General features: G+C 39.9%; 10 protein-coding genes and 3 long non-coding RNA genes across 20 annotated transcripts; 9 read left to right on the forward strand and 4 right to left on the reverse strand.

Annotated features, from left to right (window-relative positions):
* The first annotated feature begins 13,489 nt into the window (after positions 1–13,489).
* LOC130173159 (cytokine-dependent hematopoietic cell linker) lies at positions 13,490–25,328 on the forward strand. Of its 2 annotated transcripts, XM_056382123.1 has the most exons (17): positions 13,490–13,789; positions 17,286–17,326; positions 19,410–19,563; positions 20,796–20,848; positions 21,659–21,713; positions 22,893–22,943; positions 23,018–23,052; positions 23,153–23,163; positions 23,243–23,326; positions 23,620–23,644; positions 23,859–23,883; positions 23,964–24,045; positions 24,135–24,151; positions 24,228–24,322; positions 24,397–24,474; positions 24,828–24,983; positions 25,071–25,328. In XM_056382123.1, the coding sequence occupies exons 2-17, from the start codon at positions 17,324–17,326 to the stop codon at positions 25,221–25,223; spliced, it is 1,077 nt and encodes a 358-aa protein (XP_056238098.1). In that variant the 5' UTR covers positions 13,490–13,789; positions 17,286–17,323; the 3' UTR covers positions 25,224–25,328. The 2 variants fall into 2 exon arrangements, with proteins under 2 accessions (XP_056238098.1, XP_056238099.1); XM_056382124.1 differs by lacking the exons at positions 13,490–13,789; positions 17,286–17,326; positions 20,796–20,848 and having other exon boundaries at positions 19,480–19,563.
* LOC130173161 (uncharacterized) lies at positions 20,878–23,613 on the reverse strand. The gene is made up of 4 exons (XR_008828371.1): positions 23,404–23,613; positions 23,220–23,314; positions 22,865–22,919; positions 20,878–21,351 (listed from the first exon to the last, which is right to left on the reverse strand). It is a non-coding gene; the product is annotated as an uncharacterized LOC130173161 (long non-coding RNA).
* A 3,071-nt stretch (positions 25,329–28,399) lies between the features above and the next one.
* On the reverse strand, positions 28,400–33,849 carry LOC130173834 (uncharacterized). The gene is made up of 2 exons (XM_056383330.1): positions 33,706–33,849; positions 28,400–33,354 (listed from the first exon to the last, which is right to left on the reverse strand). Exon 2 carries the CDS (start codon positions 33,187–33,189, stop codon positions 30,715–30,717), a length of 2,475 nt encoding a protein of 824 aa, XP_056239305.1. The 5' UTR covers positions 33,190–33,354; positions 33,706–33,849; the 3' UTR covers positions 28,400–30,714.
* Positions 33,850–34,321: 472 nt separating this feature from the next.
* Positions 34,322–43,570, forward strand: gsr (glutathione reductase). Of its 3 annotated transcripts, XM_056383347.1 has the most exons (13): positions 34,322–34,652; positions 35,080–35,251; positions 36,306–36,332; positions 36,426–36,514; positions 37,960–38,029; positions 38,242–38,389; positions 38,535–38,589; positions 38,673–38,772; positions 38,875–39,129; positions 40,331–40,442; positions 41,551–41,682; positions 41,883–42,016; positions 42,938–43,570. In XM_056383347.1, the coding sequence occupies exons 1-13, from the start codon at positions 34,591–34,593 to the stop codon at positions 43,085–43,087; spliced, it is 1,506 nt and encodes a 501-aa protein (XP_056239322.1). In that variant the 5' UTR covers positions 34,322–34,590; the 3' UTR covers positions 43,088–43,570. The 3 variants fall into 3 exon arrangements, with proteins under 3 accessions (XP_056239322.1, XP_056239321.1, XP_056239323.1); XM_056383346.1 differs by lacking the exon at positions 34,322–34,652 and having other exon boundaries at positions 34,939–35,251; XM_056383348.1 differs by lacking the exon at positions 34,322–34,652 and having other exon boundaries at positions 35,105–35,243.
* Positions 43,571–45,361: 1,791 nt separating this feature from the next.
* On the forward strand, positions 45,362–56,330 carry slc30a9 (solute carrier family 30 member 9). Its single transcript, XM_056383533.1, has 18 exons — positions 45,362–45,495; positions 45,891–46,046; positions 46,374–46,565; positions 47,388–47,435; positions 47,621–47,720; positions 48,003–48,095; positions 48,241–48,323; positions 49,077–49,135; positions 49,704–49,771; positions 50,666–50,824; positions 51,255–51,390; positions 51,476–51,515; positions 51,608–51,679; positions 52,212–52,319; positions 52,485–52,650; positions 53,463–53,592; positions 54,376–54,489; positions 54,666–56,330. The coding sequence occupies exons 2-18, from the start codon at positions 45,932–45,934 to the stop codon at positions 54,708–54,710; spliced, it is 1,728 nt and encodes a 575-aa protein (XP_056239508.1). The 5' UTR covers positions 45,362–45,495; positions 45,891–45,931; the 3' UTR covers positions 54,711–56,330.
* Positions 56,331–56,789: 459 nt separating this feature from the next.
* Positions 56,790–58,413, forward strand: LOC130173733 (uncharacterized). Its single transcript, XR_008828481.1, has 2 exons — positions 56,790–56,905; positions 57,639–58,413. It is a non-coding gene; the product is annotated as an uncharacterized LOC130173733 (long non-coding RNA).
* Positions 58,414–58,856: 443 nt separating this feature from the next.
* grxcr1a (glutaredoxin and cysteine rich domain containing 1 a) lies at positions 58,857–63,586 on the reverse strand. The gene is made up of 4 exons (XM_056383217.1): positions 62,993–63,586; positions 61,186–61,425; positions 61,018–61,083; positions 58,857–59,223 (listed from the first exon to the last, which is right to left on the reverse strand). The coding sequence occupies exons 1-4, from the start codon at positions 63,395–63,397 to the stop codon at positions 59,044–59,046; spliced, it is 891 nt and encodes a 296-aa protein (XP_056239192.1). The 5' UTR covers positions 63,398–63,586; the 3' UTR covers positions 58,857–59,043.
* An 8,391-nt stretch (positions 63,587–71,977) lies between these two features.
* Positions 71,978–175,745, forward strand: atp8a1 (ATPase phospholipid transporting 8A1). 4 transcript variants are annotated; one of them, XM_056383603.1, is made up of 38 exons: positions 71,995–72,121; positions 72,213–72,370; positions 88,598–88,712; positions 96,372–96,471; positions 98,344–98,442; positions 102,295–102,340; positions 102,603–102,643; positions 105,397–105,470; positions 106,902–106,971; positions 107,100–107,227; positions 108,068–108,179; positions 108,613–108,778; positions 111,790–111,917; positions 113,152–113,229; positions 113,352–113,440; positions 117,966–118,010; positions 121,234–121,306; positions 126,168–126,273; positions 127,848–127,930; positions 129,325–129,374; positions 129,765–129,834; positions 130,599–130,683; positions 132,140–132,279; positions 133,968–134,106; positions 137,827–137,891; positions 141,565–141,737; positions 144,019–144,202; positions 146,197–146,307; positions 152,348–152,422; positions 153,861–153,983; positions 158,085–158,163; positions 159,409–159,470; positions 159,758–159,814; positions 160,197–160,304; positions 168,978–169,066; positions 169,418–169,510; positions 170,825–170,916; positions 173,022–175,745. In XM_056383603.1, the coding sequence occupies exons 2-38, from the start codon at positions 72,322–72,324 to the stop codon at positions 173,117–173,119; spliced, it is 3,495 nt and encodes a 1,164-aa protein (XP_056239578.1). In that variant the 5' UTR covers positions 71,995–72,121; positions 72,213–72,321; the 3' UTR covers positions 173,120–175,745. The 4 variants fall into 4 exon arrangements, with proteins under 4 accessions (XP_056239577.1, XP_056239579.1, XP_056239574.1 ...); XM_056383602.1 differs by lacking the exon at positions 105,397–105,470 and adding an exon at positions 104,472–104,545 and having other exon boundaries at positions 71,978–72,370; XM_056383599.1 differs by having other exon boundaries at positions 71,979–72,370.
* A 1,788-nt stretch (positions 175,746–177,533) lies between these two features.
* Positions 177,534–181,310, reverse strand: shisa3 (shisa family member 3). Its single transcript, XM_056383606.1, has 2 exons — positions 180,606–181,310; positions 177,534–178,778 (listed from the first exon to the last, which is right to left on the reverse strand). The coding sequence occupies exons 1-2, from the start codon at positions 180,874–180,876 to the stop codon at positions 178,189–178,191; spliced, it is 861 nt and encodes a 286-aa protein (XP_056239581.1). The 5' UTR covers positions 180,877–181,310; the 3' UTR covers positions 177,534–178,188.
* Positions 181,311–182,713: 1,403 nt separating this feature from the next.
* On the forward strand, positions 182,714–193,115 carry LOC130174016 (BEN domain-containing protein 4). Its single transcript, XM_056383605.1, has 6 exons — positions 182,714–184,025; positions 187,164–187,736; positions 188,865–188,956; positions 189,119–189,145; positions 189,338–189,578; positions 190,999–193,115. The coding sequence occupies exons 1-6, from the start codon at positions 183,518–183,520 to the stop codon at positions 191,229–191,231; spliced, it is 1,674 nt and encodes a 557-aa protein (XP_056239580.1). The 5' UTR covers positions 182,714–183,517; the 3' UTR covers positions 191,232–193,115.
* Positions 193,116–193,375: 260 nt separating this feature from the next.
* On the forward strand, positions 193,376–194,765 carry LOC130174021 (uncharacterized). Its single transcript, XR_008828529.1, has 2 exons — positions 193,376–193,554; positions 193,829–194,765. It is a non-coding gene; the product is annotated as an uncharacterized LOC130174021 (long non-coding RNA).
* A 1,474-nt stretch (positions 194,766–196,239) lies between these two features.
* On the forward strand, positions 196,240–198,247 carry LOC130174018 (uncharacterized). The gene is made up of 4 exons (XM_056383607.1): positions 196,240–196,509; positions 196,627–196,954; positions 197,145–197,947; positions 198,115–198,247. The coding sequence occupies exons 2-3, from the start codon at positions 196,850–196,852 to the stop codon at positions 197,838–197,840; spliced, it is 801 nt and encodes a 266-aa protein (XP_056239582.1). The 5' UTR covers positions 196,240–196,509; positions 196,627–196,849; the 3' UTR covers positions 197,841–197,947; positions 198,115–198,247.
* LOC130174019 (mucin-7-like) lies at positions 198,119–202,392 on the forward strand. 2 transcript variants are annotated; one of them, XM_056383608.1, is made up of 6 exons: positions 198,177–198,310; positions 198,434–198,723; positions 198,864–199,028; positions 199,114–199,260; positions 199,571–199,675; positions 200,894–202,392. In XM_056383608.1, the coding sequence occupies exons 2-6, from the start codon at positions 198,517–198,519 to the stop codon at positions 200,996–200,998; spliced, it is 729 nt and encodes a 242-aa protein (XP_056239583.1). In that variant the 5' UTR covers positions 198,177–198,310; positions 198,434–198,516; the 3' UTR covers positions 200,999–202,392. The 2 variants fall into 2 exon arrangements, with proteins under 2 accessions (XP_056239584.1, XP_056239583.1); XM_056383609.1 differs by lacking the exon at positions 200,894–202,392 and having other exon boundaries at positions 198,119–198,310; positions 199,362–199,710.
* Positions 202,393–210,343: the final 7,951 nt, after the last annotated feature.

Below are 210,343 nucleotides of genomic sequence, written 5' to 3' on the forward strand. Positions count from 1 at the left end.
GGCTTTAGATGAGAAAACTGATAGCAAGAGCTTAGCTTATCATAAAGACTGGAAACGGGGAAAAGGTTAGTTTAGCTGGAAGGTGAGAGAAAATCCTCTTACCTACAAAGTGTAGCCAGAGCTTTTCATTTCTACACTTTGATTTAATGTATGGGATAAAAACAAAGATATAATGCGTTAGTTAGTGAGCTTTAGAGGTGGAGCAGGCTAAATTTTCATTTTATCTTAGTTTAGTCAGAGCCAGGCTGTTTGCAATCCAGCTGCTGGCTGTACTTTCAAATTTACCACACCTGTCAAACCTGACAGTGGTGTCTGTTTTCTCATTTAACTCAAATTAGCAGAGAAAAAATATAAAAAAAAATACAGATTTGTTTAATTTTCTTTTCTTTTGTCCTTTTTTACTTCTTTTTTCCACCACACTATCCCTTTGCTCTCAAAACTGTCAACACAGTTGGAATCCTTTCTTTGAGACTCTGGTCCATGTTGACATGATTGGATCACATCATTTCTGCAGATTTGTCAGCAGCACATTCATGCTGCCAATCTCCCGCTCTTCCACACCCCAGAGGTGTTCTATTGGATTTATATCTGGGGACTGGGGAGGTCAGTGAAGTACACTGAACTCACTGTCATGTTCATAAAATGACTTTTGCTTTGTGACATGGAGCATTATCCTGCTGGAAGTACCCATTAGAGGATGGTAAACTGTGGCCATAAAGGCCTGCACATGGTCAGATACAATACTCAGACAGGCCGTGGCATTCAATTGATGGTATTAAGGGCCCACACTGTGCCAAGAAAACTTTACCCTTACCATTTCAACACCACCACCACCAGCCTGGACTGTTGACACAGATGCCAAATTGTGATCTTACCATTTGTGTGCCTCATCACAAATCCAGATACAGACCATGCAATGTTTTTCCAATCTTCAACTGTCCAGTTTTTGTGAGCCAGCATTTTGAGTAAACCTCAAATAGAGAAATACTCAAACCAGCCCCTCATTAAGTTCACACTTGTTTCTCATTCTGATGTTTGATGTGAACATTAACTGAAGCTCCTGACAAGTATCTGCTTGATTTTATGCATTGCACCACTGCCACATGATTAGCTGAGCAGAGTGCAGGTGTCTCAGTCTTTTAGTATACCCATGCAGGAAAATAATTTGTCATTGTTAAAATTAATATTATTCTACAACACTCCAACAATCACATCTGAGAAAAACAACTCTTTCACAGCAAGTTTTGTTTCCAGGTAGACCCATTACAAAAGTAAATCCTGCACAGACTCAGTTCATAGTAAAATGCTCACAGAAACTCTTTGAATTAATAGTCTTGGTCAGTGACCTGATAATAAAATTAGACAGGTCAGGTCAGTCTGTTTTCCATGCTCAGCTCAGAGTGGTTAAATTGTACCACAAGGGGCTTCAGTGAACAAAATAACTGTAACACCGAGACCTTTCCAATTTAGAAGCACTAGACCTGAAATATAGTACCGGCTTCAAAGTTGACAAATTCTCTCCATGTCTTTGAGGCCAGCCATCATTCTCTGTATGTGTGTGTGTGTGTGTGTGTGTGTGTGTGTGTGTGTGTGTGTGTGTGTGTGTGTGTACCTATCCAACAGTGGACCTCCCTATCGTTACATACTCACCAACAGGTGAGATTTTGAAGGTCCACAGTAATGGGCCTTCTCTCTAACCTCTCCTAAAATGTTGCGAATGCAAAATGTCAGCCACTCCCAGTAATCCATGACATAAGCCCCTTTTTTCTATCTCTCTGGAAGTCGGGGGGGAGGGGGGCAGAAGTCCAACACCCAATGTGAAGACAGAAGTGTTCAGAGTGAAGCTCCTACTGAAATCTGTGTTGTGGTTGGTTTGTTTGCGGTGGTGCAGCAACTGGTTCAAGTTCTGCTTATTTTTGGTACCTGGAGCGTCAAAATGAATCCCGCTGCAGCGTAGCCTCAGCTCTCCAGACAGATAGAAGCAATGGGTTATGGGATGGTGAACTACAAGCAGCTTTGGTTTGCTTTTTCTTTCCTTACATAAAAGCACCTGGAAAAAGGAGATGAAAATTAAAGAGGGAATTCAGGTATGTATTCCCATTTTTAAACTGCCTTTTCAAATAGTTTTTATTCATGAATTAATTCAATTCTTTTTACAATTCCTCCACATTGCAAGTCCCCTCTTGACAATTTTTAAAAGAGAATTACAAAAGCAGTTTTGCAGTTATAGCATGAAAGAAGACTTTAGATATTGCATTTATTTTTGCTTTTTCAAAATCACTAGAAATAGTGGTCCACACCAGTTGCGGCTGCTGGTCTTATAAGGAGGGGAAGCTCATTTTCGGCCTACATCATAAAATGTGTCCGTTTATTTAAATGTAAATTCGCAGAGTGACAGAAGAGAGTCGCCAAACACAACGCCAGTCGTTTTTAAGAAAGACAAAGTCGCTGAGGATCAGTAACGTCTCCAGATCAACTCCGAACGACGGAATGAAAAACTTGAAAAATGCTCCGGTGGATGCTTATACTTCAAGATCGCTGATTCGCTCATTTCGCTGTCAATCAAAAAGGGACTCAGCCTCAGACAGATCATCCAATCATCATGCAGAAGCCGAGCGTCCGGGCCAGCCCACTGCCCCATAGACCCCCAGAGACGCTGAGCGTCCGATGGACGGGACAAAGCCCAGCATTTATCCAATGACCGTCTAGTTTCGCTGCAGTGGAACAACCCACTCTCTGCTTCCCCATTGAAGTCAGTAGACGCTCGGCGTGTAAAGCACTGTGGCGCTGCGGGGATAAATGAAAAGGAAGTCGTGTCGGTTACTGATAAGTAGCTGATTCTGAACAAAAGATGAACGTGTTCTAGCGCATATTTAGTCAATGAAATGTACACACAACCTCACATATTTGACCACTTATTTTGTTGACATTTTAGGGGAAGCTGAGCTTCCCTTGCAGTCTTAGAGCAATCGCCACTGGTCCACACCCTCATCTGGTCACAGCAGAAGAGTTCAAGGATGGTCTCTATAGGTGAAGGAGTCTCTCAGCTGCTTTGTTTCAAAGACGATTTATACAAAGTTTGTGATTAAAACTCTTAAAATGCTTTATTGTTTGATATTGACTCAGCTTTCTTATCCCACTGAAACTACTTTTTTTTGTTTTTGCCAGTATATGTATACTACAACTGTCTGTCGATTTTACAGTTCTTTAATGAGAGAACATTCATCCTTTTATTTTCTTTTCTTATCTTGACACCATCTTCTTTATGAGAGTGCACCTTGCACCTAGTAATAAAGCTTTGCTGAATGTTACTAGGTAAACCAGGGAAATGAAAGATGTGTGATTATTGGCACCACCAAGTGGTGAGTGCAAGAAAGAAAACAACTCTGAGGAGAGTGTGTGACTTTCACACAACACCTTCCTGTGACATTACAATAATGGCATTGTAACACATACTGTAAGTTAAATAAACAGTGGTTAAACAGAAAATAACCTGGAGTCAAATATATTGATGAATATATTGATCACTGGTTCAAGCGTACTCATTCAGTTTTCATGGCAGAGTTGTTAGATATTTTGAACAGCATCATGAAGAGGGATCTTCAGTGAGCATGGTGTCATACTTCTTCTGAGACTTCCTCTGTAAACTACGACAACCCACAATCAATCTCACTACATATGATGAATGTAGATAAACAAGCAGGATGAGCACTCAGCATTAAACTTCACCACGTTTCCACCACAGCTCAGATAATTACATACAGCTCCTTTCATACTGTTGCTGCGTGGCTACGAAAAAAATATTTGTGTATTTGAGCTAAATAAAGCTGACGCCAAATTGAATATAACAAATGATACAGGAAAAGGAAGTTGCTCTCAGTTTCTCACTGGAAGTGAATCATTTTTAATGTCTAAAGCAGAGATGGTTTTTGTTGGTTGTTTGTTTCTTAATCCTTTATTTAACAGACATGTTAAATATATACATATATATATATATATATTTAACATGTCTGTGTCTGTATATATAATTTTCAATAAATCCCATAAAAAGACCAAAACCAACAACAAATTGATCAGACTGTGTATTTAAAGCCTGACAGAACTAATTCTTCTCTACCATAGATCCGTCCATTGTTCATCACATCAGTGAGCCACACTGTTGAGACTGGGTGACGTGTTCGCTCATAACAATGAACATGGGCACTAGTTTATTCTGAGTCAAACTCATAATTGCTGCCCTACTGCGGGAGATAGTCACTAGACTTCTTTGCTGAACTGCTGCTGCTCACACGCATGTCTGTCCACACCACCAGCGCTGCTGCTGTGCCTTGAATAATGGCCATCAGTACTAATGATCATCCATCGTTGATGAGCTGTCCGAAAGTGAGTTATAACAGAAAGCAATCACGAGAGAGAGAGAGAGAGGGAGAGAGAGAGAGAGAGAGTAGTTATCTAATACTTAATACTCAATGTTTTATTGTACAATTGAATTGTCCATTAAAGAAAAGTTACAAAATATTTTCTTAGCTTTCAATTATATATTTACATATATATAGTTCTTTATATAGTTCTTAGGAAAACAATGGTCGGACTTCGGAATCAGCCAAGAAAATTCGCTTACACCTTACATCTAGGGTTAAAAAATCATGTGACCTGACATCATTAAAAGTAATCTATAGTATAGGGTTTTTAAAAAGCTTCAACATGACCAAGAAATAATCCATATGTAAAGGCTTTATCACATTTTACTTCATTAATATTATTTCATCCTCATATCCACACCATTATTACTGTGCAAACAGTTGTTATTGAAGCATCCTCAGTATATTATTCTACATCATTTGCATGGGCAACACATTTCCCGTTAGCAGCCGTGCTAATTGCAGCTGTGGACTTTACAGTCTACTGAGGATCTCATGATGGTTTTCACACTCTGTCCGGGATCAAATCATTACAGTGATCGCACAGCCAACTAACTTCCATTCTCTGCCCCGACGTGTCCTTTAAACCACTTCAACCTCATGAGCAGGGCACAACGCATTGAGATCCATGGATTATGTGAATGGAGTGGCTGTCGGACTCAGGCACTGTAGGCAATGAGGATAAAATAGGCTCCTCCAGCTCGAAGTTAATGGGGATGGATTGTGTCCGAGGTGATGCAGAGCCACATTTACTGGAGGCCGCAGCCAGGGCGAGGACCTGCACTGTGAACCTAGTGATCTGCAGCAGCACAGGGAGACTGATGCCTGCCCTCCCAACAGGCTATTACATGTGACCAGACCAGAGGTGGCTGGGAAAGTAAGGAGCAGGATTCAATGGTCGAGAGGGTTGCATTAATTAGGCTTGACCATACTGCTGCTCATCCATTATTCCTGGTCCCACTGTTGCTCATTTGGACCTGCGAGAGCAATGTGTGTGTGTGTGTGTGTGTGTGTGTGTGTGTGTGTGTGTGTGTGTGTGTGTGTGTGTGTGTATGTGTGTTGCATGCATACAATATTTGAGTAGCTCTTTTTAAAAAGAGTTTTGGCCTTTTTTCTAACTAATGTAATTTGAGCAGAGGGTAAAAGTAACATGACCGCTCTACTTCCTGTATAGTTTTCTGAAGGTTTAACTCCCAGGAACACAACCAGTACTCTAGAGCTGAAATGATCATTTGATTGAATCGATTGGAGAATTGACAGAAGATTAATTTTCAACACGTTCGAGAATTGATTAATCATTTAAGTTAATTTCTAAACAAAAATGCTACAATTTCTCTTGTTTCAGCCTCGCAAATGTGGATGTTTGCTTCTTTTCTTACTTTTTCTGTGACAGTAAACTCATCATGTTCGTGTCTGTGACAGCTGCTCAGATAAAACAAGAAATTAGAATATATTAACTTCAGCTTCAGGGAATATTGATGGACCTTTCTCACTATTCTTTGACATTTTATACGCCGAATAAGCAATCGATTAATAATAAAGAAAATAACTGCCAGTATTGATAATGAAAATAGCTGTTGTTTGTTAGCCTTACTGCTTTCCTGTCATGGATTAATATGACCTTTCCGGAGATTTTCTGTCTGATAATCACTTGACACAAAGAAAAACAGTGAAGCAATTTGAATTTCACAGAGCGTCCCCCACAAGATGGAGGATGGAGGACCTGTAATACTTGATATTTACTTCAGTGGGATCAGAATTGATATGGAGGCTTTTGGGGCTCCTGGGCAGTTTCAATGGATTTATACTGCGTTTTTTACAAAATAGTCCAAAGTGATTTGAGGACAGCTTGATCAAACCAGCAACCCTACGATTAGTGGAGGACCCACTCTGCTGAGCCACAGCCACCTCTTACTACCTTACTCCTTTTCAAGTCTTGTTACTTTTAACATTATTCAAGGATTATACAAGTGGTTCCCAAACTGGGGCTGCATCAAGGTATCTAAGCTTCCATGACAGAAACCTCTGTTGTTTTAAATTTTTAAAAATCCAATTGTTGGATGTTCAGCATTGCTTTTTGACTATCCCTGTGTTCTGGTTAATGATTAATCAGCACAGCCGATAAATTCTTTAATATGACAAATCTGATATAGTCAAATCAAAATAAAGACAAATTATGTTTTTTTTCTTACTTGCCTAACAAAACTCATCCCACCAAAAATCTGCACTGAACTTTCTCACATTTATAATTATTATTGCTGCAGGTTATTTATTCAGATAAACATGCAATTGTATACCTTATGTAACTTTTATTTTTCAACATGAAGGTCTAAAAGCAGCCTCCTTTACACTGCCAGAAATAATGTTCTGGATGGAGCATACTAACAATTTTATTTAATTTCTGTTCTGCTTTAAAGAAGGCTCCCAAACACGGCTCAGAGTACTGCAGATGCTTTGTAATTTTGAAAAACACTGTGTTTACTTGTTTTAGTTTAACAGAAAAACGCATGCTGATGGTATCAGTGTACCTCACCACAGGCAGGTGGAGCCCTGATGAGACGTGCTCGGCTGTTTGCCAGTTGCACCACATCAATAGGAAATGAACACGTGAGCTATGATTCCTGGAAAAACTTTTTGTTCCACAGTTATATGTTTAATACAAAATGTTCAGGAAATTATATCAAGATGTTCTTTGTGAACTTTTGTTTTTGTGTCTGGATTTTATTTTTGTCTTTTTCAGATGGTAAAGCTGAATAACAAAATCCAAAACTGCAACAAATGCTGCTGAAACTTACTCATACCATCATATCTTTGTAATATAACACACAACCAACTATATGACACATAAAGTTTTATGGTAATGGTTTCAAAGAACCATATAATTTGGTATTAATTACAGGTAAATTAGAGAGTGATCAGTTGGTACACTTCCAGTTATTTCTAAATGCTAAGCTAGCACAACCATGAGATTACGTACAAAGGATAATAGCTGAGCTACACATGTACACTGCGAAATGTCTTTTCAAACAAATATACGATTCAGATATATAAATGAAGAATAAAGTTTCCAGTAACAAATAAATGAGTCATGAATATATCTAGTTAAACATTTTGCAAGTAACTTGGTTAAGTATTTACAAATTGACAATGACCTGAACATCAGAAATTCTTATGGTTGCATCAAAAATGCAAAAGAAAACCCCCCAAAAAACAAGACATTTCATCAAATATACTTTACCTCAGTTTGGTCTGTAAGGGTTAGTCATACATTTTTCATTGTTTATGTCTATAATCCAGCATATTGGATTTTGAAATTAAACAAAAAATTGAGCGTGTTTATACCAACATTTGACCAACCAGATTGGGAGCGCAGCCCCTTTATATTTTATAACACTGAGAACCCCGAGGTCATGCTTTAGAAAACTTGGTAGGGTTTATATTCTACACTCAGGATTTACGGGTTTTAGCGGGTTTTTCATTAGTTGGTTGATTTATAAATAATAAAAGTTAAAGAATACATTGTTTTTCAACCAGAATTTTACAGGAAAGGCTCAAGGTCAAAACAGTCACTTTGGTCCAGACTGAAATGTCTGTTGACAACAGTTGGATTTTGGTGACTTCTCTTCTAGCCCCACCACAGTGCTGATATTTGTGATTTTAAGTGAAGTGTCTTGACAACTATTGGATGGATTGTCATGAAAAGTGGCACAAGAATTCAAGTCCCACTCAGGGTGAATTACAGTCTCTTTGTCATGGTCTCAGCCTGGAGGCTCCAGGGTTTTGGTTTTTTGGACTTTTTTGGACTTTCTTGATGATTTAGTTTTCTGTGATTTGGGTTTCTGTTCTGGGTTTTGAGTATTTCTGGTTTGGGTATTTCTATTGTCTAGTTTAGTCTTCCCTGTCTTGTAGCTCTGTTTCCCCGTGCACTTCCTGTTTTATTTTGATAGTCGTGTCACCCCAGTGTCTGAGTTCTAGTTTTGCTTCCTTTGGTTAATCATCCCTGATGTGTCCCACCTGTGTCTGCTTCCCCACCTGTTCTCCATCGTTAATCAGTTCCGTTCCTTTAAAAAGCCCTTGCTCTTTCTTGTCTTTGTGGGATCATTGTTGGTGATGTGGTTTGGTGGTTGGGTCGTTGGCAGCGCATGTATGAACTTTGGTTTTTGTTTGAATAAATTCTTTCACACTGGTTCCTCTGCATCTGAGTCTCTCACCCTCACCCCTGCTTCATCGGTTCGTGACACTCTTTCCTGATCCCCTGATGTTTCATCCTGCACCACCATGACAGCAGAATATTATTTTGTCCAGTACTGCCTGCAAAACTAATGGCACTCCCATCAGCCTCAGCTCTACTTTGTGTTTAGTACTATTTAGCAAATGTTTGAATACTAATACATGATAAACATCCTCAACAGCATGTTAGCATATTGGCATTAGCATTACCTTCAGTCCAACCTACCAGAGCCTCTAGCATGGCTTCAGACTCTTAATCTTGTTGTATAAGTAGATGGCAGCCATTCAAAACATACTTGTTACCATGCAAAATACATGTTTGCTACTCAAACCTTGAAATTCCGGTATGAGTCTTTATTGGACGCACTGTGGGTGTTTATATCAATATAAACAAGGCAGTAAACACCTCCCCATTAGCATTACTAACTTACATTATTGCCTTGCATGAGTCTGAATAAAATGCAGGGCTGCTGATGATTTGAATGTGCCTTCTGATTGGACTGAAGCACAGCTCCTAGCCCGCTAACAACCAGCAGGCAAGCTCTCAGCTCATTAGTCCTAGCTCCTCTCACTCAAGACACACATCTTCCAGAGACTCCACACCACAGTGGGGGGAATGACTGGGATAAATAAGGAATAATCAAGGAATCGTTCTGGCTGTGAGATGACCTGAATACTGGGCTCCTTGCCGTCATGGAGGCTCTGCCGACACACTGCTACCATTATAATGAATGGAGCAGTGTATGGAGAGGACAGAGAGAGACCTTCAGTACAGTCCCACTAATGTTTGGGGAGGAGAAGGACGCTCTTTTGTAGTCGGGTTCATACAGAGGCTTGTTTCAGTACAACTTTTGCATGCTGTGATGCCTGCCCACGTTCTATATTTGGAACAGAATCATTTGCAAGACAAACAATATGAATTTAAATTTTTACCTATTAATAACAGTCGGTGAGTGGGAAGTCATAGATAATTGCAGAGGAAGGGTTCTCAAAAATAAAACATCCTCCTCCAAAAATTCACACTCACAGCTGAGTTAGTGTCTATGCAGCTGACATGAAAGACATGTGGTTCAGACAAACCAACCAGATGAGACAAACAATGACAATGTAGGTGGGGAGAGAAAAACAGACCAGAAGCACACAAACACAGACCACACAATGCAAAATAATACTTTTCACCCTTCAAAGTCTAATTATAATGAAAAATGTATTCAAATGACAAATGAGTCATTTTGGAAACTCTTGACAGTGTGAAAGTGTTCAGATGCGGCTAAACATCAACTATATGCTAATAAAAAGCTTTTTTTCCCACCTCTCCTTGTCACAAACTGCATTTCAAACTGATGTGCCACGGCTCTTCACAAAGTTCACAAAGCCATGACACGTTGCTGCAGTATCAGATCAGGTATCTTCCTCCATGAGGATAATATTTCATGTACAGGACATTCGTTTTCTAGTCAACTTCAGCGGTGAGCCACCGCCGGTCTCTGTCCATCCATCATCTCCTGACCTTCAGCTCGGTGCCCTGACGGCTGCCTGGGGCACGGGAGAGTGACTAATGTCGTCTCAACCGCCACCTCCCTGCACCAAAGGCCTCTTATATCCGTCCAGTATTATCCGAGCCTGGCGTCTACAGATTCCTATCACCGCTCCCAGCTTTAATTATTCACGCTGCTGAATCACACTCTCATTGTAGAGATAGCCAGACTGGCCAGACTACCTGCCCTCTCCCTCCCTCAGATCTTATCTCTCTGGCTGTATGACACAATCTCATCCTCCTCTTAAATACTGTAAATGAACTACTACTGAACTACTGGACTTTCCTGTAAGCATACAATGAGTAAAACATGCAGTCTAAAATTAAGCCAAGATAAGAGTGACTGTATGCAAGGATGTAAGTTTGTATCAGAAGTCACTTCTCCTTCAAGCTAAAAACACAACAACCTGTTATGGCTATTTCCTGTCTTATAATGTTTTCTATAACAATGATGGTAGTCAAACAAAGGAATTCAAAAAGTTGTTTAAGTTTCAAGCGGAAAGCTTGTCACATGGTCATTGTCTGAAACCATTCCTCATATATATTTACTATGTTGGATTTTGGGGGGGGGGGGTGAACTTAAAGTGTGTACTGTACTGTACTGTTACCCCCATATTTGAACAATTTTCAGGTTTGTATGAGGGCTGGCTTTTCACCTCGCTTTTGCTACTTACACAAATTCACTTGCAGTTTCATGAATTGATATTGCTGAATATCATCTTCACCAAGAAGAAAACAAATGAACCTTACAGCCTCATCTTTAGTTGGTGTTCTGTATACAAGAATATTATCCATTACACATTGTCAACTCTAAATCACAAATATATGTGAATGTCATTAGTTTTGCAGGTATTTCAGTGAATCAAAGTACTGGAAAATTTTGACCTGATAACGACACTAGATGAAGCCGAATCATAATCAAGTCTTCCTCTGGGGGCCATAAATGTCCGAGCAAAATCAGTGCCAGTCCATTCAATGGTCAGTCTGGACCGAAGGGGTGACCTGCATAAGTATTTAAAAGATAATTGGTGAAAGTTAGGTAGGAAATGTCAAGCCTCTTTTACTGTAACTTTATTGTTATCATGTCTACAAAGGGACTTTCTGCCACTGCAGCTGTGCTTGATGTGGTTTATGAGTGCGATCGCACGCGACCTTCCTGTGAAGCTGGCAACTCAACATTACTATGACTTTAACTTCAGTGTGATGACCATGAGTGCATGAAGAACTTGGGTAATAGTAAAATGTGAAAATCCTGAAATCTTTGTCTCCCCCCCAGACTGGGACTCTGGATCTTATTTCTTAGTGACAGAGGAGGGGAGGATGGCTCATTTTTTTGGCTGCTGGGAGGAGGGAGGGGTGGGGGGGGGTGGTTGAGGGCACAGGATGAGCTGCCAGATTGACAGGCTGATGGGGCTGTCGCTGGGGGCCAAGGTGTAGAGACTGGCTCAAAAGATAAGCATCAGTGAGAATATGAGAGGCGAGATGGTAATCTTTCACAGGAAGTCAGGCTATACCATTGCAGAAGAAACCACAGGAGAGAGGCTGACCTTGTGGGCCTGTGTTCAGCTGCATCGCTTTTCAGAGGAGGCCTGGCCTCCAACCCACTGCAGACAGGAAGATACTCCGTCATAGTACTGCTCTATTTAGAAACAAAGACAAGTCAACTCAAGGGTTTCTGTGCTGATCACTGTGAAGTCGTCCTTCACTTTATTTTGCTCATCAGTTTTGCATCACAGCACGCTGTCAGCATGAGAACCAATAATCTGAATCGATATATCGTCTGAGAACTTTTGCACAACATTTAGCTCAGACTATTGTAGACGACAGTTTTAGCTGACATTTAAATTCCTGACTTTCAAGGTGTGTTCAAACAGAATGCGAAGCACACTTTTGCTTTGCATTATTTGATAAATTTAACCACTGGACTGTTTGTGTTTAAGCAAGCAACCAATGCCCTAACTGTGGCAAACAAGAACTCTGTGTATGGTAATGTGCCTGTTCTCTAGAACAACTTCCTGGTTCAACAATGACCGACAGTACTTGCCATAGTTGTGCACACTCAAGGTTTCCCTTTGCACTGAGGGATTATAGCAGTTCAGTCCAATAAAGTGGTAGTTAATGTGGCTAAACTGTCAACTTTTTACAATGTGTATGAATGCCTCACTGTTTGTGCGTTTTCAGCGTTGCCTGCATCCTCGAGATCTCACTGATCACTTTGCTGATTACGATGTTATAACTGATGAAACTGAGGGCTGGAGCTTAGAAAGTGAAGCCCAAGTTGTAATAAACCAAATTGTTCCTTTTACTGAGTAATATTTGGCCAGAGTGACCCAAAAAGTTTTCCTTATCCTTTAAGGTTAAAAAAATAACATTAAGAAACTGTGGTGAGCAGAGGTCACAGTTTTTAGAGACAGTGGCTTATATAATATCCTGGACTGGCTGCAAGGTTTTAAATAAGAATGAGTAATGCTCACCTCTTCATCTCTTACTACTGTAAGTGCGCCTTCTTCCTGGACCAGTAAAACCCAGCTTCATGGCCGACTCTGCGAATATACGCAGCATGATTCAGCAGATTTTCAGCCTCATTTGAGCTGTTATATCACCACTAATAGATTGAGTTCAATGTCTCTCATTGTCTGAATTTTGGTTTATGTGAGTCTAAGCCAGCAAAGCATACAACCGTCATTCTGATATTAACAAACCATGTTGTAACTTAGACATTTATGAACCTGAGTGCTGAAAATGTGACCATAAATTTTAATGAACTTAATTGGCAGTAGACTCTTTCAAGTGTTTATGCTATAAAATGAAAATATTACACTAAACTGAAATATCGCTTTGAAAGGTTAAGCTTGAATAAAATTAGAATTTGGTTTCACCTTCTTGGTTGATATGTAAATTAAGCTAGATGATGATCTAATCAAAAGAGAAAATGTCATCCTGCTTCCTCTTGCACCTGTCAGAGCAGATGTTGAAATGTTCTGTGCTCAAATTAAGAGAAAAACCTGTAGCGTCAGCAGATTCATTTGACCCTGATTTCCCAAATAAATGGTCTGGGCCTAGTTTCCAGGCTCAGAATAGATTTTGGTCTTGATTTTTTTACATTTTCTCAGCCGTTGTATCACAATAGACACACGCTGCCTGACAGAAGCTAACACAGGAAACATTGAGGGTGAGGCTCTTGATCACAACCCTCAAGGACTTTTCATATGTCAAGAGCTTGATGCTGAAATTAGCTCTACAGAAATTTTGTATCACAAACGAATCGTCAAAATACTTAACACTGCACTGACAACTGCAGAGGCAACTGTGAAATCACGGGTACACAGGATGAAGCCTTCCACAAACAAACCTACTACTACTTACTGTCTAAAGCAAGCGTGAAGACCTCAGGTTATAGGACAGTTATTCACCACACAGGAAGTAATTTCAGTTTACTGAAGTGGGCTGCTTAACTCAGTCAGACATAAGCAGACCAGGAGTTTTTTTTTTTACGTGAATGAGCGTCAAAGAAAAACTGTAGTCTCTCTGTAACCAATAACCAGAAATTTCTGGACACCCACTGATACAGACGTGCGAACTGTACAAGTCTTCTGAAAAGGTAGGTAACTTTCAACTGTTGTATTTGTGACTGTGTCAAAGCTATGATGGAGCAGAGCGGCAAAGAAACTGGTCTGTGGTAGAAAAAGATTGATGAAAATGTGTAAAATGCTTGGGAATATAAAGAGGAGATTTGAAGTGCAGGATTTTCTGCCAGAGATGAGAATAGAGCTTTGATTAAAATTCAAGAGCAAGCCTCCAGTTGTTGTTCAATTTTTAATTTAATGTGACGTATAAATTGTAATGTGCAGTCATCTCATCATGTATGGAATTGCAGTATGTGAATTAGGTATCGAGGGGGCACTTTTAGTTCAAAAATGCTGTAAATCAGTCAAATAATATAGTTTTCGCAACAAAAGCTTTATCCAGTGAAAGTGAAATAGTGTAAACTTCATAACAACAATGAACTTGAGAAACATTAAAAGGTCAAAGACAAGCTCTTAATACATCCCTGTTACACATAATTTGCCACAGATTTTAGAACTAAAAGTTAGAAGAATAAGAGAATCTACGTCAACACCAACAAGAATATTATTGACAATAATAAATTATATTTTATGAAAAACAATCCTCGTATTTACAGTATTTCCTAATTTGAGCCCTATTGATATTGTTTCCCTCCACAGACTCAGCTCGCTCTCACTCTGCAGTTGATACTTTCTTGATGCCCGTAGCAAAGTCAGGTCACAAATCCTCAAGCAGTCTAGTGGTTTGAGTTGCCACAAATCCTCTGCACCCAATTTCCATGGGGCAGAAGTTTATTTTCCAGACTAACTGCTCAACCTCAGACGCTAGCTCCATGTATCTAATCTCCTTCCTTTTTATACGTCTCATCCAACACCACTTCCCATGGCCCAGTAAGCTCTACAAAGTAGACAGACAGCTCCGCTGAGTGTTGGACCACAGTGCCAAATCCAATACTGAGTTTGAGTCTCCATTTTGGGACCGTCAGTTGGTAGCCTGTAATGTCTGCTGGCATTTTCACAATCACTGGGCCTCTGTAAAATGTCCCAACTTCTATTTTGGGCAGGTTTCCTTCCTGCTTCCTGGATTGTTTTCTTTCACAGCCACAGGGATTCAAACATAAAAACCTTTCAATCAAAAAGTGGTTGACTGGCCCTGATGCTGTTTCTCTTCCTTTTTGTGCCTCTATCTCTGGAAACATGATTTTTTTTTTAATTGATACTAAGTCAGAAAGTTCATATGGTGCATAAATATGAATTTATAATGGTCATCTTTTGTTCAGTTGATCCCTCATAGCAAAGCACTACTCACTAAATCACACCTTACTCTGTGATTAATCCAAATATTTCATCTGCATTGTCCAAAACTGAGATAAAACAAAAATCAATTCAATACTCCTGTGCGTTGACACAACTCCTTTCACAGTTTTAACATTTCAAAGCCAAATTCAAAATGGTTTGGATCTGTAGGTCATTAATGAGTTTTCTGGATATATAAGTTAGTTTTCATTTTCTTGCACTGATATTTGGTAGGTTGAAGATAAATATTGTAAATAGTCATTGGGGCATTTCTAATGAAACTAAAACTGGTGGGATATTACTTTATGGTCTTCTCTGAATTGATTCCTGGTCTTGTGTGCCTGATGTAAAACTCCTTCTGTCTACTGATGGAGCTTTAAGTGAATTTACAACCGTGTCTCCCTGGAATTATGTTTATATATTACTACATTTTTACATTGCTGACAAACGATGACTCACCAGGAGGTGGTTGGAGTGGACAGCAGGCGAACAAAGCACACAGCTGTCACACCAGAGAGCAGGCTTTGCATTTTGACTCCCGTCTGTGGTTATGTTCATGCAAAAAAAGCATTTTGGTTACCGTTAGGTAAAGATCATGGCTTTGGTTAAATGTAAATAAACACAATGTGTCTTAAGTAACATTGAACCTTTTCTGTATTAAAGCAGACCGTGATATTTACCTCACCTTAACCAAGTGCAGTGGGTGCCTAAACATAACCATGAGAAAGTTAATAATGATGTATTAACAATAAATGGATATTGTACTGCAATATCAAATAGTTTGGCAGAAACAAATTGTCTTACTTTTGTTTTACTGATATGTTCAGCATCAACATATTTTGGACTTGCTAACTACGTAAAAGAAGGACATATCCTCAATATTTTAACAGAACATGTAATCGCAGTTATGTTTCATTCAAAATGTATTTGTGAATGAAAGTTAGTTGTATGTAAAATGACATTTCTAAAACAAGGTTGGAAGTTGTTGTGTAATATGTCACATAATTTACCGGACCAGCATCTTTTTTTTTCTTTTCTTTTTCTCACTATGCTGATGACACTTAGCTGTACGTCTGAGCAGAACAAAATCAATGTACTCATTGGCTGTTATTTATATTATATATTTGTTATTAATAATATATAGTTGAATTCTATAATAGCTATAATATATAACTTCTGCTCAACAGCAGCCACTGTGACTATGTGACTACGAGTGGCAATAATGGGATAGTGGTCATTAAGTTGGTGATCTGACTCATTAATGTCAGTTACACCTTAATATCTCTATAAGGTTTGATAACTTTCGCCCCTGTAATGTTTTGGTCATGACAGACCAAGAAAGTCTGTAGCTGCAAGATACTTAAGTGTATTGACTTGAACAATGTGTTTTATTGCTTGTAAATCAAACTTTTAATTTGTAAGATTTTTATGAGTCTGCAAATTCCAATTCATTTTCCAAAATACCTCCTAAGATGTTTCCTGGAAAGAACTATTTGCTATTAATTAAAAGTAACAGAGAATGATCAGTTTGTACACGTCCAGTTATTTCTAAATGTAAAGCGATAGCACAACCATGAGACTTCTATACAAAGGATAGTGGGTGAGCTACACATGCAAACTGCAAAGTGTGTTTTTAAAAACAAAGATTAAATTCAGCATAAATGAAGAATAAAGTTTCCAATAATAAATGAATGAGTAATAAATATTCTTTGGGGTTTAAATGGAGCAATTTATTTCATGCGAATTCATCTAAAAGTAAATAATATATTCAACAACTAACTGAAATTTGCCTCTATATTTCCTATTTCCAGGAAACTTTCAAGAAACGATAAAGAACTGCACCTGTAGCCACAGTTGTAAAACAAAAAGCTTCAAGTGGAGTTAAATTATTTAGTAGTTAGGTAGTAAATCAATACTTAATATAAAGATATACATTTATTCATTATTTATTTAATTCATTTAATTCATGTTAAAGATGTTTAAGCAACATCTGTTGATCTGTCTGCAGCAGCAGGATCTTTTCACCACCCGGGTGCTTGTGTCACATAGAAAAAAAAAAATCTGTCAATGTTTTAAAAAATTAATTCAGCTCAGTTGTATATACAGACCTCACTCTTCTGCTTGTGTAACTATTGAGGAAGAAAAGTCCAAGGACAAACTGTGTTGGAAGGCCACAGTTTTTAGCGTAAGACCAAACTAATGATGTTTTTCATTTTTGTTTCACCCCCTCGTTAGCTGCAGAGAGAGGGAACAGCCATGAGTCTGCTGTGATAATGGTGAGTTATGGCGTCCGTATCCACAGCGTCTCCCTGCTGGTTCCACATGAACGTTCCCAGGGGAAACTTTGGGAGTTTGCAGCCCACTGATAATTACCTTTTAGCACAGAAATAAGTAGAGAGTGAGTTTCTGCTCTGTCATTGTTAGTACACAACGCAGTGCAGACCAGGATTCTTCTTCTCAGTATTTTTACTATAATTAACAACTGCTGTTTTCTGTTACATCAATATTCCTTTTAAAGTTTAACTGTGAAATAATATTTTGATGTGCTTCATTCAATTTATTTTGTTCTTATACATGTATACAATAATCACCTCTCAAAACAAATTCACTTATACTAAGAGTAATGCTGTATGTCATGTGAGGGAGAGTTATAGTCACTGTTACTGACCTGACAGATATTAGTTCAATTTATTTATATGAGCTCTCACTGCATCTGTTAGAGGTGAAATGGCCACATAAACGTCTCATTGTGGTAACGAATATCATGTGCATAGTTTATGTCGGAGCACTATCAGCTCCGATAATCAAATATTTGGAAGTGATGAAACATCTTCAGCCTGCACACAAACTGTGTTTTTGAGAAACTCGCCATTACGTTCAGATGGTTTGATGATATACTTTTGAGAATCTTTGAAAAGCTCACAGTGCTTGACATAAATGCAGTAATGGTGTAAAAGTGTTTTATCTGATTTTATTTTTCGGGTTTTGGAGACCCTCACATTGACTCCTGAAAATCGCATAGAGCCCTTCCGTGCTGCGTCCTTGTAATTCTCGAGGATAAAAGTCACGTGCACATTACAAATAAACATTTAAAGTGATAAATGCAAGAATGCTAGTAAGGTTGCATACTAATGTTGTCATCTAGACCTGCATGCATGATGCTTATGAAAACCTTCCCCTTTGCCTTCTGATGGAATTAAAGAAGAACATAAATGAATTCAAATCAAAGCCTATTCAAAAGCATCAGCATATTCTGAGAAGATCTACAGATATTCAGTTTTATATAATGAAAAAGACACAAAATATCAACACGTAACTGAAAAATTGAATGTGAAACATTTCTGTCAACTGTTAGTCTGTTCGGCAATTTGTTTCTTTCATCCAATTAAAGATAATTATATCAGATATTTCATTTTTGTGTCATGAAGTCAGAATCTGGTACATTGACATAATCTTGTCCAACCATCTTTTGCAGAAATGTCTTCTTTTCCCCCACATTTCTCTCTGAATAATTTAATAGTGTTTCAGTCACATAAACTGGATAAATATGGAAAATTGTTCTCATACACAGCCAAGCCTGTGTTTTTATTGTACAAATTATTGCTTTTTAAAATGAACTCTCAGGGTGCATCATCACATGTGGACAACATTCAAACTGGGCGTCCAAAAAGGAAAATTTCCTTCCCGTGGTGAAATATTCAGGTTGGGTGTCGCATGGATGGCTGATGGTGATAGTGCACCTTTCAGACAAAAACATTCATTTCCACCTCGCTTTTAAATTAAATGAGAGAAGCTGGTTGTATTGGTCATGATTGATGCACCCACTGTTAACGTATTCATCCAAATCTCAATTTTAATAAAATAATTCAAAATAATTCACAGAGACAGGCAAAGTTTGTTATTTAACAGTTTAACACCAAGTTACAGAATCTCACTTTTTTTCTATTGCTGACTGTAAATGTTTGCATCTTGTTGTCTGTGTGGCTGTGAAGAGTGAAGCTTTGAAAAGGAAATACCTAAGAGACAAAGCAGGGGGTTATGTTGCAACACCTCCTTGTAGCTTCCTGTGCTTATCAGAGTTGTATATGCGTAGAGGATGAAATGCAAGTTGTCTACTCAGAATATTTACATGTATACTGGGTGATGTAATGAGCAAGACTTGCAGGCTTTGCTGATTTCCTTGCAGATTAGTACATTTTTTCCATAAATCAATGAATGCAGAGATTATTATGAGAAGCAGTCCCTTTTGTCCTAAATCTTAGCGCCCTGCTATTAATTTCAAAAGGCTCAGTGTTAAAACAGATGGAGATTTTAATTTTGTATTTCCAGTATGAAGAAGCTGCAGTTTTCTTCCCATAGGATCGCGACAGAACAGACAGAAACAGGAATCAAAGATGTGGTAACTACAACAGCACTGCGGAGCCTGAGTACGATGTGGTGGATGACCAGGAGGAAGTGCTGAATGTGCGCATACTTCCTGCGAGGCCCATACATGAAGAAAGAGAGTATGCAGGTAGAGAAGGCAACGTGGATACCAGTGTTGCATGAGCTCATCTATTCTTTGATTCTTGTTTCAGAAGTTTTCATGAGTGTTTAATGAGTTTAGTTCCATTTAAGTCCTACGTTAAGTTTCAATTTAGTTTCTCTGGGGTTTGGTCTGGAGTTTTTACATTGACTTTTGAAAGAGCATTTAGAAAAGTATGAATACATATATTATTTTTTATTTACTCTGCAAATAAATGCAGCTAAACATACATCCGTGCAGTTCAGTTGTTCAGTTTAAAATCATTGTTTCTGCTTTGAGCAGCGTCTTCATCTGTGTTCAGTGTTTTTACATTTAACCTACATACTGTAGTATCATAATACAAGCTACGTTATAAGCTTGTTGATAGCAAAGCTGAGTGAAAAACAGAAAACCACAAAACTGCTGCCTTGGTTTCTCAGTGGACTGAGAAACTCAAAGAAGAAATCTTCTCCATTTGTAGACGTGAATCTGACCTTTGATGTGTGTCACTCCCCCTGCTGAACTCTCATTATTTCTGTCTGCATTCAATGTATAAAAATAGATCAAATATTCAACAATAATTCATAAATAGACTATAATAACCAATAAGAATTAAATGTGCCACAAACTTCAAGTTAAAGTGCTTTACACTCTAGTTGACACAATGAGGGTGAGTTTGTTTCACTTCTCTACTCAGAAAAGCTCTGGAGAGCATAATTAAAATGAAGCTGAATGAAGCGCAGGCAAAAAAAGGAAAAAGAAATAAGAAAGAACAGCTCCACTGCAGACTGTGATGAGAAAGAAAGCAGTGTGGATCTGAGAGAGAGAGCTCATGCTGAGTGAGCATGATCTGCCAGTGGGTCTCTAGAGCCATCTGTTGGCTGAGTCAGACTGCGGGAGATTACAATTATCCAGGAGCCGAAGGGGAGAGAGAGAGAAGCATGTAGCGTGAATAGACTCCCTTTACTCTCCTGCATGGATGTGGCCCACAGCCAGGGGCCTCACAGCTGCACGTCTACAACTATATACTGAATGTGGCTTTTAAATTTGTTCACACTTGGAGTGTTCTCCCTCTGTAATCAATACAGTCTGCTGCTGCAGTGTACTGCTGGGACAGCCAACGACCGAGTTACACGAATGATACAAACACCAAAGGTGTTAAACTTTCAACTAACACTGAAGCTACTATCATTACTGCCACTAATGACAGTGTGGTGATCACAGTTTCTTTCCCTTTCAAGACAGGGATCTTCCAAGATCGTTATCAGCTCAGAGCCTTTCATCACTCGCCAGTGTAAGATTTCTGTTTTCTTTTCTTTGAATGAATGTACCGGTGTTTCCCTGACCATTGCCTAATGGGACCCCCCCCCCCCCCCCCCACACACACACACACACACACACACACACACAAACAAACAACCCCGAAAGAAAACCAAAGAAAAAAAACATTAATTAAAAAAACAAAACATTTTATTTATGTTATTTACTCGATTTATGTACAGTTGTTTCATTTCAGCTCAGCGTGAGAGTCTTGACTGTGTTTTGCTCTCATGGCGTTTTCTCTCCTCTCCTCTGCGTTCGGGTTCACTGTGTTTGTGTGTTTAAGCCAGCAGAGCAGAGCAAAGACAGGTTGAAAACTCGTTACGTTAAGTGCAATAAAAGCTTTCCAACTAGTGTCATAAATCATTCTAAAACCAAAGATGGACAGACATCAACATCTGAAAGTCAGGCCAAAATGTCAGCGTTTCTTAAATGCACCCGATCTGGCAACAGCCCGTCAACAGCAACTCAGTCAACCTAGGAAGGGGAAACACTGTGTACCATTACAAATGAACCACTGCTGTGTTCTTTCAATAAAATCAGTAACTTCCTTTAAATCGCCTCTGAAAACACATTTTTACTCATGATAATGTATTTTGTCACTGTGGGTCTTTTATATAACCTTATTCAAGTATTTAGAGTATATGTGTATGCAAATAGGTTTATGTCTAAAATTCATATGTGAGTGTTTTAAAAACTTTGTATCTCTGGTTTTGTTGAGTGATATATAAATATACTTTATTAGAATTATTATCATTTTTTATTTTTTTATTTTTTTTATCAGGGTAACTCCAACATCCTCCCTAGACGCCCACCCAGAGAAATCCCACATATAATAGGTAAAGTGACAATATTTTCATTATTTTGTGGTAAAGAAATGCTGTGGAAATAATTGTGAGAGAGATGCTACGTAACTTTTGAAAAAACAAATAACACATTCCTCCTTGTGCATGTCAAAAGTTTAATACATAAGCAATACGGCACGCAGCTACTTAATTCAATACACTCAGGGGGTTCGCTGTTACAGACACACTTGGCTATGGAGGCTGATATTAGTGAACATTAGCAAACCTTAGATAGATATTGCTGCGTAAGAGAGATTACGGAATCATTTCACTGATGACTTTTCTTTACTTGGCCACAAGCTGCTGCTCAGCTAAAGTTACATAGGGTCCATTTAAACCTGCATTGTCAAGGTTTAACTCTCTGGAATGTGGAATCACTTCTGCAGAGCTTTTTAACCTTCTTTAGCTCATTGTATTGATTTTACAGCACATTTACTGCATTCAACATCGGTAGTTGAAGGCTGTTTTCAGCAAAATAGCTCTGATAAATCCTCTGTACGCTACAAGAAGCAGACTGTTCAGTTAGCAATTAGCTGGTGAACATAAGCAAGCCTCTCTCAGAAGCAGCTAAAGAACCAGATATTTGTCTCACTTGTTCCTGGAGATGAAAACAGGAGCTATAAGACAAGTGAATATTGGACTTTGTGTTTGCCTGACATGAAAGTAGGCAGCTGTCTGCTAACACATTAGCCAAAACAATTTATAAGCTGTGATATGTTGGACAGTATGTGTTTTGATAGTGTCCAAAACCTGATTTTTGCTGTATTAAGAAAAAGAAGTAATGCCACAATGAAATAAAAATACATTATAATAAGTTAAACTATGAAATAAATGAGTGCTTGAAAATCACCAAAATGGAAAATCAACATATTTTTTTACCCACAGTGTTACGGCATCTGACCTTGATAGAGTTAGGAGCATAAAATACTTCAACTGATGGTTTCAAGATGTGTTTTTAAAAGAAATCGCTAAACCTATTTCTCTGTTGTCTAAAATGTGTCTGTGAATGCAATAAATAAATAGAAAAATAAATAATTACTGTAATACTCAGCAAAGTAACCTGTCAGTACAGCCTTGCAGTTTCCCTCTGAAACCGAGATCCTTAAAATTGTACTTTACTGTAAATATACACAACACATAGTTACCTGTCTGCATTCTGTTTTTAAATCACAGGTCCTGCTGTAAATAGAGATCAGAAGCCTGGAAGAAGAAAGACCAGATTAGGTAACACAAATAAGCAGAATTAACTGAAAACACCTGATCAGTCTGGGACGGATATTAACATGTTGCTTTTACAGATCAGAGGTCCACACCTGTGCGTCCAGGAGACCAGGTAAACACCTGTGACATATATGACATGGTGCACTGTGTATAAATTGTGTTGATTGGCAACTCATTACACAGATGATCACTTCTCTCTCTTTTTTCCCCAGCGCTCACACAGGTAATTCACTCGGCTACAATTCACGTTATTCACTGGAGGGTTATGGATGGACTTACGGCTGAAGTGTGTGTTCTTCCAGGCTTCCTATATCCCCTCCACCGTCTGCCCTGGAGTTGGTGAATCACTTGCCTGGATTGACTGTAGACAGGCCCTGCAGGAGAGAGTGAGTGCTGTTTTATTCTCCCATTCAAACTAATTTGTGGCAGGAAGTGTTGCTAGCAGACAGACTATCACTTTTACCAGTAAGCATCGACACTGCGGTTGTTTTATTTTGCTGTAGCGGACCAGGACATCATGTGGGTTCTTCCCCCTGTGTGAATGATAAGACAGTGAAGGCTTTCTTAGTTTACAGTTTGTACAGTGTAGCAGCAACACCATCTGCTGGTCAGAAAAAGAATCACAGAAAAGCCTGGGAGTTTTCTCTGATTGTGATTTTATCCATATTTTTAATTTCAGTGGACAACAGAAGGCAACTAAAAAAGTAAGAAGTCAAACATGCAGCATTATTTCGATCATAACTAAGAAAAAAAAATCACTTTTGTATTTTCTTTTTTGATTCTGCCTATTTCATTTATTCTGTACAATCAGTGTTTTCATTCATGCTAATTTAATTTCACGCTACACTTGTAACTGGAAAGGACTCTTTATCTTGGCACACTGTTTTAATCTAATCGTCTTTTCATTACTTTTAACAGGCAGAACTCGGTTCACATGCCGTAGGTAAGAGCTAAATAACTGTGAATGACACTTTTTGGTGAAAAGCATCTCCACAGCTGTAATAAGGCAGACTTTGATTTTAGGTTTACAGAGGGCAGAGAGTGTCTCAGCCCCCCATACCACCCAGAGACGTTCCTTAGATCTGGAAACGCATATGGAAATCATGTGAGACTTTTATTTCTCAGGTTTTTCATCACAGTTATGTCATGTTCGGCCATGTTTGATTTACATGTACTCTTTCTTCCTTTATTTAGATCACAACAAAGTCTTGGTAAGTAATGTTACAGCTCATCTGTGTCATTATACAGCGACTGATTAAATAAGTCAACATTAACATCTACTTAAAGAAAGGGTTCCATCAAAACGTCATCACCATGAGTGGCCGCAAACTAAAGAAGACTTTGACCAAAATGACTTTGTTCCAAAGGATAAGCCTCAACAGGTAAACTACCTGCTACTTAATACAAATATTCTGTCAAGTGAATGAAATCTTTGATCACTGAACTCTCCTGGCAGACCTACTGTGAAGAGGACTGGTACATTGGGGCGTGTAATCGAGCAGATGCTGAGCACGCCTTACACCTGGTGAACAAGGTATCTCTATACAAAATGAATTATAAATGAATCTGAATATATCTAAAGCTTAAAAAATTAGTTTGACATTTTGGGAAGTAAAACTTTTTCACTTTCTTGGTGGAAGTTGGAAGAGAAGATCATTACCACTTTCATCTCTATGTATAATCTGCCAATCAGGACCTGTAAAGCTCACTAATTAATATGTTGTATCTTGTTTGTTTAACCCATATAAAAACCAAACAGCAGCTTTGTAAAAGGTTATGTGAAGAACAATTTCTTGGCCAGGGCACAGAGAAAACGAATAAGTGTATTTCCCAAACTGTCAAACAATGCCATTAAACGAGTCTTGTTTTTGTAATTGCTGACATTAGGATGGGGCGTTTTTGGTACGTGACTGCTCCAACATCACCAACAGTGAACCCTTGGTACTGGCTGTATATCACGAGAAGAAGGTTTACAATGTAAAAATTCGGTTCATTGAGAGCACCAGCAAGTACGCCCTGGGAACGGGACAACGATCAAAGGATGTGAGTGGACGAACTGATGAAGCTAAGTCAACAAGCACTCTCTCCAGCAATTATATATACTGTCCCTAACATCTTCTTTCTCCTCAGATGTTTGACTCTGTGGGAGACATCATCAAGTTTCACACCATCTTCCCAATAATACTCATCAGTGGGAGAAATATATCCGGGAGCAAATACCCAGAAAACTGTGTATTGACGTGTCCCATAACAAAGAGGGATGTTCACCAGCTCCTGCAATAACACATGCGCTATTCCAGCAAAGACAAGTTCATCATGAGCATTAAAAGCTGACTGCAGATGCAACGTGCAAGAGTGTTTGATTGTATCAATAAAAAATGCATTTGATCTTGGGCTGCAACTATAACTTTTATTTTTTATTGTCAATTAATCTTTTGGTTATTTTTTTATATGAGAATGTGAAGCAATTTACACGTATTCATCACTTTTTTATTGCAATGTGTGAGCGAATTGTGATGTAATTTAAAAGAAAATTTACTTTCCTGTACTTTCTCAGTTGTCTACATCAGTGTGTAGACGAATTTCTATGTAAAGGACATCAAGAAGATGAGATGTCACCTAAGTGCCTTGTCTCAGTGCCTCTCTCTCTGCTCCCCTATAACAAGAACAGTGTGCAAGACTAGCTAACATAAGCTCAGAAATGGAGTTCACTAGTGTCCACAAACAAAAAAAAGTTTTATCCAGTGAAGCCTATCTGGTCAAATATGTCTGAAATATGTGGCAGTGTGTTGAAGCTTAAGTTAAATACCTCATCATTCACACTAATAAGTATGCAGAATAATAATGCTAATGCTAATGCATGCAGGCACATAACTAGAAATTTTGAATGTGCCTGCAGCACGGTGCACAAGCCGCTTGGCTCTCAGATGCTTCTAGTAATTTTTGCAAATGGATATTAGAGAGCAAAACATTGTAGCCAGACACCGGATGTGACACCAGAAGCATAGCTGGTGATACCACTTCATGTGTTTGTATGTGTGTTGGTAGAAACTACTCAACCTTTCTACCACAGAGCCTCCAGTTAGCTCTTCTAACTCTTGAGATGGTGTGTGTGTGTGTGTGTGTGTGTGTGTGTGTGTGTGTGTGTGTGTGTGTGTGTGTGTGTGTGTGGTGTGTGTGTGTGTGTGTGTGTGTGTGTGTGTGTGGCAGAAGAGCTGCCTACCAGAGAGCCTCCATTAAGTTTGTCTCGCCTGGTTCAGGCTCTTATAAGGTGAATATCCAGAAGGTGGAGATGGTGTTTGTGTGTAAATGTATGTGTGTGGTTGGTGGTAGAAACTGCCAAAGCTTAACCCTCATAAAACCATTTGTTTTGGTTGGTTTGATGAAGGAAACAGGACACTGATTCAAAGTTCAAATCCCAGCATTTATTAAAGCTAACAGCAATATAGCATTAGGAAAAAGGAGATCGTTACAGAGCTCTGCGTCAAACTTTCTCTCCCTGACAACAACATGCAGTTGTGCCAGTTCAAGAGGTCTGACACTCTACCTCTTTCCTGACCCAGTCTTTCATATTCTTACACAGAAAAAAATAATACAATGTGGGTTGAGTCTCTTCTTATCGGTCCATGCCGCTGTCTTCGTTGTTTTGCTCCTCACAAACAGAGACAATACCCTACTCTATTCCTCGTTTTTTTGTCTTACTTCTGTTCCGGGATGTCTACCATATAAGGAGTTATTATTCCTAGGGTGGCCTTCAAACAATATGATAAGTTCAGTCTGTTCGTCTGTAACGTTGCACAGCAAGTTTTATAAAAAGTCACTTAGTTATAAGTGTGGAAGGTGCTGGCGGTAAGGTCACATGGAAGATATTGTCTTAAATTTATATTTTACATTTCAGTCATTCTATAGGATAGAAATCTGTTAAATCGTGCTCCTGGAGGCTTTTTGATACAAACACCAAATCTTTGTTAATAATTCTTTTATTTCTGGCTAAACAGAGCATTTTGCTGTGGTGGTCGGCTCTGAGGTTCCCACAGCTGATATGTATATGACAGATATCAGCTCTTCTCCAGCTGGAGAAAATAACTGCTCTCTAATGTCATAGTGCTTCGTTTTGGTGTTATTATTTATTTTCCCTTACCCTTTTCCTTTTTCTTTATGATGCAGTAATTGTTGTTGGTTTTGAATATGTGTGTATGTGTATATGTATGTGTACATGTAAGCCTATACATATTTGTATAATTTAAAAAAGAGGGTTTTTTTCTTGTTTCTTTCTTGGTTGTGCCAGTGTGTTGTGGGTTGTTTGTGCTTGTTAAATTCTAACATCAGTAAAAAAAAATGCTGCTCGTTCCTAATCAGGATTGGAATGTGGTTTGTGATTTATGATTGTGTTATCTAAAGAGGGACAAACACTAATTTGTGTTAATGTATGCATGTGTGAGATAGGGAGTCCTGGGTTGATTATCACAGTCTCCTTTTGTTGTTTCCTTTTGTTGTTACTTTTCCTATATGAGTAACAATCAAACACCAAAGTCTTATGGTTACAAAATGGAGACTTTGATTTCTTTACTCCAATTTTGCCTTGTGTCCATTTAGTTGACCCCCTGGAGCCGACCATTTGACCCTCGGTCTGGTCATACATCTCACTGATGTGCTAAAAGCTGGTCTGTTTGTGAGAGAAGGATCTGTTGTCTCTGTTTCCTTTCAATTTGATAGTTTGATGGTGGCAGGAGTAAGAAGGGCGACATTTTCGGGGCCATAACTCAATTTGTCCTCACTATGAACTGCTTTAATGTCTTGAGACTGATGCCAGGCCTCGAGTGTCCACTACAGTCGCTCTAAAGTGTACTCATAGAACAGTAGTGTACTTACTCTAGTTTCATACCTGATTACATTTACTCAAGTGCTGTACTTGACAAATAAATTATGTATTATTTTTACTAATTAAGCTAACCAGCAGGAGATAGTTAAAATTAGCCGCACATTTACCTGCTGCAACATTAGTGATGCTAACACATTAATAAATCAATAATTAACATCCCAAAATTTTTTTTTTTTTGAAAAGGACCATTATGCATGGTGAGTGTTTTTTAATTTTGGTACTTAACGTACAGTATATTCTGAAGCTAGAAGCAGAGAATTGCTAGAGTTTGGTATTACTATGTCTTCCACCACTGTTTGTGATTAAGTTCTAACAAACACATGCCAATCTAAAACAAGATTCTTCCTTGACCATGATATTATCTAAATGAAAATTAAGGACATTTTGTTTGTTAATTCTAACATTTTATTAATTAACTGGAGCCTGAATGTCTTTTCAATCTTCTGACAAAGATAATTGCTCATTTTTGAGATTATCTCAATGTGTTAAGAAACGTGTTGACCTACTATAAGAAACATCTTACTGTGACCATGAACCCTTTGTGATGTAGTTATGTTGAACAAAACAGATAAAGCCATAAAAATCGTGATCATATTTACTTTGTTTTAAATGAAAAAGGTGTTACACAATAGTTTATAAAAGCATGGGGAACACAATAATGATAAACACTGAATTTAGTAAAACCAAGAACAGTTTAAACTGCAACATGAATAATTCTCACACAAATAAGGAGTGAATGAAAGGCAAAGTAAAGTATCAAAAAAAACAAACAGTCAAACACCTTTAAAATGATTATATATAACAAAGACTGCGCAGCAGCTTCAAACACTGCAATGTAAGAAAAGAAAAGCACAACATAACTGCTGTTGCAGAAGAGGCAGTGGAATGTTAACCATCCCCTACTGATTAGGAACACCAGTCATCACGTTTTGTTTTCATAGGTATATACACAATAAAATCTGTGGGTGACCAAAAAGTATATACACAATAAAAACTATGGGCAACCAAAACCTATAAATTTAATCATAGGTCTAGCACCTCATACATCATGATTACATTATAAACAAGAAGACACAGGTGTCATAATGCTGCTGTTAAGAAGAGAAACAGATCTGCAAAGTATAAGGACAGAAGGTTGCTTATGTCCTTTTCATGATTTTTGAAAAATATACAATAGTTTTTAACAGGTTGTAAGCTGGGTTTTGTTTAAGGGTCCTCGTTTTTTTCTGAATTATGGCAACATTGCAAACTGTACGACACAAAGACAAACAATGATCCAAGAGGATTTCATGGAATTAACACTGGTTTCTAGGGCTGTAGCTCAAATAGTCACAAACATCTGTAATTAATTACTCATCAGATCCATGAAAAACATATGTGGTAGAAATAATAAAAAGTATACAGTAATGCTCAAGTTCAGGTTAAAATAAGACTGAACAATATTTTTTTAAAAAATCACCATGATTATTTAAGACTACTTTTGCCCTTTAAGCTCTCTGGCAGCGTTTTAAACAGATAAATAGCCATTAATAAGTTCATCTTTCTCATTCATCAGTATTAGAGTTTATTAGGCTCTAGCCTCACAGAAACCAAAAATAACAGTGCATTCAGGCACTCCTGGTCTAATGGTAACGCAAAAAACATTCAAGTTTATCAATGGCCAGCAAAGTACTGTTGGGAAAAGTTTACAGTACAACTGTGACATTTCACTTCTCACAACATACAACGGACAACTTGCAAACCTCCATTTCTTATATTCAATATTGTAACAAGTGCTGGTGTTTATGCCTAGCTTTCCCTATTTACACCTGCATCCACCTTTTCATTACGACTGAAGCCAATCCCAGCTGACACTGGGGAAAAAGATGAAGTATACCCTGGACAAGTGGCCAGTCTATCACAGGGCTGACTTATAGAGACAAACAATTAACCAAACCTGCATGTTTTGGACTTGCCTAGAGGAAACCCATGCAGAGATGGGGAGAACGTGCAAATTCCACACACAGGTGTGAAGTATTTACAACTAGCAGTGGCTTTTTCATTGGCCCAATTCATTTGATGAACTTACCAGTGACTGATGACCATCTGAAAAACACAACAGTCATGTAATACTTCCCAAATATGAGTTTGCAAGGAGTGCCTGAACACACCACCAAACAAGTGACCAACCCAGTAAAACACTGTGATCTCTAAGAAAGCCACATTTCTCAGGTCAAACTTGGAGAAGCCTTTGAAATGTGTCCCAGTTATCAGCGTTGAAATGTATACTTTTTGGATGCAACTCTTGAATTGCCACATAAGTGTCTACACAACTACCTACCAACACAACAAACAAAGAAACCACTGATTTTTCCATCATTAATATTGGCAAAATCAATGGCTTTATTTATATTATAAATGGCACTGTTTTTATTCTGAATGCATCTTTGATAAACTCAGGTGTGCTGCACATATTGCATCTACTTGAGCTTGCATTTTAAATGGGACCAAATAAACCGTGAAACCTTACTGATGCAAACAAAACAGAAATAAAAAAGACATCATTTTAAATAAACAGCATGCGTTAATGCCTTAACTCTGGCAGATCTACTGGTTTCTCAAACTTCTTTAACAGTTTTTAACATCTGTGTATTACTGACGGCAATCTACTACAGCAGATGGTCCATATTCAATGAAAAAGCAGTCAAAACTGCATTGCACTTGAATAATCCGTATCCCATGCCTATATAGACAAACATATAACAATGTTCAGTGATAAATCTAATGCTCACAAAAGAAAACAACTGCCTCAATATTGTGTCAGTTTTTTTTAAGTCAGCATATTCCCATTGTAATACTAGTTATTTCCAAATAAATGTACACTTCTTTCCATTGATGCGTTGTCCAATAAATTCATGGAAAGACTCTGACAGTGCACCCCATCACTTCATATTTCTGTCCCATCACTTTGCTCAGCCTCATTTTTAAGATTTGGCACTTTGGAACCACCTCAGAGGCTCCTGTGTCAGCGAAAGTGTCTGCTCTCGCTCCCTGTACAGGGGACCGGGGCTTTGGGTGATTGAGTACCACTACGGGCTGGTTGGGGCCTGGTCGTTTCACCAGCTGGTCCACCTTCAGCGGCATCGGGTAAATAACTGCACAATCAGTTACACTGCCCATAGGTAAATGTGTCTTACATTTGGATATTCTAAGTTTCAGTCCTTTCTTACTTTTTTTCCACATGCCTACTTGTACCCTTTTCAGAGAGACAGTGAGGAACTTTGAGGAGATGTCATGCTCACTTTTTGCCATTTGCTGTAGAGGATCTATTTTAGAAGCAGATTCCTGATCTGTTGAAGATTTAGAATCAGGTGTGTGACTGCATTTATTATCATCTTTTGGCGTAGTGCTCTTTGTTTCCTTCTTGACATGGAAGTGGTTGTTAATCAGTGCAGGAGGATGCTGGATCCCTTTATCATACTCCTCTACTTTTACAGAGTCAGTGGTCTGCTCTCTCGGTAAAGGATCACAGATGAAGGATCCATCTTTTGCGGGAATCGGAGCGCAGTACCCTGATTTCGGTGCCTCCTTCACCTGTTCTGTGTTGTTTGTCATCTTGATGTGATCTTGAGGTGTAGTGCCAGAACTGTCACTTTTATCCATCACTATGCCACGCAGAGCCATTACAAGAGGCTGAATGGAGCCTTGGGCCTCCTCTGGTTGTTGACTTAAAGAGAACACAGATGAAATTACTGGAAAACCCTCAGGTTCTGGCATGTCTACTTCTCCTGCTCTCTCAATGGTTCTGACTGGGGTCCAAGCTGAAATCTTTGAATTTAAATGATTACAAAGCAAAGGGGCTTTGACGGTTGAGGGCTCATTTAGAGTCCTGAGTGTTGGGAAAGATTGATTTGTGACAACATTATCCTTACATGCCGAAATCGCTGGCGGTCTCACTTGGACAGCTGCAGCTGAGGGAACACTCAAGGAAAGAGAAGCTGATTTCAGACTTTGCTGGTTAGAGCTCACTGCATCTTTCATTGTTTTTGAAGCAATGTTGTTCCTGTGGCGGATCTCCCCGGGTTCCAGCTTCACAGCCATCGACACATCTCTGGGGATGTTTTTTGTGTCACTTGCTCTCCGGGCTAAGATACTCTGGGAATGCTCTGGAATTAAATTCTTCCTCTCCTCCACTGCTCTCTGAGAAACACCAGTTGCCATGTTGTCTGGATGCAGGGTGCTAGACAACCTGTTGGCAACCCTGGTGGTGATAACAGTCGGAGGAGCTGCATTATGATTTACAGCTTCTCTTGTTGCAACTCTGATCCCACTATTTCCGTCTCTTACAGGATTGAGGATACTTTTGGGAAGCTTGTTTGGAATGACTGTGTTGCACTCCAAGTTGATTATTTCTTGTGATGGTCTTTTGAATCCACTCTTTTCTTTGCTTCCTTGATTCGGAAGGTTTTTGGAAATACTGACTGGGACAACAGCAGGACGCTCCACATTCACTGTCTTTGTTTCACACTGTTTCCTGTTGACTGTGCACATCCCCATACTCAGAGACTTCACTGTGTTTGGATGATTTAGTGTAGATGATAATGGCTTCCCCATAGCAGTGTTTTGAGAGACTGTGGTCCTTGTGTCTTTTATCACAGACTCATTTTCTTGTTGAGTGACGAGCCTCAATTTAAGCTCCTTTGTCCCATTAACAGTTTTCACCTCAACAAGTTCAACCAAGCAGCCAGCAGGGATTGTTACTTCCTCTGGAAGAGAAACTGTTAGCGCCCTGTTGTGCTGAATGAGTCCACTCAAAGGGGACAAACGTTCTGTATTTCCATTCGTGCCATTTGATACATTTGTGTCCAGTGTTTTCCCCCTCTGTTCATCTTTGCCCAGTCTGACTGCAGGTGCACTCAGGGTGGGTATTGTCACCCGGACAGCTGGTCGAACTGATGACGGATCAGCGGTGGGCACACTTGGTAAGGCACTGGAGACAGGCACATGAGAAGTTTTAGCCATGCCAGGCTTAGCAGGTCCTTGACTAATGCTTTTACTATGCAGACGCTCAATGTGCTTCACAAGGCACAGCCTCCTCATATAGCCCTGTCCACAGTGAGGACATTTGAATGGATATTTTGCAGTATGTTGTTTCAGGTGTGCATTTAACTCTGCCTCACTGAATGAGACATTGTTGCAATAAAAACAGTAAAATCTTGTCCCCATGTGTTCAATCATATGCTTCTTAAACACTGCAGCGTCTGCAGAAGCAAATCCACATTTCTCACAATACATCACATTTGAAGTGCTTAATACACGATCCAAGGGCAAGTTCTGATGTCCACCATTCACAGATGATGGGATGCTTTGATAACCGACAGGTTTCATGTTGAACAGTGAGGTCCACTGGTCATCTGGCGGCAGGGTCCCACAAATCAAAGGCTGCAGTTACACAGTGAAATAAACATCCATCTTCGCCTGACATCCAGCGTTTACTCGTCAGGGAAGCAAAGGCCGATGAAACCGTGAACTGACAATGGAGTCATCTGCCCCCTGCGAAAAGCAAATGAGAAAAAAAAAGCGTTAAGAGTCAAAGTGTGAGTGAACCTTACAGGGCACAGTGATGATATTGTAACAAGGCCCATAAAGCCCCTCCCCCCTCACACACAGCTCATGCAGCATTTTCTGCGCCTGCAGCTCTCTCTTCTCCAATTACCGAACTGCAAGCATGACAAAAGACACACAGCGGCCAACTAAACTGCATAAAGTCATCTCTAAATTTTCCTGCTGCTGTCCTCCTTTGAACACAAGCAAAAGGCCCTACCTGACCACAACTAGGGGCTCACAAAGACGACGCCCCGCAACTGTTTATGTTTGCAACAGAGTCAAATCCCAAACACATACCTGTTTGGAGTGTTGTGTAAATGCGTTTTTATGATCCGTTACATATATTCAAAGTGAATCGACTGTTTAAAATCCCTTCTCTGGATTTGATACAGACGCTTGTCAACACGACCAACCGAGCCGCTTTCACGTTAGCTTGGCATTAGCCATTCGTATCGAGCGAAAACAATTCCGGAAATAGCTGCTCCTACATTCAAAATAAGAGTGTGAAATAAAAATAAAACTACTCCAATGCGTTGTATGTTCTAAATTTACTGATAACATAAGCTCAATTACCTTTTTGATTCATTTCAATTTCTTTTTATGGTGTTGTACGTTACGAAACAATGTTTTGATACATGTTGCTCTTGGAGTGACGTATACTTTTGAAAGTTGAAACCGGAAGTTCACGTTTTATTTTGTTTTTCTTGACAACTGACGAACTGGGCGAAGCGTACGTGCTATTCCTGAAGAAACACAACGCAAACGGCTTTTATTTCCTGGGATTTTTTACGCTAAATTCCCAATCTGTTACAAAAACCACGTAAAACTATGATTGGGCATCGACGTTGTCCCGCCCTCAAACGTGACAACTTCCACCATGACAGTGATCATTTTAAACTCCTCGGTTGCAATTTTCTCATTAAATCACTGAAGGCAACATTTGTACCTGTTTTAGAGACAGACAGGAGGACGAGTCATCGCACCAGTTGGTATAAATGTGCCTGGGTTACGTTGAGTTCACCCAATGACACAGGAAGTGGTTTACAGCTTATGAATTTGAGGTGACAAAGTCAAACCAAAGGCTAAGAGACTGACCAGAGAGAGAGAGAGAGAGAGATAGAGATAAACAACGGCACGTTGTGGATACATCTCATTAAAATGCGCTAAAAAAAAGATATAAACATGCTGTTTATAAGAGTCTGCAGACTGCGTCCTACTATTTCAGTGTCCCTGGCATTACCCAGGTGAGTGTGTTTATTTCAGACACTAGACTGAAGAATATTTGTTATTTAAATAATTGTCATGATACTTTCTCGGTTGCTATTTATGTATTTTTTAAATCTAGAAACCTCATTGCTCATATGCTTTGAACTTAGCTTGATATTTTATCAAATTCTTGTTAGAGATTTTGCTGTTATTGTAACCCCCTCTCCACAGTAGCTCATGGGAGGATCATCGTGACTATTGTGAAAACTGTTTCTGGGATTTACACACCATTGTTGTAATTCATAATGACACAGCAGTGGCTTTCACTTGACCCTCCCATTCCCCTATTCGTCCAACACATACGGCTGCTAGCTTCCTGGTTATGGCAATTTTAATCCAGCTAACCCGGACACAACCTCCGTGCTGGTTTATCTTCAGAAAGCAACTTTTCTCGTATTTTCGCAGACACGGATTGATCCGCCGCAGCATGGCCTCAGACCCGAAGGCAGCAGAGACGACCCGCTTCGACTTTCTAGTGATCGGTGGCGGGTCTGGGGGTCTGGCCGGAGCTCGGAGGGCGTCGGAGCTCGGAGCAGCCACCGCAGTGATCGAGAGTCACAAACTCGGAGGTACCTGCGTGAGTAAAAAAACAAAAACAAAACAAAAACAAAACACTGCCATCCATCCCGACTGCTGTCACTTTACTGTCGCCTCTGCAGCTTTCACACACACACGTTAGTTGCCAGGTTCAATGCGAAGCCTCCCGACTCCTTTTGTGGAAGTTTTTTGTGTCCGACAAACACTGTGGGTTTGTTAGACGTTTGAAGCGTCCCAGCCGATAAGCAACCCTCCTCTTCCCGCAGCCCTGACACACTAAAGCTAACGTCCAGTCTATGAAACGGTAGATACATTAAATAAAAATAGACATATAAGAATAAGTTGATTTAGAATGGAGAATTTTTCATATATTTAATTTTTTACTATTGCAGGGCTTTTGCTTTTGTATTGCATTGTATATTGGCGTGTTCATATTTTTGTGTCCCACCACATTCACTTTTCAGTTGAACTAACAAGTGGGGAGTTGAGAACAGATACTGCTGCAGATTTGTGTTAAACAATCGGTTACTGCACAAAGCTGAGGCTGGTTTTCAGAGTAATTTTACCAATTTTGCTAATAAATAAGGAAAGACGCTTGCTTGATATAATGTTGTACAAATCACATAACAAGAGATTCAGCCATGATCAAATCCAATATCTGCACCTTTTTATTTGCAGAGTAAGTTGAGACTTATGGTATCATGAAGGTTTTGTTTCCAAATATGAAAACTTTAGTCAGACATAGATGCAAAGGAACACACTTCATTATTACAAGATTATTTCATATCTAATTGTGCATGCATTTAGAATATTGTGATTATATATTTATTTGGGGAAAATATTAATATTAATATTGTGATACTGATATAAGCCACATCACCCAGCTCTAGCCTATATGTTTTTAAGTATGATGAAATTCTAAGCAAGGCTTTTACTTTACGTTTTAGCTTTTAATTTAACACTGCAATACATATCAGTTAAGTAATGTGCCGTGCAAATAAAGTTCAGAGCTCTCCTTTCTTTAAAACTTAATATGTGCTTGGACGCTGTTTGATCGAGCTTACTCTGAACTAATTTGTTTCATTGTTTTTCAGGTTAATGTTGGCTGTGTCCCAAAGAAGGTACAGTCTTTCCCTCCTTGTAATAGGCAGAGTTTAATGCAGAGACATAATTGTTGCAGATTTCAAACCCAGTACCTTTACCTCTCGTCACAGGTTATGTGGAATGCAGCAGTTCATGCTGAGTATCTCCATGATCACAATGATTACGGCTTTGACGTTGGAAATGTTCGTTTCAGTTGGGAGTAAGTTACAGTGTCTGTTGGTGTCTGTTTTCTGTTTTTTTTTTTTTTTTTTTTTTTTTTGCAACCACAAAGAGCTCTTTTGAAAACTGTTGGTTGGTAGTTCCTGGAACAAAGCGGTATCCATTTCACAGCATAACTTCTCAGTCTGTCCTGTCTTCTGTTGCTTCACTTTGGCCTACTTCTTTATCTTTGTGAACAACATAGTTCAGTCAGGGTGATTGCCTAAGATAAGCCTGTGGAAGGAGTGGCTGCCTGCAGAAGTGGAAAACATTGGTCAGAGATTCAAAGCACAATCGTACAACAGGAACGGGCAGTCATAGGATCAAGGTGTGCCTGTATGGATTGGACAAGACTGTGTGTTTACACTACAAAAAAAATAATGTTAAAATATACAGGAAGCAGAAACAGTATCACTGAATACTAATGCAATTTAACAGCATAACCATGTAACAAGTATGTCAGAAATGCTGTTGCTTCGACTCGTAATTTCTGAGACTGTAGTTTGTGTTATGGTATTAGATTGTATTATATTGTCAGGTGTTCCTGTGATTTAGCCCATCCCCTATTCATTGCAGCAGGATCTACACTACAATGTGAGAAGGATTATGTAGTTCTTGCAAAGTGAAAAATACAATACTATAAAAAATAAATTAATAAGATACCATTTAAATGTGGTTCTGTTCAAATGAAAACTCGAAAACAGTGATATACCGTCTCAACCAGCTCTAATATATAAAAAAAAACATCTTCACAACAGAAGTATCATGACACAAGTGTTTATGGTGGCGCTGGATGTTGTTTACAAATGCAGGAAATGCTTTGGGCAGCCTGAATAACTTCTCCAACAGATCGCTGCAGACTTGTGAACAGACGGCTGCAGAGTTAAAATCTCTGGAGCGAGCAGGAAATTCTGGTAATGAAAAAAGGGATCTGGTCAGATGAGTCTCCCGTCACCGTATTCTCCACATGCTGGCCACCGTCACCAAAACACAGACTGAGGGAATATCTTTTGGAGAGGTGTTCATTCTTCCAGTAGAGCTCAGAGACTTGGAGAATCAAAACCGAGGAGCATTGAAGCTGTTCTGGCAGCACATGGGGGCCCAACACCTTACTAAGACGCTTTATGTTGGTTTTTCCTTTCATTTGTCGCCATTCATTTGTCTGTATGTGAACTGTGCCCCGGCTGAATTATGCACCAGTATGATCAGATGCAGGCTTGTTTGCTGAAAAACAAACGTACTGCTGCGATGAATCTGTGTTTTGGAACATTTATTTAAGTGTATGTTCTATCTTTTAATGCCTGATTGATTGATTTTCTTCCCCTTCTTTCCACCTTTTAGAAATGTTTTCATGTGCATGCAACTTTTGGACAGAGTTGAGTGTCAAGCCTTGAGTAAATACAGCTGGTAAAAAAAACCTTATCTTTCCTGTGTTTGTGTTTGCAGAACTCTTAAGGCCAAAAGGGATGCTTATGTTAGTCACTTAAATCGCATTTATCGCAACAATCTTGACAAGGTAATTTCACAGTTTATATTATCTTTATTTTATCAGTGTCTTTTCTTTTCCCTGAACATGTTTTTTCTTACTTCAGGTTAACCTCATGTTTGTAAAATGGTTTTTCAGCATCTTTACTGCATCAAGAAATATTTGACTTTGTTTAGTTTATTTTTGAATGGAGAAAGAAGATAGTATTTGCAGGGAAAGTAATGACATCGGCTCCTTTACAGGCTAAAATACAAACTATTCAAGGTCGTGCAAGGTTCACAAATGATCCTGAGCCTACTGTGGAGGTCGGTGGAAAAAAGTATACAGCGCCTCACATCCTTATTGCCACTGGAGGGCAGCCTTCTGTTTTGAGTGATGCTGAAGTTCCAGGTAAGATGAACTGTACTTGGAAACAGTAATCACCTTTCTGTTTAGTACTGTTGTGCCACAGTAGTTTGTTTTAACCTTTTCAAATGAGAATGCTTTTGTGAAAGTAGAAAACTGTATCAAATACTGTGTTTATTAACCATTACAGGGGCAAGTCTTGGCATTACCAGTGATGGCTTTTTTGAACTTGAAACACTGCCAAAGTAAGTTTATCACGTAATCTCTTCTGTAGTGTGGATACCATCAGGAACATTTTTGTCTGTAATCAAAATTGTTCTCCCAACAGGCGAAGTGTGATTGTGGGTGCTGGTTATATTGCAGTAGAAATGGCAGGCATCCTTTCCACCCTGGGGTCCAAAACATCCCTCGTTATTCGACAGACAGGAGTAAGTAATACTTAAAATCACAGCTCATACCAAATACTGAACTAAATGATTATCAGTTGTGTGCAGCCATGCATGTGTCCTACTCTCGTATTCTCTCTGTAGGTTTTGAGGAACTTCGACAGCTTCATAAGCACAAACTGCACCAAAGAGCTGCAGAACTCTGGTATAGATTTGTGGAAGAACTCTCAGGTGAAGTCTGTGAGTAAAACAGACAAGGGTCTGGAGGTGACGCTCGTCACCAAAGACCCAGAGAAGAAGAACGATGAGGAGAAGATCAGCACCATCCAGGAGGTGGACTGTCTTCTCTGGGCCATCGGCAGGCAGCCAAACACCTCTGGACTGAACATCGGCGAGATGGTAACAGTCTGCTCATGAAACTTCTCCTCTTTACTCTTTACATTAAACTGGATGGTATAAGCTCAGTGGAAGATCAGACAGATGTGCCTACACAGACAAAATGATTTGAACATCAATACAATGGGTACAGACAGACAACTTCAGCTTATCACCACTTACTGTCTGCAAAGGGAATTAATTCGTTTTTGGCTCTGCACAGTATTCCCTGTGTCTCCTCATCCCGGCTGCTTAATTGTCCTCGTAGATTATAACAGATCATTTTGAAAGTGGTCTTTATTTCTGTCTTGAACGCACATACATTATTTAATGTTTTACACAGTGTAAAGGCTTCATCAAGGTTTCATTATTTAACACCTTTATATAAAAACATGTCAAATAAATGATTAGTGATAATCTGGAGACAAAATTAATAATAATAATAATAATAATAATAATAATAATAATAATACATTTTATTTAAAGGCGCCTTTCTTGGCACTCAAGGACACCGTACACAGTTACACAAATTGAGATTAAAAATTAGACAGCTGTCACATAACTGTTTATGTGGTTTGTCAGTGAAACGTTGTCACACGTAAAATGCTTGATAGCTCAGGGTCAACAGGCAAATTAATAATGGATTAAAGTGGCAGTTAAGTCAAAGTCCTCTCTCGTCTATTTATGGTACTTCTAGCTAGTAGACAGCAGAGAGAAGTGGGCTATCAGATTGTCCATTGAAAGGAAGTAAAATTTTATAGACCTTTCTATTCTTATTCTGACTTCTCTTTTTATTGTCTAGCCTGTAATATGAAGTGTGAGTAACAGATCAGCAGTTTAACAGCCAGGGAACCACTAACTTTTTTTTTTTTTTTGTCTTTTTTTTTTTTACAAGCATTATGAAGGAAAAGTGTTACAACCTTTTCATGACCCACACCACCTTGTCATCTGAGAGGCATTCAGGCCCAGTTTGAGATTGGTCTTTGTTGACACATAACCACGTTAAACATTATCACACTTCTCAGTGAAGACTTTGTTTCCTCTGCTCTGTGTGTTCAGGTCTACATTAAAGGCTTTGAGCCTCCACAGTCAGGATGACTCACTGTTGTTTCTTGCTGTAGACATTAAACAAAACTTTCCTGCTCCTTTGTTTGTCTGGTACAAGCACTTCAATGCTAAAATGTGATGTTTTAGCTAATTAAACAGCTTTTCTCTCTGTTTGCAGGGTGTGGTTACAGATGAAAGAGGCCATATCATTGTGGATGAGTTTCAGAACACCACTCGACCAGGGATCTACGCTGTAGGGGATGTTTGTGGCAAAGCTCTTCTCACACCAGGTAGCTTCCTCCCAGTAATGACCCAAATCATGTTGCAAATGTAAAAACTTGGTCAGACTGGGTGTTTTTTGAGAGTGAAATCTTCAATAATATTTTCTGTCAATGTTGAATATCTCTATATTTGGCTTTTTTTTCTAGGGGTGAAAAACAGTGTTATGTTTGGGTTTATAGGAAACATTTCTAGATTGAACATTCAAATTTAAATTCATAAGTTTAATTTATTTGAACAGATAGAGACTCTTAACTCTTTATTTAGTGTGTATTAGAGGCAACACCTGCATGAAAATCCCATTTGAACACTTCTGGCTCCAAATAACTGAGCTGAAATTGCCAGAAAATGCAAGTCTGTGTCGTCGCCCAATCGAATTCTGATATGGTTTTGAGTGAGAACGTACGTGCACCAATTACAAGAAACACATTTTCTCAGGTTGATGTTGTGTACAACAAGATGATATGTCAGTAAGAAAACTGCCAATATAACAAGTCACCAGAACTCTGCCCCTTAAATAAAGTACTTTAGAGTCCAGGTCTGTTTAGGTAACAGGCTCTGGGTTTCTTGTATGTAGGTGATTTGAGCCTGAACAGACCAAATACAAAAAACCATCAATGACAGCTTTTCAAGTGTGGATCAGGTCCAGAAAAATAAACTCTTGGCTTTGTTTAACCCCCAAAAGGCCTTTCAGACCAGGATTTGACCACAAATCTCACCTGTGAAATCCACAAAGATCATATCAAATCTTTCTAGCTTTAAAAAACATGTCTGAAGTAACATGTTGCTCTCAGTCACCTCTAAAAATGAGGATTAGGAATTGCTATAAAAATATGTTATTTTCCTGTGCAAGTCTGGTGCAGGTCCCATGCAGTGACAACCATCTGTTATACATAACGTCGGTAGTTACAGTTTTCAACAGCTAATTAAGGTGGTATTAGAGCAGACGCCCATTACTGTCTTATAGCTTAGACATAACCTTTGACATTATAATACTGCAACAGTAACATTACGTGGTACTGGGCTTTCTGGTTTGAGATGGATATCTAGTCCTTTGTAGGGAAATGAAATGTTTACTTAGGGAGTTGGACTCTGATGTTCTGTTGGATGTTGTGGCAGTTGCCATTGCTGCAGGCAGAAAACTGGCACACCGACTGTTTGAGGGAAAGAAGGACTCCAAGCTGGACTACTCCAGTATTCCCACAGTGGTGTTCAGCCACCCACCTATCGGTACTGTGGGCCTCACAGAAGGTGAGTGCGCCCAAAGATGTCTTTCAGTGAATATCAACTTAACTTTTCAGAATTATGACATTTCCACTACCACGTTCACATTTAAGCTGCACTACATTTACGCTCTGGATGAAAGTTTTAATGGAAATAATGTATTACTCATAGCTTTACTCAGTAAGACAGAAATCCATATACTTAATTAGTTCACTTTCATGTCACAGATGAGGCCATTAAATCCAGAGGAAAGGAGAATGTGAAGATTTACAAGACTTCTTTCACTCCAATGTATCACGCCATCACGAGCAGGAAGAGTCAGTGCATCATGAAGCTGGTGTGTGTGGGCAAGGAGGAGAAGGTAGGAGTCTTCTGACCTCCAGATAACAGCTGTACAAATCAGAAACAGTGCATTTACTTTTCTCACAAATGTCTGAAATTTCCTACAACTGGTAATTTAAAATTGTTTTGACTGTAATAATTATGTATCTATCAAAAAACTACCCCATTGTGTTGCTGTTGTTGTCTCTTAAGGCACTCATCAGTTAGACTTGATAATGAAGATCTGAAAACCTGGTTGAAACCTTTCTGTATATGTGGTACTTAACATTAAAGGAAGAATTTTCTCTAAACCATGTTAAGACTGTTGAAAAAAAATCAATACTTAAATAAACACAGGTGTTAATAGGTTGGATTTTTTGGGGGACATTTTGTTATTTAGTGGACTTTTTCTTATTCCTGAACAACCAGAAATAGACCAGATGAGTCTGACATACGACATGACCAATAAATATCAGGGTTTTGCAAAGGCTTCTTGTCTAGACTCACTATTTTGCACCAGCACCGTAATCAGCTCTTATGCAAAGATAGATCCAGGTATGGGGTGTTTCTCTTGCCTTAACCAGAAATATCTCCCTTGCTCTTATTATGTTGTTGACACTATTGTTTTCTCCACCTTGACCTGCTCAACAAGTCTGGGGTCAACATGTTCACACCCAATCTCTGCAAGCTGTTGAAAGTCTTTCTGAGAAATGTAGGTTAGCTCACTGAAGTACAAGTAGATGAGGCAGCTTTCGGAAAAGTCTTAAAACCAAACATTAACTTTGCAGCACTTCAAACACAGAAAACAGCACTTAGGGCACTTAAAGTCTCTTCTCGTCTGTGACTCCCTGAACTAAATGGCACTAAACCTTTTTGAGTTTGACGGTTTCCTTTTTTTTGACTCTTGTATACACTGGCAACTGCAGTGACCCTCAGATACTGAACTGTCTCTTTTCCCCAGGTGGTGGGCCTACACATGCAGGGCCTGGGCTGTGATGAGATGCTGCAGGGCTTTTCTGTGGCCATCAAAATGGGTGCTACCAAAGCAGACTTTGACAAGACTATTGCCATTCACCCCACCTCATCTGAGGAGTTTGTCACGATGCGTTAATGCAACCACAAACACCCGCCCCACCCCTTGCCTCCCTATACAACCAGCTACCCAGACAAGCATACCAGGACAGAGTCACCACTCCATATTACTCTCTCATCGGCTTGACGACTTGCTTTCTAAAACTACCAACATACTTCCATTTTCTCTCATATAAGTGACCTTATTTGTGCGCAGTGTTTCATTTTTTTCTAATTTTTACCTAAATGGACCAAGACCGAGTTATGACCTTCTTAAACTGTACTGGATTCCATTTTGATAATTGTGAAATGGAAGTGATGGATCCACAGGTATTGTTGTCAAGTGATTGCATGGGAAGTCAAAAGACCTCTCTCCTAGTGTATGTGTTTGATTTGTCAGTCATTTGTCAGATTTACAAACACTGCTGCTTCTTAAGGCACCTGTTTACTACCAATGCAAGGTCATAACATATCTATTGTACTGTTTCAAAGATTCAATAAACCTGCAGGTGTTTTTTCTTAACTGTTGCGATTCGTTTCTCTTCATTCTGTGACTAATCCCTTTGTTGTTTTGATTTAGTGGCATGTTGTAACACCTCTTCACTAGTGCCTTTCCCTGTCTTTACAATTGACACAAGTTGGGCATTGAACAAAGTACTGTACTTCTCATGTTTGGGCAGAGGGAGTTGTGTTTCTGCTCGTAACTAAGAGACACAAGACACTCCTCTGTCGAGCCAAAGTATGTGATAACAACATACTATCCAGATGTACTAGTGTGATGTATCTATTTGCATATGAGACTGGTGAATAAATGTTTTTTAGACACCTTAATTCTGTGGTGGTAGGTAAAAATCATCACAAGTCATCTTGTTATGAGAACTTTTCTGCTCTAAGCCTGTAATTATTATCTATATGATGTACACACACTCAAGTGAAGTTTGTATAAGAGCAGTGGACATTTGAATTAGTGCTGTTTGACACATGGTGTGTTGGCTGTTGAAGGTGTGGATCATTAAGCTCAGAATGTCCAGCACTGCTAAATATCTAATGACAACATATAATCCACACATTGCGAGCTGCCACATCAACTGATCACATGTGCAACAATAGAACCATCATTAAACACCTTGTTCTTATGGTTTACGAACATTAAATTAACATATATGCATACAGTATGTATTACATATACTACATACTGTATGTAGATAAAGTCTTAACAGAAATGACAGTGACAGTGTATCCCTGACCTTGGAAACAGAACATATGTGAATATACAGATGGTGTCAAATTAAAACCAGAAGAATAAGTAGGGAAACAGTGATGACAGTGTCTGCGTCCACAGGTCACCAGGGGTCACTGATGGTTTGATGAGTATGAAAATTATGTGAATCATATGCTGTGGCCTTTATAGTCACCAGATCTCAACCCAGTTTAACCACTGAAGCGGTTTTGGCTCAACACCTTACTTACCTTATTACACTTTAACTTGTTATTTCTTTAATTTGTCAACTGTATTGTTCAAACCATATCGAACCATAGACAGTATATAAATAAATATATCGGAACCTACCTCTCACCTATCTCCCCACCACCTTTAGAAAGAAGAATGAAGAGTGAATGGTGACCTGCACACAGCAATTGTGTGCGCGCACACACACACACACACACACACACACACACACACACACATATATATATATATATATATATATATATATATATATAGCCTTTAATGTTCACTCAAATATATATATATATATATATATAGCCTTTAATGTTCACTCAAAATAAAAGATTAAAGCAATCAACACCTAATCAAATTAATAAATTGATGAATAGCTACATACATGAATCGTAAGACCCTTTAATAATTCCAGTGTTTATTGGAAATTTATTCCCGATCAGTTGCGGGCAAGCGGAAAAAAACTAATTATTTAATCAGTTTGTGGATTTACTTAGCTTAGCTCTCCTTAAATTGACCACTGCAACACACTTATTCAAAACGCGCAACCTTTACTTTGAAAGCGAGCTCTTTTTGTTTCCGGCTCTCGACTTCCTTGTTCAATTTTCATTGTATAAGATACGCAAAGCGTTAAAAGCGTTTAGGCAGCATTGGCTAATGAAGAACGAGCTCACAAACATCAACATACATTTGCACTTAGCACAAGTAGGACAATGATATTAGGAAATACCCCCCAAGCTGGCATTTTTCACTGTACAATGTGAACAACTGCAAAAGAATTATACTTCATGCACGGACCATCGCGATAGAAGTTGACAGAACACGGAAACCAATTACGCTCTCACGAGAACAGCGTCAACGTCAGTTAGGTGTCACAGGTCACGTGTGTCTGTTTGTAGCAGTTACCCTATGTACGTTGACATCAGCTTGGTCATAGATTCTTAAAATGGACACAGATTATGCAGAACAAACATCACCATAGAAAGGTATTGGCTTTTTCTGAATAATATGATTGAAATCTACCTACTAGTCAGTTGCAGTTGTTTTTGAGTAAAGTAGAATGCTAAACAGGACTTGTTACTTGCAGCAGCTAAGGATGTTAGCCTACGGGGCTATGTAGCTGTAGCAGCGTCAGCGCTAGCCGGCAGAGGCATTAGTTGACCAGCCGAGTGATTATCAATGACAACCATTTCAGTTAGAGACAGGTGTCAGGTGTGGTCAACATTTGAGTTTATTTGTAGCCAATGTTAAATGTTCTAATTGATGATACTGTAAGATGCGGAGAGGCGATGTCTCGGTGTTAATCTGTCTGAACTGGGTTTAAGTGACAAGCGGGCTGCTAACACTGTACAGTTGACCGGCTGTCTGTGACTCTGCATAGGGAGTTCCTGCTCTTCAGTGCCGAGCTCCGCTACACCGAGGATGTTCCCCAGCCTGGCCCACAGACCATGGCATGTCTTCTGCAGGGTCTCCTTGCAGCACAGGGCGTCCCTGTCACAACGGACCCCAAGCCCGAGGTTCCCCCAGCTGTGCTACGGTGAGGAGGCTCATATCCAGGGGCTAGTAGACGTTAGCTACGGTCACATCTGTTACACGATATGATGCTTGCTACTTTGCTGAAGCGATTAGTTGATTAATGGATTAGTCGGTCAATAACAAATGATTACATTTTAGTATATACTATTTTAATGATTGAATAGTCGTTTATGTCGAACTTGTGACAGACATTGTTTTACAGTCAAAGCGATTCATCAACAGATTAACTGATAATGAATGTAATAGTTTCTCTTGAACCCTGGTGTTGGTTTGCTAACAGTGGAACTGAGGAAAAAGGCGTAAACTCATTGAACATTGTGTTGCACAGGTTGGCAGAGCGGAGGCATACACACCCTGTGGTTCAGCCTTCCGGACTGCAGAGTTGCTTCTTTAGGTCCGGGCAAGGTGCAGTTCTACTCTACCTCTGGCAACAGTAAGGATGGTCCTCCAAAATCAGCATCAGGTGATGCTCCATCAGCAGAAAAGTCCGGTGCTGCAAAAGCCACCCCATCCTCATTAGGTGATAAACCAATGTTTCCATATATATATATATATATTCAATGTCTGTCTGTTCATAGATATTTTGTGTGCATTGTATTTACTATTTGCTCTTTTAAAATTGTTGTCCTTTCACATTCTGTGTCAACACAAACCCCAGAAAACAGTTCTGGGAAGACGACATGTTTAGGAAAATGTCAAAATCTCCCACAAAGTAGTTTACTTCTGATCAAATATAATTGTTTTTGCTCCCATTCATAGATAGATAGATAGATAGATAGATAGATAGATAGATAGATAGCTATACTGTACAATGGTAGTAATATATCATACTGGATATATTTTATACATATATATATATATATATATATATATATATATAGGTAGGCTGTGGCGTTTAAACGATGCTCAGTTGTTACTAAGGGGCCCAAAGTGTCTTGACCATGTCTACATGCCTAAATATAATATAGAAGTCCCAACACAGCCGACAGTCATTATACAGAGTGATGGCAGATGGCAGGAATGGGTTCCTTTTTCTTTCTTTGTCACAGTGGAGCTGAATAAGTCTCGTACTGAAAGTGAAACTGTTTGACCAGCAGGTCGTGGAGGGGAGGCGAGATGCTCTCAATGACGTTCAACAGTTTGTACAGCATCCTCCTCTCCACAACCAACTTCAAAGACTCCAGAGAAGCTCTCAGCACAGAGTCAGCGTTTCCTGATAAATTTGGTCAACTTGTTGGTGTCACTGGCTCTGATGCTGCTGCCCCAGCTGACTACAGCCATGAATATTGCACTTATAAAATTCTTAGCTTGATTGTTGATTCACTTATTTCTGTCTGTCTAGGTTTCATGCCTCAGGGTCTGACTAAAGCTGAGACAATTCAAGTGAAAGGTAATAACAACATATGTGCGTCCTTTACATGAAACTCATTTTAGATGATAGTCCCCACCTTCACCTTGTATTTTTACCATCTTCTTCAGAATGTGGGTGTGAGATGTTGGCTTGCAGCTGAGTGAGGACTACTGAGTACAGATAAAAATCCTGTTTCATTAATTTTTCTCTGTTGTCATATGCAGTTCGGGCAGTCCTGAAGAAAAGGGAATATGGACCCAAGTACACTCAGAACAACTTCATCACTGCAGTCAGAGCCATGAATGAATTCTGCCTCAAACCAAGGTAACTCATGTTCCCCAAAGTAACTGTGTTACGTTTAATTTAATGTATACAGCAACACTAAACTGTCTGTCAATGCTCAGCTGAATGAATGGTATTAAATACTCATACGTCTGTTCAGTGCAAGCTGAGATGCTGGCATACCACAACCACAGAACAAATTCCTCTGAGTTAATCAGTAAACATGCTGTTGTGATTAACTAATGTGAGGCTGCCATGCCTAATATGGTTTAACACACGTCTTTCTACATCTTTTTCTTACCCCCTCGCCTCATGTGTTCACAGCGATCTGGAGCAACTTCGGAAGATCCGAAGACGCAGCCCCCACGATGACACAGAGGCTTTCACTGTGTTCTTGCGATCAGACGTCGAGGCCAAGTTAGTTCTCCACCCTTCTTCTTTGCACCTTCAGAGCTATTAAGAACACACAATAACAACAACAAATTATTGCTCAAACCACCAGTTTTCATTGCTGTATTCTCTAACTGTTGTTGTTTCATTTGTCTCTGTCTGTGACTATTAGAGCACTAGACGTGTGGGGAAGCCATGAAGCTCTGGCTCGAGAGAGAAAACTCAGGAAAGAGGTGGAGAGAGAGTACCAAGAGAGTAGGTTTTTAATTTTTCTGGCTGCATGTGGATCTTTTTGAATTTGCATTAATGCTGAATATTTTATCTCAAAGCAGAATTTCAGTGTTTTGAGAAATACTCTTATTTACTTTCTGACAAAGAGGCAGATGAGAAGCTCCATTAATCAGTGCGATTTAGAGGAAAGGTTACCTTTGGAGAAAACCAGGCTAGCTGTTTCCCCCTGTTTCAAGTCTGTTGTGCTAAGCTAAGCTAAACGGATGCTGGAGAAATGAGCGTGGTACCAGTCTTCTCATCTGACTCTGCAAGAAAGCGAACTAGTGTAGGGCTTTAACTAATGATCATTTTTATTTTCGATTAATCTGGCAATTATTTTCTTGATTAATCGATTGTTTAGTCCGAAAAAAATTTCCTAGACAACAAGGTGTTGTCATTAATTGTCTTGTTTTGTCAGACCAACAAAGTATATGATTTAGTGTGATATATGACAAAGAAAAGCAGCAAATTCTCACATTGGGGACATTGACTCATCAAATTTGGGAATTTTTGCTTGCATAGTGACTTAAACGACTAATCATTGCAGCTCTAAATAAGTGTGTCTCCCAAATGTGGATCTGTTCAAACCAAGCTCAACTCATATTTTTAGAGTTGCAGAAATGTGAATGTTTGTTTAACTTATCGATATAACCATACCTTATTGTTTCTCAGCGGTTTTTGATGGTTTTTTTTTTTTGATCTGTGAACTTTTTGACATCTTTTATTTGTGTCTTCCAGACATTTTTCGGAATCAACAGTTATTGAAAGAATACAAAGACTTCTGGGGAAACACCAAGGTGAGCACTTTGATTATTGGTGGCCGTTAAGTTTAATAATATGATCAAGTCTCCAAGTCATGTCTTAGATGTGAAAGAGAAAGTAATGTGGGAAGTCCTGTTACCATGTTGCCCTGACAACAGCGGGTGGTGCTGCGTGACCTTTGTCCCTGTTACAGAGGTCACTGCATTTATATGACAGTGTCATTATCTGTCATTCATAAAGTGCCCCTCTTTACTGTACGATGCTGATGTTATTTCAATACTGTACTGTCCTGTACTCCTCTGGCATTGTATATTCTATACTCTGCTGGCTTGTTTTCGCAGAGTATCCCCACAGTATACTTCATCAGATAAAGTCAACTGCATAAACTGCATAGCGACTACAGGACAGGAAATCAACAACTTGTTTATGTTTTGTCTGAAGCCCATTTCTAAATCGTTTTGTTTTACCAGGAACACAACCAGTATTTGTTTGATTAATATTAGAGCGCCCCCATCTCTGCACTCATTGACAAACGTGTTTCTTTTTTGACTTTATAATAATCAGAATTACACTTTGCTTTTTGCATTTCTTTGTCTCATAAAGCCTCGATCAGGCAAGAGGGCAACATTTCTGCAAGGGCCAGGAAAGGTGGTCATGGTCGCTATCTGCATGTAAGTTTTCGTACTCTCACCCTGAGTTACCCCCAGTGCTGTTTGGTTTTGTTTTGAGATCTGTCTGTACTCAGTGACTTTACTTAGCTGTAGGACACAGTGGGAGGTATTGGATTAGAGAGAGAAACTACGAGTCCGTTCTCAGCAGGGTTACTACATACGCTATGTCGGATAAGTATCGGAGTGTACCGTTTGAGAGACTGAACAAAAATCTTTGTTGTAAAAGTGCAAACCACATACTGTTCTATGTGGACAGTACATGTACAGTCACTTGTGACTTTTTGTTTTAAAGAAGGTTTTGACGTTCAACAGTAAAGATCTAAAAGATGTAGAAATTTGTATTAGGACGTCTCACATGAGGTCCTGCAGCCTATTGGATTAGGATGATTGTGTTAGAGGACATGTGCAGTCACATGAGCAGCAGACCGTTTCTGTCATTCTGTGTGCACAAAGACTCACAGGACTCAATTAGTTAAATGCTCGTTACAGGAGAAGTCCAGTCTCGGTGTAAAAGCTGTGAATCAGTTTCTGCAAATTTTGCACTAAAAGAGAAAAGTTACATAATCATAAATAAGAGTAACTGTTTGTTGTAAATTCAGTTGGCTTCTTTTTTCATATCAGATCTGGGCCACCTGCAAATGTGATCCTAAATCTGATTCATATCTGATCTTTGGCAATGTGACAGCTGTCAGGACTGCGTATGCTAGCACAGCTATGTCATCATTTGTTTATGATTTGGCTGTCACTGCTAAGTGTGTCTACACTCGAACAGCCACATTATTAGGTAGTGAACTATGTTTCAATGTCTTGTACAAGCCAATAGATAAATCTGTAAAATAGGAACTTTGTCATCACTGTCTAAGTGCTACATCCACTTGTTTTCTTTCTCCTCAGCAATGGGCTGAATTTCTTCTTCAAACTCCTGGCATGGGTCTACACTGGATCAGCCAGCATGTTCTCCGAGGCCATCCACTCTCTGGCTGACACCTGCAACCAGGGTCTGCTCGCCCTGGGAATCAGCCAGTCTGTCCGCAACCCGGACGCAGTGCACCCGTAAGCACCACACCTTACTATACTACTGAAAAGTAGATGGCAGGAAGTTGAGCCGAGCCCAAAGGATATTCAGTCATCACAGCACCAAAGAGTAGAAGTAACATAGAGAAATGAATTTAACTTCATTACTGGTATTATTACTGGCTTGTCAATATTGAATTCAGTGACATAATTTTAACATAACATTGCCACCACAGTACTTTTCTACTTATTCAGACTCCTCCTCAGATTGACTCCCGATGGCTTCCAGTGAATTAATTTAGCAGAACAGCATTTTCGTTACACAATGCCTTGTGAAAATCTACATGACAACTTTGCAGATGTAACTTTTAATCCTTTGCAAAGAGCATCACATGCAAAAGTATGTGTAATTAACAAAATAATGGTGGCTGAAATGTCAGCTGTGATAGAGCCCTTCTGTGTTTTCCAGGTATGGATTCTCCAACATGCGCTACATCGCCTCCCTCATCAGTGGTGTGGGTATTTTTATGATGGGAGCAGGCCTCTCTTGGTACCATGGTATCATGGGATTGCTGCACCCGGAGCCCATTGAATCACTGTTATGGGTGAGTGTTTGGATCAACTTTTGTCTGTCATACAAGGTGTATAAAGGATAATAATGATCCACAATGTTGTGTTTCTATGTTCTAGGCTTACTGTATTTTGGCAGGTTCTCTGGTGTCTGAAGGAGGTGGGTTATAAAAATTAACTAATAGGCTTCAATGATGTTTTGACTGGGATTCTGCAGTTTGTACTTTAACATCTTCTGTTTTTCTTTCTCAGCCACGTTACTAGTAGCCGTCAATGAGATAAGGAAGAGTGCCCAACAGCATGAACTGTCTTTTTATGAATATGGTATGAACAACTAAAATCTGTCTCATCAAATGCATTGAATGCTATTTACACCTGGCATTGTGTGTAGTGATCAGATATCAGTTTATTTACCACGTATCTACATTACATACTGCAGGTAAAACATCCTGAAGATGCAGGGGAGAGGAATTGAATTCTGACTGAGTTGAATTTGCTGAAATCAAATATGATGGTGCTTTTTTTAAAAGGCTGAATGCAAGATGGCCAAGTGTAAATAGAGATGTTTCTCCAAGCGAAACACACTGTATGATCTCTGTACTGGAGCCAGGAATGGCTCATGGCTTGGTTAGACTCACCTCTGGAGTAAAATGAAACCAGGGGTTTTCTGTCACAGTGTCCAGCAGGTCAAGTTGATTTCCATATTGTGAAGGACAGTAGGAAATCAGATAGCCATCCTGTGGCTAAGGACACATTTCTCACATTGAATGTTATGAGGATAAATCCCAAACTGGTGTAACGTGGGTACAAGCTGCTTCAGGTGTAAATGTGGTCTTGCATTGTTTTGTGTGTGCAGTAATGCAGAGTCGAGACCCCAGTACTAACGTGGTGCTGCTGGAGGACGCAGCTGCTGTATTAGGAGTCATCCTGGCTGCTAGCTGCATGGGGCTCACCTCACTCACTGGTAAACAAAAAAACATGGAGGCATTGTTCACACTGTTCAATCTGTTCTATTATCCCAATTATTATTAGTCTTTAGTTGGTTGATAAATTTCTCTCAAGATAATTTGCTTTTGCTGATTTCCTTTCTTTCGGTTTCCTCTCTCCGGCTCTGTGTGTGTTGTTCCAGGTAACCCGTACTATGACAGCTTGGGCTCTCTTGGTGTGGGCACACTGCTGGGAGCCGTCTCAGCCTTCCTCATCTATACTAACACAGAGGCCCTGATTGGACGCTCCATACAGGCTGAACGTGTACAGAAGCTTACAGAGTTCCTGGAAAACGACCCCGCTGTAAGGTCAGTAAATGTTCACACACACACACACACACACACACACATCATGCAGGTGTTGTTGATGTCAAGTCCAGAATCATTCATGTGAATACAAATAAATCCACCGACCACTAGGTGAGCCCGTCCACATGGTCTAACAGTGACGTTACGTGTACTACAGTTAATGGCCAACATTCAGGCCTCAAAGAGACCACCTGGTATTTACTGGTCTTCATATGTGAATGTCTTCAGGGCCAGCTGTTCACAGAGTACAATACCTCTGTCTGTTGTTCACCAAGTTAAATTTAAGACATTTAAAGGTCTTTTTAATAAAACAAATGTAGTCGCACTGAAAGATATCTGTGACAGCCAGCAGGGATGATATGGCCCAAAATTATTTAGGAATTTATTGACATTTCCATAGCTTTTTTGTCACTTCTTCCCAGCTGTATATAACAATAATTCCTAATAATAATAGTTTTACTAACGGAGGTCTAGATTTATGGTACTGGAGATTTTCCAGACAGTTTTGCTAAAATCACATACAGAAACATTTTATAATTAACATTTCTGGCCAAGGCGTGCTAGAATTTTTTTTAAAAGACTTTTGTAAAGACTAATCCCTTTTTAACTTTTTAAGATCTGCAGATAACCTGTTTGTCATCAGTTTCATTGTACATTTCATTCTAGGAGCTGAGGAGCTTTGCACATTACATTATGAAGACTTTGTGTTCTAGCTGAAATCCACTGTAATGTTCAGTGGAGCTGTTTTGTTGTTGTTTTTCTACCTGCATCCCCTGGAGTTTTCCTCATATGCTTTATTTTGTTTTGAGCAGGGCCATCCACGACGTGAAGGCCACTGATATGGGACTTAGTAAAGTGCGCTTCAAGGCTGAAGTTGACTTTGATGGCCGAGTTGTGACACGGTCATATCTGGAAAAACAAGACATTGAACAAATCCTTAATGTAAGTTTTTATTGGTTTACGCAATTTGGTGCAAATATTTTTACATATGCTGCTGAAAACTGCATCGCTCTTCATTGTTTTCTTTAGTATTTCCACTCTCTCCTTTTTAATGTGATGTGGGTGGTATTAAACATGAAATACATTAAGACTCCTACTGTACTTGTTGCTCTGGAGTTGTTGGTTAAAGGCAGACACATGAACAGTGATGCTAAACCACAGAGTTTTTATTTTCCTTGTGTGTGCCTCAGGGACAGTTGTAAGCTGAAGAAAATGTCATAATTTACCTTTACATTATTACTGTTACAATAGATTTGCTCCCCAGTACTAAAAGAAACTTAATCACACTGCCGTTAACACAGTTTCTTGTATCTATGGTTCGGATTCAGTGTTTTTGCTACAACTGTTACTTTGTAAACAAACTGCCACTTTCATATCATTAGAAAATGCTTTGTTTTTTTGTTGAAATGTACCGTATTTGAGTGTGACAGAATTGTGTACTGGTCTCCACTTGCACAGAGAACGTTTACAGAGGTTTAAGGATTAAATTTGTTGCCTCCTGATTCAGCTTCAGATCAAATCGAGCTGTTAAATATTAATTTTAATAAACAGGAATTTGGACAAACTGACGTAATTTCTGTTGTTTAAGCTGGTTAACTGCTTTCTTGAGACTTTTTTCTGCAAAAGCTCTTTTGTTAGGATTTATTTCTTTGTGTGTTTCTGGCATCCAGGAGGTTTACCTGTATCTTTAGCAACAGTTAAGTGTGTGCTTTTCTGTCTCTGCAGGACATTCAGCAGGTGAAGACCCCCGAGGAGCTGGAGAACTTCATGCTGAAACACGGGGAGAACATCATTGACACCCTGGGAGCTGAGGTGGACCGTTTGGAGAAAGAACTCAAGGTACTGAAACATTAAACTCATCCAAATTGTTGTCCGTCTGATGCTACAATATATCTAGAAACTCTTTTTTTTACTATTTCAGGTTGGATATTTGCTGGAATTTATCTGCATATCAAAGACATTTTGTAAGCATTGCCAGACAGATTCGTATGTAACTCTGTTTCTTTCCTCCATAGCAACGTAACCCAGAGGTTCGTCACGTGGACTTGGAGATACTATAATACTTCCTGGTCTCTGCTGAGGGCACATCCTGCTGCATCAAGAAGAAAAGGTGAGAGGAGGACTGAGTCCACCTCCACAATCTGCCTCCCATCCTGACCTCTTCAAAACAAGGATCCGTCTCTGCACAAAGTCATCAAGTCTTACTGTAGAATAGTCCAGAATCTCACACAAGGACAATGTCTGAACAATGATCGGCTTGTCTTTGTGTTGCTTAAACTTCATGTAGCGATAAACAAGAGTTCAACCTGCCAGAGATCCGCTCACACACATTCAAGTGTGAGTGTTTCTGGCTAAAGACTAAGGACTCTCAGTAGTCTCCTTGAATTTGAAGAGAAATTAAAATCTGTGTTGCAGTTCACACAGATACAACAGTTTAGTCCTCTGGTTGTTTGCTTGAACTCACATTCCTCCATGAATGTGTCTGGATTTGGTTGAAAACATGTCTGCTTCAAAAAACGAGATCACACAAAAGGACCAGTATCACTAACTATACTTGTACTTTACTTTAATGTTATGCTTGAACCACAGTGATAGTGTTGCCTTCATTAGTACAAAGGAAACCTGAGAGCTACATATTCAAACTAGACTTATTTAATTGCTAGACAATAATAGATTTTTTTTTTCTTTTAATGTAAAAAGTGATGAGCTTAAGATGGCACGATGCTGCTGCAGCTTCTCTAATAAAGACAGAATTTGTGATGAATAGATTTTATTGCAATTACAGAAAAAATATGCAAAGTAAAAGGTGTTGAGACTTTTTTGATTTGTATGATAGAGCTGAGGAGTGAACTGATGTTTAATACAGTAGCACTTAAGGAGCATCAGCTTAAGCAAAAAAAAGAAAGAAAAACCTATTAGAAAACAGGTTGTCATATTCCTGTGATATTACAAAGACAAGTTGACAAGTCTAACTAACAAATCTATTAAATAACCATTTATTGGACATGTTTATCTTTGCAGAAGGTGAAATGAGAAGTGTAAACATCCTTCCACACCATGAAATGATGTTATAGTCAGTGGCATCTGTTCTCTTGTCACTTGCCTTCTCTCTTTGCTGGCTCCACACTCCAAACTTTGATGCTTTCCAAATTTGAGGTGTAGTTAATTTTGTCTCGTGAGTTCGGCAGCTGATCAGCAGATGATTGTTCCAAAGTACTGGAGGACACGCTCAGATCCACTCAGTGTAAATAAGCGGCCGATGATGAGAAAAAAGGTACCAAACAAACAGGTTTTAATCACGTGTCAACATTAAAATGGCTTTGTTTTAATCATTCAGGATGTCACCCTGTACAGTACGTGTACCAAAATACCAAAGTAAATAATCTCCTGCTCTGTAGTGTTTCTGCTGAAAGATCTGTTTTAAAACACAGTATATACTGATTGTGCTTTTGTTTTCATTCTGAATCTACGGTCAGCACACAGTCCCAGCTGCACGAGACACACCTGTCTGCTGAACAGGAGGTGGGCTGGAGTCATTTCATCATTATTGGGAGGGTGGATATATATTTTTGAAGGTGTTAATAATGTAATATTTACCTTTGGTTATAACAATGTTGCCACTGCTGAAGGAGTTGGAATAAATTTGAAATAATTTATTAAAATATTTTGCTTTCCTTTTCTGTCATGCATGTGGATTTCTTTCTTTCTTTCTTTCTATTTTTTTTTTTTTTTTTACATTTTGCCATATGACATCATGCCGTTATGTATATTATGTGATTATATTATGGAAGGCATCATTGCCTGGTCTCGTTCTCACTCCAGATGTTTGGGGTCTAGTAGGAGCTTCAAGCTTCCTGTCTGGGCTGTTGCACTAAAGGAAGAATGACTGACCCTCCACTAAAGATCTTTCTGCATTTGCCCACATCTGGAGCAGTAAAGAGGGACATTTTCACGCCTCGATGTTTGGGATGGGAGGCCTGTTTCCTGTTTAAAGCTCAGCTGGTTGACTGGAATGTAAACCCAAGTCCATTAGATGGTGCAGTTGTAGGGATGAGAGAGGGGGAGGGGGGGGGGGGGGCACTAGCCTGTACGCTGACGTCAATAAAAACAGTCATTTCCCAACCAGTCTGCGCATTGACCGACCATTCAAAACATTACGCACAGCATCGCGGCCGGACCACGCTAGACTACTCGACTGAAATAATTTTTCGCCGAGCCCGGAGAGCGGAGACAATGCGGACAAACTCCATTGCAGGTTTTTGACCATTGAATGTTGTCTTCACATCATGGGTGTTGCGCGCATATCAGTGTCATGTCTCGTCATACCATTCCCAAGTCAGTTGTACCAGTGCCACTGCCCATCTCGTTTCCTTTCATGTCTCCTTAGAGAAAGAAAGGGTCGCTTGTGCACGTTCATTAAAAAAAAAAAACACAACCAGATCCTCTGGCTCATTTGGCTCGTTATAAAAGAAACATGCGTCGAGACGCGCCTGTCACGTCTGGAGATAAACCAAACACATCTCCAGTCCTTCCGCAGCCTTCTGCACATCACATCGCTGCTTTCACTCTCATTACCTGGTAGATAATGTGAGCTACTTTGAAAAATGTGACTGATTTTGTGATATTTTTCGATGCATCCTGTTTTTCCCTCTCCAATATTTTCATCTCCAGCAGCCTACAGATGGGGGCGCAGTCAACCTGCACAGTTGGAGTCTCAGATTTTCATGCAACCCCAACCCCCCTCCATCACCACAAGTCTGTGATTATCAATTCCCGAGTCCCCATTATTCTTCGGTGCGGAATTGAATTAAAGAAACGAGTTTTAGTGCAGCAGTGTAATCACCTCCCATTACCCATGCAGAAAACCTAAACTCATTAACCTTTATTATGCTTTACGCACCATCTCTGTGTATGTGTGTGTGCGTGCGCGCGCGCGCGTGCGTATGTTTCCTACTTTTTCTTAATGATCGATTTGATTGCTGTTTCAGTCACAGGTGCTGGAGCATCTAGAACAATCCAGGTAAAGTGCTGGCAAGACAAAAGTCTACATGGCGGATGAGCACCACCACCATCATCATCACCACCTCCACTTCCACCCTGCTCTACGCTTTTAGCCTCTTTACAGTGCTGCCTTGTCTTATCATGTTCAAGCAGCATTGTACAGGGCTATGACAGCGTAGAGAGTTGAGCTGCTCGGCCGCTGCGTTTCCCGGACCCCCTGGATAGCTGCCAGCAAATGACATCATCCGTTTAAACTGCATGTGACCTGCACGAATTGTTGGCAATAGAGTGACTCCTCTATTAATTCTCATGCTGATGCAGTCAGACACTGAAATGTTCTGCTTTTTACGGTGAAAGAAAAAAAACGGAACACACTAAGTTCTCCTTGGGTTGAATTATTCAATGCAAACCTACATCCTTTAGCAGCCAATACATTATTGAACCAATTAGTTACACTGCACTGTGCTACTTCTGGATCAGCCTCAGTTTGTGCATCTCATGTATGAGCATTACATTTGAATCACAGAGTTACGAATCCCCAAAAATAAAAACCTGGCTATTTCTGACAGTTTGGTGTGAACGCTTACCGCTGCTCTCCTTCACAGAGGGATTATTTTTCAGATCATCAGTGTGTAGCTCTGTGACTTGAATGTTCATGAGCACCACAAACTGGGGCTGAGTGGGCCACTGAATATGATTGTATGTTCCTATATGTTGAGAGACCAGAAATGTGTAATGTATTATTAAAACATTTGAAATGAATTTGTTTTCTTTGATTTATGTGAATGTACCTGTGTGCGTATAATACCTCCCTATAAATGTTAAATCTTCCTGTAAGGGTTGAATGAGGTCTGCTGCTCCACAGAGAACAAAGGTCCAGTTTCAGACCTTCTACTGGCTGCAAATTGAGCCCTTAACTTTCCCTCTCTGTCCTGAGTGTCCGTTATCCTCAACTCTGCCTGATATGGGATTAGTGATGAGAGCATTGTCAATGAAGGAGCCACCTCACTAATTAGCTAACAAGCTTAAGTTTACCACAGGTGGAACTAGTTCATGACTCCTCAGTGTACAGACGTGTCTGCAGACAGAAACCTTTGCAGTAATCCTAATAAGAGAAACCTGAATTGATTTTCGATCATAAATAATTAACATTCAATCTATGAATTAAACTAAAGATTCAATACATTGATAGCATCACTGCCAAATCCACAAATTCACAGATTTTATTTATTACAAATTCTTTCTTTTTTTTTCTTTTTTTTAACTAACAATGGCCATGGAAGAAGAGTTCTGCTGTGTTTCATTTCACTGCCTGTGTTGCAGTCCAGTTCAGGTTCCTGTGTAAGGTCCTCGAGGAGGGAATAAGGATGTTGGGTCAGGCACATTACATCCTCACTGGCTGCAGCTCACACAGGCCTGCAGGCCGTTCTCGTTGCAGGAAGTGCACTTTAGGGCTTTGAAGGAATCCGTGAAGCAGTTGCGAAACACGGACATCTTGCTGCCATGGCACGTTGGGCATGGGATGAAGGCAAAGCCTCCACAGGTCTGGCACGTCTGGGGATGCTGTACCCTCTAGGGAAAGGAATAGATGACAGGCTTTTTTTAACACCTTCTATAAGAAATCCAACGTTAGGTAATGACACCCAAAATATCTGTCTGATAGACAAATTAGGGTTTGTTTTCTCTCTGTTCCTAAAGCCAATAGGGGTTTAAATCAGCTTAATTTGGTTTGCATAACTAACTTGAAACTTAAAATGCGTAGTGTCTCTCACTTTGCCAAGAGTAAAATGGGAAAATCAATAACACTTTCATGTCTGTACAAGAAATATTAAACTACAGTCATCAGCCAGTTAGCTTAGCTTAGCGTAATGACTGGAAACAGGGGGCAACAGCTAGCCTTCCTCCATCCAAAGAGATAGTGGGAATGTCTGACAGCACCCACATCTCCTGTTTGGTGAGAACCACAGTTATGGTAAATAGTAAATGGACTGCACTTATATAGCACTTTTTCTAGTCTTGTTGACCACTCAAAGCTCTTTACACTACAAGCCACATTCATCCATTCACTCATACATTCAGACAGTGCTTTTTCTATACATTCAACAATTTTCTATCACACACACACACTCACACACTGATGATAAATTGATGGCAATTTCACTATTCTGATTAATGGACGTCCTGCTCTGCCTCCTGAGCCACAACTGGAATGTCAACTATTGTGGCAAAATGGAACAGAAGGTTTTTCTGTTCTTCCCATCAACATTAGACGAATGCAGCATTAACTCCCACTAAAACCACAACTGGTCATTTTCACACTTTGGTTTTTGCTTGGATTAAACAAACACGTTGTTAGATGTTTATCAATGAGCTTCAGAGGTGCTGGTAGATATTTTGTCACTCTTGGATTGAGCCATGCTAGCTGTTTCCCTCTGTTTCCAGTGTTTGTGCTAAGCTAAGCTAAGCTAAACAAAGCTACGCGTCCCCTGGCTGTAGCTTCATATTAAGCAAACAGACAGGAGAGTAATGTCAATCTTCTCATCGGATGCTTGGCAACAAAGCAAATAAGCATGTTTTCCAAAATGTCAAACTATTATTTTAAAGACAACTTCCTTTCCAAATTGGGATTTGTTTGGGGGTAATAACTGCAGATTTGCTGTAAACCCAAGTCATGTTGAAGGCCAGTTCTAGACTGATTAGTGAATGCATGACCTTTCAGAGCGGCATACTTTTTTAACAGCCTGCAGTGAGTGGGATGCATGACGTAAATGTCATCACACTGCTTTCGGTTATGAAGACTTTTGCTGAGTCTAAACTCCAAATTACAGCCAAGGCCTGAGAAAAGGCCAGTGCCTGTGTGACTGACGTTGCTGCAGCTCGGTGTGAAACATAAAAATAGTTCACACAATCTCAGTTCGTACCACAGAGCGATGTGCTCTGCGCTGGTGTGTTTGAACAAATGTGTTGGAGGCAGAATCAATAACAAGCCCTCCATTATTGATGGTCACTTATTGACGTGCATGCATCTTTAACGTTGCAGCTTGCTCCTGTTTTATTGATGACATGACTAGTGATGGGAAATGACTGCTCCTGTTTACACTGTATTCAACTTAATGGCCTTGGACAAACAAAAGCATCAATTTATTATGACTTTATAATCATCGCTTATAATCATTGCTTTAATATTACATGTGCTACAAAGCATATATAACGTTGTTCTGTAAATATAATCGGTATTTTAAGAATAATTAAACATCAATATGTGCCAGATCAAGTGGTTGACTCAACCTGATTCACAGGAAAATCATATATTAACTATTAATTATTCATTGTGTAATTTCCAAAACAAACACTATGAAAACCAACCTCAATTTTTGTCAGAAGATCTTGAAGCTCTCCTGATTCATTCATGCCGAGTATTTTCTCAGCACCCTGCAAAGCAAGGTAAATGCAAAGTCAATATTTAGTGAACTCAGTGTGGGATGTACAAGATACTGACATAGATCCCATAAGGAAGGAGTGGTAATAACTGACCCCAAGGTAGTGTCCGTCAATGAACACGACAGGTAATGAAGGAGGTTCTCCCACACGTTTGCACCGCTCCTCCAACTCCTTCCCATATTCACTGTCCAGGGCGATGTTCTTCTCCACAAACTTCACCCTGTGGTTCTGGAAAATCTTTCTGACCAGCTCGCAGCGCTCAAAGGTTGTCCTCACCACACGGAAACTTGTTGTGTAGATCACAATCCGCCCAAACTCAAGCGACAGTTCCGCCTACACGAGGGAGAAAACACAAGATTTCCTTTAATATACCTGCACATTTCACTCACCTTGTCTATTTGTTTTTACCCATAAGGTTCGGATTAACTATATAAAGGTTAAATCATGCTTCCCAGCAGCAGGATGATGCAGATTATGACATGAAATTTCAGTATGTGCTGTACATATCATTGAGAATTGCAAGAACAAATAGTAGTGTCAATACTGATGGTACATTTTTTTATAATTCTTCCTTGACAAACTCAAAATGAAATGGTTCCTGTTCTTGAATCAGTTTGAACCATGATCCTGGTCTTTTCTAAGTTTACAAGTCAGAAATAGTCAAAGCAATAGAGAATCAAAATGTTAAGCACAAAGATACCATAAAGTTTCATGGGTTAAAACAAAGTCCTGTCACAGAATAAGCACAGTATGGAAGTGATACTCGGGCCTTAAAAGGCTTTACACTCATAGATTTGTGATGCCAAGAATGACATATAATTTGTTAAGATAAAGTCAGGACATCCCTAATACGGAAACTAAACCCTTCCCTGGCCTGCGTTTGGGTGGCTGTGTGTTATTATTAGGGTTATAAACCCTTTATAAAAGTTTCCTTTTTTAGAAAATGACAAGTTTTAACTGTTTTACAGCACATTATGTGTGACCTGCATAGCTTTCAAGAATTTTGCAAAGTATACCTTAGATTATTTTACTTTATTATATCATTATACCCTTCCAGGCAGCTGCCCGTGGTTTACAATTATTTCAACAGTTTTGAAATCAATTTACTCTGCAAAGATTTGAAAATGACTTCAGATACTGGAGCTGGTCCATTCCACTTATTACATTTGTCAAAGTTATGTTTTCTTTGAATGGTATTGCAGGTGGAAGTGCAGATTGAGTTGAGAAAACTCTGCACAGCATGACCATGCAATGATATATATATATGCAAGTAAATGAAAAAATTAACAAATGTAAGAGGCTTTTGCCTGCTTTGCAAAAACATGGTGATCATGTAAAGTGAATATAAAATTGGTAAAAACAACTAGTAAAACCCACATTTTCCTTTGGGACCAGACTGCGCTGCCTCACCTTCATACGCATTTAAACGTCACCCTAAAACAGAGATAATCTCACTTAATCATGATGAGGAGCTTTATCTAGTCTAGAGTGACGCTGTCTCCACCTAATACTTCTCAGCAGAGAAACACTTTCTTCAATATGACCTTTTACATCACCTTTGCATCAGCATACAGGCCAAGACTTACATCAGAATAATAAACAGTTCTTTGTGCACGGATACTAGAAAGCAAAGTGCTGAGAATTCATTAACCTGATTAGTTTCTCCTGAAACACTTAACGAAATGCATCATTAAACTTTAATTGTTCTGTGACCTTGTCCTCTATTGTGAGCTTTTATCCCCTTCACACACCTGTATGTAGCTGCTACCTGTAACTAGACTTGAGGACAGGACTCAAACTGATGGGAACTAGAGCTGGAAGCATTCAAGAACAAATGTGATTTTATGAACAGGATATGTTAAACAATTAGATAAGAGTAGACCCAGTCAGATGTACTTACACTGTTGGAACTGGGAAGGTTTTCAAACAGCGTCTGCCCTGCACTGACTTTGTGCTTGACCCCCCTCACAGTCCCATTTTTACTCATTATGTTGACCCTCTTGGTGGTGAACATCCAGTCCTTGGTGGCCCCTGCGTACATGAGCAGATCATCAGGCTCACACTCACTGTCATCCAGCTCCGAGCCCAGGTATCCATACAGGGGTCCTTGTGCGTCTCCACTTGTAGAGGGGGTACTGGCCCGTTCAGCGTCAGAGCTGCTGGTGCAGTCTGAATCCAGGGAGTCTGAAGGCCCCTCATCCTTGAACATCTCCTTCAGCACCCGTCCACTGTTCCCCGAAGCCACGCGGAACCTCACCCGCTTCTGTGGCTTCTCCTGCTCTGCCGTCAGCATTGTCCCCTCCATTGCCAACCCTCTGCTACATTACATGGTCCACAGCACTGCAGTGTGGCTCCGTGCTGCTCATTCGGGGGTAAGCATGCAGCTCAGGCACACTATTTTCCTTCCCATGGATTACTACCACGTTTAATCCTCACCGTTTGAACAGATCTAAAAATGACTGAGAGCCTGTAAACTGCCTTACGGTCAGACTCACACTGCCAGTAAATAATACATGCTTCCCTACCATGGCAACCTAGCAAGCTAATCTCAAGTAAAATGATAGTTGTCTTTGAATTATTCATGACTTTACACAGTTTTCACCAAAGCTTTGACAGAAGACTTTTAATGGCCTGACTTCATATGCTTTAATCAAACAAACAAACATTTCTGTCTCTTGGGACAAAGTAACAGCTGATACTTTGAGGCAAAAAAAACTTCTGCATCAGCCACATTTGGAGATTCATCACAGTCATATTGTTAATGTAAGTAAGGTTTTTCATTCAAAACAAAAATGAATGAGTGATTAATATGTCAGACTGCTGAACACCCCAAGGCTACTCAGCTTGTGTGTCGCAAGCACAGCACAAACACACACAAACACAAACCTCCATCATTACCTTACATCATGTTCAGCCACAGCAGTGGCAATGTCGGTCCACAGCTATTCATGGATTGTCATGATGTTTTGTGAAGTCATTGATGGTTCCCACAGGATGAAGCCCTGACCTTTCCACCAGCACCACCAGCAGGTCACAAGCTTCACTTATCCGCTGAAATATCTCAACATTTACTTGCAGCGTCGTGCAGACATTCATGATTCATGTTTCATCTCATAACGTTTGACTCAGTGGGTCAAAATTTGAATTTGTCCAACACTTTTGACCAAATGTCTGGAAATGTACTGCTGTGCCAAAGTACAGCCTCAAAGAGAATGACTGTAGAACTTTGTACATATGTGTATGTATGTTAATAATCTATATCATTTATATATTATTTACTCTTCTATTTACACCTCATTTGAACACACTCAGATGTTTTATTGCAGTTATATTTTCATACTAACACCCTTTAAGTGCTTTATCTTTTTTTATTGATGGTTTTAGATTTGCAACATTTTAGGGCTGAACAATGTGGCAAAGAAATCATATTGCGATTATTTTTGGCAGATACTGCGATTGCAATATGAGTCACAATTTCAGTTGAAATGGTCAATTTTGTATTTTTATTTCACAGGGAAAAAATGGTGATGGTGTGATTTTTGCTGGGACTTGTACCTAACAAGCATGTTCCCTTACGTCTGGAGAATATGATTGGTTGGCTGGGGGCATCCCTGTGACACCATAGTGCTTCATTTATGGTATGTTATTTTATGGTATGATTAATTGTTCAGTCCTAATTGTAACTGTATTTTTTATAACTGTATTTTGTGTACCCAAACAGAAAAATTACATGTATATAATATATAAACCGTACATAAAGATGAACAAATATACATAAAATGAACAACAGTAGTATTCATTATAAACACAGCAGACTTTTTATTCTAAAGTCATTATGGCTCCAACATCTGTAACATGCCAGAGGTTTTTTAAAATGCAATGACTCTTATGTCTGAAATGTACTGTGACATCTTCCACGTGCATGAATGCATGATGTTAAGTGTGTATCACTTGACTGCTTATTGTTTTACACCCAAAGTGGGAGTGCAGGTGTTCACTGGGCATCCTCGCACAGCAGAAATGTGCCCGACAATATAATGTGTCACAGTGACAAAATAAAGCAGTGTGTCCACAGAGACACAGGTGTCACAGGTGATGAAGCAGCTCCCTGGAGATGTGACACGTCAGCTCATAGCGGTGACAGCACCACTCTGTTTGAGTGCTGCCGTTTGGCTCCTGAGGTAAGTGCCACACACACATACGCACACACACACACACACACACACACACACACACATACACATACACATACACACAGCATGTCCTCACCTGTGCGTGTCACCTCCTGCTGATCATTAGAGAAAATCCATCTGGTAAAGTCTAATGTGGCAAACTAAGATTTAGTGACATCCTGAGGCCGTAGTAGTATTATGAGTCTGGCTGGGGTTTTAGGTCTTATTGATCCATAGTGACCCTAGCTCTCCTTTAAACTGTCTTTTATTAAATGGACATTACAGCAGCTATTTCAATATGGCCTATAACGGCTCCTTGTATATGATTGCTGATAATAGCCAATATCAGATACTATTAGAGTGTCTAGACTGTGAAATTACTGACGGAGGAGCTGAGGATGACAAAATCTGTTTTATTTTTTAAATGTTGTACTAGAACTTAATTTTGTCTAGGCTTGGTGGTGTCACCTACCTCGCTGCACCAGTCAGGAATCAGCATCATTTGGATCAAAACTCAGTTGATTGGTCTTTTGCTTGTTGTTTGCCTGCTTTGTCGCCAGGTCGCTGTCAGTTGAAGGTGCCCTGAGGAGTTTTCTTGTAAACAAAGTTCCTGTTTGTTTCAGTGTTACTCACCAAAATGTATTGTGTGTATCCTTGAGGTCTAACAAACATTTACTCCCTCATAAAACATTTACAGAGCAGACCTTTTTTAAAATTTCGGACTTGCATTGTTTACATTCATGTTTACATGCCATCAGGCTTCTCCAGTGTTTTTGGTGGTGCATTGGTGCATTTCTTGGTGCACTACCCCCCCTGTGTGGAATAGTGTGAAACCACTGGCTGGAGTCTGTCTTGTGCCACCTGTGTTTTTGTGCAGATACAGGGGTGCAGTTCTGTTTGTTTTTGTACCGGAGTGCACCTATAACATGTAGTATAACATAAGTTCCTTATTTTCTAAGGTTATGTAACCACTGTTCCTACAGTGGCAAGTTTACATTGTTAGTCAAATAACTGACCACACAATGAACTGTTAGACTGACTTTATGACTAATTCATCACATTGCAACTCACTTATTCACAAAAAGAACATGTTACAGTAATACTGCCATAGAGGATCATGTCCATATTGTCTCAATATCTTGTTATCAGTCAAATGACTGTTATGAGTGAGAGCCAATAATTAAGCCATTTTTGTAAGATTGATTGTATGACTGATTGTATGATTGGTGTTGTTTCTGTTTTGTGTGCTGAATTCTGGATGATAACCATTATATTATATTATATTATATTATATTATATTATATTATATTATATTATACAGTCATTATCCTGGCTGGCTGGATTAGAAACTCTTCATTTTGGCAGACAGTGTCTGGATAAAGCTGCTTATTTTATGCTTCCTGCTAGTTGAACATACTATTCTTATATTTGGAATAAATCAGTCACGGTCTTTACATATCATTTTCATTTTAATTCGTTTTTTTTTTTATATCATAGACCATCCCCCATACATCCTTTAACTTTCAATCAGCATGAAGAGAAAATCTCCTCAGTTGTCTTATTGCAACCAAAAGCTTCACATGTATACATTCACAGTAGATGGGTTCAGATAAAATACACATAAGCTCACCATGGCGTTTAGCCTGCTGCAAAGACAGGAGGGGGACATGCTTATCTAGAGTTTAGTGAAACACACCCATGTCATATTGAGTCAAGCAGCCATTTTATCTCATTTTAGCACAGTTCGACCACTGAGATGGTTTCTATTCAAGTCTATTAAACATATTAAACATAGTCTAATCAACCTGAAGAGCTTATCTCTTAAACCCCCTCATCAGTAGTGCTAATGCAGCCTCGCCAACCACCTCAACTGCTGTTAAAAAAGCCATTCGAAAAAATGAATACTTGAACGCACTTTAATTTCACTGCTGTTTGTTGGGTCGGCTGTGACTGAGTGGAAGAAGTCAAACAGTGCGGGCTGATAAATGGCCTTCATTTTGTGCAGCTTGAATAAAGAGGTGTATTCACAGATTGCCAGTAAGATTTTTATGTTTACTTCACCACATGACTGATTTGCAGTACATTTCTTGAGTTGTTGTAATAAGACAGAATCAGACTGACCTCTCCACATCTAGAAACAGGTATTTAAATGTTTTTTAATTCAACTCTTACCTCTGAAATGTGAAATGTGTCTTTGTGCAAGTTTGATAAGATGAGCTGCACACATAAATCAATACTTGCAAACAACTTTTAGGAAAATGACTCCACAGTGACTCGCCATTCATGATTATTTGGCCATCAGAGCACCTCACGCTTCCCTGACTACAGATCAACATCCACAAGGGGGCAGAATGCAATTCAATTACAGCTAAATGTCACGCTGCCCAATCACTCCCTGAAGAGCTGTAGGCAAGGGATGAAGGATGCAGCTGCTGGGCTGATGGCTGCATCCACTTGTTTGGTTTGATCAGTCTGAGGAGTTGAAGCAATGATTAATGATGAAATCGATGACAAAATGATTCAAGTCAAGTGAGCAGGAGCAGGATTAATGTATTCTGAAAAGACAGAGGTTCAATTTTCAGTCTAAAGATTTACAAACCGAACGTCAGAGGGATTGCAGTCAGCACATTTATTGTTTCTCAGAGTGTCAAAGCACTGAACATGAGAAACGGTCTTAATTTTTACATCTTAAATCTGTCTCAGTGCTGTGGGGAGCAAAAGGCTAAATGAAAGTGTCCGTAAATTAAGCAAGCTGTTATTATAACTATTTCCTCTTAAACAGAATGATGCTAAATTACTGTTGAGCACTAAAGGATTGAGGTTACTTCGAAGAGATGTTTCACAATAGCAGTTTTTAGTGCCATGAGAAAGATACCAGTGAGGGGAATAGCCAGTAATTCATCCTCTTTAGTTAACTGGGATATGATCCAGAAAGGTTTAAACTGTATTCCTTTTTTCTTTAGTGTTTCTCTCTCAACAGCAGCAAAGTGGCTCAAAGTAATTATTTTTCTGCAGAGACAAAGGACTCCCAGATCGAGGCTCACACGCATCATCATTTATTCAACCTGATTTTTGTGAACTATCTCTGCAAACTAATTGCAGTTTGATGAGGAGAAGCTGACACAGAGACATTTTAAGATGGGATAATGAGGCTGTTTGTACTGTAGTAGTGCTTGATAGCTCTTTAGGAACTCCTGATTGATTAGTCAAAAGTTATAGGCCATATTTATCTCAGATTTTATTGAGAAATTTTGAGCAATGTGGCGATAAGTCTGACTTCCTGTTTCTGCATCTTTGCTCCCAAATACATTTCTTTGTCTCCTAATGGTTTCGAGTACTGTTTTGTTTACCAGAAAGGAACCTATAACACTCTACAGCAATGAATTTTCAGATAATCAAATGGGTTATCAAACTGTGAGGAGTTGGAGAACCTTTAGTTTGTCTGGAAAAAAATGAAGATGCTTGTTTTTTGTTTTTATTTTATCTTATTTTATTTTATCATTTTTGCCTTTATTAGATATGTGAAGGTATACATCTTGACCACCAGGTCACCAGGACGCCACCTATAGGCCTACTCAGTTTTTGGTAATTGGAATAATAAATACAATTGTTACTTGCATGAATAGCTAATTCATGCTGTGGACAAATATAAAATAAAAAGCACCTGAACCTGAGGCAGTATCAGCTCTGTGTTTGTGTAAAGGCTTAGTGGATCTTTAATTTGCAGTCACAGCCAGCCAAATTACATATTTACAAAGAAATTTCATATCAAAGAACAAAGCTGTTGGGAGGGAGTATCAGTGACATGTTTTTAGGTCGAGCTGATAAAGGAAAAAATAAACTGATATAAACACTTGTGGTGTGTGTAACTGACACAGATTTAAATGTGAGCGGCCGGTTAAATGAGTCATTGTTTGGACTGGAAATGCTATAGAACACAACACCAGTGCATACACACATAATCGAAGAGGCAGGCTTCTTGTCACTGTTGCTTAGCAACCGCAGGAGCTACAGAGCCAAATCCCCATGGTGGCGAGCTGATGTTGAATTAGGTGGAGTGGGGGAAAGAAAGGAAATCTTTGGGAGAAATGTGTCTCTAGCAGGCACAGGAGGAGGTGGAGATGTTCAGGTGTTCATTTCTTATTTTTGGATGCGCTGAATCTTGAGCTCCTATGTAACACAATCTTTCTGTGTTTTTGTTTTTGCTTTTTGGGGCTGTTGAGAAAAGGACTTACAGTTGCATTTCACATTTAAGAAACAGGGGAAAAAATGTGTTTTATTTTCTAATATGAATATAGCTAAATCTTAAGTTAATGAATATTTTTGTTTAAAGAGATTTGAACGCACATGCCCTTTGTGGTTACCTGTGCCAGCATGCAGTACGTAGCTCATACACAAAGCCTAGAGACTGTTTTATGTTTTCAGCAGCCACAGCATAATCTCATCTCCCCCTAATCCTTTACAACAGTAAATACATTTTAATTTTTATAAGAAATATTGGTAAAAATATTACGAGAGTTTTCTAAATTAGTTATAATGAAAGATCGTATGCAAGGAGTCTGGCAGTAAATACAAATGCACATAAGCAGGACACTCAGCATTATGAAAATACTGCCAGTGCAATATAAACATCAGACAGCTGTAGTGAGCCTGTAACACTGCAGTTCTCTCAGGCAACTGCAGTGGTGCTGCTGCTGTACAAATGCTGTCTCCAGTGTCATTTGCATTTCAGCTGCAGTGGGAATGAGAACACAGTTTGATTTACCATATGTGCAGCAGCCAAGCAGTCGCAGCAGAGAGGGCATTGTTGCTGCTTTCTTCTTTATATTGCCATGCATATTGTTTTTTATTTATTTATCTGTGCTATTTTTGGTAACTGATGGTCTCTGTTATTGAGCAGATTCATGACAGCAGAGTGACACACTGATGAGGGATATAAAGCAAGCTAGAGTCAGTAACCCTGGATTAGATCTTCTGCTGAGCTTGTCTCTAGACAATAATCGCATAATGACACAGTGATTGATTCCATTGTTGTGGGCAGTAGCTGTCCAGGTCTGTCACTACAAAACCATCTTATTTTTCATATGTTTATCAATTTAATTCTCTCCAGACTTAAGCTTCTTGTTTTATGGACATAACTGATCGTTTGATTTATTAGTCAAAATATGTTGGTGAACAAAAAAGGGAGTTCTTAAAATTTATGTGACATTACCTCTGCTACATTAGACATTCAAAAGCATGCTGAATGTTGTCAGACAATGTGGAGCAGAGCAGGCCATGACAGAAAGTGCTGTGTAATGTTAGAGTTATTTTTCTGCAACAGATGACGTGGGAGACCACAGCCACATGGCCTGTCAAAATGTCCATGTAGATGAAACTGAACTGTTTTGTGCATGCACATCATATTTTGCTCTGTTGAGGGGTAAACCTTGAGTGTGAAGGAAATGTATTTTGATCAACAATCCCAGTACAGCATCTTAAAAGCTGTGTGCTCATCTTGAGGTTTCTACAATTTGCCTTTGTTGTAACTCTCTGAAAAACAATAGTCTGGTAACTTTTAGATGTACTGGCTTGTTAGCAAGATACAAATTTGTATCTGTTTTAGAGTTGTTATAAGGTGTATTTTTTTCCACTTGTGACACATAGATAGGGGGCTCCAGTCTTTTTGTGTTACAATATGTTAAAAACGTCCATCTCTATATCTCACACATACATACACAGTATGACCATAGATATCAATCTTCTTATCTGGCTCTATATATGATAATAAACTAGAGCGATCTCTAAATCTCCTCCTTTTGGAAGTTAACATACGAAATATGGAGCTCAGTGTAATTACTTTATACACTGCAGGGTAGTCTAATCTGTTGTATACATATTACTTTATAAGTTTATTGTATTTTGTATTAAACATCTGAATCCGCAAAGTAACTAATAATGATAGTAGATAATAATGAGTAAACACGGCAATATTTCCATCTTAAATGTAGTGGAGTAAAAATAGCCTACAATGTAGCATATAAGGGAATTACTCAAATGAAGTACCTCAAAATTACACTTAAGTAAATTACTCGACAAAATGTACTTTGTTACTTTCCACCACTGCTAACAGTACAATATGTATAATTCCAAAATACGAATTAGTTTTATTTCTTTGCAGAAATCAACAATTATACATAGTATACACACACATAGAAACATACATAGATAGGCTACATATAGTATTCGTACAGAAAGAGATGTCAATGTAGTGTCATGTATTGCAAAATTGAGTATATATGGAAACCTTCCTTGAATTAAAAATATTTCTGATGTATAAAATGTAGCGGGTCTTGTCGTTTGCTTACATTTCAGTAAGTACGTTTATACATACATTAATAATTATATTTTATACAAAAACAAGACTCAATCGTGATAAGGCAACTCCCACCCAGTGTACTATTGTTGTGTCTTCAACCTGGAACAACATCTGCTGCAGAGGGGGGAGGATCCACACCAACCAATAAATCATTGGACAATTTTAAAAACATATCCGCGTCTTAACCATTATTGGCCATGCCGATTAAATAACAGTGCTTTGTTATTATTGTATGCTCAAACAAAAACTTATTTTTGCTAGTAGCGGTGAAAACACCATTATTATGTTCACTCACCCCCTCCCGCTGCGGTTAAATGTGGTACGGTCCATAATGTGAGGCGCAAAGTCCCCCTCACTTCAGTGAATGGTAAGTCCGTGTCCACTCCTCTAAACCGACGGCGTCTGTTGACTCCCTAATCCGACGTGTGAACCGGGATGCTGGGGGATCCATGAAGCCGTGGGCTCCTGGGCATGGTCCTCTCACCACCAGGAAATTAATGTAGGCTATATCTCGTAAACAGCTCTCATTATCAGCAGTAAACACGCAGCAGTAAAGTCCGCATGAGAGAGGTTCCTCTGTTTAATTTTAGACGTTTTCTTGAAATTCTTTGACGGTTGAGAGGAGGCAGCAGCAGCAGCCACAGGGAGCAGAACTAACGACCGTTTGACAGGTGCCGTCGCCCGGCTCTGCGTGGAGAGATGCCGCCCGTCCAGAGAACGATGTCTGATCTTCGGACCCGGGCTGACGGTATGTAGAAACTATTTTACCTCGGTGTTATGTGTTAGAGATATGTTGGAAAATCCCGTTCTACGGGCATTTCCTTGTCACTGCAAGAGGGCCGGGAGCTCTATGGAAGTACAGTAACTTGCTAGCTAAAGCTGTGATTAACAGTGCCCAAGCCGGGTTCAAAGAAACCCCGTGGGTGGGGGCTTGAGAGTTTTCTAATCGAGTATCAAGAAAAATAACTCCAGTTTTAATGCAACTTGTTTCAGTAAAAGTTAACCCAAACAGAGAATGGAGAGGTCTGCTGATGTTATCTCTACATCTGCAGATTAAACAGGGGTTTCCCAGACAAAGGCTTTATCAGATGGGTGTTTGAAGTCTGCATGAAGCTTCTTGAAATGAAGCTAATGAAAGGTAGGGTGCACCTGAACTAGCAAACCTAGCACCCATCCAGACTGGGACACCCCCCCAGCTATGTCCTGCCCACCACAAAGGGTATTATCCACTCAGAAAGCTAGGGTAAGTGCCCAGGAGTATTGCAACTTGAACCCTAATGCCAGTTGCCACAAGGCTGACAGCACAAAATCAGTGGTGAAAATATTCTGATATTTTACCTTATTTTACTATAGTGCAGAAATACTCTGTTAGAAGTAAAAGTCATGCTTTCAAAATTTTACTGAAGTAAAGTCTGTCAAAATGTACTTTAAGTACTAAAAGTACTCATGCAGAATGGATCATTTCAGAATAATAGTGTACATATTATAATATTTCATAATAGTTACTGATGCATTAATCTATGTATCACTTTACTGTTGCCAACTAAATGTAGAGCGTTACAAAGTAGAATATTTGTCTGAATTGTAGTGGAGCAGAAGTAGAAGTAGCAGAAAGTGGAAATAATCAATTGAAGTACGAATAGAAAAGTGTACTTTAGTACAGTGCTTGAGAATTTCCAACACTGACAGTAACAAGTGTCCACCAAATGGCATCCACAGTAGTGTGGGTCTAATAATACAGCCATTGTAATTTGACTAGGACCCTCACTCCTTCACTGCACCAGTAACTTTCCACTGCATCTCAGTTGTGTTTGCCAGGAAAAGAGGATGCAGATACGCACATGTTATTAAAGTCATTTATGCTCATAAGGGGATCTGTTTATTTTAGGGCTTAAGGTGTGTTTGTTTATCCAGGAGAGCACCTATGGAGACACACAGCACAGACGTATTGCTGGCTGCAGCTGCACTCTGGGGTTGCACTCCTCCTATCACTGTTTTGTGGTGGTCCCTGACCTCTGACCTCTCTGGATAGCAGCAAGAATTTATCTACAGGGATCAATAACATATCACAATATTTATGACGCTCACTGCAGTTTCTGTTTGTCTTCACAGTAAATGCAATTGTGCTTCCTTGGTTTGATTTTGGATGGCATAGATTTGATTAATCACTGTAGGCTCAGGCTAATATCTCAATCTGACTTATTGCTGTTGAGTATATTTTTTGGCTGCTAAAGCAAGCAACCTGACCTCTTAAAGTGAATTAGAATGAACTAACTCTCAGTCGTATTTTATATACTGTTCTATAACTCAAAATGTAAGGGTACTAAGGGTACATTAAACCTGAATGCCTAATATATGATTTTCATCAAGTCTATCAATAAAACAAAAATATAAAAATTCATTTTTAAAGAGACATGTGCCTTGATTTAAAAATTCAGTATTTGTGAACATGCAGAACTGTCTGCAAGCTGCTGCAAATGACAAAAAAACGAAAACTACTTACAAATCTTTTACCAGTTCATTATTATGAACAATATCATAATGGCACCTGATATAATGATCCATTGTTCAACAATGTGTTCATTGTGCATATGCATATATTTTAATTTATTTAAGCCATAGTTGTCTACTTGAATTTAAATGTGACAATTCTTAGCCTGTTCATGTACAAAAAAAACCTGTGAGACAATTGAAGGGAGCACATTTAATCTTTTGATATTTACAAAAAAGGCATTTGTTATCAGAGTGGTTCGCCCAGCATGATGAGAAACATATATAATTTATAATTATGTTTAATGTCAGAGATGTATATTATTGTAGTCAGTTTAAACATAGTTTGATAAACATTTCATAAAAACAAATAAATGTGTTACTTGAGGCAGTAGTGTCTTTTTTACAGAAAAGCTTGGTGGATTTACCTGTTATAGAAAAAATTAAGAATCATGTTTAGTCAGATGCTGCTGCAATATTTAAACACCAAATGTGGAAAGAAGACAGCATGATATTGCAGCAGTATGATTGGCCCAAATGACCATTATTGCTTATAGATTTTTAGTTAAGTAGTAGTAGTTGAGTTAAGTATTGAGCATATCTACCATCCAGACTTCGATCTACTCCATATGCAATCAATAGGAATCTTTGTTTGCTGAGTCATATGAAGTCATACATACCCAAAATAGTGCTCACATTGTGAGTATTGATCATACCTGCTCATATCTGTGCCTTGATGTCATCATTCCTATTTCTTTCAATCATTCAAAATATAGCAGTGCATTTTATGTGACAGAACAAGTTGCGTGGTGGTAAGATCATCCTTCTTATTTCTAGCTGTAGGCCAGGTGGTTTATGTATGATCAGTAATAATAAATTGATGTCTGCTTAGAAGAAGAAAACCTGATTCCAGGTATTCAGTGGTTTTACCCAGATTTAGATGATGAATATAGATGCAAAATCACCAGTAAAACCATCACCCGTGTTGTTAAATTGAGTTTCTCCTGAAATTAATTCTGTGTTTGCAAGAATGGTATGAGCAGGGTGCATCTCATACTGGAGATTTCACATCATCTTGTCTTAAGTGGTTGTACTTGGTGGTAGTTTTGAGAGTTTGTTTTAAAATGGCACTTAAGACCCAGTAATTATGAGTCAATTTGTCATCCTGTACACCACAACAAAAATTATAGTGTTATTCCGCTTCTTTGTAACTGGTAGAAATCTAAATATTTAAATACTAATATAGATTCTGTAAAAAAAAATGTTGATCAATGGGGCTGCTGCAGTCACAAGAGCGAACACATGAATTATGCAGTAGCTAACGCTGTCACCCCCAACCCCCAGCTACCACACACTACCTTTATAGGTTACAAAGAGCAAATGATTTTGCTGTTTTTCACTTGGTTCTATAGCACTAAGCGCAGAGTATCACCCCGCTGCTTCAACAGTCGTTGGCTTTGATCACCACCTGCACCAGGCCAGGTTGATGACCTATACTGCTGCTCCAGCATCTACATTTCCAGACTCAAGGCTCCATATCTAGTTAACTATTTTACTATTTTTATCTGCTCTGCAACATTTTTTTTGGTTGTTTTTACGAGAGCCTAAACACTCTTTCCAACCTTCAATTTTTATTTTTTAATCACCACAGTACATCAGGCTGGCTTCCATCTAGAAAGGGCAGCCCTCTGCAAGGCTTACCACCTAATCCATCAGCGGCCTGTCCGTCAGCTCTCCATGCTGCACACTCCCCAGTCTTGCCCACCACGTGCCGCTCCACTCCTCGTCACTCTTCTCCTCTGTGCTGTGGAAACATCCAACATCACTGCCAGCCTGTGCCTGCATGTGTTGCCAAAATAACCTTATCTAGGACACTTGGGGTACAGGTGACGTCAGTAGCTATCAGCATGTTTAATGTGTGATCCTGCAGTGACAGACAGGCACCTTTAGACGTTGATCTCTCCAATACAAATTTCCATGATGGGCAGGAAGGCTCTTAATACCTGCTTCCACTGTCTACATGGAAAAGCTGATCGACAGGGGCCACGCAAGTAAAGGCTAGACAGATGGCAACAAGCATCCTGTTTGCAGTCTTAGCTTGCGTGCTTATCTGCAGACAGACCAAATCCCCTCTCACAATTGACACTAAAGGTAAAGATAGGCAGGTAAGCCTGTCCTGTGAGGATGAAGCTATCCAAAGACCAAATGCTTGTCTTTGCGTGTCAGTTGATTCATATGATGGAAGGTGCTCTTGAGCTTCTGATTGCCCACATACTAGTTCTGAAAGACACAAAGTAGTCTGCCTCTTCTTTAAGCATTATATCTCTGCCTTTCTTTCATTCTCTAGATTTTTTTTCCATGTGTAAGTGAAGCAGGATGTTCCCCCGTAGCATTTCAATAACACCAGCTAAGCCTCAGTATGTCTGAATTGTGGTAACAGCATGGGGAGGGAGACTGGAGGGGGAAAGACTGCTCCCTTCTGAAGGGATCGAGGGCTGCCCATGTGCCTGGCGGATCACTGGCTGATAATAATGTGGCACAAAAGCCCAACACGCCACTAAATCCCCTGTCTGTGGCCGCTGGTGTGTCATATCAAGTCCCCTTGGGCCTCTCTACTCTGTCTTTGTGCTGGCATGGGACATCTCCTCTGCTCTATTTTCCACTTCATGTTCTGCCTCCATCACTAACCTGCAGCCAGTCTAATATGTGTTTCTTCAGACACTCAATTTCCCTCACCTAAATGATTCTCCTCTGTCTGCGAGGCACAGTGGATGTGGCAGGCCACTGTGAGAAGGGGGAGATGTAAAAATGCTCACGTGCATGTGTCCACACAGAGACTGATCTACAGTTCCTCTGATGCTGAGACAGAGAATCTAATCTAATATTTGCTCATGTACATCATTATATTGACCTGAAGGAAGACCCGTGACCTGATGCATGAGCGCTTTGCAGAGAGTGTCAGGAGGATTAACCATTGACAAGAAATTATTTTAAATTAATCTATTGATTATTTTTTCAAGGAAACAAATAATTAAAAATTCAAAAATCCATTCTCTGGAATTGATTAGATCCTCTGATCTGCAGGACAAGTGGACATCATCAATAACTTTCCTTGATTGAACCTTATTTACGAGCCACTGAAAAGCTGCATTATAAATGCTTGTAATGAAATGAATCCTCTATACTCCTCAACTTCAAAATGTACAGTAACTCACTTCTCACTCCCTGTTCCCAAACATCAAACAATTCACAAATGCAGCATTATACACTGAGAAAGAAGACTTAAAACTGTATCTGTAATCATGTTTTTTTTGCTGCTGAGCAGAAACTGTGTTTCTGGCCTGGTTATGGTTGTCTATGTGACGCATACATGCATGAACAGCAGGAAAATGCAGCAAGCCTGCACGTGCGAGGAGACAGTCAATGTCATTGTGTCACAGCGGGATGACAAGGTCAGATGGAGAGGTGTCGGAAGGCACTCTTCAGGAAAGCAACACCATCGGTGGTTGAGAGGATAAAACTCTATCTGCCCTTGACCCCCAAGATCTCAAGCATTTTATGATGACCCCCTTCTTGTCTCAACTTTATGTCCAACTAGGTCACCTGTGGTGCTTCCACAGATAGATGGTTGGGTCTAAAACTTACATCTGAGACTTCCATATTTGGCGCCAGTGTTTACTGTGTTATACGATGCAGCCCTATCGAGATGAGTCTGTTAAACATTTGATTTGTGATCTGAGTTTGAATGTAATGCAAAACCTATCTATTCATCCCACAATATATGGGACGGGTCATATTCTTAAGATGGTTGTGCTAACAAAACAATAATGTTTTCATCGTTTTCATCTGTACCTAAGCTCCTGCAATACAAGCAGTAGTGTAATTGATCTTGCTATTAATAGATGGTCAGAGCACATTAATGTTGTTCACGGCTGAGGCCTGAATCAATAATTGACAAGGCATTATTTTCTCTATAGAGCTAAAAGTATGGACTCGACTATTGTGCACATGTTACTTTGTAGTTCTGGATCATGGAGGTGCTAGTTTTGCCTGTTATGCTAACACATCAAACATGTCAAATCAGGTCAGTGAGCATCACTGAAACACTGGGATGGATTAATTGTCATTGCTCAGCCATCTGGACATTACATCTATTTTTAGAGAACATGACAGAAATTTGTAAATAACACTGACTTTTTTCTTTTCTTAAAAAAATGCAGCTGCACATTAAACATGCATGCAAAAGTAAAGCTATGTTAAAATGAGATATGTTTGACAGCCAACGGGATAGATCTCCCTTCATCACAGCAAGTGGCAGAAAGGCTTGGACAGGATTTTGTCAGGCTCTCTTCATCTACATCTTAAACAGAAGATTGGACCACCCTTGTAGTTAAGGTACATTGAAGTTTGGGTAACTGAAAATTCATGGTTAAGGTTAAATACTGGAGCCATATTGGTTAAAAAAAATCAGCACTGACTAGGAGAGAAGAAGTGATGTCCTGATCTCCAGGGAGGCAATTAAATTCTTGATTTGCACCCCGACCTTAATCACACATCCTTACTGTTCAATTTACAGTAAGGGTGTCAGCTGATCCTTCTCTAGACGGGAGTTACAGTTAGACACCTGTCAGACAGCAAACAACATCCCAGTTGCTCCAACCAATCCAACCGGTCTCACAACAGTGACACAGACAAAAACTAGATGAAAGTCTGTTTAACATGAAGCAGCTGCTAACAGTCAGAAATGTTGACTTAAACAGTGCTTGATAATTCTCCAAAGACTCAACACTTTTGTTTAGAAAAGACTTTGAAAAGTTCTGAAAATGAATAATATTGGGTCTTAGTCTTAGTCAGTGGTTACAGTACATTCTTATTATCCTTCAAGTACAGGAAGAAAAAGGGCCCTGTTGGTTCTGGCCTTCAACTTACAGCCATTGCACATTAATGGGGTGATTATCTTTTTGATACATAATTTTGTCTATTACATGTCAGAAAATAGTGATTTTTTTATTGTGATTTTTTCTTGTTTTGTCCATAACATTTAAAATCGTATAAAACCAAAAAGTGGCAAATCCTCACATTTGAGAGAAAGGAAATGGCATGGTAACAGCATGACTGTAGGGAGTTGTGAGTTGGTCAGTGTGTTTACCACTTTGGTCCAGACTGAAATATCTCAAGAACTATTAGATTGACTGCCATGAAATTTTGTACAGACATCCATGGTCCTCAATGGATGAATCCCTCTGACTTTGGTGATACTGTAACCTTTCATCAAGCACCACCTGTAGGTTGCCATGCTTGTTTTTTTTTTTGTGAAAACACCTACTGAATTGATTATTGTTACATTTGGCAACATTCATGTTTGTAATAACAACTACTTCTGTTAGTTGTTTAATAGATAAATTCACTTTTTTTCAGCAATACTGAGGTTATTTCCCGAACAGCTTGGGGGACCTCAAGCAAAATAAGTTGGTGAGACTATATGTGTTATTCTGCATCTAATAGTGGAACCTAGTGTATTATTTTATAGTTTTGATGAAGACAAGGGTAACTAGTTTGAGGTCAGGCCCACACAGACACAACACTATGAATGAATGATTGGCATTCACAAGATCTATTTCCTGTTGTCCTTCCATTTGCCATTCATAAAATCTCACACAGTGGAAAGGTTTCTGTCCCTGCAGAGCCCCTGCTAAGCTAAGTCAGGCAAGCCCTGTGATGTCAAAGCTAGCCCCAGCTGCCAGTGTTGTCCCTGGACTGTCCGTCCCACTGTAGCTTGAGCCTATGGGGAGCCAGACGGAGCCAAGCAGGGAGGGGGATTAATTCTGCAGCTGCCCTGTTGTTGTTGTGAGTGCTGGTTACAGCACTGTGATCTGATAAGCGACTTATGGATGTTACTGTTGGTTAGATTGAGGCTGTATCTATATCCCCCTCCAGCTCTTCCCCCCATTCACAAATGGTAGGAGATAGGGAGAGCTTTCATCTCTGGGACTTTGATTCCCCATGAATAGGCTGTGGCTGCTCTGTCTACTTAAATATTTATCTGGAATAAATGAATCATGTACAGATCTTTCTTTGGTGGTGATGAGCAGATATAAATGGCACATTAGGCTCAGTGGGTTGTGAGACAGAGAGATCCCAAAGCCCAGGGATTTGGAACTAATTTGACCCTAATAACTATAGTAGATAGCCTCAGGTTAAGGTGAACAATGGGCAGACTGATGATGCTGGACTCCATGTTGCACCTCACCTTTCTGTCTTACTTGTTGTATGCAACTTGTTTCATGGAGGTCTACATGTGTGAAACGCTTCTACAGGAGTCAAGTCACACGCCATTCCTCTGTATAAGTATTTGATGCAGTTTTTCTTCACAAGCCTCTTGACTATGGTTTGGCTGCCATTCATTTGTTCGTGTTAGATCAATGTCAGTAGCCCCAAGCTGCCTGCCCCCACCCACCCTGGTATTATTGAATGAATTGTGTGGCAGCCTAGCTCTTGCCAGGTCACGTGCCTTCTCATCTACACTTTATTGCCTAGCCTACAACTTTCACAGGCTCATTAGTGCTTGTTCAGTATCTCAACAGTTAGAGATGACTCTGCCTGGACCTATTTCTGGAAGAAAAAGCCTTTCTACATTTTGATTTGCCTCTAGATGGATTTTACACCCCCAGGGATAGACTGATGGGCCTTTCCGAAGGATCCTAAGGCTTAGTCATGGAGCCAATTGAATCATCACTGTGTAATCATAGACATAGTAAGTGCTGACCAAAAGAAGTTGTAAAATGCAGCCAGCATGTGACATGATATCTTTTATGATTTGTTATAAAAGCTTTATTTGAGGTCACATTTGTAGCCAGAATAAGATGCTGTTGCTAAAAATATCTCAACTACAATAACTATTTCCAGTTGATCCTCTCATTTTAAACCAAGGATTAGTGCTGTTTCTGTGACGGTAGGGAGCCAGTATATCGACCATATTTTGGCGATGTATTTTATTAGTGTTTTTATTTAAACTCAAAAATCATTGAGAGGAAAGTTCTCAGCAATTACAAAATTATAAAATAAAAATAATAAAAATATTTCAAAGGGGGCGTCGTGTGGCATAGTGGTCTAAGCAGGCGCCCCATGTGTAGAGGCTACAGTCCTCGCTGCAGTTGGCCCCGGTTCAAGTCCCGCATCGGACGGCCCTTGCTGCATGTCATTCCCCCTCTCTCTGCCTCCCCAAAAGACTTGTCTCTCTCCACTATCCTGTCCAATAAAGGCACAAAAGCCCCCCCCAAAAAAAAAAATAGTTAAAAGAACACCAATTTAAACAAACATATAAATAAAGGGTTGAGATTATGAGAGTACTGCTCATGGCCAGTTGTTTTTTGTGTTTGATATTTAACCCTGGGTGTCATGCCCTGGGTAATATGCTTGAATATCAGATCATTATTGTTCCTGTCATTGCTGCCATTAGATGTGCTTAATCTTGCTCGTGTTGACAGTCATGGCAGCAATAATTTTCCACCCCCACCACTCCTGCCTGACCTGAGATCATACACTACAGAGGATATCATAAATCTGCAGAGGGTAGGTTTGGCTTTATGTCATATGAGTATTGAGGAATAATAAGTTTTTCCTTCAAATTCCAGAGTAATTGTGATTTCCAGCAAAGTCAAGTGTGTTAAGTTTGAAAGTTATAATAACAAAAATTCCAGTCTGAATGAGAAGGGATCTTCCATGCCTGATAGTTTCAGTTTGCCTCTGAAACCTACAACATTCAGCCAGGGATGAAAAGACAGGCCGGGGAAGACCGACATGCCTTCGCCAATGCCAAGCCATGCTGGGCCCGTTTTTTTTCCCATTGGGCACCCTCTCCAAAATACGTGCCCCCTTGTGACTATTGTTCCACTCGTCTCTCTGTTGGCTGACACAAGCAATAATCCTGACATCTGGCCTGCATCCAAACTCATTACGACACTTTGTGGCATTGATCCTACCCCTAGAGGCTTCCCCTCCAGAGCTGTGTGCTTCTGCTTTCTACTCCTACTAAGCTTTATTTTGCTCCTTGTTACTCTTTCCTCTCTTCTTCTTCCATGCCTCTTATATTGTTTTTATACAGCCAGTTAGTATGGGTAATATGGTGGGTCCATTAATAGATGAAAGGTGTTGTTATGAAGCCTAATATAACACAGATTAAGAATTATGTTCCCAGCGAGTATCCACCCAGTTTCCCATTCTTGTTCTCTTTACTGATGTCAGGGTAGTTGAGCCGTGACACACCTTCAGTTAATGACATTAGTGCAGAGAAAATGCACAGTGTCCACCAGGGAATATTAAGAGCAGTTCCCACTGAGACATCTGTGGCAGTGGCTGACTACATCATCCACATAGTGTGTTACAAACTAAGGAAATTAACTGGATATGGATGCTTCTGTGAGTGAAGCTGGGAAAGGCTATTTTGATGATGGCACTTCCTCCACCTCTCACCACCAGCCTTGTGTGTTGGTTCGTTATGGTTGGCCTTGTGTAGTACTTTTAAATGTGGCTACACTTACAGGAGGTTGCACATGAATGTCAACCTTGTTTCTGTTGTTTTTATTCTGAACCTCAATTGGTCTGATATGAATCGTTACGATAAAATTATGCAATGATTTCTTTTTTCATCATATTCAACTGAAATTGTTGGATTGTTGGGCCAGGGTGTTAGACCAGTCTTTCTCTAGCAACTCCTCAAGCCTAGCTGTCCACTCTCTGGCTCAGGCGCTACTCTTGCTTTTCTAATCCAATTTCAGTGTTTAATATGTAGCCTTTAATTGGATCAGGTGTGTGAGAATAGTAGCTGTACCAAAAACCTGGAGATCAGTTAGCTCTTAAAGACATGAAAAGCACAAACCTTAACTAACTGCTCATAAGACTGTAAAGTATTCCTTCTACAAACTGCTGTAGGCTATCTATCTCTCTAGGCTAGCTATCAGGCTAGATAACAGTCCACAGTCCTGCTAAATAGAGACCACATTGGCACACACACACGTACTGTATATTGCTGCAAATTGTTGAGAAGGGCCAAGTCTACCAGGTGGAGTAGTTCACTATATTTTTGCTACAGCAGTTAACAAAAAGTGTCTAATTTCCTTTAATTTATTTTGAAAACGTAAGCACAAATGATGAAACAAACACAGTGGCTCATTGCCGTGTAAACATTATGGCACTACATTTAGTTTTTGAATGGCTTGGATGTAATCTAAAGGAAACTGAAGACATGAAAAGGCAATATGTCATTATTGCCATTATTATTGTAATGTAAATATAAAATTCAAAGACACATTGAAGTGGAGCTCATGTGTGCTTTTTTGCAGCCTTAGGCTGTTTCTCAAAGAAGTTTTTAATGTAGCTCGGGATGTACAGTGTTGGTACTTTTCACAGAGAAACCCAAAAGTTCCAGACAGGATGAATGGGTCCTCAAGCTTTGGCTTCTCATTAGTGTTGTATATTCCATTGATGCTAGCTGTCTGAGCTGGGCTAACCTGACCAGCATGTTCTTGCTTTTCCTGAGCTGTGTCTGAAATTAATATTATGATTCATCAACATTTTGTGACGTCACTGCCAGGTGTATTCAAATAACTGTATTAAACACATTTGTCAAGCGGCAATCATTGGATCCTGGGATTTTTCTTTTTTTTTCTTCTACAAAAAAGTTTTTCAAGTGTACACACTGGTCTGTTCCCATTCTCTGCCCCTTTTCAGTATCAAACTCCTGCCCTCTGAAATGTAGAAAAAGATAAAGTATTGCTAGTATTGCTTTGGTAGCAGAACCTTTGTTCAGAACCATACCAGCATATCGTACGTTAAAATATAGACCAAAACTTTTTTTGTCCCCAGCGTTTATTCAAAACTTTGCATACATTCAAAGGAGGGAGAGCCAAAGGACTAAGTTAAGCAGTAGCAGTACCAGCTGCAACTGGTGCATTGCAGCACCTGGCCTACCCCAGCACACAGACTCTTGCTGCGAGGGCTCATTCAGAACACAGAGACACAACATCAATCACAGCTGCTCAGCCTGCTCCTCTGGCCTGCTATTTTACACAGGCCTTATGCTGCAGTCACCAGCTATGCCAGGCGCCTGTTTTCATTTGTCATAGGAGACACTAATTCCTTGATTACCCAAGCTTCATACAGATTTAGGTTTTGTGACCAACTTTGCTTGCTGGTTTTGTCCCTTGGTGTGCAAGCTGAGATCTCTCATTGTCGTATAATCGATTATTAGTGACATTTAACTGAACAATGGCTGTGTAGTATTAGTGCTGCAAAAAAGATCCAAGTCAAAACACAGATTATGATTTTATCTCATGATTGTTGGAGAAATCCGGTGATGCACTGGAAATGCCCCCATGTATGGTTGAGGGGGGAGTAGTTCCAGTAGTTTCTGACATTGATGCTGTATTTTGTGATGAAACAGGTGGTCGTATAAACTGTGTGCAACTATGGCACAATATTGCTTGCAGAATGTATGCTGTATTTAAATTTCCAAATCAATAAAATGTCGGAAGTGAAATAAAATATTTTAGTTCCTTATAAAGACTAATACAAAACAAAAAATATTACAGTTGTATCCACAGTCATGTAACCCTATCCCCATACAGCCCAGACTCATGTGCAGCAGCATGCCTTTAAGTCAGTGTCCTTTCCCTCACCTTTACTCAGTGCTGTTAATCATTCCCAAACACTTGTCTTCCTAATGTTACCAGGAAAGTGTGGTGGAGAAAAAGATGATCACTAAGAGTTCAGATGTCTCAGGCAGAAGTATTTATTGTAAGCTTGGCGCCTAGGAGAAAAATTATGAGCAGTACACAGCCAGCAAATGAATCAGAGTAGTGCCACACCAATTTCTGAAGATGTCTTGTCTGATTGCATATATATATTCCTAAGTATCACATGGTTGCAACACTCTTCCATACTTTACACAAATAAGGCTAAACTATAGTCTAAACCTACATGTGTGAAGACTCTATTGGTCACGTATGCCTGGTCGTTGTCATGTGCTCTTACCTAATTATCTTATATGTGTCTTGTCCTTTAGCTCACTTTGCTAATGCTTGACTAGAACTGTGCTTGGCCAGTTCTCTCTAAGTTATGCTTTTCTCTTTAAGACTTGGTAGGATAGGGAGGATACAGATGGCTCCATCTAGACACGAAGAGTCATAATAGACGCTAAACAGTGAAACACTGTCTAACAATGTGAAGGTGAACTCTTAGAGTGTGAGTAAGGACTACAAAAATAATGTGAACAATATAAGTAAGAAAAACTCCTTCACAGTGACCTCTTGGCTGAAAATTCTGTTTTAAATCTGGATGGAAGAGGCTTGGCTCCCTGACGTACAAAGAGGAGGGAAGTTACCTCCTCTCAAGGAGTGACTTCCTACCCTCAAGGTACTATAGGATCAGTGGGTCAGCTCTTCAGGAATATTATATAATGCTGCAGTGACACTTGCCATTACAGTGCTTTCGCTGATTTTTTTCATATCTTAGATTTTATGAGGTCATGTTTCTGTAAGTCATCACCTGGCCTGAAAGCACCTGTCATACTTCTCCCAGGGCTAAATTTAGATCCCATTAAGATACTACTATTTAAAAATTCTGTTTCACTCTTTGACCTATTATGTGAAAATCTGAACTTGAATTGTGTTTACAGAAAAGGTCTCTTTAAGAGACAGAACTGTCGTTTACTTCAACGAATCACTAGATGACTATCATATTGTGGAAACCAAGCATCTATATTGGTCCTTTACCTAAACAGTACATGTGATAATCACAGGTGTCATGGTAGGTTTCCCTACTTAAGCACTAGTCATCACTCTTTAATCTCCTGTAGCTGCCTAGATCCACACACCCTTTCACGCTAATCCAATAAACCACCTATGCTGATGCGACGTCTTGTATAACAGGCCAGGGATAGCCACCCCATGTTTTCCCTGGTGACCAAATGACTACAAGGGGCAATTTAATTTTAGCCCTGGAGCACATGCTAAAGAGAGAAACTATCAGGAGACGATGGATGGAAGAAAGAATGTTTTGAAGTCGCTTCCAGTAAGTTTATATATATGTATGCCAAGTGGATCATTAAAATAACAAGAGCTGTAGTTTAAGATTGGAGCTTTGTGTAACATGAGTTAGAAAGTTATAAGAGTAAGGTGAGAGTAAGAAGCGGAACAAAGAACAGGGAAAGTGTGACTTTGAAGACTGAGCTGGCCTTTTACTTTGTTTCCCCTTGACTTGACATGAGCTGCTGTAGGCAGGGGGACGGGGCACAGGTTGCAACTGGGGCATATCCGGTAGGGCTCTGGTTACAGTACCCCATGACTCTGCGATTTGTTGTTGTTGATGTTTCAAGTAGCCATTCCCCCCACCCCCACCATGTGCCTCAGAAAGGCCCTTCTTTCCATTTTTAAACTCCAGGGTCTATCTGTAGTCGTGGAAACTATGCTACGCCTGCCCTTACCTCATAACCCTTAACTCCACCACTACTACTGCATGCTGGAGAACGCTGTCCAGCATCCGCTGGATCACATGCACGCAATTTGAGAGTCTAGGAATACTGTTGACTTAAGAGTTTTACAGTAGTGCTCTCTTGGCAGTATGGGGGCACTAAACTAGACATATCAATTAAAACACGAGGACAGGGAAATGTGAACCTCAGGAGCCTTGATTTTTATCATTTCTCATCTCACAAACTAGATGATCAACTTGTCAAATCTGCCTCTGTATGTGTGTCAGATATTTCAGCTTAAAATGGTACTTTAGCTGGCTTTCAGTAAGGGACTATTGATTTAATTGTTTGGTCTATAAAATCGTGATTTTTGTGTTCACTGTATTATTATATATGAAAAGGAGAAGCAACCATTAAAGAAACTAAGAAAGTGCAGCTGGTTTTCACTATTTTAGCTTGAAAAATGTTTAACAGTTATCAAAATTGTTATAGATTATTTCTCTGTTGATTGACTAATTATTTCAGTTCTACTTTAAATATTTGTAATGCCAAACTGGCAAAATTACTTAGTCCAAAGACTGAACCTATTACCTGAAAATATTTATTTGCTGGGACATTATGTTTATGTTTTAAGCATAACAACACAGAGTCACTCTGTTCAAAAGAGAAATTCTTTGGCGCTATCCTGCAATGCAGTAAGCAGCTTCAAGCTACAGAGAGATATTCTGGCAGTATCCCAAGCCATCTTTTTTACATGATGTAGCACCTGTCTGCAGCATGGACAGCATGCATGTTAACTGGAGTAACAGAGGTGGAAAGGCATCTCTCTGATGTTGTAGGCTTTTGCATAAAGAGGCAAAGTAAGAGGCAGAAACGTATCTTGCCAGTCGGTAAATAAAAACGTTTGCGCGTGGTTGTTAGAGAAGATGGGAAAAATGTGTTACATGCATGCAACCCACGTACAAACCTGATTCGATGTGTTGATTTAGCCAACACAGCTCCATCCCACTTTGCTGAACTTGGTGGGAGCAGAGCAATGCCTCGCTTTTCCAGAGGCACTGAAGGCGAGGCACTGAAGCACTGAGTGATGGCTTGTTCCAATTAAACATTTTTTCATCTAGAAGTCAGAGTAAGGTGGAATGATAAATTGAGGCATGAATGAGTTCTGTATTCTTTTATGCATTCAGAAATACAGCTAGATCAGGGTCTTGCATGTACAGTTCCTCTTTATTGTAGTAATCTGACACCACACTACTGCAGCTGATCTGCTGTTGCCAGCAGGATGTCACTCTCGACAGGAAATTCCCAGCTTTAATCATGATGCATTTCCAGCAACTAATAGTCCTGGAAAGTTCTCACTGGCAAGTCGTGAAAATGTGAGCTTTTAAATTCTTTTAGTAATCAGACTAGGGATATTTACTGTTCTCTTTATGTGTGTGAAAATTGCTGTTTTTCCATTGACAGTGGTTAGTTTTGTTATGGTAACACAGCTGTATTCATACACATTAAACCCAGCTTTTGTGCTTAGAATAGAAAACATGTACAGGTATCTACTGACAACTTTAGGAATGTCAAAGTGTTTCTTTCCTCCTCAGATGCATCTTTGTGACACTTTATATGAGTCACTCTGTTTACATAAAGCAGGTGATTCCTTGCATTATTATGTAACAGCCTTTTCCTCCAAGTTGGCTTTTGCTGTGGAGGCAGTAATAGATATATTGTCAGTTGACAAGCCCACCACCTTCTCACTCCATTAAGACAACACTTTGAGCATTATTCTGACATCAGATTATGAGCTATGGCAGGTTTTGCATACATACAATTAATAGTGTATCTTTAGTGTGTTGTGTAGGTTGCAGTGAGTGTAGCCTGCTATTAACAGTTTGACTAATGCATTGTGCAGTCAATCATATGTGTAGTAAAATAAAGGGATGTTTTCAAAACACCTTTTCATCTTACTTTTGTTTGTGCTCAAGACAGATTTTGTTCCTTAACGTCTTTTTTCCCATTCTGCAGGATATGAAAAAACAGAAGATGCATCAGAAAAGACATCCTTAGCTGACCAAGAAGATGCCCGAATGATATACCTCAACCAGCCGCAGTTCACCAAGTTTTGCAGCAATCGAGTCAGGTAAGGAGGTGTTGTATTTATGGGAATTAATGAGATACAATGTAATGTATGAAACAATAGAACATTTTTTATTTAAAATGGTTAGGTTAACAGCTAAAGTATGTTGCCATTAAGTTATTATCAAAGACTTTCCTGCAGATCATGATGCACTGGATGGCACATTGTGCTTGGCAGTGGTGGTGCAAGCTCCAGTGTTGGCAAGAGCCCTGCGTAAGGGAACTATTACCCTTTTGTGAGACTAACATTACCACTGCCTGGGTGGTATTTCTATTGAAGCTACTCAGTGTGAACCATGTGAACTTAGTGCAGTACACCAGAGAAATGTTAGGAAATGTAGCACTTGTGATGCTTTAAGTTGGACAAGGTCTCTTTTCGTTCTCTGTCTTTTCTGTTTCTGCAGTGGAACATTTTTTGACTTTAGAAAGAAAGAATATATATCTTTACTAGAATATATACAGATAGATGTATATTTTCTTAACTAACCCTCATATGTCGACATGGTATTCTCTTTTTTTATTTTACTAATACAAATCTTTTCTACAAATGAGCAGTGATTGAATTTTGAATCTTTCATGCAGATTGATTTTTACAGACAAAGGTTTATTTACAGCTACAAATTGGTTGTAAATTATTTGTGAACACTTTACAGGCTCAAAATCATTTTGACACTAATTTGAGTCAATTCTTATTTATGCATTGAGGTGGAAACAAAATTCCATTTACTCTCAATGCACCCACAGTGGTGACTAGGACTAGACTTATATAATGGACTGCTACACTATATCCACATACCTCCAGATTTTGAGTCTGCATTGACAAACCTGCAATATTTCTCCTTACTAACTTGAAACAATCTTACCTGCAGAAGAAAAACTGAATGTGTAGAATGTAAAGACAATATACACTGCAGAGGTTTAACGAACAGCTGATCAGTACAAGATTTGTATAAGGCTTCATTCCAGTCACACAGGCTTGACCTCTATCACTTACGATCCAACATTTCCAGTGTGACTATGTGGGGCAAAGATGCTTTTCCCATGCCACTTTGAATTAAAGTTTTATCTCATATCTGCTTTAAAAATTCACACTCAAAGTTGTATTCTCTCAAGCATTTTGCTGCTGGTGTGAACTGCTGCTATTTTTGACTTGGTAATGGCAACCCAGAGGCTATCAGTACTTTTCATGGTGACCTGCAGCATAACTTGCCACTTTGCCTTTAACCCCACATTAACCTTCAGAGTCACAAGCACAACATTTGAATTAAAGTATGCTTTGACTGTGAAGCTGCTACTTACAGTAAATGTCAGCCTGAGGAGAATTTCCCCATAGTAAGCGAGTCCATTTTAAGTGCTTTTTTGTAACATACGTTGTGGAGCCAACAATTTTCCAACAAATGTTATGAAGAGAAAAAAATTTAAGATACTTGAACTCTACCCTTCTCTGGTCTGACAACAAATTTTACCTTTTAAAAATAATCTTGAATTCAGTATTAGGCAGAGTTGCTTTACAGTTACTCTAGTTGTTCCGCTGTCTGTCATTAGACTAACTGGAAAAGCTATTGAGAGCTACCAGAGAAAACAGAAGCACTATCCTCTTCCTTTTTTGGTTGCACAACGGCAGACGCCCTCCTTTGTGTTGTATATTGAACCTTCAACCTGAGAGTTTGTACCTGGCGGCAGACAGAATTGTAGAGAAAGCAAGGCTTATAGGGAACCAGTCTAAACACTGATGATGTCATTGTTCTATAGCCGTTACATTTTTCAATCGACATTTATTTCATAATGAAAGTTAAAGAAAAAAATGTTTTCTATTGCCGCTTTAAGATGACTTTTGAAGACATGCCCTGTAGTGAAAGAGTGTGCAGTTCAGTGCTTTTGATCTGAGGAGCCGCTGCTGTTATGCAGTGGAGAGGGCTGCTCCACAGGTACGGCCATGACAGCACCCTTAGCCATATGATATTTGATAAGTACCTGCAAGATTTGTATCACCAGCGGTGCGTTAGTCCAGATCCTCCAGCCTGGCCTCTTTATCCTGTTGTTCCTCTTGGAGGAGTTCAGTGCTTTTAGCATTAAAGGTCAGGATTTTTGGGTCAGGCCATCCCCTGTCAAGGAGTATTACTGTTAGCATTCCTACTGCATGAGCAGCTTGAGATGTGTATGTGTTTACACAGACACAGCTATAAACTAAACAGGAATAGTGAATGAAAGTAGCGTATGAATCCAACTGTGCTTATGGCTATGCCATTTGTTAAATCAGCTTCATGTACTGACATGACTAATAAAATTGCGGAATATCTTACTTGCTGCAGTTTGTTTCCTGATATTACCTAACTGTAAGGAAATGAGCGCTTATTCTTCACTATTTTAGGTCTCCTTTTACTTTAATAGTTAGTTATGTGGCGGAAATGTGACATCTACCTATCATTATATGAATTTTACTTTTAGTTTGGTTGAGCTCTTGCAATCAAGACAGAGACATTATTAGCCTGTTTAGAGTACCAGATGGTTGATGGTTGAATTATATTGCATCAGAGAAGTTGAAGTAATATGGCCTTGGCTGTGAAACAGCACCTCTACCTATTTTTAAAAAAAAAAAAAAAAAAAAAAAAAAAATTTGTGACCTTACCAGAGGCAGTCATTAATTCAGAAGGTGATCTGCCCCCACTGAAAAATAAAGCAAAATATCACATTATTTCCATGCAACAGAGCTCATGTTGTTAACATGGAAAACACACAAAATAAGGCTGATAAAATATTTTGGTGGACTGATCTGAATATTGTCACCTGGGTATGACAATAGCTGTCTAATGAATACTTCTGTTCTGACTGTTAGCAAGGATATCCCATATCCCATATTAATCAAATCCAGATTCATTGGCCTTTGATTTGAATTAATATGCAATCTGATAGTGATATTGTGCATAACATACCAGTTTTAATTACGTATAAATATGCAGTAATGAAGAGTAAAGGAAATAAACGTTGGGATGCTTGCAGCACAGTTTTTACAGATATAAATGACAGCAGACACAGTGAGCTGGATGCCAGCTTGCATGTTAATGCCTTTTCAAGCAGCATTTGTTTCAGACCCACCAGTTTTGGATCTGACTATAATGCTTCCAAGTTGTGTCTTTTACATGATTTCAGAAGTTTGAAGTGTTACTGCATTATTTTAGCAGTGAAGTACGCAGCTTGTAGATGACAAAGAGTTGCTCTTTGTCCTTGTAGTTTTTCTGAATGTGGCCAAACATTTGCCTCAGGCCTTGAAGGCAACGGCTTTAGACTGCTCTAAAGATGTAATTTGTTCAAGAGGATTGGTTGCTGTCTCAAAGTGACCTGTGGACACACTAACAGAAGCAAGGTCTGTGAATGGTGAATCTAATCTTATAAGCAGACAAAAATCCCTCACAGGTTTTCTGGCTTTCACCTGCTCTCATCCTCCCTCTGCATCACTACCTGCAGAACATGTCACTGCTCACAACATAGATGCACACACATGTGACTCATGCGTCATAACAGATCGGCACCCTTGCTGTAGTATCATGTGTAAGGATTGCTGTGGAGTGTGTATTCAGCTGTACTGTTTGCTGGCAAATGTGGTTGTAATGTAAAGAGGATTAATCCTGTGGTAAACAAGAGCGGCTGTATAAACTATTTTACTGGTGTGTAACCATGAAATAATGAAACAGCGTGTCTTGTGTGGAAAACAAGGGACAATTGAGATACTCATAGACATGGACACAAACACAGGACCCACATGCACATTCACTACACAAAAATTTGTCTGGGTAGAGCATCTTAATTTGTCTTATTCACCTAACAGCATCAACTACACATTTCACTAAGTGGTATTCACATCGTCCTCAAATTACTGGGTGGCTTTTTAAATCAAATTTGAGCTTCTCATTACAATGGCATAACATAATTAAATACTAAACTGTGCACATGATACTAAAGGTTATCAACAGTTACCTGGTGAGTATGCAGTGTTACAACAACAGATACAGACACATCTTGAAAGGATATTAAACCGGAAGTCGTTCATTCATAAAGGTTACTGGTCTAACCAGCTGTATGTGTGCAGTTGTGTTTACATAGAAAATAAGCTGGACAAGGAGATGTTATATAACCACCTGTCGTACCATGCAGTCACCATTTAGAAATTCTGTTTCGATATAGCATAAACAACAATCTGATTCATGCAAAGCTTCTGCAAATGGCTGGATCTATCTCAGTTGATTTGGTACTGTGTACTGTGTGCGACTTGTATAAGCTTTGTGGCTAGGCGAATGGCCTTGGTTGATTTAGCACCTGTTTGCCTTCTGGTTGAAGAATGCAACACAAGTTAATAGTTGCGTCACTTTTTTGTATGTTTGCTCTATTTTATCTGTTTTTGTTGATGTGAAATTTCAGTATGAAAAGCTTCTGATGAACTGTAATTTATAAGTGATAGGGAAGAAATTGTTTAGATAGACTTATAGTATTTTTATCAATTCCCTACTCTACTTTTGTTTACATCAAGCACACATTTATAAGCAATAACAGACCTATTTTCAATGAGGATCAGTTCAGAAACGCAAAAATGCGTACTTTATTATTATTCGTATGGTCAAAAATATTGATTAGCCTCTTAAATAAATGGAAACCCTGTATATTACACAAGTTTTTTTTCCCAAATACCCAAAAGGTCAAACCAAATTTTGGTAAGGATAAAATTGCAGCACCGAAACAACTTGTACAAATTACATGACATTGTTTTTTAACCCTTGAGCTGGAAGAATGAATTTTTATTTAAAAGTGCCACTCAGGGGCGTCATGTAGCGTAGTGGTCTAAGCAGGCGCCCCATGTGTAGAGGCTACAGTCCTCGCTGCAGTTGGCCTCGGTTCGAATCCCGCATCGGACGGCCTTTCGCTGCATGTCATTCCCCCTCTCCCTGTTTCCTGTCACTCTCCACTATACTGTCCATTAAAGGCATAAAAAGCCCAAAAATATACTTTAAAAAAAAAAAAAAGTGCCACTCAGATTTGTGAATGGAATCAGGTCTGTTTTAATAGCAGACTTATTACCTGATGGCTCTCCTCAAGGTTTGCAAGGAATGATAGGGGAAAAAAAACTTTGATTGTAATCAGTATCATATTACTCATTTTGCAATATATGTGTAGTGACACTACAGTATTTACTAATACTTATAAATGTTTAAATATCGTGTGGGTAGGCTGGTGGTTCATGTGGTTTTTGGGTGTTTCAATGTTTAGAATAGAGGTGTCAGTAGGCGTGGCTGAACACTGTTCAGTTGTTTAACTTGCACAAATTGAGTTTCAACGTACAAGACAACCAAATATTTGACGTCAAACTTTTGTACTGTGGTGAAAATGTTGATAGATAGTGTTAAAGATTTTTCTGATCAGTGCTGCATGGATAATAATCTGGATAATTTTGAACAACTGGAGGAAATGCTCCTCTCATATTGTCTTCATTCTCAGGGCACTGTTAGGAAATAAAATGTAAGATCCATAATCACCCATTAAGGAGAGTGTTAAATAAGCTCTTTATCTTGCCTCACCTCTGTGGAACAAGTTATACAGTTTAAAATTGTAAAGAGAGTAGGACACTGCATGCTTTACAGTTCTCTCCCCATGAGTTAAGACCGAAGAGTGAAGAAAATAAAGTGATAAGCAGAAACATAAGATGACAAATGCACTGAAAGAGAGGAATGATAGAGCCAAGGTTTTTAGGTTAACCTGCTTGAGAGCTTCCCAGCCACTATTTCTTTGTATCTTAACGGATAGATTGAAGCTGTAGTTATGCATTAGCACTACCACCCATTACAAATGTGAATGTACTCATGGTATTGTTATGGCAAAGTGTTTCACAATAGAAATGGTCTAGAATGAAAAGGAAAAAGAAAAGCGTCTGTCTGGTTTTCCTAAAGTGTTCTTTTGGAAATTGCAGAAATACTGCAAGTGAAAATAATAACATTAATAATAATATATGTCCTCCTGCACACCTGATCCTCTCTCACTGACACACAAAAAGATGCATATACTTTCTTCTTGTTCCGCATCCTTGTAATTACTTATCTCACTCAACTGTTTATTGGCTTTTCAGTTTATGACGGCAAACTTCCTGGTGTGATGATGATGCACTATAAAAATAAAGAGCTAACACATATCAAATGCCACAGTAGCTCCAGCCCTAATTACTATACTCTTTCCATGCAATGTTCTTGCTGCCTGTGTATGGAATTGTTAGTTATTAGGTTGTTTGGCTTGTGGGTTGATTTGTTTTTATTTTTTGTCCTGTGTTTCCATGCTGTTTATCTTTCAGCTCCAAAATTTGCTAAATGCATGTAGGGCCTGTAAAAATATCCACGCAGATATAACTTAATGTCCTGCCTTAACACCCGGGAGAGAAAAGTTCAGATGAGTGACTGGAAACCCTGGACAAAAAAACAATGTTTGAAAACACAAAATTACCGGTAGGAAGTTGCAAAGAGGGATATTCAGACCACATGAATTCAGCCATATTTTAATGCTATAAATCCGGTGGTTAAATTTTACAATTTCAAATTGTTACCTCCTCCTCCTTAACAGATGATCCAGAGATTATGATTTTTTTCTTGTGACTGAAATGAGTAGACTAGACTAAAGACTAGACTTTGTTGAATGAAACAAAGCTGGTCCATTCTTGACCCTTGTTGTGACAGGGCTCTTCATCATGCTCCTCTGTGAGGCTGGTAGTACATTGTACTGCTGTCAGAACAATGCCTTGCTCTTACTCACTTGCTTTCACTCTGTCCCAGACAGCTCCACTGTACCAGGCAGTCGTGATGACTGTGAACGTAAAACTTTTTTTAATCAACTCAATTCAGTGCTAGCCCACTTTTCCATTACTTTACATTGTGCTTGTGGATGTGCTATAAGTGAAAAATGCACCTGTCAAATAAAATTCAGTCGAACAATAATAAAACAGTGGCATCACTAATGTTAACCTCCATATGCTTTGCCCCTTTAGATGAGTTGGAGGCTATACTCCCTGATATTCTGCTTGTATATGTGTGACGGCTTTTGTGTGCGCGTGAGTAAGCAAAGCACTGCCAGCGGCTTGGCATACATCATGGCATATATCTTCTCCCAAAGTGGCTGTTCTGACTGGCCCTTTAATGCAGCTGTAAATCAGACTGCTGGTGGTCTGATTGGGGGGCTGTTGAAAGCTCCACCAGCCTCAGAATACCGGCATCACCCCCCCAATCCCACTGTAGCACAGGCAACATAGCTCACTCTTTACATCCCCCTCTGTCAGTTCCCTTCTTCCTCCTAATTATTCTTTATGATCATTGCGTCCACCAGTCTCTGGTGTTCATCAGTCTCACACACAAACACAGACACTCCTGTGTCTGCAACAAAGAGGAGCTTGTAGAATAGATGGACTGTCAGGCAAGGAAATTATTGTTTTCAATATGTTTGAATGGCTGGGTTAGATAACACAGAGTCTGAACCAGGTGATTTTCAGATTCATTTTTATGTGCATCTTTTAATGTCAATATCATAAAAATGTACTCACCAGATTTTGATAACTAACCATTTTATTTTTCTCTTGTGTCCTCTCTTGCTTCCTCCTCCGCCTATCGCATTGTTTGCTGCTGGATCCGGTCTTCAGCACAGCCAAATATAATTTCCTCACCTTCCTTCCCCGGTTCCTCTACTCACAGTTCAGGAGGGCAGCCAACGCCTTCTTTCTCTTCATTGCACTCTTGCAGGTAAGATGTGGTGTGTTGCTGCTGTTTCTCTGCTTCTGTGACATAGATTCAAATACAAAGATATCTTGCAAACTACCTATTAATATTAAATCTCTGCTCTTCTCAGCCTCGGTTTTTGCTTTGTTCCCATTGCTGTGCTAGTGGTCTGCTTTTTTACTGTTTGCCATAACCTAGACACCATTTCCAAAGGTCATATCTGTAATTTCATATGCACTCAGACAAGTTCACACACACACACACACACACACACACACACACACACACACACACACACACACACACACACACACACACACACACACATACACACACACACACACAGTACTTTATATATCCTGATAATGAATAATACATGTAATACTACGTGTGCCTCCTTTAAAAGCAAACTAGATGTGCCTGGCCTTGGAAATATATAGGGTGCTGTGGATGGCTGTAATTCGGTCCATTACTGTACCCATACCACTACGGTGCAGTACAGAAACTGCATTGGACTCAGGCAACACACACACATAGTCAAATTGATTTAGAGCCACAGGTAGAATAGTAGGGGTGATGTGAAAATCTTTAGCATTAAATTTGATAAAGAAATAAGCTTCTCCTGGGCAGAGTGTCAGTGTCCAGCTGATTATCAGCTCCTTTGATTACTGCCCAACTTCAACCAAAGATCTCAGCACTAGCAATTCAGTGCTTTGCCTGTATAGGTCATCATTAATCCCTTTTAAGAACACTCAAAGCCTCAACCACCAATCATTACTACATGATTCAAAAGGAGGTTAGGGTTGTCTCAGGTGTTCAAAGCTTAGCAGATAAAGTTAAATAATGGTGAGAGGGAAGGCTGCCTTTACTTATATTCACGTTGAAAGACTACCCCACATTAATGAGAGATTTGAGGTTGGGAAAGTGTCCAAATGGGACCTAGGAGCATGACGACTCAGGAGGCACATATATAAGTAAAGAGGGTTCATTTATAGAAAAACAAGGATACAAAAATTCAAGCAGGCAAACAAAATACAAAGGGTCAGGCTGAAGCAAAATCCAGAAAACACAGGCAAGGTCAAAAACACGATCAGGATCAAAGAGGCAGGCAAAGATCAGAGCGCTGGAAAGCTAAGGCACATGGCACAAAGACAATCTGGCAGAGAGCAACTGGAAACGGACGGGTTATATATACTAGCTAATGAGGGAACGGGGAACAGACGAACAGGGAAGAGGAGGTCAGGTGATTCTGCTGGCGGGAAAGGCAGGCGGGTAGGAGTGGCAGTGTCTGAAATGGCAGCAAAATTAGAACATGTATGCACAAACAGCTGGACTGAATGGATGAAAGGATGAATGAGCAGACTGAAACTCAAAACCATGACAGGAAAGGGCTCTATCCAGGGCCCTTGAAAAGCAGCAAGCAGCATTACCTGCCCTGTTGATTTTCTGACCTTGAATAAAACATCTATGCAGATGAGGAAGAGAGAAGATCTATTTCATTCAAGTTTCCTTCGAGCAGTGTCACAGTGACTGTCTCCTGTGGCCCGGTCCTGGCTTTAATTACACTGGTATTTGCCTGTTAATTTAAAATGGATGAAAAAAGTTTGGAGTTTGTGTTCATTTTTGAGTCCATTGAATGCTGTTTACTGTACAGAATTTGAGATGGTGGCAGTGATTGAAAGGTCTGGAACCGGGCTAATAAAGCATAGCTCTTTGACACTGTTGATGACACTGACAACTGTGTACCTGTTTATTTGACAAGAATATCCACGATTCTCAATCAAAAACCATTTCAAACTTGCAAATGAAAACAGTGTATAGTGTAGTCGCTATCATAAAGTATCTGGAAATTGTAAAGTCGGCTTCTGCTTAAGTCTTCCCTGTTGTGTCTTTCAGCAAATCCCAGATGTGTCTCCCACTGGTCGCTGGACCACACTGGTGCCGCTGCTCTTCATCTTGGTGGTGGCTGCTGTTAAGGAGTTCATTGAGGATTTGGTAAGATAGGCTCAATTTATATTTGATACAAGTCATGGTGTTAGATTTTCTCTTTCTTTTGACTTGTGTATTTGTCATACTACGTTTTTCTAAAAGTGATATTACCTGAGAGCCTTCTTCTGGGTTAGAAAAACCTCAGTCCTGCAGGCGATAAGACATGCACCCAAACTCAGGCAGACAACAAGTACGAAAAGGCAATCAACAAACTTTTGAAGGCCCAGTTTGCAACTTGTTTAAAATAACTCATCAATGACTACAGACAGCGTACACACATTTACTGTCTTTTATCCTTAATTTGTTTCCCATGTTACAGTGCAAATATGAAATAGTTTAGTATGCCACCAATCAATTAGTTGTAATTAACACCTATCAAAGAAAAAGTGCCTGAGTAAATGAAGTTCATCAACTTCATAAAATGAAATTAAATGTTTTGTGAACTGTTGTATTTGTTAAGTAGGTCACTCATCCTCTCCTCAGACGACATACTTTTACTTGAAGAGACCGTCCCCCTGTAGAGAGCGTGGTCTTTTGTTTTGTATTACTGTACAGTATGTCCTCTGAGTGCTGTTCCCTGTGGAGCAGAGAGGAGGCAGTGATGGTTATATGACCACAGCAGGAGACTCCTCGACATATAGACACACCATGCCACAGAGACATGCATACACACACACACACACACTGATTTCACAGAGGTCACAGCTGTGCCTACTGCACCCGGAGTACTCACTCAGTCAATTAACCTAGATGCTGAATGCTCATGCACAAAGGCAGATAGTATTAACAAAACAAAACAACTGTTTGCCCCCGAGCAAGTCTGAGCTGTTATACAGATGCTGGAAAAAAGACAATTTATTCAGTATGATTTCAGGATTATTTTTGCTTTGGTTAAATCTTTTTATTGTGTCTTGTTTGCTGTGAAGTTAAAGGCTGCAAAATGTCCACACTTAATTCACTCAAGTCTTTCTGAACTAAGTGAGGGAATGTTGAATTCTACTGTATTGCAGTGACCCTGCAATGCGATCCTCTATGCAGGTCCCAGTGGACAGTTACTCTATACTATTAGCTTCTGTCTTGTGCTGAAGGCACCAGCGCAGCACTTTTTCCCCCAGCCTGTTGTGAAAAACATGGGAACGAAGTGGTGATGACTCTGTCTTTATTGCTGAAGGTCACCTGCAGACACGTCTGTTCCCTGTACTGCGCTGTCCCTCACAAGTTGACCTGCCAGGGCAACATCGACCCCTAACTTCATGAATCATGCACTATGGACACACACTGTACAGCATGTGTCTTACCTTGTTGCTGGCTGTCTCTGCTGCAGCACACTCTGGCCCTTTGTTCTGGGTAGCTCAGCTAACTTTCACCTGAAAATATAACCATCTGAAATGCAATAATACGCATTACAAGCAGCAGTGCATTTCAAAATACTTTATCATGCCTTTTTACACAGTAACACTGTTTCTTAACACTCAAACTGAAATGGAAACAGCAGTTGCAATCACAAACTGTTTCAACAGTTTGTGATTGCCGTTGTGTGGTTAAACCACCTTGCTCACTGCTCACTGTCTCATTATTATATATTATATTGAAGCCATATTAGCAGGTTAATCAATGTAACATTGCAGATGCTCTACCCTTTTATCTCTCGCTGCTTTCATTTTTTCCTCTGCTATGGCTGAAGTCTACAGAGACCTGATACTGCAGTCTTTATGCATACCCTCTGTACGCTACTCGCTCTCCACTGCACTGTGATTACACACATCATCTAAATACAGTACATCTCCTTTCCTTCATGTCCATTGGGACAGAAGGAGCAAGACGGGCAGAGACAGAGAGAGAAGGGCAAAAGGCAGGAAAAGTTGTTGATATAAATACAGTTGGACTGTTACTGCACGTTTATGTGGAGTCGAGGAGGATCTGTACAGCGAGAGCAGTGAGCTTTGTAGAGGTCTCTACTAGCAAACTTTTTTCTGGACACGGCACATGGTGAAAGGCTGAAGTCACGTGACACAGACAACCTATTCATTAGACACTACAGCATGCTGCAGGGATATTAAATCGAATTTGATTCAACTGGAGCCTGAAGGGTGGGGAGTGGACGGCAGAGAGAAAAAAACAGTGGAAGTATAAGAAACAGACGCACTGGAATATAAAATCACAGAGAGATGGACCTGAAAGAGCAGATGGAACAAAAGTGCAAGAGGTCTGTGAGGATTCTCAGTCATCCAGGTCATGATATTTCTAAGAGCTATGTGAAAGCAACTGGACTTGCTTGAGGTTCTTGAAGACGTTTCACCTCTCCTCCATAAGGCTTCTTCAGTTCTGACAGTAAAAATAACAAAGCCTTTAGAGCAGATTCAGTCTATTTGATGCTTTAAAATGGTTTGAGAGGGACTATACACTTACAGGTTGATATAACTGGGTTATAACAGCTGTAGCATTAGACAGTTGTTTTTCTGTGACTGTAAGGATGCTACAGGTCATTGGAGAAATCTGGCCAAGGAGAGCGAATACGTCTCTCCTCTATTAGCATGTATTGATGCAAGCTACTTCACCTTCAGCTGTTCTGGCTTCCCAGTGAGCAGCTGGAAGACTTTTTTTTCTTTCTCCTGAAACGTATAGTAGAGTATTTCAAATTACCCAAATTAGTTTTAAATTACATTAGAATTAGACTAAATTCGAGTAGATCTTCAGAGTAAATAGATTATTAGCGGCGATGTGAGTGGATATGTCCTCTCCTCGCTAATCAAGTACTGCGCACGTTGCTTTTAGGAGCTAGATTTTAAAAACACAGTGATTATTTATGTGTGACGGACTCAGCAACACATCATTACTCAGCGTGATGCTAGTTGACAGGCTGTCCCTTGGAATCAGCTGTTGAAGTCACAGTTGATTGCATGACTGTTCAGCAGACAAGAAGGACATGGGGGGATTTAATACTGCTGATCTGGATTTTGATGTGGTGTCACCGAGCACACAGTATAGTTTGTTTAGCCTGTAAGTACATGGTACCTCACTGTAAAATACTGTGTATGCTGCTTGACTTAACTGTATTAGAGGTATGAAGTCACAAAACAGTTTTATATGCAGAAAACTGTAGGTAGCAACAAAAAAATGAAAAAATGAGACATGCATTTGAACATTTATGCCAACCTGTGTAACATTTTTGGTAATTAATTAATTTCATAAATCATTTTTTCATATTTATTTCAAGTTATTATTTTCTACCTAATTAAGCATATTAAAAGATGAACTGCAATCTGTGATCATCATCAGCAGTTGTTGTCATGGAATTGTAGATGATCTTGTCCATGTTGGCTTAAAACCTGAGGTACAAATAAAGCTGAAGATTAACGTTACTAGGATTTGGGATTCTCATTGTGGACGCCGACTCAAAATGTCTATGCTGGCATGTTACTGTAGGCATGACTTCAGTGCCATAATCTATGAAATGAGTCTGTGCAAAGATTGTGTCGTCGTAGTGAGAATATTCACAGCCACGGTGCAGTCGGCGCAAAAGGTGTTATCTTTCTTCAGCTTGTAACTGCAGACTCAAATCGGTCCATCTCCCTCTCTCACTGTAGTAAGAAGTGCGATACAGTGTCAACTTCTTCAGGCCATTTCCTCCTATCGAATCAGAAGTGGAGGCTCTTGTAATACAGGAGAGTTAGTCTTTGTGCGATTAGTTTGTTTTCTCTCTTGTTTGTTTATAAGACTTCACATCACATTCATTTCTCTCTCAGGGATAGTGCTGCTCCAGGGCAATACCTGGGGATTAAATATATTTTAATTTAATTAATGTATATCAGAGAATAATGTGTGTGTAATGTAAATATCTTTTGTTTTTCTTTACAGAAACGTCACAATGCGGACAGTGTTGTCAACAAAAAGGAATGTCAAGGTATTGAAAACCATTTCTTAACTAGGTTTTCAAATGGGAAAACCAATGTGTTGTTAGTTTAACTAAAGAACTTACTACTGTATTTAGATTTAAAAACCTCTGCTTTGTAACATAGCTAAACACCATGATACCAGTTTGTGACGTATTTTCTAACCGCTGTTTTCTGTCTGTCTCCATCTTTTATTCTTCTTTTCTTTGTCTCTTTTACTTTCCCTTTCTCTCTTACTATAACTTCTCCCTTCTCCTTCATCACTGACAACAGTACTGAGGAATGGTGCCTGGGAAATTGTGCACTGGGAGAAGGTATGTACGAACAGTGTGTCACTAATGGTCATTTGAACCAGTTCACATTTTATGCATCTGGAGCAGAAAACAGATCATTCATTCTACCAGTTCCACTGTCTATTGTGCTGTTGTCAATTAGAGAAATATCACACATACTTTATACACACACTCATACACCCTCTGACCCCTCTAGAATCCAGCTACTAATTAATCCAGTGTTTCCGTGTGGACGGTCATTACATGGCAATGCTAGAGGACAAAGAGCAGCTTCCTCTCTTCCCTCATAATGAAACAGTTTTATTACTGTGGCTGGAATGATTTAGCTAAAAGCAGAGGGTGTGGAGAAAAAGCACCAGGCAGTGCAGAAATGAGGTAGATTTTTACTGTTTGATAATTGGCAATACTGCCTCATCCATTAGAAGGTACATTCAGCATGTAGCAGTGCAATATAAGCTGAATGTTTCTTCCTGCTCTCTGGGATATGAGACAGGCAAGGAAAATTGATTTATTACATTAAGTTTTTGTTGATTTGTTCTTGTGAAGTAAATTAACAGCAGGACATGTGTCTGTGTAAACGTGTCGCCATCACAACTCCTGGACTCCTAGCTGCACACTCTTATTATTACTGTGATAGAAATTTAATACATTAATATGAGAACAAAATAGACAGATAGATTGATGGGAGGATGCTCCAGTTATTTAATAAAACTCAGTTACATAACACTTGAGACACAATACACAACATAAAAACATGCTAAAATAACATGTTGGAGCGTTACAGATTCTGAAGGGCGGGGCTAAGAGTGTATGTATGATTAGACTGACTATTAAATGCCTTGTCTGAAGCAGTGATACGGAAGCACAGCATTCCTGTAACTAAGATATTCCCTAACAAAATATTTGAGTCATGCATTGACTTGGTTCCTGCACGAAGAAAATCACTGTGTTACTTGCTGCTCTGTGAATGTTCGTCCCCTTTATACACATAGAAATCTTCTCTAAAAAACCAAAGTTTAAATAATTAATGCTTCTTACATCTTTATCATGCATATTGTAAAAGCGGCTTCTCCCCTAGATTTCTATTTGGTCTCCAAGTTCCTTTAAGAAGAAATTCTTCCAGGACAGCTTGAATAATATCGAGATCATAATTATTCATAACGAGGCCGTCTTCATGGTTTTGGGTGCAAAATTGTTTTGCTATGGTTCATGCATTTTCTGTAATCCTGTTTTTTTCAGCTGTAATAGATTTTTTTTTTTTATTGTGTGAAACTAAATGTTTGAGTGTTGCTGACTTACCATGCTTTCTCAGAATTAAATGTGTTAACTAAAGTCTTCATGTACTCACATGGTAACTGTGATGTGAGTGACATAATAAACCAGAGTTTTTTTTAAACCTAAAGTTTAGCTTTTATTCTCTAATTGATGGCTACTTTTTGTTCTTACTGCCACTGATCAGAATTCTTTAAATGTAATTTATTTTCTTCACAACATCAGTGGCTAAAAAAGAGGGATTAAATTAAATAGGTTATTTGTGCAGCCATGATGAGCATGTTGTTTTATTTCTAACCAGTTGTTAGGATTGAAAAAGTTAATAAACACATTTTTTTGTGAAGTTGGTGAATGATGGAATCTGCTGAGTGGCTGCACTTGTTATGCAAAGTTCAGCAGTAATGGGAGAAAACCCCCAGCTGTTTCTTCACCGTGTCTTCTCATCAGTATTGTACTGCTTTAATGTACTTACCTTTTATCTTTCCAGCTGTGCATTTTTACTCCTGATATTAAACTCATGTTTCCTTTGATGCTGTTTTATAGGCAGTGCGCAGCAGTAAACAGTTTATTTTCACAGGTTGAAGTGGGCGATGTTTTTAGAGTAAATGGCAGTGATTTCGTTCCCGCGGATGCTGTCATTTTATCGTCCAGGTATAGGAGTCCACCCTGCTGCCAGACTGTGGGGAACATCTCCTCTTCTACTTTTCTTCTTCTTGCTCTCTCAGCTCTCCCTAAAGAAGTGATGGGTAGATGATAACTAGAGCCACTATTGTCAAAGTGGCTGAAAACTCCTGCATTTAAAAATCTGAATTTGAAATTTGGTTTTCTAAAAGGATGCAATGCTATGAATCTTCATGTAACACCCATCATTTCTGTAGGTGGGACAGTGGTAATGTGATTTTTGGAATTAGAATTAGAATTGACCAGTCATGTCAACATAAACCTGCCTACCCACTTCACCTTTTCAAAAACCATTTGAATCTGCTGTGGATGGGGATTTGTAGCCTAGAATGATTCTCTGACCCCCTTTGAACATTTTTGTTCAAATTTAGTACAGAATTGTGTTCATATTTCTCCAAAATGCTGATTGGGAAGTCTTAATTGAATTAAAGATTCTTTTCTTTTGGCTCTCCATTCAGTCATTTCTCATGTCCTGCTTTACCATTTGTTATTATTATTATTATTTTTTTTTGTTTACCAGCAGGTTCACAGCAATACGTATTTTTCTAAATGGTTTTGTGAAAAGGAGAACAGATGACCAACCATACCCTCTGATCATACAGAACTGATCATTATGCTCTTCTCATCTCCCTTAAACTGAAACAGTTGTCTCTCTCCCCTTGTGTTTGCTGTTTATTTGTTTGTCTGTGGTTCATTTCTTTTATCCTCCATCCCTCCTTTTTCTTTTTCTCTTTCTCATCCTCTCCTCCTTTGCCCCTGTGCAAACAACTGCCACACTTTCTCTCTCTCACCCCCTGCTGGTTCGTGGTTGGTAATATCAGGTGGCTGTTGGGGAAGTAGTCAGAGCTGCAAATGGGGATCACCTTCCGGCTGACCTCGTCATTCTGTCATCCAGGTCAGGAAACCAGCAACATTACCAACAAAACAGCGGTGGGAGAGATGGGGGCTGTGTGTGTACCAACTGGGACAAGACAGCTCTTCTGTCACTCCTGACACAAATAAGAAATATTTTATTTTCCACACTTGAGGAATGAAGGGGCCTGTGATTATTCTGGCAACGACATCGAAGCGCCACAGTCAATAAACACCATGTTTCATTCATTTTTCTACTTCTCCTCTACATTGTCATTTGGCAGCCATAATATTGGCCGTTTATACAGTCATTGTGTTGTGTTTTGTTTTACAACATAACATGCACAGTAAACCCTTCTCAATGTTGTTGAGGCTGAAACCTCTAACACTGCTAAGAGTGAATGGAGACATAAAGTGTTATAGCACAGGAGCACATGCTCCTTCTTTGAGATACTTTTTTGTTCGGGTGTGAATATATTTTCCCTGACCTTGCATGGCTTGTATGGCACGCTGAATGCCACAATTTTATTTAATGTGACATTTTGCATGAAGGTGAAAACCATCTTGGAATTATGCTTTGGCTAACTTTCCACAACAGGTTATTGCCATTTGAGCAACTCTAAATGTAGTTCAGTAATTCACTATCAGTATTGAAGCGGTATTTCTCTGTTTTCTTAATTCATTCCATTTAACATAACTCTCATTCACTGGTTAATTGAAGCAGAGTCCAAATCTCTCATTGATTGTGGTTGGGCTTCAGTGTCAAAATCTCTTTTTGAGTTTCCCTTCCACCTTGTGTGTGTTTGGACCAGCTTACAGTATGAATAAATCACTCTGTTAAGAGAGTAGCTAATCAGCGATCCAGCTCACCTTAAGCACCGGCATGCTCTAACTCTCTGTCCCTGTGCCCAGAGTCTGTCAGAGGCCCATTTGTCTGCTCTGTTTGTTGTGCTCGGCATGCCTGCTTGCTCATATCACCCCACTTTAGTGTTTTCTCTCTCCACTCTGTCCCCTTTGCAGTACATTTTAGCTTTTCTTAAAAGTTAAACTCAGGGGTAGCGGCAAACAAAGATGGTATGTCTGCCCTAAGGATATGTACTGTACATTAAATGGGCAACTTCCACTCAGTAACACTTTGTTGTAAAGTTTTGTGCTCCTGAGTGACCTTAAGGCTGACATGCAGCATCTATGTTTGCAGTGCTCTAGTCTTATGCTCTTGTTCTGTTGTAGACACTTTTCCTATCAGATTTAGTTTATAAGTGATTGTAACAAATTTCATTGAAAGTGATAAATTATTTCTGGCAAATAATCAGTAATTCAGCTTTAGTGTTAGACTATATTTTATTAAATCATAAACATATAAAATAATGATCAACTGACGTTAGACAAACTGTAATATATGACTGAAAAACACTTTACTTTTGTCATATTATATTACTATTCCAAATGTCTATTTCCTTTCCCTCCACAACAGTGAACCACAGGGTATGTGCTACATTGAAACGTCTAACTTGGATGGAGAAACAAACCTTAAAATCAGACAGGTGATTTTCTTTTTTTTTATTCTTTATTGTGCACAAAATGAGAACTAAGAGGCAAGTTTGCAACACCAGTGAAATGAATGGAAAACAAAAACAACACTATAATGCTGTTACATCGACTACATCAACAGGGTCTCCAAATGACGGCAGAAATAAAAGACATCGACAGCCTGATGCGTCTCTCTGGGCGGATGGAGTGCGAGAGCCCAAACCGCCATCTGTATGAGTTTGTTGGAAACATCCGCCTGGATGGACACAGGTGGGCTCCGTTACAGCGCTCCATGCCTGGCTCTCTGTCCCTCTTAGCGTCTCAGCAGTCCATTAGCCAGGAGCAGAGCCAGTAACAGTGCATTACAAGGTTTTAGGGATTGTTTAATCTTTCTGCTGAAGAAATGAAAGCACCTGCTGCGGTGATACTTAATTATGGATTTGTTTGTAGGCTTTGCCATTGTAAGGAAAATGTATTACATGCTGTATGCCTGCTCTTAGCTTAACTCAAGGAGTCTGATAAAACTCTCCTAGAAAATCATTGTTACAGTGAGCTATACTCGACTTTTGGTTATTTTATAGACTGATGGGCAATATTTTAATTTGGATGGAAGCCTTCACAAACTTGTTTAAGCCCCAAACTTTAATTTTTACTATATAGATTACATATAAATGTATATTCTAATCTATGATTAAGAGTTTAAATTTTAGTTGGAAAATGAAACATTTTTACTACTTGCTTTGTTTCTAAATATTGATGGGAATAAGTTTTTTACAGCATCACAAAATGATTATTAGCTAGTTTGTATTGTTATGTAATGTCTGTGTAGTAAAAGATTTTTAAGGCTACATTAGTATTGTAGTATTGATTATTGGTTATTGTTAGTATTGGCATATTTATGAATAAGGAATCCTGAAGGTTTATGTTAAATCAGTGATTGTGTGTAAGGTCAAGGCTCGCTGAGTTAGGGTGATATCTGAAGGCTTGTAGTAAACTGATGTTATGAAAAGTTAAAAAGTGCACATACTTTAGTGTCAAAAATTTATTGTGTAAATGTTTGTTGTGAGACGTGTTCAGATGTACTCATGCCAGTGATGTTTCTCTCTCCAGCACAGTACCACTGGGCCCAGACCAGATCTTACTGAGAGGAGCCCAGCTGAGGAACACCCAATGGGTCCATGGTGTGGTGGTCTACACTGGACATGACACAAAGCTCATGCAGGTAAAGCATGCTTGCATAGTATTTGGAGGATAATATGTACATATATAGTACTTTATTTTAAAAACATACACACAAAATTTTCCATTTCCATATATTTTTTTTATGCAACCAAATCTGTTCAACCAACAAATAACATCAAGTTCTAAAAATAACTGCCAACTTCAGTAGAAGAAAATAAGATATAATAGAGGACAAATAAGAGAGTTGATTTCTACTAGACTGGTAATATTGGCTAAGTATCAATAGCAAAACTTACATATACAGTAGCTCTTTTAAGCATAGTGTTACAAGAGTTTAGATAAATGAGGATGTTTTCACAGTCACTCTGAACATCTTGTTCAGACTTGTTTTTAGGCCACAGAAAGAGAACACCACCATTGGTCATACTTCTTCATTTTTCTAACCACAACTGTCCTGTCATGTGTTTTCCCAGAATTCCACTCGGCCTCCTCTGAAGCTCTCCAACGTGGAGCGTATCACCAACTTTCAGATCCTTGTGCTGTTTGGCTGCCTGTTGGCCATCTCTCTGGTCTGCTCCATTGGCCAAACCATCTGGAAGTACCAGTACGGCAATGATGCCTGGTACATGGATCTCAACTGTAAGAGTCCCACCAGCCCACACTGCACCTCTTATTCCGCATATTTTGTCTCACTTGTCCATATCAGCTTATTTCTTTGTCATTTTAAGTTCGTAAATGCTGGTATGTGTTGTGTCATTTTTATGTTGCCTCAGTTAAACTATGTTTCGCATTACAAGTGAAATATGTGGCAATGTGGGAATAAGTGAATTCCCTGTTAACTGAGAAAAGACAGCTGTGACATGCATAGATGTGTTGTGAATGAGTGAAAAAGAAATGGTTGAATATCACTGCGCTGCTGTACTTTTTTGTTCCTTTCTAATGTTCTGTTTGATTTTGTTGTTTTCTTTGTTGTCGTTTTTTTAACAGCTCCAGGTAACAACCATTTAAAAGCCTTGGCCATCCGTGAATGACCCTCCCTTACTAACCCCTTACTGAAGCTCTGCCTTTGCTAAGCAAATGAAGCCCCCTACCCTCGCCCCCTATATGGTTGCCCTACTTTGTATGGGCCCATGCCATGGACAAGCACATACCAGGGATCCAACAATAGGTTTTTCCCCTCCAGCTCTCTTATACCTTCGTCTAGTTATTTTCAGTGCCTGATGCAAACAGTGTCTCACTTTTCCTCCATTTTTTTGTGCCACGTTAAACGCTTTGCAGTTCCCAAGCTTCAGACCCTCATCTTATTTTTTCCCCTCATTCTTTATAGGAAATGAATAGCAGCATTTACTTTGACTGCAAGGGAGATGAGGTTGTACTCAGGAAGCTTTTCATAGCAGGAGGCTTATACGTGTTTATTGCTTGAACACAACATGTGGTGCAACCCAAGGGGCAAGAGCTGACATTTTCTAAATGCCTCTGCCGCCTTCTTTTCTTGTGTGGATTTTTCAAAAGGACAGACAGAGAGGGAAGGGAGGGGGAGCGGTGAAAACCTGTTTAGTTTTTACATGTATTCTCAAACCATTGTAGAAAGTGACTCTATTTTAAGCTACTATTACAGACATTAACACAGTGCCAAAAAATACGGGCTGCTCAGTTTCTGCGACAGTTTGTCTGATGTGATGAAGCTCTGAACCTGGTATGCAAAGTGATTATCGTGGCACTCTGGCCATTACTCTGTACCCTGGTAGGCCTGCGTAGGAGAGGTTGTGCCCTGGTCAATTTAAGCTTGCATTACGACTTACACTGTCCCTTTAATATTCGTTGTTGCATTGGCTTCTATCGGTTTTGTAAGGGTTTTGATATTGTCCACAGTGGCATTAAAACCCGCATCTAAAAGACCATACATTACGCCGATCAGGGGAGTGTAAGTCATAAAGCAGGCGTCCATCTTGAGACTGACTGTACTTCCATAAGGAGTTGTTGAGACTCTGTCCAGTGCATATTATCCAACCTGTGATAAAAGAGAGAGGTGGGGAGATTGTCAAATCTTAAACATCCCATCTACTGACGCCACTTTATTTTCCTAAATAATTTCAACTTCACTCACTCACCAACATTTGGATGGTAAATGCTGACAGGAAGAGAAGAGTCAGTGTTAGCTCACCACACATCACACAGGCTCATATGTCACAGAAGCCTGCGATTATGCATGCCTGGTGAATAATTAATTTGACTTTGACCCATTGCAAAATGCTGACTCTGGTGATTGCTGGCATTAAGCCTATACAATGTGACAACTTCAATTTATGCAGAATGAGAGTACAAAATCATGCCACATACTGCAGTTTACTCAGTTACTTTTTGAAAGTAGTTGGAGTTATCTCCATATCATTGAATTTGTGCTGACTCTATGTTAGTAAACTGCTGATGTTTTTACAGACAGCAAGGTAAAGGTTTTTGTCCCACTTCTGCTTTTAGCTTAATGTTAAGGAGGTGTGGTCTTGTCATTCTATTGTATACTTACCATGCGAAACCAATGTAAAGTTCACTTAGAATAATAAAAACCAAACGATTTGCAGTCAAACTCTGACTGCAACAACTAGAGGTGAATGGATAGAAATATGTTTATGCTCATTTATTTGATAAACACAGTTAGAACATCTTGTATTCATCTTATCTCATTACAGTGATATATACTTAAGAAAACACATCAGGTTACATTTGCACTTGTGTGACTTGTGCATGTCCTGGTTTGCTATGGTTTGAGTTTTATTTTTTTAATGACTCTCGACAGCAGAATTCTTATGTAACGTCACATAACAAGCTGGCCACTAGGAATGAGTGAAATGAGGTGACGAGTGATCATCATTAACACCCAAACTTGTCTGCTGACATAATCCACCCACTCTTTTCCACTCCTTGTTGGTTGAGAATGTGCTATGGACTGAATCTCCCTCCTTTGTCTTGAGAGCATCCAATACGTTTGTCTTCCTCCCCACTTCTGGAAAAAAGTGTTCCCTCCTATATGTGTTGTTGTAGCAGTAGCTTCCATTCTGCCACTTTCTTTGTGCCATCCAGTTTTTTGTTTTTGCAATCGTTCTGTCATGGGGAAGGGCTCTCCCTCTCAACTGCAATGCTAAGATCAAGGCTTGGGTTGAGGAAGGTAACATTTGCACCTCCTGCAAGCTGAGGAAAGGTAAATCACATCCCTCCTGTTTTCATGTTTGGTGTCAGTGGGGGGTACATGTTGATCATTGCCAATTGTTTGGGGCTTTCGGGGGACCAGCATCATTTTTTTGCATAGTGCTTTGTGGAATTCATTGCCTGGATCATGCTGGATGCCAAGGCTGCTGCTGTGACACTAATGACATTTGAGATACTTCAGTCCCTGTTCGCTACTTTGAATCTTTGGGACATTAAATTGGACTGCTAATCGGTTGAGTCGTAAGAGGATGAGGTTGGGTGGAAGAAATGGTTAATTCCAGCTAATGCACGACGTTAGCCCAAAACATTCTCTGGATTGGGATAATGTTGATCATTTGCTGGAAGTAGCTTTGGGCATTTTCATTTAACTAACTGATATTTATAAACCATCACTGATGAGTCTCCTGTGTATCACTCCCCTCTGTCCAAAACTCGTCCTCTGATAGATGGCGGGGCGGCTAACTTTGGCCTCAACTTTCTCACCTTCATCATCCTGTTCAACAACCTGATCCCCATCAGTCTCCTGGTCACACTGGAGGTTATCAAGTTCATCCAAGCCTTTTTCATCAACTGGGTGAGTTGAAGCTACTGCATAGTGCATCTTATTATATTATTATTTGCTATTAGCACAAAAGAAAATGTTTGCAGTACAGTTAATCACTACATAAACAAGGCAAGGTGGCTGGTTTGTTTAAACATAATGCACTATTCTGCAGTTTAAGCTGTTATTATATCATGGATTTATTGATATAGTGATAATCACAAGGAGAGTTATTATGACTGTTTTTATTTATTCTTCTTATTCTTATTCTTCTTATTTATTCTTCTCGTTAATATTGTTTCCAAATCCAGGAGGCAGCTTCTTTTTTTTTCCAGCAAAAAAGCTCTGAGCACGTCCTGTGAACTACCTGCCCAGCAACAAATGAAAGTTAGCAGCTAACGAATGAAAACAGTGGAGCATTTAGCAGCTAAAGAGACAGATATTTCCCTCAGAAACTGGTAGAGACCAAAACAGAGCTGAAAGGAGAGTGAGTTTTGACCTTAACTTTGTCAGGTCGACAAAAACACGACTCCAAATGAGTACAAATGTTGCTCTGTGTCTTAAAAAGCCACTGACATCCTCCATATCACCTTTACAAGGCGATAATATGCCAACATTATTTTTTACAGCTTGTTGCGCTGCCCCCAAGTGGCCAAAATTGATTATTGCAGGTTGAAGAACTGGCTATTACAATTAAATTTCGCTGTACAAATAACGTGGTTAACATCATGCACAGAATATTTTTTTAACAAAAACGTGAAGTGTGAAGTGAAATCTGTAAAGACGGTTCCCAACACACATAACACACATGTAAAACCTGGCTTGACATGAAGCATTTCAGTGAGCAGCTACTATATTGTGCTCTTTTATCCTTTGCAACTAGGTCAACCCCACCGACTATCTCAGCTGAGGAATCGTACTGTTTTTTTGCCTGAAGTTATTCTGAGCCCCTTTATTCATTAAATTTTAAATGAAAATCCTAACAATGAATTTTTAGCAACATTTAGGGCATTTCTCAGTTGGTCTTTCTTCCCGCAGCCTCAGCTGATTCAGTATTTTCTTGAGGGAAAATTGAGTGATGTAACTGAGAAGGGCCTGACTGAAGTGAAGCAATTGTTTTCTTTATTTATTCTTTCATTTTTGGGTTTTTATTTTTTCTTTCACCACTAATGTGAAGTTTACTCTGATGAAAACTTGTGTTGTTACCAGAAATGCTGTTTCTTTTGTGAAAGTTACACGTGTTAATGTTTTTTGTGATTGTTTTTAGGACACCGATATGCTCTATGAGCCCACAAACACACCTGCCATGGCTCGCACCTCCAATCTGAATGAAGAATTAGGCCAGGTAAATAATGCAGCTCAAATTATACTTTATGTAGTACTTACTCTTGAAAGATCTGTCTCTCTTTGAGAATAGAATGTGTTTCCATGAAATCAGTGTTATTCTGTCATTCACTTCACGTACAGGTGAAATACATTTTCTCTGACAAGACGGGGACTCTGACCTGCAACGTCATGCAGTTCAAGAAGTGCACTATCGCGGGTGTGGCCTATGGGTACGTTCTGTTTTCCACCCCCTTTTTAATATTCCCTGTCTCCCCTTTTTCATTCAATACTGTCGCCTCCCCCATCACCTTCATTAAATGCCGAGTGTGCATCATAGTACATCTGGCGTTTCTCTCTCCTCCCTCGCCTTCTCATTAGCAGCTGCATCAGTGCTCCTCTCAACATAAACTATAAATAAAAGGCAGATAGGCATTTGCAAGCAAAGGCACTTTACTCTCTCCTTCACAGGCTTTATCATCGTTTGTCATGTTGAAGGTGTTGGTGAAAACTGGCTGATCATCTCAGTGTTTTCTCTGCCAGGTCCAGAGCCTGACAGTGTTGTGACACTAGTTAGAAAGAATACTGGTAACATACAGTTTTCTCTTGGGAAACATTGGGAGTGCACATGAATTTACTTTGTCCCTCAGCTCCACTGACATAAAAGCAAATTCTGTTGCATTTTAACATTCCATTAAAATCAGCCCTTAATGTTTTTTCCCCGGAATATACTCTCATTTCATTTTAGTGCACAGATAATTAACCTCACTGGATGCAAAACAAGTGGGAGAGCCGAGTATCTTTACAGAACCAAAGCAAGTGCAGGCGTGACAGTACATGATTAATCCCATTAGGATTCAATTAAAAGCATGATTGATGAAGTGCAGGCTGAAGGACAAAAGAGAGTATTTTATCTGGAGTTCTCTCATTATTCTGTGATTGCTAGGACACTGATGACTCCTCACTGTTGTTCCCGGGTCAAGAATATAAAGGTACTTTAATTAGTGATATATACACGTTGATGACGTAATACCTCTAAGATCATCATGAAAATTTATTTTTTTTAAACTATATCTGCTGATTAAAGGCAGATGTGTCCTTCTTGTTACTTATATGTTTCATGCTGTCTTTTCCTCTTTTTTATTTTTGCCTTTTTTGAACAGTTATTTAATTGGGTCAAACCTGCTGGTCATCAGGGACGCACACTCCTCCCTGCTAAGATTGAAGTTAGGCAGCAGTCTCTCTCTCCTTCATCCCAAGTAGAGATGTTTTCCTTTGATTCTCTGAAACGAGGACTCCCTCTTATGCAACTGATAAATATGGATGAGTGTTTCATAGCAGGAGGGGGAAAAAAGGCAGGTTCTAATGAGGTGAAGATGTTTTAGTGATGCTGTTATTTGGCCTGATCTTCTTCCTCTGGATTCCCAAAGTGAGAGTTGGAAAGGTTCTGTGTTCATAATTCATCAGACAATAACAATGTTACAGTGATGTAATCCGTTTAATTTTCCTTAGATTACTCAACTTCATAGAATATATGCTGAAATTATTTTAAGGTAGACTTAGTTTAACTGTATTTGTTTCAAAATGTGATGATGATCATAGATGGAGCTTCATGTATTTGTTTGCTGCTAATTGGCTTTTTGGAAATCCAGTGACTAAAAGACAGTTTTGTGTTTTCAGTTTTTGTCAAATTCACAACAAATCAGACTTTAGTTCCAACCAGTACTTTTGTTTGATCAAGGTCTTTTTATTGAATATTTTTGGTATACAAGAATACAAATACAGATGAAGCATTGCATCCAATCAGAAAAATCAAGTACCCAACAACCCACCAGACCTACGTCGCTGACTGAAAGTTAGTCATTCCTAATGTCAAGAACGGCTGCCAAATTACATAGAGGGTCAGAGCAGACCCCTGACCAACCAGTATATTGAGCCCAAAATCATAACTTAGTGTTTTTCTAAATAAATAACCCGCACTCTCATTTGTAAGTAATACAGTGGTGGGGGTTGGTATGAGCAGAACAGTGAAGTGTCATTTTCTCAGTGTGAACAAATCTCATGAAAAGACCAAAATCAAATTAAACCCTCCCAAATGAGCCACACTGTTGAACTGCGTGACACAGCAAAATGATTGCAACAATAAAATGAATATTGCCAGCATATTAACATGTTTGTATGTATATTACAAATGTATTAGAAAGTGTGGGTCATAGTGAACCAGGATAGTCAGTTTTTTTATGAAATGGGTAATTGATCTAATATTGACTTGATCTCACATTCACTGTCCTGGTGCTGCAAATAATCCCCAGCAAATGCGATGTTTACCCCCGTTGAAGTTGTATTTTTTGAGAGCATGCAGCTGTTTCAGGAAATCATCAGCACCATTTAAAACTGAATATATATATTCTGAGCCTTTTTTTTTTTTTTAAAGATTTACGTAATACGTCAGGAGGAACCAGTGGTCTTTGGGCCAAGTGCCAAATAGGTAGTAGGGAAGTGCTGAGAGACTATTTTTGGTCTTTTTCTTACACATGTAGAATATCTCCAGCCTTATCATTTAATTTTAGGTAAACATTTTTATTGAATGATATGCTATATATTTAATAATATAAACACATAAGGAATTCCTTATTAACATATCTATCCAACAGTGACACAGTGCGAATTTGTTTGCATATTAAGTTATATGCAGTTTAAGTTTGATGACTGCTGCTTCCTTTCTATTAGTATTACAGATGTCTGGTTCCTTTCTATTGTTTAATGTTAATGCTAAATTTTGAATTCTCTGTCAGTTGCACGTTCTGCTTTTTCAACACTTGTACAATGACAGATTTTAAAGTGCCTGACTGTACTTCAGGATATCCTTGAGTAAAAAACTCAAAGATAAAACATTCTGTACCTTATAACAAATGAATGAACATGCATGTGCATTGCGCTTACTCTGTGAACTGACTTGTAATTTGGTGCCGGCACACACACACAAAGCCCCCCCGACAATGCCGCCTGCATGTGTTCCTTACCACAAATTAAGTGCTGCTGTAATTAATAAAGCCAACCCCAAGGGTGCAGACATTAATTAATTCCACTGGATTGGAGTCCAAATCTCAAGGAGAGATACTGTTTAGGTCAGAAAGGCTCCCAGAATCCTCCTGGGTGTTATTTGTTAAGAGTAGAGTAGAAGCACATTTTTCAGATGTACTCAAGTGACAAAACTTGCAAAACTAAGTTGTGATTTCTTTTGAAATTATCCAAATTTGCGTAAGTGATTTATTATTAGTTATTTATTATTAGTTATTATTAGTTATTTATTCTGTAGCGTAACTCTGTGCATATGCGTTGTATGCAGTTGTCACCTATGCCTAACAGTATATATCAGCCTGTATGGAGACAGAGGTTTGTTGTTAATGCAGATAACCACAATCCCGCTTTACTGAAGACTGAACTCACAGTATGAATCAAACTGACTCTGAATCAAATGGAGAGCAGTAATGTTCAGTGGAGCACATCGTCTGATGGGCTCTTCTCCTCAGAGTTAACAAAACCCTGCACTGCAGTTAGTCTGCCAGAGCAGAGATGTCAAAATAATTTGGTGCCTCATTTTGGAGCTGTGTGTTCTCTGATCACATTTGGACTTTCAAACATTGTTTTCATTGCTGCGCTCATTGGTGTCAATACTCACATATTCATTGCAGCTGTTGTTGCAAAAATCCTGCTGTTGTCTTATGAGGAACAAGAGAGGAAGATATGTTACGATAATGAAATTATTCCCATTCGTATTATTCCCGCAGTTTGCATCTGGCTGTCTCGAATTAGATTTTTTCTCTCTCTCTCTCTCTCATCTAATTTGTCAAATTTCCCCCTACACATACAAAGCGTCATTGTAATACTGTATCTCTGATGTATTTTAACCTTTTATTATTTTGTAAGAACATAATTATCCAAATATTTGTCTGCATATTTTTTTCCATCTGCCTTACGATGCATCTGCTGAGCCTTCTGGATGGATTCTGCTTGTCATGCAGACAATACACACACTGTGTATAGAACAACAGATATTGAGATCAAAATTGTGTGCATACAGTAGCTTTCTTTTTGCTTCTTAAGAATTACAGCTAAAATGTGTCACTTGTTAAAAAGAAAAGTGAACACACGTTTCAGTTGTTATGAATAACTTAAGAATGAATGCCACTATATATGGCCTTTAAGAAGAACACAAACAACAACAAAGCCTCCCACACTACCAAAGCTTACTATTTGAGACATAATGTCTTGTTTGTTTCATCTGTGCAGAGACCAAAGTGTAAGAACAAAAGGTTGTAACAATTGAGATATAATAACAAGATATAATGTGTCCATTAGTAGCTGTAAAGGTGTTGGTGGGAAGATTTTATTAGCTTTGCACAGAGCCAAGCTAGTTGTTTTTCCGATGTTTCCAGTCTTCATATTAAGCTTACAGACATGAGAGTGATATTAATCTTCTCATGTCACTCTTGTCAAGAAAGCAAATCAGTACGTCTCCTAAAATATTGAACTATTCTTTTAAGAATAAATAATTAGGAGGGCCTGCTGTAATCACCGCTGTCAACCTAACCCCCGACACCTCAACTACAGCCCCTCCTGGCATTTGACTTGTCATACTCTCCTCATAAACAATCCCATCTTTAATCCGGTCCTGGCACCTGCACTTTCCCAGAACATGTTAATGGTAGACTCTGTCAACAAGGTGATTTTTGTTCTCCACCTTCGCTCCAACAGCCACGTCCCTGAGGCTGAGGAGGGTAGTTTTGCAGAGGACGACTGGTAAGATGACTGAGTTGCTGTTTTTGTTTATTTTTGCTCTCCGCTTTTGTGATGTATAAGTGCTGCTTTGCCTTGTGGAAATCGTGACTTTGAACACAATACATCAGTATATGTTGTTGTTTTTTTCTTTGTGCGTTCGATACAGTTGGGATGTGTTGTATGTGACTGTGGCTCGTGATTCAGTGTATATACCCGTTGTTGTGAACGAACAGTCTTAAACAAATGATCGTATGTTTGTTGCCAGTATTGTATTAGAATTGTTATTGAATTTTGACCTCCAAACAGGAACTTGTACATTTAATAGGTTTGACAGAACAAGCCCTCGAGCATTTACTGTATGTTGTATTGAGGCTGAAGCTGTGCAGCACATTCTCCTTTTCCCCAGTTAACAGCAAACTAACTTTGGAGATGGTAGCTAGACACCCACTTATTCTCTTTCTTCCTCCGTCTCTCTCTCACACACAACACACACTCACTCACACACAGTCCTACTTCTGAGATCCATCTGCTACAGTGTTGAGATCTGCAGTAACAGCATGGGCGTGTCTCTTCCATTTTGCATGGGGGGATTGGGGCCTGTTTGTTAATGCCCATTATGCCAAAATGTTGTATGTTGCTGCTTTAAAGAAAGTTGCCAGCCTCAGTGAAAGCATGTCTCTTTCTTCTGCTATTTTCTCTCACTGAAATACATACAGGAGCAAAGGAAAAATGTATGAAACCAAATCAGTCTTAATCCTGTGATTTTTTTAAATTTATTTTTAAATGAGAGTTAATTTAAATCAGAGCTTATCTCATTCCAGGGTCAAAAAAATGTCCTCCCATTTTGACACAGGTCAGTTGTAAATATATTATATCCTCCCCCTTACTGGACCGCGTGGTGTGTCATAGGTTTGATCTGGAACCAATCCCTGGCTATTAACTGTGAACAGCCAGCACCCTTGTTCCCATAGTGACAGGACCTCTGTGTGTTGGCAGATAATCAATAACTGACCGTCCTCCACACCCGGCCTCGTGCCTCAGAAATTTCATCTAGACAATCGACATGTTGAGCTACATTACTACTGCCGCAGAGAAACGTCCAGGGCTTCCCTCCCTGTATAAGGGTTAGAAACTAATAATGACTCCATAGATCTGCTGTCAAAAAAACAGGATTTTCAGTCTTTGTTGCAGAATTTGTATATTTTTGTATTTGACATATGAATGTATAACGATACTGAAAAATAGCTCAGATACATATATGTAGAAACAGTGTACGGTCATACAAGTTGCACTCCTACAATCGGAGCAAGATGTATATTTATTCTTCAGTATATGATGGAAAACTTGAAGCTATTTCATTGAAACTTCTGCCCTCCTTGGTGTTTACGTGCACGGAGCATTGCAGACTTTGTTTTCCAATTTCACCCAGTCATATTTTAATAAAGCCTGTGAGTGTGATAAATTTCTCTAACGTCCAGTGCATCTACGTAGGTGTAACACAATATCTTCTCCAGCCCTGCTTTTTAATCCCACCTCTGTCTTTTTCCTGTTTTTTTCTTCCCAAACCTCTATTTGCCATAAAGTAGATGGAAGTATTACTGGCCTGCTAGCTTGTTGGCTCTCAGGGTTCTGAACAGTGTATCCTGTGGGATTAGAAAGACTTATGCCTGCTAATGGCAGCCTCTGTAACATTTCTATCAAGCCCCAGTGCCACGGACAAAGCTGCTGTCTACCTGATCTATAGGACTCTATTTATCACAGAATCATGAATCGATCCCAGCTGGACAGCCAGTGAGCGGCTGGTGGCTACTTACAAAATCACTGCCCTAAGCCACTGCTACAGAGATCCTTTCTTTTTAAGCAATTAAGAGGTCTTCTTTGCAATACAAAATGTTTTTTTTTCCCAGTACAGCATTCATTTCTGTTTTCAATGAAAGATTGTATCATGTTTTTCCTTTGCCATGTTCCTAATGGACTTCAACATATTTAATTATTTTGCATCTTGCCAGTAACAAAAAGCATTTCTGGTGCGAGTATGAGAGACTAATTGTATTTCCAGTAAATTATTAGGGTTTGGCTTTGATTACTGTATGAGTAATGTGGTCTTTTTTAGCTGCCAGAAATTCAACCTGCCTGCTGCGTCACTGTAAGCAGTTCCTCTTACATTGTTTAATTTCTAAAGCAAAGGGGAACACCATTTATTATTTATGGAAATGACTGAAGTGAATATGATGTATAAAGGAGAAAATTAATAAATGAATGAGTGTGGATTCTTTTGTGCAGTGTGAAATAATAATGTCCTGTTTCAGGACATCGCTCTCTCTAAGCATGATCCGCCTCTGCCAGCATGGACAGAATCCCAAACAGTCACACTGTACATCACATTACTAAAGCCCGGGGGGGCCTGAATTTGCATTCTTTCTGCATTGCAGTTGATACTTTTCTTGACAAATGTCAATACTGTTGGCACACAGCATTTCTCTGTTAATACCAGTTTAAGGCCTGTGTTGTGGTGCCAGTCCCAGTGCAAAGTAAATTTATCTTGAGCTGAAACTAAGTCAGTCAGTTGATTCATTAGTTGGTCGACAGAAAATTTAATTTGTAACTGTTTTGATAATTCATTGCTGAACCTTCACTGCTTCCTGCTTCTTAAATGTGATGATTTGTTGCTTATTTTGTCATATATGATAGTAAACTAACTATCCTTGAGTTTTGATGTGTTGGTCAGATAAAACAAGTAATCTGAATACTGGGCTGTGAAACATTTGAATGGGCATTTTTCGTAATTTTTTTTTTTTTTTGTATATTTGATTAATCAAGACAAATCAATTGTTATTTGCAGGTTCAGGTTGCTGGAAGAAGGCTGTGTGCTATTGCTTGATTTTTAAACCAGATTCAAATAAGCCTGCCAGACTGCAAAGTGGCAGACAATTCTTTAGAAGGTATAGCATATTCTGTGTAGGCTCCAAGAAGCTTTGTTTTTGCTGCTGGAGCCTAAGAGACACTTTTATGGTGCTTAATATTGTATTTGGAAAACTGCCAGAAGCTGCTATGAAGTTGTACTTTTATGTAAACTCCTGTTGTTGTCAGAATATGCTCTGATTATGATGCAAATTATTTGTTCTGTACTAGTCTAGTCTACAGTCACGACAACACGTTGTAGTCGGCTGTCGGTGCTTTCAGTGGTGCTATCAAGTATTCCAGTGTGTTCTGTTGTTTTGACTTATCCGTCTCTTCTTTCCAGGCACAGCACACACTCATCAGAGGAGGCCGGATTTAATGACCCGAGCTTACTGGAAAACCTCCAAAGTAATCACGTAAGTAATGTCAGGGTTCCCGCCGCTCGCATTCAGTGACGGCTGCTGTTTAGGACGAAATTAAGAAGGATTTTGAATCTAATTGTGTGTGGTTACATAATGTCTTGCTGCCATTTTAAGTGGATCTCAGTAATGTGGTGGACTTGTGTGTTGGCTTGTATGTTGTGTCTTTAAAAATGGTCGAAAGGCTGTGATTTTTCATGGCGTGCATCATGTGTTATGGTCATTTTGTCTGGATCAAGATGGCGTGTTTTGACAGACAAATGGATTTCATTCTCTTTAATATCATTTTGATTAAAATCATGCTGAAGGGTGGATAACTGTTTCTCCACAAGACATTGTCAACACAGGAAGGCAAAAAAACAACCTAATTAGTTTATTCTGACAAGATGAAAACTTGCATATTTGCTTATCAACTGTTTAATTGCTTATGAATATGAATATGTCTGCCCAAAAATGTGATCAAAGATAGCATATATTTGGGAATTGTGCCTCTGTATGAAAATATGAAGTCAGACATGTATTTGGTGTCTGTCACAGGACTTTAGTGGGAGCATTACGGGTCACCTGTAATAATGAAATGGGTGAAAACTGTGATTGATTGGCTGGTTGAGTCACTCAGCTGCATAACAGTGTGGGGGAGGCAGAATGTCACATCTGATTATGTACAATAGCACCGCCCAGGGAAAGTAGTAATCCCACTGTGATGTTTGCTTTGTTATGACAGCAGAATCTCTCCACACATTGAGTTTGTCTAGGATCTGCTTTAGTTTCATATTGATAGCCCCGCGCCCACTGCTAATTATGGTGCATAACCAACCGCTGTTTAGAAACCACAGTCTCTCTACATCTCCAGTAATGATTCTTCTTAAGATTTATCTGCTGGGTTGTGGTTGTACTAATGCTTTGTTGATGTCTTAATATTGTAGTACATGTGTGAGTCATAGTTTATAGTCACCTTCTATTCCTGCATGAAATTCAATGGTGATTAACTCTAATGAGACTGCCATTAAAGAAATTGTTTAACATTTTGAGAGGAATGCTTATTTGCTTTCTTGCCAAGAGTCATGTGACAAGATTGACATCACTCTCACGTCTGTTTGGTAAATATGTAGCAGGAGCCAGCAGCCAGTTAGCTTAACTTAGCATAAAGACTAGAAACATGTGGAAACAGTTAGCCTGGCTCTGTTCCAAAATAACAAAATTCACCCACCAGCACCTCTAAAACTCACTGATTAACACATTGTATGCAATTTGTTCAATCTGCACAAGAACCAAAGTATTAAAACAACACATTATGGTTTTATGAGTGGTTATGTGCTGGACTATTTCTCGACCATCTTCTTGTTGTCACTTTGACATGATTCTGGTAGGTGGATACTTAGCACAAAAGTGAAAAAGCATATTTTCCGAGATGTTAAACTATTCCTTTAAATCTATAAGAGCAACATTAAGCTATACTACTACTATAGATGCTAAATGAAGCGATACATTTCATTTAACACCTTACGTTCTCACAGTTTAAACACTTTGTCTTTAAGGCCATCAGGATGCTTCTTACTTAAACATTACTAATCCTTATCATTAACAACAGTTTTGCGTGGCTGCAGGCTTTTTGTAGGAGTACTGTTGATACAGTGTTGAGGGGGGAGGCAGACTAGAGGAGGGGAATTAACAGTGCTGACGAAAATAAACATCCCCTCTGGTGCTTTTCATGTTCTCTTGAGTCACTAGACATGTTCTCCGCCTGCAGAGTTTCAGCAGCCTTTGTGGGTGTTTGTTTGCTCACTCGCTCACCCAGGCTCTCTGCTTCATTTTTTCTTGACCCTTCAACTTTTTCCACACTGGCCATGTCTGAAGTGATGAGTGTCCGTCACTGTTGCTGTGACACTGATTACCCAGGAGTCAGTGGGGGTGATAGCTGGCAGCACAGTATTAGCTGTCACATTTAATTGTGCCATCAGAGCAGAGCTTGCAACATGCCCTGTACTCTCTGCCTAGGTTAACACCACCCGGGATAGCACACACATATGTTTGTCCTCCTTAGCATAAACGAAACAGAGGACGCAGCTACAGACGGGTGACAAATTAAAGGAAAAACCAACATAAAGCGTCTTAGTAAGGTGTCGGGCCACCACATGACATCAGAACAGCTTCACTGCTCCTTGACTTTGATTATACAAGTCTCTGGACTCTTTCTTCCAAAGGATACTCCCTCATTTGGTGTTTTGATGATGGTGGTGGAGAGCGCTGTCTAACATGTCGGTACAGAATCTCCCATAGGTGTTCAGTTGAGTTGAGATGTAGTGACTGTGAAGGCCACAACATGTGATTCATATAATTTTCACACTCATCAAATCAGTGGCCCCTTGTGTCCTATGGATGGGGGCATCATCATCCTGGAAGAGACCACTCCCATCAGGATAGAAAATGTTCCAATATAGGATAAAAGTGATCTCTCAGAACAACTTTCTATTGATTTGCAGTGACCCTTCCCTCTAAAAGGGACCAGTGGACCCAAACCATGCCCGAAAGATGGGCCCCACAGGCACTGCTCCCTCATTGTAGGGGTGAAGCATTCAGGCCTGTACTGTTGTCTTGGTGTACACCACCGATAAACTTGCCCGGTTGTGGAGAATCTGGTGAAGGAAGAATCATCTGATCATATCAACCAAAACTAAATCCTAATCGTAAACAAGAGGCAACCTCCGAGTTTGAAAAATGGAGCTAAGACGGAACTGCCAAAAAACTGCAGCTCCTCGCACTTGAGGCTGGGTCCATGTTAAAATGCCCGACTTTACAACAGAGTTATACATGTTTACACCCCGGTGCGAAAACCATTTTGGTCGTTATAGCTAATTTCCCCCGTCGTGACAACTTTACGAGGAGGAATCCTGTTTACATTTTTACAAAGGCTTAAAGTTATGCGTAATTGAGGCAGTGGCCGCTTTAAGTGACAGGTAGGTGTCGACTAGCTTCTTGGACTATAGCCGTTAGCTGTGAGCTAGGTGTCACCTCAGCTAATTAGAGGCACTGAACGGGAGCTCTCGGCCGTGTTTGAGGTGTTGGTGCCTTTTGGAGGAATTTTCATGCAAATACCTGACAAGTCATGGCTTATATAATACGGTTAATTGATTAACATACGGCGAGGAAGTCTATGCTCCTGTTTCATGAGGTGAGTGAAATTCTAGTTTAATTTAATTTGTATGTTGGTACTAATTAGCAGGTATGGGTGTGTGCCCTCGCCATACCTAGCTTGATAGCTAACTAGCTAATCAGCCAGTAAATGAATTAGCCATGGGTTTGCCCTCGAGCAAGACGCCCAGCTGTGCTAACGATGCCAACGGGAGCGTATGCAAGTTGCCATAGTTATTAAACCGGCATGCACCGAAGCCTTGGCTCCACAGACACCCTGCCTTTTTGCCCATTTGTGGGTTATTCGGGAGATACGTAAGTCAGGCACTGACAAGATGGCGCCGGCGGAGCGGCCCACAAGTATGGGTGAAGTCATGGAGGCTACGTCGAAAAACAGTCTATGATCAGAACCTTAAAACCAAGTTTAACAGACAGCCCTTTGAACAGATGAGGATTGTTGGCACTTTCTAAATATGTCCTGACTTTAGGGTCTAAAACTCAACTGTGAATAGAGAGTACACACACACACACACATGCGCGCACGCAGGCAGATACACACACATGTCCTTCAGAGGATACCTGTCAACCCAGGCCAGATTAGCACGCTGCTAGGAGGCAGAGGGGGCTCTCTCAGCCACCTGGACTGTAATAGACACTATGTACTTTCATTTACAAGAGGCTCTTTGATTTGCCCTCCCCGCTTCATTCATTGGCTCCTTTGTTCCCTGTTGGAGATCTCTCATCAGAGTGTCCATAGCCAACAGAAGGAGCAAATTTAATCGTACTGTCTGTGTGTGCACAGCTTTTTGTTGAGGGAGGGGGGTAAAATGTTTTTCGGGTAATTAGCAGTCAACAATTCATGTCATGACGTTAGTTACAGGAGCAGTAGTATGCAAACATCTGCTGTATATTCTCTGTTTTGCTTAATTTTTTTTTCTCAAGCAGTTGTATTTATTGTTGGTTGCTTTTAATGTTGGTAAACTAGGTATGTGAGCTTAGTCTACTATTGACATTATTGTTAACAACCACCTAGCATCTGGATTACTGTCCATACTGTTGCTGTATGATTCAGCCCGTCATTGCCCTGCAGGCTGCTGATATATTGGCCCCAGCTGCAGTCGCTGACTAGGAGTTGCTGGTCCTGCAGCCTCAGACAGGAGCCTCAGCAGATGCCTGTCCGAGTGTACCCCATGGCTAGTTAGTCATACGTTCCCCCTCATTAATGTTAAATGCCCTCAGTATATAGGTTAGGCTTTTTTCATTAACTGGATCAGGTTTATATTACATGAACATGCTTGAGTAAATGTCTGTCAGCAGCTTGCAAGTTCTGTGGGATCCTACTGGCTTGTTACCAGCAGTCATTAGTCTGTCTGAACCTGACTGGTTGATACTGAAGCCACATGTAAAATTGTTCTGAAGTAAGTCTGTAGACATTTATATGGAGAACTTGTCTGTAGATATGATTGTATGCTCACATATGACAGCAAAAATTGACTCTAGTAGCAGGTAGTGTGTGTCATCTGTCTCTCACATATGTGCAGAACATCAGCACTGACATAGTGTTTTGTGCATGCTGATCCGAGTCTGTCAATCAGTGCAGTTTCTGTCCTTGCTCTCTCTTTCTACAGTATCATCAAGGCCTATCTTGTTGTTTTCTTTGTGTTTTGTTGTGACATGTTTTATTAAAGAACATTAAAACTCAAAGTGCCCTTTCCACTTGCTGTAGCCTACAGCTGCTGTCATCCTGGAGTTCATGACCATGATGGCCATCTGTCACACTGCAGTCCCCGAGTGCACCGATGGAAAAATCGTCTACCAGGCTGCGTCTCCAGGTAAATCACATGTCCATGAACACAGTTACCTTTAGAATAAGTGCAGTACAGCCTCTAGATATAAAGTATACTGCCCATCTCAAATGTATGACGTGTGTCCATAAGTCATTGAACAGGCTGGTGGTGTCATATAAAGGTAAAATTGCAGAAACTTTCTTTGCCTGTAGATGAACATGTCAACATAAAGTTTACCTGACGTCCAAACTGCTGCGGGTGTTACCTTTCTTGATGATAAGTAGCACAAGTTGGACTAGAGCTGAAAATGCAGGTCTTAAATTGCTGGTGCTACATCTCTGCAGCTGTGGCTAGACCTTTGTCCAGGTGCTTTGCATCCATAACGCTGTGTGTCCTTGATATTTCCCTTTGTTGAGATATTTAATTTTCCATCTAGTGACCTCTCTGCCTTAGTGAATGAAAGACGCCACCACAGCCTCCAGGCAGCAGTATTTCATTTATATAAGACATTTATATAATCATCAGTGCATGACAGAGCCAGGAATCATATTATAAAATGAAATATCCTATTTACAAAATGCATATATACCCTGCATTTCGTAAAAAGGATGTTTCATTTTATAAAAGTGAATTCACTTTGATTCTGTGAACCTTACTGTGATCCTGCAGTCTATCACATTCACAGCTGAATGTGATAGACTGAAACACTTGTCAGTCAAGAAAACATGCCCTAAAACATTAGAGGAGGTGAAATTAACAACTGAGACTTGAAAAATGTTTGCAGTGCAGCTTCAGGCATGTCCACATTGGCTTTACCATTCAGACACTGTGGTTGCCCCTTGTAGCAGTATGTAAATTTCCTAAAAATAAAGGACCATCCTAATGAATGTTGAAAATGTCACTGTGCTTAAAGGCAAAACCCACGATCAGAATGTAAACAAAGAAGTAGCTCTCATGGAAAAAATTAAAAACCCAGAATTTGTTGTTGCCAAAACGACAGATCTTTCAGTAAATGGACAAATACTAGACTGCAATGAAATCAGAGGTGTTCATGTTTCCTGGTGTTTTTGATGACACCAGTAATGTTAGTAAGCAGAGATTTTTTTTTAAATTTAAAAAAGTACTGATTAGGCTTTTAATGAACACATATTGACTGACTAAACAGGTTATACAATTCTACAAAGAAAGGCTCCTGCTTTTCATCTTACATTATGCTTTTGTTAAGAGAAATGACTTTTTTTGCCTGATTGCGCAGAACAATCATGGTCTCATGGAGCTTTGGGGTTTGAAGCCGAGCGAGCAGTGGCTGCAAAGAGAAAGCTAGTCAAGTGAACTGTAAAAAACAAGCAGAGAGCTTTTTCTCGCCCTGCAGCATCCTCATGCAAGCTGTAGCATAAGTTACCTGGTCCACAGCTTTCAGTCTGCTGCCCTCATTGTGAAAATGTGTCGACATGAACTAGTTTCATCTACCAATATGAATGTGGTTTTTTATTGTAACTGTCAGGTTCAAATTTCAAAAAGTTATCTTCACACAACACTGTGTCTGCCATCAGTGTGTGTGCTTGTACTGGTGTCTGTTTGTTTATCTGTAACATTTTGGGTTTCTGTTTGCTTTCTAGATGAAGGTGCTCTGGTGAGGGCAGCCCGAAACCTTGGCTTTGTTTTTTCTGGTAGAACCCCTGACAGCGTCATTGTGCAGTTGGTGAGTTGAATGAGACAAGGTTAATGAAAGGCATGCAAGGTATTTTACCGATGTATGGAGCTACTTAATCTTAATGCGGGCATCATGACCTCAAACAAGAAAAAGGGAAAACTGTAAGACTGTGTGTTTACACACCGATAGATGTGTGACAGTAACTCCAAGGATTTTTCTGGCATCCCTGAATGAAACAAATGCAGCTGCAGAAGTTAAAGACTAATGTGATTTAAGAGTCAAGAGTCTGACAATACAGACTCTTGACTCTTGGGGAGAGACAAAATGCCCACATATCTCATGCTTACAAATAAATCAGTAGTTTTACCCTACAGTGGAAGAGTTTTCATCATTTTTCTGGTTATTTATTAAATGAATAGTTCAACATCTGTAAAATACTCTTATTTGTTTTCTTGTTGAGAGTTAAATGACAACATTGATGCTGCTCTCACGTTTTTACTGTAAGTAAGAAGCTACAGTGGAAATGAGGAAATAGCTAGCCTGGCTCTGTCCACAGGCAACAAAATCCAAAAACTACAAATTTCTTGATGGGGAGCAATTGCCAGCAAATGAGCAGAGTTATTGACCCTGGGTGATACATAGTTCAGTGCATTAGCCCCCATCAAACAGTATATTTTTGTTTTTACACTTACATTTTTGTGTTGATTAAACACTTTTGAGATGCTTGCAGATTTTGTTACCTTTAGACAGAACCAGGCTGCCTTCCCAGTTATTTTTTCTCTGAAGTTGTAGGGTATCTACAATCTGTAGAATATATTTAGGCTGCGACTTTGGCAATTAATGAACTATTTTAGTTATTTTACTAAATGTTCCAAAACAGACCTTGAACTAAAAGTAATATGCATAATACCAAAGAGAACTCAGCCTTTTGTTTTCACATGGGCCACGGCAATGGAAAATACCACATTGCTTTGAATATATCCTGAGCTGATGCAGTGTGTGTCCTCTCCAAAGCTAGGGTCACTCATCCTGTTATTCCCTTAATCGGCTAACCTGATGATTGCACTCAAAGACGCACAGGCTGAAAGGCCAGAACCATTAAATGTTTTTTTCTCCTGCTGAGAACATCTTGTCTCCAAGATGTTTGTCCAATTTCTTAACCTTTATTAGGCCTTCTAAAGCGCTCAGCGTCTATTTAATCACTCTGTCTTGTACCTAGCGGTCTCTACAATTAAAGAAGTTAATTGAATTGTACCTTGTTATTCTCCCTCCATCAGCTCAGTGCAGGCAACTGATAAACACATTTAAAGTGCAATCAAGGCTGATTGGAGAAGGGTGGCAGGGCTGGCTCATGCTACTTAAGATAAGTTGTCTCAGAAGAAGGGTGAGGTTGAGATTTCTCGTTCTGGAGTATATTAACTTGTCTTTCTCTTTGGATTTAGCTTGGAACAGAGGACAAGTATGAACTGCTTCATGTGCTGGAGTTTACAAGGTACAACTTTGATAATAGCATTTTTTATATTAATGATATTAATTATTATGTGTGCGACTGCAGTATACTCAGTCATTTGTTGTTCATACAGGCCATTGGTGTAGGTAAATATTTGTTCTTTGCTATAAAGTCCTCAAGAATCACGTGCTATCAGAGTTCATCATCTGCCTTTAGCACTCGTGATTTGCACTAATTAATTGTGTGACAGAGGTGTGATATCTTGTTACCCACCTCTTTGATTTCTAATTTCATCAGACATATGCTAGCTCAAACAGTACGTGATAATTTGCTGTAACACCTTGTGATGTGATTTCTCTCGCTTGCTTTCTCTGCTTATCCCACCCCATCTTCTCTCTATCTGACTCTCTCTTTTGCCTTTTTCTCTCTCAGTGCGAGGAAGAGGATGTCAGTCATCATGCGCACCCCATCTGGGAAGATCCGCCTCTACTGCAAAGGAGCTGTGAGTGTCTGTCTCTCTCCATGGCAACGCATGACAGCCCATCACCATCATCGCCACACGCACAAGTGTCGAACACTCTTCTCCCCTTATTGCCTATCGCTTTCTTGTCAGGAAATCTTTTCAATGAGCAGCAGCACAAAGCAAGAAGACCATATTTCACACATGGGTATCTCTACAAAATAATGGATACACAAACATTATGTTTCACAGGAAGTCACTCTGCTTATATGAAGTATCCAACTACCCTCAATCCACAGTTTCAGAAGTATCTAAAACTCTGCTGGATGTACACTGCATTATATATTCAAAAGAAAATAACATTTTTGGTGCAATTTTAATGATTAAAGGGACATGTGCATAGTTAGCCTCGTCAGGCTCATCAAGGTAAGGTTAGTAACATTTTAGACAATGAGGGTTTAATTTAATTTACTTGTCTTACTATGTAAGTAGGTTATAAAGACAAGCATACCAAAAAAATTATAATTTTCAAAATGTTCTTGTTTTCACTTTCTAGGTTTAAGGCTTATGTTTTACTCAAGCTGCTTGTTTTTATTGTAGTTTAACACTATTAATTGTTTTCTGTGTTATTAAAACACAGTCACAGAATGGAGGTGCAAGTAGGATGCAGATACATTTTGTCGAAAGTGCAACTCACAAGGGCTTTATCCAACCTGAGATGCCTGTTTGCCAAGTAGCCCGATTCCAGGAGGTTCATTTCTCTCCTCTCCTCTGTCAGTAGCCAATGAGTGTTTGTTTCACTTCAGGATACAGTGATCTATGACCGTCTGGCAGACAGCTCTAGGTACAAAGAGATCACGTTGAAGCACCTGGAACAGTTTGCTACTGAGGGTGAGTGGACTAACATCGCCCCCTGTCTGCCAAAAGGAAAACATCTTCTAGGATGCATCTGATGTCTGTGCTTCCATCATTTCTTTCTGGTCGTTATCACCATTTGATCGTCAGCTGCCGCAGAAGTAGAAGTTTTGTTTTAGAGCTTACCTTATATGTCAATATTTAATGAACAGTCAATCCAAATATGAGTAAACTGAAGGAATATTAACCTAAAGCAGTGGAGCTGAAAGAAACTGCATCAGAGATTCCTTTTTGTTCTGTGTTCATACTGCCCCCTTGTGAGACACAAGCAAAATGATGTAATTGGGAATATTTGATCTAGGCTATATATAGCTTTCAGGACAGATTGAGAAGATCTTCAGTAGCAGCAATTTGGAGTCGCCTGAATAATATATTAGGACTTATTTTAGCTTTCCGACAAGAAGAATGGCAATGAATAAAGTTTATTTAATCTTGAAATGGTATTGATCTGACTTAAATGTTATTTGCGTTGAACAAAGAATCTATAAGTCTTCATGCTAGTCAGATATTTGGATTTATAAAAGATTTATATTGATTCATTATGAACATGTTACTTATAGCCAGACCAGCAGTGTCAGAATTTTTATTTAATCTCCTAGACATAAATAAAATAAAAGCCATGGGTTGGATTCGCTGCATTAACATATCAAGTTACTATTGTAAATCATACAGAGTTGTTGTAGACAGCTAATTGCCATGTCTTACCCCCAATCAAATGTTAGAAAGGCATCGTAAAAATAGATTAAAATGTCATAGCCTTTAAAATAAATATATATATGGTATAATCTTTATGAAAAAGATATGCAGTACATTGACGAATAACAGTGAAACACATGGTAGTCACTACCATCCATACTCTGTTGTTTTCTACATGGCAACCACCCACCCAGTTCTTCTAAAAGGTCTGGATTTGTATATGTATAGAAAAGCTTAAGGAATTATTTGATAATTTAAGTTTTTATGTTATAGTATTTATCAATTATGCAGTGAGGAGGTCAGTGATTACACTGCACACATATGTCTGAGTGACATGCTTAACATCAGAGTATCCTAAAGGAGTTTTTTTAAATCGAAAACAACTGGACTAGGTTATTTGTCTGGGAAGACGTTTCACCTCTCATCCAAGAGGCTTCATCAGTTTGTGTACGCATCTGACCAGGCTAGGACTGGTCCTACTTTCTGGTGTGGAGACCCAGGTATTTAACCTCTTGTGGGCGTTCACAAGGATGATGATGTCACAGTTAACCTAGTCCAGTTGTTTTCGATTTAAAAAAACTCCTTTAGGATACTATGACCTGGACAAATGAGAATATACACAGGCTCCTTAACATCAGAGAGCTCAATCCTGTCAAAAATCAAGGTCTTGAAATGGAAAATAGTAAAAAGTCAAGAGATTTGACCCAAGTATTGTCATGCTGTTTTCCTCATCCAGGGCTGCGCACTCTGTGCTTTGCGGTGGCAGACATCAGTGAGTCGTCCTATCAGCAGTGGCTGGAGCTCCACCACAGAGCCTGCACCTCCCTGCAGAACAGAGCCCTCAAACTTGAAGAGAGCTACGAACTGATAGAAAAGGTTTGTTAAGTGAAAAACTGTCAGCTTTGTTTTGCAGGCCTATAAAATGAGCTGGGGACATATAATAGACAGACAAACATTTCACTGTGGAAGGTATTTAGGTGGCTACATGCTGCTTTTTCTTCATACACAACTTACTCTTTGTTTTATAACCTTCTGTGCATCTGCAGCAAAGGTTGAACTGAACTGTAATCTGTAATCACACCTGGAAACCTGTAAAAGTTTGCACAATTATGTGTGCGTATTTGTGTGAGAGATTTAAGGTCTGACCAGCAGGTAGGTTTGCTTTTCTGTGAGGTGGGTCTATGTGGAAGCACTAGTCAAACACAGGAAGCCACAGTCGTAAATCAACCACTTGGCATGTTCTTCATGGCTGCTCCTGGCTGCCCAAAACAAATGGAGGCAATCAATCATGAAATCAACATAAAAGCTCTCAGAGAGGAAAATGCTTAATGGGCAGAGTTTGGCACTGATGCTGCCAGGGTTTTGGGGCTCATTGCTCTTCAGGGCAACTCATACTTATAAATGCGCACAGTAACGCCACATGAGGGCACAATGGAGTTGCAGTGAAATTTAAAAGCCTGAGACATTCATCTGAAGTTCTCCTTCACATCATCCCTCAAACAAAATGCGTAGGTATGATTTGTTTTTGTAAAAGAAAATGTAAAAATGCGATAAATTCCAGATCATCCAGCCTTAATAGGAATTAGTTAATTAGTCAGCTTGTGCAATCGTATTCCCTAAACTGTCAACAAAGTGACTGTGGGTTTCCTAACCTCATATTATTGTGTTCTAGAGTATGTACATGTAAACTGCTCCGGTCTTTGGAGGAAACGTTTCTCTTCAACTTTACTGATCGGTTCAAGCTTAAATTGATTATTTTTGGACTACTTGCACTTTAGCTCAGCCAACTAACAGTAATAAAATGTACCAGTGGTTTACCCACCTGTGCTGCAGCCCCAGTTTACAATATATTATAACATTATAACATCTCTTCTTACACATTAGAAACAGTAAGGTTGACTTCAGAGTTGTAGCAATCACTCTCTTAATGCTACATCGTTCCACCCTCGCTTGGGGGTTGAAATCCTGATCCAAGTGGTTTTTGTATCATAATCCACAAAAAGTGCCTTTAACAACAACAGGAACAATAGAACAGTTCACATCCAAAACGACAAACGAGGACTCATCAGACGTAGTCATGTTCTTCCCCAACTGCAGTTTTCTGCGCTGTGGTTCATACAGAGCTACAGATGCACAGGCAGCAGGGCTCAGGTCACAACTTAAAGAACTTCCCCTGCTTTTCCTCTGCTGCTGGCTCCTGTCTCCCCTCTACCCCTGGGTCTTGTCAAATCTTTGGCCCCATGATGGGCCAGTATGAGCCCGCAACCAACCCCAACGAACCACTAAGTTTCCCGGGGAAACACCAACAGGTTTTTGTGGGTGTACTTGTGTGGGAGAGATTGTGTCCACAGATTCACACACTTATACAGGGGCACAGTAACTGATCCAAAACCCCTTTAGTCTGTGGTGGGTTTTTCTGGTTGATAAACAAGAGCAGCTGATGAGGAGAAAAAACATGACTGAGTGAGTGACACAATCCCGGTTCACATGTTTCTCTGACACATGACGTTTTAAAGGCCTTCCTCTGTTATGATAACCACTTACTGACTTTTTTTCTGATGTAGAACCTGCAGCTCCTGGGGGCCACAGCAATCGAGGACAAGCTCCAGGATAAGGTGCCCGAGACCATAGAGACTCTGATGAAGGCTGACATCAAGATCTGGATCCTAACCGGGGACAAACAGGAAACAGCCATCAATATTGGTGAGCAGGAACAGTAAAATGAGTGTATGATATTTGAGCTTCATTCTTTTCTTGGATTCTGCCCTGATTTGTATAATTGAAACTGTCGTGCTGTTTTATCACAGCAGTCATATCAAGAAAATGGTACAATTCTTGAACAGCCTATACAGGGAAATCTGCTTTTAAAATGCTCCCAGCCATGTACAGGAGAGGTCAAAAGTCAACACACTCTGGTAGTTGGTTTTCAGTTTGTTGCTGACCTGGAGGCTTAAATCTGCATCCTCCACTTGAAGCGCAATCTCTTTAAAACAATTTGCCGCCCTATTTCACATGATGTTTAAACAAAACATACAGTATGTTAAAGTTGAATAAAAGCTCAGTTCTGCTACCAGATGTCAAACAGGCTGATACTAGAAATGCAGATGAACTATGGTGCAGGGCCTGACACATGGGCCTCCATAAGATCACATAGTGAACTTCAATTAATAAAATATGCAGGATTTAAAGGTGTAATTCTGTGATTTTGTATTGCATTCCCATAACGTTGGGAAACTCATAAGTAGTGAGTAGGAGTAGTAGGAGAGTCTGAGATATCCTGAGTTTCAATCTCTAGTATGTGTAAACCTCTAAAAAGACTGGATGATACATTTCCCATAATAAAAAACAATATCATTATTTAACCCTTCCTACCACTGAAATGGCCACTTCCTTCAACCCCTACACCTTCAGCTTGCAAAACAGGCTTTGTTGAAGCATTTAAAAGTATACTCCTTTAATAAACATTAAACTAAATCCATCAGAACCAGAGATACCAGAGTCAAACTCAGTGCCTTCTTTGCCCATAATGCAACTTGCTCAACGACAGTTTGGTCAGAGATCTGGGCGTGTTATGCTCCTAGCAGCTAATGCAGCCTTGAGCTTTTAGCCTCAAACAGAGACCCCCAGACTTTTTACATTTTCAAACTTGTGGTCTTCCACCCCAACCGAAGGCATCATCAAGCTTATTTTAGAAAGCTTGTCAAGAGCTTGTCGAGAGCCATGGAAGACATTATACAACAAGTAGTACCTCTCTTTTCCACTAAACTGATACATTTGTAAAACTGGTTCCCATTTAATGTAAAATCATCAATAGTCATTTGCACCACAAGTTCTTATTACATTTTGTGCATCATGGCATACTTAAGTCCTGCATTTGCACTTGGTCTCAAACCATATTAAGTGAACCTGACCTGTGCTGTGATAAATTGTACTCCAGCCTCTTACAGGTATTCCAGTCAGTCCTGTGGTCATTCCTCACCCAGTGAGACGAACTACTGACAAGCTGAATGCTTTTCTGTCACACATATCTAGCAAAAGTATCTGTCGCAGATTACAAGATGATGTATGAGCACACTGCACTGACATGAAATAAATAACATGCATATGTACACAAGCAGGCACCTCTTGCGTATCTGGCTCCCCCAGAGGTTTTTGCCTTGCAGATGTTATCAGAAAGGTGAATGACTAACTCTGGTCTGCCAGTTCAGCTTGTATTCATCTTCCATAAATGGCCCTGGTATTACTGCTCTTAGATGTGGCTAATTACCGCAAATGCATCAACCTTGAATACAGCCAACTTGGTAACACAGAGTTCAGAAAAATAGATATGAAAAGTACCTCCGTTTGTGGCTATACCTACCACTGTGGCCTGACTGAATCAGCCCTTTGTGCCCACTGTGCCCAGATGTGAGGAGGCTCTGCAGAAGCACAGGCTCACTGGAAGTATTTTTACAGGTCCGCCATTTGACTGAGTCGCTCTGTAAAATCTGCGTTCAATATTGACTTTGTTTTTTACTATTTTCCTCACTGAAAGACGATCTCCATTGCGAGGGTTAATGGTGCACCTTTTGACACGTGGACCGGTGAATTTAGCCCTTCATATTTAGATTTGTCTGCATTTCGAGGTGGCCTGAACCACCCAAATGCCTCACTTGGCACAGAATATGGGGCATAAATACAGTTGAGTTTACTTATTTTCACATTCACACATTATGACATTGAAGCATGGATAGTCAGTTTGATCTGAAACTGTAAAGATTGTTTCAGTGTGTCTCTAATTCTTAACTATCATGACATAATGTACAGTACCTACTCTGACGCTGCGTGTCTGGCTGCCTGAGGAAAGAGCAATGTTTACTCTGGGACACGCTCCCAGTGCTGTGAGCTGTTTGTTGAGGGGAGTTGTACGTACGTAGTGCTTAGAACAGGTATGAGCCAGAATTCAATGAAAGGACAGTGCCTGCTGGTGCACTTGTAAGGAAACACTGCTCACTTTACTTAAGGTATCACAGACGGGAAGCACACATAATGCTGTGTTAATTTTGGCCAGAGGATGCATCATCCCCTTAAGCAGAGACAAATAAAAGAGTAAACACAACCTCTTATTGGCCTACACTAATATGAGGCCCCATATAACCTACTTTCCCACCTTAGAATTGTACAATTAATTTCAGGTCCCCATTCTTCCTGCCTCCAAATATCCTAGTCACAATGTTTTATCCATTTAAAATGCCTACTGTGGCTAAAACGTGTATCTATAATTGTTGCTCCCGAGGCAATATCCCAGATAACTGTGACACGAGTGTCGCTGCTACACATTCTTTTATTCCTATGGGAGCAGTGTTTAGTTCCGCCTGAGACAGAGAACGGCCAGGAATTCAACTTTCTTTGGTGAAATACAATAAAGCCGGTTTGGCTGCAGTCAAATGAGCTTAAGGTAAACACATTAAGCGGAAGGGCTGTGGCAGGAATTGACAAGGGGGAAGGGGGTAGAGACAGTGTTGAGATGGGGAGACATTTTCCACACATTGGCAAATTTTTTGACGTTTGCACCTTTGCACTTAAGAAAACAATCTGCCAGACCCCAGACCTCAGCCCTGTTTGGTTTTGACTCTGGGGGTGAAGCCTACTCATTTCCGCATGCAAGGCCCCCTCTATGTTTGTGTACTGTGTGTGCACAGTTGTGTTTGAGTGCGACTGTGTTTTTGTGTGTTTTATGCATAATCTTATCTCAGTTTCACTCAGAGAAAATGCCACCCATGTATTAACAAAACATGGGATTTGTGGTAACCGCCTTAAAGAAACGAAAATCTCTTTCCAGACAGAAGCAAAGTGTTGAAGCCCACAAATATTCATGTGGTTATGCCACAGATGGCAGCCTTTTCATACAGCCACAGCTCAAAACTGAAGGCTTCAGTCTTGATTCGAGAAACATTTTTGTTTTCCCCGATGGGAGGCGCGCTCTACCACCTTGCTGGTGACCCTGAGCATCTGTCCCGGCCAAGAGCTGAGGGGAATACTCCCCAGAGAGCCATGTTGGGTAACTCAGAGTTGTAACTGCCTATTAAAACAGGAAACTGACAAACCCTTGTAAACCAAACTCATTAGTCATGTCCTGAGACACTGGCTCTGAGCTGTAACATTTTAATTGGTATCCTTCAAAATGTATTGCTGCATCCTGTATTATCCCTTATTTGTTTAATTATGTTTTCTTCTTTTTTTATTTGGTGTTTTATCCGTTTGTTTGTGCACATGTATGTTTGGGCTCCATGCAGATAAGTTGTTAAGCAAAAGGGGGTTATTGAAACTAAAGTAAACAACAATTTGATCTAGTAACTTAGTATTGATTTAATTTATTCTCTCTGCTTCTCTCACTCTCTAAAACATGGTGTTTTGTCTTTTGTTTTTGTTTTTTTACTGTAGGACATTCCTGCAAACTACTGACCAAGAACATGGGGATGCTTGTGATCAATGAAGACACTCTTGATGTGAGTATTTAGCATTTTACTTTTTAAATAATGTGACTTTCTTACATAAAGAACTAATAACCTAACCAAAGCTCATAAACTTCACCATTGTTTCACAAAATGATTTACTAAGACTGTAGTTACTAAGGCAGCCATTATATACAGTTCAAGAAATATTTGAAAATGCTTGTTACAGATCTTGAAGTTAATGTATGACGTGAGGACATCCATGAGTTTAATAATCCCCTCATCTCCACAACCAGCCCCTGTCGAAAGATTTCTCCACAGGGAACCTTACACACACACACACACACACACACACACACACACACACACACACACACACACACACACACACACACACACACACATACACACACACACATCCCAAATCTGCCTCCAACATCTTTAAGACACCCAACAGAGAAGTCTGTTGACCCCCCGGCAGGAGAGACTTGTCTGTTGTTTCTGAAATTGAAAAGGGCAAGTCCCTGCACTTCCATCGGGAGAAAGTGAAGCAGAGGAGCTGCAGATGGAGGAGAGACTTGACTGGGTTTAGTTTGTCGGACAAGAAGGGGGGATGGGGGAGTGGGGCAGTGAGAAGAAGTGGGTAAAGGAGGGGAAAGCGGCAGGGGGGTGTTTAGGGGTGATGACGGACGGCCTTCACTCTGTCAGCCAGTCGTTAAGCGTGATAAATAGAGCAGAGGTAGAAATTTGGGGTCGGTGCATTCATAAAGCACACAGACCGGCACTTTGAAATGTCAGCTCCTATTCTCCTGTGGTTGAGCAGATGCTTACATAAGGCAGTTTGTTAAAACTCTCCACCAAGACGAAGGGGGCACAGTGAACAGAGGACCAGGCAGCAGGACTGGTAATTCTGAGTGCTCTCGTGCTGCATAAGAGAGTAATTGGAGCATGGCTTCCCTCTTTGCTGTGTTTAGAAAGGGTTATCAAAGGGAGGACAAAGTTTTAGACATCCCCTGTACTAAATCTTAGTTGAACTGAAATTCCCAAAGTGAAACTCGGTCTCCAAGGTAGGATTAGGTCATTTTGAAAAGCTTTGTCTTCCAGTCAGTGTGTTTAATCATTTAGAGAACTAACAGAACTTATTGAGTATTAGTATATTAATCATTACAAATTACAGTTACAGATAAATTGAGCTCATTATTTTTCAACAAAAGGTTATTTGTGTTTATATGGTTATTAATAACAAAATCAAGATCAAAAGAAGATCAAAAAGTAATAATGCACTATCCAGGGGAAAATTGGATCGGAAAAAATATACGCACACAGTTTGACTGTTCAGGCTTAGGTGTGTTTTTCAGTGAGATGAGGGACAGAAAAGTAAAGGTAAAGAACATGTCCACACACTTCTAACTAAGGTCAAACATCCCTTTGTTGGGTGCCTCCAAGCCTAAAGACAGATGATGACATTACATCCATACAAATGTCCAGATTCCATATCAAGAGTGTCATGTCCTGTTGGCTATATCACTCAAGGCCTATATCAACAACGGAGCTCAGTCTTTATGGGAAGCTCTTGTGGATTTCTGAATGGAGGCCACATACCCATTCCAAAACCAAACACTAGCTAGTCACATAGGCTAAACTGGTCATTATAGCAATAACAAAGAGGCTTTAGGAGGAGACATGTAGCATTAGTGCTAAAATTCCTCAGTGGAAATTAGGGGGGAAATGGCCGCTCTACTTGAGGAAATGGTAAACTTGGCTTATCACAGTATGTGATTAATAGGTTGTACCCCAAGTAGAGTGAATACCTTCTCATACATATGGTGTACCAGCTTATACAAAGCACACACAGAGATGCACTCACACCGAGATGTCATCTAAAATCACTCTTTTAACTGTGATGAAGACTTTCATTTTCGGCTTGTGGTTGAATGTGGATCTTACAACCTGTATCTACTCTGACCTACACACACACACACACACGCACACGCACGCCTCTCTACTGCTCACCATCTCGTGCTGTTTTACACACACCATCAGGGATGGCTAAGTCCTCGCAGCTGCTTTCTGCTTGTATCCTCTTGCTCAGTTTCTCTCCTCTGTTAATCCATCATCTCTTTCTGTGCGTGTCTCTCACTCTACTTCTCTCGCTTTGTGAAACGTAAAGCCCCTTTCTCCAAATATTTCCTTTAAGCTGGGGTTTCAAAGTTTTGTTATGCCAAGCGAACGTTGCATGGTTCCCCTGGTACAGTCTGACTGCTTTGACATATTTGACCTCAACACCAGGCCGTACCCCTCCCTCCCCCAGTCCTGTTAATGACCACCATTTTTAATGATTACAGCTGTTTGAGCATCTGTTTGGCACATCGTGTTTGATACCCTACATTGTATCAGCTCATTTAAGTTTTTCTTTCTCCCTTCTAAAGTCATATAACCCCTTAACATCCAGTTTCTTGTCTATTATATTCCTTTAGATAGTTTTACAGTTGGGAAACCATCCTTTTTTACTCTGCCCCATACTATCACATGTACAGTATATCAGCTTATATGAAATCATGAACACTCTTAACCATTTGTATCAGTACTTTTGCTGAATACTACCCCACCACCATTATAGATATTATTGCAAGAAGTGCTTCTCTAATATTTTTGTCCTTTTGAGGCCAGGTGACTCTTAAAATATTTCTTACTTTACTGGAAATATACATGTGGTACATCTACCGGTCCCTCAGAAAATGGTTCCATAGAGAATTTTTTTTTTTTTATCTCCTAATGGCTTCACCATCTGTGGGGAAGATGACTGAATGATGAATACAATGATGATCTCACCACTCCATCCATCCAGTCCATATGACTGTACACCAGGACACTATATCCTCATATTTGTAGATTTTCATCGTCCATCATCATCATAGCTGTATATACCCTATGAGCAAACATGGTCCATTTGCAGAGCTCGTCTATGTTATCACCTTATGGCCAAGAGCTGACTGTAATAAGCATGAGAAACATAATAAATATCTTAAATATTGAGAGCAGCTGCACTGCAGCATTTGGGGATTAGCAGTAAGAGTGGACAGATCTGTCTCAACTATTTAAAACGAATGTTATTTGGAGACGAGAAGAACATTTAGGAGCTAAAACACTAGGACTGTCTGAGTAGAGAGTAAGTAATATGAATGCCATTGTGGAGTCCTTTGTGTTGCACTGCAAAATGTAGTGGCACAAGCAGTGAAGCAAGTTTATGTAGCCCTTGTACAAATGTTGTTTCATTGATAGACTTGAACTTCTTAACACAGAAACTTCTTTGGGCTGCGACTAAGGTTGTAAAATGCCAGAAAAAAAAAACTGATTTAACATTTGCAATTATTTTTGTAATTAACTGTTGAAATATTGCTGATGAAGCACAGAATATATATTTCATGTTTTTGTATTTTTTATCATCATTTTCTTAAACACTCTTATAGATGTTCATGTGCACTTAATTAATTTTGCCAGGGAAATAGATAATATGATTTTATTAATTGTATAATATATTTTTTAGCTGTTGACGAATTGACAAATGCTTTTAAAGTAAAATGATTACAAACTGACTCATGAATTAGTTATAATCAACTTGTACTAGGGCTAAAATAGCAAACAGTAGTGCATATCACCATAGACTTGAAATTATAATGACTAATTACACTAAACTGAAATTCATGAAATGTTTTCCATCACGCAGGGAACAAGGGAACTACTTAGCCACCACTGTGGAATGCTGGGAGATGCCCTCTACAAGGAAAACGACTTTGCTCTCATTATTGACGGGAAGACTCTCAAATACGCCCTTACATTCGGAGTGAGACAGTACTTCCTGGACCTCGCCCTCTCCTGTAAAGCTGTCATATGCTGCAGGTAAGATTTACCCCTGAAACAATAAAATAAACGTCAGACAATTACTCCACCTACCAACATGAAAGAATGAAAATACTGTTCTTGCTGCACAGACTTTTCTTACTGAATCTTTTTGTAAGTTTGAAAAACACTAAACAAACTAAGTAGTCTAAGTAAATTATGTTTTTAAATACTTTCACACAGTACTGTGCACTAGACACAAGATGAAGCCATTCCCAAGTATCTACTTAAATGCAGCAGATCCATAAAAGAGCCCATATAGGTATAAAGAGATGGAAAATTAAGTATGGCAAATTAGGTATCAATTTTCCACCTCCACATGTCATTGATCATTTCTGAGAACTGAGTTGCTTTGTAATCATTATTCTCTAAACAATATGGACATGGACCATCAAACTCTCACAACTGGACCAAACTGATCTTGTCAACTGTCAAATATTACGAGTAGTAAAAAAATAATAAATTATTGAAAATTATTGTCCATCACACAACCCGGCAGACCAAGCTGATGTCATCAGTTTGCTTGTTTTGTTAGACCAATAGCCTGAAACCCATTTTACAGTGACGTAAAACAGAATAGCAGCAAATCTTCGCAATTGAGAATCTGGAAGTGAGTAATGTTCAGCATTTTTTCTTAAAGAATGACTGCAATTAAATTAAAAGCTCTATGGTTGAACTATAAAGTATAACGTCTTTGCCACAAAGGCCAGTAAGAGTTTTTATGGCAATAAATTAAAAAGTGCGATAGTTATGAATTTAAATTGAAACATTCAACATTATAAAGGTACACTGTTGACTTGCCCAGGCCACATAAGTAATAGGAAGTACTTAAATACTCAAGCAACCGTGACGGGGTCTGGGGCCAGAAGTCAGCACCATATTTTCAGAATAACAGCAAACCTTCAGGTGCCACACTATGACTCAGTGCATTACATCAATTTTTTTATTTATTTTTTTCCCCCACCTCTACCTGCCTTTGCCTTGTGCACACTCAGTGGGCACTAAGAGACGCTGCAAGATGAATGAGGCCTCTTAAACCACAGAGAAGATAAACATTAACAGTTTCACATCTAGAGACAGACATGCAGTTTACAACATCATCTCTGGAGGCTGTTTTTACTGTACACTACCCCCATTTTAGTGGACAAAAAGTAAGCTCCTATGTGGGAGGCTCCAGGCTTTGCTGAGGGGATAAGGTCAAGTTTGAAGTCTTGTAAAAGAGAAGTTATAAGATGCTTCACAGCCATCAACCTAATGATTGGCTCTGCTTAATGGACCGACTAAGAACGGTCTTACAGGGTCTCCAAGAGGAGGGAGAAACAGCAGTAGACAGGGGAAAGTCATCTTCCAGAATAGGACGAGTAGTCTTTGTGATCTTATTTCCCAGTTCATTCAGTTGTGTCCTTGTCACTGTCAACTCTACACAAAATGCATGTGCACATAAACATTCATCCCCTTTAATAGGACACTCTTAAATCATCAGAAGGGCAACCCGTTGGGTTTAGGAGTCACATAAATGGAAACCACCTGTGCAGAGTCAGTGCTTTTCATTTGATTGTAGTAAAAATTTATAGACTTTTGGTGAGTCAGTGGGCAAGGACAGAGGAATACTCCAAACAACTGTGCAAATGGTGATTGACAAACACAAGTTAAATGTATAAAATGCAGGATTTGGTGGTTGCTGTTTGTAAAAACACAATTCAAAGCTGGCCCCTCCCTAGCTCATTAAGAGAGAGAGAGAGAGAGAGCAGTGGTTGTTGAGCGGAGCTAGAGAGGGAATGACGTTACAGAGAACAAAGCAGTGACTCAAGAAAACATTATTTTCTGATTGTTTCACTGTGGTTACGTTCTAAAGTACAAATAAATACTCCCAGACTTCAGCGCAAAACTTCAGGAAGGTGCTGCATCCAGGACACAGAATGAGAGCAGAGGAGAGAGAAAGATGGAGACAGCAATATAACTTGGTCACTATGAGTCCTGTCCCCACACCCTGCATGCTTTGGGTTTTTCCAGGTGCTGATCTCAAAATTCTTTTAGAATAATTATCAATAAAGAGGGTCCAACCCGGTACTAGCAAGGTGCACCTAATAAAGTGGCCGGTGAGTGTATAATCTCACATCCACACTCCACCCCTTTGCCCTATGTATTGTATGACTCACTGTTATAGCACCAATTTTACGTGGCAGATATCTCCTCAAGAATTGCACTTGCTGGTCAACACATACCTATTACTAGTTTCATTAGAGTCCCAGTTTGTAATGTGCTGTTGCTCCCTTTTTAGAGTATCTCCTCTTCAGAAGTCAGAGGTGGTGGAGATGGTCAAGAAACAGGTGAAAGTGATCACACTGGCCATTGGTGATGGTGCCAACGACGTGGGAATGATCCAGACAGCTCATGTCGGAGTGGGAATCTCAGGCAACGAAGGTCTGCAGGCAGCAAACTCCTCTGACTACTCCATTGCCCAGGTGAGCTAGATGGCAGGTGCTCACATCAAGTGAGAAAAAGTGACATTGATCAAAGTATGTTGTTTCTTGATTAGTGTTTAGTAACGAAAGACTCAAGTATTTAAAGTGGAAACTTAACCAGTTATTATTTTATAGTTAAAATGCATAATTTAGGAACTTCGACCATCTGATACAATCCCATTTGTTGTCTGAAATGAGCTAAGAAAGTTATGACTATGTCTCACAATTCGATTAATTAGCAAAACCTATGAAAATTTTATTGTAAGCTATTTATGTAGGAATAAAAATATACACACGCTGACACTAAGCTAAAGTATGTACGTAAAATTAAAACCATGTTTTTTAAAAACCAATCTGATTTTAAGTTGATCCGAATGTGTTCGGTTTGAAGCTGCAGCTGCAGCCGACACTGATACTCATTCCCATTTCTATCTTCTAAAAGTCAGATTCCACAAACTGTCAATCCTGTCATTGTCTTCTCAAGTGTAACATGTGATAGCCCGGCACATTGTACTGTGCAACAAAAGATCTTATGTCTTCCGGGGCATTAGCTTATACAGTGAAGTAGTAACACCTGTAATACAGGCATCTGTTGACACCCAACTCCCAACATAACTATACAGAAACAGATCTCAGCAAAATGCTACTTAAACCTATACTTATGTCCTAGTAACCAGTTTGTCTGAAACTCTGTATCGTCTCGTGATACCGGTAAGCAACAAAAAGTCTGTAGTTCCTGTATCATGGCGCTGTTTCTACACGGCATGCTACTCAGTACATCATGTTTCTATTACAGCCACAGGGTTTGAGAGTATGGGAAACCAGTTGGTGACTACGACACAGTGCACTCTCTGTACTGCAGTATGCAATTACCATTCAAGAGACTTGGGTTTGTCTTAAGTGCCCCCTTCAATCCACATGGCATGTAGAACATGTATGTCTTTCAAAGACAGGTGGCCTCTTATAATCGATTTAGTTTGTGTCCCAGCATCAAATTAAATTACACCTCCAGACTTCCAGTGGTGTTTTCCATATATTGGCGTGACGGTACATTAACTGTAATTTGCAGCCTGCAAACTGAAATCAATCCTGAGAAGTTGTGTAACTTATTTTTCTGTTCCTGTACATGATTTATATTAATGCTGTAAAGAACCAGATGGGCTCCTTGCTGTTGTAGATTATTAGGGAGCCAGGTTCTAAGATTTAATACTTGAAAGCTCAGAATAATCTGTTTAAGCAAGAGAACATTGAAGAGGCTTTGGGTTGAGGCACCTCTGCTGTCCGTCCGTCATCAACTCAGATCAGTGTTAACTGATGTTTGAGCCAACCAATCGAAGGATCAGACTAAACAGGGGCCGCCACTCTGCTTTCATTTCACAAAGGAATACTGCAGTGCCACTGAAAGACAAGTAGACCTTCAAATATATGAAATTACATTTCTCTCAAAAATGTAAATTTAGATCTACTTCTCTTATCTCCTATTCCAGTTTCAGAGGCTTTTAAAAACTTTTCCCTTTGTCAGATGGCAAGAGGATGTGGTGTAGATTGTGTGTTTTGTTTGCGTTATTTACTGACAACTAAGATGAAGCACATGCTTTGGAGTTCTGCTCCAATGTAATCACACTTATCATCCAGAAATTGCACTAAAATTGTCAGTTCACCACAGACAGTAAATGGTGGTATAATTATAAAGGCATTAAACTATTATTCTGAGCCCTTCGAGACAAGTACCCCCATATGAACTCCTCCATTTTCAGGAACTCAAAGCTCAGTCTTACAATCTTTGACTTGAAATTTGTGGAATGTGTTAGTAAGAGCTTTGGCCACAATGCCTCATCAGTCCTTTAACCCTCTGCTGGCTTTAATCTTGAAGTTCCTGTAACTGCTTTAGTGTTCCAGCACTGATCTCTGATTATGAGGAACCATTAGACAGTGTACTGTACACAGACTTTGACTATTCATTCATCTCGTCCTTTTACTTCCCTCCCACACAGTTCAAATACTTGAAGAATCTGCTGCTCGTCCATGGAGCCTGGAATTACAACCGTGTAGCCAAGTGTATCCTGTACTGCTTCTACAAGAATATTGTCCTCTACATCATTGAGGTAACTATTGCACAGTAATTTTCAAGACTGAGCATCATGTAATGAACCCGGTCTGAATGCAGAGCTTTGAGATTTTTCCGCATGACATGATTATAAAAAGGTAAAGATTCCTTGTTAGAGTTTCCATGTTTGTATTTCTCTTGACTGGCCCCTCACATTACCTGCCAGTTTGTGCAGCTCCTGGGTGAATGTTTTGAGTTTGACATGCCTGGACAGAAAATGCACAAACAAACACACACACACACACACACACACACACACACACACACACACGGTAATGAAGGGAAAACTATACCTATTTATCTGGAAGTCTGCCTTTAGGAAATCCTCGCCAGTTATTGAAGCCTAAGAATATTAATCCACACAGCTGAATGAATAATTGTGATGTACTCACTAGTGATGCTACCCATTTCTTTTGATGCCCCAGGATATTTTTTTTTACCATTTTGTACTCTGTAGACAGCAGATGCAGACAGATATGTACAGTGGGGTCCAGAAAATCGACTTTCCCATTGGAGTGAAAGTGGAAATTGGTCTCAGACTTTTGGACCCCAGTGTACATACACACAAAAAATGAAATGCAAAACGATTATTTACAGGTGACTAATGTCGCATAATAATATTGTTATAATTATCACAACAAAATCTCAGTATCAGTATGTGATAACAGTTTCTAAAATATTGGGAATCACATAAGTTATTTCCCATTTTCCCATTTATTTCAATTATTTTTTGCTAGATCAAAGTTTAAAATATAAAAAGTATGTTACCAAGTGTTTAGATGTCATGATTTGACAGATTTTGGGAGACATTCAATCTGTCATTCATTCATATGTGAAAACTGGGACCCACCACATCTGCATCGGAGAACTTGTCAAGTTTGGGTTAAAAGGAGAGGCTCAGCTCTGTGATTATTAAAGTTTTTTTGTACTGATATTCTTGGTATGGAAAATTAATATTAAGTAATAAATGCTGTTCCTATCTAGCATCAAGCCCCACTCTCCCTGTTTATCAGTGGTCTCTTGGTGTGCGGTGGGTTTGAGGCATTAAACAGATACCAGACCCATTACTGATTGCAGGTTCAGAGCAACAACCAAGAATGACCAGACAGGTTAAGTGCTTCCTATCAGCAGCAGCTTTATCATCGGGAGTGCTCAGATGTTTTGATCTACCGGACAGGCACTTGTCTGACGGAAGTAGAAACTTTGACTTTGCAGCCTCTCAAAATCACCACATCAGAAGTTGCCACTAAGTGATGAATCGCACTTTGTCCCTCGCTATATATCGGAATGTTTTAATGGAGATACAATACTTTTCTGCATGTAATTTACATGCCTTGAAGACTTGCAGCCATATGATCATAAGACCCAATCATGTTCTTGATTGCAAGTTTAATGCCAGGACATTACTCCGGTATTTTGTAAGGTAATTAGATAAAAACTTAATTGCCCGCAATGTGGAAAAATTATCTTAGGCTATACTTACCAGCATAAATTAAAAATAAAAACTGGACAAGTAAGGACTGACATGAAGAACCTATAGTAACACAAGAGAACAGAAAAAATATTTAGGTATTTAAGTAAATGATTTACACTCCTACTTTATCTTTCCTCTGTGAAAAGGGGACAATTTGGCAAGTGCTCCCTGGCCATGCTATGCAGTGGCAGAAAAGGATCAGCCACATGTTTTTAAAATATCATCACCGCATAGCTGTCATGGAAATATGAGCACTTTAAAATTCTCTTTTGTTGATCTTCTTTCTGTGACACTTAACCTCTGATCCCCTTTTTCATCCTCATTCTACTTTATATGCCATGGAAAATCAGTAGACTACCTTTTACATTCCAGCATGTCTGCTTCTGGCTTATTGTGACCTCAAGTGAAAGAGGGCAGTTGGTCTCTTTCCAGGCTATAACTGCAGCTGTAGGTACTGCAACTGTTTGATCATGCTGCCCTTTTCCAGATAAGGTAAAATACCAGTTAAATATTCAAGTTCAAAATGAAATTCAATTTGCTGCAAATTTGATTTTCTGTGGGCAAAAACATTACATATGACATTTCATCTGTGCCTAAATATTATATTTCTTTTCATTCCTTGTTTAATGCAGTGTACTTTTTTTTCAACGTTTATCTCAGAAGTCCAAAAGAGGTGGCACATCTTGCAATGTACTGTATATATGACACAAAGTCAAGACTATTCAAACCTCTGTCTTTTATTTTCATTTTTGCTCTCTGCTCTGACCTGTATTCTACAATCACATCAAAACCTGGTCAAAATTCCTCTCATCATTGTTTATCCGTTCTTTCTGTGTCCAACTGCAGCGCTGCTTTGAAACGTACCAGGTCTCTTTTCAAAGCAGGTCTTTTCCTACAAGTGGAACATCTATAGTTCTGTCTGCAGGGCGAGCTTCTTTATAGCACACCTTTTGTTACTTGCTGAAAACATAACCCCCACCCCCATGCTACTCTCCTTCAGGGAATTCAAGGGATTCAATAGGACATTTCTTCACTGCTCGGGTGCTTCAATATTTCAAATGTCCCTGTTTTGCAAGATCTTGACATCTAACACACCAGCAACCCCAGGGTATGGGTAAAAGCTGCATTTGTTACACTAATAGGTTTACTTTTGTGTTCTCATGTTTTTCTCGTCGACTCCCAGGATACCTTGCTCAGAGTGAATCAAGGATGTTGACGGGAATTTTAACTTTTTGTTCAAAGCACCATTGTCCTGTACAGTGTGTGTTACAATTTGAATGCCAGGACTGGGAAACTGTGTTGAAGCCTCTATTCATCTCCATCTCTTTCCACTAAGTCTTTAGTTCTTTAGTTTTAATACATGAAGTAGGAGGGTAAAGGATTCTGCTGCTATTGTTGAAGATGTGAATGTGAGCGCAACGTAACCTGGCACAGTTGTGACAATTCAGGATTTCCTGTGACTCACTAAGGGTTAATTTTGATTCGGACAGTAAGGTCTTTACACTCCAGGCGATGACTGATTGACTGCTGGAGCTGCTTCACAGTGTTTCTTTTGGTTTTCCTGACGCTGATCACAATGGTTGACGTTCTTACAGCTAATAAGAACAGTTAAGCATGATCATGCTTGAAGCATAACGTTCTGTGTGATTGAAAAACAGAGTTATAGTCACTCAATATTTTTTAACAATGTGTTCTTAGCAAACTAAGCAGAAGTTAGAAATTACGTTGTGATCCGAAGAAGAGGAGTGAAAAGGATTGAATTCAACTTCTTTCAAGCTAAGAGACCTTCCCAAAAAGAAGCCATAGCAGCTTAATTCAAATGAACGATCCAGCTGGCCACTCATGTTTGATTGACACATTGCAGGGTGCTAAAGAGGGGACTGATGGACAAGTGGCATTTATGAGGCAATTACATGAAAGCTCATTCAGTGCGGCACGGTGTTGTTAGGGCCTCTGAGTCGCTGAGTAAAGCTTGCCGACCACTAGTGCTCCAAATGAAAACACCAAGGCCGTGCCTGGCATTGTAGGACAGTTTTTGTTTGTAGCTCATCATATTCCCAGCATATCAGCTCCTTCTTTATGTCTCCTCTTTATTCTTTGCTTTCTTTGTGTATAAATTCCATTAGCAATTCAGCAATGCTAAGCTTAAACAGTATCAGGACTCACATTGTTGGGGACAAATGTCATTCTACCTCCACCCCTTCCATCCCATAGCTACTTCTAGATGAGACCTGCAGAGCTGTGGCGCAGCCATGGAATCAATGATTTTTGATTCGCTGATGAATATGCAAGAAGTCTTCTGATCGGCGAGCCGCTGCCCAATCCCCCTTTTCTCAGTTCCCGCTTCCCCCCATTACTGTTTTTCATGATGTGCAGTCGGGGAGAGAGGCCAGCCACACCCCTTCGCTGAGTGGCACTCAATGAGGAGAAGAAAAGGGGAAGAAAAATCCTGCCTGGTACTTCCCCTAATGAGCAAATCAATGCATCTGTCCCTCAAGAGATGGGAGAGGGAGAAAGAGAGAGAAGCTATTGGGACCCCAAGGACCAGGCCAAAACACTCACACAGAAGCAGTTACCACATGCTATGAATAGGAGCCTTTTTTAACTTAGCACAACAATATATCAGCCCAGAGCCTCTCATTGAGCAGAGCTGTAATTAATTCAGCAGTTTGACCTACCCGCTAGCCTCTCGTTACCATTGCTTAAGCCACGCTAATGGTTGAACCTGCCTCATGGCTTGGGCTTCTTCTACACATAACCCGTAGCAACGGCATCTGAATGTATTTTTCAGCAAGCCAAGACCCAAAACACCTAAAACTATTATCACACTGCCAACAGATGTACTGTCCACCTTCGGATTCTCATGGTTACAGAGCCACATGGTCCATCCCACATGAATTTGAAAACAGGCACCCCTCATATAAAGAAACAACATCATGGTAGAGTGCACCTGATGGAGTGGAGGGTGGGATCTGTGATGGGTGGGTGTGGCAGGGAGGGGAGGTGAGGGCCAGGGTTTGGGGGCACATTCATAAACAGGCCTCATCTATAGGCACCCGGCCTCTCCTCTTAAACTGAGGGAATGAAGGGAGAATTGGGGGTGGGTGGGGGTGACAGACATTTGTTTTCATGCATATGCTTACACGATTAAATGGGAAAGGCCAGTGGAAATTGGTATTGGTTGTGTAGACAGTGGCAGTGGCGGGTGGGGCCCTCAAACAGGCTTTGTCCCAATCTGAGAATTTGTAGCAGTTCATGCCTTCATAATGAAGTTAAATGAAGCGAGGAAATGCTTGGTTGGCCATGGCCAAAACACAGCACCCCTGATGTTCCCTTGACATATTTGGCATGAGCAAGAGCCAGCTCTGGACCACAAAGTGTCAAATGGAAACAATGTGAGGAGCAAATTTTGATTCACTGTCGGTGGACAAGCAATTTTCATATTGTACATGCAATTTTTCTCCAGGATGTGTCAGACAAATCTACTTTACAACAATCAAAAATTAAAAATGTGTGATTTTTCCCACTAGATGTTATATCTGTTGCTATATCTATATTATATCTACTTGCATGTTAAAATAACTTTCAGAATACCTGGCTTCTGTCCTGGTCACAGAGGAATTGTTTTGTTCAGATAAGTATGACTAATCAAGATATGGTGATAAGCCTCATCTCCACCAAGCATATGGTTTACATTACCTCTGTCTCGCTTTCCTGACACGATACATCAAAGTTTCCATTATTCAGAGTCCCACAGGTCTGGCTCTGCCCCTATAACTAACCTCGTCTGTCACCCACATGTCTTCAGGTAGATCATGAAGGGAAACAGTGGGCTTGATATATGTTTGTAGGTAATCCTGTAATGAATCGATGGGATAATTTGCATCACAGAGGTGGCATCTGGAGGTCTTGGCTTTCCCACTGTCACTCATTTTTTCTCATTTCTAATGTTTTGGCCCCTCAGTCTTTCCTGAGTTTGAAACTTATCTAAGTTATCCTAATGGCATGTTGATCACAGGTCAGTAGGTTTTTCCTCTTTTACCAAAACAACCGTTATCACAAAATGCATCACCCTTGCAATAATTTTAAGGATATATTAGCAGGAGCTGTTTTCTCTGTCATCCGTTCATATTATAAGACTTCTAGATCCTGCACTTCTCTATCTGAGTTGTCTTTTGTCATAAGACATCAAGAAGAATGTAGTGTGACTGAAAAATGGATGGTTGGTCTGTAGATGCAGTGTGGCTGTCTCAAATCAGATAATAGTAACCACTCACCTTTGCTATCACTAATGGAAAGCATGCACACATACACATAAGAGCTTTTGGAAAGACTACAGAGATTTTGTACTTTTTTCATCATCTACTTTGAGTGAAGCCTACAGTATGAATGTGGTTCACTGATTAAAATGTGTGTTGGACAAGCTACCATCCTTGCTATCTTTGTCTGTCATTAAGATTGATTAATACATATATAGAAAGTGTATTAAACATCTGTGATTATGTTTTCCTCAGCTGATACTTGCTGTTCTTGCTCTTCTTTGATGTATTTTTGTGTCCCTCAGATCTGGTTCGCGTTCGTCAATGGCTTCTCAGGTCAAATTCTTTTTGAACGCTGGTGTATCGGCTTGTACAACGTGGTGAGTGTTTATAAAATTTACTCTCTAAAGAGCCCACTCTACCCCTGTCACTTTCTGACATAGCACTGATTTGCCATGGTGCCCCAAAACTGATCCCTTCATTGCACGACTATGTCATCAACATCCTGAAAAATTTCTCCTTTATTTATGACCTGTTGTCAAGTCCATATTCCCTCAGTGCCCTAAACTATGTACTGAATGTGAAAGAACAACAGCGTGACTTGCCCCAAAGAGTGTAGTTAGCAAGGGCAGCTACATTTGAATGATAAAAAGAATAGGAAGACTGGAGCAGCAACTGAGCTGGCTGCTGATATAGGGAGTCCCACTGGGCTCTATAATGGGACCACCTCTAATGAACTCATATTTCATATCTGTCATGATTTTAATAGAAGAGAAAAATGTGCATCTGCAAATCTGATCTTTAATACCATGCTGTTAGGCCCACAAGGAGTTGATTTGTAACTTTAAACTGTTTATTAAAATCCACTAATTTCAATAAACAAAAAACGAATGAGAGAAGCGTGAAGTGAAATTTCCCCACATTCCTGATCGGCCTCAGATGGAAATAATTAATGGGAGAGACAGACTGTTAACTGACAAGGACATTTCCACAGCCCTGCCTCTTGCATTTGTTTCATAATAAACCACTACCTTAGAGAATCAGTACTGTATTGGGGGTGGAAAGAGGGTTCAGTCTTTCACTTTATCTAAAAACTAGGGGAATTCCTGTGACTCAGTGGGAGTCTGTCGAAGGCAGTGAGCTGAATCCGCCCCTTAGTGGAGATCTTCCTTGGTCTGGCTCTGAATAAGGAAGGAGTCCAGTGGAGCATGTCTTGTGGCCCACTGGTCCTACAGACTCCCACTCCAGATGGGCCTCCAAGGAACTCACACCAGCTGACCCGCTGAGCCCCCCAGCTACACAATACCCTCGCCACTTTCTAAGCAGCTGCTATACCAAACAACATTACAACACCACTTAGAAATTACACTTTAGCCAGGCTTAAATACCTGCTTCTTAGTCAAGAGTATGGCAGATGTTCACTGGAGATGGGTTTTGCATATGAACGGACTTGAAGCATGACAAATCAAAATAAGAAACCCTGAAGGGTTTTAAGGTCGCTGATCTTCAATGATGTAAATTAAATAAGGAGCAAGTGGAGAACAGAATGAAACAAATTCTGCTACAAATGTTAATATATGGAAATAGTGACAATGGTTAAAACACACATGTACCATAATTTTGAAATAATTAGACATTAGATTCATTCATTAGATATTTATTTCAATGTTATTGCTTAGTAAGGTAAGAGCTTTACAGTAATTTATCATTTGCGTTTTTTTTTTTTTAATTTATTGGAAATGAAAATATTAGTATCAAATCATCTGAATGAAACACTGATATTTCTCTGTTTTTTTTTTGTTTTTTTTCCTTATGTAGATCTTCACTGCTCTGCCTCCTCTCACTCTGGGAATATTTGAACGCTCCTGCAGGAAAGAGAACATGCTGAAATACCCAGAACTCTACAAAACCTCCCAGAATGCCATGGGTTTTAATACCAAGGTAACCTAATGAATTGTTTAAATACTGTATGTCATTTCAACACCTCTGGAAGATGATTTTTTATGCAACTTCTAAAGGGAAGTATCATTATCAGTCATTTTGGTAATTTCATTCGGCTCAACTTGTTTTAAGTATCACCAAACACTAAAAAATTTGGTAATTTCCCATTATATCATAAAATTGAGAAATAACTTAGTGCTCCAGCAAACAAATGAAAAGGTCAAATGTTCCAGCTATTACAACCAATTAACATCACATTGACACAAGATGTTCCTGTCATGTTGTTGCAAGCGACTGATGCGTCTCCCGTCACAGTGACCTGGCAGCTGTGGTCAGAAGGTCTCCAGTTGTAGCCTGGTTTGGCCTGGTTTGACCTATTCTGTCTGGTGGCGGGGGCTGTCCGTTAGCTTTTCCCCGCTGATAATAAAGATGTCTCCTCCTTTCTCCATGCTGAGCCAGAGACTCCTGGACCCTCCTCATAGGCGTGGTGACCTGGTTAGCACCGCATGGAGGTGGATTAAAGACGGGATTGGCCATGACGGTCAGGGGCAGGGAAGGTCAGATGGTTGGGGGATGCGGCAGAAAGAATCGGAGAGAGGACGGAATAGAGAGAGTGTGCTGTCATTGTGTGATGGCATTTGTTGCAGGAAATTATGCAATTTGTTTAAGTGGGGGAGTTGTTTGTTCTAACAGCAAGGCTGTCAGATCACGTTTAACCCATGCAGCACCAGACTGCGTGTATAAGATGACAGTAGATTTCCTCTAGTATTACTGAGCTGGGACTCCTCACTTCTGTTAAAAGTGACAGAAGTCAGTTTTCAGACTGCTGATAGAAAAAATGTTAAAGGTTTATTTGTCAACAGGAGACAGCCAGTACATTTAGATCCAGCCTATTGAAGTCAAATCCTCCAAATTCCTCCTTAACAAAATGTATTTATCACATCGTCTGACGCTAATGTCTACAGCTGCAATACAGTTATGATTATTTGAACAGATAAATAGTTTGCAACTATTTGAATAATCAATTAATCTCTTTAGTCAGTCTCAGTCAATCAACATTTTCCTGTTCTATCTTCTCAAGTAAGGATTTGGGTTTCTTTGGGTTTTTGAGTGTTCTCTGATTAAAATAAGTAATTTGAACACATCACCTGGGCTGTGGGAAATTATAACAGGCATTTTGCACTGTTTTTGACACTTTATAGAGATTTTATATACAAAGCAAATGAGTAGAATAATCAGTAATGATAAAAATAATCACAGCCTTACTAATATTTCTGTTTTATTAGATGTAAAAAGAATTTATTTGAGCAAATGTCTAGCTGGGCTAATAATGAAAATAAATATGGAAACCATTTTAATTTGTAAAGTCACTGTTGATTAATAAGTTAGTGGCTGTGTATAAATCCATAAAAAAAAAAGCTGAGGAAATAAAGATGAAGAAAAACAGACATACTGCACACAACATAAGTGCTTTTTGTTGTCTCTGGATAAATGTAATTTTTACAGGCGTTGACAGTATCAGACATTGTCTTTATTCCCTTAATTACACAATAGATTAGAGATGGATTTAATTGTTCCAGAATTGTTGCCAGAATTCAGTTGTGGAGTGGATTTTCCTTTCATTAACTTTTTTCAAGACTTCATTAACGTTTCATGCCAAAAAAGGTTCACAAAAGTATGCTTCTGATAGTCAGAAGTAAATGAACCTCAATTTTGTTTGACCACATTTTCCAAGACCCATAAATGATGACTCGGCCAGGTCAGCAGGTTGTTTTTGCTGGCTTGTCCACTCTTTTCCCGAGATATTTTCCTTGCAGCTGGCCCGAGGCGAGGCGAGAAAATCCAGCAGGAATTTGGCCCCTCGAAGCCTGTCTTTCTGCACGCCTGGCTCTTTTGTACACAACAGATACTGTCTTTGTGAATTAAAGCTGTTTGTGTTGAGGTGAGAGAAGGGAGTGACCGAGGGTGTTAGAAACTCAAGGCGTGGCTTCAACTGTGTCGCCGGTTCACTTTTAATTACATATTCCTGACACTTAAGTCACTCTAATAAACCATGCTCCCTTTTATGTGGTCGTAGTAATTACAGCTGTTCACCAGCAATCACCCCTTAAACTCTTTATTTTACCTCACTCGTTCAAAAAGAAACAGGAGGGGGTGGGAAACTCTGGAAATATTTGGCTCGATATTAATTACTGGCTTTCATGTGCGTGTTTTTTTTTTTTTTTTTTTTTTTTTTTTTTTTTTTTTTTGGCAATTAGGAGTTCCACAAAGGGCTGCTGAATCTTTACAGGACAGACTGGGCATTCATTTGGAGGGGATCCTTAGCAACTTGCCGGGATACAAGTGAAAGAAAGAGATCAGGGTGGCTGGAGGGGCGAAAGGGAAGATCCTACTGTGACAAATGATTATGAACATTTATTGATTTCATTAGCATTCATTATTGTGGAGGGGAAGTGGGACTTGTTTGCACCCCCAGGATGTTTGGGATGGGATAGTTTAGGAGGAGCCCGATGGAGAGCTGAGCCTGTCAGTGGGAGGCTAATTAGGATAAACATGTGACTGTAACATTAGTGATAATTTAGTACAGTGTGAGTTAGAGGAGCGGGGGCAGCTCTCTGCCGCCCCTTGCTCACTGTATTGGGTTTTGTGTACACAGTGGGAGGGTGAGGTAATCCTGGGTGGGGGGTGTGGCTGCTACAGGACTTAGTTTTTGTCGACTGGAAAGGTGAGGAGGTCATGCCACTGAGGTCAAGGTACATTGTAAAGGCTCGTAGTCTAGAGCAAGATTTTTTCTTCCACTGTACTGCTTTACTCTCTACTCCTTTCCTTTCTTTTTCATGTCTCTTTTAACAACCCCTATGATGTAAAGCAGTACTAGTATTTATTCTAATATGACTCTAACCTGTGTGAATCCCAAGACGTTTTCAGTTTTCAGGGTGTCCATTTTGTCTCATAAGTCATGTTTTATGTTTTACTGACAGATTTGCTGGAGTTGTTGAAAGTGGTGTTTTTAAGAAAACAAGCCTCTGACTGGCCGTCTGCCAAAACTCAATGATTAAAAAGAGGCCAAAGATTAAAATGTGATGTTTTTTCTGTTTTTATTTTTCCTCCATCAGCCGTTTACTCTCTGGGTTTGACAAATTTTCAGCTCTCAGAATTAACACCAATGTCTGGGTCAGCACAGAGGAGGAAAAGGGGGCACGAATGTGGAGCAGCTTTTGGCAGAATAGATTTCACGGCTGTTTCATGCTACATCGGCCATTAGTGTTTTGTTTGGCTCTGCCATTGCATAATGTAAATTTGAAACAAGGTGGTTTTGGAGTGGCAGTATTGATTTAAAGGACTCATCCAAAGTCTGCGTGCTTGCATACACAGACACACACGCAGACTGCGGTCCACACCGCGATTTTCCAGGCCCTTAATAATTACCATGAAAACAGTTTAATCTCTGTCAGACCTGTCAGTCTCTCTGTGTGTGTTTCTAGACTGATTTCTGCTTGTTTAAACTCTCCTGTCATTTATTTCTACACCAGTTAAAATTCTCACATGAAAGGGCTGAAGCCTAATGAAATGTAATGAGAGGAAACCCTCACACTGGCAGGATATATATTAATATTGTATAATGTTCTTATGGCCGAGGTGAGGACGTGTATTTTGCAGTTTCTTGTGCTCGCTGTTTTGGGTTTTTTTTCTGTTAAATGTGGTGTTATCTTTTTGAAAAAAAAAAAAAAAAAAACTAGAAGTTAAAACCTGCACACTGACATTGTCCACTTGCCTTTCACTGTTCGTACACACACTCAGCAGCTTCTCTCTCCCCCATAACACACACAGAGGATATACAACGTGTCTGTCAGCGGGGTGGCCATTCAGCGAGGAGGCCCCGACAAAACCGCCACTTAGCCTAGCACTGGGTTGGCACAAAGGGCCCAGGTCAGGGGTCACTTGGAAGGCTGGAGCTCCCCACACCCTTTTCTCATGCTTTTATTTCTCTCCCTCTCTCTGTCTCTCCTCTTGGAATCTTCTGCCGCCGCCACCCCCTCCCTTCCCTTTCCTCCCCCTCATGCCTCTTTCCCCTCCATCCTTCTCCCCTCCTTTTTGCAGGTCTTCTGGGCCCATTGTCTGAACGGCCTCTTCCACTCCGTCATCCTCTTCTGGTTCCCTCTTAAAGCCTTCCAGCATGGTAAGTAGCTCCCAGAGACCCCGCCACAGCTCTCGGTGGACTCAGTGGATGAAGAGGGAGGACAGTCAAACACACATACTTTGTCTTAATTAGTTCTCTCTTCAACCATCCAGTCATGAATTGCAAACATGTGTGTGCTCCTGCAAGAGCGACACACACTAACAAGCGTATATTCATGTTTGTATCAGTACATGTGTGCACACAATGAGCCGCTGAAATGCTTTTAGGTTCAGTTATTCGCACTCACTTCATTTTTCATAAACACACCACACAGATACGAAGTTTCCGGGAGATTGACCAGTTTATATGATGATGATTTTTATCCCAATAGACAAATATCAGTGTTTTTGTGTGTGCAATCTTATTTAAATTAAATTCACAATAACTTTATTTTTCCATATGATTTGTGCACATTAAAATGCAAGATTTCTGTGTGCGCGAGAAGAGAGAATAGGGATCTTTGAGCCTGTAAGTCTTGGCTGGCCAGAGGACCACACAAGCTTGGGCCTGCTCTCCAAACAAAGGCGCCAAGCCTCTTCATTCTGACTGACAGGCTGTCAGCGAAGCCTCAGCGCACACAAGACATGTGACCAGCCGGAAGTAAAGGGGAAGGGAGCCTCTCTTTCTTTCTTTACTGGCAGTCACACACTGCGGATATTTTATCCGGAAACCCTGCCCTAACCCACGTGGGCAGTTAGGAGCAATATGTCTGTGTGATTTGCACGTAATTTCTATTTTATTATTTTAGGAAGTTCTTCTAACCTCTGTTGTAGGAAAAGTGTTCTCAAGAGGTTTTGATTACAGTTTAATGGCAGGATAAATAACCATTTTGTCCGAGAAACAATCCTATTCTATTAAGATAGTGAATTAGGCAGAACGTTTAATTTCTGACCATGATTAATGTACACCAATTAAGTTTTTCAGTCTTGCAGATGGATTTTCATAGAAACACTTTTCCTTATAGTTCCGAAAAACAGAATTAACATTCCAGTCTCTCTCAAAGGGCGGTAATGGAAGCAGCATTTGACTGTGGCTTTCACTTTATGTTCCCATGTTCGCTCTTATAGCCAAGTCTCAAACAGAGTTTTACACCAAAGTTCACACTCGGATATACTTAAAGTAATATCCTATGTGCTGTCTGGTTGTTTACTCTTTGGATCACCTAATGGAACTCTGTGTGAAACCCAAGAGCTGAAAAGAGCCAGCTTTTGCCCTAAAAGCTCCTGTTGTTGATTCCCTTCACAGATACTGTTTTTGGCAACGGAAGAACTCCAGACTATCTCCTCTTAGGCAACATGGTTTACACAGTAAGTGCACCAATCTTCTTGACAGGCAGTATGTCTGCTGTGTTAAACAGTTCAGGTGTCTGAGCCAAGTGTTATCGAATTTCTCTGAATAAACATCAGTTATATTTCCTTTTCTTGTACCTTTCATTTTGTCTGCTGATCTTTTTCAATTTTAAACTGTATGTAAAACAAAAATATGACCTTTAGGAAAATTCCGTTGTGTGATGCACTTCCCATGACTGAATTTTAGTGTTGAAGGGGGACGGTCTTTGTTCTTGGTGTAATGTCAGTGTGATTTGTGTCTACAGTTTGTGGTCATCACAGTTTGTCTTAAAGCCGGTATTGAGACCTCATCCTGGACCATGGTAAGTTGATGGCTCTCTCCATTCTCGCTAAGGCTCTGTTATCTTTTTCCAGTTCCTCCATTTTATGTGACCACTGATACTTGTGACATAGTTTACATCCTCTTCTTATCTCCAAATCTCTTTATGGTTTGTTCTCACTGGGCTTGTAACTGTAAACCCAGTGAAATTACATGTATGGTAACTTCTTCAAGTTATAAGAAGCCACCAAAAGTAAATTTTTAAGCCGAAATTATAACAGTGGTAACAAACCAGTAAAAATGTATGAAAATGCTGCCCTTAATACGATTTCAGTCGGTAAATTGTAGTCGAGCTCAAACGTGCAGTGAATGAAAAGCCTTAACACCTTCTGTGACCTTACTGTCGTCTGATTCTTCACCAACAGTTCAGTCACATCGCCATCTGGGGAAGCATCGGCCTGTGGGTAGTGTTTTTCATTATCTACTCCTCCCTGTGGCCCCTCATCCCTCTGGCTCCTGACATGTCAGGCGAGGTAAACACATGAACGCTAGCATGTATTCATACACATGCTTACACACACACACACACACACACACACACACACACACACAACGTCTCTCACAGCAACAACTTCCTCCAGTACTAAAAGTAACTGCTGATATAATTGTCTATCACTGACAGATCTGCAGTGCCTCATAATTCATTTTCTACAGAGAGATACTGGTGGGAAAATTCAGAGTTTATCTTGACACCAGTCTTTGTAAGGAGAGCCAGAGGAGTGTAAACTGTCAGACCTCTGGCTTGTGTTGCATAATGACTTAATTGGGCCAATTAGCCCAATGTTTGTGTTACATTGCCCTCCCTTGGCTCTGAGTATCCACAGGTGACGTGGAAACAGTGAAGCAGTCAGGAAGCTAAACAAAGAGAGGTGAGGAAAAATCTGGTGTACACACTGATGTCCAAAACATTCTAGCCAACGACCACCAGGATTATAAATGCATTTCTTTGTGTAAAAAATACCTTTTTAAAGTTCATTAAATGTTAAAAATATGAAAATAGGCTCCTGATTTGACACTTTTTCTCTTTTTGAGTTGTTATTTACACGTGAATGCAACTGCTGTCTCTATGGGTCACCATAGGTGGTCTATTGGAGCCTCTTAACCACAGGTGATATTTCCCAGTGCAATTTGGGAATGAAAATGAGGCAGCTTTTCATTAGAAAACAAGAACACAGCAGGACGCTATTTAATGGAAAAAAAAGACACACTACACAGCCAGCTGTGGAAGAAAAGATCTTCTCCCCACAGTTAGCACTGTGTGTTTCTTTTCTACAGTTCTTTGTAAACACATGACTTTATAATTCACGTCGTCATAATTCATTATTAGTCCCCTTTAAAAGTGAGTCAAATACATAAGGATTACATCAAGGTTGTCTTGCAAGTCAAAAGTTGCGTTAGGTCGAAGGAAGGATCTGAGATACTTAAACACAACTGTACAAGACTTGTTTGTGTCCTGTTTCAAATTATGCCTCTGGCATTTGCGGACTCAGTAAACATGTAAATTATAACACAGCTCATTACCAAGCTTTTCGATTGTTTGTGGTAGTTAAGTCTACACCAATTTTGGCCATCAGTGATGATATTGGATGGGAAACTCCAAACGACATAATTGTTACTTGATTCCGCTTTGGAGCAGACTCGGTGATTATGCCTGAACAGCGGCTCACGAAAAAGATCTTTAACTGGGACATTTCACAGGGAAAACCCACAAAAACAACTGTTCCTTATGTAAAGGAAAAGACGGTCTGTTGATGTTTGGCACAAACTTAAATTAAAAACACATTGTTGCATGATAAACAAGTATAGTACAATGTAGAGCTGCATACAAAGCAGAATTTCACAAGAAGTCAAAGATACTCTATATGTGCATTTCATATACATTACCATTAGAAAACAGTCAGATTTACTGTTTTCCCTGAGGATAAAGGGCATTGTTTGTTGTTGTGATTTAGTTGAGACTGAGTCCATTCTATGTTTTATTGCTCATTATATAATGATTTAAAGCAAAAGTTTGGGAGTAATTTTCTTGTCTGTCAAATATCTTACCACTGCAACGTGTTTTTGGCATCACATTTGTGCTGGATTCTTGTATGTACATGCCACAATAAGTAACATAACCAATACGTGCAGAAATGCTGACTGTTTTGCTCTCACTCACTCAGTCTTGTATACACACACACACACACACACACACACACACACACACACACACACACGCACAGACACACAGGCGATGGGTATATTAGCTCCATCCTATCCCTTGTCTGTAAAGCCTGGTGCTTTCATCCACGCCCTGCAGCACTTGACTGAAGACAAGTAATGGTGTCCTGTGGGTAGTTGGTAACCCTATGCCCCTGCCCCCAACTCAGGGATGCCAGTACATCATCAAACAGGGACACATCTCTCTGAAACCTGAGAAGGCATCAGAGACACAATCTCCGCTTCCAATACCTTGTAGCCTCTGAAGAGCGGGGTTATTCTCAACCCTGATGCAGCTCCACATATTCCACCGCAGCCGTCTTAATGTGTACTTGAATCTTCAAATATTTTTGTGCTCTCTGTCCTTCCATCTATTTTCTTTTACTCCTTCTCTTTTACTTGTTGCATCAGCTTTTTTCCTCTTTGTTCTCTTTTTGTTCACCCCCACCCCCACACACCCACCCCTGCCCCCCACACCCCCCCTCACTCTGCCAGTAGAAAAACTGCCCGAGGGCCAACAGCATAACAGACACCAGAACTCTCTTCTCCTCCTGTTTCTGCTCTCAGTCATTACGCAGCCTTTAACAAGAGACGTCAAGCAGTGCTCAGCTTCATGTGAACGCATTCATCACTGTCAGGCAAAATGCTCTTTGGACGATTGACAAGACAGCTGCAGGTGCAGGATCCATCTATAAAACACACTGACACAGCTAGTATGCTTTTCTCAGGTACTCCCAAACTGGCTTGGTCCCAAACCACATATCTCATCCTGTTTTCACCTCACACACGTCTGACACAGATATCAAAAGAAAATGTCAGATTATTCTGTTCAAGCAGTGTAATCTGCCACAGTAAGCGGCTTAGCTTCACCTCAGGAGGTGTCTCATGCAGACTCTGTCACACTGACCTGCTGTCTGCTGACTCACCTCTGCTATCAACACAGCTGTCTGCAGTACAGTTTATCCCTTTCCTCTCCTTGCTTTTCACAAACACCTTTGCTGTTTTCCCGTTTCTCCTGCGAGCTGCAGTCGAGCGCCTCTCACTCTCTCTCGAGACTCGAGTGCTTGTCATCAGCACATGGATTTTCACACTCGGCAAGTGTGCATAAGAGTCTTCCACAGTTTCTGCTCAGTGATAAGAAACATTTTCTCAGAAAGGAATCATTTTACTAAGAAGATTGTTGATGTGTTGTGTGCCAGGAATACACTCAGGGCTATCTATGCCAGTCTGTGAGATATTGATGAGCTAGGAAACAGGAATAAAAACAATTTCTCAGAAAAACACATCAAATTAGTTAAAAGTCTTCACTTATAGACGTTTTGAGAGAATGATTTTTATCCAGGGGTAGATTTATTTAGTTTAGCATAGGTTGAGCCAAGAAGAAAAGAAAACAGGAATGCTTGTGATACTGACTCTCTTCAGTCATCCATCACCCACTTTATTGAAATCTTCTAGCTGATTGTGTTCAGTGCAACAGGTTTCATTTGTATCTATTTATTGCTCACACTGGACTAACCATAGGGCTTTGTGTGTTTTGTAACTGTGGGATAAGTTGTTTGTGTGAGCCTCTGTCTCTGTATAAAAAGGTTAAAAAAAAACATTAAATGTATTTTTAAGAATTACCATAAGTCTAGCCCTAAAGGTCATAGAGGTAATAGTTTATTTTGGAGGAAAATCTTGGAGAATTATATAATATAATATCAGTTTGGTCAGTAAATCTGAGTGAAGCACAGAGATCATTTATCCGAACCATGCACTGCAAAACACACAAACGTATAGGGTAAGTTTCTAAACCATATGTGGACTCGGTCCCTGTAATTATAGTCATTATTATTATAGTCATACATTTTTAAGAAGTTGATATTATATATCAGTTTACTGCTTTGACATTGCTCTTCATAAAGGATCACACCAGTGTCTTGGTGTGTTACTTCATGGCTGTTGACTATTTTCCAGAGTACATCATTGTTATTTTTTGTGTGGTTTTTTTCTTTTTACCCTCCAGGCAGTTACTGGTTTCTACTCATTTCAGTAGGATTAGGAAACCACCTTAAACAGAAACATAAAACTTGATGAAGACAAGTAATCAATCAAAGTGAACAGGAAATCTTTAGTTTTCACTCAAGTTTGATTATTGTTGTTTGCAGCGTACCGGTAAAGGCAGATTAATGTGAAGGCAAGGGATGAAGATTTGAGAGTTAGCTGCTAAAATTCCCCTTCACAGCAAAAACTCCTGATCAATGCTTTCTCTCTTAATGTAGTCTTTAAAATACAATTCTAAAACCTGGGATCATATATTTACAGATATTTGTCCTGTCCAGACAGAGCTATTCTTTTCAAGTCATCAGGGAGTCAGTGAAACATAAACGTTTTATTGGTCCTAAGGTTTGTGACCCTGATTATTGCAGATCCAGTTATGAATTATTTAACCTTTTTTTATCACTGCTGTTGACTTTGTTCTTTTAATGTTATTTTTGAATCCCTTTGGTCCTTTTTCAAGATTCATGAGTTTGTCATGTGAGTTTTTTTTTTTAAACTTTTGTATTCAGATCCCTCGGTCTGCTCTGGGCTGATGACTGATCACCACATCACATGGTTAATGTAGCAACTGATCATGTTTTACAGTATGGGTGAGGAGATCACTTTTAATCTGCTGTAAACACAATGTAAATCACATGTGTGTAGTCAGGGCTGTGAGACTGCTGAGTTATAAGTGTTTTTCTTCTCTGTTTTCATAGTCCATGTCTTGCTTGTCTTTGTTCGGTAACACACAGAGAGCATAGAGTTGAAGAAGGACCCAGCTGAGAAAGTCATGGTTCGTTTTCCATGGGAATTTGTGGATTTGCCTCGTCCAAGAAGGCTGTCTTTTTGTTCTTTTTAGTTGCTTTCTTTTGGTTTTCACGTTCTTTCTTTATGCTTAAGTACGCTCCTTGAGTACGCTCCTTTCTGTTATCCTCAGTCCTCTGGTTTTTCCATACTGTACTATCTTTGCCACCTATTTATCCAAAACAAGCTTTTACTTTGTATCCAGAAGAAAGGCTGTGGAGGGCTGGAGCCCCATTTGGCCAAATCTGTAGTTTCACCTTCAATTTCCTTCTTCTCCTTGAAGTTAACATGTACAGTGTTGTCCAGTTAAGCCAACTGAATTCAGGCAATTGTGGAATTAACATGGATAGACACAGACCAAAGTAAAGTCTGAGACAGGATTTGACTTAGTCTTACTTCTCTTCTCGGTCTACGTAATAAAACAGTTTTATACAAAGGAGCTCTGTGCATTCAGGAAGCTAGTGTCTGAATATTAGCATCTCTGGGATGTTGTACAGCTGCTAGAGTGTTATGAAGTTGGCTTTTCTTCAGTGTTGTTTGCTGTAGAGCATACTGTAGGCCTGTGGGGTGAATTGTGAAGTAGTGGATTACCTCAACTCACATTTACCATTACAATGACGGTCATTAACATTAATCAAATTGTTGAGACTGTGGGCTTTCTTAGCCAGGATCAGCCAGGTGTTAGATTCCCCCTGATCCAGTCTTCCTGGAAAAGGAAGCATAAAACACATAAGTTTGTAGGTCTGGTAACAGTATTCTGAAGTTTTCTTCCAAAGTTTTAAGGATTTATGTGTTTTAATGAAGCTGTATCTTTGATGTTCTGCATTTTTAAACCTTTATTCAGACGGAGTAGATTGGCTGAACACAAATAATTTTTTTTCCAGGAACTCCTGGAGTTGGCTGGGCTGAGGTTATCTGCTGATTTGCGCAATGTACCAATCCCATTCAGATGTGCAAAACACTTGCTCAGACAGCTCCCACTTGTTGTTGATGTAATGCAAAGTGACAAGATGATAACCAAATTTGCGTAATCATAAAGTGTGGTCCAAAAGTCAGACAGTTTTCCCATTAACTTGAATTCGGAAAGAGGTTTCAGACTGTCCCGTTGCGCTCTCTCAGCTGCGTTTTGCGTTCTGAGATGCAGAATTGAGGAGTGGAAGTTGTGTCGTAGATCCTCACAATGAAAAATAATCTTGGTGGCTAATTAGGCTTAATAAGATTCCACTGGTTTAGATGTTAAAAAACAAACTGCTAACCTCCTGAGCACCACACACTCCATAAATCTCACTGTTCACTATTTAGAAATTAGTAGAAATATTAAGAAACATATGTTTTACAACCGTGTATACATTTGCTGGTGTTTTGCGTGTACACGTGCACTTATGCCTCTGTCTAGTCTAGTCTTGCGTCTTGTAAGTGTGTGTGTGTGTGTGTGTGTGTGTGTGTGTGTGTGTGTGTGTGTGTGTGTGTGTGTGTGTGTGGCCATGAGGGGGTCAGTGGTCTGTCAAAACACACCCCTCCATGCCAGCGGACACTACTGTCTGTCCAGCCAGACAAGTTTATTAGTTTGTCCTAAAAATACAGCCGAGCTTCCCTGGATCTCTCTCACCCTGTCCAGCTCCCAGGGGCCCCCTGGTATGAGACATTGCTAGCATCCACCAACACTGTTGGCCCCCGTTGTAGTCATGGAGCCTGTCCAGATGCCTGAAGACAAACATTTGTTGATTGTAGCAGGTCAGATTTGTTTGGATTTTGAAACTTTGACGTCAAATTGAAGAACTAACAGTAAATTAATGGGGTTTATTTAGGTCTAGTTTTATTTTATTACTGTCTTACAGTTTCTGTAGACTTTTCACAGATTAGTTAGTGAGTTATTGTACCTAATGTTATTACCATCATTACTGAGCTTTATGACAAACTTGAGCCTGTATGTATATTATTCATGACTCAGTGTTATGTATGGCAATATATAAATATTGTTCATAGACTGAACTTATGAAAGACTAAGATGGTTTATTTTTTTAGCTCTTTTACTTTGATTTAATATGCTGAATATACATCCCTGGTTTATTTTCAAAAGACTCTCAAGACAGCTTAAATGCCCCCATTAAAATGCATGATACACGGGATGAAAACGAAAATAATTAAACTGACTTGGTCAAAAAAACAGTAGATGTTTCCACCAGGGCTGCATAATTTCAAAATTGACATGAAAATATCCCTTGCTTCAACACAATTTTCCCTCATCTCATACATTTTCAGCCTCCAGACGACACAGAAAAGCTCTATTCATCTGCCTCCCATCGCAAACTGTAGGAAAAAGCCATTTTTGATTTCCTGTCATTTGGGATTTCCTCTTCTCCCAGTGTTTTGTCAGACATCAAAGTCAATTTGCAGGTAATGGCGAACAGATTAGCTAATATGAGCAAACCTGAGCGCTTTGATAGTTTTGACACTGATGTGTGTGTATGTGTGCGCGCGCGCGTGTGTGTGCGCATCCTAAGGTCCTGCCTGTGTCACATTACAGGAAGGACACTGTCAAGGGGCCCCAGCAGTTTAAACAAGGGGCACATTACAATGCACGGAGCGTGAGTTTTGCACTTTGACATGTAATGACAGATAGTTTCAGTGCACCAAGCCAAAGCAAACATTGTCCTCACACAGGGAGCTGAAAGGTTTCACCCCCAGCAGGACGGTCCACTGTCTCCCTGCTCCTCTGGACTCAAAACAGCATCCTGACACGACGGCTGCTTAGTGATTTTTACTTTAAATCATCACAGACGAGTGTCTGCTCTTAATGAATCGTATTTTTCCAGCCGAGAAGAAGCATTTTCTTGAGATGCCTGACGTGATTTAAATCTGAATTGGATCACATCCAAACATGTTTTTCCTGCAGCATGATGAATGAATCTCATTGAGGTTCACATCTGTCTGACTTTTAGATTTATTTTACTCATCAACTCGATGTGAACATTTGTTACTGACTGCGTTCAAAATAAAACAGCTCATTGTTCCTCTGTCTCTGAGCTTTGATTCAGCTTGGCTGACGTTAATATGTCTCAAAAATGAAGACTTCACTTTTTACACGTTCATCAGGCATATACTGAACGAGCTGTTTTGCACTATGGGACGTACACACACACATAAAACTAAAGACAAGCAACAAATCCTCACAATCTGAAAAGCTGGAACAACATCTGTTCTAAAAAGAAAAAAATACCTGAAATGACTAATTATCAAAATGTTTTTTTTCTGTCTATTGTCTAATTGATTAATCTTTAGTTATCAAAGAAACACAGGTGTTTTGTGGATAACAACCTTGTCCAAACGGTCATGTTATGGCACTTGGTTTAAAAAAGTAGTTTTTGTTTTTGGAAAAGCTACAACATTCAAAATAGTTTTTTGTTGTAATCACAAACAAACACTGACCTATATTGTAGTTGCATAATTAAGATGAAAATTATCATAAATTCAAATATAAGAACCTCTGCACTGAGCTTTTTCTTAGCTCTCTAATCCATTAAAGTCCCTGACAAAGACGTAAAACAAACAAGCTTCCAAGTATTAAAATCAAACTCTAATAATTACAGCTCTGATGCTTCATTGACACCCTCTTACATTCGAGAGGCTGTTGTATTGAATGCATCATTAAAAGCACTTCAGATCACGGCCCTGTGTCTCCTCTGATGTATTGACAGGAGCTCTCAACACAGCACACAGTTGAGCTGTTTTCCTGTCAGAGAGATATCACTGTCCAAGTACTTCACAGGTACTTCCTCCGCCTTGAGGGGCATAGAGATGGAGGCGATCCAAACAAAAACATGGTATCATTTAGTCACGGAGGATTAACCCACTTTGAGGAAGTTATTTGGATCCATCTCCTCTATTTCCACAATATAACTGTTTGTGTTGGGCTGCTTTTGTCATGTATGTTTTTATTCGGTGGCACTAAAGAGGATAATAATGGCTGTCCTTTATAAAGTGTTTTCTTCTTTTCAGGAGCTCTTCTTTTTATCTGCTCTGTTGTTAAGCTCTGAATTGTCTACAGTGATCTGAGATCAAGTGTGTGTGTGTGTGTGTGTGTCTGTGTGTGTGTGTGTGTGTGTGTGTGTTTGTGACAGGCGAGCATGATGTTCAGTTCGGGGGTCTTCTGGATGGGCCTGTTCTTCATCCCAGTCACCTCGCTGGTCTTTGACGTTGCCTTCAAAGTGTGAGTCTTCTCTCCGCTCTCCTCGCTCATCATCACTCCAATACACATCCGATACAGGAAATTCCTCCAGAATCTCTCCTATCTCCTGAAGAAATTCCTGCCCTGAGTTTTTGTTCAGACTTCCAGACAAGGGTAGCGTTTCCACTCTGTGAATACTCCATTGGAAGCGTTTCTTTCTGCCCAAGGTCTGATTGACATCACTTCACAGGAGATTCAGGGTGTCAGGAGCAATTTGCAAAGCTAGAAGTTATATTTCCTGATATATTCATAGTACATTGAATCAGTCGATCGGGTATTTTAATGTCAGTCTGTGGCAGTTCCATTTTGTTTTAAACATTGATTAATTTACAGGGTGAAGAAGGTGTGTTTCAAGACTCTGGTGGATGAGGTGCAGGAGCTTGAGGCTTTATCCAAAGACCCTGGAGCAGTGGTGCATGGAAAGAGGTAAAGTTACACACCATGTGATATATATTGAAAATCTTTACAATAACAAACTCTTAATGCATAAACTCATCAGACAGCAAATCTCTCTTTTTAGTTAATCCAGCAAATTAAGTAAATGACACAACAATGTACTTAATGATAAATAATAATAAACTTTATTTATATAACACTTTTCAAAATGACAGTTACAAAAGTGATTTACAATTAATAATAAAAATAGATACTATTAAATACAAATTAATAACGTTGATGCAAAAAATCCTATAAAAATAAATAATGCCATGAACCATTCTTGTCAATTCACAGAATGACAAATTATTATTATTATTATTTCATTGTGTATATCAAATTTCCCAACTCTATCTGGGCTACGTAGTTGGCTGTTATTCTTTCTTACACCAATTATGAAGGATTTTTCTCAAACTCACAAGATCAGCTTGGAGGACGAATCATCCAGAACCTCCCAAAGCCTCAGAATTTCAGAGATACTCACTTTCTTTGCCAAAAATATTCCTATGTGGAAGAGAGAAATCTTTAAATTGTTGCTAAATTGCAGGAGTTTCACTGTAATATCAGTAATCATGTCATAAGAGTCTTTTTTTTTTTCTCCAAATACTGAATGTCTCATTTTAGACCAACAGTCCTCCTATATTAAAGCCATATATTATAAAACCGTATTAGCTGAAGCAGGTCTGCTCTGCTCTCTGGGGTCTGAGGCCTGCAGCAGGCATCAACATGGAGCAGATCAGTGTGAGATCTCCTGTTGCCTGAAAGTGATCCTGCTGCCTGGCCACTGTCCCGGACCCAGCAGGCTGCGGGCGCACACACACACACACACACACACACACCTTTAGAAACAAACATGTACAAACACATACACACACATACGTTGGGTGATTTTGCATATATTCACGTAAAAACATGTAGGTGTGCATAGAGGACTCTTGTACACATGTTAGCTTTACTGCACATGACTGCCCTCTGGCCAACTTGCTGTTTCATATATTTCACTCACTCACACACACACACACAGTTTGTTTTTCCCCTTGCCTCTCCAGAGTTTTGTCTCTCTACATGGTGTTCGTACCAGCAGGTAAAGCAGTTGGCTTCGACTCTGGAGATGCTTGGACAGAATCTTGATGTATGGGTCATTAAATCTGCCTGTGGTGCTCAGCATGCGGCTAACACGCTGCCTGTTTCTGTGTGTGTGTGTGTGTGTGTGTGTGTGTGTGTGTGTGTGTGTGTGTGTGTGTGTGTGTGTGTGTGTGTGTGGTGTGTGTGTGTGTCTGTTTGTCTGTCTGTCTGTCTGTGTAGTTTGACGGAGAGGGCCCAGCTCCTGAAGAACGTGTTCAAGAAGAGCACAGTCAGTTTGTACCGGTCTGACTCCATGCAGCAGAACCTGCTCCGTAAGTTACACAAATTGTCTTTCTTTTTCTCTCTTGCTTCTTTTTCTTTCTAAACTTGCCTCAAGGTGGAGGCCGTTAGTTTATCCACATTACATTGGTTCCCTCTTCAGGGGAGCAGATCATGCGTCATTATTCCACCTCTGACACACACTGTATCTTCAGAGTAGCTCGCCCTTCGTCCGGGGGAGACACTAACACTCATCCCACCTCTCTTCATAAATACTCTGATGCAGGAAATACACATCAGTAATCGTGTCTGCAAACAGCCCCTCAGTTCCGTGTGTCCTAACCTCTACAATATCTACCCGACAAACTGCCTACATGAACTGTTAGATTAGATGCGATGTTATTTTCTTGGGTATTTGGAGAGGAGGAAACATAGAGCTTAAACACGGCTATTTATCAAATCTCAGTACTTTTTTAATCATCTGAAAAGTATCAAAAGCTGGTCACAGACAGACTTTGTATTATTTATATATGTATTGATGTTTGTGTAGTATAGTACGGTATAATTTAAGTTTTGTTATAATTAATTACCTGTAGATATTTAGCTATCAGCTCAGCTAATTTGTACAAAGTTCCTGATTTTAACAAGTTATCTATCAGGTCACCTAAATCCTTTTCTACGTCCTCTGTTGTCACACTGTTCGCTGTGATGGCGACTCACAACAAGTAAAAGCAGCTCTACAGTATGAATAAAAACTCGAGATACACCTCTAAAAATGCAAACGTAAATTACAGGAGGACCAGCAAGTTTGCCAAAGCGAGTGGATAATTGGGCCTGTAATTATTTCGGGGGACTAACTAACTAAAGTCTGTAGCAAAGCATTGAAAAAGTATAGCTTCCATATCATCAAAACTCAGGTGTCACATGAGCAATGATAATCACAGCATGGGTTTGTTTTTCTGTTTATTTTTCTCTGTTCTGTTCTGTCTTTTGTCTGATCAGTTTGTTTTTTGTTTGTCTCATAGGTGGGGATGAGACCGTTGTTGTGTGATACATTTTTAATTTCCTTATTCAAACCTCCACCCTGTTTAAATCTCCGTCTCCCTGTAGCTCCCGAATAGACGCCTCTCTCCCCGTCTCTTTCCGTTGTCGACTTCCCTTCCTTCCACTCGTGTGCCTCGTGTGTCCTGAGTTGAGTTCAGTAGAGCGAGATAACGATGAAATGATGAAATGTTGCGCTGTTATTCCCTCACAATGCACTCGTCTCAGCGGGGTCCTTTGAACTTGCCCGCTGGCCTCCAGGTACTGACCAAGTCATTTGACACCTGAAGGTGAGTCAGGGGTCAGAGGTCAGAAAGAAACCCTGTAGGAAAGTTTAGGTGGCAGCTCGTAGGGCTGCTTTTGTACTACAGATAAACTTTTGGGCATTCTGTCATTGTATTTTGTTTAACGTGTTGTTGTGTATTAGTTTTTAATTTAGTTTATTTTAAAGGAACATATTGACATTTTGGGAAATATGCTTATTTGCTTCTTTGCATTAGTTCCATTAGAAGATCAGCAGATTGATACCGCTCTCATGTCTGTGTGCTAAACAGCCCCTGGATGACCCCTGATGAGTACTGTGCTCTCTGACTAGTCTGTGGTCTGTGCCTGTCATATAGTAGCATTAGTGTTACATTCACAGAGCTAAGCATCAGTGAAAAACATTTCTGTACACTGCAAGAGGAAAAACAACTCATTTCTTTAAACAGAGTTTTGTTCATGGCAGGCTGTTTATCTTAAAGAGAAATGGTTGTTTAGCTCTGTGACTCAAATGTACTGTAAGCTTAACATAAAGACTACAAACAAGGAAAACTGCTATCATGGCTCTGTCCACAGGGAACAATATCCTGCCCAGCAGCAACACTCAATCTCAGTAATTACAACACTATGTTTTATTTTATTCATCCATAAACCCAATTGTAGATACAACAATTTTCAGTTGTAGAAAGTAAATACGCCCATTTTCCAAAATGTTAAGCTCTTACTTTGAGTCATCTATTCTGTTAATTCAGTTATTTTAAGTTGTGTTTTTTTATACACATTTTCTATACTTTTTATTAAGTTAATCACTGATCTACATGACCTTAGATTTAACTCCTTCTGACCTCCTTTTCAGACGGCTACGCCTTCTCTCAAGACGAGAACGGAGTGGTGTCCCAGTCTGAGGTCATCAGAGCGTACGACACCACCAAACAGAGGACCAACGAGTGGTGAGCCGCCGGCCTTCTTGTTCCAGGCTGGCCAATCCGGAGCCACGACAGCCGTTTCTAATGGCAATATTTGAAGCTTAGAGGGGAGAGGCCAAAGTGTGAGCTTGTGCCTCCAGCAATGAAGGAGATTTTGGACAGAATGTGAAAGTAACAGAGGAAAGTGACGTTGTGTAATCTTTGAAAAGGGAAAAAAAAAAAAAACAAGGAACAAAACAAACCGTGTTCATTTCAGCTGTAGTTGTGTGTCCAGCAGACATGATGAGCACTGTGCTTTCTTAGCAGCCTGTGGTCTGAAGTTCTTCAATGTTCTCGCTCAGTTTCTCGGAGTGACCGTCTCCTATCTATTGATTTAAGGAAAGACAGTTTTAGCACTGAGCCAAAAATTATTTTATTGAATTAAAATCAAACTCCTAAACACTGTTATTCTAAAAAGTTAAAACACTGGATGATGATTAGTTTTAGAGGATTTGAACTTGTGAAAGATTGCCAAAGAGCAGTCGTATATACAATCTTCAAAGTACTAGTGAATTTGGAAAACTTAAAACCAAATGTAATCACACTCCTGAGTGTATTCCAACACTAAATGGACCACTTCAGAGCAGATATGTAATATTTAAATTTTCTTTTTGCACTTATGGAAGCATCTCTTGTGTAAAGCCTTACATTTACTCATGCCTTTATCCTCGTTTCTTTTAAAATACATTTATTTTCTTTTTTTAGTTTCATTTTTAAAGTATGTAGATATTGTGCCTGGTTCTGTTTATTTACACATTTTTATTTTTAAGAAGTTGCCTCCTGCAACATACAGTAGTCCTGTTTCCACCGTTTTTACAGCAGAAGCATTGCTCTTGACGAATAATTGCATTCCACACATCACTCCTGTCTCAACAATCACGACGGTGCCTACGTAGAACTTTTCCCTCTTAGAAGAAAACGATAGCCAAGAATAGTCTAACCAGCTAGCTTAGACCAGTGCTCCACACACACCTACTGAAGACAAAACCACTGTCTCCCCCACCACAGTACTGCAGTCATACAATGTGAAAACTGCAGAGTGCCTTGTGGCACGTGTAAAAGTGAAGATTTGTTCCTGCAGAGGTGAACGGGAGGCTGTCTGATGGTCTTGTTGAAGCTTAAGGTGGTGATAGTGTTTCCCTTCAAATGGAGATTTTATCCTTCTAACATAAGTGCCATTAGCTTAAGGGAGAGAGAAATATTAGCCAGGAAAACTCCACAACATTATCAAAACTACTTTGTCTCTATAGTTATTTTGTGGATTTGTATTTTTATATTGGAGATGTATGAATTTTGCATTGACTGGCTTTGTAATGACTCGTCTGTAACTTTTTGTTTTTTTTCCTCTGATAAACTGGCAGGATAGAATCGATCGAATGAGGAAACTGAGCTTTCTTAAATGTCTTGTTAATATTAATATTAATATTGTTATAGCTTGATTTATTTATGATTGACTACTTAATGTCTGTGTGATTGCTTTCTTCTCCCTATGGGAGATCAGATTTCTGATGGTGTGTGTGTGTCGGTTTATTGCTTGCATGTGCATGTGCTGTCTGTGGGTCTGTGTGTGTGTGTGTGTGTGTGTGTGTGTCTGTCTGTCTGTCTGTCTGTCTGTCTGTCTGTCTGTGTGTGTGTGTGTGTGAGTGAGAGAGAGAAAGAGAGAGAGAGAGTGTGTGTGTGTGAGACCTCTACAGAGGATAACTTCTATGTATGCATTGCATGTCTGTGTCCTCTGTGTGAGACTGGGAGTTCTCCTGGTGTGTTTCTTTTATCGTGTGTGTCTGTGTGTGACGCTTGCTCCAGTTGTCCGTCTGCACGACTCCAGGTATAGCTATGGTGTACTACTGTGTGCTGATGCATGGCCCATATGGGAAGGTGAGAGTGTCAGTGTGCAGTGTGTGTGTCAGTGTGCTGTATGACTGTGTGTGTGTGTGTGTCAGTGTGCGCGTGTGTGTGCGTGCGTGCACGTATTTGTGGTCAAACTCTCAGCCTCGACTGTGGGAGTTTTTGATGCTCAGCTCGCTTCGACAGGAGATGTTGCACAATGCACTCGATGTACCTTTCCAGTAGTGGATATCTGGTATCTGGTTTCGGTAAATTATTTCTCTTGAGTGTACATGGTTGTAACTTGTTTCATTCATGCAGTGTACCTCTGCTTTACAGGAAAGCTCTTTTGTGTTTCTCAGTTGAGTGAGGGTTAATGATTTTCTTTTTCTCTGCTGGTCTTTAGTGTTAAAACTTAATTAGTTGTCATCTTGTCGAAAATTTCCAAACTGCTGAATGTGGATGTCGTCGTTGTGGAAGGCTTGGACTGTTGCTTTCTTTTTCCAGAAAACATAAAACATGTTGTTGTCTGTGAAAGTCGTGGGCTGCATGAATGGATAACACAAACTGTTCTCTGAAGTGTTAACTGTACTACTTTGATTCTCCCTCGAGTGTTGATCACTTTACAAAAGAGAAAAAAATGCACCTTTAACTTTTATTTTCAGTATTCATTTCTTTTTTGTCATTTTGTTCAATGATTGTTCTGCATGTTGGGACTGCAAACTTATAAGTGTTGTCTTTTACTGCCATGAAGGACTACTGAAATAAACTTTACAATGATGGAGGAACAATGTGTACATCCTTTCTAATTCGTGTGTATTTGCAGATTTGTAATCGGTGTGTCTTCTTGTGCCTGTGTGTGGTGACAAACAGGACAGAGAACCTAAACAGGAAAAGGCAGGGAGAAACATCAGGCTGCAAGCAGGACAAACAAATGACATACATAGTCGTTATTTGTTATTGTGATGGTGTTTAGTCAACCTATTTGTGTCTCTGATCCCAAACAGACAGTAATCTGTTCCTGTAACAGATGTGTGTCCAGATTTAATTAAATGTGACCCAAGTAGACTTTGACTTCAGGGCTTTGTTTCGTACAACTTCCAGACGAAGTTAAAAGTTTTTAAAAATCTACTGGCAACTGTTGTGATCAGTTATAATCAATTTATCAATTAAAGATACAAAATGTCAGTTGCTCCAGCTTTCTGCTTTTTTGTAACCATTGTAAATTAAGTATCTTTTGGACTGTTGGTTGTGCAAAACAAGGCTTTTAAGACGGCACCTCGAGGTTTAGGAAACTGTGACTGACTACATAAATATTTGGAGGCATTTTATAGACCAAACAACATTGGGAAAAGAATCATCACATAAGTCGCTGACAGAACGATTTAAGTCCTGGTTGACTTGGTGACACCTGTGGTAACAGAAAGTGCGGTTTAATACCACAGCAAAAAACTCGATTAGCAACCGAAGAGCAGCTGCTGTATCTGTTTACGGTGCAGCCAAACAAAAAGTTTAATAAAAACGTCAGTAAAAATAATTGCAAGTGAAGAGCAGCTGGTATGTGTGTTCGATCCCTCTCATTCCACGGCTCCCTGTAAAGTGGCTGTTTTCTTGTTTTGTAGATGTATTTTTGATGAACTTCGTGGTCGGTGCTAAACCTCTGTGCCAAATAAATTGTGCTTCCTGTGAGTGATCAAAAACAGGGTTTGATTTTGTGAAGAATTAAAGGATTCTAACATTGTGTTCTCGGTCTTATTACCACAGTGATTAATGAGAGTTTTCAAAATTTTAGGAGTCGGACAAAAGGGGAAAGGAAAAAGAAAAAAGTGAATTTCAGTTAAACGCGAGACAGAATATATTAACGGCCTTCAGTGTGAGGAATAATAAACAGAAATTTCTACCTTCGTGGGCAACTTGGAAAAGACATTGGAAACTTTTCAGAGGCCTGGCGAAGACATAAAAGAATATACCTATCCAAAAGATTTAGGAAATGTCATGAAAACATGTTCACAACTTGCATTTTCCTTTTTATAAGCGGAGTGTGTAATGTGATACAGAAGTCTGAACTGACAGCCGCAGGTATAATAAACAAGACGTGAGAAGGTGAACACTGGAATCTGATAAATACTAATCATGGAAGTTTTGTTTTGATAATAGCAGAGATTTTAGGGAACCCTGAACGTGGCAGCAAACACCCTCAGACTGAGCAGTTTACAGGTTTCATGAGACACTGATTGCCAAATCTATTTCACAGTCAGATAACCGGAAAACAGAAGAGTCTTTGTGGAGATTTTGCCATACCTGTTGGTGCAACCTAAACCTCTATTTCTGGGGCGAGTTGTTTTTAACACTGTGACCATGCCATGCTCATTGAACACTGACAATGACTGATCTCAGCGCTGCATTCCTGCTGTGAAGTCTGGCGCAAGAATGAGCGACAGGTAGGGAGCTGCTGTGCAGACCCGACCGCTCCGGTTTCCTTTCTGTCTGAGGCTTCTTTCTAGACACATGTTTTTTGTTTGAACGTTAAAAATGTAATACAGCAGTTGTTTCTTTGACATTTACCAGTGCACAGAAGATACTGAGAGGCAACATTTTATTTGCTGTAAGTTGAGCTTGTACCACATCATATAAAAGTCCACATTTCCTCCAAAATAACATGACCTTTGTGTGTCAGGTCCCCCCTCTCTTTCAGAGGTCCTTGCGATTGTCAAAAAAACATAATTCCCTGGTTTCCAACATCTACTATATCTTTAATAATGTAACAGCGCTCAGCAGAGTCTCAGAGTGACGGTGTTGGAGCCGTCCGCCTGTACAGTGTTTCTGTTTTCTAAGGAAGGTATGTGATAAATTGTCAAGATTTCAGTCTGAATTGTAAACGTCCACCTTGAAAGAAAGTATGTATAAAAAATAAAATGTAGACCACAGAGTTGTGTTTACAATATGATATAAAAGTGCATAAGATTCAGAACTGTTGCTGTCTGTAACAGGGTTGTTGAACTTTGATGTGCCCTGTGTTGCAGAGCAGGAAACGCCTCAGGCCACGATGTTCAACCACAGCAGCTTTGTTGTACTTGGTCGCTCGTCCTGCTGTTGCTCTCTCTGTGTCCGTTCAGCCGGCTCAAGCTCTCCACTCAAACACCACCAGCTGTGTTGCAGCGTGTTTGTCCCCACCGGGTCAACCCACCATCTAGAAATCCTGTAATCCCTCTATTTCCCCTACTGGGAGCCCTGTCAGCTCTGTCCGAAGTCAGCAAAGCCCTTGGCGGCGGTGAAGGCGTCAGGCTGCAGGGGGAAGAAGTACTGCTGGGGCAGCAGGAACCCGGTGCTCTGAGAGGGGTGAGAGGGAATGGGGGGCTGATGGAGCTGCAGCTGGGTGTGGGTGGAGGGCAGCGGGTGCTGCATGCCTCCTGACATGGGTCCAGGTGGGGATGTATAGGGGGGAGGCGGAGGTGGAGGCAGAGTCTGAGGGGTCTGGGTGGGGGTGGAGGCTGACGAGGAGATGGTGGCAGACACCAGGCAGTTGTGCTGCTGCCCCTGACCTCCAAGAGAAAATCTCCGCATGGAGCTGCCGCCGCCGGCCGAACTGGAGCTGGTGGTGGCCGTGCTGGACTGTCGCGATGGGGCGCGGAGGCTCGGAGGAGCCGTGGTGAGGATCATGGGGATGGTCTCGCCCTGGCAGCTGCGCAGGGAGAAGCGAATGGGCTGCTGGGTCGGCTGCTTGGGCCGCAGGCAGGTGCAACAGTAGACGGCCACCAGAGAGCCGACCACGACGAAGGCGATGAAGATGCTTCCCACCATCAGGAAGGGCACGTAGATGGGCTCTGAGGGACGGGACACACAGGCAGGTGAGGGCTAACAGTGAGGAAACATCTTGTGACAGACAGCTCAGAAAGGTTATTAAAATGTTTCCACATTATAACACAATTTAAGGCTAAAAATGTTCAAGTCAATCAAAGCACTTAATTCTAACTGCAACACTTTAAGTCCCAGTTATCGTTGCTGATCAGCATTTAATAAATGATTTATAACACACTAGAATGTAGATGGTTGCAGCTATGTGGACGTTTATTACAACTGTTTTACTTTGTTGTCATTTATCTGTTTATACAGCAGCTTCCACTTATCAGTGTCCACATGAGGAGTTATAGTTGTTGGTAAATAAATTAATAAACACTTAAATTTGCTTATAACCACATTATAATGTGTTATATACCATTAGCTGTTTATGCAGTGCTTATTAAGCCTAAACAGGAGTTATGGTAAAGTGCTGACTTGACCTATACTGCTGTTTATGGTGGTTAAAATTGTCATACTAATTTAATCTTTTTTTTTTCTTTTTTTTTTATAAATCCTTCACATTATTATTTAAAAAAACCTAACAGCAACACAGTCCTGCTGAAAACAACATCTCAAGTTACACTTCATGAAGCCCCTTTGCACTGTGGGAGGGTATCAATGAATGTTTATTTATTTTGATAGGGGAAAAATTAGGAAATTGTGCACACCCTCCATTCAGTTACACACCTATAAACGTATCCATTCGGGAAATTTAAAGAAAACTGATAAAACCTCGTGGGCTAAAGTGACATATTGTCAAAAATAACGTCACCACTAACAGTGGGTGAATGCAACACTCTGTTAAATGTATAAAGAATCCACAGAGAACCACCGGCTGTCCCATAATGTTGTGATTATTTCAGCTGGCACTTCAGTGAGCTGTCGGAGTCGATGTGCTTCATGTTTGGGCAGCATAAGGTTGGCTTGTGTGAGAAAGTGTCCCTGTGTTGTGATGCAGTTCATTTAGATGAGGCTCTGTCCTAATTTCTGCTTAAAGATTTGTAAAGAATTAGTTTTATTTGCTGAGTGACTGACAGGCTGCACCATCAAAAACTGCTCTCGTTTTCCTGTTTACACTGAAAACATTCTGCAGTGAGTCCAGGTGAAATGAAACCACATGAGCTGAGATAAAAGCAGCTGCGGGAAACGGGAGACTTTGGATGGACACAACATTTTAAACACACATTTCAAAGGGCACTGAATGCATAGAAAACAGTAGCCATTGAAGGAAAACTCCCAGTCCTGTAAAAAGAGACCACATCTGAAATATTCAGTTTTCAAAACATCACGGTCTCTTTTGGGAGCTCAAATTTCTGTTACTGTTACTAACTATTGAACACACCTTAATATAAAGTCATTTATATGTTGTATTGGAAGGTTGGCCAACCACAAGGGCAGGCCTGTTGTTGCCCCACAGAACACACAGACAGTTGTTTCACCGAAGGGCATTGTGTTCATAATTTCCTTCATTTCAGAGGACATTAGGGTGAAGACACTGTCCTCAAAGTGTCACTGAGCAAGGCACCAAAACCCCAGGCTTCTTCCTTTTTCAGATGACCTCTGACCTCTCTGTAGACGACAACTTTCCTAAAGTTCAACCAGATTCAACACGTCGTAAATTAAACTAAATAAGTCTGCACTTCTGTGCATTTTTTAGAATTAAATGGTGAAACTTTGTCGTGTATTTAACCAACCTAATTGAACTCATTTGCACTTTTATGTGACGTTTTGCTGAAGTGATGCACCTGAGAGGGGCAGTTCTCAGGGCAAATCCTCTGAACCAGGAGTCAATTTAAAAACATTGAACTTACGGGCTGCATACTCGGTGTTGTCCACCTCCCTGTCGTTGGTGCAGCTGCCCTGGTCCAGACGTGCGTCCGCAGCCGCGCAGCAGTAGCGCAGCGAGCAGGAGCCGCAGCACACGGTGGCGTCCATGGTGTCAAAGTCCTCTGGACACTGGAAGCCGTCATGATAATTCCCATTAGCGTCCAGCCAGCCGTGGCAGTACTCCCCCTGTGCGTCCGATATCCGCAGATTCCAGGTCAGATATCCCAGCAGCAGGCAGCTCAGCAGGCGCACCATCCCGGCGAGCCGCTGGGGTTCACGGTTCCCTGCGTCCTGTGGGCTTCAGCACCCGGCCACCGACTGAGCCAGTCCGGGTTAGAGACTCTTCATGGAGATGAATTTACTGAAAGTGAACCTGTGATGTGAAGAGGACTGATCCAAAGATACAAAGTTATGTCACCTTCATCCTTCCAGCATCCAGACCGCTTTCACACTAAAGTTGCCAGATTGCAGTGTGGGAAAATCCTTAATTGAATCCTCCTCGGTTGACTCGACTTTAAGTCACTTTTTAAAAGAATACCACGACCAACTTTCCTCTGATCCTGAACTCGCAGTAAAAAGCCAAAGACAAGCCAAACAACCGCCCGGGAGTTTCTGTCGACTCTCTCTGACAAACGAGCTGAACGAGCTCCGGTGGCCGTCTGTTCGCGTCTGTGCAGAAGTTGTGCGCCCACCTCACGAGAGATTTGCTGCTTTTGTGACTCTCTGTGTGTGTACGCGCGCACGTAACCCCCATTAACCAGACGTGCTCGTTCACGCGACGCGGTGATCAGCGATGCCAATTCCCAAAGGCATGAAGGTACCCAGATAACACGCATACATAACTTCTGGTCCATCCTGTTTTCATTTCTGTGGCGGCACAAATATGACAAATTTTAATGTTTGAAGTCAAAAAAATCAAATATAAAATATTGTTAATTTTATCCTTAATCCTGTTTTAGTAACCTCCTCTTTGTCGGTATTACAAAGCACACGTCCAGCCTTTTGAACCACAACTTTATCATTTACTCTTATGAATTTTAAAAAGGCTACAACCTATGTAGTCACATTTATGATGGCAAAAACTGAACATCATTTAATCTTCGCTATAAATCCATTGAATTATTAACAAAACCTAACAGAGATGCATTTCTGCTGGAAAACACAAACAGATTCTAGGTGCCCAAAGAATATGCATAAACATTTAGATTAGCTGTGACAGAGGAGCACCGGATAAACATCTAACTTACGTTTGTGCCTTTAATGTAATATAATTGCTGTTTTTACTGCTGAGACTTTAGTGCAAATATCTATGAAGAACAATGGAACTGTGTCAGGTTCAGAGAAAAAGCACCGGAAATATATATTTATAATATATGATGAAAATATGTAGATTTTGAAAGAACAATATACAGCGTTTCTGTAACAAATGAAAAGTTGAATTCACAAGAAATAAAACACCGCCAGTGTTTTGAGCTGCGGTCTGGTATGACCAGCATGTTATCTAAACTGAACAGACACTGCTATGTAACTGACTTTACTGGCTCAGTTTGTGGACATTATTTCTCTTCTGTGCCACGGTTACAAAAACTAGGTTTAAGCATTTGTCATTTTTTAATCTGTATTTGTTGTGTCTTTTTGACACTTCACCAGGTAGATTACAGAGAAAAATCACTCCTATAAGCTGCTGCTTATTTAGCTTTGTATTTTTCTGATTAAAAACAGGTTAATATAGTCAGATATGATAAATAAAACTAAACTAAATGTTAATAGATTTATAATTCAAGCAGAGGGAGTTGAAACTTTTATACAATAATTCCCAAATCCTCTGACCGACATCTCATTCAAATGCTCCATTATTTTCTGAATATAGCAGCTTATAGCAGGCTGAGGGTTTATGATAATCACCATTTAAATGTTTTTGTTTTGACAACATTGTTATTTACATATTCAGCCTCTAACTTGTATTATTGGTTTGCAGCTGCGTTCAGTTTGGTGACTAGATTTTTTTTTTTTTTAACTGAGCACCTACAAAAAAAAAAACAAAAAACAAAAACACCAACCTGTCTGACCTGTTGGCAAGAAGAATAAATCAACAGCAGGTCCTTTCGACCCGCCATCTATTAAACCCTCTATTTGTAACTTATAATGTGGCGCCCCCACGTGGCGTTGCAAACTTTTAGGCCTGTGTGCAACTGGACAGCTGTTACCCGCCTGTAACACTGGATGTCAGAGGTAAGGTTAAGTCGTGGCTGAAATGATCGACTTTTTGGACTAATTTCATGAAGATTAAATATCATTCAACCTTTTAACTCAATTAATAGAAGCTTCATATTCAGGGTCTGTTGTAGACAGTTAGAAACTAAAATATATATTTTTTTACTGTCAGTTATTAATTTTTCAAACATTTAAAGCAACAAAAAATAAAAAGCACCCACAAATATTTATGTCTGTTTCCTCGATTTAAGCTCCTGGTGTTTGGATGTGGATTGATGCCTTTTTTTTTTTCATTTGCGCTCATGTCGCTCTATTAATGCTTTGAGCTCGGTAGCAAAATGGCCTCTGCCTTTTCATTTGTTGGGGTTTTTTTTCATTCAGTCAGATTGTTCAACTGCTGTAGCGCCCCGTTGTTCTCTGTGTGGATGTGGGCTACAAAGGAGGCAGGCAGCGGCGCACAAGTCCCGCCTGTATTTCCCTCTGGAGGAGTCTCAGTATCGGCGCTCCCGACTGGGGATTGGAGCGGCGGCTTGTCAGTAAATTAGCCCACCCTTCACACAGTGTGTAGGGAAAGCGAGCCAGACACTGACGGATCTGATCTCCCACTCTTCAGCTGCCTGTCACACCAGCACGCCACGATACCGACCCGCAGCCGTCCGCCGCGCTGTGACACCTGGTCGGGATGGAGGGAGAGATGCAGCCCGCAGATGAAGGGCCCTGCGCCCCGAAGATGTGCCGACAACAACGGGGTCCGTACAGCACCCTGAAAACCTTCCAGAGCAAGCGCTCGGCGGGCAAGTCGCGCTTTGACAGGTCCGCTGTGGTCGAGGTGCCTCTCTTTGGTGACGGACATCACTTCACTTTCCATCCCGAGCAGCCTCATCCTTTCCAGCCGCACCATCACCATCACCTCCACCAGCAGCAGCAGCAGCGTCTGCAGCCGCTCCACCAAACCAGCGTCGCTATCAGCAGCAGCCAGCAGCATCACCCGTCGCCTCAGCAGCAGCCACAGCATCGTTTCCCATGTGAGAGCAGGCCCAGCAGCAGGGTCCCGACTTCCACCTCGGCGGCGGCGGCGGCGGCGGGCAGCGTGGCGGCGGCAGCATCTCTCGGTACCCAGCAGCGACGCGCCAGCAGCGGCGGAGCGGAACCCAGATTCTCCCCAGACTGCACCTACGGTATCAGCTCAGGTGGGTTTCAAACTTGTTCAGAGTGAGTGGTGAGAGTGACTCCTAGTCATACCTGGAGGTCAGCTCCATCTCTCACAGCAGGCCTATCTTTTTATTGAAGATTTGGGAGCAAGACTTTTCTGATCCACATGTCTTCACATTGTCCAGATTCTAGTTTATATTTTGGGTTTTGCTGCCCAGACAGAAACATAAAATCTCTACAGAGTCAATAAACTTGAAAGGAACAGACAACAGTATCTAATTAAAAGCCAGCATCTCTTTTGTTTGCTCCACATCACCTGAGCTTCATGTTTTTGTTCCCATTTCTTCCTTTTTTCCTTCCTGTCAGCAGTGATTGATTTTCTGCTGTAATGAGAGCAGTCATGATTGAATCTCCAGTGTGCATGTGCTAAAAATTACACTGGGTAATTGTCTGTCCATGAGTGTGTGTGTGTGTGTGTGTGTGTGTGTGTTGTGTGTGTGTGTGTGTGTGTGTGTGTTTACTTTTGTGTATTTATATATGTATGTGTGTGTGTGTGTGTGTGTGTGTGTGTGTGTGTGTGTGTGTGTCTGTGCAAGAAGGGCCCTCACACTCTCCTGTTGAAACACATTGTTCCCTGCTCATTTTTCTCCTCAGCTGCTGTTCATTAGAGGGCTGTACAGGCTCAGGAAGAAATGTGTTCCCCGTGTGGAGGGCGGGTCCATTGGAACCAACATTAAGATGAAAGCAATGAACCCAATCCTGGCAGTTATGAAATTAAACATTAGACATCTTATGCTCTAATCAGATATTAATCTCTTCATCACTGCTGGCAGCAGCGGCTCAAATTGCTGCTGGTTATTGTTGCTTTACAGCCAATCAAGTCTTCAGTGCGAGCTCAGGTTGCACTGTAGCCCTTCATTAACTAACATACATGTGAGTTGGAAAACCTGTATATCAGTGCATTAACATCGTAAATTCAACCCACTTCCATCTGTGCAAGCCAACTTGATTCCTTGTAAGTATAACTCCCAGGATTGAGTGATGATGTTTGCACGCGGTCCTGATTTTACTTATGAAATAATCAAACATAAAACCATATTTCCCCTGCTCTAATGAATCTGCTCAAATTACACAAGATGCACCATGTGCCATGTATTCTTACTGATAATGACACATCAAAGTGCTTTTATCTGCACGATAGGAGCAACTTAATGTCATGTGTGGAAGGGGAAAAAAATGAACCTGATGTCCTTCTCATGAAGAGAAGTAGCCGAGACCCAGGGACCCAGCAATCAGTTCAGCACACAATAACACAAATTGCATTGAGAAGCCTTTCCCAAAGAGTTGTGATTAAAATAAATGGGGCTCATAAATTTGCCTCTGCCGAGCGTGTTGTTTTTAATGAAATTTTATGAGGCTCTCAGCCTCACAGTGCCACAGAACTGGTGAGAGGAGAGAGGAGGGTGAGGATGGGGGTGGTGGTGGTGGGGAGTGCAGGGTGAAGGCGAATGATATCAGATACATCTCGACGGGTAAACAGAGACAGCACGCATATTAATAAATGCGACACATCTGCGCCAGGCTGATAGACACGTCTGAGCGCGTGGCAACGCAGCAGTGGCCATCTAGAACTCATTTTGTCTGTGTGTGTATATTTGTGTGTGTGTGCGTGTGTGTGTGTGTGTGCGTGTGTGAGGCCGGTGGACTCATAATCATTACATGGAGGTATGTGTGAGATCATCTCATTGAGACGTGCCTGGACTGCCAGGGGAACTATACACTGAGTCGTGTTTCTGGACAATAGCTCTGTGCTGATTTTCTTTGCTGGACTGGGTTTGGTCACAGCAGATACTGTGACTCTAGAGTTTATTGACATGTGAATAAATCAGCATAATGAAGCTGACATTTGTATCAACAGAGGAGCCTACTGTATGCTACTGTAATGGAAAGCTTTACCTCAACAAGACACAGTTAAAAAGAAGGAAAAAAAAGAAGTGGAAAGAAGCAAAACTAGTGAAGCATAAAACACAAAATCATTCATATTGTTTCCATCACTGTGCATCAGTGTGCTGCTTTCCTTTAGGAGACTTCATTATACCTCAGCAGCGGTGGAGAGTAAGTAACTTAGGTACAGTAGTATTGAGTATTTTCATTTTCTGCTACTTTCTACTTCACTATATTTCAGAGGCAAATATAAAACTTTAGATTTGGATTTTGCGTTAAAGACACACAACAGGCTTATAAAATACAACTCATTACTAAAGATCAGACTAGTGGCTCCAAACTTTTTTCAGTGTCTTTTGTCCTTGACGTGTTTCAGATCTCAATGAGTTGTTCGAAGTTTCACCAAAGAGACATTTCCTTTCTAAACTCAATTAAAAAAGTTATGGACACCCAAAGAGATCAGATTATCCAATATTTCACAATAAAAGCAAAGATTAGAAAACAGACCAAAACATGAATTCTTCCTCTTCACTGCTCCATCATCTCATGACCCCTCAGATTTATCTTGTGACCCTTTGGAGGCAGCTTGACCCTTAGGTTGTGAACCACTGGACTAAATAATCGTATAGTATATGCAGTAGTTAAAACAAAATCTGTTTATATTTGAAATTATGAGATTGTTAATACAGATGTTACAGATGTTACAGAAAGCGTAAGTAGTATTTTAGTGAACGATCTGAGTACTTCCTCCACCATTGTGTTTCAGGACAGTTAATAATAAAGAAACAAAGAAAATAATATCAGCTGACAAACCAATTTCCCCTTAAGGTCCATTTAGTAGCTGTTCTGGAGCTTTCAATCACATCACAGTCTGCATCAGATAGAGTTTGCTTAATTGCCATGAAACTGTGGATGTTTAATAGTTGGAAACAATATGAGTGATTCAGTGTTTTGTGCCTCACTGGTTTTGTGTCTTTTTACTTCCCTCTCATGGCAATTGAGCAAGCTCAATCTGCTGATGAGCACTTTGTAATAGAGTTAAAAGTTCCAGAACAGCTACTAAATGGACCTTGAGGTGAGTGTTTTGTCAACTGCTGTTTCCAAGGTCGAATTGCTCAAATGTATTTTGATTCTAGGAACATGTGATCATATAAGGATGACTGACCTGGAGATGAAATGCCACTGGAGCCCATTGTCACCATCTCTGACGTCTTGACTTCTCTTTGCCGCAGAAAACCGTCTCATCTTGGATGCCTTTGCTCAGCAGTGCAGCCGAGTCCTCAGCCTCCTCAACAACGGCCGTCTCCTGGAGTCTTCCACCTCCTCCTCCTCCTCCTTTACCTCTAACATCAAGCTGGAAGACACTCAGGGGCTTCACTGCACCTCACTGGGGAAGTCCAAACCTGAAGAAAGCTCTTCTACCACAGACCCAGAAGAGGAGGCTCAACAAAGCCATTTGAACCAACAACAGACCTCTGCCGTACTCCGCATCTTTACAGACTCCCTACAGAACTATCTCCTCTCAGGGCCTCAGCAGCAGCAGCAGCAACATCTGGCTGCAGGTCTGGAGGACGAGCAGTGTCCGTCGGCAGAGCCCGGTTCAGGGGTGTCTCCTCCAAGTCACAACCTGGGAGGCTGGGGCTCGCCGACTCCGTCCGAGTCGTACGGCCACCCGTCGTCCACGCTGCCTGAGGAGGAAGAGGAGGAGGAGAACTGCTGTCCACGCTGCCTGGAGTTGGAGCAGGAGGTTTTGTCTCTGCAGCAGGAGAACGAGGAGCTCCGCAATAAGCTGGAGAACATCCCAGGTGGAGTAATGAAAGCGAAAACCTCGCAGGGTTTTGTCTGAGCTGCGGATGAGTTTAGACATTTTTATACTAGGGCTGGTACAGATGGGTGACAAATCAAATTAAAGCTACCATGACATCTTCAGTGCTCCTTCCCAGAGTCTTTAAGTCTTTGAACTCTACTTGAGAGATGTGCACCGTTCTTCCAAATGTCATTCCCTCATTTGTGTTGTGTTTTGATGACAATAATTTTCCGACGTGTTGCTCCAAACTATCCCCTACCTGTTCATATTTGTTGAGATCTGGTGACAAAGGCCACAACACATGATTCAAATCATTTTCATACTAATAAAAGCATTCAGTGAGTGTATGAAGACATCTAAATTCACTGTGTTTCTACACTCTAGGGGTGCAAGTAATGAGAGTAATTTTTATTATTGATTAATCTGCCAGTTAGTTCCTCGCTTAACTGACAAATTGTTTTGTCTTTAAAATGCCAGAAAATAGTGAAAACTACCTGTTATAATTACTCAGAGCCCCAGGTGGTGATGTCTTAAAATTATTGTTATTAATATACATGAACAAGAAAAACAGCAAATCCTCACATTTAAGAAGCTGGAACGAGCAAATATGTAAAATAGATAAAATGTCTTAAACTGATACAAGATTATCAAATATAGTTTATCAACTCACAGATTAATTGAGGTTTTTCCTTTAATTTGTCAACTCAAGTTAAAGGATAACGATTGTGTTATTCTACATTTTTCTTCCCATGAAAAGACCAAACCAACGTCGCATTAATCTGTCAGTACGCTTTGATTTCCCGAGCCTGTCTGTGGCTCTCAGGCCCGAGTCCAAAGGTTAAACATGCTATCTAAATGCATCACACTGTTTGGAACTACAGTCTTAATGGCACCTATTTTTCTTAAATTTTCTGCTCCCTAGTGTCACACCCACCTAATTTTCTAACTGCACATTAAATGTAAGCTGCAGAATCAGATCTCAAAATGACCAGACATCTGAGTCAAAGCGATCTTTTAAGGGGGGAAGAAAAAGATGCAGGATTGTTATTGTTTAATTATACACCAGATGAGGCATCACTGTGTTTGTATTAGTGGTCTCATTACCTTGTGTGTTTTTTTCGTACAGTTCCCTGTCAAAATGTTCTTGACTACTTCAAGACTGTTCTTGAGTTTCACAACCAGCTGGTCCAGTCGATGCCAGAGGAGCAGCTCACAGAGGTGAGGAAACAGGTTCCTTTACATTATTCACAGCTCTTTGCAGCATGTGTTATCAATAGCATATATTAAAGTGTGAAAATATCAGCTCAGATCCTGCAATAGAAATGTCTGCATGGTGTTAATTAGTAATTAAAATATGAACTTAAATAACTGTCTCTACAGGAGGAAGAACGGCAAACAGTCTTTGAGGTTGGTGTTTTCATTAAGTATATCATAATTTACGCAAGTTTTTTTTGTATATTTGTGTAATCAGAGATGATAAAACTTTAGACAAAACAGTCAAAGTTGCTTTGTGAAGTTGCATTACAGCAACTTAAATACGTAGGTAAATGATGGTTCAGTAAGACCATTACTCCCTGTATATCTTCGTCCTCCCTGCAGGGCAGTAAACAGCTCCTGGAGAATTATCCTCTTTTCATCACTAATAAGCAATGGGATGAAGCCGTCAACTCCTCAAAGAAAGATGGCAGACGGCTGCTGCGCTACCTAATACGCTACGTCTTCACCACAGACGAGCTGAAGTTCTCCTGTGGTTTGGGCAAAAGGAAGCGTTCAGTCCACTCAGGGGAGCCGGGCCTGGAGAGACGGCCGCTCAACCCCGTCAAAGTCAGCTGCCTCAGAGGTAGGTAGGAGTCCGCTGATGTAGAAGACTGTTCGCATTATGCTTCAGTCTGCAAGCCAATGAAATATTACTCAGTGGCTGAATGATTATTTGAACTTACTTGAGTTTGAATATTCCTCTTCTACAGCCCATGGCTCAGATTTGAAAAGCAGCGCTAGCTGTCAAGTCAGTGCTCATTATTTATGAGCTCATAACTATGTGAAACTGAGACAATGTTCACATGGCAAACACATTTGACACAGATCAGATTTTGTCTGGAAACAAAAATATTCAAATTTCATAATGGATATGGGTTATCTTCATATGTGCTCTAAGATCTGATACATATCCAGTTAGTGTTGACATGACTTCAGATTTAACAGATGGCAATGAAAGGCAAGGCATATTTTACTTGTACAGCACATTTCAACAAGTCAAAGTGTTTTACATAAAAAGACATAAAAAGGGCATTGAGACAACATATAAAAGAAATACAAGGTAATATTAAAAGACGTGTGAAAAAGGTCATAAGTAGTAAAAAGCACAAAAACACCAACAGTAGCTGATGAAAAGCTATAGCTCGGCTTCTTGCCATTGTTTGTCTTCTCATCCTCATCACCTCACTATCATACAATTTGTTTTCACTATAAACTGTCTCACATATTTGGTGTCTATGTGATCTGTCATTTTCAACCTGCAACAATTTTTCTTTTTTTTTTGGCCGCTTGGGGGCAGCAGAAACAAGTCGTGAGCATTCACAGATTGTGATCTTCTAAGTTGTTATCATTCTGCTTCTTGTTTCTGAAAACCATGTGATTGTAAGTGTAAATATTCAGCCTTTCTATAGCTCTGCTTTTGGGCTGTACCAACTCCTGAGGGAAATATCTGGTTCTTTAGCCATTAAATGCTCCACTGTGTTCCCCAGCTCATCTCTAACTGTATCTGTCTGCTGTTTGCTGCTGAACAGTCAGTGCAGTCAGCTGCCTGCTGCGGCTGAAAACGACACAATTAACAATTAACAATGATCTGAAAGTCACTATAAAGCTCTGTATAATCATAATTCTCTGTAGATTCATGATTACAAGCGACACCCTTTTACATTGTTTTCACATTGTCATTATAAAACACTGTTTTTATAGAAATTTCTATTATAGCTGCTTTAAGGGCAGAGGTCTGTTCACACTGATCTCACATATGGTTCATTACCAAATATGGAGTTGAGACAGAAAGATCAGATCAACGAAAAATATAAGATTGAGCATTAACACTTGTAAAGTGAATGTAATCCAGTTATGATTTAAGTCAATGTTTTTCTTTACATTACAAATACAATACAAAACACAGTAGGTGTCACCCTCAAAACCCTGAAACACTTTCTTCGATTTCCAATAATTAAAAAAAATGTTTTTAATCTCTTTTGATTCAAAATCTCCCTATCAAGAGTTCATCCGGATGCACTGTGCCTCAAACCCAGACTGGTGGATGCCGTCAGAGGAGCAGATCAACAAAGTGTTCAGTGATGCCGTCGGTCACGCTCGTCAGGGCCGGGCGGTCGGTACGTTCCTCGGCAGCAGCGGCAGCAGCACCAGCAGCCTCTATATGGACAGCTTTGACGGACACCTGTCGCAGGACGAATTGTATTTAAAAGGCTGCCAGAATGGCCAGTCAGATTGAAGTCACAGGAGAAATTAAAGACAAATGCCTGAAATGTAGCTGTACAACAACATATCCCAAAACACTGACCTTAACCTGTCACTTCACACAGTGAAGAAAACATTCCAGAAGAAGTTTATCACACAGAATATAACTACAGTCCTCTTCTCAAGTAGTTTTGTAGCTTTTTGCCATTTTTATATATAAAATTTTGTTCAGCAAAATCTGACTCTTAAGGTACATTTTAAATTTAACAAAATTTTAGTCTTCCATTTGCTGCTTTTTCTATGGTTTAAAGAGCAGTTCTGTCACTATCAATTGAATATTCCTGTTTTCTTTACAGGGAGGTTGTTTTATACACACAGGTTGTTTCATTTTCTCACAATTAACATCCATATTTAAAGGTCATCAGGAAACTATTTGTGTTCATGCTGCCCAAGTTAGAGACTTGTTACATCCATCACTGACATTGTAACCTCCATCACCTTCATCATGGTAAGTAGCATTTAATATTTTTACGCAAAATTCTGCGTTATCGGCGAAGCACCTTTACTTGCAGCCTTTCTACAGGAGTGCCTCTGAGAAAGTCATGTTTTGTTACCTGTAGTCTTGCACTTAACGTTTCCATTTTTGTCTTCATTTGAGCCAGTTCTGACGCGTTATGGTTTATTTCTTAAACAGAAAAATGCATTTAAAAAGAAAGTCTTTTCAATGTGCTCAACTTCCCCTCGGGTTGGTCTGTTTTAAACTTCCTACAGCAGATTTCAGGATATGCAACTAAAACAAAATGTGTCATATTGCAGAGCACCTATAAAATTAGACACACAGACATCTTCAGCGTTATAAAATACTGAGGAATTTCTTCATTTGCTTCTCAGTACAACTTCAACCAAACGGTGGTTTTCCTAAATTTGATCTGATATTTGTTCCATCTAATGGAAATCTCATAGTTACAGGTTTGAAGAAAAAGATTGAAAACTAGGAAACAGAAAATACACTACTCTTTTTTACTCTAATTGATATTTATGGCATAGCTAATTTTATACATCCCGATACTTAAAGGCTTGTAGGAATACAACTGTAATGTCTGTCTATCCAAGCAGAATTTACTGTATTTTACAAACACTCCACCCTTACATTGCTGCAGCACTCGTAGAAGACGTTTTGTGTAAGGATGGGCCGACGTTAAGTCTTTTGGTTTAAGGCAGCTGCCATATAATAATGCCTTAAACCTGTTAGAAAACCTCCACAGTGTAAAGTGTTAAAGCTGTGTGTCAGAAATTATGTAATGTGGGTTGTTTCTGTCTCAACCTTGAGTTGTGAAGCTACAGTTTCTTTATAATGACAGAAAATATCCACTTTTAAACAACTATCTGTTGACCCATGTGGAAAACATTGAGCACTTATTTCCTTCTGAAGCTCTTATTTGCACTTTTAAGTGTCTCATTGTGGCTAAAGCTGCTCTACAGTGAGAAGCCCTTGAGCAGTATTCAAGCATTCTTATTCTTTGACTTTGTATTTATTTTATTTGGCACTCAGTAACTTCACTCCATGACATTGTTTTCTACGTTTGAATGTACCAGATTTATTGGGTCAGTTTGCCACGTTGACAGTGCTGTGTAAATGTGTATTATAAAGTACAGTTATTGTGTGAGGTGTTCTTGAAATACCACGTCTCTCTCTTTAAAAAGCCAAGTAGAAAAGTGCCACAGAAACCTTAAACCAGTTGGATTCTGTCGTTGTGTTGATGTTCTGAATGTGAGCATTTATTTGTATTTACTCCTTTACCCTCAAAGTGGCTGTTATCAACACTGTGAAACATCAGTCGGATTTTTACGGATCAAATAGTTTCTGTTGTTTTTTTAATTTATAATAAAGAAAACAAGCACTGAAGCTGGGAACTTACATATATTGTTCACTTGTCTATCTATCTCCAGTAGCGTTATAGTTTTGTGACATTAAATAGCATCAAATGTATGATACTACATAATGACACATATGGTGCTTAAATTATGTTTTCACTCACCTGCAGTTAAAATGTTAATGTTAATATGGCATTATTATTACATCTGTTTTAAATCAGTGTTTTAAATTCCATTCTGATGTAAAGTAACTAGTCAGTCTTCTCATGTGGTTATATGCAAGAAGTATTGGAAGTAGGGGAGACCGGGGATGGTTGTAACAAAGGGATAGTTGTAACAGCATCACTTTCACCAATAAGGGATAACATAAGAGTCATGTGATCAATTTCATGTATATCCACTTCCTCCCTGATCTTGCATGTGAATTTGGATGGCTGTGAGAGGAAGTGTGCAGATTTTACAGTCAAAACATCAATTTTCAGGTAAGAAAGTAATTTTTGGGACCAAGTCTATATTTTGATTAGTACTGATGCTGTTGAAGTTTGAATTAGGTAACTTGTATCGGGTAAGAGAGTAGGTTCTTACGTAAAATGTGAGTCATTTCATCCATGCTAATTTCAAACCACCATGCTGATACAGCTAGGTAAACATTGGCTGACAGGGGTGGGGATAGTTGTAACACCATATAAGAAAATGTTACAACCATCCCCATAATCACAATTCACATATTTTCTCTATCCTACTCCTTTTTTTCAGTATGCCAAGACAGTGGGTGAGGAAAACAAATAGGGGTGTGCCTGCACATGTACTTAAAGTTGCATCAGATGAAGTGAGGCAGGGAAAAGCAGTGAGGTCAGTCACCAAAGACTACTCCATCTGCCATGTGAACAAGGTTCAAGAAAGCTGCCCAGTGTGGGCTATCACAGCAGTCAAAAAGTCTTCAATGCACAGTAGTCCCTCTACTGTAAGACCATTTCCCAAAGCAGGGCCAAGAAAGACCACTGGTACGACAAGGATAAAGTCAGACATCTACACAGATACAAGCAGGCCTTGGAGGAAGAAGAAAAGAAGAGTAGTAAGAAGAATGTGAAAATGGCCATATTTGGAAAGAGGAAACGCAAACAAAATAATGCAGAGAGAAAGACAGCCAAAAAGAGATCCAAGAAGAACAAGGATAAGGGTGAGGACACCCCAGATGAAGATGATTTTTGAATTGTGTGCATGGAGCCCTTTGGAAATTCCAAACCCAAAGAAAAGTGGATCAGATGTGTAAATTGCAAGTTCTGGGCCCACGAAAACTGCACCCCTGGAAAACCCACATACATCTGTCACCACTGTGACTCTGATCACTCTGATTAGATGGATAACACACACAGATACACACACTCAAGTTCATGTTTTATCATTTAAGACAGACACAGTATGCATGTTTGTTGTTTTACTAATTGTCAAACGTCTTCCTGTAATTTTACATCGATTATGAGCTACTTCTGACCTCCTGCTGAAGGTTTCCATTTGTATGTGTAACATTCATAGGTATTATCAGGATATGTTCTTTAAAAAAGCTCTTTTAATGTTAACACTGACACTGTTCTTCATTTAGCCATCAGTGATGAGTTATTTTTGTTCTTAGTGAAGCACAGGAAGATGCTTTAGTGTTGGCACATGCACAATAAACTTATATAGATGCATATTTTGTGGTGTAGTCTCAGTTTTTAGTTCTTCAATCTTGCTGTTACAATTTACCCCAGGTTGTGTTACAACATACCCTGGTAGTGGGGTAGGTTGTAACAATGGCACTCCTTGCATTTGACATCAAATAATGAATTCTGTGATATAGTTGGAGAAGTTAAAAACATTGCTATTTGTAGTAGACAAATGAGGGTACTTTGTATCAAAATCTGAGTACCCTACCGCAAACATTCTGCAAGTTATAGGAGCTGAGTCAAAAAGTGTTACAACCATCCCCGGTCTCCCCTACTCATGTCTTTTAAAGGTAGTAATAACACTATGTAGAACAAGTAAACGTCCTACAGTCAAAATTTAACTTAGTAAAAGTACAATCAATACTGATGATATATTAAGTGTAAAGGTTGTGTAAATGAGCTTTTAAATAATAATACAGCAGCAAACCTGAGCAGAAAATTAAGTCACACCCCCTCTGTGTGTATTATAATCTGAGTTTCTCTGTTCTTTGTTTTGGTATCCGGTCTGGCTGCGCGTGCATTTCAGTGCATGTACATGTGCATGTTAGTGCAGTTCAGTCCCCCCTATTAAACCATTGGCCCTCCTCACTTCAAGATAGCACAGTGCAGTATGCAGCATTCAGGTGTAGGCATCCTCCAGAATTTCCTCCACTGAAAAAAACGGCTGACAAAAGGCCTCTGACAAAGAGATAAGACTGCTCTGTAATGTTGGTCCGGTATTAATTTTGTTCATAGATTAGTTTAATGCAAGTAAGACCGTTTCACAAAAATGGGGGATCCTATTGGAGTTAATTACTCGCGAGAGCTCGGCCTTGAAAGTGACGTCACGTCAGGCACCAGGTGAGAGTCAGAGTGAGTGACGAGTCAGTGACGCTAACTTGGGTAAACGAAGTGATAGCATTAAGCTAATATCTACACGTCATTATGTATTAACTGCTGACTGCATTTTCAGATGAGCTTGTTCAGATACTTCTCTAAGAAGAGAAAGACAACAGATGAAGAAGACGCTAGTCAGGTAGCATCATAAGCCTTTTACTGACTCGTAAATGATGATGGTTAGGTAAAAAATAGTATTTTAATGTTCACACTTGTAATCAGATGTGATGTGAGTGTAAACTATATATACGATGTTAGCGTTACGTTACTCAGACTTTTAATGTAATCTTATTAGACAAGTAACATTAGACAGGGAGGAGTTGTTAAACAAAGTGGAGGAGAGCAGAGCACAGCAGCGGGAGAGCTGGGTGAAGGTGCAGGAGAGAGAGATGAGCCTGGGTGCAAACTTTGCCACTGACTCTACAGCCCCATCTAGCTGATCTCTATATGTTTATTTATTATTTTTATTTATTTAATGTTATTGTTTCATTTATTTTTTACTTTTTACGGTTAGAGTTGAAGTTAAATTTATTTTTCACAAATCAAAGCCCTCATTTATCACCAGGCCCCCGATCCAGAGCGCTTTTTCACACACCGCCTTCTCTTGTGGGTGCCATACCACCTATGGGAGGTCAGGCTGACCTGTCCTGTGTGTGGAAAACAGCTTGCAAGCTACGGAGCCCACAAGAGAGCCCGCCACGTTCTGGATGTCGACAGGTATTACCTGATGATAACAGAGACTCTCTGGTGCAGTGCAGTTGGTTGCAAAACAGCTTACCTTTCCACAGCCAAGACTGTCTTGGACCAGCTGGATTAGGCGCACAGGCCAGAATTCAGACTGATCCTGACTCGAAAGTGAGTATACTGAGATAATTTAGCCTAGGTCACAGATGTTTGTCATTGAACACAATACAGATGAGCTGGTTTTAATATTTGTCCCATTCTTTCTCTCTTTCCCTTTGCTTAATACAGATACGCTTGTGATACGCGGGTGATTCGCTTTCTGAGGGAGAGGGCCCTCGGTAACAGTCCCACTCCCTTGGTCAGACAGCTGAGGGAAAACCACAGCGAGGAGTGGCTTAAGCGCCTCTGCCGATACCTCCGGGTACGCTCGGACTTTGCTGCCCGGCCAAGCCTGCTCCCTGTCAAGTTCCATGAACCACCTGAGCCAGTAGATATTCCTTCACACAGGTGGATGCCGGCTGTTTATGGACGAGACATTCTCAGCGGGCTGGACCACATCAAAGCCAGAATAACGTCCACCTTCGGCAGTATCCTAAAAATGGACTCTACAAAGAAGGTAAATATTTTTAACCGTTAACGCCGTAAATGACTACATTATAAACAAAAGTAGTCTAAAATACAGCATTAGCAATACATGCATGTAAAATGTGAAATTTAGAAATGAAACATAGTACTATTATACGAGTGCTCACATGTAAATTAAATAAATTGTTTAATCACTCACTGTCTTTTCTGTGCCATTACAGATCACCAAGAAGCTATCAGGCATTGCCGAGGGAACGGCCTTGTGGCTTACATCTGTGAGCAACGAGAAAGGCCAAATCCTTATCAGTGTCCTGACTGCTCAGGAGGGTCCTGCCTTGGACATCATGGCAACTGACCTCGTCCGCAGATACAGCAACGCTGGTGTGGCTCCTCCTCGGCTACTTTATGTAGACTGTGACTGTTGTCGGGAGGGCAGAGGACAGACCAAATTGAAAGAAAGATTTGGTGGGTGGCCAGAACTGGTTGTCAAGCTTGACATCTACCACTTCGTGCGGCGACTGGCATCCGGATGTACAAAGGATACACATCCTCTGTACCCTGTCTTTATGGCCAAATTGTCCAGCTGTATTTTTGAGTGGGACAGAGGAGATGTTGCCTTGCTGCGGCAAGCCAAGCGGGAGCAGCTGCGACAGGAAGGTGTCCCTGGCATCACTGAAAATCTAGTTGACCCACAGATCACCAAGGAGGAACTGGCCCTGCACTGTAGAAGGCAGACAAGAGGAGAGCAGCAGACCATTGTCATGATTGTACAGCTTCTTAACGAGTCGATCGGGGTCAAGGGCAGAGATTTTCTTGGTGTCCCTCTTTTGGACCAGGAGAGGATGCAGCACATCTGGCAAGTCCAGCAGAGGCGTGTTAAGTGCATTCAGGACGAACCAGGTGTGCTCCTCTACTGACACACTGGGACTACCACCAAGGCAGGCATTATCCTACCGAACTACAGGTGTGCCAGAGGTTCCACATCTCTTGAGTTTTCACTTACATGTGAACAGGTTCATTCCAGGTCAGTATGAATCATTATTCATCAGCCAGATTAAATATTTACAGTTCAACATTTTATTTTATTGTTATCATTACCAGTATCCTTGAAACAGTGACACAGTTAATGTTTTCAAATGACAAAAACAACAAATTAACGTGTAGTTGTGCTCACATTTGTACTACTTTAAGGAACAAGTGCCAACAGCTTGAATTTCCAGCTGTACCTCCTGGAAGGACCAGGACCGTGAAGCTGCATCCCTGGCAGTCAACCCTCCCTCCCTGCTCAGCTACTCAGGAGACCTTGTTCACTGCGTGAACGCACGCAGTGTCAGGGTGCTCGGAAGGAAGCTTGTCCCCTCTTTTCAGCCACCTGCTGTTTACACTGGTTAGTTTTAGCTTTCAATCATGATGAAGCTACTTGTTATATCCATTAAATAGAATAATCTTTTTTTTATTAATTTTGCGAAAGCTTATTTTCCTCTCTCTATTATTGTCTTGTCTGTCCCAGGGGAGCTAATAGGTAATGACCTATTCCGTCAGACCGGAAAGGCCTTGCAGGATGTACATCCTGACACAGAGGAGACTGATCAGATGCTGGAGGATGTCGGCACCGAGGAGGAGCTGGAAGATGAGGGCTTTGAAGATACTGCTTTAGACCCAACCGTTGAAGTACTGGACCTGTCCTCTGAACCTTCATCTGTCACCACCAGCTCAGCCCACATTCCAACTCCCACCTCTCTTCAGGCCTCTGCTGGTCCTGCATCTGCTATTGCTCCAGCATCACCTGAGCAACAACTGGTAATAATTCTTCTCATGTTTTTATTGTACTATGTCTGTATTTGCTTATGATTTTTGATTTTATTATATAATAACTCCAAAACTCTAGTTAAATGCAGTTTTATAAGAATTTGTTTCTAAAAGAGTATTACATTTTACAGATTGTGCATGAGAGCACAGATAGTCACTCTGGCCCATCAGCCCTCCCTACCGGCTCTGCACCTGTCCTCCCAACTCCCACTGGCCTTCCAGCTACCACGCCCGCTGCAACTGCTTGTCCCTTTTCTTCACCACCCATCACCCTTGCCCCACCTCAACAACAGCTGGTAAGTGTTTTTATTATGTGACATATCATCTGTTTTACTTGTGGTATAGTGTGAATTTTTATTTCAATTGTATTGTTTGTTTCAGGCTTTCAATTTCCTGACCAAGAAGTCCTCAACCACCAGCTCAGCCTCTGTCCCTCCTCTCCCCACCGCCCTCACAACCACTTTCTCTGCTGCTACAGCTACTGCTGGGTCACAAACCATCACCCCGGCCGCACCTGAGCAACAGCCGGTAAGTCTTTTTGTGAAATGTTGCATCAAAAAAGTGTCAGTGGTCTTCTTGTTTTGCTTGTCATCGTATTATTTTGATGTTTATTTTATTACATTTAACAGATTTTGTATGAGCACAACACCACGTCCTCTGGCCCAAGAGCTGTCATCCCCAGCACAGCCTCTGCCCCTCCCTACATCACCATCCTACCAGCTACTCTCGCCACTCAAACTGCTGGTCCCTCTGGGGAACCTGCCATGAGTTAGACTGTGACAGATGTGTTACTTTTCTGCCTGTGATCTTGATTTTGATGTACTCTTATATATTGTAGGCTGTTGATGAGCACGGTATCCCAGGGAAGGACCGAGTGGACAGCCTGGCAGAGTACTTGGTGGGGCTGAGGAGTGAAACCGGCCAAACACTCAGCAACCAACAGGCCAGTACAATTATAGCCCTGTGACAGAACCTTCTGCAATATGACAAGCAGCGAGCGGTGTATGCTGCGCGGCACCGGGTCCGCCTTACCACAGGACGCTTCAGGTGTGCCAAAAAGAGACCTGAATTTACACCAGGTGTGGAGAGCACGACACATTGTTCCTTGGCATCTTCAGGATCCCCAGCCCAGTGGTCAGGCTGTAGTCGTCTGGTAGAGTCTGTTGGAAAAATTGTGATACTTTATGATTAACATAACCATCTTGAAGGGAAACTGTATTATCCTGAATAGAACTTTCCATTATTGTGTTTATTTTTAAGAAAAACCTGAAGCTGAAGCAGGGATAGAACTTATCATTAATGACCTAATCAAGGCAGGAGTCATAACTGAATGTCCTGACTCTCCATGCAACACACCACTATTCCCTGTTAAGAAATCAGCACCCTCTGCTGGATGGAGGATGGTACAAGATCTACAGGCAGTGAATAAAGCTGTGGTACCTACGGCACCAACAGATCCACATACACTGTTAAATGAGTTGAAACCAGAAAATAAATATTTCACTGTCTGTGACATCAGTAATGCTTTTTTCTCTATTCCAGTTCATAAAGACAAGCCAGTTTTGGTTTGCATACCTGAGTATCCATTCCAACACATCTGTATGGATTTTATTGAACTTAATAAATGTGAAGGGAAGAAATACTGCCTGGTAATAATCGATATGCACACAAAATGGGTAGAAATATTTCCCTGCGCACACCCAGATGCACTAACAGTTGCAAAAGCTTTGGTTAAAGAAATAATACCATGATTCGGTATTCCTGAAAGAATTTATAGTGATAATGGAACACATTTTATCAACTATATCATCACTCTAATAGCAAAGAATCTAAATATAGAATTAAAAAATCATTGTGCATATCCCCCCCAATCAGCAGGATTAGTGGAAAGATTTAAAGGAACTATAAAATCCAAACTGAGGAAAACTATGGAGGAAACAGGGAAGAATTGGATTTATTGTTTACCACTAGTAATGTTGAACATACACCAACAAGCACAGGTCTTACACCATTTGAAATGATGTATGGGAGACCTTACGTGATCCCACAGTTGAAACCATTCACTCGAACTGATGAAGCAGCAGAAGAGACATTAGCTGATTATATGAAGAAAATGTTGACTAACAAAAGTGTTCAATCTGCTCTCTCTGTTCCAACACAGGAGCTTGAACAACCAACATCTATCATTGTTCCAGGGGACTGGGTGTTTGTCAAAGTCATTAAAAAAGCAGCCCAAGGTGGGAAGGACCATTCCAGGTTCTCCTGACCACGCCAACAGCAGTAAAGATCGCAGAAAGAGGCTCCTGGATCCATCTCTCACACTGTAAGAAAGCACATCAGCTATCTAAGACTCAGGTGAGACCTAGATCACTGACCTCAGCATCTCCATGGGATAGTCTGGCTACAAAGGGGAGTGAAACCAACAGGGTCACTCGTCTCAAACCAGTGAAGAAACCATCAGTGCCTGGAGATAGTAGGAGGAAAGTGTCTGGGGTTACTGGCTTTCTCCGAAAGAGACTCTGATGACAAATGAATATATAATCGATTTAAATTATATTTGGATTATGTCATCAGCAATTCTAGTCCGTATACCTGGGGTTACAGACCACGAGAGGCCACTTATTGGTCGACTGACACTTATTAAAGGACAATCCTCAACAAATTGCAAAAAAGATAATTGTAATCTATTACTGATAACCCTAAAAGATCCACAAGTGAGTGATAGCGGTTTATATGTTCTAGGAGCCTACGAATCAGGCACCGACCCACTTGGCCGGTTCATCATAAAAGTAAATAAAAAATGTTCAAATCACATAGAATAGAAATAGAAATCCTCTCGGGTCGTTTGATACACATGTATACATCGATGAGATCGGGGTGCTTCGAGGGGTACCTGACGAATACAAAGCTCGAAATCAGGTAACCGCAGGATTTGAGTCATTGTTCTTTTGGTTGGCTACAATTAATAAAAATGTAAATTGGATAAATTACATTTATTAAAACCAACAACGGTTTGTGAACTACACACGAGATGGGTTTAAAGGAATACTGTATGACAAAAATTATGATGTACCAACACATACCAACTGATATTGATGAGGATGATGATGAAAGTATTGTTTAAAAATGTGCCTTGTGATGATGGGTGAACGAACTATGAAGTACACTATGAAAATCTGTGAAGAAGAGTAGTGTGTGGAAAATACGGATGTACCTAATTCACCTGTATGTATATAGTAAGAATTCTTATTGTGTGATAAAATAAAAAGTTTTTTTTATTTACTAGAAGTTCATAAAGTATAAACAGGAGGGAAATGTTGGAAAAATTGTGATACTTTATGATTAACATAACCATCTTAAAGGGAAACTGTATTATCCTGAATAGAACTTTCCATTATTGTGTTTACTTTTAAGACGGGTGCTGTCTGAGAGGAGCGCAGTGACCTTCACTGTTCCTCCTGACCACTACACCAAAACATTAACTATGATAATGCTCTATTATTTCTGTCTCATTTCAGCAACAATGCAAGGTCACTCTCACGTATTCTTTGTATAAAATTCTGTGTGAATCTTGCATCCGTTGAACATTTGCATTGAAAGCTCTTGAGTGTAACTTGTTCCCTTGCTGCAAGAATAAATATCCTACTCTTATAATTTTCAGACGGTGTTCCTGAGTTTTATTTGATAATTTTCCTAACAAGTCCATCTGTGTCAAGCTGTTTAACTTTCACAAGAGCCCCAAAAAACAGGGCAGTTATGCACTGACAAGATGGACTCTGATCATCACGGACTACAGGAAGATCCGGCAGCTGGTCCTGGGTAATGCCACAGTAATGCAGAGCACTACTCTGCAGTTGTTTGAGATCGGTCAAACAACACTGGTTCAATGGAACAACAAGAGACTGATGTGGTATCTTGAGGTGCTGATGTGAAGTAGTGATCACCGCTGACACGTCTTTACTCGCAATCAAAAAGAAGTTTATTTACAAGAAAGAAACAGTGTCAAAAAGGCAGAATCCTGGTGCATCTCTGCCAATGTGAGATCTCCTCTCTACTGTCTCACAAACCCCTCTATTTATCTGTCTGAACCCACCTTTGGGATTTGCCCTTCTTTCAATAGAGGACCCTTCACCCAGAGGTTGACCACATCTGGCCTACGGCCTCTGGTCTTTGGCCTTTAACCTTTTGGGCCAGCAAAGACCCCCACATCCTGAGTCTCTCGTATCGTATTTAACAGAAAACCGATGTATAAACAGTCCAGGCCAGTTTCATTAGTTTGTTTTTTAAAATGATTCTGCTGAACCACAATTCAAAAGCAATGTCTGATTTTCATTAGTTAATTTTCAGTAAATTTTTATTTATTATTACTTTTTTTTTTTTTTACAGTTTCAAGTTATTTCAGTGACCATTGTGGGTTTTTCTTTCTTTAACAGATTTTGTCCACGTGTGTCTAGGTGTGGTGATTTTTACAAATAGTTCTTACATTGCTATATAAAGTTTATTATTATTTCATTATTAATAATACAATTTTGACATTATGTAAACACTAAACAACACAATGAACTTCTATTTGGAATTCACACGAAGTCCCCATCCAATTTGTATCAGTTATTAAGTGATATTTGATAGATTTACAATGCTTGGTAATTTTGGGTAGCAACTTGTTCCAGTCGGGAACCGAACCGGCGACCTTTGGATCCGCAGCTTCCTATGCCATACTCTAGTTAAGTGTCTTGTTTGGTCAACTGTGTCCAATAACTTGTGATGGACAGCAGAGACACTAATGACTATCACCTCACTTAATTTCTCTCAATTTTTCCTCTCTTTTCCTTCATTTCCCCCACATACAGACTATTGTTCCCCAGCTTCAGATTCAACCTGCTGTAGTCATAGATTGTATATAAAAATGGACGTAGTCTACGGGGCTGAAAAGTGAAGCCAACGCGGAAGTGCCTTAATGTGCAATACCACCGAGATTCCGCTGGGGGCGGGCTCCAAAAAACTCTGGTTCCAATACACACTCATTATAAAAACACCAACTTCTCTCATGAAATACTCACTCGATTAATTTTTTCCGGAATTCATTACTGTGTGATGGGCTAAATTCACACTTCTTGTTCAGTTTTTTGGTGGTCCATCTGAAAATAATCACCAAATTAATTAACAGGTATTTTTGGGGGCGTGGCTGTTTGATTGATATACCTGGTCTGCAATGATTGATCAGATGGCGCGGCAGGCCGGGAGGTCGATCACCGGAAGAGAGCTTGGGTCGTGAGCGTTTCGTATTGAATCAGTTGTGTTGAATATTATTTTTCTCAATATTTGACCGTGGAAGAATAATTTAGCACTGACAGTTTTGCTGTTAGTTATTTAGTTTCAATGAGTTTTCGGTTCACAGTAATTATGGCTCATTCTTCGTCACTAACAAACTGGAGAAATGATGATGATATACATTTTTTTTTCGGTAAGTAAATGTTTATTTTCTGAACGTCTTACAGTTTTAATGTGTATGATGCTAGTAAAAAAAGCTAGTTCGTTTTTTCCCTACGTGCTTTGACCGGAGAACAGGAGACAGTTAACACTTTGCTAACCTAGCTAGCTAGCTAGCGGATAATTTAGCGTTTGTTATGCTAACCGTACCTGGTCCCAAACATGTGAACATTTGCAGGACAAGGATATATAATACATAATATAGTTTAACTTATCTCACTCTCATGTTATTAGAAAAAGTCAGTCGCTGATTGGCATTAAAAATAATGAAACGAACCTAACACTATTAAAAAGTCTTTTAATAACAGTGTTGGGTGGATGTTTGTTGAATGATGTAAGTTTAAGACTTGCATGTAAGAGCACAGTTTTGTGACATCACAACAAGGTCCAATACGCAACTTCAACTAGTTTGATGTGGAAACTTGAAAACCTCGACACACATACACTAAGATTGAGTGTCAAACTCGGTCCAACTTTTTAATGAAGCAGGAGATATCGCGTGTCCTGTAGTTAAACTTTAAAGATAAAAAATAAAAGCAGATTCACAAATTATGGATTATCCAATAGAGGAGGAGGAGGGTATGTAATTTTACGAATTTCAAAAGAGGTAACCAAACTTTTCTGTGGAAAAATCCTATCAGACAAAACCAAATAATTGATGTCTTAAAACATGTCTTTAGGGAATCTTTAAGAAACGATGCCACCAGTGAGAGGAGCTCATTAAAAGATCAATTACAAAAAAAACATATTACTTCTAGTGTTATCTAGCCATGATATATATATATACATAGTTTTGTGGGATTGTTGTCATTGTTTTATTTATTTATTTTTTCTTTAATATATGTATCGCTGTATATTTATGTCTGACTGTTGCAGTATTTTACTTTTTTATTTATTTATTTATTTATTTTATTATCTTGTAAGTGAAAACCTGCTTGGCAATAAACCTTATTTTCTGAGTCTGCCTTTGTGGTGATGTCATCATCCCGTCCTCATGTTGCTATAGCCTGCCAAGGACCACCCATGTGTCCTGCAGTATCCCCCTGCCTTCGTAAATCTGCAAGTGTATGACACTGAGGTTACAAGTATTTAGATCCTATTTTCACACCTGAATTTAAATTCTACTTGTAACCTCAGTGTCACACACTTGCAGGAATTTTGAGCACCACATTTAGAGTTTTGTGCTTTGCATGTGTAGATAGACAGAAGCTCTTCCTCTTTCAGTGTTTTTGTGTGTGTGTGTGTGTATCTTCTTCACATGTACATGTATCATTTGTTCAGATTTAGTCATAAAGTCTTGTTTTTATTACAGTATATGGTAAATGAAGTTTAAATGGATGATTGATACATCTATTATCTTCTGAAGTCCTTGGAATGCTTCAAAAACATTTCATAGTCAAGAGGAGCTGCTTATGTCCTTATTTTTCCTTTTGTGTTTTTATAGGTATGGCAGTATCCACCTCGGGCCAGAACCACGCCTTGCCCAGCAAGAAATGGTAAGTAATGCACATTACTCCACCCCATACATTTAGGCTCAAATCACTCAATGAATTTCTGTCAAAAGCAGTTTGTATTTTGTGTAATTGCATACATCCACACAGATCATAGTTATATGTTTAAGATGAGTTAAAATGATATTGTGTTTATTACATTGAAGTTATTGTCATATCAAATGCATCAGAAAACAATGTGGATGTGATTATTAATATTTGGCTTGAATATTAAAATACTTGTTTGGAAACTTGCTGTGTCTGATTTGTTGTTAAGGAAACAAAACTGTTGTTGCTGTAACTATATGTGTACCTAGGCTCAAATTAGGGTCAAAATGATTTTGAGCTTGTAAAGTGATGTTCACAAATAATTCCAATGTTTGTAGTTGTAAATCAACCTTTGTAAACCTGTAAGATAAATCTGCTTGAGAAATTCAAGTTTGCGTATGTGAAACAATTGCGCTTGTGTCAAAGAGATTTGTATTTGTTGAAAGTCTGAATCGAAAGTCCACAAATGATCAGTGTTGAGGTTGAACAAAGACACTGTAAAAGAAGAAATGGATTTGTCAACATCTGTGTTGCGATACGGAGCAGAAAAGTGTAAAACTCTGGTCAAAAGTTCCCACAGTGTGACACTGAAGTGACAAGGATCAAAATTGATACTTGTCAGTGTCTCACACTGGGAATGTTGCACACTGAGTTTTCCAGTTTTCTGCTCTTGATCTCTGTACACAGATGTCCACAAAAGCTTTTCTACTTTTCCTGCCTTCCCACCAGGGAGTTTCTCTAGGATGAGGTGTTATTTAGTCAGAGTTTATGTTCTTACAGCTGCTTTCACACCACTGCTGCGTGTGTATTAAATTCACACACAAATATTAACATTAACATTTGAAACCTTTCTCTGGCTCTCTCTCCAGGTGACAAAGAAGCTTGCCGGTGCTGCTACTGAAACAGCTGCCTGGGTTACCAATGTTGGTGTGTTGGCGTTCCAGGACGGCTGCTGGATTGCCTGCCGTCTTATTGAGGCATAGCGGTCCTAGCTGGAGGGGAAGTGCAGGATGCTCGGCCTGACTGTTGCCAAGGTGGAGGACACGTAGGGCGGAGGAGACCCCGGACGTCTCTTTGCTGGATTCTCTCTGCATCCGGGACATAAGGAGACACAGGCGACACCTTGGCTGCTTTCGGGACTCACCGGGTGTGCGGCTGTACACAGAGACTCGTAGGCTGACAAAGGGCGGAGTTAACCTTCTGGTTTCCACCTTAACCGCTTCGTCCCAGGTACATGCGTGTGTCTCATAGCTTGTGATCAAGTATATTGTGTATTATCATTTCATTCAAACATAAAATTCACTTTTGGTCCAAAACCTTTTTCCTCAAGCCAGTGCCAAGTACGTCCAAGCTCCTGGCAACACCTGCCAGACAGAGCAGGAGGAATAGCAAGTTGTCTTCCCTCCCAGATACCAGGAGAGGCAGCCCAGGTGACAGTTCAAGGCAGCGACGGGGAAGAACACCTCCTGTCCTGGGAAGGAGAGTCTCCAGAGGTGAGATTCACTTCAAATATCACAGTTTCCTCTAATGAATATCAGATCTATATTAACACACACTGCTCTCTGATCTTATCTTTCAGCTGCCTGATGGAGGCCATTTGCAACCAGCTCTGCCGTCTTCACCCAGTGGCCATGTGGTCCAGAGCGACCGTGAGGACTCGGTGGTCATTCGTTCTCAAAGATTATGTGGCCACTAGAGAGACGGTGCTGGCCAGCCAGAGGTTGATGGCTCAGAACCGACATCCAGCTCTTTGAATTGACTCAGTGGTAAGAGTTTGTCATAAAGCTGTTGGTGTGTAGTAATCTGTTCTGTGATTTATCTTTTAATGGAAGCTGAAAGTCCTAAAACAGTCCGTTTGTGTTTGTGTTCCAGGTGCCAGGGAGTGGGGTGGTTGGGGGGGATCCTATTGGAGTTAATTACTCGCGACAGCGCGGCCTTGAAAGTGATGTCACGTCAGGCACCAGGTCAGAGTCAGAGAAGTGTAGTCGTGAGGAATAAGGCAGTGAATTACCGGAGAAAAGGTGGACTTATTAGCCAACTCAGTGACGCTAACTTGGGTAAACTAATTGATAGCATTAAGCTAATATCTACACGTCATTATGTATTAACTGCTGACTGCATTTTCAGATGAGCTTGTTCAGATACTTCTCTAAAAAGAGAAAGACAACAGATGAAGAAGACGCTAGTCAGGTAGCATCATAAGCCTTTTACTGACTCGTAAATGATGATGGTTAAAAAATGGTTTAAACGGGGGTGCCGAGTCCGGCAGCAATACCTGTCTCACTCTCATTGACACCTAATGTAATCGTCTTTTTTTTCAAGGAATATCTGAATAAAATAGAGACTGTAAGAAACTTCTGGCTTCAGTTTCTGTCACGGTCTTTTCGGTTTTTGAAAAGAAGTAACAGTTTTCTCATAATTTGCAATTGTTTGAAGCCATGTAGAAGCCAAATTCTGGGCAGATTTTCACATTGCCATGGCAACGGCAGCTCCTGACCTGTGTGCGAGCGTACGTGCGCCTAGCAACGCTAGCTTTACATTAGCCGCATGTTAGGTCTTAAATTACATTTAGTTAGGTCTTAAATATGTAAGTCCATTTACTGCTTCCTTTGTTGCTTTTCTTTTGTTTTGTTAAAAGAGTGAATGAAGTTGTGACGGTCTCTGCTGAGACAGAGGAGAGGAGAAGCTACTAGCCCTCTCTCGCTGTCACTTCTAGTCGCGTTGCTCTCCTCCCAAGTAATGTTAAATTTAGCACCGAAAAAAACATAATAGTGGCAATTTAAATAGCGGTTCATGGGATTTATTAACCCTCAGGGGTCCCTCTGTCTTCACTTTTCTTTTTCGATTTGCTGATCATTTTGGCTGTGTTACAGCTGAAGGTATGGATTTCTGCAAGAAAGTGTCTTTTTTTACATATTTTTAAAATCTAATGTCAGTTACTGTTACAGGTCTATTATACACTGGTAACACATTTTGTACCCTCTGGGGTTCCTCGCGTCCAAAAAAGGACACACAAAGAAAACGCTATAAAATCATCATATATCAATATTTTTTTTCTGCTTTTTTTTTGCATACATCTCTTAAACCACTTCAGTTCTGCTCAAACCTATCAAATGTTTATTAGTTTTCAGGATTTTAACCCTTTAAATGCCAGTTGAAGACATGTTGCCTCTTGTTTTATTAAAAAAAAACAACACAGAATATGAGATATTTCCCACATAATACATGATGGAGGGATGTGACATTGTTTTATATCAGAGTCTTTTATATCAAGACATTTCTCAAAACCAGAATATGATCAGGGTGACTTTTGAACACTGGAAATAAATCATGTACAGTTTAATGTTATTGTTTTATTTATTTTTTACTTTTTACATTTTCAACTGGTTAGAGTTGAAGTAACATTTATTTTTCACAAACCAAAGGTATTTATTTTTCTTGACATTGTATATGGCTGAGATATATATTGTAAAAGTTCAATGGTAGCGATAAAAGCCATTTTCAACTGGCCAGCCAATAAATAGGTTTTGAAAGTAAAATCTGCTGTCAACTGCTCATTTGGTCATTTGTGTATGCCCCCTTTGTACTTTGTATAGGGCCAGGAAAATGTTTCAAAAATACATAAAAAAAAAAAAAAAAAAAAAAAAAGGGATGAGCAATAAAAAGAGATCCTGCAAAACTTAGCATGTGTTAACAAGTACTATAACAGCAGTCAAAGGTCATGACGGATGACTCACAAGTCAACAGCAAGTTTCACAGAGACAGAGCTAACGGCAGACAGCATTACCACCCACACCGGCGGGAGGACCTGAATGTTAATGAGAGGTGTCAAGTTTGATTAAAGATCTTTAAATCTGTAACATGTTGATTCTTCAGTATAAATGAGTTACGTGCATCTGTTTTTTAACAGATTTTAAGACATAATTTTACCAAACCTTATTACAGTATTACAAAAATAGCATTTTCTTTAATTTCACAAAAAATACGTTTCCTTGTAAAATGTACAATTGCAAAAAATATGACTAAAGAAATAAATATTTTGTCTTTTTGCAGAAATTAACTACAACTTCACAGATGTAAACTGAAAAAACAGGTACTGACTATCCAATCAGACGGTTAAAAACTAAATTTTAACAAATTGTGAATTTAACTTTATTATTTTAGCATTTGGTGTACTGTTAATCAATTCTGAGTTCTTATGATCATACTGATCACAAAAGGCTTATTTTGTAGCTGTAATGTTTATATAAGCAAAAGAGCCTTGATCAAAAATAAAGGTGCAGTTTCATGTTTGACTACAATGTGGCAGCATTTCCTCTGAATCAGCTTACATTGAACTACAGACTGTGATATATTAACAATACAGCAAAAAAATTTTTAACAAATTGAATTTCACTTTATCATAATTTGTTTTAATTTCAAGATTTCATTGTTAAATAAGTGCATTTCACAATTATTACATAGTATAGGCTAAAAACTCTTTTTTTCCATCTCGGTAATGCATCTTTTTCAATCATACTTTGCTTCACCATCTCCATATCTACTACTTTATATCTTTGAAGTGCTGCTATCTGACTTAATTG

The sequence above is a fragment of the Seriola aureovittata genome, chromosome 8 (genome assembly GCF_021018895.1).
Source record: "Seriola aureovittata isolate HTS-2021-v1 ecotype China chromosome 8, ASM2101889v1, whole genome shotgun sequence".
NCBI classification, from domain to species: domain Eukaryota; kingdom Metazoa; phylum Chordata; class Actinopteri; order Carangiformes; family Carangidae; genus Seriola; species Seriola aureovittata.

Excerpts from the sequence above, each read along its gene's own strand:
- LOC130173159 (XM_056382123.1), top strand. Across the intron at positions 21,714-22,892 it reads AGAAATCCCACATATAATAG|GTCCTGCTGTAAATAGAGAT; the intron begins GTAAAGTGACAA and ends TTTAAATCACAG. Across the intron at positions 24,984-25,070 it reads CGGGACAACGATCAAAGGAT|ATGTTTGACTCTGTGGGAGA; the intron begins GTGAGTGGACGA and ends CTTTCTCCTCAG.
- LOC130173834 (XM_056383330.1), bottom strand. The coding sequence starts at position 33,189 with ATGAAACCTGTCGGTTATCAAAGCATCCCATCATCTGTGAATGGTGGA.
- gsr (XM_056383346.1), top strand. The coding sequence starts at position 34,997 with ATGGCAATTTTAATCCAGCTAACCCGGACACAACCTCCGTGCTGGTTT. Across the intron at positions 38,590-38,672 it reads GAACTTGAAACACTGCCAAA|GCGAAGTGTGATTGTGGGTG; the intron begins GTAAGTTTATCA and ends TTCTCCCAACAG. Across the intron at positions 38,773-38,874 it reads TCGTTATTCGACAGACAGGA|GTTTTGAGGAACTTCGACAG; the intron begins GTAAGTAATACT and ends TTCTCTCTGTAG.
- slc30a9 (XM_056383533.1), top strand. The coding sequence starts at position 45,932 with ATGTTCCCCAGCCTGGCCCACAGACCATGGCATGTCTTCTGCAGGGTC. Across the intron at positions 49,772-50,665 it reads GTCATGGTCGCTATCTGCAT|CAATGGGCTGAATTTCTTCT; the intron begins GTAAGTTTTCGT and ends CTTTCTCCTCAG. Across the intron at positions 53,593-54,375 it reads ACATTGAACAAATCCTTAAT|GACATTCAGCAGGTGAAGAC; the intron begins GTAAGTTTTTAT and ends CTGTCTCTGCAG.
- grxcr1a (XM_056383217.1), bottom strand. The coding sequence starts at position 63,397 with ATGGAGGGGACAATGCTGACGGCAGAGCAGGAGAAGCCACAGAAGCGG. Across the intron at positions 61,426-62,992 it reads ACCTTCCCAGTTCCAACAGT|GCGGAACTGTCGCTTGAGTT; the intron begins GTAAGTACATCT and ends TCCCTCGTGTAG. Across the intron at positions 59,224-61,017 it reads ATCTTCTGACAAAAATTGAG|AGGGTACAGCATCCCCAGAC; the intron begins GTTGGTTTTCAT and ends TCCTTTCCCTAG.
- atp8a1 (XM_056383602.1), top strand. The coding sequence starts at position 72,322 with ATGCCGCCCGTCCAGAGAACGATGTCTGATCTTCGGACCCGGGCTGAC. Across the intron at positions 121,307-126,167 it reads AAAACCTCCAAAGTAATCAC|CCTACAGCTGCTGTCATCCT; the intron begins GTAAGTAATGTC and ends CACTTGCTGTAG. Across the intron at positions 144,203-146,196 it reads CTGACTACTCCATTGCCCAG|TTCAAATACTTGAAGAATCT; the intron begins GTGAGCTAGATG and ends CCTCCCACACAG.
- shisa3 (XM_056383606.1), bottom strand. The coding sequence starts at position 180,876 with ATGGTGCGCCTGCTGAGCTGCCTGCTGCTGGGATATCTGACCTGGAAT. Across the intron at positions 178,779-180,605 it reads CAACACCGAGTATGCAGCCC|AGCCCATCTACGTGCCCTTC; the intron begins GTAAGTTCAATG and ends CCCGTCCCTCAG.
- LOC130174016 (XM_056383605.1), top strand. The coding sequence starts at position 183,518 with ATGGAGGGAGAGATGCAGCCCGCAGATGAAGGGCCCTGCGCCCCGAAG. Across the intron at positions 188,957-189,118 it reads CAGAGGAGCAGCTCACAGAG|GAGGAAGAACGGCAAACAGT; the intron begins GTGAGGAAACAG and ends CTGTCTCTACAG. Across the intron at positions 189,146-189,337 it reads AACGGCAAACAGTCTTTGAG|GGCAGTAAACAGCTCCTGGA; the intron begins GTTGGTGTTTTC and ends TCCTCCCTGCAG.
- LOC130174018 (XM_056383607.1), top strand. The coding sequence starts at position 196,850 with ATGCCGGCTGTTTATGGACGAGACATTCTCAGCGGGCTGGACCACATC. Across the intron at positions 196,955-197,144 it reads AAATGGACTCTACAAAGAAG|ATCACCAAGAAGCTATCAGG; the intron begins GTAAATATTTTT and ends GTGCCATTACAG.
- LOC130174019 (XM_056383608.1), top strand. The coding sequence starts at position 198,517 with ATGCTGGAGGATGTCGGCACCGAGGAGGAGCTGGAAGATGAGGGCTTT. Across the intron at positions 198,724-198,863 it reads CATCACCTGAGCAACAACTG|ATTGTGCATGAGAGCACAGA; the intron begins GTAATAATTCTT and ends TACATTTTACAG. Across the intron at positions 199,261-199,570 it reads CCGCACCTGAGCAACAGCCG|GCTGTTGATGAGCACGGTAT; the intron begins GTAAGTCTTTTT and ends TATATATTGTAG.